The 288358-nt window shown below is 41.1% G+C and overlaps 2 protein-coding genes across 4 annotated transcripts; both read left to right on the top strand.

The window, feature by feature from the left end:
* The first annotated feature begins 81335 nt into the window (after positions 1-81335).
* EPB41L4B (erythrocyte membrane protein band 4.1 like 4B) lies at positions 81336-250755 on the top strand. Of its 3 annotated transcripts, XM_058042185.1 has the most exons (25): positions 81336-81667; positions 132472-132576; positions 143297-143339; positions 145522-145600; positions 148991-149035; positions 149748-149800; positions 153753-153873; positions 154481-154568; positions 155126-155214; positions 155453-155522; positions 155695-155864; positions 155968-156077; positions 158091-158121; positions 158597-158630; positions 159585-159652; positions 177320-177501; positions 183190-183305; positions 192747-192872; positions 203928-203995; positions 217313-217417; positions 220300-220438; positions 220924-221001; positions 240318-240386; positions 244229-244392; positions 245986-250755. In XM_058042185.1, exons 1-25 carry the CDS (start codon positions 81368-81370, stop codon positions 246053-246055), a joined length of 2523 nt encoding a protein of 840 aa, XP_057898168.1. In that variant the 5' UTR covers positions 81336-81367; the 3' UTR covers positions 246056-250755. The 3 variants fall into 3 exon arrangements, with proteins under 3 accessions (XP_057898168.1, XP_057898177.1, XP_057898185.1); XM_058042194.1 differs by lacking the exon at positions 240318-240386; XM_058042202.1 differs by lacking the exons at positions 177320-177501; positions 183190-183305; positions 192747-192872; ... (5 more) ...; positions 244229-244392; positions 245986-250755 and adding an exon at positions 162637-164075.
* A 21659-nt stretch (positions 250756-272414) lies between these two features.
* Positions 272415-280715, top strand: FRRS1L (ferric chelate reductase 1 like). The gene is made up of 5 exons (XM_058021212.1): positions 272415-272625; positions 274345-274429; positions 274890-275028; positions 278376-278622; positions 279035-280715. Exons 1-5 carry the CDS (start codon positions 272415-272417, stop codon positions 279205-279207), a joined length of 855 nt encoding a protein of 284 aa, XP_057877195.1. The 3' UTR covers positions 279208-280715.
* Positions 280716-288358: the final 7643 nt, after the last annotated feature.

The raw sequence follows: 288358 nt of genomic DNA, 5'->3' as shown, positions 1-288358 counted from the left end.
ATTTGCTCTTGGAGGCAGAGGCACCAAATCAGAAGGGATTTAGGAGGACTCCATCTTCCAGGACTCAGGGGGATTCTGCATATGTTGCACATAATAAACCCAAATTCAGCACTTTGTAATTGTTGTTTTGTGTTGTTTTCTGGCTTCACCCTGCATTGACTGAGACACAGCTATCTTTGCAAATGGCACTTTGGGTTCTGTGCCAGGAAGCAGTAATGGTAATGACAGGTCTCACTGCAAAGGCACAGTAAGGTTAATAAAAACGCAGATGATGGGTTCCTAAACTCTTTTTAAGCTGAATTGTGTGTATGAAGCCACTGAGTGGCTGTTTTGCATTATGGCTGTTAATGACAATGACGGTCAGCAAGGGAGAATTAGCTGATATTCTCCATAGAGAGAGACTACTGTGTTAGAGCCATGCAATACAATGCCCTTCCTCTTTCCAGCTACCACTTTGTAAAGCTGGATTTCAGCTGTTGTTCAACACTAAGTAAAACCAATGGCAGTGTGTATTGGGTGTAGATGGCAAGGTGTTAGCAGCTCAATAGACCTATTAGCTGATGGAAACCTTCTTGGAAACACAGTAAGAAGCAGTCAGTGACTGCCCTGTGCCAAACATAGCCACGTCTGCATTGAGCCCACACACAGCTGAGCCCATCAGCTGGTGATGGGCACACCAGGGACAGCTCAAACTCATTGCATTGCTTGGGGCGGGGTGATGAGGTATGAAGGAGTGAAGCTGACCCTAGGAAAAAAACAGGATGTGGCTAGGGAGAAAGGCTTGTTTTCTTTTTTTTTTTTTCCTTTGTTTCTCACTACCCAAATCTATTTTAATTGGCAATAAATTAGCTTTATTATCCCCAGATTTCTTTGCCTGAGATGGCAGCTGGCAAGCAATCTCCTTGTCTTTACCTCAGCCTCCCAGCATTTTCATAATTTTTTTCCCCTGACCCTGTTGAGAAGGAGGAATGAGAGAGTGCCTGGCTGGATGCCTGGCTGCTGGCCAAGGTTAATGTAAATGAATATCCAAGTGGTTTATTTACTGGGTCCCTTCTCATTCCAGTCTTACACCTGACACTGTTTGCCTTCCTAGCCCATACTTCATGTTCTACTCTTGTCTCACTGCCAGCTTTTCAGCACTGCTGCCTCTGAGCTAGGAGGAATCTGATTTCCCAGAACTGCATGGGGGGGTGGAATAATCTGGTGTGCCTGTGGCAAGGGTGGGATTTAGGAAGGATCTGCCGAAAGCTGACACATGAAACATAATGGGGTGGAGAGAAAATTATACAGTATCCACATCAGCTAGGGGAGATGCTTTCTATGTGTCTGGCACAAAGTGCTTAGGTCAGGTTATCAGGTGGCTTCAGTTCCACAGCCCTGTTTGCTTGGGAGCATAGCTGATGTACAGTCAAGTCTTATTGTGACAGTGCCATATCTTGTGTGTAAATATTTACTATAGGAGGGAAGACTATATGTGTTTAAAAAATGCATGGAAAGGAGAATAATTTTGACACACCTGCTTATCTGCTTAGTATTGCCATCAAATATAATTTGTATCACCAAAAATTATTTTTAGAAATCATACAGAACACATTACTTTCATACAGACTTACCCAGTTTTTATGTTTGATATTCCTGGCTACATTTATTCCACTGATGCCACATCACAATGCATTTACATACGGCACACCAATTCTTTTTTTTCCCTGAAAGGTCTCCATTATTAGCAATAGCTTCCTGTAAGGCATCATGTTTCTGTGTGCTAGTTCTTTGAGTGCCTTTGCCCATACAGTATTTATCAAGACAGCAAATCAAGGTGTACTCTGGGATAATTATATTAAGTAAATGGCAGACCCATTTCCCTGGGAGGACCTTTTTGGAAAGAGTTCATTGCTGGAAATTTAGAAAAAGGTTTTAATGTATAAGCTGCTAGCTGCTTTGCATCTCCTCCCATTTAGTTACTTTGACATACATCCTAGAATTCCTGCTGCAGAGAAAAGTGAGAACCAGATTCTATTTCCAGGTAATACATTGTGAAAGTTTGTAGTTGTGTAAGATAGTCACTCTTTGAGTGCTAATATCTTGCCAGGATCAGCTCCTGACCATCAGCATTTAAGTATGGTGTCTTTTTAAGAAGGCTTACCTCAGAAATAAATGACTGCATAGGGTAAATCTATGACACAATAAGGGCAATATTAGGATGTATTCATCCAGGAATTGAAGAGGAATAGGGCAAAGCTTGGGTAAATATTTACCCCAGGAAATGATTACTTTTATTATTAGTGGGAGAGGTTAGAGAAGGGTTATCATATTGAGTTTCTATCTACTAAATCCAAAAATGGGTGAGGCACATCTATTAGTATGTGGGCACCAAGGTATTTTCTTCCCTTCCCTTGCATCCTAGCATAGATGTTGTGTGATTATAAGTCAGTGACATACAAATTACAAAGCTGACCAGATGGTTAGACTAGGCAGGTAACTAAGTGATTGAGCCATGTTCAGTGTTGTATCCTGCCAAATTCACTTGATAGGTGCTATAAAAATACCCTCTCTTACAAATAATCTGGCATTGTGAAGTGTTTCTGCCTCTGACTGAGTTGTGCAGGTTTACTTCTCTGCCTACATCTGAGTGAATGGTGTTTTAACCACCACAGATTCTTTCCTACTCTTTTTGGTATTACTCTGTTTAACATAAGGTCTCCCTGTCCATGGCTAAGGGTTTCTGCTATGGAGCTGGAGTTTAGAGAAGTGTAGCATAAGTTATGTGCTGCTTTTTGTACAGGTGATTTTCACAGACAGGTGAATGCCTCTTTGTTACACATGCTGTCTTTCCTCCTACTGTCTACTGCAAATGCAAGCATGTGGATCACTAAAATTGAAACCTCCAGTAGAGTAATATGAGGAAAAAAAGAAGAGGGTTGGATAAAAACATAAATTACAGTAAACTTATTGGAGTGACCCAAAGCCTTGATCATACTGATGGGCCAAAGTCACTTCTCTGGGTAATTCCTATACTATACCATGTAAGTGTGAATTTTGCCCATTGCATGAAATTGGATATATTTGGCAAATTACCTGTATTCTTTTCTTTGAAAAATGGTTCATTATGAATAATCATGCCATCATAATTCCTTGTTATTTTTATTTTAACAATGATTATTTGGAATGTTTACTTGGGACATTTTTATTTACTGACTTTGAGAAATACCTAGCAAACCAAGAACTATCAGCAGTGCTCTGTCATCTTTCCTCATAGCTTAAAGATGAGCTGAAAAGCATTCTGAGGCTCCTACAGGCATTGAAGTTCTGTGTCAGGATGATAATTTGTGGCAGAAGAGTTTCTTGTATGTCAGATCTATTCACAAGTGGAAAACCCAAATTCATTTTCAAGTAAAATGCCTAAACAATCAAGCTTAGCATAAGGCATCTCCCCACAGTGGAATGCCAGGCACCACTTTCAGAGCTGCTGAGGAATCTGGCTGATTCCCACAGCTTCTCACAATACAGGGAGGCTGAGACTTAAAATATTCATCCAGATGGCACCTATGTGTGAGCTGAGCCACTTTGCCCAGCTGGACGTGCCTCCCAGCCCTGGAACAAACAGATGCAAAACTTATTTATTCAGTAGAGTTTAACTGTGAACCTGAGCCCTGTGTCTCTTCTCAAAGTAGCCCATGTTGTTCAGGATTTTCTCACAATTTCACTTTTTCTACTGGTAAATAAAGAAAAACATGAAAGCCTAAAAGTTGCCCAACTCTCCATATATCTTTGTCACCTTCTAATAATGTGGAAAACCTCAAAATCATAAGCCGCTTAACGTAATGACAATTTTAAATAAACAGCCATCATTGTTACTCACTAAAAGTAATTTACGTCTCAAGAAATAAAAAGTAAACTTTCACTTAATGGAAAAGTTTTTTCAAATTAAGCGCTTCACATCATTCCAGGAATCCAAGATCCATTTTCTTTTCCTCATTCAAGGTCTAATCAACACTTGCAGAGACAGCGTTGCATTATTTGTGTTTGTGTAAATGTGAGTGCATATTCCTTGGCTAATCGGCTGGAAGGTTTTATATTGTATTTAAATTTGCTATTAGTGACTATAATGAAGTTAGCAAGGCAAAGAACTTTAAACTTTCCCAAAGTATATAAGGAGAGGGCTTGATTTCCTTTGAAGAGTGAGACCTGCGTTGCAACTTGTGGAAACACCAGGATTCAGGATAAAAGGACAGCACGGAAGGGTTTATTTCTAACATTTGTCTTTCTCAAACTGGAAGATACCCCTAATTTAATTTTGAACTTCCTGAAATGAGTGTCTAGTCTAACCAAATTCTCTCTCCTACGGTTGGTGATAGTTTCAGTTATCAATTCTTCCTTCTGGTCTCAAGCATCTGACAGTGCCTGTCATTGTGGAGCCAAGATAGGATATATGGACTATAGGGATCAGGGCAAGTAACTCAGGGTTAGCTGCTGATATTTCAAACATCTGTAAGTCCAAGTGGGAAGCAAACATACTTTGGGTAACACAGAAAGCATTGCCTGCTTCTTATGTTGGAAGTAAGTTCTGGAAAGAAGGAAACAAATAACAGAATACAGTGCAGACTACAAGGCTTGGCCCCATTCTCCACACAGATCCTGCATCATTTCAGACATTACAAACTACCTGGTCCTCAGCTGTTTCCCCAGATGTGTGGGGTCTCCTGTGAGGTTTGAGTCACGTCCTGCTAGTACTGACAGACAGATAGTCCCATTTCTATCCAAGATGCTCTGTACCATCCAAAAAGGTAATAGGAGCCCATATTTAAGCAATTGAAATGCCTCTGCTGTATATTCTGTCAGCAAACTGCTCCTTTTCCAATAGCTGCAGTTCTGGGAGTCTGCAGTGTAGAATAGGAGGAGATACACCAACTGTGTTAGAAACACAGACCCAGATGAGGCTTACAAATGACAGGCCATGGAGTATTTTGAAAGCTTCTATTATTCCAGCTCTTCAGGGAAGATGCAAACCTTTTCTTTTTTTTTAAACACAGGGAGCTTCTCTTTAGTTTTTGTGTCAACAGGAGATTTCTCCACAATAGTAATTGAAATCCCAGATATAGCTGCACTTTGTATTCATGTTTAGTAAGGAATTTAGGCTGTGAACTGGAACTCTATTTAACAGTGTCTGTTTATCAGCCAGAAAAAGCCATTTGCAGCAGGATGCTAAAATTGTGATCCAGTGAAGAAAAAATACAGGAAACCACACACCTCCACCACCCTTCATAACATCCTGTCTTTCTTGATCAGTGATAGTCAATCCCCAGATATTCTGAGACCTGCAAAAGCATAAAAGAAGCAACAAGTAGTATCATTCTTTGAAGAAATTGAAAAGAGTCTCTGTTTTCCTCTCTCAAATGCAAGAAAAAGAAGTGGTGGTATCTTTTCCCAGGTTACACCTTTTGTAGCTTGTCTCTTCTGATTAGAAACTTGCTCAGATTATTTTATAGGCAAGCTGTGCCTGAATGGCAGACCTCAGGGGGTCATGATCAGCAAAGCAGAATCCAGCTGGAGGTGTGTAGTCAGTGGTGTTTTCCAGGGATCAATACTGGCTCCAGTCTTATCCAAGTGGTTTATCAATGACCTGGACAAAGGGATAGGATGTACCCTGAGCATGTTTGCTGATGGTAGAAAACTGGGGGGAATGGCAGCTACCCATGAAGCCTGAGCTGCCATTCAGGACCTTGGGAGGCTGGAAAATTGGGTGAAGAGAAACCCGATGAGGTTCAGCAAGGGTCCTGCATCTGGGGAGGAAAACCCCAAGTCCCAGCAGAGTCTGGGCTGTGACCCACTGGAGAGCAGCTCTGCAGAGAAGGACCTGTCAGCCTTGCTGGATGGCAAGCTGGCCATGAGCCAGCAGAGCCCTTGTGGCCAGGAGGGCCAGGGGGACCCTGGGGTGCTTTGGGAAGAGTGTGGCCAGCAGGTCAAGGGAGGTGATCCTGTCCCTCTGTTGGCTCCAGTGAGGCACATCTGGAATGCTGTGTCCAGCTCTGGGCTCCTCAGCACAAGTCAAGGAGGTAATGGAGAGGGTCCAGCAGAGGCCACAAAGATGATTTGGGGTCTGGAGCATCTCTCTCATGAGGAGAGACTGGGGATGTTAGTCTGAACAACAGAAGACTAAGAGGAGATCTCATTAATACATATAAATATCTCAAAGGTGGATGTCAAGAGGATGGTACCAGACATTTTTGGTGGTGTCCAGTGACAGGACGAGGAGCAATGGCCATAAACTAAAACACAACCTCAACATAAGGAAAAACTGCTTTATGTTGAGGGTGGCAGAGCACTGGAACAGGCTGCCCAGGGAGATCATACAGTCTCCCTCTTTGAAGACATTCAAAAATGAGATGGACACATTCCTGTGTAACCTGCTCTAGGTGACCCTGCCTTAGCAGGGGGGGTTGGACTGGATGGTCTCCAGAGGTCACTTCAAACCCCACCAATTCTCTGATACTGTGGTTTCAAAAAAGAAGAGAAGCTCACATTAAGTGACATGGGGAATTGAGAGAAGGCTAAAAATAAAAGAATTATGAGACAGGTAAAATTGGAGAAAGAAGTGGCTCTGGAAGTTAATACCTGAAGCTTATATATACTTTGGTTGTACCAGTACACAGACACACAGGTTCTGGATATGATGAGATGAGATGTCAGCATCAGAAGCAAACAGAAAACTTCAGAAGCTTGCTAGCAAAACCACAGGCATTATTAAAAAAAGAAAACAAAACCAGACCTGCTATTTATAACCTTTATCAAAAAGTGCAAGGCCACACAGGCTTGTCTTATAAAGATTGCTCTAAAATTAAAAAAGTTTCTGAAATAAGAAAGGCATACTAGGTGTCATCTACTGGTCCATTGTCTGTGCCAGTAAAAACCACATGGTTTTTTCTTATCCATCAGCTTTGCAAAGGCTGCTTCTCCAGGGTCTCCATCTGCCTTCTTCCTGCATGTCGTTCATGACCAACAGCAATGGAATCATGGAGATGACACTGCAGAGGTATCTGTGGCCTCCTGGTCACTCACAGTACTCACATGCCAATGGGTGTCGCGGCTGCCTGTGAGGAGCACGCTGCAGTTCTCCTGCCCGCAGCTGAGGCGTCCTGCAGGGCTAAGCAGCGAGTTGCTGCAGTTCCTCACACCAGTCACTTAGGAGCACAAGCACACATGAACACAAAGACGTGCTAAATCTGTTGGGTTGCAGTTGATTCCAGTGTGCATTGGCTGGATGCTTTCAGCACAGGAAGGAAGACGAATTTTGCATTTCTAAAAGGAGTGAACCAAACCACAAATCCACTCGACCCACAGGTATGAAGGATTTGGGGTCTAGACACAGATTAGTGCTTAACAACTTGCCAATTTCTAACCACTCTCCAATATCTTCTCACTGTTTTTTTTTCCTTTTGTTTTCATTCACCATGTGTCAAAGCACTGAAGCAGCTTGTTGCTCTGCTACGATTGCCAGCTGCTCAAGAATATATGGCACAAAAGCAGTTTTGGTGCTTGGATAGGAAAATATTGTTGGCTGTATTGGATACCAGCAGATGGCAATTTCCCTCTTTCTGTCATCACATAACACATTTTCAGTGAGTTGTTTCAGCCAAAAAATGAAAACCAGTCATGTGCTTTAGGTAACTTGAGTTTGTTTTGAGTAAACTTGACTTTCTTTTCCTGTTCTCCTTAGCCATCCTTACATCATTTCAGTTCCTAAGGAACTGGACATGGCTTCAGCCCCCACTAAGCACAGGTTATCTGGGGACAAAAATGACAGCCACCTGGCAAGACCATGGTCACGTGTCAGTTCCCTGCGAATTTGCACTGTGCTTTTCTCTGTGCTTGTTTCCATTTCCCTTTCAGTTTGGTGAAAAAACCCTCCTTGCATTATTTATTCCTTCAGTGAGGCGCATTGTCTGCATGTCCTGTGCTGAGTCAGAAAATAGCACTCTATAAGGTGACTGTACACGGCAGGCAGTGCTACAGGGCCGTGGTGCTTGCCAAGAAGGGAGTTACAGTGGTAGAAGGAGAGGGGCTGTCATCCCCCCCGTGCACATAACAAAACCTTTTGTTGCATGACCAGTTTTATTCCCAGGAAACTGTGTGTCTGGCACACAAAGCAGATAGTACCTAGTTTATGGGCAAACATAAATTTTTGTTGTTCTTTTATTGTTTAATGGGTGATTTACCAAGTGCTGTACATGAAATGAATTATTCTTTGCTTTGTGGGCCTTTATGTGGCACTTCACAAACACTTTATTTGCCATGCTTCTTCAGTCAGAGGGGGACCATCATGATGGATGCACTTTGGCAGAAGTGACTCCACAGTCTGTGGCCATCAAAAAAGAGCTTGGCTTGTCTTCTTCAGCAGAGGTAGGGAGAGAAACCAGCCCTTGAAGACTTCATTCAGGCCTTGAGATGGGCTGGGACAGAGGGGACCATTCTCCCTGCTTCATGGCTTGCTTTGCAGGTTTCCCACAAACTGGTTTTTATCACAGATTAAAAGTTGTATTTTAAAAGCAGCACAAGTCCCCAGACTGGTCCATCCTGGAGCAGAGTTCTTTGAAAAATACAAGATGTGATAGAGACAAATCAGTAATCTGGTACATAGAAGTGAGGTAGGGAAGTGGAATACTTTTAAATTTCCTTGGTGATTTCAGTGTTTGCACAGATAAGCTTTGGCATTTCACTTGGAAAGATTTTTTTTTTTTAATTTAATGTGCAGATTAGTTCTATCCTTTTATTTATTACCTAATTCTAGGAGGTCTATTATATGATGTCTTAGATTTTCAAAATATGAATGGGAAAATGCGAGGCTGTTCCTCTTCCTCCTCCCCACTGCTGAGGGATAAAACAAGGTCCTACTCACATACATGACTCATTCAAATCCATGTGCCACAGCACTGGGCCTTAAACACAGTGCCTTTGGTCTAAGTCACTGAAGCCAAGGAAATGCCTCTCTGGGAAGGTGTAGGGCCATTGCAGCTTTTCGAGTGGGTCATCTTGCACTAGGTGAGCAATAGGGTAGGACACCCAGCAGTGAGGCAGCAGCACAGCAGCACCTGATTCCCAGCTGGGTACCTGTGAAACTTGCTGCACAGGGCCTGCCCGTGCTGGTCACTGATGTGAGTGAAATCCTACAGACTAGGAGCTATGAGGTCTGAGGAGTGGCCCCACTGATAAGTCACTCAAAAATGTCATTACACGTTATTTTCCCTCATTTCCTTCATTCAAGTAATTTTCTCTTCTCTCTCATTTAATGTTGACTGGAATAAAGAAAATCATTCTGTAAACATTTTGTCATGTCAGACTTCAGCTTTTGCCCTAAATTTTAGTTCTAGTTATTTATTTTTTTTTTTTTTTGCATGATTGGTATGATTTGAAACCAGTATTTTCTTTCTGTAGAACTGATTTTTTTTTCCTTCGAAAAAAGTTTTATCATTTTTCTTCTCTCTTATCCCTCTCTAGGCACAGCTCTTTTCCAGTCACCCTGACAACGGCAAGGCTAAATACTGAGTATCAAAAGGCAGCCTTTTTCATATGGCACTGTGAAAAGTCCTCTCATGTAGCCAGAATGATTACTGTCAGGCTGATTATTGCCTGATGACCATATTGTTCTGTGTCTGGAAAAAAAGAAATACAAGTGCTCTTCTATGGGCTTTCCCCTTTATGACTCCACTCAGGACACAGCTGTCATTGATGATGTTGTGTTACCACTGAAGGGATCTGACTTGTCAAGATTTATACTTTGAAATTATTTTTCTGAGGTTTTAGCTAGATTAATATTTCTTCACTTTCTGGCATGTGGTCCTTAATTATCCTTTTGTTTCCCTTTTTCCATATGCTATGGACACATGTGGCAACTTAAGGCAAGAAAACTTTTGTTGACAATCCATGCTGTATTTCCCATAAGTAATAAATGTCAGTCCAGACCTAGAGGAACTGAACCCATCTGTTTGATGTTTGAGCAGGTCATTTTTTAAATCTATGACAGAACATCCACCCAAACATGAGTAAAATAGAAATTAGGCAGTTGGGTTTCTATAAATAAAGCCATCTAGAGTAATGGTAAATATTCAATATCACTATATTGCTATTTTATGTCTGTATATGCTTAAAATAATAAGGCTCTCAAAACTCTAAACATTATACAACACCAGCAACACACACAGGATTTCAGGAAGTTTTCTTGCTGCATGTGACAAGTAACATGAGAAAAAGAGAGAAAAAACCTCCTATTTAATTTCATTTATTTCTTTAAGTCAGTCACTTATGTGCCAAAAAATAGATGCTATCAATGTATAGGAATGCAGCCAAACATGCATTTAATTGCCAAAGAAGACAAGGTTGCCTGTTTCTAGGGGAACATTATAAATGTTTGCATGAGATAAAATAATGGGTTTTGAACATCTGTTTTGCATTATAAGTATATGTGTGCAAACACACACCCTCCTCTATTGCTTTTCACAGCCTTTCTAAAAGGCATCTGAGTATTCACCAGTATAATAAGGGGGTTTCTAGTGATAGGCCACTTCTTTAGTAAAATAGGCCACTTCTTTAGAAAACTTAGTCCCACTGCATTTCCAGAGATTTGGGTGTGCATCCCCCAGGTCTCTGAAACATCATCCTGAATCTCCTGGGTGGCAGAGGTTTCAGCCCGTGAGCCATTTACGGTGGTGGGCACAATGTGGGTGGAGGTGCTCCCTGCCATGCCAGACAGCACAGCACAGAGGTTTCACAGGACCCCACACCCTGGGCCAGTCCCTAGACAAAGAATGACACCTTCTTGCCCCCCATGGCACACCCAAATCTGAGACCCTGTGCTGTCACCAGGACACCGTGTGACACAGGGTGGCAATTAAGAGCAAGCAGGCCCTGTGAAGCTGTGGACCATCATCTCCTGGAGCCCCCTGAGGGCCTGGCCACCTCTCCACTGCAGCAGCACTCTGTATTCAGGGCCACAGCTTGGTAATGATGGCTGTGTGGGGAGGGACAGACGTCTCCCCTGGTCCCTCTGTGACTAACCCCAGGCGGCTGACGCAGGTTTGGCAATCGAGGAGCGGCGGCTGAGTCACCGTGATGCCGGCAGCACCGGGGGAAACATGTCAGGGACAACTCAGGGTGATGGATTTCGGCCCCAGCAGCTTCCCCCTGTGCCTCTGACAGTAAACCTCAGCAGCACGTCCCAGCCTGCCAGAGTGGTTTTATTACTGGTACTTATATTTTTAGAGTTTGTTCCATGACAAAGCACCAAGGTCTAACCCCCACAAACAATGCATGATTAATATCCCAGGCAGGGCAGGCTGCTGCAAAATTACTACATTTTCAGTTTGAAGATCCCACTTTAGTGAGTGAAGTGTCTGCCACTGAGATCCTTGGTACTCCCATCTGGACTGAGGCAGGATAACAGAATCACAGAATATTTATTCTGAGTTGGAAGAGAACCACAAGGATCATCAAATCCAGTTTTGGAGTGAATGGCCCATATGGGGATCAAACCTACAACACCAGCATCATCATGCTCTAACCAACTGAGCTAAGCAATAAACTCCTGAGAGAGAAAATAAAAGTTGAGGAACTTTGATAAGAATTAATCAACTAAACAGAAAAACAACCAGAAAAGAGGTTTTTATGATGTAACACACTTGCATGCCATCTTTTTCCACTATTCTCTCAGGGTCCTGGTGGAACTGCTGATACAGCTGCACACAAAATTAAGCAAGACCAGAGTTTTGTACATATCCTAGAACAGAGGTCTGATCAAGCATTGAGTTTCTTTTTTTATTTAAAACACAACCTATTTCTTTAGCTCTCCCCTCGGTATTTCAGTCTCTTCAACAAAACAGATAGCTGTTGTTTTGTTTGTAAAGCCCAGGCAGTTTCCTCTGTGTTTCTTGCTAAATTTGGCAGGAGTGCATGTGGAACAGCACGACCTTAGTACAGGCCTTTCCTCCTGTGTTAGGGCAGGGGGTTATGTGGGTTTCCCTGGGGCTATGCAACACAAATGTCTTATAGGGGACCAATACAGACTTTTCTATATCATTATAATATAAACATATTATGATGATTTTGCAGCTGAGCATAAGAACAAGAAGTGTGTCTTCTCAAGGACCTAGATCTCTTCATGTTCCCTCAAAAAACTTAAGCTGAAACTTCACCTGGGAAAATGAGATTGAAGGTGAACTGAGTAAGATGACTTTCTGATTCCACAAAGAAAATCTTACATGTATTATGCATTCCCCAAGCAGCAAATGTGAAGCTTTGACAGTTTTCTGTTATAATTTTAGTTCCGTTCTTCTGCTTTATCTTATAATGGTGAGCCTATCTTCATTTGTTTATTCAAATAATCACTGAAACATGTATCGAGCAAAAAATAAATGTCTGTATTCACATTCTGTTGTAGCAATTCTCTTTTTTTCTCTGTGAAAACTGTAAACAAAAGCTGACACAGCATTAATAAGCAACTGTCAGTGTAATTAATATGAAGAAGAGACACGTTTCCCAAAGGAATGCCTAATCCTTTTCATTTCTATTTATCACAGCAGCTTACTAGTAAACAAATCTGTGCTTATTTTACTTCATGTAACCTATTCACTCTTATTTCCAAAACAGGGCTCACTCCAGCAAACTCTTGCTACCACAGCTACCAGGCTACCTATACTTATGGCAAGAGCTGTGTCCTCTTCTTGTTTGCTTCTGCAGGGGGGAGTTAATCTGGGCGAGCACAAAGGAGCAAAGCCTCTGTCTCTTACATGAATGAAAGAATAAACATTTGTTTAATGTGGCAGATTGCTTAAAGGAATGAGAATAACATGAAGATGCTTTATGATATCATTAGTAATGGCTTATAAGTTTGAAACACAGGGCTGTCTAACCACAGCATTCAATGTGGTTATACCTGGATGTTGCTGTCCTGGTGTAGGCCATGGATTTTTGTGCAGTAAATAACAACTGTGCTGTTGGGAAAGGGTTTTTTTGCAACCTGAGGAGTTTCATGCTGTTGGAAGAATTCTGGAGTCAGTAACAGATGTCAGTCAAACCCAGCTTTTGCCCCAGTAGAGATAAGGAAGCTTAAGCAGCAAGGCTGGGAGGAGCCCTTCAGGCACCCATGGGTGCAAGGGTGGGTAATCAGTACTCATGTGATTTGATACTCAGCTGCAGCCTCTGCTAGCAACCTCTGAATCAGATGTGCCTGCCATTTGCCTCAATTCAAGGGGCTAAGGATGAGAAAATTTAATGGAAAATGAAGGGTGCTTATCTGGTCATGGAATAATGGTGTTACTTATAAACACTGAAGCAGACACAGAAAGTTTAACAGCAATATGTTATAGAAAAATTTAAATGCAGACTGCTTAGACAGCTGTTTTTTTAATATATAAAATTCATTTTTATCAAATAAATTGATCTGTCTCCCAGTTATTCTAGATATATTCAAAATGCAATTGTAAATATATTAGATTGAGATAGTGTCTGGTATTTCCAAAAAGCAGTGCAGGGCACGGAGCCAGTGAATTACAGGGTTTTTATGAGGATGCAGTGCCTGTAACTAATGGATGGTCAAAGCTTTTTGAAGTGCTGTTCTACCCAGAGGAGAATCACTCTCAGCCTGACTGGGGAGGCAACAGTTTCATCTCAAGTAATTTCATACCACAATCATCCTGGTTATCAGCTTAAGCAGGTGATGGTCTTCATTCAGGCCTTTCATTTTGATTCTGCAATGTTGACATTACTGATGTTAAAATTATACACTTTAATTAGTAGTGCTCCATTATGTCCCATTCCAAAAGCCTGAAAGCAACAGTGACGTAATGGCTACTCACAGACTTGATTCTGCATCTGCTAAAACCCTCAGGAATCACTAAGAGCCCTGGCAGCACTGGGAGTAGACAGAGGAAACCAGTGCCTGTGGCATCATGAGCAAGCACTGAGTATCTTCACATGGCTGCCCACTGCAACCCAACTCACCCCATGGCCATCAGTCTACCAGCAAAACAGTCACAAGCTGGAATGCTACAAAAAGAGCTTTTGTTAGGTGACTAACCTTTTATCTTACCAACATAACACACACTGTCCATATTTATTTCTAATACTTACTCTATCCACTGCCCCAAACATGATTCATTAAGGTTAAGGATTCTTCTCTCTTCATGCATCAGTCATTCTAAGCTGCATTAGTTCAACTCCAGTGTATTTAAGGACTTATCATTAATTTAATACAGCTTGTACTGAGATTTGTAAATGTAAAGTACTATCTAAAGACTAACCATTAATAATTGTCAGATCCTTCTTAAAATTATACAAGTATATCCATATTTTGCCCCATCTGCCATCCTTGCTGGGAATACAATTTCTCCATTGGATTTTATCCGTAGAGAGATGGATGTGGGTCCTCTAGAGCAATTTGTTTCAGACACCTGTGTTCAGTTCAAGCTCTGTGTTGCACCATGTAGTTCCCTTCTCTGCCTGATGCCCCCCTTTCCGTGTGCATGCTCATCAATAGTGTGCATCATCTCAGGAGTTAAGGTTTTGTCCTCAGCTTCCTGGAAACACAAAGTACCCTTTATCAGGGGCTCAGTGTTTTCTGTGCTGTAATTGTGGCTTCAGATGTGATTTTGCCACATCTTGCAGGGCAAAATCACATCTGAAGGGACAGTGTGGGGCAATTCTTCTGCTTCCTCTGCAGTCCATTTGCAAATATTCAGTCAGCCCAACTATCACATCTTGCTTGGACTGGATTTTGCATACACTTGCCTGCTAGTGATAAAGAGCAAAGATAATTGTGCAACAGAGAACTCCCTCAGGGAAAAAGTAGTGGTGGAGAGGAGCCCAAACCAAAAGCTTATTTTCCACATAATTTCCATACTTCAGCCACAAGGTCTGGTATTGAGGATTTACTGAGATGAGGCACACACACCTTTGGCTTTAATGATATTTGTGGAGGAGAAATACACCATATTCCAAAGCCTTTATGAATTCTATGGAGCTCTTTTTTCAGGCAATATTACTGCAAGGTTGAAGAAGCCAGTGTTGGGCGAGTCAGAGCTGGAGAAATTCACGCATGACTTTGACAGAAGGTAAAAATTCTTGTTAAAAAATGCAACACTTAGAAAAAATTCAGGTCTTCAAGAAGAATTGTTCATCCAGGGAACACTTAAACTTGCTGTGGGCTGGCAGGACTTGCCCCATTTCCACTCCTTTTCCTGCTCAGATTTTCCACTGGAGCAGGTAACACTTCCAGCACTTACTCCAGGGAAGACACTTCCACATACAAGGCCTTAGTGGGAGATAAGTTTGCAATGTGCTAACCAGAACTAAAAACCTGGGGGGAAAAGATGTTTCCATGTTTGGTTTTCTGTTCCAAATCTTATTCCATTACATGTTGATGATTTGTTCTGAGAGTTGATGACCAGATAAGAGTGGTAAAGTTTCCTTCTCGCTTGAGGAGAGTTTGGTGGAACTTTGTTTGCTCAGTATCAAAATCTCTCAAGTATGAGACTGCTGATCTCTGTCAGCCAGTAAAGGCTGACCCAAATTGTGTCTACCAATGTGCAGTAGAACGGTAAACACCATCTCATCATCAAGTAGTATTGAAATAAACCCCCCATGCTGGATATCAGATAAAAATGTAATGAGTGATAAATTGATTCCATTTACAGGATAAAACCAGTTTGATCATAGGATTATTAAATATTAAACTGTGGTATTTCCACTCTTGCATATTGTAGTGATATGTGCCTGTTTCTATCAGGAATAGGCAGATTCACTTCTTAAGTAGGAAAAAATCTCCTTCTTCTGCTGTATATGGCATAAAGCATAAAATATATTTGCTTCTGTTTCCTGCACTGCTAGAACCTGAACAAGAATTTTTGATTTGTTGTTCAATTCAAGAATAAGTATCTTTTCTGTTTATAGACATCCTACTCTTTACTTAATTCAATAAAAGCCATAGACTTCAAAATTTAAGCATTCTGTGACTGTTAAAAAGAAGGTAAATAGTCATTTTGAGTAACTCATTTCAAATCCAATCTTAATGAGCCAAATACTGTTAGCAGACCTTATACTGATTTTTGGTTATTTGAATTTTGTTCTCACACTGCTGAAAGAATTCTCACTCTGCTGAAATAGTACATATACTCGGTAGAACAAATAAACTTTTAATGAAATCTAAAGCCTCCATAGATCATGTGAAGCAATATTCAAGCACATTTAGCTTTATATTGCCACAGCTAAAACTTATACCTGAATAGGAACAGGTGATGAGACAACAGAGAAATACAATTGCTGCCACTGAGAAAGTGTTTAAGCTACAAATACTCTACGTGAGATATTTTTGACAGATAGGAAAAATGAAATGTGGATCTACCATCAGGAAAGATAAAATATACAGTAAACAATATTTTGAGAATACTGAAATGTAATGAGCAAGTTTTAATGTGGTCTATTTGCACATTTTTCATCTTCTTTTTTATTTAATTTATTTTATTAAAGACTTGGTTATGACTTAGCTTCCAGGCTATTCTTCTTCAAAACCCAGACAAACCACTTCACAGTATTTTATAATAAATATGTCTGGGAAAAGTCTTCTGTGAACAAGTCAGTTTAAAAATATTCTTCTGCATGTATATTTGTTTTATTTATATTTGCGTATATATTTTGTGGTTGTTACTCATCACTTCTCAAAGCCCTGAGGAATTCATTAACCCTTTTTTAGCTAGTATTTTTTATCTTTCAGCGGTTCGTTTCTTTGTGACATAGGTACATGTGTTTGTGGGAGCATGCACAGGATAAATTCTATGCACCAAAATACTTTAAAAAGAGAAAAAGAAAAGTTAATCAATCCAAATGTTCAACAGAAATGAAAAATTAATCCCACTCTTCCTGGAAATGAACAAGGAAAACTAAATAAATTTGCATGTAGAGATATGTTTTCTCTCCTTTTTCACTTTAACACCACCACTTTATAACACTTTTTCCTTCAGACCTATCTACAGAAATCTTTTTCAAGTCTCATTATTTGCTTTTTACTTGGTGAATCCCATTTAATCTTCATCTGATCTCCATGCTCTACCCCACTCTTGTATTGGTTCAGGCCATCAGTCCTCATCTCCTGTCTACATCCTATTGCTCCTGTTCAACAGTAAATACCTCTCTCACATCTGTCACTGTTTCTGTTCTCAGATTTTATCCCTCCAGATTATTTCTCATTATATCTTTCCTGCTTGTCAAAACATTACCCAGCAGCTCCTGAAGATCCTGCCCATCTGTTTCAGCTTCTCCTTCCGCCTCTGTGACCAGGCAGCCCCGCAGCTGCTGTGCCTTGACTTCTTCTGCAAGTCTATCACTTGTCCCATCTTAACCTAAATCACAAATTTCTTCCACCAGGATTGTCCAGGATGCATGGAGAGCTTGGAGCTTGCCTGGAGCAGACATGTGGGACATAATGGAAACAAAGATTTTACAATTGGTCTTGTGGAACAGCCTTTGTAACAGGAAATGAGGCAGAATTTGTATATTTATAAATTGATTTTTATAAATATTTTACCATAAAGTTTTGATTTACAGCATTTTCTTGCTGCTTGGAATAACACCACACAACTGTCCACACAACTGTATGCGTGTTCACTGGTTAAAATAGTGGATGTTTTTGAAGGGATTTGAAATGCAGGTTGAGCACATAGGTATGTACACACAATATGTTAATGTGCTTAGGTTAATCCCGATTTATTATCTTAAAAAAGAATTCAGTGGTTTAGATATAAGTTTTTATTATTCATTCACTGGCCCTTTTATTTATTCATGTAGTTTTACTCTAAGCCCTTAAGCTATCATAGATATTTTATATGACAGTACTTAATTGTGTTCATCCACCAGAAATGCTGATTGAAAATTAAAATGTTCCTGCTCATTTCTTTCTGGGGATGTGCACATCGAAGATTCATTTTTATTACGTACATGTAAGAAACAGGACTTGTTAAGATGGTGAAATCCTTAAATTGATAGTTTCATAACTAGAAAGTCTACCTGAAGCAGTTAGTTTGGGCTTTAATGGGTGTTCCACTTTAGCCATGATCAGCTCACTACAGTCCTAGTACTTGAGCTTTATCTTCATTATTGGTTTAATGAACTGAAAAAAGAGAGGACCAAGCTGAGAGCATGAACATTCCATGAAAGTGAGCTGAAACTCATTATAAGTAAGGTAAATTCATTAAGCAGGGGGTAAACTGCCTTTCACGGCACATAAGGTCCATTCCTGCATTTTCCTGGGAAAGGAAGAATGGAGGAGAAATGAGGGATCCCACAACATGGCTCATTGGAAGAGTAGATGAGGGGTGTTTCCAATTCAGCGCATCTCACTGCCACATGCTGGTGCCTCTGGAGTGAACTGAACAGATGGCCAGGCTGTCCTTGGTCCTCTTTCTCCTGTCCTCAGGGCTGGCCTCAAGGAGTGCTGGGAGCAATCTCTTTCTTATTGCCTATCCCCGGCCCCTCCTCTCTGGAGAGGTGATGTTTACACTCCCTTTCCTTGCAGAAGTGGGCCCAGGGGGTTGAGGGGCAGAGCCAGTGCTGAAGCCCCTCGAGAAGAAAAGTCCTTTCAGAGTGTGTGTCCTACTCTTGCCCTGGGCCACCTGACAGCAAGCACTTCCCCACTGCTGCCATCCTCCCTGAGGTAAAGAAGGGAAAAATTAGACTGGGCCTAAGGTCCATAGACCTCCCTGTTTTTTCCTGGCTGAGGGAAATCTCATCCCATTTTCAGTCTCCAAGAGAAAACGATTCATCCACTTTTCTTTCTCTGCCAAAGCTCAAGAGAATGAGCTATGACTGGGATGGAAGACTAGAGAGATGCTGCCTATAAGACAAGTATATCAGAGAAATGTTATCTATATTCACAACTTATGGAATATCTGGGATCCTCCTGAGCACCTGCATGAGACATGTCCACTTTGGGCTTTAACCCACCCTGTTCCTCATAGTCTTATCAGGTTGTGTTGAGGGAAAGAAGATAAGTATTTGCTATAGTTACTCATTTAACATGCCTTTGATCTTGAAAGACAACAGCAGATTTTTGCTTTTGAGTGAGGCCTCTTCTAGTTGGGAAATGAATGTTGGGTATCTTCAGCTGCTAACAAATTCATTTCTGCCTGAAATAAAAATGAAAAGGAGGTAATGGCCAGTTTTTCTGGGCAGGTGCCAGTCTAAAGGCCAGTGAAACCCTTACCATGGAGATAAATTTGCTCCCAGACATCCAAGTATTCTAGTTTTTGAATACCTCACATCCTGTGACTCACTAATGTACTGTCTTCTTGTGCCAAATATTGGTAGAGAAATAGAAGGAATCGTGGGGTTTTTTTGGATTTCTTTAGCCCAGTTGCATGATATTAATTGTTATGTTCTTACTTAAGAGATTTTTCAGAAGAAATACACTCCTTGTGCTTGAGATTAGGTTAATATGTATGAAATCTCTATTTTTGCTGCAATATGTTCTCATGCTGGCCACAAGCAAAGAAAATTAGGAAGAGGAAATCCCCCTTTAACTTATAGGATTAAAATAGAGAGCAATGTGGAAAACTGAATACGTGTCCAGATTTTATGGTTTGCCGTCAGCTCCATCACTGGGACTAGCAGACCTGCACCACATAGAAGCCAAGGCAGGTGAAATATCCCAAGTACAAGATGGAAGTGGGTTTGGTGGCTTTGTTTGGAATTGCACCGAACTACACAGAGTGAGCATGACACCTATTTGCAAATGTTAAATGGTTAAGTTAACATTTAAGTGATTCAATGTATCACTCTTCTCTCTAAACATGTGCATCACAGCTGTGAAAAAGTGATGTTAGTCGTAAGTTCAAGACTAGTGCCCAACATTCCCCTACTGGCAAGTCTTTAATTACATTAGCATTCACATTTGCTTGCTCCCCTGTTCCCAAAATGAAGATTAGTTTTCATCATGTCAAAGTTCTGAATGTCACAGGATTTCTGTAGTCATCATTCACAAGATGTGCCAGGAAGTAATAGTGAAAGCAATTCCAGCTGTTGGTTTGGAAGTCTGGTGGCTGATGAGAACTAATTACACAATCATTTGAGAAGAAATATGTAGTGCTAACCCACTTCTTGATACGTATAACTTTGTTAATTCTTTGCTTAAATTTTGAAGTAGCAATGTGATTTCTACAAGCTGTAATGCATGCTTTGTTCCTAGTTAGTGTCTGCAGGCAGTAGAATTGTTGGGGACATAGTTGTAGGTAGAAAAGGTAAGTTGCTATAAATTGAAAAAATAATTGAAAGCTCTGAGTTATGAGTAAGAATTGGGCTCTGTGCTATAATTTGGATGGAGGGGCATTCATGATTTATGTTAGCAATAAAGAAAAGAACTTATAATAATGTAGCTGCTTTATTAATGTAATTATTAATTTATTCTTTATTATGCATGTGAAGAGAGACGAATTATCTCATAAACATCTTTTCCTAAAGACTGTGCACTAAATGAATGGTAAAAAAGGCTATGGTTGCAGAAGCAGGTAGGAATAGGAAAAATGTTGTGCAGAGCAAGATAATGAATGCCTTGGATTGAGAACCAGCATCAGAGATTCTGCATTGCTGTTATGGCTTTCTACCTTTTTATTCAATGGCAATTGCTTTCCTGTTTCTCCTTGTTTCTGGTAGAAAATGTATTACAGCAAAGCTTAGCAAGCTCCTAAATCTGAAGTGACAGCAGAAGGGCAGGACAGGTAACAGAAAGCTTAACAACTTCTAAAACAGCTCCACATGTTGATGCACAAAGAGCATCTGAGATACTCATTTCAGACTTCTCCCCTGGTGAAATCCTTCTGGAATATGGGTAAATGCTTTTTTTTTTGTTTGTTTGTTTTTGGTTTTGTTTTTGTTTTTGTTTTGGGGGGTTGTTTGTTGGTTTTGTTGTTGTGGTGGTGGTTGTTGTTGTTGTTGTTGTTGAAGAAATGTCTAATGCTGTTGTGGTGTCTTAAATACCCAATTTTTCCATGGTGAGAGGGCTAAATAGGCCATGTTCTGCTAAGGTTTGGATGTGCTTTCAGTTGTTCCAAAGCAAGTCTTAGGCAGATAAGGGGTGTTCCTGCAGTTGTATGAAAGCTCAGGTAGCCCAGGCAGCCTTCACCCCACTGAACTACTCCGTCCCACGAAACTCCTCTGCACTGGCATTTGTCCTGAGCTGACAGAAAGGCAGTTCAGCTACTAAATTACCTTGCCCAGATGTGCTCCAGATGAAGACAAAGGTGCTGCAGGCTGTTCAGACAACAAAATGAAGTCAGAAAGCAGCACACTGAGGAATTGGAAAGACATGGCTCTGGCCTGAGATTGTGCAGTAGAAGGGCAGAAATTGAATGTGCTTGTGGATCAGCACTTGGGAAGGAGATGGTTTAATTTCCTTCCAATACAATAATTTAACATCACATTTCCTAAGTGTAGCTGGAACTTTACCTATTGTTCCTTCCCACACTGAAAATTTCAAGGCAAAACCACAACAATATGGCTGATTTTGGGACATCAATCTTAACCAACTCCCATTTATTGAAAGTTGAAATCATTGCTAATGTGCTGCTGTTGCACTTTTGCTACTCTGCCATAACAACTTCTGCCTTTGCAGCAGACTCCCTCTAGACAATGCAGCAGTGCTCACTGCAGAAAGGAGATTTCTGCTACTCCTGCAGTGCATCACCTACTTTGTGCTGTTAGCAGTTTGAAAGCTTTCAGTATGAATCTTCTCTGTGTATTTGACCAGACAGCAGGGGCTGTCCTTTCAGCAGGCAGCCTGGCGGCCTGGCTATTGCTCTGCACCAAGCAAGCCCCAGTCCGAAAGAGTCCCTCCCTCTCCTCATGTTTTCCTGCCCTTTTACTTGCATTACTACAAGTCAGGCATAGGGACTTGAAGCCAAAGTCAGAAGAGTGAATAGGACATCAATTTCAGCATCAATGCTGTCCTAGGTCAGATTGAACTGACATAGAAATGGGACTCTCCAGAGCTATGCAAGGTTATTCCCAGACACTTAGCAGAAGTGGTCCATTGAAGTCTGGCCTTTTTTTCCAGGGGAGGTCACATCCTAACTGCATGAAATTCAGTTTTTAACTTTCCATTAGTGGTAACAAGCTGGTTTATGACTGATTCACCAACTGTCTCTCATCAAGTATGTTCTGCTCATGCCTAACAAAGTACCCAGTATTTGACTGCCCCCACAGCCCTGCAGTCCCTGTTACTCTCAGGTGCTGCTGAGCAGGTTGACATGAGTAGAGCTCACCCCAGCCCCACATGAAATTCAACAATTCCTGTGCTCAGAGGGATTGTTAGGCCTGCCCTGGCCAGAGCTGGCCATCAAAGGCCACTGCTGGACACTGCTGGCCACTGGAAGCAATCTCAGCTGCTGGCTGAGGATCACTTTGTGCCTTCATAGGGCAAATATTTATTTTAAGCACATGGACCGAACAGAGAGTGAGACGATACAAGAGACATCAGAAAATCATACATTTGTTAATCAATTAAGGAGTAATTGATTACTTACAAGAAGAGCAATCAAGCCATTTTAGGAGCATTTTGTTTTCAAATTGCTTGTATCTGGCAATCAAAGGGAATAATGGATCCGTGCCGAGGCATGACCGACAGACTGACTTGCATTACAACTTGCTGGAATAACATAAATGTTCGATCTAAGCTTTACCTATGTGAAAACTGTAAAATAGGTGCTGACTTTGTGGAATCAGTGGCAAGGACTACATACTGGTTGGGCACAACCTCCCTGTACCTCAGGAGATGTACTGAGCCTGAAACTGAAAAGGGTACCATTTTCCCTCATGAAAAGGCAACAGCATACTTGATGGATCTGTCCAGGTTCTCTTACAGTTTCTCAGAAATGCACTTATCTCATCCCTGGAGAGTGTTTTACGGAAATATATTTACTTAAAATGTATGCAAGGGATTTCCAAAAAGCAGGTAAATTATGAAATGCTCAGTAACACAAACTGGGAGAGGTGGTTGCAGTATGTTTTTGTATATTTTCTAAGACATTTGGGATTCAAATACATAACTGGTGAGGTCTGCAGAGGTATCACAGTGAGCTGAAACCTGCAAAAATAAATTACAAGCCATTTAGATATTTCAGAAAACCTTCCTAAATGCATAATCATTTTCTTTAGGAACCCAGAGCTTCCAGAAATCATGCTCACTTATCCTATCTGCAAATGCCTATACAATGCAGGACACAGCTCCAAGGGAAAGGAATTTACTGTAAACCAAGTCCTTCTCATAACTGATTTGGATGAGCAGAGTGAGATTTAGAATTTGAACTGCTGGTAAATAATTGAGCTCCAGACTTCAGGATAATGAAATGTTTTTGAAATCATCCAGTCCATCCCTGTTTACAAGAACACTTTTAAAAATTATTCTTATATTTTAAAAAAATTATCACTACATTTTTTCCTTTGCAAAAGGATCAATATTATTATAATTGCATTAATGAGACCTTGATGGTGAATACAAGTACAAAGCCACTTAAAGTGATTTTTGCTCCATTGATTGTGTTGGTTTGTTAAACTCTTTACTGGTTTGCAATATTTTGGCTTCATTTCTCTCTCTTCAGTTACTGTGGCATCAAAAGGTTCCCCTCCCCTACCATTACATCATTAGCATTCTCCTAAAAGCTCCAATGTACAATCTCTACCCCAAAATTAATGTCTAGTGACAGATAATAGCAAAGAGTAGTTAGCTAGCAATCCTTTTAAATATGGCTTGGAACACTGACTGCTGAGCCAAGCCATGTGGCCTGAAGCTATAGAGGTACAAATCTCTTTGCCTCTAACAGCTGGTGAGCACTGAGCAAGACAACTACTGAAAGGATCTTCTGAAAGATTTGTTCCTTGTTATGCTGTGAAGCTGTCAGAAAGGTCTGCAGAATCATAGAATGGTTTGGGTTGGAAGGACCTCAAAGAGGTTCTGGTTCCAGTCCTCTGCCATGAACAGGGATGGCACCCGCTGGAGCAGGGCCCAAAGCCCCATTCCACCTGGCCTTGAACGCTGCCAGGAATGGGACCTCCACAACTTCTCTGGGCAGCCTGTTCCAGTGTCACCAGTGTCAAAGGCTTTGCACAATTCCAAGTACATGTCATCTGGTCTAGTAGCTTAACTAATTGTAACAGGGAATAAAATCCTGGATTTCTCCTGATTTTGGTCTCTGGTGATGATCCAGGATGGCTCTGAAGTTGAAGGTGGCACTGGGCTGGCTCTCTGAGTTAGTGTCAGACCCAGCAGGATCCTGCCTGGTGATGCAGAGAGTATCAGAACTGATGAGTAAATTCAGTGAGGCCCTTTCTGCTCAGCCACCAGCCAAAGCCAAAAATCTCAGCAGAGGCAGATGGTATTGCCTGAGTTATAGGGACAGCTTTAGATAATGTGCCTCTAACACCAGGACTCCACTGCTCCCAGTCTAAATTACAAATTGGCCTAAGCACAGCAGAAACTGAGAAAAAACAGGGTATAAGACACTTCTACATTGCATGTTCACCCTAACTGCAGGGGAGACAAGTGTATAGGCCTTTCTTGCTTGTCCAACTTTTAATTTATCATTTGTCATCAAATGCTCCTCCTACCAGTCAGGTCCTCACTCTGCAGGCCTAAAATAATTCTACAAAGAATTATTTTAGCCTTGTCTGACAGTAAACATAAGGATGAGATGTTTTTGGTGCTGCAGGGATGCCTCAGACTAACTTGTTTGTATTTACTTGTTTGAAGAAAAGAGGGACTCCATCTTAGCTGACAAGTTGGCCGTTTCCAAAAGCAGGACAGAAATTTTGGAAACTTTCTCTAAAAATTTCCATCATGTTAGTGCTTGTAGCCTAGCTTAGTCCTTTTCACAGTCTGTGAGGGGCATTTTAATGCCTAACCTGCACAGGACTAGAGAAAAACCACATTTGATAGGATGCTGACGTGGAGAACCACACCACCTGGATGGGACATACTAGATATGGTGTCACTTAAGGCTTTCCTCTAGAAGGTGACTTTGTGTTTTCAGCATGACTTCACTTCTTGGCCAAATCTCCAGTTTTGCTTTGCTCTTTGATTAATGTTAAGCCATAATGACTGGTGTCTGGCTTTTTCCTCTTACTACCTTGCTTTTGCTGACTAAATGTCCAGAAGAAAAGTTGTCTTCTTACTTCACCTTACTGCATTATACTTAGCCAGCTGTCCTGGTTTCAGCTGGAGTCAATTTTCTTCCTAGCAGCTGGTACAGAGCTGTGTTTTGGGTTTAGCAGGAGAATAAGCTGGTAGCACACTGATGATTTGGTTGTTCCTTAGCAGTGCTTACCCCAAGTCAAGGACTTTCAGCATTCCATGGTCTGCCAGTGAGGAGGTGCTGGGAGGTAGCACAGCTGGGACAGCTGACCCAAATTTCCAAAGGGATATTCCACAGCACAGAATGTCATGCCCAGTATATAAACTGGGGGGGGTTCCTGGGAGGGGCTGATCACTGCTCAGAACAGGGTCTGGCATCAGTCAGCACGTGGTGAGCAGCTGTATCATGCATCAGTTGTGTTTCTTTGGTTTTATTGCTCTCTCTTTTTGTTACTGCTGTTTTCATTACATGATGATGAGGATGATTTTTTTTTTTCATTTATTAAACTGGGTTCTTAACTCACAGGTTTTATCCTTTTTATGTCAAATTCTCTTCCCCATCCTACCTGGGGAAGGATGGGGATGGGGAATGAGATAACAGCTCCCTAGTTCTTAGTTGTCAGCTGGAGCTGAACTATTTAAAGTCTGAAATCAGCTCAATACCTTTCCTAGAAGCCACAGGAGTGCCACTCAAGGGGGAACTGGTGGGCAAATGTCTACTGGTAGTCCATTCAAAAGTGTTGTAGACAGAGCATCTCACAGTGAGATAGATGCCTTTGCAGTCTTTGTGCAATATGGGTAAGTTACTCCTCTGCCTGCCTAGGTAATGACAGCTTCTAAGTAGAGAGGCAGACCTCTCAAGGGAGGCAGAAGTTTGTTTCTCTTATTTTAGTACAAATTTCCAATGTAAGTATGTTTTGTTCAGCATAAAGTTTAACTTTAAGAAAAGAGTTTGACACATCTTCACATCATCAAGACTATGTCTGAATTTCTTGGTGCTGAGGGCTTCATGGCACTGAAGAGTATTATCTGATTGCTGAAGATAAAAACCTGATGAAAAAGGCAGCCTGTACTGTAGGAAGGACAAGGAAATGGAGAGTAAGATTTGGAAAGTTACACAGTGAGGGACTTTAATTCAAAAATCTCGGCTGACCTCATAGAGCTACACCATACCACACTGCTTAAAAATAGTCTGCACAAAACAGAGGAGAAAATTTAATGAAAAATCCATTGTCAGTAAAGGGTTACCCTTAAAACTGCATTTTAAACATGATTTCTGAGATAATTGCAAAACTAAAAGTGTCTATTTTTAATATAATTCCTCCTACCAAAGAAATCCCTAAAGAATGGGAAGTTGTATGTGTTTATAGGCAAAATTGGTGCTTATTGCAGTTATGCTACATGCAAAAACTGCTACATAAAGCTTGTTCAAGTCTCACAAATTGATAGCTATTTGCAAAGCAGTGGCCTCTGAAGGTCTCCAAAGTGACACACAGCATTGTACCAGAATTACCAAAGTGTCCTCAAATTTCTTGGTATAAGAGAGAGGAAAATATCAAATTATTCTCTACTATGTCTGACTGATATCAGACAATAGTACGTGATTTTTATTATGAAGTGTTGATTGTGAGCCAATCAAGCTGTATTATGCTGTACTGGGCACTGGCATGGATAAGAAAGGGCAGAAAAGATTCAGGATAAAGGAATGCAAACAGACATGCAAAAGCAAAAGGGAAAGAGCAGTGGGGCACAGAGAAACAAAGCATGTACAGCAGCAATATCTAGGAATGAATCTGGTGGTCTTACAGAGTTTTTAAGAAAACATCTTGCCACCTGTGTGGCCTGAGTCAGTGCTTGTCTCTGGGTCACACTGAAAGCTGTAGGGTTAAAAATCAGTCACTAGATGCTTCTGTTCTTTCCATTAAAATGTAACTTTGTCAATTAAAAAAATAAGTAAATGGGATTTTCCTGGGCACCTGCTGTTTTCATGGCCAGTGGCATCCTGGCCTGTATCAGAAGTAGCATGGCCAGCAGGACCAGGGAAGTGTTTCTTCCCCTGTACTCAGCACTCAAACCCTGTGTTCCATTTTGGGCCCTTCCCAACAGGAAAGACACTGAGGTGCTGGGGCATGTCCAGGGAAAGGCAAGAAAGGTGGTGAAGGATCTGGAGCACAAGTCTGATGAGGGGTGGCTGAGGGAGCTGGGGTTGTTCAGCCTGGAGAAGAAGAAGTTCAGTTCCTCTATAAAAGCTCACTCCTCTATAACTATCTAAAAAAGGGTTGTGGCCAGCTCAGGGGGAAGTCTCTTCTCCCGTATCTCAAGTGACAGGATGAGAGGAATTGGCCTCAAGTTGTGGCAGAGGAGGTTTAGATTAAATATAGGGGAAAATTCTTCACAGAAAGGTTTGTCAAGCACTGGCATGAGATGCCCAAGGAAGAGGTTGAGTCACCATCCCTGGAGGTGTTTAAAAAGCATGTAGATGGGGCACCAAGGAACATGGAATAGTGACATGGACTTGGCAGAACTGGGTTAAGGCTTAGACTTGATGACCTTAGAGATCTCTTCCAAACTCAACAATTCTATTATTCCACCACACCAGGACTCAGGATGTTGGAGAGGAATTTAAGGTGGAATGGTGCCCAGACACCTCCCAGGAGCTACTGCATGCCAGCTAAGACAGCAGAACAGCGAGCACCTCTGCTCCTCATCCACAGCAGTTGGTTGCTAAAAATACATGAACAAGTTGAAATCAGCAGTGGTTTGGGATTTTGAACTGCTGGAGCTCTGGAAAAGTGGCACTGCCTCTGTCATTGGCACAGTAATGTCTAGTGGAGGTACCAGCACAAATACAATACAGCATTAAATCACAATGACCAGAAGGCAGAACCTTAATTCTCATGTGTACAACACGGGCACTGGCCTGAGACCCACAGAATCTTTAGGAGTGACCAAGTTGGGGGTCAGTGTATGAGAAAAACATCCCAAGGCATTGCAATTAGGTGGGAAACCAAACCCCCCAGGGCAGGAATACAGGGACACCCACATACACTCTCCTTGCATGCTATGAGGATGTGCTGGCCTTGCTGGTGAGTTCTGGACAGCAAGCCCATGCCCAGGGAAAGCAAGCAGATATGGCACAGGTTATCTGGCTGAGTGGCAAGCGCTGTGCTGCTCCTGAAAGTGCCCTGCAGTCCTCCAGCAACTTATGTTCATTTTATTCATTTATTCTGGATTATGCTATTAAAGCAGCGCTGCTGCCTGTAAGCAGCTGTGCATTACCATGCAGATAACCTCTGACTGAAGCTGGCATAGCAACGGAGCAGTTGGCAGAATACTGCTACAGCTGCACCACACTGGGGAGGCAGAAGAAAGGGAACTGTGCTGAAGTCTTGGTTTCTTCCCCATTAGGTCCTCCAGGCAGTCACAGCAAATCTGGCTGTGCTACTTGCCCTAGATTTCTCCAAAACCACAAGCTGATTTTAAAGCCAGCGTTTGGGAAACAACTTGTGGTCATGTGAGATTGAAAGAAGCAGTAGTTTGTGCATTCATGAATACCTGCAGCAGAAGAAATGGTGTGTGCATGCTCTGAGCTGACGGTTTCTTTTTCTTACAGTAACACATATTAATAATTCCCTGCTTGGGAAAACAAAGGAGCAAACTCACCCAAATGGCAGAGAATGGCAGTTTTATAAGAATAGTGTCTTCATAGATGGCCCTTGAACAACCCCTGGAGATATGCCTGAGAGAGGGAGCTCTTGCAGTATCTGAGGATAGGAGGGAAAACCTCACAAACCATGCACTGCATCCCCTTAATCTTGATGAGCAAAGTCTCATGGGGCATCAGACCCTTATACCAGTGGGGTGGTCACAAATATTGTCAGTGTGAGGCTGCTTACACATGGAGCTGCTCTATCTCTTTGTTAGAAGCACTGAAATACTGCTTCTGCATTCAGCTTCAAAGGGAGATTAGCAATGTGATATGTATTGTAGCAAGGTGCTTTAGCACAAACTCCTCCTTTCTGTATTCTGAAGAGAACAGCTGAGTGGAGTTAGTTCATGGCACATTTTTCTGAGCTAAGGATTACCTTCAGCTTTGTAACTTTGACATTGAGTCCTTCTCTTGTGTGACACAGCAACAAACAGCCAAGTGCTCTCTATGCATGAAGAAGGTAGGACCATGTTCCTTCCAGCTACAAGCCCAAATGATTTTCATTTAATGATTCTAGGTAGACCTTAAACAAGGACAATTTTAGAGGTAAAAATCAGCATACAATTGCTATTATGGAGACAGGCAAATCTCTAGCTGAATTCTTTTCACCTCCACAGAACATATACATTTCTTGCAGCATGATACTTGCATTAGGGAAGAGGATGGAGGGCAGCTCAGCTTAACCAGGCTGTCTTTGCCCTGGAAGCAACAGAATGGTGGTAGTTCATCTCCAGCTGCTGTAGTGGAAACAAAGAGTCCTTTCATGACCTGCAGAGCTTTGCACATATATCTTCTACATATGCCTGACTCTCCTTTAGAGTCAGGTTTCTTTATATTGCTGCAAATTGCTTGCAGAGAACTTAAATTTCACTTTTAAGGTAGTACTGAGCTGCCAGAGAGGCCCCAGAGATTGTTAGCAACAGGATCAAAAGCTAAACGTGACCTTTGCAGCACCTAATTTATGAGAACCTCTGCCTCTGAGGAGACACTTGCATGCCTATTTTCCTACCCTGTTGAGTTACCACACTAGTTAGCAGCCTGACTGGGAGCTGCAAGTCACCTGCAATCAGCCAAATTTGCATCCTGCTGCAGCAGTGGAGTCGGGCGATGCCTTAGGCACTTATCAAGGGCTACAGGGCAGAAGCTCCATCTGCCATCTAGAACATTATCATGGGGGAAGATGGCACCTTATATCCATGGCTTGCAAAAAATCCCAGAGCAGAGTAGGAGTTTCTCAATGGCAGGGATTTGTTTCCTTTGGTACATTTGTTTATTTTTGTAGCTTCTGCATTAAATCCAGCGGCAGTCTTGATAGTCCTCGTGAATCAAAGGCTCAAATCTCAGCTGAATGCCCTATTGACACTGCAGGCATTTGCATCCTCTCTGTTCTGATTCAACTCTTTTCCAGCAAGGTAGCACAGTTTCCACAGGGAGATGCAGCCTGCTGATTTCTTGTTGTAAACTGAATCCCCGAGAGCAGTTGTCCCACTGCTAAGAAAACACTGCACTTTGGAAGGGTCTAGGGACATGGAAACTGAGAGTCTAACAGCTGCCATCACTGTTCCAAATTTCAGCAGCTAGATTTTGTTCTGTGCCCTGTCCTATCAGTCTAGCAGGTTCAGACAATGATTACTGCAGGCAGCTCACCCCTTTCCATGGACAGAAGCATCCTCATCTCCTGAATTGTATTAAATTTTAGCAGAAACACAGTTCATGATCACTTAGCCCAGCTGGGAGAGGAGCACCTTATGGCATGGGATGATGCCCAATGCATGTGCAGGTTTTCAGTCAGACACAGTGGACCTAAGACCTTCAAGTCAGTGAGTCAAACTGTGAGAGTCATCCTTTTGGCTGTTGCTGGAATTTTGCTGAAGCCTAACTCCATTTCCATTTGTTGGATAAACTGCAAACCCAGTTCCATTGAATGAACTGCAAACCCAGTCCCTGTTCCATTTTGGATAAGCAGGTATCAAAGCACTGTCTTGGAAGAAGTTGGAATTTTATGTGAAATGTCTTCACAAAATACGAGTGAGTGGCAAACGGCACGCCTATGTACCAAAGCAGTGGAAGTGCCCTGTAGGCATAGCTTAAAAAGAGCTGCACCACCCCCTCCTCCTCAGTAATTGCTGAATGCACATCATCAGGTATTCTTCATTTTCTGTTGCAAGATTTCCCTGGTTTAATTTTCTCTTTGCTGTTGAAACCTATTAAAGGAAAATGATGGAGCAAGCAACTAGAACTTATAGGTGTAATGTTCAGTTGTTTCCATAATCACGAGAAAATAAAGTCCAATGGATCATGTAGTAGAAAAATGAAGGAAATCTGAGCACCATTTCAAGCAGTGTTTACTTAATGAATATAAGACAGTGTTGATAACAATATTTCTTGTCGGTGGTACTTTATCATGTGATGAGGACTGCATTATGCAGCTCTAATTCTGGTTTGTGTTTTTTAATATACTTTTAATGAAGAAAAGTAGATCTCACAGCTCTTAATGAGTGCACTTCTCACTCGTAGGTAGAAGGAAGGGGAAGGAAATAGCTTTGGGAAAAAGAAAAAAAGAAACATATTCTATCAGAATAGGAAGACAATAAGGGGATCTTTGATGGAATGGTACATTTGGACCTTCCATGTCCTTTTCCACCAGCCACACAGATCTCTGTGTAACCAACACAGTTTCCCAAGAAAACTGCTTCCAGTCTTGAAATCTAATTTCAAATACTTATTAGTGAGAACACATTCAGGGGCTGTTGCTTTTCAAAAGGCACTCTTACAGATATTTTCACAACTATATCATCTTTTGGTAATATTCCTGCAGACCTAGGGCTCTCATGTGAATGCAGATGCCCAAGGACATTTACATGCATAAGGTACGCGTGTAAGGATAAGCTTCTAATTTATGCCTTTGGGCTGATATAAGTGAGGAACTGAAGCAAAAATCTGTGCTTGAATTTCTTAATAAGGTTCAGAGGGATTTTAGTTATAAATGGTATTGTGAATGCAAAACAGAAAAACCAAAAGTTGTTCTTCTTGAGTAGCTTCTTTGTCATTGGTATGAACTTTACCACAGGGGGTAGATACGCAGAAGTGGAAAATTCATAGTCCATTGCCCTCCCTGCTGGAACTATTGTTTTTCATTATATAAAAAACTGAAATGAACTGTTGGAAGATTGGGTGAGTAGAGAAGGATATCTTTTTCTTTTAATGTAATCCTTTTTCCTTTAGTTCCTGTTACATGTCAGAACTATGTAGGTTAAAATCCTTTCTGAATCTCTTCCCAGAAACATCAATGAGAATTTGCTTTTAAGTGCCTTGGCCACCCCAGCTGTGGAATAAAGCAGAAGTTTGCTGCAATTCATATGCTCTAGCATCTTATGCTAATTAATCCCAACCCCAAACAAAGCTGAGGGTAGAGAGAGGGGGAGAAGCAATGAGATAATAAAACTAATTCTTATGCAATTAGGAAAGAAAATTCCTCAGTGGTTAGGAGGGTGAACATACTGCTCATTTTTATCTCCTCTGTATGCCCCTTTTTTGCTTCTCTATTTTATCTGTCTTCTCATTTCTTGCAGTGATTCTGGATAGAGGAACAAAGCACAAGGCAAACCCTATGCTCCTGTAGGAATATTTCATTATGCCATAGTATGGGATGACACATGCCTATCTCAGCCAGGAAACTCCTAGCCAGAAAGTTGTTTTAATACAACAAATGTGTGAATGATCAAACCCAACCATATCTGTGAGTCTTCCTTGGAAAGGAAAAATGAAATGCCTTTATTTACTGTTTTTTCACTTTTACAGACCCAAGTGACTCTGAAGGTGAAATCACAAAACCTCATACTGGAGTAGACAGCACAAACCTAGGAGATCAAATTAATGTTCCCATACCTCAGGGAGACTCCTCAACACCCTGTCTTCATGGTAATCCCATCCTGATCGCCTTCCTTCCTCCACCCTTTATGTAGGGATTTAGGGTGTTTAGGTAGATTATGAACACACAGGCAATAAAATATAACTGTAAAAGCTTTCTACACTGAGATTGTTACAGTTCTTTCTTATTGCAAACCTATCCAGAGCACCATATCTGCAGCCTTGTGTAATGTATCTCACCTGGTTAAAAACGTGATGGCACCCTCTGTGAATGAAGGCCACTTGTCTTAAGGATGGAGAAAACCTGGATACCAGAATTTTAAATAAATTGGAGCAGAAATGTGCAACAATTTGAATTCTGAGTACTTCCTTTTGAACCAGACAATCCAAGAGAGAAATCCAGTCAGGCTTTCTTGACACTGTGCAGCCAGGATACACTCTGACTGCAAAGCCCCTGCCCCAAAAACCCCAATGCAGACCCAGTGTCCTCATCCTGTGGGAGTGGGGCATGGAGCGTGGGGTCCCAACCACACCTCTGGCACTGCAGCTCAGCACTGAAACACCAGTTGGAGCAGGTCTCTCCTGCAGAGCTCTGTTCAGTCCTGATGTGCCACCCCCATCACATGGATGGAAACAAGCACTAATGCTGAATTGAGGAAGCAAGCGGACAGAAGAGATTTTTGTTGTGGAATTTTTGGGAACACAAATGTTTCTCCTATCTTGCAAGTGACAGACAAGACATTTTCAAATATAATGGACTTCAAATGTCAGGTGTCATCAAGGGTGAGACTGTGAATGCAAATGAACTGTTTTGATAAATGCAATCTAAATACCAAAACCAAATTACAGCTTCCATGCCATGCCAGTTCTCCTGTGTGAGGTGAAAGCAGCACAAAGTCCTGGGATGTGAGCATTTTCTCACTGAGGAGGATGTGCATTTTCTCACTGCACTTGGGGCACAGGCACCACTTGAGACCTGAGGGGGCAAAGGGGTGATAAAAGTGCAGGGCAGTTGAACTGGAAGCAAACAAAATATAAGCAACTTCCTGATGTTTTCTGCTTCTGTCTTCCATCTGAAGGACAGACAGGTGGTCCAAAATCCTACAAGAGGAGGTCTGCTACGGGAGCAAGCTATTTGGTCCTTCACATCCCATCTATTCCCTGGTACCTTCCTTTTTCTTTTGGGCATCACTGAATTACTCAAGTACTGATCTGGAAACCTGCCTTCTAGCAATTTGAAATTACTAAGAGTTTATTTTACTTTAGAAAGATAATCTTTCATGAGAGCTGAGATGAAGATTTTTAAATTACTCAACCACTCTATGCAAATAATAACTAATTTTTGCAATGCCCCGGTGAGGTAGGTAATTATGTATTATCCCTTCTGACAGGCAGAGACATTAAGTTTGAATTGGCCCTAAACCAGAGGAGATTTTTGAACTCAGTTTTCCTAGGCTGAGGTGAAATTTTGAAAAAAGCTTTAGTTTGATCTGATGCAAGTTTTCATTTTCCATTTTTGTGTCATCAAGAAACCAGGCTTGGAAGAATATCCCTTGGCTGAGTTGCCAGAATATGTTCATAAATGATTCACTTGAACCTTTTGCAGTCAAAAATGACACTGAGAGTACCATGGAAATAAATTTTTGAGGGTAGATGAGTCACCTGGGTTTCATTGCAAGTAATGACAAAAGCTGATTCTGTTACTCACATGAGTTTTATCTTCATTGCCTAAAATGCTTTTGCTGTATAGTGATCTGGCTGGATTGCTCCACCTACCCTTCCAGTTTAGGGTCTTGTCATAGATGAGGGAGTGTGGTTTGGTTGTGCTAAAACTGTGTAAACCTGAAGTGAACAGCATCCATGTTAGGTGTAGGCCCTCAGTAGTCCAAAATTGGCTTGTGGTCTGAAACAGGTTTTGTATCTCTTCCAGAATCTGCCACCTACAACAGCTCAATTATCTTAGGAATGACTCACTGAGTTCTTGTGGCAGTGAGCTCCTGTCCTAATTAAGGGAACAACCACCTGAGCTCTTGCCTTGCACAGCTTTCCTGTTCCCCTTTTATCTTCTCTCATGACCTACCTTGCTGTGACCCGTCCCCAGCTCTTTGTGCCCATGCTTGCCTTCCCCAGTCATCACATTTACATGCTCAGCATCACTCTGAACCATTTCTGCATGCTTTTAGGTGATCAGAATGGTTCACAGAGCCCCAGGGGCAGCAACATGGGGGTTACAGGGCAGCAGCAGCAGCACTATGAAAAAAGCACAGTTTCCTCTCCATGATGACAACTTGCTCAGCTGCTGATCTTTAGGTCACAGGTGGGCTCTGACAGGACATGCCAGACTGTGCTTGCTGGTGAAGGCCATCAGCCATGCTATTTGATGTCTGAGTACCCTGGGATAGCCACAGTGCTCATCCCTGAGCACATCCTACTCTGGCATTCAATTACCACTGCCACTATCCTCTTTCGCTTCAAAACAAAGCCATGAGGAAATATAGACATTTCTGTAACTTGTGCAGCACAGCACAATATCTGGGTCCTGTAAAATACCCCTAAGCCCTCTCCTCACAACAACTCCAGTCTTGTTGGAGTCTCAAATATTTCTGAAAAAACTAGTTATGTTTTTTGATGGAAATTACAGTTTTTACATGATGCACAGACTGACAGCAAATCTTTGCCTCACTCTGTAATAGATCTATCTATCCTGATTTTTTAGAGAAGAATATGAGGCACAGCAGGATGAAGTTATTTGATGAAAATCACTCAAGTCTGCTATGATAAATGAGAACTGTAACAAGAACTGTGATATCCTGTTTTCTGATATGCTGTTCATTAAGTCACTCAGTAGTCATGCTATAGTTCTGTTTACTTAGTTTAAATACAATGTTTAGAAATCAAAAACTAACTTCTCTATCTATGCATGTACAAGTAGGCATGACATGTATCTCCTTAGACTTTAGTTCCGTGCTAATACATGCAGAAAATTTTCACCACCTGCTATCTGGGAAGACATGGACTGTGATTTTTGCTACAATACAAAGTAGGATTTATGTTCACAGACAGTGTACAGTTAGACATGCTTTAGCATCTTTTATCCTAGATCTCTAAAATGGAGGATAGAGACTTCCACTCCAGCACAGCAAGGTTTTTTCTCCTATTGTAAAAATGCAAACACAAACACAGATTCAGATGACAGTTTTATAAAGCAGATCTAAGCCATTTCTTTTTTGTTGTTTTCATTCCTGTTGTCAAAATGGGATCCAGGATCTGTCTGTGATGCAACTACCATCAAGTCGATGCAGTTAAATATTAATTTTCAAATTTAACAGATCACGTGTGTCATTATAATAATTCAGGGCTTTAGAATCATATTGAAGAAAGGATCTTGAGAGAGGCACAACCCAGGACAACAGAACTAATTTATCTGGTTTTGCTGCAACCACCTCAACACAAAGGCTGATTTAATAAACACTCATTGCTCTTGCTGGCTGGATTCAGTGTTCACCACAGGTGCTATTTAGCTCTGAAATGCATGATGACTACAATCAGGCTCAGGGAGAGGCACATTTTTCAATAATAGATCGGTGTCTGGACATGTCAGCAGCTCGTGCCATACCTAAGTCTGGTAATGCTAAAACTGAAAACAAAGGTCCAGTTCATAAGTTCAGAGGGCTTAGCTAAGACAAGCAGGAGCACATCAACCAAATGCATCACTGCCACGTTAGACAAGGGATCATTAACTCCTGGAAGGTGTTTTTTCCCAGTGCTGCAGGTTCTTTCCATTAACGTGTTTACTCATTTTGTTTCCAAATGCATTCCCACACATGTCCTGCCAACACCTGGGCATCCCTGTGGCTGTGCACTTTCTACAAGAGCTCTCTCTGGACATATGTCCCAGGGCCACATGTGATACTGGGAGCATCAGGCATGGGAAGGGATTACAGAGCCCTGATTGTTATTGTCAGCAGCTTTCATCCTGGCCAGATGATAAATGGAAAGCAGTACACAAAATTGCTGCGAGTAATGAGGAGCAGCAAAAAGTGAGATAACTGAAGGTTTATGGAAGAGACAGAAATCCCATTTCAAGCACATGTATAAAAGATAGTTACACTATTTAGGTTTGATAGCTTGTACAGGGGTACATCAGCAGAACGTGGTATTCTTGTGGCTTTAGGCATTTACACAGATCTAACTTGGCTGGGGGCAAAAAACTGTTTGTTTTTTGTTTAAAAAACTGGGAGTCTGAAATTTCCATTCTGAACAGAGTGTGAAAAAAACCACCTTACTTAGGAAAGAGAACATAGAAGAGAGCCCAAACAATAACATGGAAATTAATTTGTAGACAGAAATTGGCTGCATGTGGTGGTCACAGGAGTAAGTCTGCCTGCCTTGATCATGATTCAAGCAGCTTTTTGGACAAACAGATTTATGAAGAAATAGCTTTACCTCTCAAATCAAACTACCATGTTTCATATATTTAGCCAAATAATTACCACCCTAAAAGGAGAGGTAAGAATTTCAGTTTGGGCCTCATGCATCTCAGGAGAATGCTTTAATCATTAAGTACTAGTTGGTTTAAATCTCAGTCACTTTCACCTCCTAGAATCAATCCTGGGCTTAGTAAGCCTTCTGGATCAATAAACCAAGTTAATTGAACCTTTTCATGGAAAAGTTCTGTTTCACCTTACCAACATTTTCTCTTATGAAAGACAAAATAGCTCCATATCAGTATAACTTCATATATCGTGCATGAAAATGCCATCTATTTTAGCAGCCTATTTTAGTAGAGATATTTGGGTAGACCACAGTATTTTTTTTCCAATTGCTTTTTCTGATTTTGCATAGATGCTATACACAAGGGGTGGCTGAGGAATTCTTTTTGCTATATTCCTCCTCTAGAGAGATTTGTTTTTTCTAACTCTGAGCTCTTTCTGAATTCAGATGAGCATCAAAGCCTAGAAAAGACTGAAATTTTGTCCCTACAAGAGAAAGATCATCTACTAAAAAAACCCAGCCTGAAATATCAGAACATCTCTCAAAATAACTATAGAGTGTCCTGATGAGCACACCTGACTTAGCATGGGATTGGAAAATGACAAGCAGGAACAGACAGTGTCATCACTTTGTCATAAGTGACCCTACTGAATTATGAGTTCTGTTTTAGAGTGGTTTTACCACATAAACCAAACACCACACTGGATGCTTTGTAGCACACAAACCAAAGTGAGACCAACATAAATGCGATGCTGGTCTTGAGGTGGCATTCATCAAAAATATGTAGGATGCCCAAAAAGATCACTTCCACATACCACCACAAATACAAAGTTTTCCCTTCTATTTATGTTTTTAATTGTGGTGCCCAGAAGGCAGCTCCATGATCTAAAAGAAGAGACTTGGGTATAATGGGCATAACAGCTGGTGGGTGCTGTTTATAAGAAACATGAGAAAGAAGAGAGGAAAGAACCTTTTGAGCAGTTGAAGTGCCAGTAGCCCTGGAAGAATAGCAAAAGTAATAAAGAATTGCAGAAATACAGAGATGTAGGCTTTGGAGTAAGCTCTAAAATCCTCTTTGTCTAAAGCAGATAAAGTGCTTGAAGACAGTATTTCACAATATCTTTGCAGCTCTTGGTCTCAGATCTCAGGACCAGAAGGAAGGCATTAATTCACATATGAAATGGATGCAGCTGAAGGGAATGTAGTAAATAAGGAACAGGCACTCAGCCATGTGGAGGGACTGCTGGTCAGGCACCAAAATAAATTAAAATAGACTGTTCACCACCTATGCAAGAATAGAAGTTAGGATTACTTCTTGCATAGAAGTCAAGGTTCAGATATTTCAACTCTTCAGCTGTGGCAAATTATGAAGAATTAGAATCTGCTTGCAGAAAAAATATTAACAATTACCAACTGTGTCAAAGCTTTCTCTCTTCCCTACTCTTTCCAGAATTGCTCTTAATTAGACTACATTTCAAATGTGGTTACTATTTAATAAGAATCTTCAAAAGAAAACAGAGCTAAATTGACAAAGATTGTTAAAAACCACCTAATTTCTTTGGGTTTAATCCTTTGTGCCAAATAAACTGATGTTTTCCAAATTCCATAACTTATTTTAGAAAAGTTAATTGTCAGAGAATGAGTAACTGCAGACAAACAAGAAGACGAAGTTTGGTACAAAAGCACCCATGCCCAGTCAAGCTTTCAATCTCAGCCCCTCATACAGGGTACATTAGTACAGGAAAATCAGCAAATCCTATGGTAGCCAGAATCTATTACAGAGCTGTATTTATCACATGTCCCTTTATGCACACCTTTCCAATAATGCAAGTGCAGAGCTGCCTTCTAACCTTGAATTTGCTGGTCTACATTTCTATGGAAATAATGATATTTACAGTGTTCTTGCTGCCCATATAAGAATTACTTAAATTTCTTCAAGCCTGTGAGGATTGGAGCTTTACTGATTAAAGTTCACAGAACAGTGAAGAGAAGCCATTTCCCCTGGAGACACTCTGATCAAAGGAGGCCTATGAGATTTAATGCTGAGGGTCACAGAAGAGGGACAGTTCCTGTCACAGGAATACACCTTAAGGCAAGTGGATTTAGAAAAATCAGAAGGAGACAAGAAGGGGAAAAAGGCAAGGTACATGACAGGAGTTCATTTCAAGTGCCAACGTAAGAAGTGGCAGGGAAGAGCAGGACATCCATGAGAAGTCAGGAAAGCCCAGACAAACATAGCGAACTGGCAAGGCAGAGAAGAAGACAAGCACAGAAAGTTAATTGGATCCTCTGAAGTTTTATTGAATGTTAGACAGAGAAAGGGAAACTAGTTTGTTGGCTTAAAATTACCTACAAAGTGAAATGGAAAAATCAGTGATAAGAAGGGAAAAAAATCCTTGATGCAGCTCAAATATCTGAGGGATAAAGAAGGGAAGCCAGTAGAAAAATCTGCAGGTTCCAAAAATGCATGTTCACCCATGTTTCTTTGGGTTTATGTCTGTTTGGGTTTTTTTCTTCTTTCTAAAATATCTAAATGGGGAGGGCTGTTGCTACTTCACAGTTCAATGTTTCTAGACTCCACCTGGCTTGGCCAAAGGTGCCCGGATTCTCCAGATTCCTGACACTGCTAAGAGCCCCATTAGTGGCATCACATGGGAAGTTGATGTTTGCATCCTTGCTATCAAAACCTTGTCTCATAAACCCACCAGTGACTTGCATGGCTACTGCGCACCAGTGCAGCTGATGCAGCACTTCCAGAAAACCAGAACTGGAGCCCAGCAAGAAGCAGCTCCACAGCACATGTGCTGTATTAGTAGTCAAGCTGGGAAATGGGATTACTTTGATCACAAGTAAAGCAGAAGAAAAGGAAGAAGCAGGTATTGCCTCATCTGTATTTGCAGCGCTCCAATATTACCGCTTATATAATAATTGGGGTAAAACCCAAAAGCATCACAGAGTGCATGTGTTTCACTTTCTGCCCCAAGTGGTGGGGCACAGTAATTAGGATTCTTTGAGGAACACAAGATTTTAAATTGTTAACTTGGCTTGCAGGGGCAGGCAGTTGAGTGTAAGAGAAGCTATGATGGCATAATACAGGGAGGGAGGAATAGACATTAGTCATAAAGGAAGACAAATTATGTCTGTAAACTTGATGTTTTTCTTTGATTTCTTACATATATATATATGTATACACAGATACATAAGCAACCTCTGAAATGCTTAGTTATAATTCAACAATTTATAAGAAAGTTTCTTCTGTGGTACTTTGCATGTTTTATTCCCAAGACAAGAGAAAAGAGGTGGAAACAAAACTGTTCTCAATACAAATCTGATCAGCCCCTTCAGTTTCTTTGTTATGATAATTGGTAATTACAGGGAGAAAAAAAAAATTCTTCATTTAACATGAAGATTGCTTCAAATGCCTTCCCTACACATGATCTATCACAGCCCACCTATGGATGACATCTGTACTGAAGGTTAGACCAGGTGACATGAACTCTCTCTGAGCAGCTGCCAGCCGCTGCTCCTGCTCCCCCATTCCCCAGCACCTAGGGAAGCAACTAGGGCAGTACCAAGATCTGGATATTTGAAATGGGTTTTCAAATTTCCATCCACCAGGCTAAACAGGGAGTAGTGTTTGAGATACTATTCCCTGTTTAGCCTCGTGGATGGAAATTTACGTGGTGCCAGTGAAGCCATCAGGAACGCTTTGGGCCAAAATCAGAAGCTTAAAGAGGATTAACCCCATCGTGAGAAGAGCCACTGCCTAGTCATCCTCTGATTGGGCCAGGCAGATCCTTGCTCCCTGAGGATGACTGTGACTGCAGGCATCTGGGGCTGGGTCACTGCTCTCCTACCCTCATGAACTGAACCTTTCCAGCAAAAGCCTACCCAGCTTTGTGCCCATCTGCTGCACTACACCGGGATGCACCCTGAGTGATGACAGCTGAGTCTGTCCTTCCAAGTCAGCTTCTGTTCTTGTCACAGAATCACAGAATAGTCTGAGTTGGAAGGTACCCAGAAGGATCTCCGATTCCGACGCTTAAGTGAATGGCCAGTAGAGGGATCAAACCCACAATCCCGGTGTTATTAGCACCCCTAAAAGGCACTCAGTTTTCAAGGACCAGTTTTTGACTAGCATTAGGTTATGGCACCCACACCAACCACCAAATTCAGACTTGGATTTCATAACCAGTTTCTGTTTACATCCTGGCTTGAACCTTGGTCTGGGTTATGAGGTTCACTCTGGTCTGCCTGCCACAGGTCCTGACACTTCCCCAGCCTGGAGGTGAGTTTTTCCAGCAGTATGTGGCAGATAAGCTTTGCTCCCAGCAATGTGGGGGAACTGCTCTGACGGGTCCCCAGAGGCTCTGGTGGCAGTGGGGAGGGAGATTGGAAATGGCAAAGCTCTGACTAAGGACAGTTAGACCCATTTCCCCAGTTTGATTATCCAGTTGCCTTCCTGACTGTCGCAGACATCTTTCATGAAAAATCCTTTCCTTAGGATTTTTCCTCCTGAGAAGTCGAGAGGCCTCAGGAACAAAATGCAAACATTGATTATCTGCTGCTGTGGAATACAATGGGTGGATCTGTGACTGGCCCTTAGATCTTAGATGTTTGTAATTGGTAGCCGATCACAGCCCAGCTGGCTCGGACAGAGAGTCCGAGACAGCTGCCTTTGTTATGATTCTTTCCTTTATATTCTTACCTTAGCTAGCCTTCTGATGAAAACTTTTCTCTATTCTTTTAGTATAGTTTTAATGTAATATATATCATAAAATAATAAATCAAGCCTTCTGAAACATGGAGTCAGATCTCCATCTCTTCCCTCACCCAAAAACCCCTGTGAACACCGTCACACCTGACCATGTTCCCTTGCTCACACACAGCACATGTGCAGGTCTGCACACACACACAAGAGCAGCCTTTCAGAGTTCAATGTTCTGTTATGCCACAGCTTGCATTTATTACCTTTTTTTTTTTTTTCCTGGAGCCAACATGTGACATCTCTGATGGGAAGATTAGATTTGGATAAATTAGATGCAGTATCAGGCAATTTTCAGAGTGGAACTAAACATTTTTAACTGGTCCTGGAAAAGGAGAAAATATTCATATTGCAGAAAAGTATTTGCTAACACTGCTGAAAGGGATTGCAGTTTGATTCAAGGGTAGCCTTGTTTCTTTGTTTGCTTCTGAATGCTTTTGGGAGCTTGCTTTCTAATCTTGACTAGATACATGTGCTTATGTATGCCCATTTTTTACTGCTGTCCTCTTGTGGGTTTTTCTGAAGTATTATAAAAAAAAAAGGGAAACAGAAAAACCCATTGATGTGAAAGAAATTTCCAGCTGAATCTAGGTGCTTGACAGTGTGTACAGGTGTGCTAAAGTAAATACACAGCCTCCAGAAAATGTAAAACAGGCATTCATGCACAGTCTATGGTACTCTGCAAACAAATCTGCCAACAGGTAATGAGTGAAAAATGTTGGTAACTACTGAACTTCAAACAAATATATTCCACTATTATCCAGGAAAAGTGTGAACTCAAATGTAGTCACAGATTGTACAATAAAATTTTATGGAACATTGTCTTTATGCATAACACCTTTAAATGTAAAGGCAGAAGGAAATGACTGTGTGAATTCAGGAAAAAAATACCTAGCAATCATGCCACACCAACGGGAGACTCCATTGTTTGGAACAAAGCAAAATCAGCTTCAAACCTTGTTTCCATTAAGAAGCTGAGCAGTATTGTATATAGATAATGTGAGAAAAGCTGACAAAATCTGTTGTTGTCTGGGCTTTCTGGCTCGCAGCAAGCACTTCTTTGTCATTTATTGGTAATTTCTCAGTGTAATGGAGTTAAACTGGAATCACATTGGTATTATCACTAACGATTTTCAATCTGGTTTGCTTTATGAGACTTTTAGACAGTTGTTTCAGTGTTCCTGTTACTTCTTTCCTATACTGTGAAGCCAGTTACAGGATTGCCCTCTCTCACTATAGATTTTTTATATGCCATGCTTGTGTAACATGTTTCAGCAGAGTGAAGTAATGACTTGTCGTAAAGGAACTCATATAGGAACTTCTTCAAATGTGCACTGCCCCTGAAAATATACCTTCTACATTAACAGCAATGTTTATCCCACAGAACCACAGCAGTTTTAAGCTCTGAGTCACACATTCCCTAATTTTTTAGCTTTTGGCCATTTGAGCCCCTGGTCAGAGAAACCACCACCTGTAAACCTGAGAGTTGGCTCCCTTGGCACTGAAGTGCCAAGGTTTTTGCTGGAGCCAAGGCATCCACTGTGGATGGGGAGCTCCCATGAACGACATCAGTATTTTCCACAGAAATAAACTTTAGCTCTTTCAGCAGCAGTTAGGAAACCAGGAGGGGTGTGCAAGTGAGCCCCAACCAGGAGCTTTCCTTGGGAACCTGGTTTCCATGTCTGTGCCTCCTTCTTCTGTCCAGGGCTGTACCTGATACCCTGCCATTCCTGTATTTTTTAGAAATACCAAGAGGTGCAGAGGTGCAGAGGGGCTGGGCAGGCACCCTCTGCCTGTGCCAATCAGCTCACAGGAATGCTGGCAGCAGCTCTGGGGTGTGTGGAATGCAATGGGTGCCCTCGTGCTTCTCTGCAAGAATTTCTCTGCTGGCCTTACAGCAGCCCCATTTCTGTGCCTTTGCTCCCTAGATTTGATCCGATCCCTGTGAGCCGTGGCTGTGTTATCTGTGCAAAGGGTCGTGATGTTTTTAAGGTATAAACAAATGTCATGCATTAAATCATTACTTTTATAGACTCATTTAGTGCGAAATCACATTCACACTTCATTTACCAGATCCCAAAGCTCCAGAGAAATCAGGATCATTTGTTCCTAACCAGGCGGATCTAGCTGAGAACGGCAGTGGAGGAACAGCTGTGAGGAGTTATCCAGGTGTATCCTAAAGCCAGTTTACAGGTCAATAAATACAGGTATGTTCATTACAGCTGTATCCAGAGGCTGCACAGAGATGAGCTCATGATTGCAGACCATAAAGCTTTCTAATGTTATTCAAGAAGGATAACGCTGGAATCGATGCTTCAGCCTGCCGTGAAGATGTGGTGTAATGAACGAGAGAAGAAAGCCACAGCCTTTGCCCAGAGACAACTCACACTTTCTAAGTGGCCTCTGAACAAGTGAAGTAAACCAGCTCATGCCAATGAGAGCAGAGTTAATACACACAACAATATTCATTTAGCTCGGGAGACCAGAACTGGAGGTGAACAAAGCAACAGCAGAGTTTACTGGGAACCTGAATGTCTTTTATAAAGACAATCCTGCCATTTTATACACGGGGAAAAATCCTTCTAAACTGGAACCAGGATATAAGAAAATTCCAAATTTGCATTACCCAGAATTTCTGGAAGATGTTGACTTGATACTTAATAATTTTCTCACGAGTCAATGTGAGCAATTTATTTCAACATGATAAAGACCTTTCTCTTTCTTTACATTTATGGTTAGTTTCACTTACAGCTACGCCATATGAAATGTAATTTAAATTCCCATAAATCATTCAGTGAGAATCTCTTCTGCCTCGACACTGTGACTTGTTGCAAACAGTGTCTACTTGAGAAATCATCACATTCCCAAAAGCTGTATAGCAAGAGTTACACTTGGGGCTTTCTGTGTAGTTTACAGTCAGGAAGGAATCTTGCACTTTTTAGATTGCAGTTTGGAGGGTCAGATTATTTCTCTGTTGGAGCACACCTTGGGAGAGATAGGAAAGAATTATTGGAATACCTGCTCTCCTCTTCATTTTCATCAGCATTAATTTGCAGCTTCCTTGGTCCCTCTTGCTTCCAAATTTCCTCTTTAATGAGCATGGGGAGAGCTGGTTTATTATGAAATACCAGTAAGGTACTGGTAAGTATATAAATATGGATAGGTTTAAGCAAGACAGCAAGGAAAGCTCAAGTTCTACTCCCACTCTTCCCGTACCTTAAAATCATAAGAAATTTGACAGCACTGCCACTGGAACTAAAAAGTAACTTTGTTTCTGTGAGATGAAGGAGGCCAGACTGTACATAGGGCTGGCATATCCCAGTACATAAAAATGGCCAAAAAGACCAAGAAAATCATTCCTGACACAGAGCTTACAAAATTTGGGTCTCTGCTGGGAGAGCAGCACTAGTGAGGTGCATCAGAGAACACCTCAGCGAATGTGTTTTCTATGCCAAATTCACTGTATTTCCCATTCAATAGATTTAAAGTGTCTCACAACTGCATTAAAATAATACTGCATTAAAAAAATATATTTTATTTTTATTTTTTTATACAAATAGATACAGTTATATTTTTATGTCTGTGTTTATAGAAACTAAATTTGGACTTTTGACAATAATTCATTCCATTTTTTGCCTTTCATCCCTTTAATTTTAGATGCATGTATCTGTTGGGATTTCTCCGAGTTTACCTTGAGTTAGCTGCCTAACATGGGGCTGGGATGCTGTTTGAGATGCGCTGTGCTCTCCCACCTGGCCTCCAGTGGCTGGCCCAGGGACCTGCCAGAGCTGTGCAAACTCCTCTGCAACCTGAGGGTGCCCAAAATGGCACTGCACACCTAAAGAGCTGTTTGCTCAAAGTTTGCAACCCTTTCACTGAGGGAAATAAAGGAGCGAGAGAAGTCTGAGATGCTGACATGGAAATTCATGTTTCTAACTGCTGCTGCCTACATTGCTGCTCTTGCAGCCTGGCAGCTTCTTTTTAAGAGCTGCTGCAGGATGGATTTGCTCTTTCCCTCTGATTACACTGCTGCTGGAGCTGCCTGGCAGGAGCTGCAGCCCTTCTGTTTCCTGACTGAGCGTGTTTGTGTGGGGTTGGATTAAGTGAAGCTCCCTGTGGGAATGGCTTCTGTGTGTTCTTGGTTCCTTTCCCAGCCTGGTTTCTCTCCATGCTGCCGACACTGAGATCCAGGTGCTGAGGGGTGAGATTACATGCAGGGCATCCCTGCAATCTATTCAGAGCAGGATTTAGGATGTTTAATGGGGGCAAAGAGGCTTGTCTCTCCAGCTCACCAGCTGCAGTGTTGCCTGGGCAGGAAATGTTGTTCTGGTTGCCCAGAGCCCATCACTCAGGATGACTCCCCAGTCCTAACCCATCTCCAATATCTTGCTTTTTTCACTTGTCTCCCTCCCCATTTGCTGCTCAGGATGAAGCTGCATTTTGTTCACTTGATTTGAGAAAGCCAAATGCATTGGAAGCATTTGTGTGCCAGAACAACATGGCCCTTTCTGTTTACTTACATGAGGCAATCAGCACTGGCTCAGGTAGAAAGGGCCTCCCAAACATTTTGGGGACAGAAGTGGAGGTGTATGAACCACAGGACTTGTCAAGCTGGTTATAACCTCTGCTCCCGCTTCTGCCATTTCCTGCATTCAGTGATGTGGCATCCCAGTGATGCTGGTGCACCTTTCCAAACAGGAAAATGCATCTTTTCTCCTCAGAAGGGGATTATTTTGTGCCCTGAAACATGAAACCTTAATTCCTCCTACAACTACATTTCATTTCTGTGAACAGTTGAGCCTTCTTGATATTTTTTGAACCTGGAAAAAAAGGACAATTATTAGAAGTAAAATATGTTATTAAATGAGAGCTGACATGTGTCAGGCTTATTGATGGGAACTTGCATAAAATGTGATATTACTTCATTCCTACCTTAATTGAAGATATTTTCAGCCTAAGTGATGTGTAACTGCTCGGTGATTTAGCTCTGTTTTATGAATAATTATATTACATGTATTCTCTCTGGGTATTTCCATTGATACATAGGAGAAGTATCTCTCAGAATAGCCTCTAAAGGGGTCAGGCAGATCTCACTTCATTGAATCCCTTTGAAAATAGCACATTTTGCCTTCTTAACAGTTAAATTAATAAACACAATGAGAAACCTTTCAAATGAGAGGAATATTCCCTCTGCTTATGATCTAATTCCCTGGACACCCACTTACTAAAGATTTGACAGGAGTAACATGAAGCTACAGTATTCACTATGTGGTTCATTTTTTATCAAACAAGACAGAAAGAATGAAGCCTTGTCTGTGTTTGAAAGCTGTATCATGTTTCTGCCATTTCTTTAGGCATTCTTACAGAAACCTTTCAGTTCTCCCTTTCTCATCTTCTGCAGGCTATTGTATTAGCAACATCTTTTCAGTGATTAACAAAATAATGGTGATTGTTGCATGAAGCATAGGAAGAGTCTCATTCTTACCTGTGTACTCATGAAACAACCAATTTCAAACTGTGATGAAAACAGAAATAATTATAAACACTTCAGAAAATAAAGAAATCTTCAAGAGTAATATTTAATATTAAACACCACACAGAAAATTTCCCAGGCAACAGGCCAAGCTGAGATTAACTGGATTTTTTTAAGAGTTGTTTGTAATGTAAATTTAAAACCAAATAGTAAAAAAAAACTTTGACAAACCTTTACATCATCACCATAATCTGCACCTAGACCCAATGAAATAATAGACAGTAAAGCTCTCAGCATCCAAGCCAGGAGTATGCAAATGCCATATTCTGCAGCTCACTGATAGCAGCTGGTGAGCTGAATCTAACTGCACCACTTCAAAGCTTTCCTAGGAAATAATTGAACACTTAATGATTTTAAAGTTCCAAGATAAGTCTAATGCCAATTTGTTGTTTAAATTAATTTACCTAGCAAATTATCAATGTGTATGTCTGGAGCAGGCTTACCTCTGTGAGTGTGTTTGCAACTCTGCTACTGTGATGAGCAGAACAAGAAATGCAGTGAGGCATGGATCTTGTCCTAGGACACTGGAGTAAGATGGGTAGGTAGTTGGTTCAGGATGAGATAAAATATCCACCTTTCAGGCCAAGCATTCCTTTGATATCATTTATTTGCTGCCAACTGGGTCTTCTTCCAAGGCAGACTTTGGAGGGCATCTTGCTTCAAAATGCCACAGAAGACTCAGACTTGCCTGTGGCCAAGAAGCAATGGCCTTTGTTTAAGGCATTTCTGTGTGATGTTGGTGTTTCAGTACCAGCTAAGCTGGCTTCTGTCAGCTGGAAGTAGAGAAGAGAGGGACGTCAACCAGCAAAGCCACAACAGGACAGTTACAGGAACTTTCCTCTCTGTCCCATTTCTCAGAGTGCTCAGGGGCACCCTTTGAAATGATGAGGCAGCCCACTTTTAACCCAAAAAGCAGCCTGTTCCACACCACTTCTAATTGAAATGTGGCCTTCATCACCTGCATTACCTGAGGCCAAGGTTGTCATGTTTGTTTCTTCTCCCTTGCCATGTCCCAGGCAACTTCATTTGCATCACCTCTAGGTATCTGCTCTACCTTTGGCATGATTCTCCACCTCTGCTCATCATCTCTTTTGGTCCTAAGACTTGCTGTAACCTTGTCTGCCCTTCTACAGGCCAAGCTGGAAGTATGCTGAAGGGTTACTGCAAAGCTGTTCATAGGGCCAAGGGCAAAATAGAACTTGCCTTGTGGATAAACAGGAATTTTCAGCCCTCAGGTTTCTGAATTAAAATATGTGGCCTCAAAAGGCTGTAAGATAAGTTAGTGAAAAGTGCTCTGTGGAAAAATGTTTAAGAGCCTTACAGCATGAAAAGGGGAAAGAGAAACTCCAACCAGCCTGGTCTTGCAAAGGGTTTAATCCTTCTTTATAAATTAGCCTCTTTGTACCGATGAAACGTGTTTGATCAGATTCCAAATCATGGTAGTGACTTGTGCCAGCTGGGAAGCTGAAGAGTAGAGGAATGTTGGATATTTAAATATTTTACCAGCCCTTCATCCGGGTTAATTTTTTATTAGCAGCAAATATGCCTTTCTGCTGAGGAGTCTACAACTACTGCTCACCATGCTGAGGTATGGGTACTTTTGCTTTGCACAAAGACAGTATGAAAAACAAGAGTTGAGGGAACGATTGGTGCCACTCATTTCTCTTTCCTAAGGGTGCACCCAATGCATCCATACTGATGAGCATTTGCGTTCTCTGTGCCTTATTTGCAAGCCTGAGTCTCAGAGTTCAGCTTTTCCCCACTCACATTGCTCTCTGCAGTACATAGCAGCCACTGTGCAGCTGCATCATCCAAGCCATACCAGATCCCTGGGTCTGGGTGTGATGAGGGTGGCAGCTAGCAGGTCACTAGGACAGAGAGGATTGCAGCACTATCTATAAAATCTGCTTGAACCTAGTTCTGACTAAATGGTTTCCAGTGGGACAGGCCTGCCCATGACCTGTCTGTTCTCACCAGCAAATCTTTCATGGTTGGGGTTATTGGCCTCTCCTTCCTTATTGGCAGTCAGCTGTGGCAAGGACACCACCAGGTCTCTGCCAAGAGCAGCCATGGATATTGTCTTGTAACCAGATCTAGGATCTTGGAAGATGGTCAGCTCAGTGCTCAGAGTGCAACAGCTAGCGCAGGAAGCAGGAGTAGAATCTGTTCTGGCCATGAGCAGCTATGTTCAGTACAGAAATGTCTGTGTAGATAATTATTTTAAAAAACAAAAAACAATACAAGGCAGCTTTCTGAGCAGCTGCCTCTGGAAAGGGTACCAGTGAAGTGGCAGTATAGAGGTGAGCTGGTAGTCTGGGAGCATGGGGAAGCTACAATGATAACTAAAACATCCACATGAAAAACAGATATTTTAAACAGATATATTAGAGTAAATTTTGTGGGAATTCGCCTGATTGTGTAGTACTACAAAGTCCTGAAACTTTATTCTTTATACATATCTAGCTAAAAAATTATACCCAGTCTTACTGGTTGGTCAACTCATAGTGAACTATTTATTCTACCCAAAACACTAAAAATTTTCTCCCAGTATTTTCATTGAATTATTGTGCCAAGGGATACCTGGAATTCATATTAAATTTAGTATTTGTGGAGATGGCTGTAGTGACTAGGACCACCCTGCTTTGTATTCTTCTTCTACTCTTTCATACTATATGTCCTACTAAATTAATTAAAAAATTGGGGAGCCCTCCAGTGGCTAAAATTATAGAGCCTAAATTACCAGTGTATTAAAGAGGTATTCAAACATTTGGTGGTGTCATCCAACTTCACAAAAATCCATATAATTTTAGTATAGAACTTTACAAAGTATTATCTTTCTACTGAAGACACAATTTTTGAAAGGTCAATCCAGTTAATTACCTGTGGAAATACTTGAGGAAAAATTTCTCTAAATATTTTTTTTAGATAATACCCAGAAATGCAACATGTAAAATATCAACTTCAAGCTCTTAGAGTTTTCCTTTTAAAGGTAAACACCAGGAATTTAAGAATGTTCTGCATTTGGTAATACAATTGTTCTCCTGCTCCTCAGACTCTTACTTGGTATTCTGCTTTTCATTTAAAAAAACTCCAAAACAAGCCAACCATCCTCTGTGTGTGTGGGAAATCACGACTCTTGACTCTTTGAAAATCTCTATATTGATTCTTTAAAAGTCTGTATATTGCAGGTTTATCCAGAAAATGTGCCAACATGGTGTTCTGTTAAAAGAAGAGAGAAAAGGTTTGCAGCCCAGCTGAGGTAAACAAAAACTGCTGAGGGACTCTGCTCTGGATCCTCCTTGATCTCACTTCTAAAATGCTCATTGATTTCCATGAGAAGAGATTTGGACTAAAAATCCATGGGGAGATGTTGCAAAGAAAAATACAATTTTTTGTCCTTGAGGCAGTAACTATCTCCTGCTACATGCTGGGATTTCTGTTGGATCATGGAACTAAGCGCAGAGGGAACATAAGTAAGACTCTTGTAAATGAGGAAATCTGGGACAATTTCATATGCCTCTCATTGCAACAAATTGGAAACCCAATGCAAAGCCCATCTAAGTCAATAGCTTTTGGCTTGGGCTCTTGGAGAAGGATAAATGGAATAAACCAAGAAAAATGCTAAATCTCCCTTTGAGCCAGGAGACAATCTTTGCTTGGGAGGTGATTGCTGAACTGCAGGCTGGCTCTGCCATTGAGTGGGGTGGTGACACCCAGCCCAAAGCCTGAGCTCCCAGTCATCCATGGCTTGTTGTCAGCTGCAAGGCAGCCATGAAGCAGAGCCAGTCTGGTCACCAGCCCACAGAGAGACTCCTGCCCTCTAATTAGCTGTGAACTGACGTCACTGACTTGAAAGACCTCCCGGTTTGTTTTTTTTCCCCTTCCTCTCAAATATTGCAACAGGTCTCCATCTCCTTGCACACTGCTCCACAGCTGACAGGCAATAGGCAGTCTGAGACAACATCCCAGAGCCTGCACAGAGGGATGGGTGTCACAGGAGGGCAGTTCCATCACACAGGCTTATCTCAGGCTACAATCACTGACCTTGGCAGTGCTGGGCTGCAGGGAATGACAGCCACTGTGAGAAAGTCGGAGCATCAGCTTCAGCCTGATGGAAACAGCCTGCTTCCCAAGGATGGGGATGGCCAAATCCTGCACTGCACTGTGACCACTGTCCTGGAAGCCTTGGCTGCTGCTGTTGGTGAAGGGCAATACCAAAGCCCCCTCCTGACTGCCACAGCAAAAGTCCAAGAGAAGAAGGTGCAGAGTGCATCTATCATCTGCAGAAGCATAAAAATAGCATGGGGTGCCTACAAAATTGAAAACGGTCTGTGTCAAGAGCTGTCAAAAGCTGTGGTTGCCACAGGGATAATTGGTTTGTGCCAGCTGTAGTTGATGGGTACCAGGCTGATGAAAGGAGACAGGATAATATGCCTTCTGTTGTTTAATTAAGGATTTTCTAAATCTGTATAAACTGAAAGCTCTGGAAGTTGCAAAACACACAAATGCGCCCCAATATTTGTAGCAATGACAGAATGCTGGGGAAACAGGATTCCTCCTAAAAAAAGCATACCCTCAAAAGATGCAATCCCTGTGCAGGAACGATGCTCTTGCCCTGCATTTCCCACCAAACTGCTCCCTTCAGATTAATGCTTCTCAGAATCTTCCCTTATCACAGGGGCTGCAATCTTTACTTAATACCCTGAGGGAGGGACATCTTTGGTTATTTTGCACAGTTCAAGTGATTGAAATACGACAGCAAACCATTAACACGATCCCAAAACTGCTGGCTCCTAGCCCAACATCTTTTCTACAGTCATTTCAAAGAAGGTGATTAATAGCATGTCAGAGTGCTGCTCTGTATACAAAACACTACTTGAAGGACTGTAAATAGATAAAACTGAACAATCAACCACTGTATACTGAAATAAGGCCAGGTACCTGAAGGGTTCTGGGAATCTTAGTTGTGATTTCTACTTTTATTGTTGTTAATGGTAGGTATCAAGAGGAGATGAATAGCTCTCAAATTAAATTTGCAGCTAATCTCATAGTAGGTGGCAAAAACTCTATCATAGAGGCAGCAGCCTTATCTGGAGGATATAGTAATACAATCCAACCTGAACAACACCAGCTAATACACCCAGAAGAAATGAAGAAACACATGTAGCTGTTTGATGGGGCTGGAGGTGCCTATAAAGTAGCAATGCTGGAAAAGTGCAAGGTGAGATGATGTGCAGCAAAGCCATGAAACTGGCTGTAAGCTCCCAGCGTGGCACAGCAATTAGGCTGGGCAGGCTGTGAAAACAAACCTCATTGTTGTGAGTCTGGGCAACATGAAAAGGATGACATTCATTTCACAGGACTGGCGTGCTGGGGGAAAAAAGATTACTGTTGTGCCATCAAGTATTAAACTCGTGAGGAAAAGGCTGGTGGTCTCAGAAGTGTTTATCCCTCAAGCACCTCCCTCTCTGAATTCTCTCCCTGTTCCCTGCTTGGCCAGTTTTGCAGGGATCTGCTCTTGCAATCAACTCCAAACCAGGAAGAGCAGGGGTGGCACAACTGTTCCCTTCTGCCAAAATCACTGCTGGGGGCTTGTGAGTGCCCTGTGGCCCAGCTGTGCTCTGGTTCTCGGCTGCAGAGATGGGGGGCATCTTCAGAAGAGTGACTAGTATTGGATAAAAGAGTGATCTCAGCAACAGAGGTAGTGCTGGCACCCCATAAATGTAGTATTGCTCCACAAAGGGCACATCTGCCCTTATCCCAAAAATAAGAGGATGGGAAAAGATTCAGAGATGGGTTTACCAGGATATTCAGGAGTGTGGAATGACTTTTACACCAGGAGCAGCCACAGACACCAGGACTCTCCAACGCAGGAAAAGGACTGATGTTCTCTAGATCCAACAAGCACCATGGAAGGATGGCTAGGGAGTCACTGTTGGCTGTCCCTCATGAGTTTGATGTTCCACCAGGATGCAGTGACATCAGAGAACGGCTAAGGCAGAACTGGCAAAAGGAAACAGTTCTTCACAGAGACAGGGTAAAATATCCATATTGGACCAAAACCAACTGGGTTAATTCATAAACATCCACTACAGCTTCTAAATACCTGAATAACTCTTCTGGATCAGGAGCTGCAAATTTTCAAAGGCTGGGAGATTATTCTGGCAAAACAGACCTAACCTGCTCTTGCACTCTTGCTTGCATGTCCACTATGCCTGTGGTCAGAGTCTCAATACTGGGTCAAATTGGCAAATAGTCTGACTCAGAATGGCCGCTCTGATGTCTCTGATGATTTGTAATGGCACAGGTTTCCTTGTGTATTTCCTCTTGCCACAGCACAAGAGCTGCACCAGGCCAACCTGATGTTTCACTTCTCTCTGCATTTATTGTGGCAGTGGATATATGATCGAGCTACACATTTTTGTGCCTTCACTAACCATCTCTTTCAGTGGTCACTATCTTCTCCAGGGCAGGACAGGCACTGACAGAGAGAAGTATTTAACTGGGCAACAGGGCTTTTCAAAATCTTCCTGAAAAGTGATTTTTAGGTCTCTACACTGAAGTCACTTTTACCACTTTCAGGTCTGGTTGCTGGTACATTTAGCTGTAGTTCCCACAGTCCCAGACTTCACCAGGGCAAAGCAAGCTACAGCTGGATCAGTCTTCAGGGATCTCTCTGCAACTTCCAGGTGATGAGTTTCTTCAGGTCCTAGATGCTCATCCTTGTCTTAAAGAAATGTGTCTTGCAGCAGCTCATCTTGTAGCAATCCCCAAAACCCCCATCCCCAAAACAAACATGGAGTGTTTGACTGCACACTGCTACCCTGATCAGGGTATCAGGTAGTGACCACTTTTCTCTCCCAGGTCCACTGGGCTTGGATCAACCCCCTGTTACCTTACAGGTGGAATTGGCAGCTCTCCAGAGTATGCACTGCACGTTCAGCTTCTCCATTTCTCCCCTGAAATACAATCTGTCTGCTTCTGAAGATTGTAAAAGTAATCAATAATAGGTTAAATGGCACATTTTCTCCAGGCACTGGGTCTGCTTACATCTAATAAGTACTTATGAACTGAGAAAAGCATCCCAAATTTACAGAAATGCTTTGGTAATCCTGAAGCTATTTTTTTTTTTTTTTTTGCCTGTATGCTCTGTGATACCTTTTATTGTGCTTAGGGAATAAATTTTTACTCACTAACACAGATTTGGATGGGTTTGCTTTTATCACATTTAAAAACAGGAGGCTAGTCTGTCCCTGCCCCCCCACTTCTTACACCACTATTTCTTAATGATGCACTTTTGTCAGTGAAGATGAGTTGGTAAAGACATGAGGATTACATTCAAATTCAGCTGTATTTGTAGTTTAAACATGCGGGAAATGAGATGACGGGAGGAAGAGCTTATGCTAATCCAGACAAATGGAAGAGCTTGTTTTCACATGGTTTATTTGAAGTCACATTAAATTCTGTTTGTAACCAGATGCATCTGCAAAACTGGGGCTGTCAAAATTTATATGCTTACCTGTTGTTATACTACTGCTCTAGGGCTTTTAATGAACTGCCATGAGGATGCTTTAATCATGTGCTGCATATGCAAAGCACAATGTAATTTATTAGACAGCTAATCAACAAAGCCCATCTTCTAATTCATTCAGGTGGGCAAATGAAGGTAGAAAGATAGAAGTGACTAGCTTATGGCCCCACAGAAAACCTGCCCAGAGCTGGGACAACAGTATGGGAATCTGGCTTTACCCTCCCAAGCCCTACCTCCTCCCAGGGCTGTGGTGAGCCTGTGACACCTTGGCGTCCCAAATGAGTGATTATGCAGCACTAGCAGTGTGTCTCCCAGCTCCAAAGGAAAGACTGCTTTACAGAGGAAAACAATGCTTCCTGGGCGGCTAATTAATCACTCCTCTCATCTTTAAAAGGCAGTGTTGGCCCTTCACACCACTGAAAGTCTGCCCATGTGTCCCTTTGGCTTGGCTGTTTCTGGGAGGTGATGCTGGCTCCCTATGCCAACTGCTCCATCAGCCTTAGTCACAGCTCATGCCAGGTGAATGGAATAGGATAGCTGGTCTTGGAGCCATCAGGGAGATGAAAGACACAGAGCCCCTCCACCCTGAGCCAAAGATTTGACTTTTCTAGTGGCGAGGCTGGCCAGAGCAGTGTTTCTGCAAGTGGAATTGACCGGTTTAAGCTAATTTCATCCTTCATGCACAAGGTAGAAGAAAACAGATAGAACAGAGGCACTAGAAGGAGCTACCCTGCCTGGGTTTGGTGGGGTGTCACTCTTTAAAGGGTGAGCTGCTTTCAGTCAGACTCCACAGATGCTGCCCAGATCTACAGAAGGAGGACACATCCTGCCTGTATCAACCTTTTCTCTTGGTCTAATGAGCGTTTCTGTGAAGAATCAGGGGCAGCTCACCAGCTTGCTCATGGGTGGTTTCCACTGCTCCTTTGAAAGCTCCCCTAGCACAAGACACCAAAGTGACACTAGGAATGTGTCCCTCATGCAGCCGTTCAAACTGTGCCTGCCAAGTCCTTTTTGTAAACAGAAAGTGTATCACCCTCTTCACCAACAGGGGTGTAAAATGATTGCTTCCTAAGAAATAGAGACACATTTGGGTTTTTTGGGAACTTTTTATCCACTTTTGTTTCCATTTCTCCCCCTTTCTCCTTTTACTAAAGCAGGCCTGCTGGCCTATATTTGCAATGCTGAAGAAGGTGTTCCAACATTTCCAATGTTCAATATTTTTGTTGAAACAATCTTGAGAAAATAATTTTTAATTAAACACATTTACTATTTCTCATCTCTGTGTGATCTGTCTGATTTCCTAACTCCTCAAAATGACAAAAAACATTTGTCTGTTCATAGATGCTGGCCCAAAGCCCATCACACCCACAGGCTGTAGTTTTATGATATGAAATGTTTGCCTAATTCTATGTACCATGGAATTATAACCTTAGTTTAAGGAAGAAAAAAAAATCTGTTACATAAGCAATCCCACCAGAACATGGAATTAAAGGACAAATTCCAATCTAGGCAACTCAGAGGAGTGGACATGTATTTACTCTCTGAGATTACCTTTTAGCAAGTGCTAAGATACCACAGTGAGAGGTGCTGTTATAAAAAGAAAACAGATTGCTGGAGCTAAAGCTCAGCCTCTCCAGAGAATACCAGAAAATACCTCTGCCTCTGCTTTCTAGCACTTGCTTTTAGCAGGTACCCTGCACAGCAAGGGGGCAAAAAAAAAAAAAACAACACCAAAGCCTCACAGTACCTCATTTTGCAAGATGCAAAATGTTTCAGGTAGATGTTAATTGACCCCAGCTCTTGGTTTCTGTGAAAGCTAAACGTGCTTTGCTATGCCACCAGGCAAGGCAGGAGAAGGAGGAGGATGTGCTCAGTACTTTCATCAAGAAGCTCTACACATGCCAGCTTTCTTCTCCTACGGATGGGATGAGACACAGGCAGTATTTCTTGGTGAGCTGTGCATATTTCTGCAAATCACTTTCATCACGTTGCAGCAATTCCAACAGATAACATGACATTTTTCTCCCCTTTTGCATGACACCTTTCTCCCCTTTCTTTTATAAAGCACTCATTTGTGTCTTGTAGGTTTAGGAATATAATCATCACCCAGTCACATGGCTCAGTACAACATTATGTTTCTTACATCTAATAATGCTCAACCACTTCTTGGTATCGCTGTATCTACTTTGTATTTGCTGATACCACAAACTGCTCACAAACAATAGATGAACTGTTTCTGTTTCCCCCCAAAACTGACACAGCAACTTCATTTTGAATGCATCAGTATTTCCCAAACTTGGATTTTTCAGGGTTGTCACATTCTGCTTCTCAGCATGCCCAGACATGCTCCTGCCTTGATGATGCTGAGCAGCACAAGGGCCGGTCCCTTATCACACATCTCCCTGCCCTGGGGAGTCACAGGCCAGGTGCTCCTCTGCCTGTGCCACCAGCAGAGCCTGATCCAAGGGCACTGTCCAGCTCCAGGAATGTGCCACGAGAGCTGGATGTCTGCAGCTGCTGCTCTCCAGGAAGGCACAGGGCCCTATTTATGTGTTCCCCTTTGCATGGGATAAACAAATGTTCACTGAGGGCGAGAAAGAGCACAAGATGGAATTTGAATCTGTACAGCCAAGGTTATGGGTTGTGAGCTTGCACATGGAGAGGTGGGATCTGAGATGTGCTCAGAAGGGCATGGAGCACAGACCATCCTCTCTCCCCAGGGAAATGCTGAGACCAAAGTGGCCTTGGGCTACCTGTGATCTCTTCCATCTTCCAGCTGGTGCCTAGTAATGCCATGGAAAGATGGACAGCTCCTCCAGGAGAAGCATGAGTGCCCCAAGTTCCATCTCTCCTTGTGTTACAGCCAGCAGAGGTGAGAGACATTGGCCTAAGTTGTCTTGAGCAGGGAGCAGCCTTTTGTCACCTGTATGGTGAGCTGGCCACTGACATATAACACCAAAATACTTCAAAAATACCAAAGGAAGGAAAACACCAGAAATTTTTAAGCATCAGTCTCCAGGTTACAGTTGGGTTTTGGGATGGCAAACTTAAATTCATTTTGCTTGGTTTTTCTTGCTAGACCACGATGCAAAAGGTACAAGGGTTGATCTTTGCTGTTTATAGCTTAGTTTGTTCATTATTATTTCATCTTTCCCTTACGGTACATAGTCTCTATCACACCAATGGTGTCTTTTCTCTCACCTATACTGGGACTAGTAAATACTTTAGTTGAGTGTAGGAAGCAGTTTTGTTATTCCAGGTCATGTTGATTGGGTTAGAGTTTGGCATGAAGACAATCTGTATTAGCAGATACCTTTCAGGTGTAAGCTGAATGCTTTTCTTTACACAAAAACACAACAATTTTTTAAGCATCACTCTCCAGGTGACAGTAAAGACTTGCACATTTTTTAGAGAGAAGTGGCTCCTGGTAGTCTGCCCTGAGATGGACATGCTGAAGGGACAGCCAACCCTCAATGTTTTCTTTGGGCTGCCTCCAAGCTCCTGTGTTGGCTTGCTGACTCCTCTGACACCCTGCAGCTCCAGCACAGGTCACCAAGCCAACCTGGGCACTGCCCTGCCTGGAGCTTGGACCTGTTTAAATGTGCATGAGCACAGCTGCCACTCGGAGAAGATCCTACAGTACAGAGGAGCAGCTGAGCACATAGTGACGAGCCCTGGTCATGGATCCTGAGTCCCTGGGGGTGGCAGCCAACACAGACAGGATGCTGCCTGTCTTTGGCCCACTTGTGCTGCCTGTTTTCCAGCCTGTGGTGAGCACAGCTGTGAGTGGGTGGCCCTGCCAGCAGCACCAGCAAGGCATTACACAGAAAGAGCCCCTGAGCCGTGCAATACTGCTGAAGGAGGAGACATCACTGTCTCAGGACTTTTCGCCTCAGCCAGCCAGCCAGTGGTGGCTGCTTGGCCAGCAAGGAGCCAGGAGGATTCTGCTTTCTGGGAGAAAGGGAAGCCCAAGCATGCAGCCAGCCTGGGGAGAAGAGCTGCCCTTGGCAAAGCTGTGCAGGCTGATGAGAAGCAGATCCAATTTAGCAGGTCTGGTGTCTGCCACCCCTGCAAGATCAGGCACCTGTGCTCTGCCCTATGCAGCAGCTGGCCCGAGGGCTCCTCTCTCTGCTGAGCTGCTGCTGGTGTTCCTCTTTGCTCGTGCATGGCTTCCTTCACAAACCCTACCAACAACATACCCAGCTTATGCAGCAGGTAATAAAAACTAATTCCTGAGGACATGTGAATCAGCTTTTAGAAATGGCAGCAACATCTTTCACTTGTTTCTTTTATATACTTGAGTAGCTGAAACAAATTAGCTATGCTACTGCCTTAAGTCACTGATTAACTTCAAGAGAGTCCATATTTTTGTCATCCGAGGTTTGCAGGCAAAAGTGGTATTGCTAGTTAGATCAAACAGTACAATTTGAAAAGTAGCCAAAGTTTGGGACATATGGTTTCTTTTTTAGGTCTGGAGTGGAAGGAGCAGAACTAATACATTTCTTTGCAATACAAGTGAATCAAAACAGTTTCTTCTCTTGTTTTGACAAAACTTCGTGATTTTCTGCACCTGATTTTCACACCAAATAAATATCAGAAAAAAAAACAACGCACAATGCTTTCAGTTTTCATTAGGAATTGAATAAACAGTCAAAAGAAACATACACAACTGCAAGTCATTTTGCAATGATGATTATATACTTGTAACAAAAAAAGTTAATGTTCTAGACTGGAATCTGTTAATGAAAAAAATCATTGTTCACTCCTTGTTCAAAGAACATGTATTCATAACTATTTAAGGCCTATAGAACTATTAAAATATATTGGACTATTGAAATCAGAAGTTATATGGCAATAAGATCCAAATGACCTTTAAATGGCTCCCTTTTATAAACAAGAGAAAAGCTGTGGCTGTCATAGTGAATTTCCCCCTTTACTAGCTTGATTAACAATAAAAATTGCAAACTCAACTCCTTTGCTCCTTTGCATACTCTTCTTCATTGGCTTTTGCAAGGAGCAAAGCAAAAGTAACCAAGAATACTAACCCTGCATCTTAAAAGTTCAGGAGATGTGTCACCAGGTACTCCAGGTTGAACTGTAAGGGCTGGGAGCAGCTCTGGAAGAGGGATCAGAAATGCAATTGATTCTCACCCACTGCTGTAAATTCATTGTTTCTCTCCTGTCAGTCACTGTCAGAGGTAGTGTAGGAGAATGACTGAGAAGCAGATGGCTCCATCTAATAAATTTTGCAGGCTCATTTTTAAACAAGTGAGGCAGTCAGCACTGACAGTGCTTCACAGAAACCCTTCTGCCTGTCCCAGTGTCAGCAGCAGCACTGAAAATGGGCTGCATGTCCCTGCTGGTTAGTGGGCTGGTCCTGCCAGGCCTGGCAATAGCCTGTTTCTCAGTTCTCTCAGCGGTGGCACCAGTCTCTCTCTCACTAGCAGACGTCTCCTGGGGGTGGGGAGCTGAGTAGAAACCTGCTGGATGGAAAGAAGCAAGAATATATTCTTATGTAAGGAGGATGCTTTTTACAATGATGGTGGTGAAACACTGGAACAGGTTGCCCAGAGAGGTGGTGGACAGCCCATCCCTGGAAACATTTAGGGCCAGGTTGTACCAGGCTCTGAGCAACCTGATTTCAAAGTGTCCTTGCTCATTGAAGGGGTGTTGGACTAGAGGACTTTCAAAAGTCTCTTCCAACCCAAACTATTCTATAATTCTATGATGCTACGATTCTCTGACTCTTTAAAGAATCAGCTTGCACTTTGATGCTCACTGATACAATGGTGTGTAGGACTGTCTTCAGTATGCATAAGCAAGGGGCACTAATTGGTAGATGGTGCTGGTGGTGGTTTTGCTATTCTCAGCGGGACTCTTTTTCACTTCCTCACATCTCCAGCAGCTATTCTCAGCACTAGGTCAGCTTGGTCCGAGCTAAATGCTGAATATGCCTCAAGCAGCTTTTCCAAGCCATGGTGCTTTAGCATGTGTGCACACTTACATATGCATTATCTGTGTAGGCAAGAATATTAGGCAGACCCTTTTTGCAGCTTCTGGCAGCTTTGCAGCCAAGCACCTTTTCTCTGAGCAGAGTGCAGCAAACCAATTCCTGTTGTCAGTAGAATCCAGGGGGGAAAAAAATCGGTCTTCATGGATTCCTGTAAGTGAAATATTTAACATATTCTGAAGCCATAAGTTAGTTTTCTCACATTTCTCCCATTTTGCGAAGAAAGTAGTAGTGCATGCATATTCATGAGTGTATGAAATTGATGGGGAATAATTATGCTATTCCGGGTAGTAGTAAAAATGGTTACATTTTAGTCACTTTTAGCCTGAGAACCTCTGTGGAAATAGTTGCTCAAATAAAATCTATTTAGAAAATAGATTCCTAAAGAATAGAGGATTCCTGAAGTTTCTGTGTATCACAACAATCTCCCCTTTAAGAAGGTCAACAGATAGTTCAATTCAGATTCAATTGTCTATTTAAGTTTTATTTTATATAGAATAAAGCATTTCCTCTCAATATTATACACAGTATGTTTAATTATATAAAACATCTTACATACATATAATAGTGCGTATTTTTCTGACAAAGTTTGCAGTGAAGCAGGTAAATGATTATTACATTTGTTTTGTCTCAGGTCAGAGAGTCCCAAGCAGTTCTGTGTTTTGGGCTACTGCAGATGTGTTGCAGTGCACTTGCCAGAATAACAAGGCAGCTGCCTTGCAGGACTTCACAGTTATTCATGAGGAAAAGGAAACATTTCAAAGAACTACCAACCAAGAAAACAGCCACAGAAAAAAATCACTTCAAGATTTCTTCTTCAGTTCACATTGCAATTATACGAGAATTTTGATTGATATTTAGGCAATAGCTTCCTGACTAAATCTAAAATTTTCTTGGTTTGGTCTCTGTGTGTATTCTTGTATAAAGGCAAACCATTTGGCTGAACATTCTTAAAAAGCTATTTTTGGTATGTATAGCTAACCACAACTCGCAAATCTTACATACAAAAATGCACCTCAGCATTTCAAGCATCATTTGAATACCATCAAACAAATTACTGCTTCCAGGTTGCAGAATGCTCCCATGCACTGCTAAAGGCTTTAAACAGAGAAATTTTGCTGTGAAAAACATGGCTATTGGACACCTGATCAAAATGATCTCTGCTCCAAGACAGAAAGTCCAATTCACTGGCAGACAAAGCAATACTCTTAATACAAATTTGGCATCTCTCATTTGCTTAGAGAAGCCCAGGCTGGAGCCAGATATAATGGCTATAGACATAATTAATGCAAATTATGCACTGCTGTCAGGAGACAGACTTTCTAGACCATGTGTTCATTGTTGACCTCTGCTTCTTCATGCTGCACCTATTGGGGGTAATATTGAGTATTTATTAAAAATCTTAATAGATATTCAATATCACTGTCATTTGCTGCTTAGTTTTCCTGTTAAAGATCAAAGGCAGATGATACCTGTCACCTTCAAATAGAGATGAAATAGATGGCAATTTTGGGACATGGAAAGGGAAAGGGAAGAGAGAGAAATCACCCGTCTCAGACTTCATTTTTTGGAACCTATTATAGTGGACCAGGCACTATTACAGTGTCACAGAGGTTGCTTTGTGACAGATACCTCTACTGATAACTGACTCCCCATGCACTTTTTCCACAGTGAGGAAGAGAATGTATAACTTCAATGACCAAAAGTGCCTAATACGTCCTACATGCCCCAGAACTCTGGAGTTACAGGTATAAGCAAGTTTTTACATAAGTCTTCTTTCCTAACTAAAAAAAATTCACCACATATAGGAAAATAATGTATAATCAAAATAACAATTTTAATAAAATACCAGTGGGATTAAAACCACTCTGTGTTCTCCTATAACGTGTAAAAAAAGCCTCAGTTTTTGTGGAGAGACAATTAAGATAAGTCACAGTATAATCTACTTTCTTTCAATATACATCTTATGGACTAAGAGTTCACTTCATTACTGGCTATAGAACAAACCTCTGGGAACTGAAACATTTCTAGCCTTACCCCAAGCAGAAGGTACAGGAGTTTTCCTGTTTCTTTTGCACATTTTTCCTACAGCAGTATTTGGTCTGTGAAAATAGGGCAGGGCATGGAAGCAGGCAGGTGGCCTTCTTCCAGATTCAAGAAATTGTGTCTTTTCTTGTGATTTCAGCACATGCAGAATATTCAGTTATGCTCACAAAAATGCAGGTACTCAGCCTTGGCTCCAGTAAAAATATGCTTCGAGGTCCTGATTCAATTTATGGATGTGGGCAATTTTATCCTTGCAGGTGATTCTATTGAAATAAGGGAAAGCTCTCTGCTGAGGCAGTTTCTAGAAGCTGGAGATGTGCTTTTTGGATTTGGGCCCTTGAATATTTTGAAACATGTTGCGATGCACTGCCTTGTGGTGGGTTACACATTACTCTGCATGGACTCCCACTGACTTCAGGGAGTCTGCTCACAGTGCCAGGACCCACTCAGAAGTCAAAATCTGGCCTTAGGCACAGCATTTATTAACCCATCAAAAATTAATTTTGAGCTCTGATTGGGTGCATCTCAGTAAGTGATAGCCATCAGTGTGTTTGGTGTTGCTTTCTAGCTATCCTTGATGCAGGAGAGAGAAAATTCATCTACTCTTCCTCTGAGGCTACATGATTCACCAAGAGCTCTGGCACAGCATTTTTCACAAGTCACTCTGTTTACTGCTCCCACCTCCCAGGGCTGCAGACTTTGGAGTTCCTATCAGTGTGTCACCCTGCCCTTTTACGAGCTTTAGTGAAGTAATTCCTGTGCTCTCAGTTCAGTTTGGGCTCTGGAACGAGACACCAGGGACAGCAGGAGGCGCCTTCTAGCACAAATAAGATCCTCACAGCTAAACTTAGGGGAAACTCCGCAATACTCTATTGATTTTTTTTCTTCTCCGTATTTAATAAAATTTCACTTCAGTCTAGAAGTGTAACAAAATGATAAGATTGCATATCCCATTTACCAGGATGTCATTCCTAAACATCAAAGGCCTGCTTTTAAAAGGACACAGGTTTCCTTGGACCATTTTGTACAAAAAGGGTATGTGCACAAAACCAGGTAAGAATTTCTGTATTGAATTTCAGAGGTATACTAGTGGTTATATGGCTGGTTCACTGCAGAACTTTGAACACTAAGCAATGATGTTGTGTTTACAAATGCAGGAACTTCACCCTACTGAGTTATTTGTCAACTTCTGTCAAAGTTTAGACAGGTATTTTTTACACCAGACAGTTTCACGATGACATCACGTGAGTGTTCAAAACAAGGACAGCAGAAACCAATCAAAATTTCTTGTCACTGAGGGAGGAGAGAAAAGAGAGCATGAGAATAAGACCCTCTTATTGCCTCTTACGCATCTTGGTGAGAGATAAAAGAGTGCAGTCCCATGCCTAAGACTGAGTTATAAATAATTGTCGCTTTGGCCTCGAGTACCACAGACCATATGTCTACACTGCAGCCAGCACAGGTCGCATGAGTACACCTGAGTTGGGCTTGAGCTCTGGCCCAGGCCTGCCTTGGCAGCAGGGACATGAGTGCAAATTCACCTCTCCAGTCAGCCAGCTCCTTTGGCAGCATCACTGTGGCACCTGTGGTCCAAGCAGTGCCCAAGCCAGCTCACGGCTTTGTCTCTCTGACCACCAGCTAGGTGTAGAAACAGTGAAAACAGGGAAAAAAGAGGGGGCAAAGGAACAGTGAAAGTTCCAAAAGTCATTATTCTCCAGAACAATTCAAGACAGCTGCTCTGCATTAACCATTGAGTCACAGTTCAGGAGTATGACTCCTTTTTCTACTCAGGGATCTCAGTCCATCGGTAGGATCAGCCTTCCCTGCTTCATTTCTCCCTTCAGGCATTGGCAGAGCTGCATGCTGCCCTCCTGCTCATGCAGGGCAGATCAGCTGAAACCTGAGAGGGAGAGGAAAGACAGCTACAGCATCAAGGAACTCTCCAGGGAGGGAGGGATAAGCAGAGCAAGGTCCTGGATGACTCACAGTGGGGTTTCAGCGCTCACCAGGAAATGTGGCCACTGATTACTACGCTTTCATTTGCAGTCTGAGGTGTGGGAGGCAAGGCTCTCAATATGCATGAGCAAATGGCACTGTCTGAAGGCTGAACCACTACAGCCCTAGCAGAGTATCCCTCTGTATTTCATTCCATGGGAAGGATCCTTTCATTGACTTCCTGCCAGGAGATACCAGTGGCAGAATATCCTGGCACCACTTTTGGCAAATCCCCTTATGAGTTACATCCAACTCCTCACTCTCTTATCCCTGATCTCTGGGAGACTCCACGCTACATTTCTGTTGGTTGCCAGACCAAGGAGTACTCCACATCCATGGAGTAAGCAGGTCTGTCTGGGAGGTGGCTGCAGTAGCTCCTGCCCACCGAGCAAAGTAAACACGGCACAATATTTCCCAGCAATGCCATACACAGTTACAAGCACGACCAGATAAATGTTAGGCTTACTCCAATACAGGATTATGGTGTGGTTTGTCACAACAAAGCCAAATGAGATCCATGTTACCTCCTCATTTGCATGGCACACACAATTCCTTTGGTGCATGTATAATTTGGTGTATGTATAATTACTGAGAAGTGATTCAGGGAGGTTTAGATCCTGCACTACGCATTTGGCTCCCCCCTTCTCCTAAGTCAGGGAAGTAAATATAGAAATAACTTCACAGGAAAATTTGAGTATTATGTTTCTAAAAAGAATTTCAAGAAAGTAACAGGTGACTAACATTACTGATGTAACAAGAATACATTAGGTGAATTTCAGCAGTAAATCTCAATCATGTTACCTATGCCTTAGGGTATTAAGACTTGAGAGCTTTAGAGACCTCTGATCTGTGTTCCATTACAGGGACATGAAAGCACTGCCTCATAAAAACAAAGGGGGAAAACAAAATAACACTGGAGTTTTTAAAAAGTTGTTGCATTCTGTCACATTAAAAAAAAGAGACATATTCTTATTATATTTCTGACATAATCATGAGCCTTCAGCTTGAGTTCTTGACAGAGTGCTACTGTACTAAAATCCATACTGAAAAGTTTCCACAGTCTCTTTTTCTTAATTTTTTTTTTTTTTTTTTTTTGCAGAGCCTCAAACAAAGAAACAAAATTCTGGAAGTAGTCACAGGTGAAACAACACACTACTTTCTAGGACACCAGTCCAACTGGTTCCAACTGGATATAAGGAAAAAAAAATCCTCAGGAGGGAAATTAGGCGTTAGAGCAGGTTGCCTGGGGTCATTGTGCAATTTCCATCCTTGGAGATGTTCAAGACAGAACTGGATAAAACACTGAGTACCCTGGTCTGATTTCAGAGCTGGCCCTGCTTTGAGCAGGAAGTGGGATAGAGACATCCTGAGGTGCCTTTTGACCCAAATGTTTCATGCTCAGCTGAGTAGCCAGTAATGATTCTGCTTTGTTGTGAACCATTTTTTAACACGTAGAATGGGGGCTTTCCTTTCTTATAAGGAAAAATAAACCCTTCTGAATATTTACATGGAAATGGAAGGTGTAGGAGTGTCAGCTGCACACATCTGAGCCTTCTGGCTATGGTGGTGGCTCAAAAGGTGTGAGACCCAGCTTCACATCTCTGCTGCATGACTCAGAGTAGAAGTTTGCCCCTGCACCACTCCAGATGGGTTGCCAGTGTCACACCTTTTGGATCCGTGTTTGCCTCAGCTTGCTCATGGATGTCTTGGATGTGTTTGTGGTCACCATGAGGCTTTTGGCTCAGCAGGGCAGCACGGTTTGGGGATTAAGTCCTGAGCCCTCTGGAATCCAGCAGCGGTCAAAGGTGGTACAGTGCCTGCTGTGGCTTGGCCCAGCCTCAGACTGCTCTGAGTTGTTTGTGGCCCCTCTTTGTTCACAGAGCAGCGCTCTGAGACTCCACAATAGCCCAAGAAAGGTCATGTTGCTGATTTTCTCCTTCTCCTTAGCACATGCCTGTCACAGCCTAGCTCTGCAAGGTAAGTATGGGATAACAAATGCCAGCACCCAGACCCCAGACCAGTGTCCTTTGTCACCTTATGGACAGTATACAGAGATTGCAAAGGAGCCCTGGGGGAGTGCGGTGTTTTCAGCATCTCTGAGAGCCCATTCAGTGCCCTCGGAGGCTGGCTGTGCTGCACATAGCCAAAAGTTCCCAATGGCTAATCCTGCCCCCAAAATTCTCCTTCTATGCCCTCAAGCACAGCATTTCACCTCTCTGTTGCAATTTCTTCATCTGTAAAATTGGGATAATGACATTTTGCTAACTCACAGGACTGCTGTGAACTTTAATTAAGGTAGGTTTTGTAAAATGCTGTAACGAGGGAAAGCACTAAGAACAAGTAGATTATTTAGTTAAGCTGGCTGGTAATGGTGCTGCCAGCCTTGCCTGAATAACTCAGGATCTGTGTGCACAGAGATTGCTATTCTGTACACCTTTAAAGATAAGCATTGCAGGCCTTGAGTCCTGGGCAGGCAGGATTCGTTTTGGGAGTGCCTCTTCCTAAGAAGAGTGGTGTGCAGGAGTTGTCAGGAGTGACAGAATGGGTCAGGTTGAAGGGACCACAGTGGGTCATCTGGTCCAACCTCCCTGCTCCAGCAGGGTCATCCTAGAGCACATGGCACAGGACTGTTCAGATGTTTTTCCATGTCTTCAGTGAGAGAGACTCCACAGCCTCTCTGGAGAATCTGTTCCAGTGCTTGGTCACACACACACAAAGAGGTTCCTCATGTTCAAGTGGAACTTCCTCTGTTCCAGTTTCTGCCTGTTACCTCTGCTCAGCACCATTGAGAAGAGCCTGGATCCATCCCCATTACACCCCTCCTTCAGATAATCAGAGACATTGATGACATCCCCTCTTACATTCACTTCCCACCTTCTTTTTCTTTATTTTGTAGACAGCAAACAATTTTGATTTACCAAGATCCACCCTAAAATGGAGTACAAATCCAGGATAGTTGTGATACCAAGGACTGAATGCACAAAATCCTCTTTCTGTGTATAGGAAAGCCACAGGTAAATACAGATTAAAGGTAGGAAACCAAAGAATTTCTGTATTGCAGTGGCAGGCATTATAAGGTGACAGCATTGCATCCAAATGCCTTTTCCTTAGCGTGTGAACAGCAGTTTTGTGATGGAGTTGCTCTGTTTTGCTGCCACCACGCAGGCACAGACCCTCCTCTGCCATGATCTATAACTTGCATAAGGTGGCTGAAGCAGAGTTTCTTGCAGGGAAGCAAGTGGTGTGTTCACAGTGTGCTGCAGGGGCATAGAAGGGATCACCCTGCCTGATGTATCCAACTCTTCAAATCCACTCAGACTTCATGTCACTATTTTCTCTACACTGGACAGCTGGACAGCAAGGCTTTGGGCATGTGGCAGCACTCAGCAGAGGGGTGACAATCACATGCACACACCGTGTCTCACAGGTTGTGTCCACCTGGATGCTCTCTTTCATTTTGCACCTTACAGCAGCAGCAGGTGAAGACCATCATCCCCACACCTTCCTTCCAGTTCCTTTGCTACTTCCTGGGCCAGGAGAGAATCAACTGCTCTGAGCTACACTGAGAAATTGAGCTAGTGAATGGTGAAAGGCACACCAAGACAGGTACCCAAGCTGTGCCTCAGAGAGCAGGAGTCAGGCAGTCAAAGGGACAGTGAGGGGACATTGTGGGGATCCTCTCTGTGGAGATCTTTCACTGTCCTTCTTCTACACCTGTAAGAAGGTCTAGAAGAAGGACAGTGAAAGATCCCCAGGCTGTCACCACAGCCTTGCCCAAGGAACAAGGCCCTGCTCTGCTCCCTCCCTGCTCACATGCTGCCTGGTTGCATCCCTTGCATGAGAAAAGACCAGTCCCTCCAGTCAATTCATCTGGAGCAGTGAGGTTTGGGACTCCATATTCTCTGAGGAAGATTTAATCTGTCTGGCTCTTAATACCACCCTGTTGCTCTTTGATCAAAGATTATTTAAGCTATTATTGAAATATTGTGCTCAGACTTCTATTATGGCTGGTATTCACAGAAACAATGCTCCTCACTAGCTGAGCAAATACTGTCGAGCTGTTTGTTTTAGACAGAATTCCACATATTCACTTTATGTTACTTTCACACTGCTGGTCACGAACAATGACACTTGTCTGGGGCTACAAATAATTACTGGGAATCATATTTCAGTGACATTTCCAGCAAGCTTCTACAGTGAAAATTCATTTGCAGCACGTCTAGTTCCTACACATTTCTTTAAGTATCAGACACCTGATAGGCTTTGGGGTTTTGAATTCTGACGAGTGCCAGACTTCCTCACTGTGTTTCCATTCTTTACATTTTAACCATGTTTGCAAAATGTCAAACATCTAAATCAGTTTGTTTTCTGTCAGGTATGGAAGATTATTGTCTGTAATGATCAGCTGCCACTAACCTGGCTGAATCCAGGCTGTTTGTTTGCTAGTTCTACTATGGACATCTTCACTTCCAGGTATTCTCAAGCTTGAGCATTAGCACAGCATCTTTTTTACTGCAAGATTGTTTAGAGTAGCAAATACAGAGTCAGAGCAATGGCCACAGCCCAAGACTAAATGTTTGATTTTGCTGCTCAGTTTAGATACCTGAAATGGCATATATGGATATGTATTTTCAAAGCTGAGTTATTCAGTCCAACCTGAAAAATCAAGCTACTGATGGGAGGTATAGATCAGGCTTATGAAATTAGTAGATGCTCTTGACAACCTGGAACTCTGCCAAAAAAAAAAGTTCCTGACAAGGCTTTTTGTTGTTGTTTCAATTTGGTTTATTTGTTCATTGTTTTTTTTTTTTTTTCAAGTGCTCCTGAGAAACACAGAACCATCATAGAATCATAGGATGGTTTGGGTTGGAAGGGAATTTAAAGATCATCTAGATCAATCCCCCTGTCACAGCAGGGACACCTTCCACTACAACAGATGGTGGCTCAAAGCTTCATCCAATCTGGCCTTGAACACTCTCAGAGATGGGACACTCTGCTCCCCTTTTTTGTTTGTTTGTTTTTAATAAAGATTTCATAAAGTTGTTTCCAAGCTATATTTTGGAACAATTAGTGCACTTCAACTGCTGCCCCACTTAACAGAGAGAATTTGCATTGCTGAGATTCATCATGCATTTGAAAACTGTTGTATGGCAAGTCTAATAATCCAAATTATTGTTTGCTAATCCAATTAGGCATTTTAATTAAACTGTGCAAAGTTCAGTGCTGCTGTGAGGTTTTATATCTGCCTCTTGGTTCATTTTATTTTATAATTTTTAGGTGTTATCAGATGACAGAGCTCCAACTCAGAAAAACAAAGGTGAGGTGTCTGAATATTGGCATACTGAGTGGGTAGCTCTCAAACACTCCCGTCACTCTTTCCTGAATAGTCAAGTCAGATAGAATTGCAGATCTTATCATTAGCAAAGGCATCCAGTCCATTTCTCTGCCACTGGCTCACTCCTGGCTGTGTATTTACTTCTGTTTCCTTGTGACCATCACTCTGACTTCAAATCTGCTCAGAATACTCTTATGGGATCTGGGCCCAAACTGATGTAAAAGATTTGTTACATAAACTGGCAAAGCCCAGAAATAGACTGAGGGAGTGCACATGAACTCTGATAATTCCACCTAAAAAAGGCAAACTGAAGCACACCTAAGCTGGAGTTGCTTTTTACTTGACAAAAGAGCCCTACTGTTTAAGTACACCCTTCACTCCACAACATGTCTTGTTACATCTGTTCTCATTCTTCTGGAACAGCAGGAAGAGGAGAATGAGAACTCCTCTATGGCCAGATATGGGAACCCTTTCCCCTCCTATGAGAAAGAGTGACACACACAATACTCTTTTCTTCCCAAGCAAAACTGGGGGGAGGCAGAAAACCAACCTTCCCAAGGGGAGAGGTCTGATGAGCTGTCACATCCCACTGTGCTGCTCTCAGGTCAGCACGAGCTTTGAGCTGGCAACCAACTCTGCTCCGAGACTGCAATCTTTCCTTTCCCCTGTGCACGAACAGTGCTGATTCTGAGCCACCAGAAAGGGACTGACCATCCTCTTAGGCAAGCAATACGACCATGACTGCTCCTCCTCTGCTTGTGGATGGGATATCAGATCTTGCCTCCACTGGGTGGACAGAAACAAAAGCAATAAAACTCACTGCAGGCACAGGAGTAGGACAGGCACTCATCTTTCCTGACACTTTTCAGAAGAAAGACTAGCAGAGCTTTAACTCTGCTCCATGCTTCTACAACAACACCAGCTGGACAAGAAAAAGAATAGAAAAGCAGCCCTATATTTTTAAAATTTTATTATACGGAGCTTTACTCTTTTCTTTGCCGAGTTTGTTGTCAGAATAGCTTATTTTATTTTTAAAAACTTTACACAATAATTCTTTTTTTTGAGGTTTTTCATTTTGAATGATGCCATACCTACAAAAGTCTCCCCCGAATCTGTTTCAGGAAGACTAGAAAGGGCAGTTTTCCTGCTGTGATGTGGGATGTTAGACAACCCTGCAGCCTGATGGGGGAAGAGCCAGGTTCCATGCAGGCAATGGGCTTCTCACCAGTTGCTGATTGAGATTTATAAAATTATACACTAGCCAATAGCAGAGATCTGTAATTGTGCTATGACTGCCAAAGGAGGCAGCAGGAAGATTCCAGCCAGCAGGCCACCACTCTTGTTAGCATGATCATTAGCTCAGTCCTGCATCAGCATTTAGGATGCTTCACCTGGGACTGGACTTCAAGGCCACCCACTGCCACCAGCATAGCCGTCTGTCAGGATGTATTCCTGCTGTGGAAAGCTTGGTGTTGGTGTAGCAGACACAGGTTGCAGTGTCTGCTCAGTCAGTGGCTTCACCCAGTACTAAAGGCTACTTAAGATCTGGCATGTGGCTATCTCCCTGCTGATCCTTTTTCCCTGCCTCCAGCAGAAGCAGCCAGGGAGCTCTTCTCACCCTTTCTGAGGCATCCTCTGTATCTCAGAACTGGAGGCACTGCCCCTACACAGCTCCCAGTTGGCTGGGCAGAACTCCAGTTTGGGATTCAGTTTGGGATTGCAGCCAGGCTTATCTTATCTGCAGAGGTTTTTGCCTGAAACCAGGCCTGAAGGGTTTTCAGTCCTCACAAGTGAGAGGGATTTTTTTGTCTGACTTTTACCAGAGGAGGCTATACCTCTCTGGGTTTCATTCTTTTTATGTAAACAACTCTCTAGTCCATGTAGATGTGCCTCCAGGCAGGTATAGATACATTTTAGGAACTGAATAAATACCTCAGCTACACATTTGATGTGGGCAAGCAGGGAGTTATTTCACCATGCAGGAAACACAGGTAGATAAGAGCTAACTTCCCAGAGATACACTTCTGTTCTATCTTACACATGGCAGTTCTTTTCTGGGCTATCTGAAGTCTCAAAAATAATTTCTTTCTATCCAATGCACTTTAAAGATTCATAGTTTTCACTCTTACAAAAAACCAAAATTTTCATTATTGAGTCAGAGAAAGAATAAAATGCACGCTTAGTTTCTGAGTTTGGAGGAAGGGTGATAAGCCTGACAGTCAGAGAGAGCAATGGCGACACCAGGCACCAGGCTTGGCTGGGTACAGCTCCATTTCTTCTGCTGCTCTTGGAAAATGAAACGGGATTACCTTTCTCCCCATGCCTAAGTGGGTGTTTCACAGAAACTGTCTGACTGACTGAGGGGGCTAGCCACATTCACCCAAAACACAATTTTCTGAGAAGCTGGTCTTTGAAAGAACATGTGCCTCAACAAGTAAACACTTTCTACATCCTTTTTTTTTCTTTTTTTTTTTTTTTTTAACCTGAGAGTCCTTCCCCCACAGTGAAAGAACCCTTGGTAAACTCCAGCTTGGGAGCCCAGACACTCCTAATATTAGCTTGCGCCACTATGCAAATGCAGCCCTGGTGTTCCCACAGTCTGGGAGGGACCCAATCGCAGCTCCCACAGCATCCAACAGCTGCCCACAGCCTGGGCTCTGCCACCACTGAAGACTGCAGCATTTGTCTGCACTTCAGTTCTGACTTGGCTTTTCCCCACTCTTGTCACTGGGTGTACTTGTTGCAGCTCTGTGCTGGGGAGTCTCCCTCTGCTCTAGTTTTCAAATGCAATAAAACATTAATTGCTGAGAATACACAACTTCAGCTGCTAACACTTAAGAAAGATGGTGAAAGCAAGATTTCAATCATAATGCTTTATCTCAATGCCTACATGTAAACCTAATCCAGGAACTTTCTGTTTACCTTTTCTGTATAACTGTATAAACCTGCTCAGCAATTTCAAAAGACATTGAAAAACCACAAAACCCTGTTTTTTTTAATGTTTAAATTTAATCTTGCAGCAAACCTGAGAAAACATTAGACCTCATGACAAAAAGTAAGCAGTCCATTTCTCCACACTCAAGACCTATTCCAGTAGTGCACTGAAACTCCTTTTCGCTCAGGTCAAACAAACTATATGGACTCAATTTCTCCACTAAATAGGATCCTAGTCTGGAGACAATGGAACTCTAATGTTACAGGGATCCAGGCTGATAGCTGTGTTTGGCTCAGTGGTTCTGGGATAAGTTTTGGGCCCTGGCTGAGATGGTAACATGTTGGTATGCCCCTGTGGAGAACCAGGTCCAGAAGAGCTGAAATCTCTTTTCTTCCCACCACTCTTCAAAAGGCCCCCTCACCTCCCTGCAGCACAGGATGGGAGCAGTCAGTACCCCTCACCCTACCACTGATGCTCTTGCATCATGCAAGGCAACCTCAATGAACAAATGTTTACAGCCCAGTCTATTCTCCCATTTAATTTTGCTCATCTATGATGGTGAGAATACTTAAATATCCAAACAGAGAATACTTATGGTTGCCTGCCTGTTAGCACAATTTTTTTACGCCCGCCTCTAAAACTGTAAACATGGGAATGAAACATCTGTTGTGCTTTCAGCAGGAAAAGAGATTACAGTGAGGTACAACTACCAACATTCTTTATTTCTGGCTCAGATTTTTTTTTAATTGCTAAGAGTTTTAACACAATGATCTTATACACAATAAAGAACTTACATTTAAATAGGCTTGCAATTATTTTCACTGAATCTTAATAATTTGAATGACACATGCCTTACTCTTTCATGAGCTGCCAGGGAAAAAAAATCCCATCCAGCCCAGCAAAATTCTCTCTGCATGGCTTCACACCAGTGAACAGGAAAGGAACACTCCACAAATCTCCAGTTTTCACCTAAAGCTGCCCAGTGGCTTTCAGGTCTGCAAATGGTCCTATTGTCAGGGTGTAAGAGAGATATTTTCTCCACTGCAAATTTAGAAGAGTTCATAAATTCAAACTTGTAAAGGAGTCAGGACCATGCCATTGCTTTTGAAAGCAATACATCCAGTCAACTGAGTTCATGTGTGGCTGAAGGCACACCAAGTATTTTGGAGAAAATAACTGTGGATATTGTTGTTCACATAAAAATGATGCTATGTAAATTTATTTGTTCATTTCAGGCAGAACTGTCTGTATCAGGTTTGTTTTTTTTTAGAATGACTTGATTTTTAGACAGATTTCTTCACTGTAACTGGGACTACACTTAAGGGAAATGGAACTAAACAAAGAAATAATTGGTTCCAGCTCTTCAGCAATGTGTTGTAATATCGCTAAAGTTATCAAACTTTCTTATTAAAATATAAAAACATTTCTTTATAATTAAGTCATAGGATGCATAAAAGGAAATTTATTATATTAATAATTTACATATTTTTAAACTTCTCTGGCTCAAGATGTGGTAGCCAGCACTTTGCTGAGTGTTATTATGCAGCCCTGCCTTCTGAGCAGAAGCAGCCCTTCATAGAGGAAACATATATTTCTGTATCACTGACTTCAGAAAGATGAGAAAAATAAATTTATTTCTCTGCATGCTTGGGATTCACTGTGTTTGCTCCTGATAAATTCGAAGGATACAAATTTTGTCCCAGTGATATAAGGAGGATCTTTCTGATCTTTCCACATACTTCAGCCAGTCTACATGACTTTACTTTTGTTTTTGGGAAAGGGCTTCTGAAAACCTGCCAGAAGTTTTTCCCAGTGATTCCAACTGGCAAATGCCATAGGCATGGGAATATCTCAAGACAAAGCTGATATGAACCCCCTTTTCTACCCTTTGGCAGCATCACAACCCTTTCTGTGGTCTAAGTGTCTCTCCACCTTACACTGCCATCCTCTGACAGAGGATCCAGAGAGACTGAAAATACTGTTAAATAAAAACCCATTTATGTGACAAGAGAAGGAAAACAGACTCAGAAGAACATTACAGTGTTCTGATGCCATCACTGCAAGATAGCACAGGACAGTGTGTGCACAGCACAGTGTCTGGCAATAAAAAGAGGAAAATGCTGGGCAAGAAGGAGCCTCTGTTGACAGCACAGGTACATTACTAATATTTGATGGAGGAAGGGAAGGAGAGGAGAAGGATTTGGAATAGGTTTCCTTCGGTTGGTGCTGCACTTCTTATGAAACAACAACCCCACAAACTCAGTAGGAAAGTAGGATGTCAGGAACTTCAATGATCAAGTAGATGTTAAGTCACAAAATCTCTCAAAGATTTTCCCCTCCAGGTCACTTATTATGAAGAGATATTGCTTTCCAATCCTATAATAGATTTTGCTTTTATTACTGGGATAAATTTGCATTTGTGTCTGACAATCTATCTAGGAAGCTAAAGTCCATATACACACAAGAGAGTTCATTAGGAAGTAGATGGTGCTGTTTCATTCTATACTCAGATTATCAGTCAGATAAAGATAATATTTTAATGAACATTTATTTTACATCCTAAAATGAGCTGTTTGCTGTTTAGGAAATGCAGTTTCTAAAAAACAAGAGTTACAGAACATTTCTACTGTATGAAACCACTTCATAGTATGTCAACAACATAGTATGTCCTGCTGCCTGGGGAGGTGGTGGAGTCACCATCCCTGGATGTGTTTAAAAGAAGACTGGATGTGGCACTCAGTGCCATGGTTTAGTTGAGGTGTTGGGGAATGGGTTGGACTTGATGGTCTTGAAGGTCTCTTCTAACCTTGTGATTCTGTGATTCTGTAACAAATTGGGTCCACATCCCTCAGGTTTCAGCAGAACCTGTGATGGATAATGTAAGATTAGAAATACAAATTGATTTAAAAAAAATAATAATTTTTATTTAAACTATTGGCACGGATGGTTCAGTCTTTCAGTTTGGATTTTTCTTTCCTGTTTCCTTGTTACTGGTAGGCACAGGACAAATAAACTGACTCAGCGGCCTCAGTGATACTCTCAAACAGTTCAACAGGTGAAGAGCTGAAGTCTCCAAATGAGGAGGGGATCTCCTTTCTGCCACCAGCATAACATCCAGACAGTGGAGTACTCAAAGTATCTGACTTATGCATCTTTTAATTAACCAAATCTGATGTGATGCTTGCTCATTATAACCTTCACCTTTGCTTTATTGTTCAGTCAATTTTTAATACGCCTTGAAAGTTTCCAGCAGTTCTCATAAAGAGTTTGTTGCCCATCAGACCTATACAAGGTATCATTCAGCATTGCAGTGTCAGTCAAAAGTAATTTTGTGGCAAATTTTAGAGTTTATTAATTCATGCGCAGCACAAGAAGCCATGGATATCTATTTTCAGTGGAGATAGCATTAAAAAGATGCATAATTACGGTTAGAAAATATTCCTAGAAAACTTTACTCTTTTAGCATGTGATGATTGCTTATAGGTAACATTCTGAGCAGTCTTCTAGGCTCACCAAAGATTAACATCAAAACAGTTCACCAGTGGAAAGATGCCTCAATTTTTTCAGCTGAGCACCTGTTATCTTTGCAATTTAATAAAGCATTGAAAACTTTTTTCATTAATGCTTTAAACCTAATCATAAGTTTGAATATAGATAATCAATATTATTTCTATGCATTGAAGTCAGTACAAAACTGATAAAATTCTTACTAAAGGAAAGAACATATGATTAAGTCATATTGAACCTGCTTATTAGATGGAAGGGAGGCATCGTAAAGTGTTCACTCCTCAAGAAATATTTCCTTTCTCCAGATTTTCTAATGGAAAGTTTTTTGTTCTTTCGTGTTTATGAAAAAACCGTTCTGGATATACAAAAACAGCTCTTTGAGTAGACACATTTATTCTTCAGTGAGCTACTGTTTTATTTATTCTGTCAAAAAAAAAAAAAGGATTTTTTTTCTGTATATATGGATTAACATGAACAGCAATAGCTGCCATAATTCATGTCCACAGAAACATTGATATTCCAAATGGAGAAGTATTAATTTTTTTTTTCTTAATGGAGGACTTTTGAAACACTTGGAGTAGAACATGATAAAGGAAAGTCCTGACTAGCTATGACCATGTGATACCTTTTGCAAGAATTCATCCACCAGCTCCAGCACCAGGGCCCTGTGACTGGGGTAACTTTCTGCCTATTCAAAGGCATATTTCCATTACAATTGTGGGAGAGAGATTCTTAGTATTTTTCTGGGCTGTTAAACAGCTGCTGCATTTCAGTGCTGGTAAAACAGTTCTACATATAATTTTCCTTTTTTGAAATGAAAGTGTTTTGGGATCTCTCTAGATGAAAGATAGACTAGAAATGCAAATTATCCTTAGCCACATAACGCAGAATTACCTTTGTATTTTATTCTAAATCTGTGTCTGGATATATAAAAATCCTGAAAACCAGTGACATTAGGCCTGCTCATATAACTGACATGCTTTTGGGGAAAATAAACAGATAGAACTGCCAGCTGCTGCATGAATGTTGTAATGGAATGAGTGCTAATGCTGAAAAGAATCTCCTTTAATAAAATTTTTAATAAAAAATTTAATTTGATTTATGTGTTTAGAGAAACAGCCCCAGAAAATTAATATCCAAAAGCTTGAGTGAATTTATGTCATAACTTCTCAAGTTTCTTTTTCCCCCTGGTTTTATTAACATAGACATTTGGGTTTGCACCAATACTTGCTCTTTGAATCTGTATATGTAAGTTTGCTCCAAGTAATGACTGTAACAAAACATACCCTGGCAGAACCTTGCAAAATATAAGCCTGTTTAAGTTATTCAGTAAAGATAACATTTCTCCAAAAATGCAGAAAAAGAAACTCTAGCTGCATGTAAATTAAATTTAGAACACTCCTTTGCATGGAGTGAAAGTCTGGCAGGCCAGGAAAAATCCACAAACGTGATTGCAGTGACAGAAAGTAAAACAAGACAGAGGTCTCTGATGTCCAGGCAGCACATGCATGCCCTGTGCAGCAGAAGTCTCTTCACAGAACTGTCAGTGGCTTTGCTCCCCCATCCCCATGACATGGTTGCCTCCATTTCCAAGCTCTCCAAAAGCTTCCAGACAAGATTTGAACAAAACCAAAACACTGAGTGAAAGAGCAAGAACAAAGTCAAAGTTTATTGTAGTTATTATTGTACCTATCAAACTTTTATGTAGTTATTTAGCTACAAGAAGCAACAGGGGTTAGAGATTGCTCATCTTGCTGCTGCTACACCAATGTCAGGAAGGATTTTGGTAAATGCTCTCCCATTTACACACTGCTCAGCACCATGGCAAAGCCAAGGGTAAGACTGGTAACTTGCAGGGATTGCTACCAGAACTTCAACATGGGTTAGGAAAAATGGTTTGCCTAGGTCACCACCTTTCCTGTGGCAGTAATCAAATCATGGCTTCCAGAGGAAACTGGAGTACTCTGCAGGAGGTTAATGTTGCAGTGGAAGGCTATTTTGATAAAGATTTAAGGGAAATGCCCTTAACTACAGTACAGATGAGGACCATGGCAGTTTCAGCTTGTGTCTCTCATTGGAAAGCAAGCAAGCTGCAGGCACTCTGAGGAGGGACTGCAGGACAGGTGCCAGCAAACCAAACCCCTTCAGGACCTCTCCATCTGAAAATGGAGAGAGGACATAGATGGGTGAAACATTTATGTAGAAATCTGAATATAAATGCTAGTTTAAATACTTCTCAAGGCATCCTCAGTACCACTGTTGCTCAAGGTTTTTGTTTCACAGCTAAAGATAGCTCTGCTGGTAACATGAGACAAAATAACGGTGGAATTGTTTTACTCCAAGAGAGGCTGGGTACCAAGGAACCAGCTTTATTTCCTCCCACCACCAGCTTCTTCTAAAAGATGCTTTACTGCGAGCATTACCTTGTATTTCTTAAGAGGAGCCTTAATGGGACCTCAGCATCCCTCTGGCAGTTCTGTAAATGCAGGACTGCCTCTGGGGTATGGCCACTGGCCTGTATCAGGTGTGCTGCTAATGTAAGTCAAGCAAGCCTACATTTCTGCATTTTAAAATATCAGACTCCTGTTTCCATGACAGAACTTGAAAGAGACAAAGGGCTGAAGTCTCACAGCTTCAGAGTAAAACAGATTTTTAGCATGGCAAAAGATTTGCTCAGTTTTCTGCCAGTCCAGTCCCAAGTGATGCAAGACCTCTCTTCCACCCCACTCTCCTTTGCACAGAATTGCTGTAGCTCCCTCAAGAGACAGGACTATTTCTGCTGAATTTCCAACTCTTAAGATAATTTGTGCTGCTTGTGGTATGCAAACGACTGGGACATCTTCACAGTGTTCAAAGCAGTGAAAGAACCCCAAGGTATGCTGCACCATTCAGGATCTGAAAGAAAATTGAAATTCTGCTCCCAATTCAAGGAAAAAAATGAAGAAAAAAGCCATAATCTGTATTAAGCGTCTGCTTTTGATTGTGAGCAGTAGCGGGCAGAGATCAGCACCTTTCCACTCTGTTTCTATAAAAGCTTTTATGCAGCCATAAAGTGCAGAAGGGCTGCAGGTAGATCTCTGCCAAAGATCATGCAGTTTGGTGACGGTCTTGGCTGATGAGACACTTCAAGACCTGATCCAGGGCATTGAAGGAACATGGAAAAGGATGCAGAAGCAGCAGGCAGTTACCTAATACTATCAAGTCTCAATACAAAAATGACAAGCTGAGACATTTTGGCAGGCTTTCTGAATACCTAATAGGACAATGCTTGTGTAAACGGGCCTGGAAGTGAGGTGCAGGGAAATAAATTCACAGCAGAAAAAAATCCCCCAAACCCACACTTTAGAAGCAGCAAATTATTTCAGTTCAAAACTCGTCAGATTACATTTGACCATAGGGTAACAGAATTAGCCTCACTGATTGTTTCTGCAAGACACGATTCACGTCCAGTAGCAATTCAGCAAAAATGCTCCCACCCAAGCCAGAATACATAAGTACTTAACTTTTTGAGCGACCGTGAGAGTATTCGTACCTATGGATTTGCTATGACAGATAAACAAACCCGTAGCCCTTAGGGAAGCGAAAGGGAGTAAAACCCCGGGACAGTCGGGAGGGTCTGGTTTTTCCACGGGGCCAAGTTCTCACAGCGGTTTCCTTAAACCACCAGCCCGCGCTGATGGCAAAGGCAAACGCGGGGGCATTCCCACGCACCGGGCAGACGTGTCTGCGCACGGGGGATGTAGGCGGCGGCGGGAGAGGCGGTGCGATGCCCTCCTCCTCTTCCCCCAGGTGGGATCCGCCGCTTCGGCCACCTCCAACACAGGCGAGATCCGTCCTTCTGCCTGCGCCCAGTTCTCCATCCCCCCTCCTTGCCTTTTTTTATTTCCAAGTAACTTCCCCCGTCCCCTCTCCCGCCGGTCCGAAGGGGCGGAAGCGGCAGACGGGCGCGGGAGGGACGCGGGGCGGGGGCAGCGCGCAGAGCGCGGCGCGCAGCAGGGGCAGCCCGGCCGGCAAGCGAAGGGAAGGGAAGGAGGCTCCGCGCCCCCGCCGCTGCTCTCCGCTCCTTGGGGGCCCGGGGGCGGAGGCGAGGGGCCGCCGTCGCGCAGACACCGCCCCAGCGCCCGCGGAGCCGGGGCTGCTTCTGGAGGGAGGAGAGGAGCGGAGCAGCGCGGCTCGGCTCTGCTCTTGCCCAGCCGGGCTGCGGGCGCTCGCCCCGGCCTCCCCCGCAGGTGCCGCCTCAGCAGCTCCCCCTGCCCGCCGCACGGCCCGGTGCGCGGCGGCGGGAGGGGCCGCGTCCCGCCCCGCCCCGCCGTGCCGCTGCCGGGCGGCGCTGCAGAGGGCGGAGCGGGCGGCGCGGCCGGCGCCCGGCGCGGGCTGGCTCCCGGCGGGCGGCGCTGCTGCGTTGCTCTGGGAGGCGCCGCGGGGCCGGGCGCGGAGCTGCGGGCTCGGGGGTGTGAGCGGCCGGGCAGGGCGCCCCCAGGATGCTGCGGTTCCTGCGCAGGACCTTTGGCCGGCGGTCGATGCAGCGCTACGGGCGCGGAGCCGGGCGCGGAGCCGGGCGAGGTGGGCTCGGCGGCGAGGGGGACGAGCGGGACGGGGGGCTGCGAGGAGCGGCCGCCGCCGCCGTCGGCTCGGGAGCCTTCCCCTCCTCGCCGCTCCCCGGAGGGGTCGTGCACGGCGCCGGAGCGCCCGTCCACATCCCGGCGGCCGGCGACAGCAAGCTGGTGCTGCAGTGCCGCGTCCTTCTCCTGGACGGGACCGAAGTCAACGTGGAGCTGCCGGTGAGTAGTGCGCGCTTCCCTCCGCCGCCTGCAAAACGGCGCCTGCAGCTACCCTCTCCCCTCCTCCGCATCGTCCCCCCCTCCACGGCGACGGGCACCTGCGAGTGCCCCCCCCCGGCCGCACAACAGGCGCCGTTCTCCGGGAAAGCCTCGCTAGTTTCGCCCTTCCCTCCGCGGGCGCCCTCGCCGCCGTCTCCGCCTGCATGCACCTGCTGCCAGGTGCGCGCCGCGCCTCCCCGCCATGACCGCCGCCCGCCCCCGTCCTGCCGGCGGGAGCCGTCTGCGCCCTTCTCGCCTCTCCCCGGAGCCAGCGGGGCGGTGGGCAGCCGCTCTCCTCCTCCCCTGCGCAGCCCAAAGCAGCCCCTTGCAGCGCTGCCTCCCTCCCTCCCGCGGTGCGGGCGCTACCTGTGCCTTTCCCCGGCTGGGGCGGGGAGCTGCCCGCCGAGCCCGCCCGACGGCACCGCCGGCTCGGGGGGCATCCCGGTGTGCCGGCCGGGGGAGAGCGGAGCCTCTGCGGGGCGGCGCTGCCTTTGCCTGGGGCTCGCAGCACCTGTGGCGCCGCGGGGACAGCGAGGCGCGGCCGCAGGGGGGTCTCCGGGGGTCGCCGCCTCCTTCTTCTCCTTAGTTCTTGTTTCCCACCGTCCGCGCTGCCGGGGCCGGCGGAAGGGCCCTCCGGGATGCCCGAGGCGCTCTGCCCGTCTCCCCCCATGGTGCGGGGCCGGGGTCAGGGCGAGCCCGGGCGGCTCCGGCGGTGCACCCCGAGCCGGTGCGGGGCCGGGGCCGGCGCTGAACTTTTTCCCCTCCCGCCACTGTGCCGGAGGAGTGAGGAATGAGGAAGGGACGGGGCTGGCCTGAGGGGCTGTGCGTGTGTTGTTTGTGCCTGCTCGCTGAGGTCGGGCCGTGTTTGTCGGTGTTTCGGCATCCCCAAAGCCCGTTGTGTGTCCTTTTATCGCTCTTAAACGCAGCTGCACGGTGTGAATCGGTCATTTGCAGTTTTGGTGTTTTCATTCCTCACAGCTGCTAAGTACTCACCACACATCCTTTTTTTTGTTGACTTTTCCCTTCCTTTTGAAACCCAAGTTTCCCATGAAATAGTATGGAAGTTTACTGTGTTTGAAAAGCATTTAATCTTCTTTCCATTTCAACCTAAATAGTCAGCAGCCATTAAGCTTGGTCTCCAGAAACAGGTGGGAGAACTTAGTAATAGTGAGTGTAACAGCTTGAGAAATTGTGCACTGCTTTAATCTCCAGCAATATAAAAGAGAGCGTTTTTTTCAGAGTACCTTTAGACTCTTGTTAGGTGCCTTTCATATTAGCTGTCATCTGTATATATTGGCATCATTTCACTAAAACATGGAATTTGGCAACCCTATTGTTTCTGCTTGAAAGAAACAGAAGAGATTGAGTTAGACTCCTACAAGTGAAGTATGTGAACGGAGCCACCTAGAGATACTTGCTGCAGCATTATCAGGCCTCCCTTGCCTACAGACTACAGAATTGCACATTTCTAGATATTTGAAATGCTAATGTATTTCCTTTCCTCACATCTCCTTCTCAACTTGCTGCACTCCTCCTAGCATCTCAGCACAAATCTTTTATAATGTAGAGTTGATGATTGTTATCAGTGTGCTAAGCGTTTACTTATAGAGGTCTGTGTCAATAAGCTCGGTAAATATTTTGTTTAAGGTCATACTCTGATTGTCAAAGGTCAGATTTTGCTGTAGAGTCCGTTTAAGAGGGTCTGAGGGTTTGCAGGATCAGAAAGTGAGGTAATGATGCTCATAGTCCTTGAGTGCTGAAAACACATGGACATATCTGCTTGGCCCAGTAAAGAAACTGTGAAGCATACTTGCTTGAATGGACCTCCAAATGAAGTTTAGACTTGCCATTGCTCTCAGAATGTGAGCTGCACATGTGGTGGTTGTAGCTCAGCTGTCCAAAGAGAGAGTAAGAAGTTGTTTTGGTTTTTTTTCACCCAAATTGCTAGAGTGATGGAGGACTTTGGAGCATGTAAAAGCTGTCAGTGTTTTGAGGATTAAAAACTGTTCTGTTGAATTACATATCTGTTCCTCATGTTTTTTTTCCTTTCTTTAACAGAAAGTGACACCTACACTGAGAGTTAGAAAAACTGAAAGAGGCATTGCAGTGTTTATAAAAGTTGATCAGTAAAGTTTCTCTGAGCTTTGTAGGTTTACATTTCATGGGAATAGGGCGTGAAACAGAGTGTGCTTTAATACTCACAAGCGGAGGGATGGGATGGTGGAGCTGAATGAATTGAGTAACATCCCTTAAAAAAAGTGTATGGTGCTTTCTTTCATTTTAGCTCAAATTTTATCAAAAGGAGGGAGTGTGGGCTTCATCACCAATGAGCAGCTTACTCATGGAGTCAAGTACAGAGATGATTGCAGAGGATTTCACTGTGCTGCTGATGGTGTTTGCAAGCACTTAATTTCAGGAGATACTGGCGTCTATAAAATGTGCTCTTTGTGCTGACACTGCTCCCCTCTTGCCTTTCTAGTTGAAAAAGGAACTTGTTGATATTAGAACACAATACTCTTGCAACCACAACTTTTTAGGCTATCTCAAAGACTTTGTTTAGAAGTAATTGAAAGGTTTATTGGATTTCAAAGACTATGGGGTTTATTTGCTTGTGTGGAGGAATGACAGAAACTATATGACTGGAGGAAAATTAGCTATATACACAGAAAAAAGGTTCTGAATTCTTTTCCTATTAGTTATTGTTTCATTTTTTTATATATTCCAATAAAACCGAAACCCTGAAACTTTTGTCCAAGTTAAATGCAACATATTCTGCCACAGTGTTTTCTTATAGGTGGGGGCTGTTGGAAAATAAATCCTGCATCAGTAGATCGATAACTATCTCTGTGCTTAATGTTATAATTTGTGTGATAGTGTCTGTATCAGAAAGTACACGTCTTGTAAGCTCTTGTTAGTTTATGGTGGCAACAGAAGCAGAGATCTATCCTGATCTCCAAGTTCTTCCTTAGCTCGTTCTTCTCTAGGCTGTATGGCAGTAGTGAACTAGAGTCACCTTCCTTCTTTATTGGTGCTTCCACACCCTCTTTCTCCTGGAGCATTTGCACTTTATTCTTTTTACTGCATGTGCTCTGCCCTTGGACTACCCCATCTGCTAGCCTGCCCTTCTCTGTGCTGTGTACTCTCTCATTTGTAGGTGTTCTCTGGCTTTCACAAACTTGTTTCGTACCCAGCTGCCCCCACGCAAATGTCAACATGAGATTATTCTGAGCACTGCAGATACCCCTGGATAATGCTTTCTATACTCAGCTTCTTGCATGAAATTTCAAGGATTGCTTGATGATGCTGGCTTTTTTCTTCACTCTTAAGGCAAGAATCATGTGCTTTAAAAGTATTCTTTCTAAACAGAATAATGCACTGGATGGCTTTAGAAAGCCACGAGCCCCTCGGGGCCCTGTGTTGAATGTGAGATGCTGTTAAGGTTGGTGCTGTTACACAGGAGTGAGTGGCAGTCGCCCGGTTCTGTTGCTGTGGGGTGATTTCCCATGGGAAGGGGAACATAAATGGTGTCATTACTTCTTCTTGACCTGACACCACGTGTCTGCACATCTGAAATCCAGTGATGGGAACTGATGCAAGGAGAAAAACTCTTCCATTAGAAATCATCCCTCCTCCCTCACACATAGCTGTCTGTGTATTTCTTTTTACCATTGGGAACCTGCTCAGTATCTTTTATGTTCCACTCTCACTTACACTGGAGGCTAGTAGCTGGTCAGAGTTTGCAGCTTGGTTGTAGGTAGATGGAAGGCTGCTTGCTCACTGTTGCCAAACAATCCTGCCTCTGTTTTTCTGAAGGACTCGTGACTTTAATGAGAGAAGAACTGGTTGTAGGTGATGCTGTGTTCTTACAGAAAGAATGCAAGGGGAGAGCATTGACATTTAGGCAGCAGTGATGGTGCCTGCTAGTTAATACATAGATAGCTTTCAGATAAAGCCAAAAAGCCAAATTTTTCTTAACTCTAAAGCATGATTGCTGACATTTCTAAGAACTGAGCCTTTGATTTTTAATTAGGTGCATCTTATGAAAGCTTAAAGGGCAGATATGAAAGATGGCTATTCAGTGTGACTGTCAAGAGCAGCAGGAATTAATGTTGCTTAATGCTGTTGAAAACAGTATTTTCTGATAAATTGTGGGAGGGCGGGAGGAGAATGTGTAGAGTGTTCTTGGCTTTCTGTAGTCTTAAGTGGGATAAAAGAAGAAGCAAATGGTAAGCTTCCTCCACTATGAAAATCCTCATCCTGCAAAGCAGATCTGAGATACCTTACATTTTCTGTGATGTGAATCCACAGCAGTCAACATGTTGTCTGTTATAAATACTTCTTTCTAAAAATCTTCTTGCTCTGATAAATTCCTCTGCTGCTGTGAAGGCTGTTACAAAGACTTGTGTGATGTATTAGAAAGTATGTAATGTTTAAGGATTAAATTAATCAACAACTCAAATATAACTCTTCAGATCTGTGAATTATTTTCAGATGAATGGCTTTTCTATTATTTTTTTGCCATCCTTTTGGTGTATCTGTTTTAATAATTGTTTTGGCTGCTATGGAAACACTTCAGGATAGGAATAGTAAATGTTCTTCAGTACTGTTTTCTAATCTCTGATCTGCTATGTGTCATATTCTTTTCCTATTGGGGTAACATGAACATAGCAAAAATTGCTGTCTGGCCTCCATGCTTCTATCAAATGTAAATGTTAAAGTAACTCTAGAGCAGTCATCTCAGTTTTATTGATTAGTGTATTTGACTTGATAAAGTTATAAATATCAGGAGAGAAGTGCAACTCATTTTTTCTTTCTTTCATATCTTATATGACTTCCAAGTAATGTTTCATGAATGTTATCTCTAAAGACATGCTCTAATATGCATGTAGATACTTGGATTCAGGTCCTGCTCTGGAGTTTCCTAACTAAGCAGTTGCACTCGCATACACCCCCCTTTGACAGATATATTACATCACATGGGTAATGGGATTTTTTAATAAATTCTTTAAAGCTTTTATCACTTATAAAATTGGTAATATGCCTTCTTTATGCAGAAGTTACCTTTCAACAATATAAAATTAGGCTGGAAAATGTTAAAAGCATATTTGCAACACTGGAAAGGGAAAGGCCTCTCATTTTCATGAGTTCCTATGAGCACCAGCACCAGTAATTTCCTTCATAAACTGATCAGGCTCTGTTGTAGAAGAGGTTGGATATTTTTGCTTCTTCAGTTCGTGTTGAAATGCCTTTTGAGTACGTTACAGCTCTGATTAAGCAGCTGTATCTGAAACTCAATGTGTTGTCTGCTGGTAATAACCTTTAATTATGTTATCCCTGTTCCATATGCCTTGATGCATTGCTGCAGTGTGTACTGGAGGTGTGTGAAAGGCATTCACAGTACAATCACATACAGAATCAGGAACATGCACAGCCCCAGAGAGAGAAAAATGAGATGGGGTGTGCAAACATGACTGCAGCCATGCTTCAGAAATGCATGAGATTAGGCTCTTGAGAGAGAAGAGGGAATTTTTGGCCCTTGATGTGCTTGCCAAACATCCCCAATAAATCTACAGCAGATAAAAGAAGCATAGTAGGAAAGGGAGTACATTGTAGAATAAGGAGACAAAAAGCAGCGTTTTGTTTTGGCATATGTAAGAGAGATTCTGCTTGTGAGTTCCATTAGTTATTAATGAAAACCAATACAATTTTTCAGTGTAATACAGATAGACAGGATGACAGGAGTGCTGCTGCAAAGAGTTGACAACCAGGGAGGGGGAGAAAGCCAGTGATGAGAGCAGTGTAATGCAAAAGCAAGAGCACCTGGTTCTAATTCTCTGATGGAGAGCTTGTGTGTTTGGGGAGAGGACAGGGTTGTTGTATGCATTTGTTCAGAGGCCTTTTAGCAGTGGACTAGCAGACTAAGCTATGCTTAGGAGAGTAACCATGTGAAAAGTCAGTGTGACTCTCATTTATTAGCCCAAAAATGCATTTCATAGCAGATGTTTGCCCTGGGCTTACCTGTCTGATAGCAAGCCTTGGAGAAACTTTGAAGACTACCAGGGGTTTGAAGGGAGAGGGTCTATAAGAAAGAAATTTACAGAACAGTTCGACAGTACAGAAACTTTTTTGTCAATGTATGTCTAATATGTTTTGGGGCTTTGTTCTGGTGGTTCTGTTCTAGCCTATAGTGCTAGGTGGGAAGCCTGTAGCTTTGGGCTCTTAGTCCTGAAGAGGAAAAAGAACATCTGGGCATGTAAAAAGTTCCTATGAGGTAAGAAATAGGAACAAAGAGACTTTGGAAGCGCAGTACATGCTTAAGAGCAAGCAGAGGACGAGTTTTGTTTGGATTGCAGAAGATGGTATAGGAAGAAGAAAGCTGAAGAGACTGTATGAATAACATTATAACTATATATAAAGTATGGGATTTGTTGTTCATCTGTTTCTTTTCTGAAACTGAAAGGGGACAGCTTCTCTGCTCCTGCTTCTCTGCATATGCTTTGTCTTCATGTACTTCCTTGTGCTCCTGTTTGCACTGCCTCTGTAAATAAACTGCCTCTTTTTTATGTAACTTTCTCTGAGAGGCCTTGTTTAGCATCTTGCCTTCTTCAAGACTAGGCCCATTTTGCAATTCAGGTCATCTGTTGTTAAATTCCCAACCATTTCAACTCTCCATTTTCTTTTGCAATCTTCTCCTTCAGCATTTATCTATACTTTTTCTGTGTGGATATCATCTGTATTACCAGCATGATACCTAATGAATTTTCTTCTTACAAGAGCAGATATATTTTAGTTTCATGGATCTTCCTTTACTTGACTCTGTTTTCCCAGTCTGCAAAAGTAGTTTTATTTTCCTCCCAGGAGCAGCTAGCTACACAAGCTGTGAGGGATCTCTTCCGGAAGGCATTCTTTGAAAGAGCATTAGAGGTCTGCTTCCTTCTGCTTTGGGGCTTGAACATAATTCTCTGTCCTATTCCCTCTTACTAGTTTAGAAAATTTCCGTGTTTTCCTGCAGTTGTCAGGAATTTGAAGGGCTCCTCAGTCCTGTTCCTTCCCCAGGAGAGTTCAATTTCCCTGCTGTGGCCCTGGGTCTGTGGCTGGCTCTGCAGCTCATTCAGGCAGCTTGACTGAGCCCTCTGTGCCCCCCCTGCCAGGGCACCAGTGGTGCAGGGCGAGGGCAGCTTGCTGGGGACATCTGTACAGCTGACATTAGGGAAACACTGGTAGCTACTGCTGAAGTCATTAATTCAAAGGTTAAACCTCCATACTTTAAAAATGTATGGTTTCACGTGGGACGGCAAGAACGGACCTGAAAAGTCAAATGATGTGGACAGGAGGTGGAGAGAAGGAGGGAGAACATACACATCGTTGAGTTTTTAGGCTCTTTACAAAGTAAATAGAAGGATAAGGACAAGTACAAATAGTTTCCTTTTTTGCTAGAAGGATGAACTCAACAGCTGCTAGCAGTGTGTACAGTGTTTCTGGGTTAGTATTTTAAATACTTGAGAAACAGGGGGCTTTTAGTACTTGTGTTCCAATGTAGACTATGGTAAATGTTCTTTTATTCTTTTATTTTTTCTGCATTAGAAATAAAAGGGTTGGAGGGTAATGAAGTGTTTAGAGTGACCATCTGCTCTTCATTTGACTTACTATTTCCATTTATTTCTATGCATCAATTTAATGTGTCCTGGACCATTAGCTATATTGTGATGAGATTATTTTGAAATATTTGTTGAAGTTACAGACTCAGACTCCTGCTATGAAGCATGAAAAATATTAAGAGTTAATTTATGTTGGCTGTTTGGTTTTGATCTGTACAGATTCAAATTGTTTCCCTTCCTTGTTGTTATGGAACCACAGATAGTTTATCCAAACAAATACCAAATGTTGTCTTTTTGTTTTCTCTTCCTTTTTTTTCCTTTAAACACATTGAATTTATTCTGTATTTCATTATCTTAATATGTGTGGTACAGTTTGAAAATCCTAATAGAAGAGTCAGTTTCATGTTTGTGAAATATTACAAATAACTCTACACAAATACATGGAGAATGTTGGTGCTTTCTTTTGAAGAACTTCACTTTATATATGAACGTAGCAGTATCAAATATACAGCTAGAAAAGCAGTGTTACCATTTGTGGATTGTGACCTGTAATTTAATTATTCTAGACTGTAACATTATTTTGAAGGATAACTTATTTGAGGATTAATTCTTTTGTGACTGTTTGAAAATAATGCTTTCCTCAGTAGTTCTTCGTAGTACTAGTAATTGATTGTATGTATTATTTTCATTTGTATGTTATGTATATATCGAAAATAAATGAAGAGGATTGAGAGGATTTTTGTAATTTAGCAGTCTTGACTGGGAAAACACCTGTTTGTTTTTCTGTTCTCAACTGACACTAAACAAGGATACTGTTTCCCATTTTTAAGTTTAAAGTTTCCTATTGTGTGCTTTTCACTATGTGAGATCTTGTAGGTTATATATTGGATGATGAACAATTTTAGTTGCCTTTGTGAAGCTTTAAGATTATCCCATGTTCTGAACAAATTCTCACTTTGATTTTGATAAATAATATCAGCAGGCTAACTGCATCACATCTCTTTTGATGGTATGAGGTCCAAACATTACCTGCTTTAACTGTGCAAGTGAGTATTTTGGGTTTTCTGAGAAAATAAGCAGTCCTATGAAATTTTTTTCCTTCTTCTCCCTTGTTTCCATCCAGAATTGATCAAGGCTGCTTTCTGTCATTTAAACAAATCTCTTTCATACCTTGTTAGTGGTTCCTGGATCTATGAAAATGGTATGATTTTAAATTAAGTGCTTACATTTGTGTAAAAAGACCAAACTCAAGAACTTCCATTCTCGTAAGCAGGTCTGAACGCACCAGTGTTCAGTGCAATCATTGTGTTGCAATAAAGATCACTATTCAGTAGAGATGCTGATCCTCAGTGTGGAGGTTTTATATTCAAGCTACTTACTGAGTAGAAATTCTTCCTGAATAATGAACCTTCCATGAGTGCTGTGCTTTGAGAGATGATGAATGATGAGTCTGTTATCTCTTTGAATTAAGCAAATAAGTGAAGAGTGGTGGTATTCTTCAAAGTAGGTCGTATTGCTAGGAAGGGCAGCACCCTGCAAGTGTAAAGTCCAGCCAGCAGTATCCACTTTTCTCTCCTTTTTTGGGCTTTGGATGTCTGTGGAAATTGCTGTGAATTCAGACATCTTGCTGTAGCTCTGGGGAGGGACGAGCTGGTTTAATAGTGTAACAACATAACTTTGTTGTGCAAAAGACCTAATTCCTTTTCCTCCCTCTTCCTGCTGTTTCATGTTACTGGGTTTGATTTAGTTTCTCTCCCTGCTGTTCAGCAGCGAGGAGAGGGTGGCAGGAAATGTTCTGCTCTGTGGCTGGCATCCCCTTTCCCTGAGGAGGAGCATTTCCAGCCCTGCTCTCGCTGTCTGGACTCAGCCCAGGGGTCTCATCTGCCCAGGGCGTGCTGTGAGCGGGGCTGGGAGCGCCCAGCTGCAGGGTGGGTGGCTCCGTGTGCCCAGCATCTCCCTGGCACTGCTCATTCTGCCTGCAGCTCTCAGCAGCACATTGGAGTTTTGTTCTTCCAGTTAATCAGATGTTCGTTTTGATGGGTTTTCTTTTTAATGGGGGAGCTTGCTTACTAAGACAGTAGAGACCCCTGGTTCCTTTTACAGAGGCCAGTGAAGCCATTAAATGTTGACTGTAGCACTTTTCCCTTTCTCCTCTAAGCTGATTGCTTAAGCTGTTATCAGCCTGTGCGTGTGCTCTGTTGCCTTCATTTCCTTCTTCTCACACAATGATATTTCACATTTGGATTTTCTCTGTTCAATGAACTGTTTCAAAACTTATAAAATCAAACCCCCTGGTTTTAGGTGTGAAAATGGGTGAGCCTTTGGGGCACCAAAACTCAAACTGTTGCAAACAGCAGGCACTTGGAGAGGAATTTTTCTTTTTATTAGAGGGGTTCAGTTCGTGAAGGGCATATAATATATTTTGGGAGGTCAGTCTATGAATAAATAATCTCAACAACAAATATTTTATACCGTATTCTTAAAGTTATAATGGTAAAGAAGATGAGGTTATTTGTTGGTTTTTGCCCTCAGTGCAATACAACAGTTATTTACCCACTGCCTTCATGTTTTCCCTTGAATTCCCTGAGCCATCCCCTCTTTTGTTGGCATTACTTATAATTGTGGGGGTTTTTCCCTGTTTAGCATGTTGATACATTATATGCATTAAAATTTATCCTACAGTAAAACTTTTCTGATGTGTCATTTCTGGCTTTAGAAAATAAAGATGTTTACTTTAAAGATGGAAAAATGAGGAAGGAGTTGGCACATTTGTCTGCATATTAGCAAAAAAATAGGCCTAAGTTGATGACTGCATTTCTCAGAAGGGAGTGGGAATAGAAAAATTCAGTGCTGTGAAACAAAAACAAGTGGGTTTTGTTTGCTGCTATTGAAATTTGCCAGCAGATATTCTCATTTTACAGTTCATGTGCTTGGATTTTGATGTATTTTCACATTAAACACCCAGTGTATTTTGATCTGTGATTTGATCATAAAACATGTTTTGTAAAAAAAAAAAAGTTCATCTGTTTCAGCAAACGTTTTGCTTTAACAACATTGTTATGGTCAGAAAAATGGACCATATTTAATACATGTTATTGTATTAGCTACTGATAGAATGGTTTCTTCTTGAAGAATCTCATCTCATTTCGAGATAGCAAAACAAATCATCTGACAGCATTTCCAGTATGATCAGAATCTTGAAAAATTGTCAGACAAAGCAGAAAGATATGTTCTTCCATAAACAGAAAATACTGTTCATCCAAATTCCGTTTCAGAAAGCAGATTTTTCCCTGTATAAGCAGCCAGTTTCTCAGCATTTGTGTAATGCCAGGAGGGGAGAACTTTCCCAGCTGTTTCAGTAAGCTGCATGCTGGAAGCTTTCTAGGAAGAGAAAATAGTGTGAAGAACCTCTGTGTGACACCTTTGTGTGAGCTTGCTGTGACTTTCGGGAGATGCTGGGAGTGGGAAAGCTGCAGTGCAAGTGCTGGCTTGAAGGATAGCCCTCAAAATGAACCTTGTTTCTTTTGCACTCTGTAAGGCTCCTTACTGCTTACTGAAATCAAAAGTTACTTCTGAATTTAGGGCAGATAGAGCTTTTACATAATGCCAAAATCTTCAGTAAGGTGTTTGGAAAAGTTGTTTCTTGCAAGCTACGGGGCAAACAACTGGTTAGGTTGCGAGAGAGATAGGGGAACATCTAAAGAATATGAATTTCTCTTTAATGCATATGCACTAGCCTCATTAACAAGATAAGACTGTCAAGACTGGGGCAGCATTAAATGACTTGTGGGAGCCAGCAAATACAGATCCCATGAAAAGCCTCAGGCCTGAGGAGCTCTCCCTACAGACAACAGCTCTCTGAGCAGCACTGCCTGCATTCCTTGCACAAGTTTTGGATTAGACTCCGAAATCCTGTATATGGGAAGGAAGCTTTTCCCCGAGTTTTCCTTTTATGTCTTAGAGAACTACATTTATTTTTTGTACTGGTTTCTTAAATGGTGCAGTGGTCTGTCTGCATTGCAGAGCTGATCCAGGTGAGGTGGAGGATGAAGTTCTTTTCTTTCTGTTGTCTTGTGCATTATGTGAAAGTGCTCACTGGAAACAGCAGATATTTGACTGACCCTGTGTGATCCAACTCCAGTTTGTGGTGCTGAAAAAGTGTCTCTGAAAGCAAAACATGAATTCAGTGTGGTTCTGGAGGGACAAAATGTGACCACTTTCTCTGCTTCTGAGACTGTTGTCTGCTTTGCTTGGAAAATATCTTCTGTGAAATGCCAAACTTGGGTAATCTCTGCCTCTGCACAGATGGTGGTGGAAGCTCCCTGAGAGGCAGACGAGGGCGTGGGAGGCTGAGTGTAGGGCTGATGTTTTAGGAGATTCAGGGATGACCTTACTGCTCACAGCTGCCTGAAAGGAGGGTGGGGACAGGTGGGGGTCACTCTCTTCTTCCAGGTAACAAGACACGGGACAAGAGGAAATGGCCCCAAGTTGTGCCAGGAGATGTTTAGGTTTGATGTTAGGGAAAATTTCTTCGCTGACAGGGTTGTCAAGCATTGTAATGGGCTGCCTGGGGAAGTGGTGGAATCACCACCCAGGAAGTGTTCAAGAATGTGTAGATGTGATGCTTAGATATGTGATTTAGTGGTGGACCTGGCAGTGTTAGGTTAGTGCTTGGACTTGATCTCGGAGGTCTTTTCCAACCTTAGTGACTCTGTGGCTCTGCAATGAAAATACATGCTTTGGAGTATACTTCTCTTTCTGTCCTGCACATGGACATAACCCACAGTACTGATAAACTTGGGGTGGTTTTACTGCTAAAGGTGGGTTATAAATGGAGAAATGGCACCACAGACAAGCCTGCAGCTTTGGTTTCAGATCTAAATGAATTTATGGTGTTCCTTAACGTGCCTTTGGTATCTCTAAAGCCTATGTGAGGCTGCTGGTTCCTGGTGGCAGTAAGAAATGGGATTTATGTTTGAGGTAGCTAGGATTATGATGCACGTTTTCCTTTTGTGCTGGAATAGGGAGGGAGACAGTGTTTTCAAGTCTTGACTAAATGAATACAAACTTACACATACTAACAGAACTTCTTGTTTTTACAAGTAATCATTTTTCAAAGAGAGTTATTAGAATGAAATATATGCAGAAAGTCTCTGATTACTTTTACCTGCTTTTATTTCCACCCTACTCACCCCAAAAAAACCTGTCTACTTCACCACTACTTCCGACCAAGCTACTGCATTTGCTAAGAAAATTTACCTTGCATTAATGGTTACCAGATATTCCAGCTATCCTGGTTCCCATTTTTTCCTCCTTTTAACATCTTTTGTTGAGGCTGTTAGGATGATGTTAAATTGAAGTCAACTGACTATTCGCCTAAACATATTTTCTTCTATCACTCTTTATATTTGAGAGAGTCATAAATAAATAGGTTTGTAAATAAATAGGATCTAAACTGTAGGTTCGTTGCAGGTCAGAAAGGGTTATTGTGAACCCTTAATCTGTTCCTCTTCCCTGATCAGTCTCTAGAACTTCTTCCAAGAATGTGTTTTAAGGCTGTCACTTTTTTACCATGGATGCTTTCCTTGGATCTCATTATTTTATCTGTCTTCAAGAATCTTTAATGAGAAGCAGTTACTTATTCATGTTGCATTTGGACTTATCAGTACAATAATTGGTCTTTTATGGTATCTAATATTTTTATGGTCCCTGTTATCCCCTGTCTTGGTACTTGAGCTGGCAGGCAACAAAAAGTCATGGAACTATGGGGAAAAAATATTCTCCACATGCAGGTATCTGAAATTCATACACATGCTACCTCTCAGTCTTGTCTATGTAAAAGTAGATAAAAACGAAATATATTTACAGATGCGTTTCAGGCTTTTCAGAAATATTGTTTATAGCTTTTTTCTGACTTTGTCACTATTGTGCAGACGTTTGAGCTGAGCACAGCAATGTTGTGTTATAATGGTTTGCTGAATGTTAAATGAAATGGCATTGCTTCTTGCCTAATGTTCCCTTTTTTGTTTTCTTGGCTGTAAGGTTGCACTGAGAGATCACAGTGCATTGTTTTTCTGTTGTCATACCAGGGTTCTTGCAGTGCTGCTGAAAGTCAGGGCACTGTCTTTGACCTGGTGAGTGTGAGTGAAACTCACGTTCCTCTCTGTGTGACTTGTGCTTTCACTGAATTCAGCTGCAGTGTGTTCATGCAGTTCTGCATCCCCAGGATTTGCAAATCAGTATGTACAACCAAAAAGACCCATCATCTCCTGCTACTGTGCCAGTTTTGTTCAGCAGGAGTAATTTTATTGGTTTCCTCCCAGGGAAAACTGGTGACTGTGAGCAGAACACTTTGGGGTTGCACTGACAGTGCTTCTTGCTGGCTGCTTTCCTCCTTTCCCTTCGTGATTAATTTTTTTTAAAAATCTGCCTCTTGTGAACTACACACATCTATTTTAGGAATGCTTCTGCTTGCTTCTGTCAGACTCATCAGCTGTGTTTTGAGAGTATGGGTGTTTTGTGGTCAGTTTAATTTGAAACAGTTCTTGGCTTGTCATCCCATCATGGTGCTGTAGACAGACACAAACACCTGCCTTTCCAGCTGTTTGTGGGGCTGTGCTGGAAGCCAGGTCAGGGATCAGACCCAGGGATGTTTCATTGTGGGGGAAAAAAAGACACATTTGCAGCATTGAATGTCGGAAATTTGTTAAAAGTATGGCATGAGTGAAAGTCCAAGCAGTAGCCAGAGGGCACAGAAGCTCTTTAAAGTGAAAGTTCTGCAACAGCCTGTGTTGTTGAGTTGGGCTGTGAGGCTCCGAGTAATCACTTTAGGAACGGATTGGTTCATGTGCTTGGTGCTCTCATAGCTTGGTCATGTGAGTGCTTCTGGTCTGTCCCACCAAAGTACGACAGGTTAGTGTGAAGTGGAGAAGAAATAGGTGCTTGGTTGCTGCAGTCATGTTGTTCAGTGACAGAAATTGTGGCTAATAGCTTGAGCTAGATCTGCAAGAACTCATCTGGTCCGAAGTCAGAGATCTTCATCTAAGTCAAGAAATTCATCTAAGGTTTATTATTGCTGTAGTCAAATAACAGTGTAGTTTTATGGGGGAAGAACTTAGAGTTGTTTTATGAGACAATTTGCTTGAGATCATGATGAGTTGTATAATTTATGCTGCTGTTATCTAATCGATTGCTGACTGGACCCAGCTGTCTCTAGTTTTTATTTTCAGAATCTAGAATTAACTCTCAGCTAGAGCTGATAAGAACAACAAAGCTGATACTGAATTTAGAAAGATATTAGGAATTTTAGAGGAAGTCACCTTTTGTCTAGGCTTCAGCAGTGGAGTTTCAAATGGAAGCAGGACTGAAAAGGTGATCTTAGGGTCATTACCTGATCTGGATATCCTGTGATGGAGTGCATCCCTTATCCCTTTAAGGCTGGCTGCAGGTGAGGCAGAAGGAAGCTATGTTCAGAAAAAATGACTGCTGCATTGAGCAGGGCCTGGATTCCTAATCTATTAAGGATCCATAAAAGTAAAGTGGTCTGAGTTTAATTGTATATCTCTATTTGTATATATTCCAGAAATGGGTCTTGCTACTACAAATTCAGTAATTCTTGATTGTGAATAAATGTCAATTAAATTTTATCTTTCCATTTCTAATACCTCATTTATTTTTAATTTAGTCTCTATGAAAGTAGAAAGTAGACTGTGGATGAATTTGACTTCATGTTACATTTTCCAAATTAACCTTTTAAGGTTTACTATTAAATTACTGCATTTATGGAAGGAAGCGTTGTTTAAGAGAATGATCTAAATCAATGCTTTTTAAGAAGCAGGTGGAAGATTATTTGTCTTGAAAGAACAAATGGATAGCTCTGAATCATGCTGAAAGTGTTCCAGTGGAAAATATGCTTCTACTTCCAAGCACACAAGTTACATTAGAACGACAGGTTTCTACTAGAATGACAACTATTTTAAACATTTGAATAAAGATACTTTCTTTTTTTTAAGGGGGAAAACCGCAGGAAAAAAAAAAGTTTTGAGTTTTGCTTCAGGATTTTCTTTCTTATGACTAAGTAGTTGTGTTCTTTTGATGGCTTGTGGCATAAATCCTGTTTTCAAAATGCTAAAGAAAACAGAGTTCCCAGGCCATCTGGTGCTTCTTTGTGTACATGCATGCCTGCATCCATTTACAGTCAGGGCTGTTGTGCTGCAGCTTCAGGGTGAGGGAGATCAACTTAGATCTGGGAAACTTAAAGGTTGCTGTGGTTGATGCCAACCAGAGGTGGGAAGTGTTGGTTTTAGTGTTCATGGGTGAAGGTTTCCAATTTAATATCCGATTTTTAAAAATTATTAGGCATTTGCTGCTCCTCTTGTGATACTCCCAAAGCATCTTTGGAGGTGTTATACTGTCTGGGTGGTGAGGTGACAATGTTATCCCCATCTGGACAGGAGACTTGAGGCTCTGATAAACTGAGCAGAACAGATTACCGGAGGCTGCCTAAGACGCTGCTGCCTTCAGCTGTCTCGCTCTGTGCCTGAACTGGCAGAAGGGTCTGCTGCATGAGCAGCTGTGAGTTCAAACCATGGGAGACACTGAGATAAAGGTGTGTGTGTGGTGGTGTGCAGGGAATGGTGATCTCTAGCAGAGTCATGGGTATATGTGGGTTTGGTAGAGTACCAGTGAATTCTACACCTTCGGTAAGGTTGCCCTGTCAGGCTTCTTGGTGTGGTTCTGCACTGCTCTTTCTGCACCCACAGTATTCCTCTGTGCAGGTTTGTGTCTGGAAAGCCCCTGCACACTATTGCCATTGTATTTTGGGAGTAAATGACTGAGTCCTGTACTGGCCAAAGGAGGATCTGAAACTCTGCTGGAGGGAAAAATTAGATTGTTAAAGTGTGGATACTTAGGACATATTCTGTAGATGAAAAGCCCCTTGACTATGTGAGAGTGAGGAAACAAGTTCAGCTGTGGTGCCTCTTTATCTGGACTTTGTTCTAGAAGCAGAATTTCACCTTACACAAATACTGGGGGCTGACTAAAGGTATTGCAGTGTTACAGTACAAAGTTCTTTTTGCTCTGACATTTTTTATTGAATTGTGGTGACTGTCTTGTGATAACCTTGTAGGGTAGAGGATATGAGCTTTACTTGTGGAATACCCAGTCAGCCTAAAGAAAAAGCACCTCTTTTGCATGAAACTGGCATGTAGAATTTGGTTAAGAACAGTGATAAAGCATAGACAAAGCTGATAATTTGCTGAAATACAAATCTGTCTGTGCTGCAGCTACTCTAGACAGATTACAGGTATTATTATTTGTTAGTGACTTGTTACACACTTAAAATCACAGAAAAACAGATATTTGTCATTAACTTTTCAAATTCCTGGATAAAATTTGTTTTGAAGTTCCCCCGGCCCAAGTACTTTGGATTAACAGGGGGGAAGATGGAGGTTGGGGAAGCAGTTTCAAATATTATTAAATTAAGACCTCTGATTTCTTTGAGACTTTTGTTAAACATGTCTGAGAGGGAGAGAGAACCAATTTGCCTGTTAAAAATGAATCAGAATAGAACTTGAGACTTTGAACATGTTGCCTGTTAGACTTTTTTCTTTTCTGATATGAATTTATGACTTGTCTAAACACACAAATTACTAGTTCACTGTTAGTGTAAAACAAACCAAAACCAGCTAAGTTTAAATATGATACTCTTATGTTGTGCGTCATCTGAAATGTTCTAATACATTTTCTTTACAATTTTGCCAGTCACAGTGAAATGTGAGTGCTTGTAAATTGGCAGACTTATGTTAAATTGTTTTCACTCTTAAGTGCTAGATTCGTGGTTTTCTTAGTGAAGTCTCTAGTGTTTTTTTGTTTTTTTTTTTTTCACACATGTTCCTGATCAGTGCTTAAAAGATGTGGATGTTCTACTCTTTTGATATGTCAATATCTAAGAATCTGCCAGGTAATGATTGCAGCTTTATCCAAACTTCATGCTGGTGATACCAAGGGCATCTATTTTACCACAATAATCCTTTCCCATCTGATTCAACTGCCTTGGCCAATGTATCAGAAATCATACCTGAATGTGGCTGGTGCTGCAGCTGAACTTTTGTGTTACTATGCTTTGAATGGGAACAACCCGTCTGTCCCAATGATTGTCCTTTTCAGGCTGTTTCTGTGCACTTGCTGTCATTCTCTGAATCTGAAATACTCTGTTCTGGTGTGCCACGCTCAAAGCATATTGTTCTCCAGCCTGGTAGCCAGCATGTGCACTTGCATAAGTGCTGTGGGTCCTGAGTTAGTCTTGAATTATCTTCTCACATCTGCAGGAGCCTGCTCTTTTCTCTTGATGTTTTGTCTTGAACTTCATCTTTTGTTAGAAATGTTTCAAGGCTAGAACTTGGTTGTTGTGACATAAGGTGTGGTTTTGGTACTTGATGAGAATGTGTTGAGGTCTTTAGTGTGTGTGTCTTAACTTTATCCAGATTTTGAGGAATCTGTCTCCTTCAAAAAGTAAACCAGTGGTAGGAATCTCATTTCTTAGGATGACCTGGTGGCTATCATTTGGAAAATGTCTCATAAGAATAAGGCAGGAGAGTGATGCTCCCAACCTCAAAGAATAAGGCAGGAGAGTGATGCTCCCAGCCTCAGACTGCTAATGTCATTTTGGACAATAAGCAAAGTAAGACTACTGTATTTGTTTTGATTAGGTGAGGAGTAATGTTGTAAACTGGCTTTTATGGAGGCCTTGCAAAAGAAGTATTCCTTAGACAGTCAAGTAATAGAGACCTTTATGATGCTCTGGAGTTTGGTGCTTCAGTGGACAGAATTTCTTTAACCTGTGGGAAAACATTTGACAAGTTTTTCTGCTTAGACCTTGTAGTGAATAAGACCATGTCTTGTAGCTCAATAAAAAATAACAGTCAAAAAATGGGTTAAACTGGTTTTTATAAACTTAGTGATATTTGGGTTTAGTTAAATGGAATGTTAAGCATTAACACATGAAAAGATTATTGGCAAAATACTGAAGTTAGAAACTCAAGAGCTTATAGCAATCCATTCAAAGTGCATTTTTCTAAACAATTATGAACTCTTATATTTTTGTGTTAAAGGAGAAATTGCATTAACTATTGCAAGCCTATGTAATTTATCATAATTTGTTCATGACAGGAAGAAAGAATGTAACAAACCGTGCAACTCAGCATAATCATTCTTTTTGACATGCCGAATTTGCATGCTAGCATAACAGTTTTGACAAAAATAACATGTCTTCAGTTTGCTGCACATTTTTAAGGAAAAAAAAATCAACCTGAGATCATCAAGTATGAGGTTTTCCCCACATTTAATAAATTGATAGTGTTTGCTAACTTGCATAGACATAGGGGCAAATATGAGATGAGTTGAGAAAGGGCTGAGTTTTTTAAATGCATGAACACTTGGTATATTTGAATAAAATCTGCTGCATTCCTCAGTGATCTTGTGCACATAGAATGCAGTAACTTTGGGGTTTTGCTGTAATAATGCTAAAGTGCACCTGGTTGTTGAAGAAAACTTCATTATGTATGCTTTGTGACTCTAATGATCTTTGTTTTGAGTAACTGTGACTCATCTGGGGATGGGCTGTGGTGACAAACCAAACTCATGACACTTAACAATTTTTGGGTTTTGCTTCCTGAACCTGTTGTGCTCTTCACATTAATTTTTGATGATTGTTGCCTGACTTCCCATCTTAATTGTATGTTGGTTCATTCTGCACTTGCTTTGGGCGAAGGAAACTCAAAGTACAGCTCTGGGACCCAAAGATCTAGTGAGTGATAAAAACTTATAAATCAGTAGATAAATTTAACTGGCAACAGTACTTGGCACGTTGTAAAAGCAAACCTGAACGTGGGAAGGTAAATATAAAGTTTATCAAGAAAATAAAAAAAATGCCTGTTGCCTTTGTTCTTCCAGCATTGAGGATATACTTATTTAGTTTGAGAAGTGGAGGAATAGAGAAAAGGTTTGTGGATAAAGTCAGACTTGCATTCCTGAAGAAAATGATTCTTTGACAGAATAGGGGAAAATTTGTCTGTTGTCATTGGGATGACCATCTTCTATGTTTTAGTAGTACTCAAATGATTTCTAGTTATTACAGAGTTTCTGTTGTAGAGAGCCAAAGCACCTTTTCTTTGTATAAATTAGGTTGAACTAGGTCAGGCTTGCATTTTCCAGTGTTGCATTTTTTTTCCTCAAAATTTTTATGCTGACATAGTTTTTCAAATCAGGGTTACCATAAGGTTTCTGGAAATTAATGAGACTAAAGCCTCTGCTGTGGAAGGTGTGGTGAAGGGTGAGAACCTTGTGTTAATGTGAAAGGTCACGTGAATAAAAGAGCAGCAGAACTGAGAGGAAGGGCAAAGGCAGTGAGAGAATGTGACTTTGTTGCTGGCTGCATCATGTGCACACCTTGGGCTGCTGCAGATCACAAGCTCTCTTTGTTGATAGTCATCACCTCCACATGTCTGCCAGTGTCACAGAAGGGAGAAGGACTCTTGCTTCCTGACTAAACACACAATGTGCATGCACTTTGCTAATAACAAATGTAGGCTCATCTATAACATACTCTAAATCTAATTCTTCTTGCGTCCTCCCTCCTGCACTCAATGTTATTTATAGTAATAAATGTTTTACGAGCCCTTTGTGCAATTTCAAGGTCTAGCAAAAATAAAATACAGATTATGATGTTATTTTGTTGAGAAACTGAGATGACTGTGCCATCTTTCTTCTGAAATTAAGAAATCTGGCAGCCTGAAATGAGCAAGAAGTATTCAGTAGGGTGCAATTTCTGAAAAAGATCATTACTTTAAAAATACAGTTCTCCTAGAGTAATATGGAAAAGTAGAGGAGCTTATCCAGCAAACACCAATCACTAAATGCTGTTATTTATGTTGTCCATTTAGCACGAGTGCCAATTTTCAGATAAAGGAAGTTGAAGGGAACAGATTCAGGTCAACAGAGTTGCTATTATTCCTGATGTTTAAGGGATTATGTTCTTTAGTTCATGTTATTAGAAGCTTTTTGCCAGAAAAATGCATGAAAGATGAAATGAATCAACAGTATGAACTCTATTCAGTAGCTAAAACATCCTCGGCCACAATATTTATGTATTAAAGTTGAATACTTGTCTACTTTGCACAGGTCTTCCAAAATAATTAACATGTATATATTGCTACACGATAATTTAAACAACAGTAATTTAAAAGGCTTCATTAAACCTAAAAAATGCCAGGCTTGAGGAAGCCATGTGTATATGTGGTTGCTGGAGCGATTTGTCATTTGAATTGAGAATGAAGCCCCTATTGAAAGCAAATGAACTAGGAAAGAACTGATCCAGCTGTATTGTAAATGAGCCTTAGAAATGAGTATAAGGCCAGTGTTCATTCATACTGAGAAATGTAAGGCTGAGACACTGGAAGGATGCTTAACTGTTGCAGGATGAATTTATTTTCCCTATGGGTGTGATGGAAGGGGATGGGAGGCAGGGGTGGGGGGGAGAAAAACACTGAAGGAGAAGTTGTAGTGTGTCCCCTTAATTAAGGGCTCTAAGCAAGCTGATATGGTGACATACTATCAGTCTTGGTACTAAATGCCAACTTAGTACTTATTTAAATAGGAGCTTGTGCTGAAAGTATGCCACTGCTCATGTTAGTGAATTGTAGTAATTTGTTAATGGGTGTTTTTACCTGCATGGATCCATTTTTTTGTGATGTACACTTCAGGCATACTGAGATTGTATTCGTTTTGTCAGTAGCATCACATATGTAGCCTATATATCCTTGAATTTCCCTCCTTGAAGCTGTGTTGCAGGTCCTGTTTCATTCTAGATCTTTGTCCCAAAGAGCCATTTGATGCCACAACACTGTATCGAAACTCAGGAAGGCACAGCTGCAGGTTTTTGGAAAAAACCAGAGTAAGATGAGCATTTCTCAGTTCATTGTAGTGCCAACAAGCTGGGACCTGCTTATTCCAGTGCTCCACCCTTGTCTGGAGACAAGTAGGCAGTGCAAACAGGGATATCTGAATAGGCCTTTCACCTGCCCAGAACAAACACTGAACTGGTAGACACTCTGGGCAGATGATATGTAGCCAGCTATAATGAATTCATCTTTCACAGTTCAGATTTGGTTTAGATCTGTTTTTCTGTATGGAAAATACCATGCTTTGAAGCAGGTGTCAAGCTTCAGACTGCCTTTTTTTTCCTCTGTATTCTCTATGTTTGCTTCTTTCTAAATATGCTTTGCAGGGTGGGGATTTGAGAAAGGAGAGGGTCAGTGCAAATCTAGCAGTCAACAGCATTTAGATACCCCTCAGATTTGCTGTCTTCCATTTAAGAAACTTTTTTTTTTTAAGAAAATTGGGCTGGTCCATCATGAACCAGAAACCTTTTGCAAGACTGCATTATTGATAAAAGTAGGTGGCTTTCACCTGAGCTCATCTCTTACATTTCATTATTTAAAAAATTCTAGTGGTGTGTTTTATGTTAGCCCTAGTTTCTGTGTCTTAAGCACTTTTGCCTTTCAGTGTTACAGCCTGTATCATAAGCCCTTTTTGAGCTCTGCTAATGTACTGTCCTCAGATGCTGATTCTTTAAGCTTACCCATGGGAACAATTCAGTCTCAATACCTAGGTCAGCCCAGGTCTGTTTTAGTTGACTTGAACTAAGGTGCTGCTGTGGTCCTCCTACCTCCTTTTCCTACTCCAGTTGCTTAGCATGTTGTGTTTTTTCAGTTAAATCAGAATATTGGTTCTGCTCACTTTCCCAAAAGTCACTTTTACACCTGGAAGACCTCTTTAGGTCCATTAGTTTTGCTGGTGGGGAAAAAATGAGGACTTTGTTTGCCCAAGGAGACTTCTAGCTAACAGAGATGCTCTTTTCCACTTCAAAAAGAAGTCCTGGCAGCTTCTGTCTGTGTGAGAAAGTGTATGTGTATTGGATCTCTGTAGGGCTGCTGCTTCATCCTGGGTGTTCCTTTCCCAGAAATAGTTCAGCAGGAGCCCAGGTCTTTTGTTCTTATTTAGGTGGCTAAAGGTAGCTAAGACTCAGATTCTTATCTTGCAGACTTTGAGGGATTTAGTATTTCGTTGCCACAAGTGGGATGAGAGCCAGCAGAATGTGAGGGAATGAGGGAGCAGATCTTACACAACCTGTGGTTGTTTGGACTCCCTGCAAGTCTTACTTGACTTGCATTCCTCCTCAGCCCCCATCCTTGATGGTGAGATGAGACTTTAGCCAGGAAAGTGGGACAGCAGAGCCTCAGCTGGCTTTCTATAGAAACTGCTCACCTCTGGGGTTATTGGGAAGTTCTGGGCTCTGTGCTCTGCACAGGTGAGCAGTCTCCCTGCACTGTGCCAGCTGGATACACTCTGAAAAGTGAGATGCTTGTCTGGGAGATCTGGAATCCACAGGGATATGTTTTCTTTATAGAGACCCAGTTACTGAATCACAGAACTATTTAGGTTTGAAAAGAGCTTTAAAGAGAAGTAATGCTGGAGAGCTTTTACCTTTGTGCAAACTGGGACTATATTCTGGCCTTCCCAAGAGCAAGAGAGGGCAGAGCAGGAGCTCAGAACAGAGGAATATTTCTGGGCAGTAAAATAAAAATGAGGGTTTCATTCCCTTCTCTCCTGCCTGCCTTCTGATAAACATAGAAATTGCAGCTAAATTTCACAATTCTAACCTCTGGTGTATGCCTTTTCTTGTTGTATTGTAATGTACTATTGTATGATAATTAGCCATCCAAAGATAACAGAAGCACATAATGATGTTTATGCTAATTCTCCTGTAGACTTTATTTTCTGGGTAATTTTATAGTTACAGTACCTGTATAACATGCCATGAATACTATCTCCTAGGAAGAGGAGAAAATCAGCAGCACAGTCCACACAAATTGATATGTGGATTGCAGATGTCTTTACAACCCTGCCTGGTCATCACAAAAGACCTTTGGCAAGAACTTCTATAATTTGCCCAGTTACGATGCTTGCCTGTGATAGTGAGATAGGGTTTCAGAGCCTGCATGTGCACTTGAGGGAAGATTTTGCTGTTTTTCAAGCTTAGGCACAGATTTCTAGTGGTGTTCTACTTCTGTTGTACTCTGACAAAGCTCCTGTATGTTTGCTGTACGCTTGTAGTGTGATCTTCTTAAAGGAGCTGATAGTACAAACACTTCTGTGCCTTTTTAATCTCTTGCCATATAAAGAAAATTTTGCTGAAAGCATCCAAAAATGTTTTTTTGTTTCCTTTTGTGAGTGCATGCCTCAGTCTTGTTGTGTATTACAGATACGTATGTCTTGTTGTTCAGTTGCTGAATGAAAAGGTTGAAGAATTAACATTGCCTTGGAGAGATAATCAGTTTTCTTGGAATAGCTGCTTAAATAAATGAGAGATTGTGCCTTACTCCTTCTTCCCCTCAAAAAAAGGCTGAATTAACAGATGTTTTCAAAGCAGCCTTTAGGTATTCTGAATCTTAATTTAAACATGAATGAGGCTGGAATGTTGTTTGTTCTTGTGTATGCGTGTGCAATTTGTAAAAGACATTTATGCTACAGCTTTTACTAGTGACATCTATTTTGATTGCTCTCTTTTTCTAGTATAAAATGACATACATGCCAAGAGGGATTGCTTATTGTTTTTACATAACTTCAAAGAAAACTCAAATTTTATTAATTTCTTCTTGTACTTCTCCTCCAAGATGTTAAGGAGTTACACCCTTAGGATAAAGGACCTTTAATCCTATTCCACATAAACCTTTACATGTCAGTTGATTTTCTGAATATAGTAAATATTTTCCTGAAAGCTGATAACATTTAAAAAAATAAAACAAAACCCAGGTTCTTTTGGTTGGTTTTTTTTTTTTTGTTTTCTTTTCTTTGTTTGTTTTTTTGCTTTCATATTTGGCGAAGGATTAATGAGACAATTAGAGCTGTAGGAACAATGACATTAAATATGTTTTTCCCAAAAACAGTGAAGGCATGGAACGCTTTTCTGCCAGTAAAGATATGAAAGTCTCAGATAGCAGAGAATTTTGTAGTTTCAGTAGAAGCATTTTGAGTATGTAGAAACCAGCCTAATTGCTTGCAATAAAGCAGCAGTGCTTCAGGTGAAAGCCGAACCTGCGTTCCTGGATTATCTGATGTGTATTATCAACAAGTGTTCCTCATATGTTGGAGGAAATATGAACTCAGTGCTATTAAATAGCCTGCAATAAAGCAAGCTTCTACCAGTCATAGCTTGCTTGTTGCAAAGTGGAATACAGAGGAGAAACTTACGCAGAAAGAATCATTACAAACCATCTCTCCATCTGAGTTTTGGGTGTTGAAACAGCTGACTGGTAACAGAGTTTGCTTTTGTGCTTGGAAGCAGACAGAAATGCACAATGACCCCAAGTAAAGAACACTCTTATTAACAATATTATTTGGAACAAATTCAGTTTTTTATAAACTATGTTTCCAATGAAATTACCTGGACTTTGTGCAGGCTTAATTTAAAGCAGTATTATCCTCTGTGCATTGTCTACGTATTAAACTTCACAGACAGCTGTTTAATAAATTGCAAAAACAAGAGACTGGAGCAATAACAAAATCTAGGGAAGTCTGCCTCCCAGCACTGAGTTATTTCTGTTGGTTACTGCCTTGATTGTTGTTGTCTTATTTTTTAATTTATTTGTTCTTTATTTGAACCTGAAGTATAGCTGAGGGTTATGTGCCTTGTAGGGTGGTGCTGTGTGCCTGAATTTCACTTCATTTTAGTTGGGTGCACACTCCTTTGGGCTGCTTTGTAAATACAAACCTCTGTGTCTGTGTGTTTATTTCTTAATCTTGATGGCATTTGTTTTGTTCCGTTTGATCCTGGCATGCATATATATTAGCCCCTGGTAGAGATGAGTCACATCTGAGACATGGTACATGTGCAGTGCTGTTTATCAAGCAGTAATTTCAGACTTGATTTAAATATATTTCGTTTAGCTGGAAGGTGTGTGCGCCTTGAAGAACAGGCTTGACAAGATCTTGAAGTGTAAGTGGTAGCAAGGCAAATGTGATCTGTAAGGAGTTTATAGCTCTGAATAGTTGCCGAAGTGTTGCAGGGAACAGAAGAAAGATTTGGTAGAAGATGGAAAAATGTGGAAAAATAGAGGGAAGAGAGAGAGGATAAAATAAGACAGTTGGGAAACAGGTTGCTTGAAAGGAAGGGTATAAAGTCTTACTTTTCCTGTCCCTTAGCTAAGGCAAGTAGCAAGTGCTGCACCAATGGAGGAGCAAACCCAGGCATCGGCAGATGCTGGGTTGGAGGAAAGCTGCTGGAAAGCTGCTGGAAAGCTGCTGGAAAGCAGCTGTGCACAAAAAGGCCCGGGGGTCCTCGTGGACGGCAAATGGAGCCTGAGCCAGCAGCGTGCCCTTGGCACAAAGGAGGCAAGTGGCACTAGATGGAGTGTCAGCAGCAGGCCGAGGGTGCTGATCCTCCCCTGCTGCTCTGCCCTGGGGATGCCACACCTGGAATGCTGGGCCTCTGAGCTCCCCGGTACGAGAGAGACACAGAGATAACAGAGAGAGCTGAATGAAGGGCTGCTGAAGTGATCAAGTGGCTGGAGTATTTCATAGGAGAAAAGGCTGAGAGAGCTGGGACTGTTTAGCCTGTACAAGAGAAGCCTCGTGGGCTGGGCGGGGACACACGGATGGCACACGCAACTTGTGTTTAAATACCTGGAAGTGGGTGCAGAGATGGAGACAGGCTCTCTTCAGTGGCAGGACCAGATGTAATGGGTGCAAACTGAAACACAGGAGGCTCAATCTGAACATCAGGAAACGTTTTCTTACATATTGTACATATTTTACATAAGAATGACCCAGCATTGGAATAGGTTGTTCAGAAAGGTCATAGAGTGTCTATCCATGTACAGAGAAGCAGTTTGGACACAGTCCAGGACAGTGTTCTATAGTTGGCCCTGTTTGAGCAGGATAGCTGGACTAGACCTTCAGAGGTAAATTCCAACCTCAACCATGCTGATTTCCATTTCTAACATAGGCAGTTGTTAAATTAAAGAACAGATTTACTCTGAAGATATCATGGACCTGGTACTCCAAAGTCACTATAGCACAGAAATGCAAGTGACACTGTTCATTTGCCCAGGATACTGGGGCAGCATCAAGTCTCTTTGGAGTATTTGTCAGTCTAGTTGTTGCAAATTGTCCAAGGCAAGAGATCCCACACCATCCTTGAGCATCTTGCTCCTTTGTTTTACTGTTCTATTAGAACTTTTCCTAGTCTAAATAAGCTCAGCTGCAAGTTCAAACTTTCCTTTTCCATACAGAACATCACTGATTGCTGTCCTCTTCATAAAGCACTTAGTTGTATTGAAGGAGTGAACATGGAAACTCTTCTGACTGGGCTGTGTTCTTAGATGGTAGCATTTTTGAGACAAGCATCCAAGCAGTCTTGTTTTGTTTTCTTCTGTATGAGCCACATTTGCTGCAACTATTGTCCTTGCAGTTCTCTCTAGGGTGCTTTCTCTTTTTCTGTCAGGAGTTGTAAACACGGTGCTCCAAACTGAGTATGGGATTCCAGTTGTGATTTGTTATTAGCACCAAGGAACTGTAATTGCTTTCCAGAGACTTCACTGAAAACCCTCCTAGGAGGATAACACTCTGCTGGAAATCGAACCTGCTTCTTTGGGCAGCAGTCTAGTATTGACTACAAGGAATTTTTATTCCATTGTGAGCACCCCATTCTCTCTGCTCTACTGCTTTCTTGATTTTATCTTCTTTGTATGGTATCTTACGTCTAATGGATTTTTTTTTTTAATGTTGAAACCTCTTTTGATTGATGCTTTCTTTACTAGTGCTGCTTTGATTTTCTGGGTTTAATCTTTAAAAAAGAAATCTTAGTACAGAATTGTTTGTTTTGGACACTTTCACCTAAGTTATTTGACCTGTGTCTTGATAACATCTATAAATTTTAAAAGCCAATGTTTGTCATTCAAGCCAACAGTTAAAACTGTTGGAAAGAATAACATCCAGGAAATAACCTAAAATGTCTATCTCCTGCTTATGAGCTTAGGTTATTTAGCTGCTGTCTTGAGAGTACAGTTGATCAAGGATATGAGTCCCCAAATAATTGTACTTTAGATTACATTTCTCTAACTTGTTTAGGAGGGTATTTAGAAAAATTTATGTTTAGAGAACACATTAAAATAGGCTGATAGTTCACCTGGAGTTTTCCTTTCCATCTTTGGGTTAATTGCTCTGCTGGAATAGAATGGGGAAGGTTTGCCATTACATAACATATGTCTCAATCCTCTTCTCAAACACATCTTCTGTACTTTGACTCTTAAGTGGGAGACCTGGATCCCTGTGGAAACCTTGAAAGTAATATGTCCTGTGAAAATACTTGAAATGCCCTTGTCCAAGGGAAAAGGAAAAACCAACAAAAGTAGTGCAACATCTCATATGAACTTCTCCTGTGAAGAGAAGCCAAGTATTTTACATTGGAACCCGAAATACTGAGAATTTACAACAACAGTTTGTTCTAACTGTAGAAAAAGAGCAGTCCTCTCATATTCTGATAGAGGCCACAAGCTGGAGAAAGCACAAGAGTATTTGGCTTTTTATTTAAGTACTAGGATTGAAGAAATAGTATATAAATAGGGTCCTAGCTCGTAAAAGCATTTGACTTCATACTATTTGCTATGCCATTTTCTACAGAAATCAACCACCCTCTAAGGTATACTGAGGGAAAATACATAAATTTTAAAAATATTTCTCCGGGACCTTTGTTCTCAGTGAATGTGGTAGCTGAATTGTGTGTCCGAGGGATTTTTTTCTTTGTTTTTTTTTAAATGTGAATTTTCTTGCTAGTAATTAGTAGAGATAGAATCCAATACTGTGGAAGAGCTTACTTAAACTGCTTTCTTGGAGTGGACTGCTTTGTATTTTGGGAGTTTTTCCCTTTATACTTATCTCACTGAGGCACCACTGTGTTGTTATGAGGATTTATTTTGGATATTGCTCTTTTCCACTTCAGTGGTAACTTTTCTCATATAATGATTGGTTATGAAAGCAGCTTTGCTTTTATGGTATTATATGTTGACAAAAGAAAATAAATAGATGACTTTTCCATTTTAAAAGTAGAAGTTTTGGGGGAAAAAAAGGCACATGGCATGAGCAGTGCAAAGCTTCTTTCTGACTGCAGCCTGCTTGACAGTGGGGCTGTGCAGGTTCAGGGTCCCAGACCAATCTGCACCTCTGTGAGGAGAAATCTAGCTGATATTTTTGAGGCTTGTGTTGCTGGGGTGTAGTTATACCTGTATATACCTCATGTAGATCCCTCAATTTGTAAGAGAGCAGAAAGATTCCTACTTTGGCCCCCTCAGGACAGAAGTGTAGACACAGTAAAACAGATGCCTCATGGTGTGTCTGCAAATCGAGATACCTTGTGAGTTGTTCATTGTTACTTTGAAATCAGTTATTCCAGCCTTCTGCAGAAAAGGCAGTTTCTTCTTTCCACCAGAAAATGCCATCTACCACAGAGATCTGTGAGCATTGTTCTGTTGACTGACGGTCAGTGCAGTATTTTTATCAGCCTTTCTGCTCTTGTCAGAAAGGATCAGGAACTGAAAAAGTGCTCCCCCCTCTCCTAAGCGTGGAGAGATACTGTGGTCTGTGTTCTCCTCTGTATTTTGTTGCAACATGGTGACTGTTGCTTCTGTACTTTTCAATACAGAAGTACTTTTAAAATATTGGAGCTACCTTCAGATGCCTTCTTCTGTCTGTGACTATAGGTATTAATTCTGATTTTTTCACATAAAAATCCTGAAGTATCTTAATGTTGATAGGTGTTTTCCTTCCTTCTTTGAACTCAGTTTCTTTTCTTTGGTGTCATGTTACATTTGGAGGCCATAATGAATTGTCATAAGATGATACTTTGTAAGTGACTTTAAAAGCCTGAAGTTATAAAACCATTTGAGATTCTCCAGTGGAAGAAAAAATGATGTGGTATATAAAGACAAAAAGTTGCTGTCCAAAGCTTGTGTCTTCATAGGAACTTGAACAGAAAAATGCTTAGGACTAGAGGATATTCTTGTTGTTAGAGACCTTTCTAGATGCTTTTAGTTGGTAGTCGTGGGTTGTTTCAAGCTCGTACTCAAAGCAGAGTCAAAACTTAATTTAGACTTTTTATTTGAATTCAGACTGAGGATATCATCTCACCTTTAAACCAGTAATGAACATGCTACAACTTCTCTGGGCAACCCTAAAGTAAAAGAAGTTTTTAGGACATCCAATTGAAACCTTTTCTGTGTCTATTTGCGTCTTGTTTTCTTACCATGCATCTCAGTGGAGACCCTGGCTCTGGCAGTTGCTTCTGCTTAGCTCTCAGATAGCTCTTCTTTTTTCCAAACCTTCCTTCCCCTGGGCCAAGCAATCCCAGACCCTTCAGCCATTCTTCATGGGGAAGGTGCTGCCCTTTGCAGAACCCCCTCCAGTTATCAATGGCTCTGCTGTAACTTCTGCTGCCTTCTCCCAGATGTGGTCTAAGAAGCAGTGAGTAAAGAGTGAGTTCACTCAGTCTGCTTGTAGAGCTCCTGTTGCTACAGTCCAGTGTGTTTGTTGCCTTCCTTGTTGCCTGGGCATGCTCCTGGTTTGCCTGAGTGTCAGGTCCTTTCCAGCTGAGCCGATCCCAGCTAATCAGACCCCAGCCTGTACCACTGCAGGGGATTATTAGTCTGTCCCAGGTGCAGAACTTTGCCCATGTTTGAATTTCATGGGAAATGTTCCTGTTGGACGATTCTGTTAGCCTGTCTGAGTTACTTTGAGGGGCTACCCTGCACTTCAGTGTGACTGGACCCCTCAGCTCACTGTGTGCCAACATCTCAGTGAGGATGCATTCTGGTTGAGGAGCTCTACTTGTAGCTGCCCTTTAGGTACAGGATGGACTGATAACTTCTGCCTTTCGAACCAAATCATCCAGCCAGTGTTTCATCCACCTAGAGTCTAGATGTGTTAACTATCAATACACTGACCTGGATTCAAGGGTGCTGTCAGATACGATGTTGAAAGTTGTTTAGTCAAAGTGAGCAACTTTGATTGCTCCCTTCTCCTTCACAGATTTAGTCACTTCATCACAGTGGTCAGTTGTGTTGATCAAGCAGATTTATCCTTGGTAAATACACGCTGCTGTTTTTCTCCATCATCTGCTTTGTGTGCCATATAATATTGTGGTTAATGCTTTCTGAAAACAGCTAGAGGTCTCCTGCCCATTGTCATCACAGAGGCTTTCAGCCATCCAGACATCTGCTAAGAAGGCCTAAACTTTGGGCAGATGATGTTGGAGGTTCATAGAGGTTGTAGCTGATTAATTCCTAGCAGATGGGGCTAATGCTCTGTTTGCCCTATTATACAGCAAAGATTAAAGAGTCTGGTGGATCTTGAGTGATCATGAGATGACTGAGTTCAGGATTTGGAGAAAGCTGGAAAGCTGAGCAGTAAAATTAGGCCTGTGGACTAGACTCAGACTTGCTTATCTGAGAATTTGTTAAATTGGAATTTCTGGGAAGGTGTTTGATAAAGGACTTAGAAAAGGAAATTTGAAAATCTGACCTGTTGGACAGCTCAAGAAAACACCATCTCATTTTCCAGGTATGTCAGGACTTTGAACTGAAAAGCCCACTTGACTGAACAAGAGACTTCTTTATGAACAAAACCAAAATCTTTATGAAAAAGAACATATAAGAAGTGGAAACATGGACTAGCGATAAGAGGATGAAAAATGAAAGGCCAAAGCCCAGCAGAGGGCTAATGAAGATTAACTGGAAGGATTTCTACATAATTACTAGTAGATAAGGGAAAAATTGTAGGAAAAGGCTAATCATATGTTCATCTGCAAAAAAACTGCAGCAAAACTCTGAAAGCAATAGGCTATTCAGCCTTATTTCCATCCCTGGAAGGATCATGGCTGGTTTCCACATCGGTTAAGTTTGTAAATGCCTGGTCAAGAATTTATGACTTAATAGTGTGCATTTAACAAGAGTGTGCTTACTCAATCTCGTTGCCTTCTGTGGCAAAATGGCTCTGTGTATGAATGACAGAAGTGTCACCTTCTGAGGTTACTAAGGGTTTGAATAGTGCCACCAACTGCATTCACATTTAGAGGTCTAAGGAAGTATGGGATGGATGAACAAGCTGCCTAATGGGTTGAAAATCAGCTGGACTATTATCAATAGCTCAGCATCCAGCTGGCAGCTGACAGAGTGCAGTATGCCAGGGGTTGGTCCTGGGGTCCATATTTTTCAATATGTAGTGATTTGGATGATGACATATATTTGCAAATTACACTAAATTAGTGGGAGTGGCTGACTTGACATATGGCAAAACATAAATCCAGAGGGATCCTGAGAGACTTAAGGCTTGGGCCATCAAAAGCTTCATGAAGTAGAACATGAAGTGCAAAGTGGTGCACCTGATGCTTAGCCATGAATCAGTGCAGCTGGGAACTGATGGGCTAAGTGGCTGCTCTGCTCAAAAGAACCTGGGATTATGGTTGAAAGCAAGTTAAATATTAACCAGTAGTGTGCCATCATTGTCAATAAATCTGGTGCTGTGCTACATTAGGAGTACAGCCAGCAGATTATGGGAAATTATTGTTGCTCAGTCCTTGGCACTGAGGATACTCTGCTAAGAACGTTCCTTTTGGGCTGACTGGAAAAGTAAATGTCAGGAAACTGCAGATGTTTCGGTGGATGGTTCCCAGGGTGGTCTGCATGACCTTCAAGGGGGTGCTGAGGGGAGTGAGCCTTGTCTGGTGTAGAGTAAGCTAATAACACTCTGCAACTATTTGAAGGGCAGTTACAAACATGATGGAGCCAAGCCTGTGTTAGTAGTGATGGATGATGTAACAAGACCAAAGACCTGTTTTCAGCTTGAGAGGTTTACAGTGAACATTATGAAAACTTACTCCACTGGGAAGGTAGTATAGCACCGGCGCAGGTTATCCAGATTAGCCATGAGATCTCTCCCGGTAAAAGTTTTCAGGAGCTGGATGGATGGATATCCATCCATCTATCCTTATTGTGTTTAAATATACAAGGCAAAGGATATGTTGAAGCCTCCTGCCCTTTGATAGTTTTACATTATCTCATTTTGTTTTTCTTCTATTTTTCTTCGGGATGTGTACAAATAGATGTGAAGTCTCTCTGAATTCAGTGGAGATGCTTTAACATGCCCAAGCAGCAAAGTTTTGCAGTTAATGAACGTACCTCCAGTGTATAGGGAGAGAGATGGGAAAAGAAAGAACCACAGTTGTCCCTTTAAACAATGTTCAGCATTAGCAGCAGTAGTCTCTTGGGCTTTGTCCTAGGAAAATATGGTAATATTTCAGACTTCAAGATCATAGTCTGGCTTTTCTCCCTATTGAGGGAGTGGAAGTCTAGGCAGAGTTCTACTAAGCAAGTTTTGTTGGTTTTTGTTTTTATCTTTGCCATAATGATGAGATATTCTCTCCTAGTAATGAAATTCTAATAGAGCTTTTGGGGAACGCTTAGTATACTTGTAGGCTTTGCTACTTCCAATCAGCTTCTTGCCTGAAATGGGGCTGAGAAAGTGGGATCTTAAGTGTTCCTGGGTATCTTCACATGTGCACCCATGCACACGTTTGACTGCTTTGGGGAGCTGGGATTTTCTCGGAAGCAGTTTGCTCTTGAGCTCCTTGTGCTTCACTAAATCAACATCTCTTCCACAAGGGCTCTCTCTGTCACTGATGGATGGCAATTCAAGTTCAGCATAGCGGGAAGCAAAAAACTGGAAAGCACTAGAGAGCTTGAGAATTCTTAGATATGTTTAGCAATTCCTGTCTGTGGCTTCAAGAGTGAGCAAAGACTAGGTGTATTCACACCAAAAGGCTGAGTTTGCTCTGTGAGACTAAACATTGACTTGCTGCAGCAACACAGTCTAAGTCTGTGCTTAATATGTTTAATGTGAAATAATCCTCCATTCTCATTAGGACAGCACTGATTATCCCCCTACCTTCATCATAGTTGCTGCTTAATTGTTACCTTTCAGAAGTAGGATGCCATACCTCTACACTTGATACGTGATACTGTTGTCTGGAACTGGCAGTAATTTTATAAGAATATTTAAGTCTAGCTCTTCTGTAGTGGCCAGATGTGGTGAACTAGAAGCATAAGATCTGACTGAGTTGCTCACGGGTTTGTGTTTGAAAGCTGTAGCATGGAAGTGGGCTGTGTGAGAGCTGTGCTTCCTTTCTCCTGATTTGAGGCAGTGGCACTTTGGAGTTTGTTGCACAATTTCTGGAGCTGTTTGTGTGGACAGTGTGTTGCTTGGGCAATCCTAGGCTGTTGATGCAGAGCCTTCTGCCAACTAATTGCCCAACTCTTTTCCCTCCTGTACCTTGATTCTTGCATTGCAGTCAGTTCTCCAGTACAATATTTACACATACAATAATTTTGTTGGTTTTGGATAAATTGTTTGTAAATATCTTTTGTGCTTAAGTTTTCTAATGCCATCCACTTCCCCCTGTGGGCCCTCCAGTTTCAATATTTACATTTGTTTCTGTGATTGAAGAAGTTCTTAAGTAGCTTGAAATTAAAATAGCTGTGTTGGGCAAAAAGTAAACAGAATGTCTCCTTACAAGTCTTGTAGCTGTGTAAGTCCTAAAGGTGAGCATCTAGATCTTGTAAATGGTGCCCAGCCAGGCATAATTAAGGCAGGGTTGTGCTGGGCATTGCAGGATCACGCAGCAAGAGAATTTTATGACCTTAAACTGGTCTTGTAAGGCTTAGTATGTGTACCATCTAGAAGAGAAAGGTGTTTGTTGTGGTAATAATGCTGATAATCTCGATGGGTTCCAGGTTAGTAGATGAATACCAGCTGGTCTCCTGTCTTTTTCCACATTGTCTCTTCTAGAGGTTGAAATTTTCAATTGTATCTCATACATTTCAAAATTTACATTTGCTTCCATGACTCTTGTTACCTTTTTTTTTAATTTTATTGCTGTCTTCTCTTGACTCTTCCATGCTACACATAGTTGCAGCCTTCACTTTTTTAGTCCCAAGTCTTTCTCCTCTGCTCCACTACAATGACTTTCATCCTTTGGTTTCTGCATCAGTTGCATACAAGATATTAGATGTGCACTCCTTATAACAGATGTAATATATTTACTCCTGGTATTGCTTGCTTTCTCTGTCAGCTAGCTGATCTGCTTACCATGTTCAATACAGAAAAAAACCCCACATCTTTTGTATTAATATTGTGATATTACATGAAGAAAATATTACTTGACTCCACCAACCCCTGCCCTGTCTGAAAACATCAAAATAATATTTCATCTGTTTATAGAGATGCTGCAAAAAGAATACAGGATCAATAGCTGGGCTGCTATGAAGTACAAAAATACAGATGCCATCTAAAGCTGTTGAGAAAAATTAAGATGTGATTTTAGTGCATGATAAAAGTATGGTATGTGATGTCTGTTCCATTATGTAGTGTTACCTGTGCACCAGCTTGTTCTGACATGTAAATAAGGCAGTTCTGGTTTCCTTGTGAAGCTTTATAAATAGTGCAGCATACCTGCTGATATCTTCTAAAGGGAGAAAGATGTTTGCAATTTTTATGAATCCTAAGGATGATGCAAATAATATGAGTGAAAAACACTGCTATGTACATATTGCATTGACTTCTTATTCATCTTGATGGGATATGTTCAGAACTACTTGTAGTTGTTTGGGGTTTTTTTAATTCGAGAAATGTCTTTGGTTTGCCTTTTAAGTCCTTTTTAGTCTTTGCTGAATCAGTCTAACTCTGCAGTCGAAAATATGTGTTTAATCTAGTTTTTAGTATTAAGATGTAACTCCAGAGGAAACTTAGCCATAGTAGTTCTAGCAGAGTTGTTCTTCTGTGGTTACGTTGCAGACTTCCTATTCTGAAATGAGTGCTGAGTTTACTGAAGTGCAGAAGTTACTCCAGAACAAATTGCTTATGGCACAACCTCTTCATGAGGGAAGTGGAGTTTCAAGTTACCTTACTGACCAGGAAAGCATCTGCCTATATCCAGATGGTAAACAAGCTGTACCGTATTCCTTCAAGACCCTGGGGTCTTGAAGACTACTGGTGACTCTGTGGAAGATGATGTTTTAAGCATTTCTTGTGTTGGTTATAAGCAAATTGGTTAGACCTGTATTTTTCTGAAAATTGTTGTTTGATCTTGTGTCCTGGGAACCAGATGTATTGTGCCAATGGATTTTCTTTAATGCTTGTTTTGAGTAGTTAGACTTCCATTTTTCATGCAATTACACTTAACTAAGTGGGTGCTTCAGAGGCGAATAACAAAGACAATTGTTTGAGTTTGATGTCTGCCCTTACCCTTGTGCTTCAAACAAATCTTACAATTTAATACTCACCCTACATCATGGTTTATCCTGAAAATTCAAAGCAACCAGCATATTTAACAGTGATGAAATCTAGAAGACAACTGGAACATGACTTGAGAAAATGCTTTGCTTCTAAATGTTGCATGTAAACAAAATGGCATTAATTCAGTACGAGTTACACACAATGTCAGAAAAGGCTTGTTACCAACAAACTGTCAATCTTATGTCTCTTCATTTGCAGGAAGCTTAAATTGGGGAGGGGGGAAGTGGGAACATTTATGACTCACATGGATTGGGAGATAATAAATCTAAACCTATGTTTACATTTAAAATAACATAAGGCTTTAAAAATGTTTCAAGATGTTAAATATTTGTCATATTGTAGTTTGTAAATTTTGTGTCTTCATGATTCACTGGGGAAAATGAATTCACTGGGAGTGAGAGAGTAGCTCAGGCTAAAGAAGGACGGTTTCCAACACATGAGATTTCACAGCCCCTGGATGTTGTGAAAATGAAGCTGGAAAGCGTTTGGTGTTGCTTGCAGGCAGGTGTGCCCTCCCCACCGACTCCCTGTGGCCCATGGAGTCTTGGCACTTCCCTTTGTGTGGAATGTCTGAGCAGGAAGGAGAGAGTGCTCTCACTTCAAAATAAGCTGTATTTTGTTGATCGATTGTGTTTGTATCAGTAAATATATTCCATTTGTTAAAAGGTTGACTTCTAATTTAACGCCCAGAGTTATTGAATAACAAGTGTGGAATCATTTCCTCCTCTGAAAGTTGGGAGAGGGGAGGGAAGATGAGAGAGACAAACAAAGAGACAAACAAAGGAGACAGCCTAGTTCTCAGAGACTGAAAGAGTTGTTATGCCTTGTTGAGGATGTGAGTTCAGTGATATTGTCAGTAGAGAGAGTATTGCCTTTCAGTAACGATGAGTATGGCAGATCTAAGATAACCTTGCCTTGAGCTAGTACAGCAAGGCTCTCTACCCTCCCCCTGGAGCCCTGACTATTTTGAATTTCCTACTGATGGCCCAGTAGTCTGTATGTGGTGGATGAGAAGCATGCATACCAAGGTAAAGACAGTGGAGTCTGCAAAAGGGCATAAACATATGTATGTTTGCATACGTGTGTGGATTTGTATGGCAGGGTTTGGTAGCAGGGAGGCTGCAGGGATGGTTTCTGTGAGAAGATTCAGAAGCTGGCCTCATGTCAGATGGAGCCAGTTCCAGCAAGTTTCAAGATGGAGCTGCCATGGCTAAATCTGCATCCATCAGCAATGTTGGAGCACCTCTGTGATAACATATTTAGGGGGAAAAAAGCCCTGCACAGCAGCTGTGAGAGGAGCAAGAAAACTGTGAAAGAAAAAGCCTGCAGACACCAAGGTCACTGGATGAGGAGTGACAGTGATGAGTTGCTTCAGGCACTGGAGCACAAATTCCCTGCAGCCTGTGGTAAAGAGCAGGTTGAGGAAGGCCCATTTCCCTCTTGCAGCCCATGGAGGCCCACAGGGGAGCAGAGATCCACCCTCAGCCCATGGATGTCCCAAAGCAGGAGCAGCTGGATGTCCAAAGGAGACTGTGCCCCTATGGAGAGAGGAGCCCATGCTGGAGCAGGCTGGGGGACACGCTGGAGCAGTCTGTTCCTGAAAGACTCTGCTCCGTGGAATGATCCCATGCTGGAGCCAGTCCTGAAGAGCTGTAGACTATGAGAAGATTGCACTCTGGAGAAGTCAGTGGAGTGTGTCCCATGAGGTTGGATCCTCTCCTGGTCAGTGAAGGAGTCTATCCCGTGGGGTTGGATCCTCTCCTGAAGGACTGTATCCCATGGGGTTGGATCGTATCCTGAAACAGGGAAGGAAGGAGCAATGGAAGAGGAGGAAGCAGCAGTGAAGAGACTCTACCCATTTTCCCCAGACCCACTCAGTGAGGGAGGAGGTAGAAGAGAGTCTGGCATGAAGTCGAGCCTGGGAAGAGAGTGGAGGGGAAAGTTTGTTTAGTTCTGATTTTATGTCTCACCATCCTGCTGTTATTAATTAGCAATAAGATATGTTAATCTCCTTCAAGTTGAATTTGTTTTGCCCATCACAGTAGTGATCTTTCTGTACTTCTGTCAACCTGGTAGGATATATGACCCAGCCTTGTAACACTGTTGTAGCTCTTCCCTGATCTCTGGCTTGGCAGTGTTCCTGGCTACTGCCTTCACACAGGTCACCTGAACACCCCAGCTTGGTGTCCTCTGAAAACTGATGTGCCCCATCTCTTCCTTCCTATGGTAGATGCAGGTGTTGAACAGGATGCAGGTTCCAGGATGGATGCCTGAGGGAATTCCCATTAGAGCATGTCTCCAGGTAGTGTTCAAATCACTACCCACTTCCCTTTGAGAGCAGTGATGTAGACATCAATGATCAACCTATCTAGACTGTAGTGCCCCGGTGTGGACGTGGGGATGTTGTGGGAGACCATGCTGAAAACCAACAACAATCGAGATAAACAACTTTTGTTGGTCTCTCATCTAAGATGATGAAAAGGCGTAATTGAAATCTTCAGTGTGTGTGATGTGTGAGTGAGCATTCAGCTTATCACTCTCTTAATCTAAACTGTTTGTTTTCCTCCAGCATATGGTATTTTCAATACAGGGAGATGAAAGACTAGTCTCTCTTAGTCTACAGTCTCTCTGGCTGTATCAACAGTCATATGCGCTTTGTTGCTCAGCCTGAATAAACTTCACGACATGCTGTCTCTTTCAGAGTCAGCGCAGCTGAACAAGTGAGTTGACACTTGTTCTTCCTGCATCAGCAGTGTGGTGTTGTATTTGGTTGCAATTGTAGGCTCTGCTGGTTACATATATATAACTTTGAAGTCATCTGAGTTGCTGGTGTCATCTAAAAGCTGTCAGGCAGTGAAGTTGTCCCTACAGCCAGAGTTTGGCTTGCAGAACTTTGCTCCAACAGAAGAACTTGAGTTTGTCCAAGTCTGTAAGTCTGGTAATGAGAAACATTGTTCATATTAATAATGTCTCCAGGACAGCGATGGATTCCCCAACACTGGACACTTTTAAGATTGACCTGGACAGGGTACTGGGCCATCTTGGCTACAATGTGCTTTTGCTAAGGAAGGTTGGACCAGATGACCCTTGAGGTCCCTTCCAACCTGGTATGCCATGATTCTGTGATTAGTGGTAGAAAACAGAATTAGGGCAGCAAAATATGATCCTCCAGTGACTTTTTGACTTTTTAGACCATCAGAATGTTTGGTATTAATGCTGATGGTTTAAGTTCTGTTGGATATTTAATTGAAGTATTGCAAGTTTGTGGGAGTTCTCTGCTCTTGTGTTCACTTTCGTTGTGAAATAAAATTCTTCTGAGACAAAGGGACTGCTACCAATTTTGTTGGCTTTATAAATGAAAGGTTTTGTTACTGTCTGCAAAGAACTGGTGGTACAGTCTTTGCTGGAGCCATCAAAGAGTGGCTTCATTTTTAAGTAGTTCATTATCCCTTCAACTAAACGTATTGTGTGAAGTGTCTATGTGTTGCAGTGATTTTTGGATATGGACTTTGATGTATTCAAACTATAAGGCCTTGGTGACATTTTTTTCCCTGAAATAAAAAAATTAAGAATTTTCACTTGAAAATTAAGTTGTTATTTTGAAGAACTGAGGTGGTAGTAGTTCAGCCATTTGTGACTGGCCAATTTGGAGTGTCAGGTCTGATCTATCTTGAGAGTCAGACTCTAAGAGAAAAAAATTTGCAAAAGTTGTCAAGCGGAGCAAAACTTGTGTTGAGGTAAAATGCCCAGGTGAAAAGAATCAGCCACAAGGAATGCCCCATTAGCCTGTCACAGTGCACTGGGAGTGTCACCAGTTTAATGAGTTCTGCTGAATTTCTGGCAGACACTATGGCAATAGCAAAGTTACCCTATGTTTTTCTGGTGGTCTGAATTAAACATGCAAGCTCTTATTGAGATGTTGTTAATACATATGTATAATAAGCCAGCTGATACTATATTTTTTTACTCCTTTATGCTGCTTGGGTTTAATTTCCATGAGAGTTTTTTGATTCTGTTTTATTTCGCCTTGCTGTGCGAGTGTCCAGAATTCATTTCATGGCATGGAGCAGGCAGGGTAGCTGACCCTGAAAGCAAAGGACAAAACTCAAAGCTTCATGCAAACCACTAAGAGCTGCAGCCTGTTCCAGATGGATTTTCAAATCAAACCATATGTGGAGCAGCATTCTGGGTATTGCAGGTCTGTCTATACTCTCTGGAATGTATGTACATGGACCTTTGATCATGTGTTCTCATCTGTATTTTTGCCTTAAAATTTCTGAAGTCTGTCTTTTAAACTACATCCAGAGGAGATGCTGGCACACAACACTCCCTCCAAGTAGGCAGCAAAAAATGCAGGATGCAGGGAACCTGACAGGAAAGAAGCCAGACACTTGTGCAGATCAGCGGTTCTTCTTTTCTCACTTCTTCAAAAGCATCACTTTTCCAGATTCTGATGAATACTGTGCTTTTCTGCATACTGACTCTGGGCTCAGAGGTTCTGTTTATAATGAGAGCTTTTATCTTCTCAGCCTCTTACCTAACTCGATTGGATGATCTCTTGGTTGGCATGAAATATCAACAGATCATTTTTGGCTTAAACCCAGTGTTCCTGCACCTCATATTGGCACTCAGAACTTCTCAGTTTATTCAGTAAAAACCCCCAGACATGAGTCCTTGCTCATTTTTTAGAATGAGGATAAACAGAACATTGTGCTGCCATGCCTATTTCAGTACAGTGAGGTGTTCACTTGTCCTTCAAATCTGAATATTTGCAAGAGAGCAAGAAGTTAAATACTGTAGTATGATGAGAATTTATCTTGTCATGTAATTCCTTGGCAGAAGTGAGAAGATTAGAGTGCTGAAGTTTTTTATAATAAACCTTGCTCTGCCACTGGTTTTAACTGAGCAGGAGCATGGTCTGAGAGAGGTGTTTTCTATTAACTTGAACTGCTGTTTATTCTTTTTTATAGTGGTTCTAATGAAGTTCTTTGAATAAGAACCACATGGCTTTTCATCTTGTATATTGTCTTTCTTGAAAGTAAATGTAATTTGTAGTGATTGTCTTTAATTGCATATACTTGTCTAATTATGCTTGTGTTTAAAAATAATTGTCTTCTTGGCTGTCCACTAAATGAAATACTTTTACTGGCAAACTTCCCTGGTCTTTCTCTGTTTTTAAATCTGCTGATTATAAACCTGCAGTTTAAGAGAGTTTACTGATTTTTCTGAATCTCTGGATTTTTGGGTCTCTTCAGAGAGAAGCAAATAATTGGGGTTGATTCTTTGGAGAAGACTATGACTTAGTGTATGGAAGAACAAAGAGTGAAGAGTACTGAAGTCAGTTGGCTGTCTGAATAAACAACTTCAAAAGCAGTTTCTCTTCATTTTTAAATCCATAGAGTTTCTGAGGAAAAGACCACATTAGAGCTTTGTCCTCAAGTTCCAAACTCCCTTTTTGGTCACTGGTTCTCTTTCACATCTTTGAGCTTCTTTTACTGGCTGTAACTGTCAGGGTGATTAATAATAAATATGATTTATATGGAAGGTTTAGCACATTATAGGGTAATTAATATAGGTAATTAATTCTAATGTTAGCATGCATGTGGAATTAATTTTGTGCTATGAAAAGTGCCACAAATAGTAGATGTTATTTAAGTTTTAAAAAAGACATAGAAATAATGCTCATGTAATTCATACTCAATTAACAGTGTGCAAGTTTATGCTGGAGGAGAGGAGTGGTTTTAAGGAACTTTTTGTTTTATCCAGACGTAAAAGTAAATTCATGCAGCGTGCATGATGTGATAGTACTAAAGGAATCTGCACCTTTTTGCTTTTACAGGTCAGCACTTGGTGGTGAGGATTCTGTTCTATGCACCCAGAAGTGGCAATCTTTAAGGCATTATGTAAGATACCAGTTCTTTGAGCAGCTGGCCTAGGTTTTGCCTTCCAGCCTCAGCACAGCTTTGTGGCCTCCTCCTTGCCTGGATACCCGTGTCAGGAAGGAACTTTTGGCTACCAGGCCCACACCAGGCTCTGCTGTGTGGTTGGTTGTGTGGGGAGGGGGCTTGAAAGCACTGCTAGCTTGAATTAGGAGTGATGTTTAACTGATGTAACTCCCCCCTGTAGCCAGTTCTTTACAAGGCATTGAGCTGCCCTGAAAAACCTCTTGGGTGGGGGTCAGGAACAGAACCTGTGACTTGTGTGCCTGGGAGAGTGGGAGCCCTGCAGCCTTAATTTATGTCAAGTACAGCTACTTGTGTTGCTTGTGTGTCTGACTGGTCATTACTGCTGGTCTGAGCTACATTCATGCTGAAGCCAGGTTGCCAGTAGAGCCTTTTAAGTAAAATGCTTTATTGTAGACAGTCATAAATGTGTCCTATTTAAAAACAAGTTAAAAAAATTGGAAATAGTTGAGTCAGACACCCATACATGTGAATTGTGTATGAAGGATATGTCTATATGGAAAATTTTGTTTGTACAGTTGCATCTGTTTAAAACTATTTCTACTCCTGGAGAATTCAGGTGCAGGTGTATAAGCAAGCAAAGATGTCATTTGAAACTTTGCTGCTGCATTAGCATAAGAAACTGCAGAGTCTTTGCTAAACTCTCTCGGGATCTCCTGATAGCACTTGCCTATTTCTCCTTGTTCTTTTTAATGTCATCTTATGCCAATGTTCCATGTTATTTCTCAGATACAGTTTAAATTCATGACCTAGAATTTTCTCCATCTCTCCAGAAAAATGGCACCTCTATCCCACTGTGATTTGTGCAGGAGGGCAATGGGCAAGGGCAGCCTAAAGCATAACATTGAGTTGTGTTTGATGGTATCACCTCAAAGAGGTGGCTCCCACTTCAATGCCCATAGCTTAGCTTTATCAAATAAAACCTCTTCCTCTGGGAATGCAGAACTGTAAATTTGATTTTGAGTGAAATCATGTAGGTTAAGGAGTCTCAGCATAAGTTTTTGTTCTCTTTATCCTAGCTACTTCGTGTTTCCACCACTTTGTTTGAGGGGCATGTAATATTTCAAGTGGGTCAGGAGGGGGAGCTGGCATTCTAGGGGTGAAAAAGAATCTTCTTTGCTTACAAGTAACCCCTTTTTTTTTTAATTGTGATGGGGTAACCTCTCTGTTCCTGAAATAACAGTAGTCCAGACTGACTTCCAGAACATAAAGTTGCAAGTAAGGATTTTTTTTTTTACTGCTTTGTTCTGTGGCTGATGGTTGCTTTTATCTGTTGCCTGAGGATCCCATTTAGAAGTGCTGACAGTGCTTTTCTCTTGGGAAGAGGTCTGTGTTGCCAGTAGTATATGCAGGTGATAGGGACAATGAGCAGAACCTCACCCTCCTCTGAGTCTAATAAAATAAAAATGTCACTGCTGGTAATAATGTTGACAGTAGTAATTGCATGTATAGGGCACCTACCATGGCTGTACCTGCCTGCCCTTCATGTGACTTTTGGAGAGATTAAAGGCTTTGCAAAGGCAGCTGCCCTTTAGATGAGTGATGGAAATGTGAAATTGCCCTGCATAAGGGTTTCCCCACTGCAGTGGGTTAGCCTTAGCCATCAGCCAGGCTCCTCCCCAGCCCCTCATCATGCAGGATGGGGGTAGGAAATATGGAGAGAGAATGGGAATTAAAAGACTCGTGGGTCAAGATAAAGCTGACTCTTTCCCTAACTCAAATCCACTCCTTCACTCCTGACTTCTGTACCCCCCACCACCAGTGGTCAGTGGGTCTGCTGTGGAGATGACTGAAACCAGCTGTGTCCAACCTGGGACAGCCCCATCTTCTCTGCAAAAAACTAAGCAAGTGGTAAAATTATCCCTTCCAGATAATGTAGGTCTTGAGACATAGTAGTTTCTTGCTCCTTTTTTCTGCAGCAAAACAAGCTTTGAGCCTCTGGATATGCTACTATAATCAGTTTTGAACAGCTGTACTGTAAAATTCAGCTAGTGAAAGTGCCTATTTCAAAAACTGTGCAAAACCAGCTTTCAGGAAAAGTTGGCATTGTTCAGATCACTTTATGAGTTTGGTTCACTTGTCCAGTGGAGGAAGAGACAGAATGTGTTTGAGAGGTGGGGAAGGAAGTGACTGGAAGCAGGGATGTGTGAAGTGGCAAAGGAAACCCTATACTCTCCCTTCAAATCTCACCTGACTTTCCTGGATCTGCTTTATGTTTGTGTTCCTGTATGTAGGAATCTCTCCAGTAAGCGATTCCTGGCATGGCTTTGGACTCTTTGGAGATTGTTTGCATCTGAGGTAATTCCCTCTCTGCTCTCTTGTCTGTGTATTCTCTGTAATGCTGTGCTGCCAATTCAGTCTTTGATTCATCCTAATGAGTTTGTACTTTATGAATAATGAAAAATCTTCTCTTTCCTCCTGTTGCAAAGCTTGAAAATAGCATATTATCCTTCCCCACCCTTAGTTCTTAGTAGTTTCAGTTTCTTGGTTTTGTTTGCTTTCTTTATTTGTTTTTATTGTTACTTTTTTGTTCTTGGACCATTTTAAAATTTTTTTTTTAATTGACGAGTGACTACCTTTATATAACAGGAAGAAAGTATAAGCCAGTGCAAGAAACTTTTCCAGTGTCACACTAGCATGGTAAACATACTGCGATCTGACTAGAAGCCCAGTGCCATTTGGGTTTATGTAGAGACTTGGTACATATAAAATACAGTGATCTATTTATTTGTCCTTGTTCAGGCTTCTCCTCCAGTGAGTGCTGATTCTTCTTGTCAGTAGCTGGTGGAGAGATAAAAGTCTGGCTGCTGTTAGGAAATGCTGCTGTATTATAGTGGGATTTACTATACCCACTGTTAGGGGACTTTTTCTTAATGACCGTCTGCAAATTCTCATTGGCATCTTGGTTTTAGAAACCCGGCTGCCTTGCGCTGTTGGCCAATCTCCCCACAGAGAGAACATTCTGAAGTGGTTGTGTGCTTATCTGAGGTTCTCTCCATCCCCTTGATGGGATGTGACTTGTGACAGTCCTAGCTTTTCAGACTTTTATCGTAGGCTTTGAGGGTAATTTGAAGGAAGCAGCTTGATTTGTTGGTTTGGTTTATTATTTCTGGGAATTTGGGGTTCTTTTTGCTTTGGTGTTTTCTCATTTTACAAGGGGTTCTTTAACTTTGCCTCTAAGCTGCTTATGCTCAGGAAATAGCAATATTTTAGTTTGGGGCCTTGACAGAAATGACTGGGAGGAAAATGTTTGTTCTTTCAAGGTTATAATAAGTAGATACCATTAAAGGGATGTTTTTGTCTGCTGATGAAGGGCTGAGGGCTTGGTGGTGTGTGTATGCATTTGGCATTTTTTGCTGGTTTGAGGTTTTATGCAGGGGGGAAGTTAAGGGGATTTTGACTCTTGTTTTCAGCTAATTTCTCAAAAGAACTAAAATGAATTTTGTTCTCCTTCAGATAAAAGTTCACATGCGTCATCACTTGCATTTTCTTCTGGGCACGTTCAGCAGAGCTGCTTGTTTCTGTGGTCTGTACTACATTTAAACATCATTTGCATGCAGTAGCAGGCTCTGAAGCAGTACTGGTGCTATTGCCATGACAGGGTGAGAGGCTTAATGGTTATTTGAACAGAGTCACATTTTCAAGTGAGCTTGTAGCCAGAACTGAAAATTTAAGTCAATGGTTGGCTGGTAAGAAAATAACCTGACATCTTCATTGCAGCTTGAGCAAGCTAGCCAGCCTCATGGAAGTATGATGTGCTAGTAAATAACTTTCTTTTCTTCAGTTAGCCCTGATTTTATGAACATAAAGTAGTTTTTGCATGATTTCAAGCACAAAAAAAGGAACTCTTTCCCCACTTTTCTGAGTGTGCTCATTAGGCCACCAGAGGAGGATGGGACAGGCACCCAGGTCACGGCTGGTTTGCAGTGTGACCTCTATGGATGGCAGCTTGCACACTGGAATTTGAACACAAGTGGCTGACTGACAGTACTGCCTGCAGCAGCAGTGCTGGGATGGGTAATGTGGTTTTCAGTGCAGCTTTTGCAAGCCCAGCCATGGCCTCCAACGTGTACCTGGCTGAAGCTGTTGGATACCCTGGATTTATAAGAATGTAGAACAGTTGCATTTTTGTGCTTAAAATTATGTAACTACTGCTGGCTTTCAGTACAGCTGATTGTGTTTGAAGCAACTGAGGGCTTGACTGAGCAGAAGAAAGCAAGTTAAAGGACAGATGATAACTGAGCACCAGGAGTCAAGGCTAATTAGGAGCACAGATGGCTTTTATGCATGTTTAGCCTGTCTGAGACACTTGGAGACAGCACTGCCAGTGACTGCTAAAAGGCAGAGCAAATTCTCACTGCTAAGCATTATGGCCAACAGCTCAAGCCTTGAGTTTGAAAATGAGCTTTAGGTTTGAAAATTGAGTTAATAACAGTTCAGGTTAACACTAACAGGTGTGAGAGGGCAGAGCAGAACATATTGAGCTGCTGTTGTTGTCAGGAGGTGTTAAGGACGGGAAATGCTGGTGCCATCAGAGCAGCCTGTGGAGGTGAGACTGGCTTGCTACAAAGGTGCCTTTTAGAATTTACTAGAAACTCAGACCTGGAGTGACCGACCATCAGACCATAGCAGCCCACTCTGAAAAAATATTTAACATATTGCAGAATACATAATCTTGTGCTTTCTTTCAAAAAAGAAACTAAGCCTGCCCTACCTACCCATTGCTGTTCCTACTCACTATTCAGTTTGAGATGCATTGGCTTTGGTTGGAAAGCTAATTGGCTTTGACTTTTCTCTTGGTGATAGCTTATTTTCCTTAATTTTGGTTGTCATTTTGTCTGCTGGCAGACTATTTCATGTACCTCCTGGCCTATTTGACAGGTTGTTTTCCCAAGCAGTCCTTCAACTGTTTCTGAAATCTGTTAATAGTTTGTTTGTAGCCCTGTAGTCTGAGCTCTCTAATATGACTCAAGAATTTCAGCCTCTCCACTTGGGTTCAAGTAACTGCACTTGGGTTTGGGGAAAGTGTGGGCAGAATCTCTTTAGCTCTGCTAGTATGTGCTCTGAGAGTGATCAATGGCATCCTTGCACTGTATCTGCTTTAAAATGGGAATTTTTTCTGGCATGTACGTCCACTTTCCATGCCCTTTGGCAAAAACCTTTCAAAGAGCTCTGGAATAGCTAAGATCAACACTAATCAGCTTGTTTAGACAGGGCCAGGTGGTGTAAAATGTCCCTGGCTGATCAATGTTCTCTTTCCTTTATGTCTACCAGAATCACATTAAAATCTCTTGCCTATTTCCATGTCAAGTCTGGAAGAGTTTCTCATTGGAGAAGTTAGTCTTTGTTTTGTCATGTTTTAGCTGACCAGAATTTTCATAGATTCCCTGAGACTGGGATCTCTCTGGCAGCAGAAGATGTAGCCTACTTGTGGGCCATGCAGCTGTCACTGTTGTTGTGCAAGGTGCTTTGTACCCATCCCAATTGGAGTCTTTGTAGGATGTGCAGTGAGTCCTCATTTAACATAAGAATTCTCTGTGAATGTGATTCATGATCCAAAGGAAGGTGATAGAGGGGTTTATTTGAGAATGGCTTCAATGAAACAGTGGACAAAACTCTCATAACTTAGGTGGAACAGGGGTGGATGACATGAGAAACTCCTTTTTTTCCTTTCTCTCAGTAATTGCTCATTATCAGGGAGGCTCCCAGTCTGCAAGTGTAATTGAGTCTTTGTGTTTCATCAAGTGCCTGCCTCATGCTAATTCAGTTATGCCTTAGGTTGCAGCTGTAGTTTTGTTTGTAAGCTGAGCATTTCATGCCCACCCTCCCTGTGAGGTTTTGTGGTGCTCACACAAGTTCTCCTGAGTTCCAAGGAACACTCCACCAGAAACTGGCAGTGCTTTAATTGATGTTTCAAAACAAAACAAAAAAAAAAAAAAACCCAAACAAAAACTCCCAAACCAAAAAGAAAACCCTACCAAAACAGAAAGCAAAGACAAAAAACCCAACAAAACCAAAACCCCAACAGAAACAAACAAAAACACCCAAGTCAACACAAGGCTTTGCAACTTTTCTTGCATCACTGTTCCCAATTTTAGTAACTTCATACCAACAAAATAGCAACCCTATATAGTAGTATATGCATACTGTTTGTTGCCATGTACTTCATTTTGTGAGATAAAAGTTATGCAGGCCATTTACATCTGATATTTCTGAGCCATCTGTCTAGCAAGGTATGACTGCAAAATATTTTTAGTTTATGGTTGGGGGTTTTTAGCTGTATCTTCAGAAAATAAGCACAAGTCAAAGGTCTGTAAAGATAGTATGATTTATTAAATTCCAGATGGTTAGATCTACTGTGAAAATTTTACTGTACAAAAGCATTATCTTGTCTTTATGTGGTACCCAATTTTGAAAAGGGAAACATGTATTTTAGCTACTGTTTTGTCTAGAAGAGGGGAGAAGAAAAAGATGATGAAAATCAAAATTTTTTGCTTTTGAGACCATGCATATGTAATGCCTGAGGAAAAAGCCTTCCATTTTGATTATTCCACCCATTTCATTCCGTGCACATTCATTTATCAGTCCACAATATGACCTGCAGGATTGTCAGTCAGTGATGAGGCAGAATAAAGAACAGGTAATCCTTTCCTGTTAGTAGAGGAAAGGAGTCAGTCGCTTTTATCTCCCTCTGTAGTCCAACATCTCAAAGGAAGTTTTGGGTCAGCAATTTGCTGGCTGCAGCAGCTTTATCATTTAAGGGGCACAAGTTGCTGGGAAGGCTCATTTAGTGACAAGTTAAATGTTACAATCTCCTGTAAGCTGTGTATGTAATACTGCATTTTATGGTCTAGCTACATGCAGAGCTATTCTGCATGTAACACATGTTAAACATTAACTACTGCTTGGGTACAGAAGGTGGAGTGTGCTCTCTCTGGTTTCTATTGGGTGTGTTGCAGTGGAAGATAAACATGTACTCGTAGTTAATGCCATAAAGCAAGCAACCATGAGCAGAGTAGGGCATCAAGTGCATTTTTCCTACTTTTGAATTTTTCATGTTCTGCTGTTTCTCTTTATTGCTTTTGAGGGCTTTCTCCTCCCTCACTTAAGCAAGGTCTGTTTAAATTTTGTTGAGCTTTGGTTTGGCTTCTTTTAACAAGTGCTGATTTTACTCCATATGAGAAAATATGGTCTGGATACTTTTTGTTCAGTTTATAACAATTACAGTAGCAATGTACTGTTTTAAGAGGCCATTGTAGTCTCAGCTGCCTTTAATAGACTGTTGAACTTTGGTTACTGATGTCTATTATCTGCCCCTTTCCCCCCTCAAAATAATGAAACAGTATCTTACAATGACAGTTTAATGTTGGTGTTAAGCTTTTATGGAGCTTTAATTCTGCTCTTGAAATTTGATACGATTCAATTTCTGTGCTTCTGTTTTGTTAGTTAAAAAACCCTAAAAAGTACAACTTAAATAAAATTTGCTTCCTGTATCTGAGCTTGCTTCACTTTCTTGGCAAAACAGAGGTGTAAGTTGTGATCTTGCCTGTTGCTGAAGAAAACTGATTTTAGACAGCCTAGAACCCTGAACAGGAGTTCTACATGTTATGATTGATGGTGCCTTTGTGCAGAAGACCAAACTAAAGGAACTGAATGCTTAACTGTGAATTTTGCTACATTTTGGGTAAAGTGGAAATGCCTAATATGTTAGTTTTAAAAAATGAAAAAAAAATCCTTAAAGTTGTAAGAGGGACAGCAGTCACAAAAGTGGATCCTGGTCAGTACTTCCTTGTATAAAGCACAGCTGTAGCTTCAGTCTCTTACTCAGATTTATGATCATCTCATGTATTTTTGGCCAAGGGGTGATTTTGCTCAAGAATTTGAAAACTTTCTTCGCCAAGTAACTCAACAAGATTTGCATGAAGAATTGGTTATTGCCTTTTTCTTCAGCCCACCTGTAATGTTCAAGCTTTTCTAGTGTTGAAGACTGAGAATGTAAATTCTTGCCTTAACCTCAAAACAAGTACCCAGGCCAATGCAGCCTACCTTTAAGATCTGCTAAGTTTTCTACCCTTACCTCTAGGCCATAGTTGGGGTTTTAGTTGTTAACTTTTATTTCCATTCTTGCCTGTTTCAGATGGCATGCCAAGTAAGTTTACAGCTTTTTTGGCCTTTGTTTCTTCATTTAAAGGCTGCAAATATTATGGCAGTTGGCAACATAAATGAAATATTATCAAATCCTATAAATTTTCTTCACAGTGCTCTTTGAGTGTTCAGGCTGTCCAGAATTTATTTTGCAGCTTCAGTGGTGATGTGGCTCTGCATGGCTGCAGTTGCTGTTGATAGCCAGCAGATTTCAGGCAGTGTATGTTAATCAAGCTTTTCCTGGAGAATCTGACTTCCTGGGGTACAAAATGATGGCTCTGTGACTTAGGACACTTGTAGGGCATAACCCTTCCCTTTCTCTTGTACATTTTTAATTATGATGAACTTTGAAAGCTTGCTTTGAGAGCAAAATCTGATGCTGTTGGAATAATTGCAGACAAGAATGGCATGTCACTCTCTCTTTCCCTAGGAAAATAAAAAGAAATGTCAATGCAATTTTTCAGAATAAATAGAATTGCTCTTTTGATATTATTTTCCTTTGTGTATCTCTTCTCACATGTTTGAGCTTGAAAAGAAGCACACCCAAACAAACCCACACTGGCCAATTTTTAAAAAAGCATTTTTTTTTCTGTTACAGAAAAATGCAAAGGGACAGGAGTTGTTTGACCAGATTGTGTATCATTTGGACCTTGTAGAAACGGATTACTTTGGCCTGCAATTCATGGATGCTTCCCAAATTACAGTGAGTATAACTTAAGTTGATTTTTATGTTTTGTGCCTGTTACTTTATTGCTGGTGCAGTTCCATGGAGAGATGTCAGCACTGGGGGCTGAAATAAGTGATGCCATGTTTGGTTCTTGCGCATAAAGCCACATCCTCTGAATGAGTCCTGAGTCATCTTATGTGACACGTGTGTAACTTGATTGCACACAAGTTAAAACAACAATGAATTTTGGTAAAGAAAAATGTACTTTATGGTTACTAGACTCATGGTATTCAAATTGTTTTGCAAGCAAGGATTTCTTATAAATTTTCTCTGTTGTTCTGTGCACACATTGTATTGCTTTGAGGGTTTAGGTTCATTTGCAAGAGCAAAACATTTTAGCTAAAAGTTCTTCTCCTCTTCCTTATATAAGGACTTCCAGTATCTGCAGGTGAAAGAAATAAATCAAAAAAAAAGTATTTACAGATATGAGTAGATATATTAATAGGATAGGGTTAAAAGACTACAGCATTGTGATTACACTGTATTGATATATATTTAATCTTTTCCTTTGTCTGCTCACTCTGTGTGAGCAAGACGTTTTACAAAAACTTGCACTGTGGATAGAAAATATGCATATTTGGGAAATGAATGTTTCTTTTAGTGCTCTCTGGTCAGTTCATAAATATTTTTTCCATGAAGCAGCAGCAGATGTTTTCTCTGGGATAATAAAATAATGGGAAAATGTGGCTGCAATATTGACATCCTGGGAAGTGTAGGTTCTAAGTTTATCATCCCAGAATTCTCAGCTTTATTCTCTAACGAGCTTGGTCAAAGGATGGATCAGGGTTCAAGCAGCTGCATTATCATCTGTGTTTCACCAGTCACTGTGAACAACAAACAGGAAACCTATCCAGGTACTGTACTAATGACTTGATACTGGAAGAAGAGAATCTGTGGGTTTGGGGAGAAGCAGTATTAATCTATTTAAACTTTATCCTGATGTCTAAATTAATTTAGGTTAATATCACTGAAAACTGATGTTTTGAATGAAGTATATTCATAATGGTTTTGGGATTTTTAGTTGATTATGTGTGTGTGCTTCTGATAAAATTTCTAAATACATAAATTGTGCAATACTTTTATGATGAATATGATTATAAGGACACAACTAATAGAGCAGAGTCTGCTTATAATGGGAAAAACATATTATACTGTCACTGATTGTCAAATCATCCAACTGGGAATTTGATAGCTAGGAATAGTTACTGAGCAAGGAGCTCCATGTTTTGTAAGAGGGGAAGCAGAAAGGAAGAGTGAAATATCCTTTCTCAGCAAGAATGAGGGCAGATCAGCCAAAAGCTGGGCTGAGGAAGCTGGGAAGACTCATTTTTTTGTATGTTTGCAAAACTGAAGGGCTCTTTTGACTGGTAAGAAAGATGCAGTAGCTATGTCTTCTGTATGTAGCTCTCTCACTGGTGTTGAGGGCACAGTGTGGCTATCTATACATGCAAGTGTTTCAGCTTTGTTTGTTTGATATTTCTTTGTTCTTTTAAGGAGGGAAGTACATGATGCACCTACAGCTGCAAAAGGGATGAGGGCTGTGAACAGCTGCTGGGGGGGTCTGAAAAAAGCCAACTCTGGTTGCAGGGCTTTGGTGGTAGGGTTGTGATATCCTGAATTAAGAGGAGTGTTGAGGGCAAAGTTTTTTACCTTCCCTGAAATGCAAGGCCAAAAGCTCTTACTTGGCTCTTGTGTTTTTTGGTCTGGCTCAAGCTGGGCAGAGAGTAGAGCTTAGAGAACTTCAAGGCACAAGCTTTTATCTTGCCCAGCACCCTGTGCCAAAAGGTTCCATGCTTTAAGAGCCTTCTTTCATCTGCTATGAACCTGTGACCTGAACTTTTTGTTTGCACAGCAATTAATGCCTAGCCTCCATGGGCTTCTGCTTAGTGCCAGCCCAGACACACAATGCCAAGTGGGGGACTGGGAGATTAAAATTGTGTAAACCCCTTTGAGGCTCTAAGCCTTTGTCTTTAGTGTGTATTGTTAAGGACTAAACATCTTTAAGCCACTATTACAAGTAAGAGAACACAAAATAGTCTTTGAATAGTGGAGATTGCTTCTGTGTGCTCCAAGGCCAGCAGCTTCTGAGTGCCCTGTTTCCTTCAGTCCTGTAACTTTGCCAGAGACTTGGGACAAGCAGTGTTGATAGCTGTGATTTAGAAAACAAAATCATGATTAGAGTTTATCTGCTTTGAGAGAGAAAAAGCTTTAATTGTTTGAACAGCTTATTTTTAATACAAACTCCCAGCATAAAGCTGTAAAAAGCAAGATGTCAGCAGTAATGCAGAAAATACTGTAATGCCTATTCAGTGAGCTCTGCATTAGCTTGTATCTTGTGCTCTTTGAAGATATCCATCAGAAGGATGCAGAAGGATAGAAGGATGTAGATAATCATCTAATAGTTTATTCTAAAACAAATTTTAGTGCACTGTTGTATTTTGAGTTACTTGCTGTTAACTCTGGAAGTAAAAATACTCTAATACAAGAAAACAATTTCTTATTCTAGCTGTTACAGAACTTCAACAGAGATGTAGTGCTTGGGGTGACTGAAGGGTGTCACTGATGTAGGAGGTCTCTGCTGTGGTTTAGAGGAAATGTAAAGCTTATTGGGTTTTCAGTTACTTTTACTACAGCCTGTGTTTTCTAGCAAAGCAGAAGGCCTTGAAAACTTTGGCTGAGGTTAGAAATAGCAATAGTAAAATCTTGGGAGACCATACTATGGAAGTTCAGTTGCCACGAGGAAGTATTTCACCGATCTTTGCAGGAACTGGTTGCATGCAACGTTTTCAATGGTTGCTATGGGTTTTGACTGTTGGTTGCTGATGTTTATTCATTTTCAATCCAGGAATGTCCTTCCTTTCTCTTATTCTAAATCATCTTAATAAAAGAAAAAAAGGCTTTCTGTGGTTAACAGCTCTTTGTGAACTCTATATTTTATAGGGTCTCTCAAGATTTAGATATCCTCATTTCTACAGTTGCATTCTTTGTTCCAATTTTCTGTCCTTTGATGCCAAAACATGGATGCTCTCCCAGCCCCTCCTGTGTTTTTTATTGAGAATTTATAACTGAAGGATTGCTCATGTTTATTAGCTTGGAATTTGCTTGTTTCCATCATAAATTTTGTTTCTGTTCACAAGAACAATTGCAGGGTAATTGAAAGGGAAGGATTTTTAAGATAAGTCTTTGAAATCTCTATTTTTTTTAGTTTGTGCAGATGAGCTGCTGTCATCACTGGGAATGGATGGAAGCAAAAGAATTAAATTGCCCTTTTTCTCACACGTGTCTCTTTCAGTGATCCTCTAAGTCATTTAAGTCCTTTATGTCTGATCTCTAATGTCACAAAGACCCCTTAGATTAAAGAAGATCTGTATGGAGCAGCCTTTCCCAGCTGTGCCCTGCAGCCAATTGAACCCTTCGGAGGATGTGTGATTGCAGCAGTGTATCTGGCACGTTGGGAAGCACTGGATTTACACTGTGTGTACAGCAAGACTGATGTGTGAGGACACCCTGTGCCTCCTGCAGGTGCTGCCCATGGCTATGGAGGGGACCAGGATTCCCTGGGAAGATGAGTACCAGGACTAAGCTGCAGTGAGTTGTCCTGGTAAACCATGTTTGCATCTGAACTTCTCAGTATTGACCAGTTTCTAAATTGGGTTCTGATGCAAGAGGTGAGAAGACAATGGAAGGAGAACATGGAGAAGGTCATGTAGAAGTGAAATAGGCTTGCCTGAAAGCAATTGCTCCAAGTAAAGAAAAACAAGAGGGGAAAAAAATTGCCCAAAACTGTGTTGCCCAGAGTGGCCCTGACCAGCAGCAGTGTGTCAGGATGCACTGATTCTGACACTGAGATCCTCACCTCTATGAAAGGCTGCCTTCTGGCCAGGTTTTTCTGACAGAGTCAGGACCATGTATGACTCACAACAAAGGATTTCAACAGTGCTGGGGGACAGGAAGGAGGCAAGCTGGACAACAAATAATGTCAGTACCTTTGCTTCCTCCACACATCAAGAGCTAGATTCCTGGATGTTTCAGCAGGTATTGGGTCAGGGACTTGCGGGGCCTTGGTTCATTATCACTGCCTCTGCTGTATCTATCTGAATTTTCTTTTAAGGGCTCATTGATCGGGTTTTTCAGCTGCTGCTTTTGATATTACTGTTATGACTTCTTAAGATGTGAGGGATGGGGAAAAATGAGCAGTTCAAACCAGTCAATTAGCCTCATAGTGTGATATCTGGGAGTCTTTTTCCTTTTGTACTTCTTAATACTTAAATGAGTGTTCGTGAAGCAGAAGAAAATGGGGACAAGCCTTTTTTTCAATATACTGGATGTGGAAAAGAAGGGAGATTAGTAAAAATTTTGATAATGCTAAGTATTTCTTTTTCTGCTACTGTTAGAAACATGCTATTTTCCCCATGAATAAGCTGTGACATGCCTCTGTGACTCAGTTTCCCTCCCTCAAGCTCTCTTGTTTCCTCTGGATGATGAGCACTTTGGGACTGTGGCGATTGCAGGACGTGTGTCTGTGGATTGTAGCCAAGAGCAAACAATACCAGTCACAGATGGAGGGTCCCAAAAGCTGTAGAACATCCTGAAGCACTTAATGCTTCAGTTTCTAATCATGGCAGTGATAGGAATGCCAGTTCAGTCAGTGGACACAGGCAGTGTGGCTGACTCCACAGCGATGCAGAACACCTGATGAATGTGGAACACTTCCCATCTGTTGCTGTCCAAGTCTGTATTGTGGTTTGTGAACACTTGGTGAAAGACTGCAAAACACTAACACATTCCAGTCTCTAGTCTTCCAGTAGCACCTGCTGTTTTGGGAGGACGTTTTTCTGACACAGACTTGAGAAGCAGGCGTACGGGGCAGGTGGTTGTTGTGCTGTCTGTCAGTGATGCTTCTGCACCTCTCTCCAGAGTGTAAAGAATTCTCTCTGGGACAGCAAACAGTCTATGTTGTCTTTCTTTTGTCTTTGTGTGTGGTTGGAGCATAAGCTGAAGTGATTTCTCAGTTTTCTTCCACTGATATAGTCAGGTTTGTTGCCTCCTTGTTCAAATCCCTTCAGTTTATTTTTGAATGGTTGGACATAGGCATCAAAATTAAAAGTAAATTGCTACAATTGATCTGGAATGGTATCAGCTTTCATTGTCTCTAAAGTAAATCTAATGAGAAACATACTAGACCAGGAAAGTTTTTTATATAATGTTTCTATAATTCTGTGATTTACTTCTGTCAAGTTTGCAAAGCAAAATATTATTTGGTTATCACATGGATATGAATTAGGATAGGCTAATGGTCTTGAAGGACATCTCTCTATTATTCTTGGTTAGTTTATCTGGTCTGCAGTTAAACCACACCATTTATCAGGATGCTTCTGAGATGGCTCTGTGCTGACTCAGACTGGGACAGGCCAGGCTTCCATGAATGCCACTCAATATGTGGAGCTCTCAGGGCTGGTAAAGATCCATTAAGACCTACCAGTGCCCTCATGGCTCTGGAATTAGCGTCTGTGGCCTTGACCTTCCCAAGATCACAATCTGGAGCTTTATCACAGCTCCATCTGCCCTCCTGCTGCTGGACAGCTTTGCTTGCACCTTACATTGCCGGCTCTGTCCCACTGTGTGTGACTTGTGGAAGGCAATGCCCTTCTTCACAGGGCAAGAGAGAGCTTGGCATGGGAGCTGCACAATGGTGTCAGCTGAAGGGGGCTGCTGGAGGGCAGCTGGCCTGCCTTGTTCAGGCCAGGGACAGCTTAGAAAACTGACAAAACTTTCCCCCTGGATCAGGTTGGTCCTCCAGCGGTGTTGATGTGGTTCTGTACCACTGTGCCAGGGCCCTGCTCAACAAGATGCTGACAGCAGTGTTCAAAGGGGGTCTAAATCAAAACTGGCCAGCTGGGACTAAAACCCCTCTAAGATCCTGCCACTATTTTGTGAAAAGCTGGTCTCATCTGAGCCCAAATGCAAATTTTTCACCTCTTTAATCCCAGCTTGTCTTTGTAATGTGAATGCTATTTGAGTAGAAGTGCATTCCCTTTTTTCTTCTTTTCTTTCAAGTTGGGTAGGTGAGATTGTAGAGCAGCCTCCTGAAAAAATGCCTGCAGGTCTTGTTTGTTGAAAGGGGTGTCTCTATCCAAGGTTCTCATAGCAGCTTCAGTTGTACCTGGTTTTTTGGGGCTTTGTTCAGTGAGGTTGGACACCCTCAAGGATGGTGATGGCTCCACAGTCCCTCTGGGCACCTGTGCGTTGTCTGAACAGCCTCATGGTGACAGTCTTCCTGTCTAATTGGGATTTCTCCTGAGTCTGGTGCCACTCATCCTTCTGCCATGGAATACCTCTCAGAGGTGTCAATCACCTTCTCTACAGCCTTTCAGTGGGCAGCTGAAGTCACCAGTGAGGTGAGCCTTCCTTTTTGAGAGGAGCATAACTTTGTAGGAGGGATTAGAGGAACATGAGAACAATACCTCATTGTTTTACGTTGTGAACTCCTGGGAGATTATCCTGTTCCTAAGTGTATGTTTGTGTACTCCCTGAGTTTCTACATAATCCCAGTTCTCATTTGGTATTCTGTTACTATAATAATAATAATGTTGAAAGGTGACCTGCAGAAGAAAAGAGGGCTTTTGCTCCTGTGCTCTCTTTTCAATCTAAAAATGTAGAGAAATCCCCAAACTGTGGTTTGGTGGGTAGAATTTTTATTGGCTTGATTTTTTGGTGTTTCCTTCCTCCATGTGATACATACATTTTTCACTTCTCTGCTTTAGGTGGTGTGAGTAATGGCAGGCAGCTTGGTAGGATTCAGGTGCCTAGGAAACCAGAAAGCAAGAAGACAGCTGAAGGGATAATTGACTTTTGGTTTTAAAGATGCCAGCTTTTGTTTAGCATACTCTCTTTTCTGAACTTGATCACTGAGCATGATTCTCCCTCTTTTACCTCCAGGCATGACTTGAGAAAGCTTTCAACCAATATTTTTCAGTAAAAATGGGCTTCCTCTTACTGATAGTTAAATATATAAATAAGCATAAGGGAGAACAGTCTATTCAAGATGTTCTTTGTGCACTTTAAACTAGCAAAGAAAGCCAGTCAAAAAGGGTCAAATGCAGTTTTTTTTTCCTTTTCAGCTCACCTTTGAGGGCTGTATAAATCAAGACAAGGAATTTTCATTCTTTTAGGAAGCAAGTAGAGAGGTGGTGGAATTTACAAGCTCAGGTGTGGGATTGTGTCAGGCTGTGGAAATCCTCCTTTCAATCTTCATTTGGCACTCATGTGGTCTTCATAAGCTGACTGCTTTAGCAGCTGTAGTATATCTGCAAATATATACTTCCCATGCTGTATATCTATTTTGAGAAAGTACTGGCTACTACCATTAGGAAATGCTGAGCTACTTATTTTTTCCTCTTCACTTCAATTAAGCAAGTGATCAAAAGAGGAGACCATGCTGAGATAAATACATGCTTCCAGTATTTTAAGAAATTCTATTTTTTTAAATGGTGCTTCTTTCATGTGGAATTTATTGGTATTTGTTTTCAATACATGAATCCCAGTCAATGGCCACTGTGTTATGTCAGTTAATACCATAAGAAACATTATTCATTTGATAGAGCAAAGAAATTTTGCTGAGATTAAAGAGGAATAAATGGGAGTTAATCTAGCATTTGACCTTCCAGTTTACCTGACAAAATTAAGGGAGGGACCACAGTGTTCTCTGCAGCTGATGATGCGAAGTGGAGAGGGAGGCACTGGGCTCTCCTCCCTGGTATCCCTGGAAAGGATGCATGGGAATGGTTCAAAGCTGAAACATGGGAGGTTCAGACTGGACATTGGGAAGCATTTCTTTACCAAGAGGGTTATCAAACATTGGAACAGATTTCCTAGAGAGGTAATTGATGTCCCAAGCCTGTCAGTCTTAAGAGATGTTGGACGATGCCCTTAACCTGAAGTGGTCAGGCAGTGGGGACTAGGTGGTCATTGTAGGTCCCTTCCAGCTGAACTGCTTTGTTCTGTGCTAGCATAATCATAGAATTCTGGTTACCTGCAGTTTGATCAGGTTTGGGTTTTTCTTCCCTTACTATGGGCAAATTAGCTTAGATACTGTCTTCCTATCATAACACAGTCCTAAAGCAAATAATCCCTTCCCTCCTCCTTGTTCTGCACTGATATTTCCAAATCCAAACAGGATAAAGGGATTATGGTGGGTTATGGTTGGAATGAGTCTGGTCAGTCCTGGTCCTACACTGTGAGGTCCATAGTTAGGTTTCTTTGGTGAGTCCAGATCCTGAAATTATGTATGGTCATTTAGCCAGAGCACAAGAGAGGCAGAGATATAGTCTTGTATCTCTGTGCTGAGAGAAGAGCAAGGCTCCTCTGGTTTTATTCAGCTTCCTAGTGAGACTTCAGAATTCATTGCTTTCACTTCCCTCTAATTGAGTCAGCAAGCAGTATGTAGCCAAGCCCAAACCTATTTTAGGCTTTAGCTAGAATGCTTTGATTTTTTTTTTCCAGCTCAGAGGGACATTTGGAAGGCTGGTGTGGTACACAGTGTGAAGAAGCCCTCTGACATTATCTGAGGCAAAGAAGTGTTAAAATTCAGCCTGATTTTCACAGAAATTGCAGAAAATATCTGACTGTGAAATTGGAGTTGGTTCATAAATCTGCATGAAAACTTCCAGGCCTTGGAGCTCTGGGCCAATAATGCTGTCAGCCCGTGCCCTACCTCCATCTTTGTGTTTATGATCCGTGTGCTGGCACATCACACACTTGATGTGCAGTGCAGGATGGGGCTGAAACAGCAGCTCACTGTTGCTGCTGAAGAGAGGTGACTTTAATGCTTGCTGTGCTTTATCTCCTGGAGCCGCCTGCCTGTGGCTGCTTAGGTGCAGAGAGTGATGATAGCTCCTGTCTAAGCTGTGGTCTCACTTAATGGTCTGCACAAGCAGTTCCTGCAGTCTTGTTAGGTGTTTTTTTAGCCATTACTTAAAGTATTTGCACTTGCAAATAATCAGTTTGAAACTTACTCTTATTTGAGCTTTAATGTACCTTAAAGACCACATGCCAAGAAAAGCGACTATCAGCTGTTTTTTACTGGGAATTATTATAGTTCAGGTTGTGCAGTGCTAGTTCCAGAACATGGTGCTAACAGGAGTTTTTAGCATGTATTATAGATGTTTTTCTACATGAAAAACTTTTCTTTTAATGCATTAATTATATTTGTCTTTGAGGGACTTTTCTTTAGCCAAAATAAATATTAGATAGAAAGACATTTTCACAGCTAGGTGTTTGAAGAATAAAAAATTTATCTGCCCTGGAGCTATGAAAGTAACAGACTTATATAATTTCAGTTAAAAAAAGGCAAAGTTTCAATGCTGATATTTCTTTTCTTATCAAAAATTTGAGATTTCACACAGCTGTAATTTTTCATAAGAGAGCAAAATAGAGACAAAGTAAATTCCTTGTAGTGCTAAGGATTGTATTTATATGAGCTGCTGTAATGTTTTATTTCCATTCTGGTAGAGATTTCTACCAGATTAGGGATTATAAGAATTGATTTCTTGGCAGCCTCATCTTAAGGGAGTCTTGCAAGTCTCCTGCAAATAAAATCACCTTCAGAATCGTTGCTCTATTTCTCTTTCTCCTTCTTGTGAAATTTATTTACCTTAAGGGTAGTAAGCTGTCAGACTTTTGATCTGTATACATCTATACCTGTGATAAATTTTTGCCTTGGTTTAGAGCATAGTTAGTAAATAAATACCAGTATTACTAGACAACAAATAATTTTGTTCATTTTTTTCAGCCAAAGTAGCATGGTGATGATGTAACAAGTAGTCATTTGAGAGATTATCCTTTTTCTGAAAACATTTATTCTTTAATAGCAAAAAAGGAAGAGGGTTTTTTCCAAAGATTTTGTTTCATAGTACCTAGTTCATAATTTTAAAATATATTTAAAGATAGAAAACCACTTATTTCAAAGAAATCCAGAACTCTCTTACCACTTTGTATGACAGAAGCATTTACATGGAGTTGCTTCAAACAAGATTGAAGCTTTCTGTAGGACATTGAGCAGAGACTGTCAAAGATTTAAGCTAAATTTATACCAGATTGTGTTTATTGCTGCCTTTCTGTAGATGCAACTTATACTGACAAGAGAGTGCATACACTTTGCTGGGAATCAGATGTTTTTGTCATCATTGTTGCACTATTCCAGATCTTCTGCCTTATTTTAAAAGGAAAGGGTGAGATGGTGAGCTATACATCAGTGTTTGCTCTTAATGGGGTTAAGTCTCCATCCTTACCTTGAAAAAAACTTGGCTGTGGAGCAGTGGAAGGCAGGATAGTACAGGCTCAGGAGGGCCTTTCTCAAACAGAGCTTTAAAGGAGGCTGAAACTCAGGGTTTTGGGGCAAAAGGGTGCCTTCCTTACACACCACTGCTTTGTGGCCTTGCATTTTGAAGTTTCTACTCTGGAAGAGTGGCTTCCTTGGCCACTGATGAATTTAAAAATCAAGCTTTCCCATGTGGAAGAAGGGTAGTTACTAAACATGCCAATAAACACTTTCACCAATATGAGAAGTTTAGAAAAGAAATATGGCACTATTTCCTTATAAGAGATTTTTATCTGTTAAATTTTATTGTAATCAGTTTATGGAGTCAACAAAATCTTGAAATGGAACTGCTTCTAAGTGTGGATTTTCTTTTTTTAGCACTGGTTGGACCATTCAAAATTCATTAAGAAGCAAATAAAAAGTAAGTACTGTGTCTCTGCCTGTTTATTTTGTTATTTCCTAAAGAATTTGAATTTAGTGTATTAGAACATGATAGAGAATGTTTAAATATGGCCTCTAATGGAATAAATATTCCTTAGAAAAGAGTTTTAATTTAAGGGGTAATTGGCTGACCATGTCTAAAGGCAAGAGCACTTATTAAGCAGCAGCCAGGCCTTCAGAAGCCCTTGTTAAACCTGTGCTGTTTGTCTAAGGCAGAGTAGGTTGCCAGGTAATTTCAGTCTGATCTGTGAAATTGGGTTGCCTGGACACAGATCGCCGTTCCTGTCACTGCTTCTGATCCACAACAGATATCCTGCAATTTCTTTCAGAGAGTGAATGGAAAATACTTCATTGTTTAATGATTAATTTTTAAACCTTTTTTCCAGATTATTATTTTAAGAGTTTAACTAGCAGAAATACCTGCTGTTTTGTCAAATATAGTTCTGAAATAGCTGCTGTTTCATCAAAGGCAGTTTTGGATGGAGGGGTTGGTGGACTGTATTTTCTGTGAAAATTGTCTGAGGCAGGGAAGTAGTTCCTGGATTTTTGATAATCTGGTTGCAGGCTTGGGTACAGTACAGCATTGGCATTAACATGTTTTGTTAGAATGCTGCAGTTGGCAACAGTCATGTGCCATGAAGACATGGCTTCTGTGAGATTAAAATGTGTTTTTCAAGAAAATTGTTGACTGCCTTGGAGGACCTTGCAGAGATAGATCTTGATTGCTTCAGTGGTGTTTTGCCTTTTTTTTTTTTTATGAGTACCCAAGTATCCAGATGATTTTTGTAAACAGTGGAGTTCTTCAGAGGCCTTTAGGATAGTTTGCTGTCACCCCATGGTGTGTGGGTGTCAGCCTGCTAGAATCCATGGTGAAGATAGCTGCTGTGGGTAAGGTTTTTGCTGTTTGGTTTTCTCTCCCCTTTTCATCACATAACTGCTTTACCTTAGGTGACTAGCTGGTTTGCAGCTGCACTTTCTCTAATAGCCTTGTCCTGGAAAATCAGTGATACTGTAGGACCTTCAGCCAATTTAGTTGCATTTTTTTGTCTGTTTTTAATGTGTGAAGAGCCTATTTTAAAAAGAATTCAGCAAATCGTGGCTCTGAGGAATGCTGAAGAGGGAAGCAATTTGTTGGGTTGTTGTAAAGGTCTGTCTCACAACAGGTTACTTTCCTTTACCTTGAATTCAGCAGATGCTTTGTGAAGAGTTCCTCTTTCATGATGGATGTTGCTCACTGCTGTCTTTTCCAAGTCATTTTCTCACCTTTGCAGACCTCACCAGTGGTGCTGAGCTGTGAGCTCCGGGTGCTATAACCTGACTTACAGGAGCTGTGAGGGAGACAGAATCAAAGCTCTAATTAGCTGCATATAACTTAGTGGAAGGATCATTAATAGGCACGTGTTTGCTTGTTGATGTGGTGTTATAGAAGATCTTAGAAAAGTGAGGAAAAATAATTTGTCCATCAATTAATACATCAGCAGGCAGCTGGCTGGAAGATGAGGGTTAGGCAGATAAGGATGCAATGGTCACAGTTTCATGGTAGCTGGATAACTTCCTGTTATCTGTGTTACGTGGGAAGTTCGATGTAGCATTCACCTTCTGACTTCAGGTAACACAATTCTTGCAACCCCATGGAATTTTTGAGCTTCCTGTATTCATGGGTGCCAGAGTCTTCTCCAGAACTTTTCAGTCTGTTTATCTTACCTTTTCAAATTAATGTGTTTCAGTTGAAAGCTGATCTGTTGGGTAGGGGTTTTTTTGGAGTAGTGTTTGTGCCTGGTAAGAAGGAGCATCACCCTCTCCTTCCCTCTTCCTTCCATTTCCCCCTGGGCCCAGCAACAGGGTGTGTACCTGGAAAACTGTCATTCACAGCATGCTATGAGGCACCCCTCTTTGGATGAAAATGGGTTTGCCAAATGGACTATTGGCTTGATAAATTTCAATTAATGAGTATCAAAAAGTATGGTAATCATCTATATTTTTTGTTTATTGCATGCATTTTTGAATTTAAAAAATCATTAAATATTTTCTTTGACGAATCTGAAACATGTAATTAATTTTGGGTCTCTTGGGTTGTGGGGTGCTGTGGCAGCTGTTCTGCCTTAGCAGGACTACAGTGAGTGTAAATCTTTTTTCCCCATTTCAAATCTCTGCATGTGCAGTTGGACCTCCGTACACGCTGCATTTTCGCATTAAGTACTACTCGTCAGAGCCCAACAACCTTCACGAGGAGTTCACAAGGTAGGAACTGCGCGTGGCTGACGGGGATTTGAGACATCTCAAGCACGTGGGGGTACTGCAAGCAGGTGATTAGAGCTTTCTTATTAAGGGTGCTCATTTTGTCTGCCTTCTTAGGTGTTTTCCTACTGTCAGAGTAACATCATGTTTTTTATTTGCTGCCAGAAAGCATCCATGGGGCTTTCCAAGCGTGTTGGTGTGTAGGAGATGCTGTGTTCTGGTGCTTTGAAGTTGGCAAAGAAGGGCAGAGTTGGGTGGGGAAAGCTGCAGCTGGGAGACACCTGCTCTTGATATCTGCCATCCTCTGAGAGGGGTTTCCATTATGTCCTGCTAAATGCCAGTGCCCTGCTTTGTTCCTGCTGCCCTCAGACTTGGGGGTGATTTAATAATGGTACCGGGGTAGAGGATTTTGGGAATAGCCACCTTGAGCTCTGAGTTAACAGTGAATTGAATCCCTTCTGCTTCCCCGTAGTTCTCTGTGAAGCAAAAGCCTGCATTGTATAAAGTCACCCTACAAATATCTGGAAGTCTCTTGTTTCAATCTGCTGGGCTCTTTCTGTGGACCTGTGCCTTGGTGGATCCATAGCACCTTGGTTCAGAGTGTATTCTGAGAGCTGGGAAAGCAGCAGCTGGGGTTTACTTATCTTTTGTATCTGCTTACTTTGTGTCTTCTCTGTATAGTATTCATCTATCTTAATGTTACTTTATCTTTTCTTTTGTTCTGCCTCTCACCGTAGGGCACTTTCTGTGTCTTCTAATTTGCTTGGCAATAATCAGTGTACTCCTAATCAGCCTGAGGTGTTTAAGGATGGTTGATTGTTGTAGTTCATGTGCATGTGATGTTTACACTAAACTTGTGCCTGCAGGCAGATGATTACTGTCTCCCTGCTGTCTGCTGTGCCCACCATGCGTTTTTTTCACTGCCTGAGACAAGATTAAAGGGCTAATTGTCATCACCTCATGACAGAGACACAGGGTCTTCAATATCTGTTATCAATTTAGCCCAGCAGTGATAATTCAATAAAAGGGCATATTCCTATAGAATGTATCATTAATTTATGGAAATCCCTGCCACTTATGTAGCTAAGTATAAGATCTTGAGAGAATCCAAAAATCTGGATGATTTATGGACATCTCTAATGAGAAAATGCAGTTAAATTAGTAGGAATAATATGTGTTTTCTGGAAATTGATGTAAGTCTTCATACATCAGGGTGCATGTCTGACAAGTATTACATTTTCCCTGTGGTCAAATTATGGCATTACTGTCTACCACAAGATTTCTTTCTTATGTGCTCTGAAGCATATGATCCTAGTCACTGTGAGATTGGGTTTCTGAGCTATGTGATCATTGCTGTGATCAAGTAAGACATTTTGTCTGAAAGTATTAACCTCTGATGCCTTGTGATCTAATTATTGCTGAAAGGTGACATTTCAGAAGACTATTTTAATTACAAAAACACTTTAGTCAGCTAAATATTCAGTGTTGTGAACAATTTCTTTTAATTATAAGCTTGGCAGAAGACCACTGTGAAACTGTGTAAGAAAAATTGTGGCGCCTTTTTTTTTCCTTCTTTTTTTTTTTTTTTTTCATTTTTGGTTGGGGAAAGTAATTTGAATTTAAGAAATCTACAGTTCCTAAATTTTTAATTCTTCTAATTTATGGAGGGTTTTTTTAAGAGTCTTTGTGCTAGTTGGATCATATTTTCCATGTAGCATGTTGAGTGAAAAGTGAAGATTAATAATTGTACACTCAAAATCATTCCAAGTAGAAGAAAAATCATCCTTAACAGTAACTGTGAATTTTCCAGGCAGGAGGTGTTCATAATTCCTTCTGGAGATCTGCTTTGTAGTAGACTTCCATTTATAGTGAAGCTAAAAACATCATATTCTCATAATTAACACATTATTGGGAAGCATTAAAACCCTCTACCTGCTCTGGTTTTGTGTTTAAAAAGACAGTTGAAACACAGTGCATTTTGGAAGACATCTTCTGTCACTTATGTGTGACCTGATTAGTTAGTTTAGTTAGAAGAACAACAGAGGAACATGTCTCTACTTGATGTTGTGGAGAATTTTCTAAGGTATCTTGTTGATTTGGAGTAGCAACGATTGAGCTGCCAGTGTTTGCCAGCCTGTGCACAGTAAAGGAAGAAGGGTAAGCCATACCCATCAGAATGGAGCTGCAGCACTGCACAAGCCCCCTGAAACTGATAGGTGCACTGCCTAGAGTCTTCTTGCAAGTTTAGAAGAGTTCATGGGATTGTGAATGATCTGGGCTACCAATAAGAACAGGATGTATACTTGTCTACCCTTAATCTACGCATGCAAATACCCAGATTTGATTGGCAGTCAGGTATTAGCCAAGTATGTGAATCAGGGATGTACCAAAGAGCTAACATGGATAAATCTGATTCTGCTCTAGTGTTATCATGAGAAATTTTAATCTTCCTTTTCATTTCTGTTTCCCTGTGTGATTCCAACTGTTTGTCCTTCACCACATTCGCTCCATGTTCTCTGTGATGAAAAAGCCCCACTTTGTCTTTCTAGCATCCTTTGCAAAGACAGGAGAGGTCTGTGTTTGCATTCACTGGGCTCTCAGGAGTGCCTCATGCTTTCTTCTCTTGAGTCACTCACCTTTGCAAGCCTCACCCCACAGTGTCCAGAGCAGTGCCGAGCCTGCCTCTGCCTTCCTGCCCTCTACACACCCCTTGCACGACCCAGGGCACTTGTGCATGCCTCAGAGCCCACTCTCAGTGGTGTCAATGAAGCATGCCTACAACTGAAGGTTAGCAAAGAACAGCTTAAAATACTACAACAGTGTGAAGGCTGTAAATTCCTACTTGGCGTACTAAATAAATGTGTGAGCTCTATGGAATTCTTTTATTCAGAACTCTGCTATTTTTAAGTGACATTTTGGTATGAAACTTTCCTTTTGCCCAATTTGGACTTTTTCCCTGTTCTGTATTTATGTGTGAGAAGGCAGCCCTGAAGCCTTCATGCCTTTATCTGTGTTTTGTTTCTAGATACTGTAGTTCAATTCCTGCCTGAATTAGGTGAGACCCAAGTTTAGGAGAACACTGCAGTGTAAGTAACATTTAGGTTGCTGTGGTGTATGCTCAGATAGAGCACATCCTTAACAGCAAGGCTTTGGACAATGTCCCAGCCACAACCAGTGGACAAAAAATGATCTTCTCTTTAAATTTAGTGGAAGCTGTGGGAGCTTTGAAGCTTGTAGGGTGTATCTGTGTGATCCCAATGGCCCTTTTTTTGTAAAGAGCAAGTTATTAAAGTTGCTGTTACTACCCAATGAATTGGGATATTCTTCCAGCCAGTGGAACTAGAAGGATGCCACTATAATTACTTTTGACTTTCTGAATTTTTTATTTGTCAGGTACCTGTTTGTATTACAGCTCCGGCAAGACATTCTTTCAGGGAAGTAAGTACCTTTTTACCCTTGTAGCTGTAATTTAAGGAATTTATAATAGTTAATCTCCTGGTGCATTTTGTTTTTCTTTAGAATACAGACATATAGAACATTGCATGTCTCCTGACTATATTACTGACAACCAGAATGGGTAAAGATTTTGATGGATTGATGAGGTGATGGAAATGTTTAAAGAGAGTGAAAACTGTCCTGGGTTGTATGACCTGAAAATGTAACATGGGCTTGCCACATTTTTTCAGTATGGTGGGTGAAAGAGAGGATGAGAAAATTGCAGTGCAACACTTTTTGTTCAGGTCAACTCTGAAAAAATACTTTGTGTTTTTATAGTCTTAGCCTGACCAATATTCATTCACACATGCACTAGTTTATTTTTTTATTACAGAAATGAAAAACCTTAAACCCATATATTTGAAAATACTGTGTTATAGTAAAAATGGTTTCCTAGTTGATTTAGTGTTTTCTCTGTTGGTTCAATCTTGTTTTATGGTGAAGTGTATCATATTTAATGCTAATCAGAATATACCAACTTAGGAAATAATGATACACAAGTAACAATTAATTGTAGATGTTTCATAGCATGAGTAGTTTGTGGAAATTAATGTTTCCAGTTTTTCCATCAGGCTTCTTTTTAGCTTTATTGCAAGAGGATTTCACTGACAAGAGATGTGATTTTTATAGTTTTGTGTTTTGTTTTGTTTTTAAGACTGAAATGCCCATATGAAACTGCTGTTGAACTAGCAGCTCTGTGTCTTCAAGGTATGCAATCTTTTGAAAGTGGTTTGTCCTAAATTATTAAAAAACTCACCTGCTGGTTTCTTTTCCTTTGGTACTAATGCATTCTTACTGATCATATATAAATGCCATTCTTTTACCCAAGGAGGAGAATTTTAGGGAGATCACTTTCTTGACTTGCCTCCGTTCATAACTTCTGAGCCGCATTAGCCAATATCAGCACACCTGCTATGAGGAGGGAGTCTCTAAAGCATGGCTGGACAAAAGTTTCATGGAAGACCAGGGCTGGTCAGGGAAGAAGGAGCCAAAATAGCTCCCTGCTGAGGGAGAAGCTGTGGTGCATGCACAAGTGTTACCACTTGAGGCTGAAGAGCCAGCTGGCCCTTCACACGGTTTGTGGGAGGTGGGTGCCTGTGAATTTGGGCTTCCTGCTGCCTGAACTGTGCCTGGGAGGGGAAGCCTCCACAGTGGGTGACTCAGGAGATGGTTCCAGGGCAGGAGGGAGGGAGTGGCAGGTACTGGAGAGGAGAGAATTAACATGGGGGGACGGTAAAGAACTAAGATCACTTCTTAGTGGCAGGAGCAAGGATTTCACTGTGTAAAAGAAGTTCCGGTACACTGGGTTTCATTACGTTATTGTAGGACAGTGTGGTTTTTTGTTGCTGCAAGCATGTTAATACAAATATCTGTTCCATTTCAAGCAATTTGTCTTGCAGATGGGGAGGAAATTTTTGTAATGAAGCTCAAAGCAAGTTTATAATTTTCTAAAAGAAAATGCAGCGAGCGTGACCATTCTAAGCAAATCAGCAGCAACATTCATTGAAATGAAAAATTCTCTTCCTCTTTCACTGGTGGTTGGGCCATGACACACAGAGAGCTTGGGCAGAGTTGCTTAGTTTACAGCAGTGGAAGTAACTCAGTGATTCTAGATGGACTTGACAGGCAAAACTGGGAATTCAAACAGCAACAGGTGTAAATCTGAAGACAGTGGATTGTTTTACTGCAGCAGTTGGCACAACTATGATTGTCAGGTGTGCAGAGAGCTGCTGCAGGCAGACTCCTTTTGTCTTTTTGAGGTGAAGGAAATATGGAGCCCAAATTTGATTTGTTGCTTATGTTTCCACAGATAAAAACTCCAGTAGCCTCACATCTGGTCCAAGCAAAGAGGACCAAGCAAACAATAATAGGTTAATGCCTCAACATTTTGGGTAGCTGCTGACACCTGTGATTATTGTGTAAATGCAATACAATTGCTGTCCATCATGTTTATGATTTGTCCAGCTATCTACCAAAACTAATACCCTTGCTGTCTGTGGGAACATTGTTTTATGCTTTTTTGCTGTCTTTTTTTATTTTCAGTTTCAGTTTTCCACTATTTTGACATCATTGCAATAAGCTTGTCCAAAATTATTTCATTATTGCAACTCATTCTTTCTCTTTGCTGACATACATAATAATAAGCATTTTTGGTGTCAAGTTTGCTACATTTTATTGACATTGGAAACATAATTAAGCAGAAAAGTATAAAGAAATTTTGATTATTCCCTCCTCAGTAGGTTACATTTTCTTTGTAAAATGCAGTCTTGCTCCTTAGTGTGCTTTTCCTAAGAGTGAGAAAAAGCTATGAATTGCTATTTAGGCATTGGTAGTCTGAGCCCTCTGAAAGAAAAGTCTTTTTACAGATAAAGCTTTAAGTTTCATACATGTCTCATTTTATCAAGGACGTTTTCTGTTAAAGTAATTCTTGATTTGTTGCCAGTCCCATGAAGGAAGTTCTGTAGCAAGGAACACTGGTTTGTAGTATGGGGTAACATATGAAGCAGATAGGTAATATTATGCTTCATTTAGGGTTTATCTGTGGAAATGTCGTCAAACTTGAGTTCTCACTGTTACAGTTAGTTTTTAACTGCATCATTAGTGTTGTATGGTCTTAGTGCTTAACCAGATATACTTTTGAAGCTGCTAATTATATTGGAAAAGAAAACATTTTCTCACATCTCCAATTTTCAGTTCTAATCATAAGATATTTTCATGGAATACTGCAAAATTTGTTTCCCTCAGTATAAAAGAATCAGCTATATATTTTTAAAAAAATATATTTTTTGGCATTTTCAAAAACTTTCTAGGAAACATTCTTTTGAAAATGTTCCCCAGGTTATTTTTTGAAGAACACAGATAATGTATATGCATTACATATGTATACATATGTATATGTGTTATGCAACACCTGCCCCACCTTCCACTCCCTCCCCCCTCCCAAAAAAGGGCCAAGAAGGGGCATGCCAAAGCATGTCATGAAGACAAAAATGAAGAGATGGGTCTTCTGCTTTGCCCTTGCATCTCAAAATATGAGTGCTGCTGAGCCTGTGTGTCTTCTGTCCTACAAGCTCACGATTCTTCTTATCCCTACACATCCTCCTTACAGCACAGGCAGCCTTTGTTCCCCACTTTCTCTCTCTCAGTATAGAAATCTCCCATGTTTTTCCTAGATGGTTGGCAACAAATCAAACTTCAGACCCATACCTTTGTCTCTCCCCTTTAATTCCTCCTTGCTAATGTGTTTGCTGTGGCTCCCTCTAGTATCCTGGAGAGACTGGACTGCCAGTAATTCTTAATATGTGTTAAATAGGCTTCTAGCTTTGATGAAACAGCCAGGGAGCTGAGATATCTGTATGTCCTTTTCTTTAACAGAGATAAGAATACTGTAACTCACTATGGAAGATTACTGTTGAGAGAAAAAAAAAAGTGTGTGAGACAGTAATTAAAAATGAAGATCAAGGAATTCAGTGTCTTTAATATCCTCAGGACTGCTAAATGTTTCAGCAAAGCTCAAGTTCTCAAAATCACCTAGTAGGTGTTATCAGCCAACAGATTGGATTTTGAATGTAACTTCCTATCTACTGATGGATCCTGTTAAGTATTTTTGAAGTCTGGCTGTGACAGAAATTTTTGCAGCTGTTAAGTGTAAAAGCGCCCTGAAGGAATAAAACTGTTTTCTTCGAGGGATTTAGTTTCCCTCTATGCTTCTTCAATTTTATTTTTATTTTGGCAGTAGTAGTAGGAGTAGTAAACAGTTAAGAAATGCTGACTGACAAAGGGCTGGTTGGCAATCACATCATGTGTCAGGTGACAAATGCTATTGCTGAAGAGTTTATTTTCCACTGGTGCTTGCCACACAGTCCTGAGGCAGCAACACTGAGCCTGAGTACAACTGAGAGGCTCCAGGAGCAAAGCTGTCACAGACACAAGGCAGTTACGGGTGTCAGTCACTGAAATGCTCAGCACTTGCATCTCCTGCTGAGCTCAGTGGAGTGGGAAAGTATTCTGCTCCTAGAAAACACCAGAGCCTAAGCATAGAAGTAAAAAGTGACACCCTAATTATGTCAATTTTTCAGCATTTTTTTCCTTAAAATTATTAATCTGAATATTACACCACCACTGTGATTTAAAAATCCACACAGCTTTATCACTGGTTTAATGAGACTAGGTATTCTCTTCATGTTTTGACATGAATAGAAACATAACTCCTGAATTTGTCCTAAACCGGGACAAATAACAAAGCATGTGATAGAATGGGAAGTGTTAGGGAGTGAACAGTATGCAATGAGAGGAAGTTTCAAAGTCACCTCTTCTAAAACAGAAGATGCATTGATGATTGTTTTTAATAGAAACTTTATTTCCTGTAAGTGCATTAAAAATCCAGAGGAGCAGCTTTATTTGAGCTGGTTCAGTCATAACATTCCTGAATGTCAGAATTCTGTACCACAGAATCCTGCAAATGCATTTATCTGACTTCTGCTGTGAAATCTGATTTGAATTTACTGGGGCCAGGAGTAGGGGGATGGGGTGTTAAAGCATTCTGCAACATGCATAGGAACTTGCAAACTATCCTTGTCTTTGTAGGGACAATGGAATTAAATATTTCTGGTCATCTCAAGATCTTTATATTTTTAATTTCTCAATTGATTGATTTCAGCTGAGTTGGGAGAGTGTGAGCACCCTGAGCACACACCAGAGCTCGTGTCTGAATTCAGGTTTGCACCAAACCAGACTGAAGCAATGGAATTTGACATTTTTCAGAAATGGAAAGAGTGCAGGTAGAGTACCTGTGTGGGAGTGGGGTCTCTAGCAACAGATTTTCTTCTCTTCCAAAGTCAAATCCTTTCAACAGGCATGAAGTGGGGTTTATTTTTGTCAGTGGAGAAGTATTGTAAAAAGTCTTTGAGCCCTCTCCTTCCCTAGAAATGCCAGGCAGTAATTTAGGGAAGGTTGGTGGGGTGAGTTTTAATTTTTTAATGGTTTTTCTTTTAGAGTATTCTGTAATAATTTAAGGAGCCTTGTCTTCTTCCTGTTTATGTTGGAAATAAATCTCTTTCTCTTTCTCCCTTTCTTTCATTCAAACATAAATTTTATGTTTGGATGTTAGGAAACTCATTTTCCTGTCTTTTGTTAATAAATATGGTACATTTTAGTGATGCTTTGTTACCTGAACTTTCATCCTTATTGGCAATTTTAGACCTTCTTGCATTTTCGGTCCTCTGTTTTATTTTCATTTGCAGGGAAGAGGGTAAAAACATAAGATTGAAATACCATTTAGTATCCTTAAGACTGAGGACACAAAGAAAAGGGTTAGGGGGATGAATCTGAAAGCATTTGAAGTGGATAATTTTTTTTTACCATGAAGTATGAATTTTATGTTCATAGGGGAAAGAGCCCGGCGCAGGCTGAGTTGTGCTACTTGAACAAAGCTAAATGGCTAGAAATGTATGGTGTAGATATGCATGTAGTTAAGGTAAGATCTATGTGATGTTCTATTTTATCAGTGTGATGTCCCTGCCCTGGTGTGGGCCAGTCCCTGAGGAGCATCCGTGTTGTGGTCTGGGCTGTCCCATGGGCCATGGTCCCTCCCAAATCATTCCCACCTCCCAAGGGTGCTTCTCTGGGCTCCCACAGCATCCCTTTCCTATGCCCCTTTCCCACAGCATCCCTTTCCTGTGTCCCTCAGTTTGTTCCTGTTGTGTCTCCTTCCCCTGGCAGGAACTTGAACAGGTGAGGTGAGGTGTGGGCTGCCCTGGATGCAGTGTTGGTGTGGGTCCATCTCCATGCATCTGAGAGCCTCTCTGAGCAGCACATGGCCTCCTCCCACAAAGGGCACCCTGCAGCCTCCCCATTGCCAAAATATGCCACTTTGTACCCGATGCAGCTGCATATTCTTCTGCTCTGTAATGTTAAAAAAATATGGCAACTTTATTGTTTAGTTTAAGACCTATGGATTTTGCAATACTACTGTATTAAAAAAATGTACACTGCTCATGGCAGATTAATTATTTATTCTGTACTTGCTTGCAGGGAAGAGATGGTTGTGAATATGCTCTTGGACTGACACCAACAGGCATATTGATCTTTGAAGGAGCCAACAAAATAGGCTTATTCTTTTGGTAATCTGCTTTTGTGTTATATTCCTTTTTGTTAAAATGCTGAAATCTTTCTCCTTTGCATAATGGGATCTTGACTGTATTTCGTAATTTATAATTGAATCTACAAAGTTTAAAATCTGAAGGTTAAATCTCAAAGTGGATTGGCCTGGTTAGATGTACCACTCTCAAATGTGAAAGTTGTAGAAATAAAATTATTTAATATTATTTTAATTCTGTTCTTTTTGATTCTTGTGTTTAGGCCTAAAATCACAAAAATGGACTTTAAAAAGAGCAAACTAACGCTTGTGGTTGTAGAAGACGATGAACAGGTAACTTCTTTCCCTTACTTGAGCCTGATCCAACAAAGTGTAGTGTGTGCTCAGGCTGGTAAGAACACAAGGGAGGCTGAGCACACTGTTGGCCCAGGCTGTGTTTCTCCTACCAAGGACAATAACTAATATCATGCATGCCAACTTGCAAAGCTTTTGTTTCTGCATTTAGGGCAGAGAGCAAGAGCACACATTTGTTTTCCGGTTAGACAGTGCCAAAACGTGCAAACATTTGTGGAAGTGTGCGGTGGAGCACCACGCTTTCTTCAGATTGCGAGCCCCAGCAAATAGTAAATCTAGTAGATCCGACTTCATAAGGCTGGGATCACGCTTCAGATTCAGGTACTTAGTGAAGTAACAGCAATGTATTTATCCTTGTACAAAGGAGCAGGTACAGCTTCCAGCAGAAGGCAGCAGTTTACTTTGTTTGTTTCTGTGTTTTAAGTGGGAGGACAGAATATCAAGCGACACACGGGACGAGGTTACGCAGAACTAGCACATTTGAAAGAAGGCCCAGCAAGAGATACCCCTCTCGAAGACATTCCACTTATAAGGGTAAGTGTTTCTAGACATCTGTGCACTGAGCTGGAAATGCAGGTGTCCCATTAAATTCTAAAAATGCCACATTACAATCGTGACGTCTGTACAGAGTATGTCAGATCACCTAAAAAATCAGAACGTGCATGGAGTTTTTTTTTTGCCACAGTTTGTTGTTTCCCTCTTCTGTTTTTGATCTCAAACTACAATTAATTCTTCCACCCCCATCTATGGAGGTGGTACCTACAGTTTCTTTTGTTACTCTATTGAGGAGGAAAGAAAAGTTGCAGAAAACCCACTAAGGCAAAGCATGTAATGTTTTTTTGAAGAATTGCTTGTCTCATGTGGGGTGGAGCAGTGTCCAAAAACCTCACTGACTTGCTTACCTAGCCAGACAATTTTAGGGTTATTGGACTCCTTATGCAGTTGTGGCTTTTCTGACTGTAATGACATGTTATTCACCTGTCCAGACTCTGACCTTAACTAGCTTGCCCTGGGAACTGAGATGTGCTGAATTTAAATGGAATGACAGAGAATTAATTTCTCTTGTGGTTTTGTAATCTGTCCTTAAAAACTTCAGCTTTTTGTTCCATGTAGAAAAAGCTTGAGCTTTTTGTTCCTCCTAGGAAGGAGCACTGCAGGATAACTCTCCAAATTCTATATTACTTGAGCCTGCAGGTATAGTTGCTGTATGGAGCAAGGCTGTACAGAGTAGGGTGAGATGACATTCCCCTAGAATGTCTTTGCACTCATTTGCATTTGCAGAATATAAACCACAGTTCCATGAGCAGCCCTTGTGGTATTATGGGGACATTTTTGTCTCACTTACAGTGGGGGGAGAAAGGGTGACAAGCATGCATGCTTTCTAGAGGCTGTAACTCTTTCCCCTGCTTCCTGCCTTAGTACATGGAAGGAGTTTAACTGAAATGCAAATTTAATAAATCTGTGAGATGCTGTTATGTGAGACATGAGAGTCAACTATATAGTGTAGGATATTTTTTAAGTGGAAGAATGAATTCTTTAATTCTTGCCATAACAGGATCTGACAGACGTGCAGGTTTTGCCTTGAGTCTCAGTGCTTCTGTACTTATGTCTGTGAGAGAGAGGCAGAAGAGAGAAAGTGTGGCTTATGCTTAGTTATGTTCTCTGTCCATTGCAGCCAGTCAGAACTTCTTTCACACCCAAGTGATTGTCTTCTAGAGAGCTCAACAGCATGTTTGTTTGGTTAATGCAAAAACTCTCTGTAGGTTGTTGTCTTTTCATGCATCTTTTGGCCATTAAGCCCTGTACCTAGATGCAGCCCACAAGGGTTGGATTCTCTTCTAGCTCTGTCACTTTTGAGACTTCTGCAGTGTGTCATTAACTTCCTGCATTCAGCAGTCAGTTGGATCTTCACTTTCTCTCTGAGAAGTTCTTCAGTTCTCTTGAAACACACACAGTCATGGAAAAGAAATGATATCCCCCAGTTACTCAGCTGCCACCTTCACCATTCTTTCCAGCCTGTCCAAAGCAGAGGCCATGACCTTGTTCCTCAAGATTACTCAGTGCCTCCCAGGATTCCCAACTGATGGGCTATTTTGGCTACCATTATTCCCTGCAGTAAGACACAGGCCATTGCCAGCTTGGTGAATACTCTGGTTTCTGTAAGATAGTGAAAAATTCTGCAAGGAGTAGTTTCTGATTTCCAGTGGACTTGATGGTATTGGCATCATACTACAGTAAGATGAGGAAAAAAGTGTTGTGGTTGTGCAGAACGTACTCTGCCAAAAATCCTGTTGTGGCATTTGGGAAGAATATGCTTGTCTGCTGTCATCTCTAAAGGGCTTTCACTCTGGCAGGACCAGAGGGAGATTTGTGTCTCCTCATACTTCATGATGTTGCACAGGATTACTAGAAAGCACAGGGCTGCACTTGAAATTCAGACACTTCTGTGCAAATATGTCTGTGTAAGGATTCACTTTAGCCAACAAGAACTGCAAAATAGCCGATATTTCACTTGTCTTAAGATTTTTGTGTTTGTTTCTTTTTAAGCAAACAATCCTGTGAAAGCAGCACAACTGTGGTAAGTGACTGCCCAACTTTTTTCTACCTCTCAGTTGCTGTTTTCAGGCTAAAAAGATTCTGAAGACAATATATGCTTTAGGATTTGTAGAAACAGATTCTCTGGTGTGGGATGAATTGCTTTGGCATGTCTCATTATGCATCACCAGATTCTTCTTAGAGTCTGTCTGCTTCCATTGTTCAATCTATTTCTTTTATTATTTTTTTATATGAAATCAGACCAAAGTAAAACATACTTCCTTTTTGCTCTTATGCTGTGTTATCAAGCGTAATTTGTTCATGTTTTTTAAATCTAAAGCAAAGAAACAAATTATACACCGCTCTTTCACATCTTAACTGCTATGGTGTATATCTTGAATAAAATTATGATGTCCTTAAGAATATGAATTTTGCTTCTCTGTGGTACTTCCCTGAACTAAAAAACATTGTGATGTAGATGTATTGATTACATAAAAGCAAACTTTTTTCTTTCATAGTGCTAAAAATACTCCGGAACTCCATAACTACCAGGTAAGAGCATACCAGTTACAGAGGAAAATGTGGTCTATTCCATATTTTATGGTAAATATTTTTGCTCTTTATAGTTTGTACAGCTGTTTTGCTCCCCTTTCCCTACTCTGGAGTGAGATTTTATGATGTGTCAGAAATAAACAGCACCATATTAGGGTTAAGGAGTTTTCTCTTTTTTCCCGTGTTCTTGGATGCTCTGCAAGCTGAGTACACTCCATTTGCCATCTTCTTTCCCTTCCTTTTCTTTCTGTGCAAGTTAAAGCCTTTGGGACTGTGAATGTGATGGGCCCCAGGAGACTGCTCTGTGAGCAAGCTTTTGTCTAGAGCAGCCTCTCACAGCAGCTGATCGTGACAATTTCCAAGTTGCAATTACCTCCCTCATCACAACACTTACAGAGTTCCCTGCTGGTCAAACCCTTGTTGGGGTTTTTTTAATACACTCCAGGGAAAACATTACCTGATTTTCATCTGTGCTGCTGACAGTCAGTAGGTACTGAGAAAAAGCAAGCTTCCAAACTCTGCATGTGCATGAGAACTTAGTCTTAACACTTTTTATTGAAACCAGTGATTTTGTTTTACTGTTTCTCTTCAAGATCTTGTGGATATAAGAAGGAAGTCCTGTCACCAAAGACAGGAGACGTCCTGAAGCCTGCTGTTAAAACCTTTCTTATTCTCCACCTTTGATCAAAGTTGACATTTTTTGATGTGCTTTCTATGAGAAGCACTGGATGTGCCAGGTTGTCTGTCAAACAGGAGAACAATTTTCTTTGCATTGTCCCATGAGTGTGTCTTAATGAGCAAGCTCAGCACCAAGAGGCTTCACTATGTGCTCAGTGACATGGGAGAAGGTCAGAAGCATTAGAGTTTCTAGGGTTCACCAGGAAAATAAAAGTGAAAACTTAATAGGGAGCTTTAATATGCTTTCATTAACCATTTCAATGTTTCCATTTGCAGCCCCAGTATCATCCTAATATACATCCTGCTCAGCCACACTGGCATCCACACACCCCTGTGAATGTAAGGTAAGCAATCTTCCCTTTGTGGATAAAAGATGATTAGTTCTTTCTTTGTGTTACTTGATATGAAGCTTTGGTGGCCCTGTTGGGCAGTTCTCTGCACATGAAAAGCAAACAAAAGTTAGAAGTATGAGATATAGACAGTATTAAATAACTTCTAAGTTTTGCTTTGGAATATGAATCTTTTTCTCTAGTTGATTTCTAATTCAAAAATCAAAATAGAATGTTAGTGATCTCCTGTAGGGAGTCTGTTGGATAGGGAGCTGCTGTGTAGCTTAATTGCGAATCAATCAGTATTTGTTTGTATTTAATTTCCTAAGACAGACGAGAAACTCATTTTACTGTAAAGTTAAGCTATTAATAATTATATTCTTGCAGTGGAGCACTGTTTTCATCTTTTGCAGAAATGTATATGAAAAAATGACAAGTACATGGAGCAATTTATCAAGAACATTAGAGATAATGAGTGAAATTATAGCACTGAGTTTTTGAGAACCATTTCACAAAAACATTCCTGCATGTGCTGTTGTGCTATCTTCTTGCATACTTCTTTCTTTGTAGCTAGTGATGAGAGACATTGAGGGAAAAGAAATTTTGGAAGAAATTCAGTCCAATTAAAACTCACTTGGTGGAATGCACGGTGAAGGCGTGCACCTGCTGGTGGATATGTATCTATACGTGTACGCATTATAAAAGCCAGCCACTTCTTTATCCTAATAAAAAGTAACCTTTTTTAGATGACTCAGGTTTTTAGACAAATAATTACTGTCTTCAGTGAAAAATACCAATACCCTAATTTTTGTTTCTCCTTATCTAACATTTATATTCTTACATCACAATAGGTAGACTTTGGTTTTAGTGTGGGCAGGCTCTGGGGATGAGGCCAAGTTTAAAATGGATGAAAAGACAATTTGGTGTGAGTTTGAGTCTGAGAATGCAGGAAAAGGGCAAGTACATGATTAGAAATAATAGGCAGAGAAGCAGACAGGCATTGTCATCTCAAAATTTCTAGTGCATAGCAGTGAAGAAGATACTAAATTTGTGTTAGAAACAGGAGACTTGAAATTGTGTAATGAACTTTGCCTGTATTTCAGGCTCAGGAGTCTTCCTGGTTTTAGGGTTTCTTTATCCAGTTTATTATGAGCTCTTTAAAATGTACAATTTCACATTATGAAAGAGTGGCTGCCAAGAGAGCCTAATGATTTTATAAATCATTTGAGGTTTTGCTGAAATTTTTCTAAAGGTTTCATCACTTACGATACCAGTCCGTGACATTTTAAAGCCAAATAGTTCACCCTGGAGCAGAATGATATTGAAATAAGCACAATAATGTATTGTAGTGTGTGTAGACAACCTCCCCCTTCAGCCCCTCCACTGCCTGGGCAAAGACTAAGGTCAGTGAAATATGAACAATGGCTTTTTTATTGCAAGGCTTGTAAAGCTAAAAAAAACAACCCATACTTAAAAGCTCAGTCATAGAAGCTTGGTAGAAAAGGTGCTCAGAATTTTGGTCCCATTCAGGTAGAAGCATTTAAATGTGTGATTAAAGTGGAAGTTTCAAGTTATTCTAACTTGGAGTCAAAGTGAAATAATTGGATAATTAAAATCTTGGACAGCTTGATTTGAAAAAGCTTATTCCATTTGAATGCAAACTTGAGATCACAACCAGAGATGCATAAAATTCCTTCTGCTGTGCATGAAGGTCTGGAATAGGCATGGGCTGAAATGAAATGACTTGTGTAATACATATTATATATGGAGCTTTTGTTGAATAACTTGTGAAATAGTATGTGGAATTGTGTCTCAGTTTTCTTAGTAAATTTCTTTCACTGAAATTGTTTGCAGATTCTTTCAGTGAAATTGTTTGCAGTTAGCTTAATATTTAACCTTCTGGAAAAAAAATCCAACGAACAGCTGTCATATATAACTTTAGAATATATCTAAAAAAACAAAAGGTAAAATCTAAACCTTGCCTGTGTTTCTGCTACTATAAAAAAAACTTACCAGAATCATAGAATGTCTTGGGTTGGAAGAGACCTTAAAGATCATCTGATTCCAACCCCTGCCATGGCCAGGGACACCTTCCACTAGACCAGGTGGCCCAAAGCCCCATCCAACCTGGCTTTGAACACTTCCAGGAATGGAGCATCCACAGCTTCTCTGTGCAACCTGTTTCAGTGCCTCACCACCCTCACAGAAAAGAATTTCTTCCGTATATATAATAATTGCAGCTTCAATTTGGTAATAAGGTAATGTTAAATGTTGTGGTTTCCTACATAGTGTTCAAAATCGTTGTTTTATTTATTCCCCACTCCGCTGCAATGATTTAGGGGACACTGTAGGAATGGCTGAAGTTAGTTTCTAAGCAGCAATAAGTAATGAACAACTAAGGAAGACGATATTTTCCTTGTAGTACTTTTGCAAGTCTCAGAGAATTACCTGTACTAACTGTAGACTGGGGGTGTTCTTAAGAAAATGCAACTCTGTAAATTACAGGCTGCTTTAGTGTTAATTAACTGCACCAGTGCCAAAGGAATGGCAGCACCTACAGAGCTATTTTCATTCATAATAGGATTGCCTTTCTTAACCCTTTGCACTTTAAGGATGTACTGTCATGAGCTCAGTGTTTTGCATGATATGTTTTATTTTACTTGTTCGTTGTACAAATTTAGTTTTCCTGTAGCCTCCTCCCCTCCCCCACCCCCCTTTTGGAATTCCTGAGCATTGATGCACTGTGCTTGTCTGTAACATTGCAAACAGAGAGGGTTTTTAATGATTGAGCTCTGGTTGAAAGCCTTTTGAAATCAGCTACAAGATTCCCAGTTGCTTCAGCAGCTTCAGCATCAGACCTATGGGTCTGTCCCCATTTCCTTGCCATGCTGTAGCTCCGTGTGCATGCCTAGCACTTGCAGGATGAGCTCATGTTTCTGTGTAGCACTCCTAAGTTGACTTCCATTCCTCACTAACCAATAACTGTGCAAATGGTACAGGCCACCCTATCATGATGACAGGCCCTATTGGAAACCCCCCACAAGTGGAGAGGACAGCAATTTACGGTATATCCAGGAACAGAACCAGAAGAATTTAGGAGGAGTCCAAAGCATGGTGTACCAAGATAAACTCATGACGACTCTCTGAAAAAGAGCCATCTTCATTTCACCTGCCACCTTAGACATCATTGCATTCCATGGTCCTTGTCTGTCTGCAGTATGTTCAAAGTGTATTGTGCATAAAGTGTGTGTCTTTGTATGTACATCCATCCTTGTTTAGTGTTTGTGGACATTCTTGGGAAAAGTGTTTTCCATATCTTTGTAAAAAAAAAAAATCTTGAAAAACCTCTTTTGAATTCTGGTAAGAATTTTCAGTGCCCTGAAACCAGAAATATTTCTGGGGGTTTTCATTCTACCCTAGTTTCAAATCTGTGATCCTCTGCCTGGCGTTGAAGATCAGACATTTGTGCCTTAGTTATTTTTATTACTTTGTGTCTTTTGAGTCAAATTAATAGATTGAGAACATTGTTTTTTAGTGGCATGCAGATAGGAGATTGGAGGAAGGAAATAATTCATTCTGGCAATCAAATTGGCTTGTGGGCCACTAACAAAGGGAGCCTACTGAGGCAGTCATAGGTTTGGATGTTATTTGTTTCTAGTTTTTGTGTTCTGCAGAAGAAAATAGAGGTGCTTACCTAACTTTGAAAACAAATATAGGGAAAGAACACTGTAATAAATTTCACAGAGTATGTAGGTTTTTTTGGTTTTTGTTTTTTTTTTTTTTTTTACTTCTTGTATTGATAGCATTCCCCAAAACCATACCTGCTGCTATAAAGGCAAGAATGTTAAAAATGAGTCCTTGCTAAAAGGGTGCTGCTGTCATCTTATATTTAATGTGATTATGGAAGTGAACTTTTAATTACATGAAACTACCTGCTGATAACTTTTCTCTGAATGGGCTCAAAAACACAACATATAATCAGTACATTAAAAAATGAGGACATTCCAGTGGAATAGCTCTATTTTTTTAAAGTTAGACATTTGTGAAGTTGAATGTATATTTTGCAGACCTAGGACTTTGAATTGGACTGGCTGGTATTTTGATCACTTGCAGACTTTTGTTATCTTTAAACCAAAAATCACAGTGCCATCTTCACTCATGCATTTGTTTTAGTTAGGCCTTACATCTGTGGTCTCTCTAAAGTTGTTGGAATGAATGAATCTTCATTTGGGATGTTTTCAAAATGAAGTAGTTTTTAACTTGATTTTGATAAATGCACATTTATAAATGGCTATAGCAAATTTTTTCAGAGGAAATTTGATAGTTTATAACTTTTTGTGAAATACATTTGTTTACAAATGCTATCTTTTATTATTTGTTTTGATCTTTCCTGTATGTGCTAAGTACAAATAAAAAAAATGTCAATCTTGTTGTTCTGCTTATGATGCATTATTTATTTTTGAAAGATTTTGGGGGAGGGTGGGTAGATATGCTTGTACCTGATTTCCCCTGTAGTTACTAATGCTGTGGTGGATCAATGTTTCCAGTACAATCTGTAGAGAGAGCAAGACAATAAAGCAATTGTGCACTGAGATGTGAAAATGCCAGAGTAAGCCTAAGGTGTGTAATCACAGAGGCTGACTTTGGTTTCCCCAGACTAGTCTTCCTCTAGTTCCGCAGCATTTTATTTAAGAAAGGAAGAAAGAGAAACTTTGTTGGAGCCACTGGAACAAAAGTGTAGTTTAGCTGCTGCTCTGAAAGCAGTCTGGAGGAGGGTTTTTTGAATATTCACATTAAAGTGTGAGGCAATGGTGCTTTATTCTTTACACACCTACATTCATAATACAGTGTCATTCTTGTCATATAACCTTGTCAGCTTCCATGTGCTCTGTTGCCAGTGTTCCACCTCATCCTGTGTTGCTGTGTGTGGTTTGGTTTGTTGCTGAAGGTGCACTGAGCGAGGGATCCATTCCCAGACAGACTGCAAGGAAAGACAGCTCAAGGCCCAGCTGGTCCTGTAAGTGTTAAAAAGCCTCAGGCACATTGGGAAGAACAACCTGAGGGCCCTGTGTGCTCTGCAGTTTGTGTGTGTCGCCTCGAGGGAAGCACTTGTCATTCTGCTCCTCTGGAGAAGGAGCCCACACACTCTGCACTCCCTTTTCCTTTGTTCATCCCTCACCCTCCCTGCTGCCTGCAGAAACCTGAGCCAGCCAAGTCCTGGAGCCGTCAGCTAGGTAAGAAGAGATCAGTGTGTCTGTCCTTCCTTCTTCTAGCCATAGTTGGCTTCCTGTAGCAAATGGGCTAGGATGCAGTTGGGAAGAGGGAGCGTTTCTGCCTGATTCCTCTCTGAGCCCAGTACTGCTCTCACCTGTGCAGCTTACAGCACCCAAACAAAGGTAGATATGGGTGGTATCTGTCTGAACAGGGTAGTAGAAAAGAGTTGCTTTAAATATTAAAAAGCACATTGGTGGTTTTTTCCTAAAATTAGCACAGTTGTAACTCACAGCAGTTTGTTTTTAACAAATCATAGAGGTCTTGTGATGCGAAGATTACAATTTTTTGTTTGAAGCAACACAAAATACTGCAGCTGAAACCAGATTACATGTAGAGAGGGGAGAGAGAAGAAAAGTTTGGAAAATGTTTGGTTAAGTCTGTTTTTAATAGCAGCAGCAATTTTTATTTAAATTATTGGGAAAGTTCTGTCCGAAAAAATCAATATTACATCTTAATTTTGTGCTGCTTCAGGAATCCTCTGGTAGTTTATAGGCACAAACTCAATATAGGACCTTGATGGCCTGGTATGTGAGTGTTTATACACTGAATGACTGAATTACTTTACCTAGGAGTTGCTCATGAGGAAATGCTGCACAGTTTTTACCAAAAAGCATGTTACACAGTCGTTCTAAGTCAACACATTTTAAATGTTATACATGGGAAAGTTTGTTTGTTTGTTTGTTTGTTTGTTTTTTAAAGCCTTGAAGATTGCTAAAAGGAGGTAGCACCTTCTTAATCCAAATGAAACGTGTTCTCAGGGGTACCCATTGAATTGCATGTGCAAACTTTCTCCACCCTGTTCTGAAGTGTGTTTGTTGTCTGAAACCTTTTTATGAATCCAGCATGCACTTAGAAACTTCTGTAATTTGATTACAGGTCATAAACACTATCCTTGGATCAACTGGGGGCGGGGGGATGGAGGGGAAGTCCGAGTATAGCAATAGGTCTTGCAGAAATTGCACTGATCTGAAGTCCAACATGGAATTGCTTCTTCCGTGTGCTGGAGAATTAATTGATACAACCTGGCTGAGGGTATCTTTTGATCATCTCTCTGCACACCTTCCTCCTGTGCTTAATAAAGCTGGAAAGCAGATCTTCCCTGCCAGGGCTCAGGCCTGGCTCTACACTCAGTGTATTTGGATTTGCAGAGGGATTGGCTTTGTAATAACCACAATCCCATGTCCTCCCCCCCAGGAACTGCTGGGGGAATTGAAAAGCTGATGACTCTGTGACACCACATCTGTAACACAAGCTGAAATATATCGCTTTTCAGCCCCAGCCAGGCCCTGGCATGCAAACTAATGACTAATATTGAATACTGAAATATGATACCTGAAATAGAATACTGAAACTGTTGTCACTTTGAATATATTGTTTTAGTGTGGGCTTTTTCATCAAACTTTCATTTTCAGCTATTTTTCTCTAGTTGATGTGAGTCACAGGCAAAGTGAACAAAGGGATCAGGTTTTGTAATGCATTTCTAAAGCTGGCAGTCAGGGGTTTGCATACATAAAAGCAAGAATTAAGTCCTTCTGGACCATGTTATCATTGAACCCATGGGCAAACTGACCAAGAGGAGGATTGTTTTCTCACATTGTGGATGGCAACAAGGCATATATTATGGCTTGGTGATGTAAAATGTGATTTTCTCTTCCTCTGAATGAACACTGCAGAAGATGTCTTTTCAGCTTGCAAAAGAAAGAGTGGCAGAGCTTGCAAGTAATTTTGAAAATGGAACTTTAGGTGCAGGCAAGGAATGAGCTGGGAAACATCAAAGGCAGCAGGGGAAAAATGAAACCGAGTATATCACCTGCTTCTCAGGCATCAGAGTTGGTGAGATGGGGCTCTCTCAGAGAGAGGAGACAGTTCAGAGCTGGAATCATCTCTTTTGAGAGGAGAAATATTTTCAGTTTGTGTATCAAGCAGGCAGGCTTCTACCTGTTTCAAAGGAGAGAAGTTTTGATGGACATCATCTAACCTGACACTCCAGTTCTCTGGAAAGAATGTTGGCAATGAGAGGTTTTCCTATTACTCTGCAACAGAGAACCAAGGAAAACAGACTTGTAGGGCAAATGCTGTCATTGCAGCATTGCTAATGGTAGCTAAAGAGACTGCTGGTGCCAGAGCTGCTATAGACAGCATTAATGGACATAAATTAGGAAATGTAATTTTTTTAATTGACCTCGGAGTCTGTCTGTTGTGGTTTGAAAGGGCACTGATCCACCAGGACCCTGGCTTCTTTCCTTAAGACCGAAGTTTCATGTGAAACTTGAGAACCAGCTTGAACTAACAATATGCACCCTAACCAAACTTTTGCTACATTGTGAAGATGGAGATTTTGAACTGTCAGAATAAATATTTTTTTTCCTATGTTACAGCCAAACTGCACATGCTTAGAAAATCACAATGCTCTTATGCTGCTCCCAAATTTTAGTGTCAAAGAGCTTGCAGAAAAATCAGTCCTCCTTCCCAGCAGGCACGTAGAAGGATGCAGCTTTTGGAAGAAAACAGTCCTAGTCAAATCAGATCAGAAAAAACATGTAGAGAGGTGGGCCACACTTTTCTGTCTACCTCCTGCAGTACATGGTAAAGCAGTGTGTGGTGATCATGAAGGTGTTGTTTGGCTTTCCTTGCTTTCTACCTACTCTTATACCTTGAAGGGACTGGACAAAGAGTTTCCCTTTCTCAGTGCTGTTGCTCTTGTTGCCACTGCATCACCAAAAGAAACCACAACAAACAAGAAACCTCAAAAAAACCCCAACAGATAATTCAGTTGGCGTTCTTCCATTGGTATGAATCATTTCCAGTTATAAAGCTACAGAGTAAATGCTGTTCTCAAGCACTTACTAATGACTGCTTCATGACTGTGCTTTAAAGCAAAACAACTTACTTTCACAAAGCTGATTTCACAAGTGTAATCTGAATTTAATTGTGAAGTTCCCGTGTCAGGCCTCCCTGTGTGCTGTCCCCTGCAGATATGAGTAGCTTGCTATGGAAGGTACAAGCATGTCTGTAACAACTTGCATATTGCTTTTAATTTATGCATGTAATATACTTTCAGTTTTGAACAGGAAGAAGAGATTTTTAAAAAACCAAAAACCTTTCTTTTCCATCTAGCTTTTCTAAAGATGATTTTTTTCCCCTTTCAGTTAGAATCTTGGCAGACTTGACACACAGATTGGTGGAGAGAAGTAGTTCCACAGCCTGACCCAATGTTACTTCTTTGTTTTGTGTTATTTTGTATAGCAGCTTTCTAATGGCTGTGGGATATTTCTTTGGGTTTGGTGGCACCTTATCTTCTATGATCTGTTGCCTGTATCTGTTCAGAAGCAATCTAGTTTGTCACTAGCAGAAGAAGCATTTATGATGACTGCCTTAATCATCACGCCCTCTCAGAACTGAGGAATCTGCCAATTTAAAATTAAGATAAATGTTCAGCTGTGGCTATGGGAACCAGTGGAAGTGCCCCTAGGGTTCTGTTTTCAAATTGCCACCACAATTATATTTTCACCGTGAACATACTATCTTTGTAGTGTGCTTGATTTTTTTTTCCATTTTCATCTTTCTCCTCCTCTTCCCTTTCCTCTTCATTTTCCTTTCATAGCAGTAGTAGTATGACCTTTATCTTTAAAACTATCAAACAGCAAAATCTGCATCGCACAGATGATGTTTTGGATTACACAAGAACAGGTGTTTCATACAAGAACAGTTTGGAAAACCTCTAGTTGGTGGCTTACCAATGTCTTATGCTGATGGATTTTAAAAAACACTATTTCTTTTTTTTAACTGAGGCAATGAAAAACCTCTTCTACTTTCTGAGTCACAACAAAAATGAAAGAATTAGCCACACCTAATTAGAAGTAGGAAGTACTGATCTAATGCAATTAAACTCCAGATAAGAAGCTAATTATTTGTAAGTTACTTTTTTCTCCCTAAACCCATAACACTCTGTGTTCGAGTTCTAATGACAGTAGCTTACCTGCCATTACCAATTTCTGCAATTTTGTCTTCCTTAGAGAAGTAGAAATACAAATCATTAGTGAATCTCCAGTGCTCTGTAAATTGTGTAATTGCACAGTAATGGACTAAGTACCTAAACAGATGTCAGAGTGGCTGTTTCCTTTCATCTCTAGGGACCAAGGCCCTGAATATTAAGGCCTGGCTGGCAAGCAGCAGAACCAGCATCAGGTGCCTGCGAGCCGAGTCTTTCTCATCAGTAAGAATATAGGAGTCAAACAGGAAGGAAGAGCTCAGGAAAAAATGGGTCAGGAAAACAAAAAGCTCAAGTAGAGGGTTTAGGAGAAGCAGAGTTTTACAGTGTTATGTGCAAAAGAAAGGAACTAGAAAATGAAAAGGAATGGATTCTGCTAGAAACTCTGAGAATGGTGAAGAGGAATGAAAGCAGCAAGGGAGCTTTGTGATTTCAGCATCTCTGTCTTCAGTACCTGGGGCTTTCTAAATCAGTAGTAAGGCTGATTTGAAGCAAACTTCAAGGAACTTGAATGTAAAATTGGATGCCACTTCTGTATCAAAATTTCGAGCCCAGGAGGCCTTTGTTTGTTATGACTCATTTTCAGTTTCAATGGTTACATTTAATGTTTGTGTCTCATTCTCTGTTTCTGATTTAAAAAAAAAAACAACTGTGAAAATGGCTTTAAAGGTAAAACGAACAGTTTCCTGCTGTAAGTTGGATGAGTTGCCCAAGTATTGAAGTGAGAACCTGCCCAGAGATAGGGCAGAGGTTGCAAGTATGTAATTAAGAGAGGTCTTGCTGTGCTGAGTGATTGATTTTGTACTACTTTTACCTGTTAATACTGTGTTTGTGTTTTAAAAAGGGCAAAAATCTGTAACCTAAAAAGAAGTCATTTGTGTAGCAATGGAGTCGGTTGTGCTCACGCTGGACTTTAAAGTTACGGCAAATTACTGAAAATTCACAAGACAACATATTTTTTGTAAAGCATTAGCACAGTTCATAATCAGAATCATTTAGAAGCATGCAAATTAAACAGTTTGGTTAATTTCTTTTAAAACAAGTTTTTTTTCTCCAGCTTAGTAAGGATGGAGACAGAAAGGAGATTTTGTAAGATGGGAGCATATTGTTAAGGGAAGATAAATCCAGTGGATTGGCTTCAAGGCTAAAGGGATTACACCTTTGTAATCTGCCAGATGCAAGGCTGCTGTAGTTCCTGGCTTCACAGCCCAGGATGACATGCTGAGCATTCCTTCCAGAGATGTAAATGCTCACTGAGAACCCACTCAGCCAGCCTTGCCGAGGAGGAGAGGGGCAGTACCTTGAGCAGCATCTGCATACACCAACAGCAGCTCCCAAATGTGGGGCAGCACGGAGAGCTCCATCCTCAGTGCAAACAGAAAATAGGACTGCAGTTGAGAAGATGCCCTGGACTGTGTTTGACCAGCCAAGCTGACTAACCAGCAGATTGCTTACATGGGGCTGGTTATTTTTCTCCTATGCATCCTGAATGAAATTCATCCTGCACGTGAATTCACCTCTTTCCTTTCTCTTGTCTCCTTGCAGGTACCCCTGCTTTTTACTTGCAATGCTTCTGGTTTTGCTAAGTCCATACTCAAATGTCCCAAGGCTTCCACGATAGTTTGGATCTTACACAGAGTTACTGACAGAGTTTCTTGGCCAGTGCTGGCCTTGCATGGCTCTTCTCACCCAAGAGACCCTGATACTTCAGAGGTCTGTGATGTTTGGCCACTGCTCATAGGTACCTGTGAATTTCAGCAATCCTTCTGGGCATGCTCTGTAGCATTTTTTAGCTGCTTCTGCCTAAATCTTAATGTCCAGCAACTTCTGTTGCATCCTGTGATTTCTCGTGTTCCCCTCTCCTAGCTAAGCCTCAGGCCTGTGCCTGCTTCTCTCAGTGCCCTTTGGCAGCAGTGTGCTACTGAGCACAGTGGAGATGAGACAGGGATGTGCTTAGCTCACAGGACCTGAGTTATTTAATGAGTTAAGTGGTGGGAAAAGCTGCACCATGGCTGGCAATCTGAGATCAGCTGCAGGCTGCCTCAGAGGCCACAGCTCTTTGCCTGGCTTTACTCCTGTTTTAACCTGAGCTGGCTTGCTTGGATTAGCCACCCCAAGTTGTATTATTTCCTAAGGACAAGGAAATTTGCCTTTGCCTCTGTCTGAAAGGGGAAGGCAGCAGACTTGAGGGAGGATCTTGTTGGTCTTAGAAAATTTTATGTCTGCATTTCAGAGTTTTCTCATCTACAAGGACATCTGGGACAATGAATTTTTTTTTGACAGGTGATTAAATATCATTAGCTATTGTTAGTGTTAATTAAAAGCCTTTGTAAATGAAGAAAAGCACGCTTAGTTCCCCAGTGGGCATATTTTGCATGACAGTTTTGCAAGACTGTATTTTTTTAATGATCTTTATGCAGATAAGGTGAAATCTATGAGGACAATGTCTTTATTGAGTCAAGATTTGTTCCTTGGTATTTTGTTAGAACATGCTGTAGGCTTTATTCTGGTGAAGAATTCCAGATTAGTCTTGCTTCAAAACTTAGTTCAGCATCTTGTGTCCTACAGCAGGCTTCTGTCACCATTTATTAATATATTTTTTCCCTATTATAATTTTCTCTTTAATTTCAAGGTTTTCTGGGAGCAGGCTGCTGGCTGCCTGCTCTGCTTTCTGAGGTATCCCTAGGATTGGATGAGGACTGTGGATCATCCCTGGCAGCAGGGAAAGAAATCTGCAACACAATTTTCCATGCCTTCCCTCAAGGAAGCAAATGGGCCAGCTGTGATGTTCTGGTGTCAGAGGAGAGCAAGGAAGTGTAACCACAATGTTAGCTTTAGTTACACTTCACACAGCTCAGGAAGCCAATTCTAGCCAGCAAAGAGATCTTGGTTACATGGTGCAGGAAGAAAAAACAACATAGGTTTGGTTTTAGTGATCCCAGTTTTCCTTTACTTAGGAATAGTCATTGCATTTATATGTCCCAGTCCTTGGCTGCAAAATGAAAGTTCACCCTCTCTCCTGTTATTGCAGTCGTCCTGCTGTGGTCTGTGTTCCTTTCTCATGTAATCCTGGGTCAAGTCTTTTGCTTCAGTACAATATCCCTGGCTATTAAGTGATATCCACACGCCTTCTTCCTATCCCCTCATTTCCTCTTCTTTCCTCTCCACAGGGACATTTTCAGAGAATGCAAAATTCCTTCTCTCTCTGTGCCACTTGCCATGCTTCAGCAAAACAAGTGGTATGTGAGACTCTAAGCGTGATTAAAGGAAGTTTAGCTAAAAGTTCAGTGTAGTTTATTTGGTTGGGAGTTTTTAACTGCTTTTGAAGCATGGGCAGGCAATTAACCCAGAGTCTACCCTCCATCTTCCCAGTAAAGGGAGATACTAAACCCAAAAATTAATGTTTGGCTTCGCATAGCTGTTAAGTTTCCTCTCCCTGGCTGCACACTGAAATTTCACACGCAGTGGCTGCTTTCATTACATACACATTAATACACATATATGTTAACAGGCACTGCAACACTTCCCCTGGCTGCCATTTGGGAGCACATCTAAAGCCCATTTTGATGTTGGAGAAGGCATTGTAATGACACGGCAATGGGTGATACATCTCCCAGCACATTCAGTACAATGCCAGCAGTGTGAATTTTTGCTGCCAAAACCCGTGCAAATCACCACCAGGCTTGCTCCGAGCTACAGATGGGGGAGGACTGAGAGCAGTTCTGAAGATGTTTGTGGAAAGTTTGAGAATTTTTAAATACTGGAAAATAGCAGTGGTTTGGTGCAGGAGGAATGTTCATAGCAAATAGAGGTGGGTGTGGTAATTGTTGAAGGTTATTTATCACAACCAGACCTGGAAGCCTGGGATCTTCTTAAACCACTGTTCAGCTGTGGTAGGAAAGGTCTAAACTCTTAGAGTCATCCACAAGGCATGATAGTTTGAGCCTGCTTTCTGCTCTTGCCCCTCCAGCCTACCCATGGAGAGGAGAGAAGAAAGCCCCACCATTGCTCTCCAAGTGTAACTTCAGACAGGTGGAAGAGGCTAAAGGAGGAGTGGGGAAAGAGGGGCAGGGTGCAGGAATAAGCTTGCTCTGGGACACAGGTGCAAGGTGTTTCTGCAGAGCTACACCAGGAGACTGAGGCTGGTAGCTGGGAGGATGGCATGGAAAGGCAATCACGTTTTTTAAAAAAACCCTTGTCACTCATGGGTTACACTAAAATGGGAGTCCTTGTGTACCGGGCCTGTCATGGATGAGAGAAAAATCCTGATCAGGTACTGATCTTAGCACATCAGAAGGATTAGGGCACAGCTCAGGAGGAATGTTTTTGCTGTTGGGTAAGAGTAATTCGTCACAGCTGAGGTTGTGGGGCTGGAAACCTGGCCAGTTTTGGAAAGGACCTGATATTCTTGAACATCATATGTTAGACATGAGTCAACAATCCCAGACTATATTAAAAAAATGTCATGTTCCATTGTGTAAACAAGAGTAGATCCTGTAGGACATGGGAAGCAACCCTTCCTCTTTGAAACATGTTTGCAAGGCCTCAGGTGGAATGGGGTGTCCAGTTTTTAGCACCACATGTTGGAAGCAGAGCAGGGGGCAGCTGGGTGGACAGGGGATGGCAAGATGTCTCAGAGCTGCATATAATGTGCAACCTGTGAGGGGCAACTGAGGAATTCAGAGCTCTACAGATCCAGAGGGGAGGTGTAAAGGGCCATTTTCAAAAACACAGGCTTCTGTGGCAAGAAATAACTTCTTACTGTGTCTGTGATGGATGGGAGATAAAATAGTGGCTTAAATTGCAGTAAAAGAGAATAAACAAAGAAATAAGTGTAGACATGTTGAGACACTGAAATTGATTGCACAGGAGGGTCATGGAGTCTCTGCTAGTGAGAGTGTTGGAGGTTCAGTTCAGGTAACACAGGCCCACATACTTTGGTTTTGAAGGCCTTCAAAAAGTTTTCTGTTCCTTATTTTCCTATGTCCTCTTAACACTGTTGTGTGTGTGGATTCCGTACTAGAGATATAGTTTGGTAAAGAGTAGGTGACTGCAGCACATGAAATCTAAGAATGTCAACTGCAAACAGCTTTTTGGGTAAAGTGTCAGGAGGGTAAAACTGAGACAGAGGACTAGTAATGTAAATGAAAACTGTAAAATAGGAAAGGAAGTTAGTAGATATGTGTTATTTGCCTTGTTCCTTGATGTGCTGCCTTTTTGGTCAGAAGGAAGTAATTAATGTGAATTTGAGGCTAAAGGCAGCACTAACCTTCTTGTGAACACTGAGTGGCATTTTTGAAGGTTCAGCCTGCAGAAACTGAATCCTCAGCAGTGCTTTTTCCTGACTGAGGGACAAAGAAGAAAGAAATGTTTGCTTCCTTTGCACACTTGCCTGTAGGGCTCTGCCTCATTTTTCTTGAAGGACAGGAGCTGTCTGTATAGGAAACAGCTGGAACTTGTTGAGAAAGCCACACAAGTAAATCACAGCAGAGAAAAGGAAATCTGCAGGACAGCTGAATGACGTTTAAAAAGTAAACCAAAGGTGTGACATTGACATACTAGGATGGCCAGAATGCAGGTGCAAAAGAAAGGATGAAAACTACTACCTGTCCACATAATGCACATAATCTGAGAGCATTAGTTAATGTCTGGGGAACAAGTACAAATTCCTGGAGGTCAGGAGTATGAACACTTCAGCATATGGTTAAAAAGTTGGTTCACTGAAAGTAGTGATTTATTTACATCAATAGACTGGGAAGGATACATGAGCATGTTTTCTATTCAGGTAAGCCAGATAGAAGCAACCAATAGAAGGCAAAGTTAGCAACAAAAGGATGCATTGAGTGGAAAAGTGTCAAGTCTCTATCTTTAGGCAGTGGAAGAACAGAAAAGTGAAACACCTGATATGAGATAATAATGATGTCACCTTGTAGAAACTGCACTAAGATACCTAATATCCCCCTAAAATATGTATGAGAGAGCACATAGAAAAGGGATTTGGACTACTTATGATATTTTTGTTTGGGTACTGTCAGATTTTCTAGTTGGCAGGCTCTGGGGCTGCTGCAAGGCCTGTTGTTTCTGATTGTTCAGTAACTCCTTGGCAGTGAGGGTATCTGTGCCAATGCCCAGCCTCATATGCATTGGACATGCAAGAGTTGGCTGACTCTGAGATAAGCTTGCCTTGCCATCTGTCAGTTGCTGCCAGCCCTGGAAGAGTGCAGGTGACCACACGCTTTTACATGGCTGGCAGTTTGAACGGGGGATTTCACATTGGAGAGCACTGCCTGGGTAGTGACACCCTGTCTGCAGCTTCGTGACCTGCTGTTCTCAAGGATTTCAGAGCACAGCTGAACATCAGCTTTGCTGGGCTAGCTCTTTACTTCTTTGATGTAATGCTCTCCCTGCATTTTACATTTTGCATGTTACTCTCCTCTCTGGACAGTCAAGAAATACATCTAGAGGATTTGGTGCACATTTGCCCTCGTGCCAGAGGTCAATTCAGTTGGCTCATTCAGTGTTCAGCTTCTTCTCATTTCAGCATGGAAGACACCTTGAGACCATAGCAGTATGAGGACTCAGTGTAAGGATTTGGTGTGAATTATTTTGAAAAGACCAATTGAAAATCTGCTAAACCAACCTGCCAGTGGGTGAAATGAAAATCCCTACGTGTAGGACTTTGTGTCCTGAAAAAAATTAATCAGATGGAAAAAAAAAAAAAAAGATGTGCTGAGGATCCATCCCTAAACTCATTTCCCAGTAGAGTTTTAACCATGTGAACAAAACCACCTATCTTCTCAGTCAAAAAATGTCATGCCAATCCAAGGCCCTTGAAGGGAAAGTGCAGGAGAGCTGCTACAATTAGTGTGCAATCTCATTAGCCTGTGCCATTTTCCCCCTGTAGGCACTTGCTTGATGTGATTATAGCAGTAAAAATATAGTGCAGTTTGAAAAGACAGACCAGTCCTGCATTATTTGAGCTCACAAAAGCTATTCCCTGTGTATCAGACACCTATATCTATTGTTTCCGTAAGGCAAAAAAGCCATCAGAAGTGCCTTTATTGGCAGTGGTTGCTTCATGCTGGGAACCTGCCAAGATTAATATACACAACATTCCCCTCCCTGCCTCCTGCTTTCAAAAAGTAACCAGCATAAAAGTATTATTCAATTAGTACCCAGTCAGAAACCTCATATTGTCTGAAGTTGTTACTAAGAAGACAGTGCTTATTAATGATGTACCAAACTGCGTGTTTCAGTAGAACTTTGGAAATGATACAGATGTGTTTATTTACCAGATGACTGGTTAATTTTGCTTTGAATCACTGAGTAATCTGCAGAAAACATATGTAGCAACTATCTTAGGTATAATTTATTCATTGTTCCTTTAATTATTCGGTTTGCCTTCATTTCATGTTGTCAGGTTTTTTGGCTGCTGTTATTAATAAAAGCAAACTGAAAACCCATGCAGCTGAAGATATAATTTCTTTAGCATATTTCAAATAGGCAGGGGATTCATCTTTTGTTGAAATGGATTGATTTACTGCAACTACTGTCTAATGCACTACTATAGAATAAGTTAAAACCTTATAAAATTTTTAAGCACTCTTCTGAGGAAAGCACATTCAAATCGTTTGCAATGTCTGTGTAGAATTATCTCAATCTTTTTTCGTTGCTGGAATGGAGAGAAAATATCACTTCTAGAAATTCATTGTAATTTCAAACAATAAACTGAAACAGTATCAGTTAAAGCTAATGAAGAAAAGCAGCACTGTAATTTTTCACCTTTCAGTTAGAGACGATGACTTAAAATGTCAATGTGTCCCCGTTTGCCAGCTATTGCAGATTGATGATAGTTAATCTCCTGACTAAACACATGAAAACCCCCCACCAAGACCCAAACTAGTTATACCAGCACCAGTACAATTCCTTTTTGACCAAGTGCTATTTTTTATGTTGTTATCTGTAAAATGTTTTATTTCCCAAATTTTTCCCTAAGTCAGAATTTTTTTATAGCTATATTGCATCAAAAATGTAGAGACCTGAACATTCTCAGAAATGTAGTCTTACTCTGAGACTGTTCCTTGGTCTGCTCTTTGGACAATTTCACTTTAAAAGAGTTGTTGTTTTCTGCTTGATGATTTTCCTTTCCCAGGAAAGATTCTAGCAGAGATTACATACTGTGTAAAATCAAAAATAGTTCTGATCTTAAAGTCATACAAACAAGCAGAGGCATCCTTTTTTCTCATCACGTCAATCTTGTGGAGATAGAAAACTGTAAAGATTTGGGATAAAAAAACATATTTTATTTACAAAAATGCTGAGCAATTTTTCCCAAGAAAGTTTTCACTCTGTCTCTCCAAAAGTACAATTGGTGCTACTGTTTACTGCTCTAATTTGAAACTGGATTTATTTTGTAGCTATCCGTTGAACAACAGTGATCTGCATCCGTTCAGCATTGAGGAGAATGGTGGGACTCCATACACCACAAAAATGGCTGCAAGGCACCACCACCACCATCGGCATCACCACCACCACGCCAATTACGGTGCCCTTACTCCTGAAACCAAGGACATTGTTTCTGCAGTTCCAAATCCAACCAGTAAGTCCACTGCAGTGATTGTTATTTCAGTGACTGTGCTGCTTTCAGGTCTGTCTCAGGCAAGGAGGCAAAGGAAAGGAAAACAGTGTGCATTTCAGTTTTGCTCCTTGAAGAATGTGCTTCCTGTTATTATTTGCTAGCTTTGTAGCATATACAAATGAGACAAGATTTGCAATTTCCTTGGTTTGCTGCAGGGTTGTGGAATTTGGTGTTAGGTGGGTGTTCCATAGCTGAACAAATACCCCATTAGTCACAGATACTGCCTCTCTAACCACTTTTTGGCACAGGCTCCTTTTTCATTGTTACTATTTCTTTGTATAGTTTCACAAACCTACCCTCATCTGCCATTGTCTTTTGCTGATCTGTCCAGCTGGCCCTCAGCCCTCATTGTTTGGATCTTGTTTTCATGTCTGGGCACAGGCAGCAGAAATTTTGGAGCCCTGGACATACAGCATCTTGCTCTTAGTTTGGGTATTTGGAATAATCGCAAGCTTTAGCAACCAAGACTGGAATATTCTTGCTTCCTTAGTGGAGAAATTTTTGGCTTGTAGAAAGCAACAAGGAGAGAAGCCTATTCACTCCTGATGCAGTCTGGGGGAGTTTGGGTGGAAGTCTCTGCTGCTGAGTGTGTACAGGCACTTTTAAGCGTACAGAGCTTGGCCAAATATTTTACACAGGAACTGGAAGAGAAACATCCCTGTCATTGAGCATTGCTTTCCAGATTTACAATCTCTGCACTCTGCACTGTGTCAGATGCTGAAGCTGTGTAAGAATGTCAGATGATGGGCAAAACAAAATATGATCTATTATATTCCTTGTCTCTAGGAAATTATGAGTTCTTTCCTTGCCCAGTTTTGGCTTTCATAACTGTAAATGACCCTGAGATAGCTATCCATTGTGGAATCGTTCACCCTGGTCAGTTAATCTGATAACTTTCAAAATCCTGAAACCAGGTTCTTGGACTGTACTCGGTGACCCTGACCGTAAGCGGTCCTACCTCAGCAGTATCGCATAGGCATCTATCTGGACAGGCACTTTAACCAGACTTTGTTTGGAAGATCAGAAACATTTTCTTTCCCCAAGAGAGTGCGATAGTTTTGAGGTATTTGCATCTCGGCCCTGCTGTGCAGCCACCGGCACCCCTCAGGAGGGGAATGCGGGCTGTGCCGGTGTGGGGCAGCCTCGGCCCTGTGCGGGCTGTGCCGGTGTGGGGCAGCCCCGGCCCTGTGCGGGCTGTGCCGGTGTGGGGCAGCCCCGGCCCTGTGCGGGCTGTGCCGGTGTGGGGCAGCCCCCGGCCCTGTGCGGGTTGTGCCGGCCCTGTGCGGGCTGTGCCGGTGCGGGGCAGCTCCGGCCCTGTGCGGGCTGTGCCGGTGTGGGGCAGCCCCGGCCCTGTGCGGGCTGTGCCGGTGTGGGGCTGCCCCGGCCCTGCCCGGGCTGTGCCGGCCCTGTGCGGGCTGTGCCAGTGTGGGGCAGCCCCGGCCCTGTGCGGGCTGTGCCGGTGCGGGGCAGCCCTCGGCCCTGTGCGGGCTGTGCCGGCCCTGTGCGGGCTGTGCCGGAGTGGGGCTGCCCCGGCCCTGCCCGGGCTGGGCCTCGGCCCGGCGCTCCCGGGGCCGCCCCGCACGCCGGGCTGGGCGCTGGGGGGATGCTGGCACGGCTGTGCTGGAAAACCTCTCCCGGCTATCAGCCTGGCACCGTGGGAGGCGGTGACCTTTCTGGGGGGTGTGCCAGCCCATATTTTCCTTTCCCAAATTAGAGCTGAAGCATGCCAGGAAATTCATTGAGAGCCAGCTATGCTGCTGCTGTTGAGCGTCCCGAGCCAGAAGGCACTGCCGGCCCTGCTTTCCCCGGCCCCCTCCTCGGGGCTCCCATCCAGCCCCCAGCTCCGTGTCAGGGTCCCCTCCCGGTGCCCCACTTCAGTCCCCACAGTGCTGCTGGTCTCCAGCTCCCCACTGCCCTGCCGTGGGCCCACCCTGTGGGACAGGAGGTAATTAAAGAAACAGCAAAAACCACTTGGCACAGGGTGTTTATTCCAGCACTCTGTCTCCTCTCAGGTCACACAGCTCTCCTGCTTCTCCTTATTGCAGAAACAACCTTAGGAAAAGCCTAGAAGAGCACAAGGGCAAACATCAGGAGCAGTTCTCTTTGTGCTCAGTGAGATGAAACTGGGGCCTGGGAGGCTCCATGTCCTTCCCCAGACATGGGGAGAGTGAGCCCTCTCCCTCAAACTGGCCCTGGTGGTGGGGAGCAGTGTCCCTGGCCTGCCTGGCAGCTGCCATGCTCTGAAGGGGACTTCAGAAGCCAGGGTGTGTATGGCACCTGTTGCTGGAGACAGATTCACCTTTCTCTTCACTTGGTCTGCTGAAGACCGCTCCACACTATTTGATGCAGAAGAAGAGAATCAGTGCTGGTTCTTGCTTAATGCCAGTAGCACCAAATGCCAATTCCCAGTTTCTCTAAGGGAGTGGAAAGGGATGGGACACCTCCAGGGGGAGGCTGTGGTGCAGCTGTGCTGACTGCTCCCAGCTGAGCTGTTCAGGCAGCTGTGCATGCCATGTGCTGGGTGCCTTAATACTGCTGTGCTGCCCCACTGCAACCCATTGCTGATCCTCTGTGGCACCTGTGCATTTCGCTGGAGGTGCAAAGCTGATTTCCCTTGAGAAGCCAGTCCATGGTTATATCTGGCATGTTCATGCTGTGAGAGCAGTGGCAGTCTGGGTAGGAGCACTTCCCTTAAAACAGAATCCGACTTACTCATTTGCTGCTTGGGGTGATGGGTTTAAGTGCCTTTTCAAGGTTGGTGCTCCAGGGACTAGGGTTGGTTTGTTTTTAATGGTTTCATTAAAATGCTGCTCAGGCTATTTCAGCTGAGAAAACTCTTGTAGAGAGCCTGTGGGAAAGGTTCACAGTGCATGTACTGAAATGGTTAGGAGCATGCTGGCCATTGGCTGTTTATGCAGGACATGGCACAGTGTGTGGGCCAAGAAAAAATCAGGCAGAGAGGAAACATATCAGCAGTCTGCCTCAGGAACGTGAGGACATGGGGGACTGATGTCTGGCTCCAGGCTGTGTGGAAAGGCCAGTGCTGGGAAAGTGTTTCTAGGAAGTAAGTGGTCACTAAAATGGGGATGCTCTCAGGAAAGAGGGTGCTTGTGACCAAAATATCTTAAGTGGAAATGCCTGAAGAGCAAAAAGATCTCATGGGCTAAATATGCTGTCCTAGCAGAAACTTCCCCCTAAGGCTGACAGAGGTGACACCAGCACTTAACCTGCCTTGTGCTTTTCCATGGGACCACAGGTGTTTTGTGACTTGTTCCAGTTGCTATGGACTGGACTCATCACTGAGCTCTGAGATGGTTTTGGATTCATCTGAAGTGGAACATGGAGTGACCCACTGATATGTACCCAGCATCAGGCTGAGAGGGAGAAAGCATATGCCTTTCTTCCACTTACATCTATTCTGAGAAATTCCAAAAGTCCAGTGCAATTAGTGGGACATAGGCAGGAGGGAGGGAAACAACAATGTGCCCAGCCAGGGTTCCTTTAAATGCTACTGCATGTTTCCCAGCAAACACACAGCACAGGACTTTGTCACAGAAACAAACAGAAAACAAACCCGGGCCAGATCTGCCTGATTTTTCACATTCCAAGTAATTTGTCTGCTTCAATTACTGGAGGAAGTGAAATCCAGTGAAACAAATCTGACGTGTGTGTTTATGAAGGCAGCTCAGCAGAAGATGTTGTTTTCCTGCATTCAGCCTGATCCTTGTACTCGCAATGCTACACCTCACCTCAAAGCTAACATCACATCTTGTGGTGCAGCACATCTTCCCCCAGCGTATCCCAGAACCCCAGCAACAGCAGAACTCTATGCAACAGCAGTCAGCCTCACAGGGAAGAGAGGGTGAGCTGCTTGCTGAGCCTAATTGGCATGGTAAGGTTGTGCATGGATTTCCAGGTGCACATGAGCAGACTCGCCGGCAGCAGCTGGGGCTATCACTGGGAGCAGATGCCAACACGTATGCAGTGCAGCTCACAGAATTTTTATGACAGAAAATGAGGAATGGGAAGAGGGGACCCAGGTTGCCTCTTGAACTCTGGGCTGAGCTTGCAGGTTATCACTTCAAAAAAAGACATCCTTCACTCCTGAGCAGCTCGCTACAAAAGACCTTGCATAACCCTGAGCAGAGAATGGTCTAACACAGACTGAGTTTCAAGCTGAAAACAGCACTTTGAAAAACCACAGTGCTGCCAGATCCTTCCTTGGAATGAAAGCCTGGGTTTGCCAAGACTTAATGCTGACTCAAGAAATTCATGCCTTTTGTAGGAATTAATTTTTTGCCTTTTCTTTTGTTTGTTTTTGAGGTTGGGTTAAAAAGCTAAACTGGCCTGCTTGCCTTGCAGAGCTCTCCTTTTAAACAATCAAAAAAAAAAAAAACCACCCAGCTTAAAAATCAGTTTAAAATCATAGCAAACTTGAATAATTTAAATAAGGCACTTCCTCCCCTTTATTTTCTTTCTTAGGAGGAAATTAGAATGATTTTGTTTCTTAAAAAAAACTGCCCATCATCATGTCTGATTTTATGGCTGTGTTAATTTATTCCCAGTTTCACTGTCTCATATGCACAGAAGCAGCTGTGATGTGAGAAATGCTGAACTCTGGCAACACTAACTTGTGATGAAAGACCACCAAGAGGAGGTCAATGATGATATTGTAACCCTTTCTAGGACATTATTACCTCAGGGTCTGATAATGTTTCGCTAACACCAAAAAAACAGCTTTTCACTTATATCCCTCTAAGCTGGTTTTTGCAATTTGTATCTAGTCAGCAAAGCCCTTAATGTATATTTAAACAGCTGTAGAATTAGATCTCGAGTGAGTAATATTTAATATTCTTAGGACAGCTTAAGAACCTGATCCAAACCAAACTGCAGTCAGTGCAAGGTTTTTATTGATTTCAGTAGGCTTTGAATCAGACTCTACAGAACTGGATTGTTCCCAACTGTTATTATCTAGAATCCATGGCAAGAAGAAATATGGGAGGACACAGAAATTCGCTAAATCATCACATTATGAAGGTTTTTTTTCTCAGAGTACTTGCAAATATATATATATATATGCCACAGCATCCCCAAGATGATGACAGAGACCTTTTAGGGCGGTCTGAAAAAGTATTTTTTCCTTGTCTTTCTGTGTCAGTGGCTTGCTCAAAATCTCTGTTGACAAAGCACAGCAAATTCCTGACAACAGTCTTAAAGAGGCTGGCATATAAATAAAGATGTCTGAGAGAAGCCAAAAGCTATACTCTGATCTCTTTACACATCACATGTTTTGAGAGTGGCACCTTGGCTGCATAAATAATCCCTCTGGTGTCAACTAAGTTTTAGAATATAGAGGGGGTAGAGGCGGCGGGGAGGTAAGGAGAGAAATATCTAGCCCAAAGCTGGCAAAAGCTCTGCTGAAATGAAAGGATGGGTGAGAAGGAGGAGGGGGAGGAATTGTTTGCTAAATAGAAGAAGGAAAAATGACCCAACAGGCATAATTATGAAACATTTTAGAGGGTCTTACAGAGAAGATGCTTTGCCAACCGCCGTCTCTTCAAATGCAGTTGAGTGTCTTGCTCTGAAGTTCTTGTGTAGCCTCCCTTCAGACTGTCTCTTTATCTTTCTTTCTTTTGGACATCCTTTTAGAACTGAGCTCAGGACTTCCCCTTCTTTATGATGAAACTTCTCATCTGAAGAAAATAGAAACGGAGAGTGTGAAGGTAGTTGGACCATGGCCAGCCCTGCACGTCAGCATGAACAAGGTATAGCATATACATATATTCTTTTACATATACATGCCAGAGCACCTTTGTCACTTCATATTCAAAAGCTGCTGCTTTTTCACCTCCAATTCAAATCAACATGCATCTTCAACTGGCTTGCTTTTTAATCACCTCTCACCATCTTCTTATGGGACTGGGATTTGATTTTTAGATTTAGCATTTCAATCAGCTTTGCCTTTTAAAATTTCAGAAGCTGCTGCAACAATGTTATGCTATAGTTTTAGTTTAGTTGTGAAGAGTTAGTCATCTAGGCAGCCCAGAGCTGTAAAAAAATAACAACACTTTAAGTGATAAAAAAAATCTTGTTTTTCTACATGAGGAGTCCGTGTTATGCCATAAACTCCCCCTGGCATCTGATGTTAGTGGGTGTTTTATGAGACAGTTTTTGCAGGGGTGGCCAAACAGCCATGTCCTGCTGTTTCTGCCAGAGATCAGCAAGTCAGTGGCTCCTCATATCCATGTGAGGATAAATCCACTGTGCCTGAACTGGGATCCCTTGATCTGAATCTGGACCAGGATCTCTGGTTTGCAACCACGCAGGTCCTGAGCTGGACCCTGTGAAGTCAATGAGAGAATTGCCACTGTCTTCAAAAGAGGTGGGTCCTGGCCCCCAGTGACTCTGTACAGACCTTTTAAAAGAAAAGTGGTGTTTTGAGAGTTTTTTTGTCAGCTTGAGGAAGAACTCAACTAAATTATTTTAACTTGGTTTTGCAAACAGCCTTTTGTTATTGATATTGCTTCCAAAAGTGTTAGGGAAATTAAAATCCAAGGAAACATGACCAAGTGTACCAAAAATATAAGCACAAAGGGACTGTACATCTATATAGCAGAATCTTTCTTTTCTCTGGATGAGAGATTCCAGGAGATGGAAGTCAAGGCTAAAAATCAGTGAGCCAGGTGTTTCTAATGAGACAATTAAAAACTGGAATTTTTTTTCAACATTACAGTTAATTGAATTTATTCTTTAATGGACGGGATTTACTATCGTTAAGACTTCCTTGAACCATGTTCAGTGTTTGTCATGGGATTGTGGTGTAGTTCAGCTATGGACTGCAGTCCTTATGCCTTATTAATGTAGTCATGAGGTAATTACCTGTGTCATGATTTTTGGAGATCTCTCAATGAACAGAGGAAAGTGGAATATTTTAGACTTTCTCCCAAATCTATTTGGTTTTCACCTGTAAGGGGTTCTAATTTTATCTGGCTCAAGTGGGAATTAAAAAGATAAGTCATAAAGTCAACAAACTGGGATGAAATGGGAAAGTAGTCACCTTTCATTCCTATGTGCATTTCTCAAGTTCATCTTCTAGAAATATTCTCAACTGGTAATAAGTGCAGCTTTTTATAGGCAAAGCTTGTTAGGCACTGACATAGTTTGCAAAAGGAAAATTCTCCATCACAGACTCATCCAATGAATACCCAGGAGCTGTGAGAGGACGGACTTGTGTAGTTCAGATGTGACTACTGATGCTCCATCTGAATCCCAGCAGAGAACATTCACTCGGATGTAATGTCCAAAACATGCTTTAAAGGACTGTCCTACACTACTGAGCTCACTGAGAGCTGAGTTTGTCATATTTAAAGGGCCAAAGTGAGAGGACTCCCTCCACATTGACCACAGTGCACAATTGGACAAACCAATCTGACCTGTGCTGCGCAAAAGGTTCAAAGATGTGATCTTAATGGTACCCCTGTGATCCTGTGATTTCAAAATGAGTAGATTCATGTTCTGTTTTCCTAAACTGAAAGCTTAAAACACTTTGGTCCTGTATCCCACCATACTGTGAAAGTAATCCAAATATTGTACCTGCAGCTTCTGCCTGATCTCTGATCCTCTTGCTCATTCATATTCACTGCAAGTCTGTGGAGGGAGGACTCAGCTCTTTTATAATTAAAGGTTTTCTTTGGCTTGTCCTCACAGCTCTAGAATCTTGTCCACAGTCAGATGGATTATTTATTTAAGGACTAATTAGCAGAACCCAGTATCATAACAAGTCAGAGCTTCACAATAAATGCAGCTGCACACTAAATGCAGCCTGTGTCTGCTGTGATGAGTCTGCCATCAGTCAAAGTTTAGCTGATGAAAAAGTCTTATAATGAGCACCAAGAGCTGCTAAATGCTTCTGTTTCTGGCAGAAACTCAGCAAAAGGCAAGACTAGAGACATAGGCTGTCTAATGAAAACCTTCCCCTGGCAGTCATAGAGGGTTTGGGTTTAAGAACTGGGCAGCATTCCCATGAACAGCAGCTACCATGTGAATGCAAAAGAGGCCAGCCCTTCAAAATTTATTAAAATTACTGGTTTTAGCAATCTGAAAATTGTACATACTCTTGAAACTGGCCCAGAGTCACCACTGGAAAGCATTTCAGTGATCCAGCCCTACATTACGAGCTATGGGGTGTGACCAACAAATCATTCTGAAGTTCTTTTGGCCTTTCGTTTGTGGTTTCTTCAAGCACCATTGTCTGACCTAGATTCTGGTGAAATGTGTATACAGAGCTCACAAAGCTAGAACAAACAAACCACAGGTCTCTGAGCTCTGAGCAGAGCCTGGAATTGCCTCATCAAATGATTTCTCCAGTGAAAGAGAGAGACATGCTGCAAATATTGGGCTGAAATGCCATAGAGCACTGCCCAGCAGAAAGGCAACAAGGCAGGTTAGACCAGGTTGAACAACTCCAAAATGCGACAAGAATTTTTAACTGAGAGTGAGGCCTTCAAAGTTCCTTTGGTTATGGTAGTTAGCTAGCTACTCAGTCCAGCAGCAAACAGGTTTTTATGAGTGTTCAATGTGTCTAGTTTCTGGCAAAAAAATGAAGTTTTAACTCCTCTCCTGCACCACTCCATTGATTTCTGGTCTACTAAGTGCTTTTATGGCCTACTCTTGCATCCTCCAAAATATTATGCTTAAATAAAACCACTGAAGCTTTTACAAAGCTGTTTCATTTACTCTATTTCTGATTTAAAAAAAAAAGGTATGATTCCCACAACTGTTGTGGAGTCCCAGTTTTCACTCCCTCCCTTCTTGTTGCTAATTGTTATTTTTTTCAAGCAAAGTGCTTTCAGGCTGGAATTTGTCAGGCTTAATAATCGACCCATAGGAGAATTAGCAAGAAATTGGGTAAATTAGATTCTGCAGTTAATTAATTTGATTGTCTGCTACAACAAACTTTGTCTCATGGGAATGATGAATGGATGTGTCCAAACTCTTTTCCAGAGCTGTTTGGTATGGTGTGCGTGTCTGTCCACCTTCTGAATGATGAAAGTCTGATTCAACTTGTGTTCCAATGCCCTTTGGTGCTAGCAGACTCCTTTATCTCCAAGACAGACAATCTCAAGTGTTGTAGCTGTGGATGTATTTCTGATTTTCTTCTTGGAAGCCTTTCATTAGAAAAATATATTCTCCCATCCCCTGTTGCTTTGTGTGTGTGTGTGTGTGTGTGTGTTTATGATGTGAAGCCAAGAATGTATTGTTAGCATTTCTGAAATCTCGGGAGTCTAGTAATTATTAGCTCAGCTGTAATTATGGCATAAAAATTAGGAATAATAATACATTTCAAATTGTTTCTACCTCTTTTCCTGGTGTCAGGCTCACCCTTTCACTTCACCTATGGGTCCTAAGGTTGGTGATTTCATTTTGATGGGGTCAGAGGGGGAATTATGATGGTCATAGAATCATGGAAACATTTAGGTTGCAAAAGACCTTTCAGACCATTGTGTCCATCTGTTAAGCCAGCAATGCCAAGTCCAACACTAAACCATGTCCTTCAGTGCCACATCTACATGTCTTTTAAATACCTCATGGGATGGTGACTCAAACACTTCCCTGGGCAGCCTGTTCCAATGTTCTATCCAGGCATGTTCATGTTTTCTTGTTTCTCCTCAATACAATAGGAGTCTATATAATAAAAGTCTACAATATACTTTGGGTCCTTTTGTATGTTTTCATATAAGCTTTTTCATTTTGCTCTTTCTTCAATGGTCTACATCTTTGCATTACACCTGAATTTACTGTACATGGTGGCTTTTACATATATATGCTATATATTATGTCTTCACTCTCTTTATTACCCCTAAACCCAATTTTGTCCAGGTTCAGGTCTGCACTTTAACTGGCCATTGGTGAGTTCTTTACAGTCTTGGGTCCCCAGTGCCAGACTGTGCACTTTGCCCTACCACTCCATATCAGCACTCTTCTAGACCATGTCCTGTGTCTTCCCTTCTCAAAGCCCCTGTTTTCATATCAGCCCTACATTGTTTTAAACTACATGATTGTGTTAGAGTCCTAAATACCTTATTCTACAAAGGACACTGGTGTTTTTTATATAAAATTATTGTTGCTACAGCTAAACTTAGTAGAACAAAGCTGCAGGCAGATTGAGAAAGGTTCAGAGAGAGCTAGCCAGATGAGCCTTAACATCTTTGCAAACTCTGCTCAGAACTTATGGCCTTTTGCTAGCAGGGCAAAAGTATCTTATAGGACTGCCCTGTTGCACAGATTGTCTGCTTCCAAATGACACCACCTGCAAAAATCTGTGGAACTACCTGCTTCCTGCATAACAACAATGTCCAAAGCCACTGAGGTTTCAGAAATCATTTTTAGTTTAAGAAAACTCACCAAATGAAACCCACCTTTGTGATGTACCTGAGACTCTTCTGTGTGGTGCACACATCAGAGGGTATATCCAGGAAAAAAGGCTGCCATGGTCCTCTGAGACTGTCATGCTGCTAGCAGTGACAGAAGTAGGATTTATTAACATTGAGCAATAGCATTTTATAAAATAAATTTTATACCAAGAATTAAAGAAGTTTACCCCAAGGATATAAGCATAACAAGACTTATTGGGAGTTATATTTTTCATTAGACCAAGTAGTAGCTAACCTCAGGAAAATATTCTGTGTCTGACAGTGTAATGATTGGTTTGTTTATTTGTTTTTTCAATTGTACTTTTTTTTCTAATGAAGAACATGCAGTTTCTGCTTGTAAACTTTACCTCAAATAAGAGTAACACATAATTGTACAGGTCTTATCATTGTGGTATCTGTTCATAATTGGTGTTAGCTGTCACATGGTTAAAAGCAATAAATTTTCTTGTGAAAAAGGGGCAAAAGAGTCTGTAGATTTCCATGCACATTTGCAGATGTAGTTGAGTCCCAGGAAATCTCAGTTAGCTAATGTGATTTCGGAACCTATATATTTGTGTTGTCTTTGTTAAAATTTTACCTCCCACTAGTAGTGATGACTAGTGACAAAAATAGACCTGCATTCCTAAAGAAAATATTCATTCCATTCTTCAGTTATCTCCAGTTAAATACATGTTTTAAACATGTTGTTTGTCTAAGAAGAGGCTATCAATAAATTCACAGAGGCACAAGATCATGAATCTTGCCTTTGGTACAAAGTTTGATGCAGAACAAAGCATGAACCTTTTAAAGCAGAGCTTGGAAATGTTATCTACAGGAGTGGTATCGCTATGTTTCTTGTAGCTATTTTTATATTCTGTATGTGTACTTAATATTCACTTAGCTTTGCAAACCAAAGCGAGTGTCATCATTATCTGACACTCTACAAATCTGCCTTCAGTTCTAGTATCAGCAAATGTAATTGAATTCAAAGTAAATGTTTGGGAGGAGAAAAAGCAAATGAAAGACTTCAGTTACAAAAAGAAAAAAATGCCTCTAATTTTATATGTGTATATATCTGAGCTTGTTTGACTTTTTCCATTTAAATGCAATTTTCCAGTGTTCTATTTCCATGGAAAAATAAAATTCTGCATTGGTGGTGAAAAAAATGTAAACACATTGCTGTTATTGAGATCAGCAGAATTGGACATGGAAAACTGGAGATTTATCAGGAATCCTAATGGGTTTTTTCTTAATTTCTAAACCTTTTATGATGAGTTTAAGTTGCAATTCTAAGCAAGAATATTCTCTCTTTCAAATGCCAGTTTGACTCTAGGACTTTCACTTGAAAGGGGCATCTAAGATTCTTTTGAATTGTGTAATAAAAAATTATAAAATAAGAAGTTTCATTAACATCCTACCATGCTTAGCATTGTAATAATTTCCAAATACAATACTCTGAGTGTATAAATTAAAACAAAATGTTAATAACTGCCAGCCTGGCTCAATAGATGAATAGCTGCTCTCTTTTTGCTGCGAGCAGTGAGGATTCTGGAAATATAAAATTTATTTATTATACAGCAAAATAAAGTAGAATACAGCTTTCATCCTTGTAGCAATACTCTGTGGAGATTCCTAATGCAGACAGGTTTTAGATCTTTGATTTTCTTACAAACTAGTGAAATGAATCACAGAAGATTCTGCAGGCACTTTTGTAGCCGTGAAATATTTTTTTTTATATTCTTGATGACAGTTATACTTTAGGAATTAAACAGGGAGATGAAGGAGCTTGTATGTAAAGATTAGTGGCATTAGGGAAAAATAGGAGCTTATATAGATGCTTAGAAGAGCTAATAGTCTGCAATAAGGAGATGCTGCTTTGTTCTGTGATTAAAGTTTACTTTTCATCTGGATCCTCAGCGCCGCTGACTCTGTGTGTAACAGTCTCAGCTAATCAGCTGTGGGAGAGCAGAATTCAGCAATGATTCAGGATGTGCTTTTCTGTGGCAGAAAAGACGGCCACTGCCAAGGCAGGCAGGCAAAGAAGCCTTTGACATGTGTTCAGAAGCTGAAGAAGGCCTGGGCCAGGCCAAGTATTGCCGTGCCCCGTGTGTGGTTTGTGTGCAGTTGACATTTCCACTGGGGCAGGGGGACACGGTGGCCTTTGGCTGCTGGCTCAGCGGCTGCTGAGCAGGATGAGGCCGAGCAGCAATTGCAGCGGTGTCTGCTCTTCATGTCTGACCAGTTGCCAAAGGTGCTGCTGCTCCTGATGCAGTGCAAGCAAAGCAAGTTTTGCTTGCCTGAAGGTGAAACCCTTAAAGTGTCACCCAAACAAGGACTAAAGCAGAACTGAATATCCAGCGCTGGCTTCTGAGAAGTGTGCACCTTCTAGCAGCAGCTTTCTCTTTCAGCCAGGTCAGCCACCCTCAGTATTTGGACCTCTCAAGAATCTCAATGTGGGACTTGCACATCAGATCTCACACTGGGGATCTCCGTTAAATGGAGTCATCTGCACAATACTGAATACAGCAGGAGATTTAGATCTTTTGAGGATTCCCAGCTATAGGGCAGCCCTGGGAGTTTTTATCTTCCTCTTGGTCAATGTGGGAAAATTGGGCAGTGGAAGAAGAACAATAGAACTGAAAAACATCTATATCCACCTGAATAACCCACCAGAGGGATGGGACTTGGGAACATTTCTTGTTATGAAACAAGCTTGTCTCCTGAACAAGCCTCAATTGCCTTGGCACAGCAAGTAAAATACCATTGTCTATTATTGCTTGACTGAAATGTTATTTAATTAATTAGTATACAGTGTTCAAAGGTGAGATTTTGCATGGCCTTTAGAAATGCCACTGTTTAATGTGTTGTTTTTTCAGCTGTTAGAAATCAATACACATGAGCGTTGGCAGTGATAACAGCCTTTTTGAAATGGGTTCACTTTGTCTACCAAGAATATCAGTGAAGTAAAAGCTGTGCTTTCTTTACAAATAATTTTGTCCTTTTGATTATCTCCCCTTCTCATCTTCACAAGTATCCTAGAAAATACATCTATGGCAATCAAATATTTCATGTTTGGGTTTAGTGCATTGGTTTTATTCCATATGCTTGCTGAACTACTATTTTAATCAAGACTGAATAGATGACTGCAGTTCCATAAGTTGCTCCAGCTAGACACTGTCACTTTTCATTTTATGTATTTTCTTTTTCCCTTAGGAGGAGACTGAGGAGAATGGGAAGTCCAAATATATCTTCCTCTAAAAAAAGTAAATGTAGCTTGACAAATAAACATGTAAGAATTATTAGAAATTTGGCAGAGAAAAAAAAATCTCATGACGAGCAGTCCTTTACCAGACAGCTATTCAAAATCATACCTGGCAGCTATGGAATTTTGGATGCAGAAGGCTGCTAGACCAACTTTGCTTACACATATATATCTTGCAGTCTCAACAGAGCCTGCTAAGGTCTGGCTCTTTCCCTCCCCAGTGTTTGCTGAACAGTTTCCTCAGGCAACACAATTGCTTTTGTGACTTGCTCCACTTGCAGAAAGTGTTCCCCAAATCTTTATATTCCCATTTGTCTGTGCTTGCTCGAGGAAAGAGTCTGTAAGGTTGTAGTTACCATCAGCCAGTGGCATGCCAAGGGGGAGGATAGAAGGAAGGATAAAGGAGACAGATTTTGAAGTTAAAGGGCTAATCACATGGTAATTTCACTAGCAAAAAAAATGATTGGTTCTGTCTTGAAATACTTGGCAGAGGTGAACCTTGAGGATCACTGGACCTGGTGTACTGATTCATTATACCTGTTGTGGCTGAAATCTGAATGACAGCATTATATATCTGCTCTGTCTGGGTGTATACAACCACTCACCCTTCTCAGCCAGGAGAGCAGAAAATGAATGCACAGTCTGGGCTGTTACTCATCTCTAATTCAGATGTCACTTCCAGGGAGAATAGGAAAGTTTGCAATGGCTGTTATGCCATAGCCCAATTATTCTCTAAAAATATGTGCCATATTGCAGTTGCATTGTTTAAGAGTTCTTGTTTACAATCCTGGTCTCACCATACTCTCTTTGTTGATACATTATTCTTACATTGTCTTTTTGTTTTCCTTTTCTGCATGAGAAGTTTATTAATGTGGCATTTCTGCTGGACATAGTTGTGTTCAAGGCACAGAACCTTGAGGTCATGTTTGACCAGGGCACTACACTAGCTACCCTGAGGCCAAAATTTCTGATTCGGATCACTGCGGAGGTAAAGGATTGATATCAGGTGGAAACAGCATGAGCAATCTTTAAAGTTCCTTGGTTTTCCTTTTCCTTCTGATGAAGGAGATTTTGCTTGGCTTGCAATTAAGTGGAGATTCCTTCACATTTCTCTGGTTAAACTTGCAAAGCTTTGCATTTTAAGGGTGGTGTAAAAAGCCAGTGTTCATTATAATTGTGCTGTTTTCTCTTCTGCCTTCTGTGGGATATTTTGAGACAATGTTTTGTTTCCTTGGTCTGATCACAGGTTTGCACAACCACTCCAGGGCCTGGCTGGGCTTTTTTAGTGTATCTTCATTCCACATCATTTTTTTGCTTCTATTACTCAGGCTTCCCTGGGGCTATTCTTGTCTTGAACATAGTATCAAGTCATTAAATATTTTGAAATCTTCTAAGATATATCTTTCAGAGTATGAATATGGAAGTTTTAGCCAATATTGCTGAATCAAGTTATTACAAGTAAAAATTTAATCTTTGATAATTTTATGAACTTATCTTTCTAATGTACGTCACTGCTTTTTTAATAAATTCAGGTTGAAGACAAGAAGGTATCAGAAAAACCTCTTCATGCGCCTGTGTCACCTTCATCTGTACCTGACCATTTGAAGTGCAACATCCTCAAAGCTCAAGTGGAAGCTGCTTTTAGAGTAGGTGCCCAGGTAATCTGAGTTTAATACTCTGTTTTTTTAGTTGTTGCATAGCTTTCACCAGTTCTCCAAAATCCCATCATTCCTCCTGAGGAAGCATGTAATTTTTAGTCAAGTATGCACATTGACATAGCGTTCTCCAGCTGCTCTGCAGTTTCTTCAGGTAACTCAAAATGATTGATATGGTGGAAGTAGGAAATTTATCCTAACTGACATGATTAATACAGCCAGGAGAGGCTGAGAAAATAGGAAAGATGGCCTCAGGAAATCTCTGTTTTGTCACTCTAGCTTTTAGTTACTTTATAGCTTAGAAAGAGTAACCTCTGGAGTTTGCTGAGGCTACCCACTACTCATGGAAACTGGGTTTAAGATTGTTCTAATGATAATATCTATATATCCAAATTCAAGCCTTATTTCAGGGGATGATCTTTAGATACCTGAGTGTGAAATATTAGCTAGTCTTTTGCTTTCCTACTTGTTTGTGTGCTTTTAACTAAATTTTAAGCTTCTATTTTCACTGCTTGGTTAATGTTTACATTAGATTCATCCTCTTTCAAAAATACTCTTTTAATAATGCCATACCACTGAAAACTGATGCTAAATAGCATGACTGTAAAAAGTTATTTTCCCAGTCAGAGGCTGAAACCTAAAATGTGGGATTCTTCTTAATTGAAATTTGTGGACAAAAAAATAATGTCATCAGTGCCAAAAAATAAAACCAAATACAAAGTTTTAGGAAGGAAAAAAGAGGTAAAAGATTTTTATAATGTTATCCCAAGTTCCTGTGGTATACTTGAGCACACTATTCTCTTTGAATACAAATTATGTTGGTATTTCCATTGCTTTGTTTCTTTTCACAATAATGTACCAGGTCAACTTGCCCTGCAAAGGACTTGGTTAACAATCAGCTTTGTGTATTTGTTGTTCCCGGCAGATCTTTCACTTGAGAGCTGTATTACATCTGGTCTAGATAGATTTAAGTAAGCATCAAAATTTTATTATTCTCACTGCCTTAGATTTCAATAGCAGAAAGCATAAATTTGGCAGCATAAAAGGAGGAAGGAGTTGTTTGGGTGATTCTTTTGTCTTTTCATTTTTGCTTAAAGCAGTTCTCTCACCTCTCTGAACTCTGTGTTTTATCAACTATGTTTTATGCAGCATATTTCTGCCCTTGGGTTTACCTTCTGTTTTTCCTGTGTGTTTTTTCTACAGGATGTCATGGTATACTTCTCATATTTGTGTTTCCTCCTGAAAATGCTTAATGGTCATGTTTGACTGGCTAGTTAAAGGCTGAAAGCAGTGTGTGCTGCTGCATTCAGAATACATTATTAGGGCAAGATAGGAAATGTGCTTAACGTATGCATCTCTCAATTGACCTGCTCTGCCTTAATTTTTCAGTCTGAGGCTTTCCAAGAGAAAGCATCCTGGGTTGCTTTTTCTGCCATAACCATATTCTTTAGCTGTTGTTGTGTTGTAAATAATTTTCACAGCAAATTGAGCATTCCTCTTTTCCTTCTTGTCTGTGTTGTTTTTCACAAGGCTTTAAAAATCAAATTGGATTAAGTAGATATCTGTGGACTTGGCCTTAATGAAAAAAATCTTATTTCAGGGGAAGGAAGGTAAAGAAGACTGTTGCAGCATAGCAAATATTGTGGGAAAATAATGGCATAAGGTTCAGTTTGAAATCCCTGAAAATTTCACTGCTAACAAAGTGTGGCTTAAGATTTATAGCCAGTAAAATAGGAAGTCATCTTAATCTTAGAAATCCTCATTCAACTGCCTGCTTAGCCACAAAATTGCCTGTGTAACTAGAGATGAGCTCTTTTGCATTTGAGCTCCCTTCCTGTCAATTATAAAATATCTGATACATTGCAAAATAAGCAGGCAGAGCCCAGGCAGTGATCAGCTGTTACAGTAAGAAGCTGTGGCTACACAAGCACTGAGAAGGGTAGGAAAAATGGTCATGGTGAAGGTGCCAGTGGAAACACAACATTTATCTTCTGGAAGGCGGGAGAAGGGAAGGCTGCTACAGGAGGACCCGACAAACACCTTTATGGTATTAGATACCATAAATCCACCCAGTTGTCTTCTCTACCTGCCCCCTGCCCTCCAGACAATTAGCTGAATACCAGTAGCTGAGCCATTTCCCAGTGGCAGTTCAGTCATCTTCTGGGAAAAGTGAGCTGGGGTGGAATTACAGTGCTGAGAGACACAGCATCCTTTTGAGGGAGCAGATAAGGAATAATTTTCTTCATGGAAGACAACTACTTTACTCCATATATTCCCCCAGGGCTGTGATCCTGCCCCTCTTTGACCCCATGTGACATATATTGCTGCTCAGTATATCTGGAGGACTAATGATGTTATCCTCTGCCCAATTCTATCTTTTGATGCCAGTTCCATATTATATCCCTGAGAAGTCTTGCCTTCTGGCCTTATTCTTAACACTCCAATTTCTCATCTCTTCTTTTTTGTACTGTCATATTTCAATTTACTAGGCAGCCAGAGCAAGAGGTATACCTAGGATCTGTAAGGCACAGCCTATATTCCTTGAGTTGTAAAGCAAGGCAGTCTTACTTTTCCTCATGTAGATCACAGTTAATCCCATATTTCATGATGGCACAAAAAAATAGAAAAAAAGGGGGAAAAAAGGAGAATTTACTCCTCTAGTTTGTAAAAGGAAGAAAGAAACACTCTGTCTTATACACTTCGGTGTTTGAAAGGAAATGTTCTAAGGTCCCCAAAAAATCTATGGTCTAACTCATTCTTTTTGAAACTTCATGGGGCATCTTCATTATATGGTTAGGTTTAAAAGCATGAGAAAAATATTGGTGCACTGTAGGATCACATCCAAAATTAACAAACTGTCGCTTGAAGTATTTGTAACAGCTCTCCCTGCAAGCAGTAGGAATATTTTCAATACCATATGCTACTAACATCAGGATGTGACAAGTTTATGAAAGCACCTCCTGCATGTAGTAGAAGAAGAAGCTGTTCCTTGTTAATTCAGAGAATTGAGTAAATGTTTGCAAATGGAAAATATAAGTTGGGACAGAAATTTTTTGTAGTTTACTTTTTTTTAAGGCAGCTAGGCACCAACACAAGACAGAGCCTTAGAAATTCCAGTGCTTATGATTTAAAAAATGAAACCAGGGGAAATGTTGCTAGACATTGGAAAATATATCCTGGAATATGATCTCCGTGCTTTTTCATTTCAGAATTGTGCCAAAGAGCTTATCACATTCCTAGGGGACAATACATCTCCCCCAGTTATAGCCCTGAGTTAGAGACAGAAAATTTGTAATGTTATGGTGCTGATCACTTAGCCCTGCTTGTAGTTTAGATTTATAGAGCAGCAGAAAACTAACATGAGTGATGATTGGTTTTTTTAATGTGGTGAAGATGGGAATATTTATGTGCCACTCATCTAAATGTAGAACCAAACTGCAGTGTGCACAGGGATGCTGGAAGCTGGATCTAGGAGCTCACTGCCATGGACATCACAGATGAGAAACGTGAGGAACCCCCATGCAGCTGTGGGAACCTGTGGCTTGCACAGGGCATGCCATACTTACCTGTAGGGCGAGAGCAAATGAGTAATGTTTCACAACACACCTCTCAAACTGTGCCACAGGGATCTGCCACCTTTTAGCTGACAGACTACATGTCACAGTTCCCACATAATTAAGCTCCAGGGGAGCCCTAAACACTGTGAAGCAACTGACATGTCTTTTTTTTTTTTTTTTTTTTTTTTGCATATATTCCAGGCTCTTCATTTGAGAGGTACTCTTATAAAGCTGCAGTAAGGAGCTGTCAGAATACAAAAGACCAGCTCTCCCTAGCATTTAAAACCCCTTTGCAGCTTGCATGAGTCAGTGCTGAAATGCTGTGATTGAGCAGACATAACTTGTTGGTATCAAACAAAGAGTCCCTTTTGCCAAAAAGTTCATGGCCCAAGTGATGAAGGAAAGATACTTGAAGGTTTCAGTTGCTATTTTTATCCATTTTGGCTTTGGACAAACCCTAATTATCCTTAAAATTAAGCACTGGGTCCTGAGCAAATGTACAGCTATCTCAGCAGGGCTTTTTATTTTGGCAGGCAGTGTTCAAGCAGTTTGTCATCCACAAGTGGTGTCTGTATTCTGCACCTGTTATCCAGGCTTTCCTAAATCCTTGGGTTGATGTGTGTCCGGCAGGTTAGCACAGGGAAGGATCCCTTTTCTCACAGATTTCTACTGCAGCTGATTTTTGCATCACTCACATCTTCCTCTTGTCTGCAGACATAGGAAGGCCAAGCTCATTCTGCAAGTACATTTTTGCAGTGCAGTTTATAGAAGACAAATAGAGGTGACATTACTACTGAGCTACATTATGGGTTGTTTGCTGAGAAAAAAAAAAGTGGTGAGAAAAGGTGGTTTGGAGCTTCAGGGTCCTTACAAAAGAGCATACAAAATCCCATTTATTTCTCCCTTTTCAACCCCAATGGAAACTCTTGGCCGGGAGAGGTATCTTCAATCAGCCAGGTTTGGGTTCTCAAGCCATTGATTCCCCTGCCTTGGTTCTCAGTAAACAAAGAGACATTTAGGCTGAACAAAGGGACGTTCAGTCCTCTAACTCCTTTCACACTCTAACTCTCTTGACAAGCCTATACACATGCAAATTTTTAGACCAGGTCGATAGCCATCTGTCTCTTTTTTCTCTCTTTCCTAGAAACAAGGCCGAATATCATGTAGTTTTGCCTTAAGTTCTGCAAATATGTGAGTAAGTGCATGTAGTCTGTGCTGTTTAGAGATGTCTTGAGGAAAGGACAGGTCTGTGATACAGAAAATACCTCAGGCCATGCAGGATACTGGTGTCATCCTGTGCTCTCTACATAGATGCAAGCCATGGCTGCAATGTAAATGAGTCTGGCATCTATGCATTATTTATGGTAGAAAAGGTGCAGAAGTGAGGTGATCCACAGTACCAGTCTCTCATGGATACATTTTTGACAATTCTTTGTCTCTTTTAGTGTTCTGCCTCCTTTAAGGAAAGAGCCAAATGTAAGAACTTGTCATCTTCAAAGTCCAGATGCTTTTGCCATATATTTCTGGAAAAAAGTCCCCATCTTTATGCAAGCTGGGTCTTTGGAGCTTTATTCACTTAAGGAGATCTGGATTCAAATCCTAATCAGGTCATGAATGAAAATAGAGTAGGTGAGGGGAAGGCACTTGAGGATTTATAATCATATGTGATCTTTCTTATTATAGGACTTAAACAAATCCTTCTGGATACCCAGAGGAATTCTCAGCTTTCACTAGATGTTGACTTAAGTACCCTGAAAGGATCAGCTTTTCCAACATTTCAGGCTCCTTCCATCATGAATTAGTTGCTGTTTGCTTCCCTCTCCTCCTTTCCTCCCTCTCTCCCTCCGTCCTTATTCACAGCACTGAGCTACTGCACAATTTGACAGTCTTTGCACAGAGATCAGAACTGAAATTATGTGAGCATAACAGGTCACAGCTGAGGTGTTCAGGCTGTGGGGGAAGCTTCCACAGCTCCTTATGTACACTGTGCCTTCCTTGCTAAAGCTGTTGCTGTTAGTCACCCACTTGGATGAGCAATAACCTCACTGTCAAGTTTCAGGCTAGGTAAAAAGAAGCAACTGCTCTGGGACTCTCAGCTGGAACAGCAGCAAGTGCAACATAGCATCAGTTATAATTGTTCATAACAATGGAATTTAAAAATGGCTCAGCTTCAAATTCTCTGTGTTCAGTTGCTATGTCGAAACAGGTTTGCTCAACTTAAAAAGTGAAGCTACAGGAATTTCATGGTTCCACAGGTATAAAAAGACAAGATTTTGATTGTGTGTGATGAATATATGGTACATGGCAGCTCATTAGAAGAGTGTCAATAATGATACTTCAAAATCAGGGAAGGAACTGAGGAAATTATGTGGGAGCCTTGCTGGAGATGCAGAAGGGGAGTGAAGATTTATATAAACAGAATATGGGAATTGATGAGATCTTCAGTTTATTCCCTGGGATAGTGGAGGCAAATGTGGCAGTGGTGTCACAAGACTCCCAGAGCTGTGGATATGTCAGCTCTGTCTCCTCTCTGAGACTCTGCCAGGACATGATGAGACAAGTACTGTTAATTGCCTTGATGTGTAAGAGCCTCACCATAGCCCATAGTGCCAGGCCTTGTTCAGGGGGGAAAAAACCAGAGTAGTCTGTTCCCAAGAGACATAAACATCATGCTTTTCTGCCTGAGAAGTTACATTTGACATATTAAATCACCAAGGTAGGTTTACCTTGGCAGAACATTCTTCCTGATGACATGTTCCTTAGCCTGTATTATCTAATGAGATCAGCCAACATTTGGCATGGCTGACAAAAGATTATATTGTTGATAAAGAGCTGAAAAATCAAATATGATTCAGGCCTCCTTACCATCATTACAGATTCAGAAAGAGCCAAGATAGAGAAGTACTTCCAGGCCCACGGTGGTGAGAGTCATTTCTTCCTTGCCTTTGAAGATCTCCAAACATGTGAAAGCTGTGTTGCTCTCCCTTCCTTTCTGCAACTGAGAACTTTATGAAATTGCTAAAAAAGGGCCATCATATGTTTCCTATGAGCCTTCTAGACCCTTGTCTTTCTCAGATGAGAACCTGGCACTCCCCCTGGGCTGCAGTGATCTGATTCTGCATGCAGTTTTTTTGCTTATCCAGGGTGCTCCCATTTTGGATCAGTAGAGGTGAGAGCCACAGCAGTTCCCCTTGTGTAGGAGGAGAGACACAATGGCACTAGCTCCCCATGGTGCTTGCTTGAGGCATGAAGAACACAGACTGCCTTGTACAGTGCCCCACTGGCAAAAATCACAGAAGCTGCACCCAAAGTTCTGTCTTTACTGTATTTTCCCTCTTGGTACATGCTTGGTGCAACCAATTCCCATTTTAAGGTTCTGTCTTCCATTACCCTGGGGCTAACTCTTTCTTCAGAAGAAAATTGAAGGAGTTGCTGTTCACTAGGCAAATCCAGCCACCAGGGCTTATGAATTCATGCATGAGATTACTCTCATGGGCCAGAAAGTGTTCCCACCTATTCTAGAAAGCTCAGCAGAGTCTGGTGTAGCATCCCTGGAGCATCCACCCCCTCTCTAAGGCTCCAAAGGGCCTGGCTGCCAAGGCAGCAGCAGGGATTAGCACTGCTCAGGAGCTGACTGAAAAGCAGTCTGAGAACTCACAGCTGCCCATAGGTAGATGGCTCAGAGAGCTGTGGACAAAATTTAGGTACTTTTCTCCTCTTTTCATCCTATGGTGAAATTATTTCTTAGCAATCATCTGTGAAGAGAGCCTGTTCAATGGCATTGCTGCCCAGTCATGTTTCTTGTCCCTTCATATATAAAGCAATGCTCAAAATGATAAAGTACTTCTTTGTTTCTAATATCATCCAGAAAGTTAATGGCATATGAAAACAGAAAGTTAATGATTTTTTTTTTCCTCTGGGCCTGATGCAGATAAAAAAACCCAGAATGGCATTGTGTGGATGGATTATATGGATAAACTTTTAATTTGATTTACAGTCTGGTAGCCAGAAAAGTGGCTTGTTTCTCTTTGGGTAATTATTAAATTAATATGCTTCTGTATAAACTGGGCTTCCAGGTCTGCTATGCCCTGAAATCTCTCCCTCAGAGTAGCAGCCTCTGTGGGAGGGGAGAATCTGCCTTAGTTAAGACCTAAGCAGCTTCATGCTTTGCTTCTGCCTCTGTCTTTCTTACATAGCTCAGTGCTGGGCTTTCAGTGGATGAGAACCTCTGCCCAGCCCTGTGTGTGTGTGTACATTCCCTACCAGGCACCTCCTGCCACCCTTGGCTAAACCCCCTTTCTCCATTGCTGGAAGGCATCCTGCAATGGAAACCCAAATCCTGGCCCCAGCAGGTGCACTTGTTTTCAAATAAGGCAAACCATCTGGGAATTACAGTGCCAGGGCTGTCTACAAGCACAACCCTTGTTCTGCAGTCATGTCTTTTCAGTAAGGCTGAGGAAGTCCTTCTGTGATTAGTGAATGTGATTTGCAGTGTTAAGAAGAAAAATAAAAGCTGGAGGCTGCCAGGTGATGACTTACTGACCTCATTTTGTACAAACACCCCAAAAGCCAACAAGCCCTCAACTGAAGCAGGGGTGGTACACTTTCTGACAGCTGCAGCCCTTTGCAGAAGGGTTTGCAAGTATAACATTTTCCTGTGTCTGTTCATCCACAGCTAGAAAGGCATAAGGTGAGAAGAATGAGCCCATCCTTCTTAATCTGTACCTGCCAATGCACACCCATGGCACCTTGAGGGCAGGCCTTATCACCTGGGGCTGCTCAGGCCCCCCCATTTCTTTGCATGCTCCCTCTCTCCTTACAATTTAGAGTGGGATTACTTGCTTACTGGTCTGCAGTGCTTACTTGTGGGTTCAGGAGTATTTTCTGATCTCTAAAACCTGAGTAGTAATGGAGAAAAATTAATACCAAGAGAAATTCCTCATTGATGGAGCATGCTGGTCATGCTGCTTAGGAATATACGACTTCTTGAGATGCAGGCTTAGCCTTCCAATGGAGAGAAGACAAAAGAGAGAAATAATGTAGCCAGAGAGCTGAGAAGCCACCAAGGCTCTAACACAGTGAAGCCCTCTCAGCTGGCTAATGAGATCCATGGCTTATTACATTTAAGGAGGTGGAATTTTAATAATTTCATTGCTAGTCACAACCCCTGCATTGCGTTCTTGATCTCTGTAATCTCTTTTCCATTGTTGTGTTCAAGTGCATCTTAAAATGCAGATCAATTACTTTGGTGAAAATTGGAATGGACTAAAATTTGTAGTTTTAAAAAGTAACCAATTTGACACATAATAAGCAGCTAGCTTGACAGGCTTAACAATAAAATGTTGCTAAGACATCAGTGGGGAAGAAGAGACCTTGTATTAGGTTTCTGACAGCTGGATTCACATTTACAGATTTCAGAAACCAAACAACTTTATAAAAAGCATTATAATGTCTGCAGAACAAAGAAATATTGCTTCCACTGCTCATCTATGCCAACAAAGAATGATTTTCAATGCTTTCTCCCAAGTCCTTAAAAACTTTTTTCTTTCCTTTCAAGAAATCAAAAGAGTTTGAATAAAAATTATGCAAGACAGAGCTACTAGAAGACTAGTAAAAATGTTTTCTAAAGCTGAGCTGAATTGCTTAAAGCTACAAATTTATTAAAATTGTAAAATTGCACTCTTGATCCCCAAATGGTTTATGAGGTGACATTAATTCACTGAAAACCTTGGCAGCAAAACACTTGGTGGCTGAGTTATAATCATGGTGGTGTAGTGATAATGTCTCACATTTATCTGATTCCTTAATTTCTGGAGTGTTTGTGCAGGACTGAGAAAACCTCTGCCTGAGGGAGATTAAACCCAAATATGTAAGGGCACTACATTGGAGTGGAGCTTCTCCAGTAGCTGCTGCTGATCCTGTTCTCCTCCAAGTAACCTAGCTGAAAACCAACTTCCTCTGTGAACTAGCCCCCTGGGAGAGGGATAAAGTTGCTGATGAGGGTTAGAAGGTCCCCTCTCTGCAGATGGGGGCTTTGGTATCAACATACAAGATTCAACAATTCTAGTAGGAAGGGATGAACTTCCTACTGAAGGACTTGTCTCAAAATGCCCTCTAACCCATCACTTCAGGTGCTTGCCTGGGCTGGAGAAGACCCAGAACAGAGTTCACTTTCTGTCAGGTTTCCAGTGGTTCCAGTTTAATTGCCCATACAGTTAATTTTGTGTACACAATTAAGCTGGAGCAGTCCCTTTGCAGCATGGCTGATGATCTGGTAAATAACGATCTGGGAAGTGGCAATGAGGGTTCTGTTCTCTCTAGCACAAGGGGAAAACAAACCCAACACTTGGGTGATTTCCCCAAGCATTGAGTATCCCTACTGATATTTTTAATTTAGTTCATCGCTAAGGTATAGAAGAAACTCAGATTTGATTTTGTTTTCTTTTCTTATGAGTACCCACAAATGAAATATTTCAATTTTTATTGAATGGAAGGTCTTATGTAACATTACAATATTTTTATGTGTCTGTAAAATCCTTTGATTTGGATATGATGGATTTGAAGAAATCTGTTTCATCCCATTTTAAGAGGATTAGACTGACACATTTAATTTAATTTGATCTGGACCTAAGGCCTCAAATTACTGTGGTTCAGATACTGAGCACTGAAAAACCACTCTGCTGTGGGACTATTTCAGTCCCCCTCTGTTCACATAGAGGGTTGCAAATGTCACAGTCTGAGAAGTCCCTGACTGATGGGGAGGAGTATTTGGAAATACTCTTGTCTCTGTAGTGAGTATTTTCTGTAGTGAGGGGCAGTGTTGTCCTCACACTGGCATTTACACATGGATTGGGAATACCACATCTCAGATGAAGAGTATATCAACACCTGCCCAGATTGAGCATTTCCTAGGTAATAAAGCAATTTCCATGGGAGTTATTTTGCAATACTAGTATTTTCAAATCAACAGAAAAATGGCATATGAGAGACAGGACTCTGTAATTTTGCACAGAGCAGTAGTGAGTGAGATTTTCTGTGAATTGTGCATACAGTGTGAATATATGTAGGGAATCACATTTTTCAGTTAGATTTTCAAAAACTGAATGAAAAGTTGGCATCATTATTTCAGAATAAATATTTTTTCTACTCCAATTGAAAGGACAGCTCAATTACAGTATGTTTGTCTGTGTAGATTTTGTATGATTTCTGCTCAAGTGCTTTCTGGAGGAGCCATAAATGTCAGTGTTCCTTTCTTTCTGCTCCAGCACCAATCTCTCCCTTATACTATCGCCCTGCACATTGTACATTGTTGCTCATCACAGTGAATCTCAGCTGTAGGAGATGAAAACCCAAAAAGATCATGTCTTTTAAATCTGGTCAGAGTAAGCATTTTGAATGCTGCAGTTTTCTGAGCTGCTTACAGGAATAATTTTTTAATAAACTGTTGTATTATCCTAAGTGCATGGATGTTGTACTAAACTTTGGCTCCTTCTTTTAACAGGCTGTGAAAGAAGAGACCTCTTTTGTAAATCCCAGTAAGACCTCCAGTCTGCAGGACCCTAATGTAAGGTCTGTTGCTTCTTGTCTGTAGGGGAAGAAAAAAATTAATATATGATGTAATGAGGCATTTCCCAAACATTATTTCAACTTGTTACAGTTCAATTTGTTCATCTTCAGGTTGCTGTGTAAAGCTCACCATGCAATGACCTAAGAAGAAGGTGGCTGTCAGAACAGTGCTTATTTTGCACATATATATCAGATATAGTTCAAGAATTGATAAAAGCTCAGCTTTAAGGATCAGGCTAAGTGTATCTATTTGAATAAATGACAAAAGCTCTGGGTAAGAAATCAAATCTAGAGACAACCTTATAAAAGCTTATATTAAAAAAGTCAGTTTTCATAACTTTTCTATCAGAAACATGCTAGCTGTCCAAACTGGAATATCCCTGTGTCTAGATTTTCCCAATTTGTGCAAGGTCTTTTCTTCTCAGAAGAAGAGGTATTTGGTATACAGTCCTCAGAAAAATGGCTCATTTGCAGACAGTAGTAACTACTTTTGATTGTACTTTTCTTCTGTTGATAGAGGATAATTGTCTTTCTTTATTGGAGTGGCCATTTTGAAGAGGCATGTTAATTGTAAACATGATTTGAGTGGCACAGTATGCTGTCTTCCAGCAGGTGATTAGAGAGGAGGTTACAGCAGGAGCATTTGGAAATCACCTGCCTCTGTGTGTCTGGTAGTTCCATCACGTTGAACCTCTGCAGTGTTGAAATCTGAGGGGAGAGTTTGAGGGAAAACTGTTGCGGATTTACAGCATGGCTGCTAAATCAGCTAATTACACCAGTGTATCTGGTTTTTATATGTTCATGTACCTGTAATATACATATGTACTGGAGCACTAATCATCTCATTTTATTTTATAGCTTTTGGGTGGTGATTCTTGCAACAGAAAACAGACATTTAATCACCTTATAGAAAAGTCTAGTTGAGGTGCATAATGAATTATATTTGAAAAATTAAGTCATTCTGAACTAAAAAATTGACACTTACAGTTGGGAAAATTTGTCAATGTTTATTTCAAATGTCTATTTTCCCTACAGTGTGATAAATCTGCATAGCCTTCAAAACCACTTCATTCAGAAATTCCTTTCTGACCAGGCTGGGCTAGCAGAGTTGCTGTGTTTGCTTAGTGAAAGCAGCTACCTAGAGAAGAATGGTGGGGATGGTTGGTGGTGCTGAGGCAGGAGGAGACACGAGAGGCGATGCTATTGCCTCCCATGGCAGCACCTGGCTTGCTTGCAGTGAAGCTGTGATTCCCAGTTTCCCAGTCTCTTATCTTGGGATACCCTGCAGAGCTGAAATGTCTCACCTGAGAGGCCATGATTTTCTCATTTGTTTGTCCAGGAGGCTGTAAACTCTGTTTGATATTTAGATTCACCCATTTTTCTTCTGTGCTGTTGCTCTGCTTAGACCTGCACTAAACTTTCTTGAGAAATTATTTTCTTTCTTAAGAAAACTCATCACATACATAACACAGGGACCTATTTCTTTGTTTAATTGAAATGGGTTTCCCATGTTGTCTCTGCCACAGCGCTTTGTTGGTTTGCTGTCACTTCCAGAAGCAGTTCAGGAGGACCTAATTTGTATATCCCTGTGTGACTGGGATTGTGGCTACAGACTTGTTTTCCTTAATCACTTCTGCTGAACTTCTGAATAACATCTGAGAAAAGCCTTTTTACTCCACGTTTTGGAATAGGTTCTCTCTTGCTGCATCCTGTTGAACTGTAAATGAGTGGTGTGCTTTGTAAAGTGCTTTTTAGTAAAGTACTATTCAGCATGAGGTAAGGTTGGTAACCTGGCTGCAAAGCAAATTTCACTGTTTTCTTTCCCACACATCCAAACTTATAAAATTGTAAAAGTCACATTGGAGTTCTTGGTATGCAGCGTTCTGGTGTATACTTGTCCAATATCTATTTTTATCTGTGATATGTCAAGCATCATTTCCTCTACAGTGAGTTGTACCAAATGAAATTGAATTCTTTTTTTTGCTGTGTCCTGAAGGTGCACATATACAAGTAATCAATGCTCAGGGATAGACCAGTTTTAAGGGGTAGACCAATTTTAACAGCCTACATATATATAAATCCAGTGTCTAACCATTTTCTTTCTCTTTCAAGCAGCTTCTCTTTCTGCAGGGCTGTATGCACCTCTGCAGCCAGCCAGCATGTGATCTATTTGCCAATAACATTCTCTATAACCTCTGTCTTGTGGAATTTGATGGACATAAATGAGCCTTTGCTCTGCTAGGAATTGCGTCTGAGTAGAGCCAAGGGTTAGTTCATGCTGGGAGACAAATTGTCTGGGAGCTTTTCTCTTCTCTTTAGCAGAGACAAGCAGAACAACCCTTGGTAAAAAAACCTTCCACATGGAATATATATTTTTTCCCTGCAAGTGCTCATGCAGACATTTCTGTAAACAATGCCTCTGTGAATCTTTGAAGACTCTGCTGAAATATCTTGCTGGTTGAAACTAGTAGCTGTCACAGCTTTTTAGCAATACTCCACTCTTTTCATGTGAGAGGTTTATAGCAAGGACAATGACTTTGTCTATTTTTCACACTGATAACTGTCACAGACATCTTTTATGAAAAATCCTTTCCTTAGGATTTGTCCTCCTGAGAAGCTGAGAGGCCTCAGGAACAAAATGTAAACAACAGTTATCTGCTGCTAGGGAATGCAACAGGTGGATCTGTGATTGGCCCATCTTGGATGTTTCTAATTAATGGCCATCACAGCCCAGCTGTCTGGGACAGAGAGCCAAGCTACAAACCTTTGTTATCATTCTTTGCTATTCTATTCTTAGCTAGTCTTCTGATGAAACCTTTTCATCTATTCTTTTAGTATAGTTTTAATATAATATATATTATAAAATAATAAATCAAGCCTTCTGAAACATGGAGTCAGATCCTCGTCTCTTCCCTCATCCAAGAACCCTTGTGGACACCGTCACAGATAACTGTACAAAACATTACAAAATTCTTTGTTTTTTCCAAACCCAAGACACAGGGAAATTCATTCAGGCCTGCTAGTAAGCAAACATATGCAGTTTTGAGCAGTAACTGAAGCATGAATTGTTCTTATTAATAGGGAACTAGAGGGTGACAGAGGAGGGCAGTAGTGCTTGTTTGATTAAAAAACTGTGCTCTGTTTGCTACCATTTTGTCTGCTTCTCCATTGCCATTCTGAATATTACACTTTTAATGAATTAACTGCTTGGATATGGCCTGTAATCTCCCATAGCAATTATTTTAGCATCTGCCATGACAGACTCAATTTGGCTAACAATTGCTATAGCTCTTTGTAGAATTAGTTCTGGTTCAACTAGTAATTACTCATATGTCTGTGTGGTATAGCCACTTTTCCTGCAAGTCAGTCTCCAGTAATTTTCTTGGGCATGGCCTCAGGATAATGTTGTACTATGCAAAGTTGTCATGTATTAGGCAGTTTATCCACCTGTTTTCTGTGTCTTCTGGCAAACTCCAAACACTTCTTTATGTAAGTAATTTTAAACATGAGGAAGGGGGAATCAAAGCTGAAACTGAAATAACACTAACTTTGCAGCTTTCAGGAGGGAAAGCCTTGTTAAATTTGCTCTGTCATTTGGTGCACAGGCTGGAATTGCAAGGTTGTCTCCTGATCTTGCAGTTAATAAATAACCTGTACACACCAGATTAGGATGCAGGAGGATATGGGATCACAGCAGACTGCAGTCCTGTCTCACTCCCTGCTTCTGGAGAGCAGTCCTGCAGTCCTGCACATTTCTGTAGGTTTTCCTCCTCTGGATAGGATTTTTTTTCCTCCCAGACTGTTTCAAGTGCTGGTTCCAACATTAAATGATGAAAGAGCTGGTGACTCAGTAACTGAATACATGCTGCAGCATTCTAGCTCACATCCTCTTTAATCCTCAATTACACTCTGAATTGGGACATAGTTGTACATTCCCCTTAGTGACTCTACTGCTTTGCAGATAACCTGTAACAGAGCTGCAGATCTGGACAGTGCCGACAGGGACATTGCGTGGTTGCCTCAGCTGGATCCATCTGGGCTGCATGTGACAGAGTTCTCAGCTGAACAAAGTCAAATGAGAGCAGCTAACAGAAGGGGAATTTCTCTAGCCGGTTAAATAGGAGAGCCATGAGTTACCTTGATAGGACACAGGAGTCCTCTGAAGAGTCAAATCTTTCTTTATTACAACTCTGTTGTAACAGATCTGAAAGCACATTTTCTTCAACACCAAAGTAATATGTACTCTATAACTATATACTAGTCACTATGTAGCTGGGCTGTATGCATTTTGGACAAGGCAGAAGGGAACATTGTTTTTTGGAAGAAGAAATACCTGGGGAAAAAAGTGTTATTTATATATTTGATTTCTTTTTTTACTTTTTTGTTTTTCTTGTTTTTCTTTTTTTTTTTCTTTTTATACTGCCTGTGTTGAATCAATAAGAGATACAGTTAGTTTGCAGTTACCACTTCACATGGTGAAGCATGCTTTGTTAAGGCATGTAGTAAAAATGTGTTTGTGTCAACACTGGGTTAGTTTGGAATTTGTTAGGGCAGTCATTTTGTTAGGATTTTTAATAGTGCTTCTTTGGGGATGTAGATCCCAAGTGTACAAGGGAAGAAGTGATCACATCCATCCCTTTCAAGGCGAACAAGAGGAATTCATCATACAATAGAGCTAGAAAAACCTTTCTAACAGATCACTTTCTTCTTTAGTATTGTAAAAGGACCTGTCATGGTAGCAAATGCTCCAGAAGGGATTATGAGGAAGCAGCAGAGGTATTTTCCCATCTGTTAGAGAATTCCTGACACTCAGGTATCTGTCTCTGTGTCCAGATGGAAGTATTGAGGGAGAAGTGTTTTGGGAGAATTTGCTGATTAGATATCTAATTTAATTCATGTTTGAGATTACTGAATGTTCTTATAGTTTTCACAAGGCTCTCATCCCCTGCCTCTATCAGCTAGTCTTTTTGTATTTGGTTCTTTTAGCCTTGAGAGATCAAGGTTCCAGCTGTTTACCAGAAACAATGAAGGAAGTATAGTGAAGGAAATATAGTCAAGGAAGTAAAGTGTTGTGCAAAATAGAAAAATGAAAAATGTAGCAGCAGCTTTCCTATCACCTCTGGTCACACTTTCCTCTTGATCAGGGGCATGTCCCACCTTCTGATTTGGGATGTGGAGGTTTCTGTCCTGCAGTGTATCAAGGGAATGGGAATTGCAAAGTCACCATTTCACTTTTTTATAAACATCTCCTGTTTCTCAAGAAGGGGATGGGTGCTAGAAAGATAAACTCGTGAACTTTCTTTGCAGAAATATATTGCCTAATTGCCAACCTACTTAATTTATTAAATATAAGGAATATATGGCTAAGCACAGATCCCCATGAAAAGAATTTGTTTTCTTAGTCAAATCTTTGCCAGAGAGAAGCACCAGCTGTCCAATTTCCCCAGTGCCTATACATTAATTTCTCCTCAAAACTCTTTGAAGCATGTTTTCTTTCTGGCTATGACCACCTAGATAATGCTATAGTACGGATACCTGAGTGCATGTGCATGTAGGTTCACACATACACATTTGGACTGTATTTAAGATAAAGGTCTGCACTTTTTCCTGTTTTGTTTTCTTCTTCAAACATGTCTGAATGCAAGGCCGGGTATAATTCTGCTGTACTGGCTTAAGGAATTCCAGAGTTAAGAATTACACCAAAATAGTTCAGATGTTAAGAATTGCTACTGCTTAGGACAAAGCAAAATACTGTCTGTCTTTGGGCATGGCCTGTTTGCCAAAGTAAATTTTCATCTTGGGATAAGTCCAACAGTAGAAATGTTGTTAAAAGTGCCTGAAGTTAAACAAGTTGGGTAAGCAACTGAAGTGAAATTTGTAAGACAGGACATTACCTAGCAACTGGATTTGCTGATAATATACAATTTTCTTCATGTTCACATGCTGCTCAGGAAAGCTTAGATATGATATGTTTGGTACATGTAAACACTAATACCTTCTTCATCTCCTACATGTTAATCTTCATTTTGTGAGGGCTCAAGGCAGGACTGTCACCAACTCTAGATCAAGTCAGCCATGGATTTTTCTATCTGAATTTTGAAAACCTCCAAATACAGGATGGAGATTAGACAGCCTCCTACTCAAAATAGTGATCAAAAGTGTAAATATAAGTTCAGTTGTCAGTCAGGAGCCCTCTTTAGCTGAAGCCCTTGAGTTGGCTGGTCAGTTATTACTGTTCTTGTTGCTGTTGCCATTTGCTGTCATGCACCATGTGGTACATTTATGCACTGCAATATTTATTTCCCTTAAAATATGCTTTTGGGTTACTGCCAGCTTTGGCAGGCTTTATATCCCACATGGTTCAGGATTTGTCTGTGGATTTCTTTCTGTTTAGACCAACTGCTGCATCACCCTTTGTTGATCCTTGTTATCCAAATTATCTCATCTTTCATAGGATTGCAAATAGCAATATTCTTCTTATGTGGGAGTAGGTATAAGCACCAGCTGGTGCTTTGTGCATTCATTTATTCTAATTTTCTTTGTAAATCTTCCCATCCAAAACCAAATTACGCCATTACATTGAGGCTAATTACATTAGGAGCTGCTCAACACGTAACGTAAAATTAAATGTTATCTCGTAGAGCTCGATGATGCTGCACACCAGAAAAGAGGGGTGGAAAACATTGAATTATATCAAGTTTTACGGGGTGCAGATGAATCAGGAGAACTAATCTCAGGCACTCTTCTGAATGCCTACTGCAGAGTAAGCTTGGCTCATACAGATTGTCAGAATGTGATCAGCCTGCTGTGCCTTGTGCCTCTGGGGCGCGCTGGGCTTTGAGTCTGGCTGCCTTTCAATGGATGGGAAAATGTCCAACACCTTTTGTGACCAAAGCAATACTTCTAAAATATAACTTCCATGTATCATCAAGGAAGGAGTGTCTCTCAAAGTAATGTCTGCACTCTTGTGCTTTTGCCTCTCCATTCTCACCTGCACAAACTATATGAACATTTAAATTGTCATCTTTTGGTCTCTGAGCTAACATCCTGCTGACATACCTCAGTCTGAACCTGAACCATGTTTTTCAGAGAACCCTGGCTCTCTCCAGGTGTTCTCAAAATATGACTGTATAAGCAAGGTGCAAAGTGTAGTGATCTTTGCCTAATCTGTACACAATTCATTGTGAAACTAGCATCCCAGTATCTGTTTTTATACATAAATTTCCAGTAAATGTCAGGGTAGCTTTTATGTGACCTGATATCTCACCTGTATGTCAGCTTGTTTCCCCAAGTTGAAGACTTCGCTTCCCTAGAAAAGTAGATATATCCAAAAGAACTTTCAGGAAGTTCAGAACTGAAGCTGATCAGGAATTATGTGCTCAGTCTTGCCTGGCATGAACTTCAGTGAATTCAACAGGCTGCTTTTTCTTAAACTCAGAATGAAGTAAACCCTGTGAGGCAGAGTCTGAAATATTACATTTAAATATCTCCTCCTAAATATTTTGTGAAATATTCTAGGTAAACTAAAATAATTATCTCTGTTGGCTTCTTCCTAAGAATTTTGAATTGCTTTTAAAAAGCTCCTTTTGTCATTCAATCTTTACCTTAAAAAAATATAATAAGAATCATTCTCCAGCTGAAAAATTTTAACCAGCATTTCCAAAAATAAAGCGAATATCTGAATACACATCACCCTGGCCTCAGTCCAGTGACAGGTTAATGGATCTACTGCTCTAGCTTTTTGCAACAACCTCACGGAGTAATTTCTGCATCAAAGTCATAACTTCAAGCTGAACTCTTGAATAGCCTTTACATGCCAGTCTGCATTAAAGATTGCAGATAGCACGCCTGGGTATGTTCTTTGACTTCATTCTGAGTCTAAACTCCTCTTTGACCTGCTGCCTGAAGCCAAATGCTGATGAATTGTTTGTAATTGTATTCTTAACCTACAAACTACAGAGGAAGGAGCAGTACTCAGACCTTTCAGATGAGGTTAAGCTAATGAAATACCCCACTTGAGGTGCATTTCTTTGGCTCTGTCCTGTGTCCCCTAAAGTGTGCTCAGGCTCCTTGGAAAGCACAGAATTCATTATGGCTGTCCTGGTTGCTGTGAGCAGGGGTAGGATTTGTACTCAGTTTGACCTTAGATACCAAGTGTTGACCTCTTGCATTACCCAGAGCTGTGAGAGAAGAGCAGCTCCTGTATGATCATTATCTATCTGTTGGACCACAGGGGCACTGTACTTTTGTCTAGACTGCACATAATTTTCATTACAAGGGCAATGGAAGGAACAGACAATTTTTCCTTTACAAGAAGCAGAACTCAATTTGTGAGTAAGAAAAGCACATAAGCTGTAGCAAGGATCTTTTTTATACATCTGCAATCTATAAGGAGGGGGGTATGGGAGGTAAAAAGAAGAAAAAAACTTTATTCAGAAAATTTTATACGGGTAGTAGCTTTAAAATGTCCAAGCAATGTTTTGAAAAGCTAACCTGTCTTCTGAGAAAAGGTACCTTATCAAAGGGAAAAAGAACATATTGTTTCTTAACTTCGGATGACCTTTGGAAAAGAAATGTGTGAAATACTAAGAGCACAGGCTTAGGAAAGATTTGAGTGTTTTTCTGTGTTTGCTTAGCTTGTTAGGCTATGTCTTTGATATACAAGAGAATGCATCTATCAAGTATTTTTCCTTTTCCTTCCTTTCTTTCTTGCTTATCCTTCCCAAGTTTTCACTATCATGTTCCCACTCAAAAGGAATTCTGCAGCCAAAATCAGCTTCTGGTGCTTTTTTTTTTTCCTTTTCCATGAGTCAGCATCTGAAAGCAGGTTAACTTTCATGCAGCTGGCTGTATCCTTGTAATCATGGGGTTTTTATCCTCTATCTCTTGGCATCAGTTTGGGAAGACACAGGGAGAGGTATTGTTCCAGATGAAAAAATAGACACAAAGAGAAAGAGAAGTAAAGAGGATAAAGCTTGTTAAAGAGAAGTGCAGGAAGTGTGTTCCCCCAGTAGACTTTGGTAGTTTTAAAATCCTGAACGATGCAGTTCCTCCAAGGCAAGAGAAGTTAATTAATGCCATCAGTTTATGACGTGGACAATCATTTTATCCCACATAGCCCAATTGCCACGTTTCAAACAAGCATGGAGGTCTGTCCAGAGCCTCCCAAGCAGGGGACAAGGAAGCCATGGCACAAAAATGGGTGGTGCAGGAGCAGTGCAGCCTCAGCCTTGCAATCAGAGCCAAGGTGAGGTGGGACACCCTGAGTCCCTCAGCATGAGCACATGCATTGCGCCCCCAAGGAAGGTTCAAGGTAAACCAGCGTACATCTGTGCTCACTTGAAATGTTCCACAGGGTAATTTTTTTTTGTGAGTAGTTTTGGTTTCAGTCACCTCCTTGGCTGCTAGTCTGAGAACAAAACAGATTCCTTGGGTTTGGGGGAGATCTCTCTCTGGGTCATGTTTGTGTTGCTGTGCAGGCTTGTGGAACAGGCTGAAGCTAGTTCAGGAGAGCGTGCTGGCTGTGACTCAGGAGGGTGCTGGGGCTCTCAGTGCACAGGCAGTTTCTGCTGACCTGCCACTGCATGCTGACATTCGTGGTTGTTATTGTCATTCTCACCAGGAAGCGACAGATTTTTATGTAAGGTGCCAGGTCATTAAGTAACTCTGTCTTGGTTCAGTACCTTCATTTGTATGCAGTAGTGGTTGGGTACTGTTACAGGAAAAAGGTTTATGAATTAATGACATTGAAAAAGAGCCTTCTAAAGGAACTTTAATACACTGTACATTTTATTTTTCATTTTAATTCTGAGTCCCACTGATCCTTTAACACTTTCCTCCTATACTTTTCCTCAAGCTGTATCCTTTGTACAGGACTACTGTGATTTATATAGCTGTGTAATTTGTATAGGACTACAAACTTGAAATGGTGATATCTGCACATAATCACTCTATTTAAATAATTGAAATAATTACAGGGCTTCTCTTCCAAAATCATATCTTTCCACATAAGAATTCTGGCTGTAGAAATCAAAGGATAGTAACAGAAGTTATTCTGCTACTTTTTCTGGAATATCAATGAGACTTTTTAAGAGTTTCTATGATGTTAAAAGCCTGCCATTTTTAAAAGACAGATTGGGCACTGGGTTGATCAAGCTGAGCACTTCCTGCATCTAGTTGCTGTAGAGAGAGTAGCAACAGTTCTGAGCAGATCCAGACTGAGGAAAAGTGTTTGAAGATGGAACAGGAGCTGTCGTGGAATTTTTAGCCTGGTGTGGAAAGAGGTAACCTAGCAAGGTTTTAATGAGGACAAAATTCCAGCTCTGCCATTTGTAGGACTAGTCTAACATTTCATCTTGCGCTAATGGCCTCTTTGGGTAGAGGCATTGCCACAGCTCCTTTTCATTCGGGAGTAACTTCAATTTTCATCCTAGCTAACCTGCAGCTTCTCAAAATATGCAATAAATGGTGCCTGTCTCTTCCCCAGAGGCCTGAGAAACAGCAGGGGAAAGGTACTTGCTACCACCAGCCTCTAACAAAATTTATGGCAAAATTTTATCATAATGGGAAAGAAGATTTTGCTTTTAAAATGGTATTGGTTTTGCAAGATAAGTGAGTAGAATACTTTATTGGTGTAGTACAAAACATAAGTTTATCTGAGCAATTACAATGGCTGAAAAAGGAGTAGGTGTGTCTAATGTTTACTTGACCTTTTTTTTTTCCTACTTGAAAATCTGCAGCAGTCAAAGGAAAATAATACGTTTTTCATCTTTCTATTGGATTAGAGAGTAGGCACTGTTTGTATCTCAAACATTTTATTTACAGTTGAGTGAAATTTTTCATTTTAAACATTTTTTCAGCATTAATTAGACTTAGAATTTAAAAAAATTTCATATGTATAAGTGAGTTTTATAACTTGCTTTGAAATCATTGCAAACTGCTTTAGTTACAAAATTGCACTATATCTTTTCAAACAAAAATTTGATTGTGATAATTGAGATAATTGCTTCAAAAGCCCCACCTCTTCCCTTTTCTTTTCTTAAATTACAAACCACGGTATTCCAAAGGAGATACATAGGCTTTGTAAAATTAAACTTAATAAAAGAGCTGAAATTATCACTTCAAATCTTCCTTTGTGTGAAAGTATATGACTGACTACATCACAGGTTATAATGTTGTCCTGAGAAATTTGAAGCACTCATGAACTGGAAATAGATTTGTAACCAGCTTTCCTATTCTACACTTTGCTGTCTCTTGAACCGCTTCATAGCATTAGTTCATCACTTGCTATCATTTTGAGGAAATGTTATCCAACTCATGTAGTTTACACCACTCTGTTTCCACTCTCATTGAGTTGGTGAAAAGCTTTAAAAATTGTAAGGTATCCTCTTACAAAATTATTGGAAAGTTGTGAGGACCATTCATACAGAGCAAGAATGTCAGCCAATATATTTGAGCTGAAAATAATTACAGTCATTTACACCCCTTCAGAATGTGATTTTCTGTTGTTTAATGTCTCTTAACATATTTATCCTGCTTATGTCAGACTTCAATTGGAAATCACTTTGGGTAACTAGAACAAGTAATTTTTTTTCAGTAGCCAAAAGATACCTTTGTTTCAGGAAAAGAAGAGCTAGTGTTATCTTCCAATCTGAAGTCTGACTTGATAAAAAAAAACTTGGGAGCTTCCATAATGAGGTTGATTCACATATTTTCAGGTCAGATATATTGAATTCAAGACTAAAACAGATGATTTGGGCTTTCCCCCCCACTTTGCTTATCTTTCCCTTATTTGCCAGCCTAATAGCCTAACAAACTCAGCAAAAGGCCTTCAGATCTGGCTGGCTTGTTCTGCATTAATATCATTGAGAAATCTGTGATAAAAATGATTGACACTGAAATTTGAATAGGGGAAAGGAAATATGTCTGATATTGATATCTTACTGCTATCTATACCAACTTCTTGAAATTAATGGGAACAAATAACAGGTAAATAATTGACAAAAGTTGTTTTATGAGAAGGGGAACTAGTAATCAGGTTTATTATGTATTTATGCCCTTTTTACTTTACTATTTTCCACTGTTTCATCTTATGCTCTATGACCTCTCCAAAGACTAAGAAATATTTAGGAAAACTGAATATATAACCTGAAGGCTGTGCCATCTCAGTAGGTTCTGTTGTAGCTCAACATCAGATTCAGAGAGAGAGTTAGCAAAGCTTAAAGCACACAGGGGCATCAGAGGGATCTGCAATAGTGAAAATTAAACAAGCGTGTCTTATTAAGGCTTTAGAAGGCTAATACAATGTAAGTAGACTAGAAAAACGTTTGCCATTTGTGAAATGTACCTCAGTGCATGTGCAGTCCCATCAGCAATCAGTAGGGCTGCTCAAGTTAATAATTTAGAATCTGACTTCAGATTAGATGGCAGAATACCACTTCACAAAATTTTAATCAGGAGTTTCAAATTTTTTTTTAATGTTTGGCATATTTATTATGTTGATAGTACACATATAGTGTATTTAATCATAACCTGTTTCTTCAAGTAAAAGCAGTATTTAAGATGTTTCATGTGTCTTCATGCCCCTAAAGCTCATGGTTGAAATGGTTTCCTCTCAAGATCATGAGGATCTTTTATTTAGTATTTATGATTTTTTTTAATTGAAGCCTGAGTTAATTCTACTGATATATGGTTAAGGAGAAGATTCTTTCATGTGGACCTCCTCCTGCCATGTCTTTCCTTTGTTGAAGCTCTGCAGATGTATTTCACATAATGAGCATCTGAAACACATCTGAGTTTTGCTTTTTTCTAGCAAGCTGGAAAAAAATTGATCATTTTTCTTGGATCATATCCATTAGTTCATTTCCCTTGAGCTGTTCTTTCAACTGTGGAAGGATAATGTTTAATTTCAAATAAAAATTTTATAAACAGAACAGGTTTCACAATTCATAAAATAGTTTTTGTTAAACATATGTTTTGTAAAAATATTTCTGACATGACTGAACTGCTGGTCTGTTATTAAAATGTGATATTTTGGAAACAGTGACATTTCCACATGGTCTTTCACATAGGCTCTGTGTTTGTAACCAGTGGCTGCTTCTATAAATGGTATGCCCAGCACAGGAGGGTGAGTTCACACATCCTTTTCTGTACACACACACACACTGGCCAGTGAACTATAAATGGAACAAAAGGATGAACTCCAATGGGCACTAGCCACTTTGCAAGATAAGTAAGTGTCGATGAGTTAGAACTTTGGTGATATGCCTGAAGTAGTTTAAATAGAGCCTCTATGACATATGTTTTTCTTGCTATTTTTAGAAGCCCAGCTCCAGTGAGACCTGAAACTACACCAACAACTGTCCCTGCAGAAAAGCAGGAGGTTAAAGCTCCCCGTGTGAGGAAGTTAACAAGGCAGTACAGTTTGTGAGTAACATACAGCATTATCTTTTTGGTTTTGCCTACTACAGCTGAAAATGAAGGGGGATGCTAATTATTGCTCTAGCTGTGCCTTCTGAAAGTCATGAGTGCAATTACATGATAATGATCTTATGCCGATACCATTCCTTTCATCACTGAGAATCTTCATGCTTTTAATACAAAATTAATTTGCCTTTCCTCTGCAGTGGCTAACCCTTTGAATTGCAGGCCATCCACCTTTTCCCAAGCTTATGGATTAGGAATTAAAAACCTCTTTACCACATGAAATGTCAAAGACCTGGTGTGAGCTGGAACAAGCTGCTCTGTTGGCTTCATTACAACCCCATTTTCAAAATGAGGAAAACATTCTTTAGTTGTTGGGGCATCAAGCTGTGCTGCGAGCCATTGCCTCTCAGAGAGTGCACCCTCCCTCTCTGTGATTTGTCACATGAAGAAATTGCTGAGCCTGCTACAGCTACAGCCAGCAAAACGAATTCTCTTAGTCCTGGAAAGAGGGATCTGTGCCTAGAGGGCTTTGGCATCCCATTTACACATAATTCATTCCACTTGTAAGTCTCTAGAGATGTGAGGTACTGAGCAGAAGTGAAAGTCAATGTTGATTTGTCCTCCCATGAAAAGACAGACAAGGCCACCAGAAATTAAAGGGAAAAAGGAATAATGTCAGCATAAACTTATAAATACAAGGTTACCAATGCTATTATAAAGGAAAAAAATATGTATGCTTTCTGTGTGGAATGGCAACTGTTAGTCCATCCAGGATTTCAGCATTCTAATGTGAATAAATATATTTCTTGTCTCTTAAAAAGGATTCTAATAAATATCAATATGTTGCGGCTTTTTGTTTCACCGTTAAAAACGTTGTCTTTGTAACAATCTGCATTACCAAAACTGAAAAATTATTTAGGACAAGAAACAGAGGAACTAGTCAAATTGAAGCTAAGAGGAAAATGAGCTATTGGCCAAACTGGTATTTGTCCAAGAGGGCAAGACTGGCATGTGGAAACACACAATCACTTTTTGATTGATGAGGTTTTGATGAATAGTTTTGAACATGTCTTGCTCCCATGTGGATTTTTAGTTGTCCAGGATAAGGTGTGAGGAACAGCAGATGTGCACATCTACCCACAGGGGCCACCTATACTGTGGCCATGTGTAGGGCCAAGGACTCCCTAGTGAAAAATATGGGCCCTCATTTTTTTTTTTTTTTTTTTTTTTTTTTTTTTTTTTTTTTGCTTTTGTAAACTCAAATTCTGCTCAATTTAAATTATCTTGTATCTGGAATGCAAACATGGGAAATGTGAAGAAACAGCGAAGGATTATTGTGAAAGTAATAACAGTAAAGGCCATTTCTCAGTCTTGCAGCTAGTGTGCTCATGGCTAGATGGCTGATAAATCAACCCTAACTCTTATTTTTCCACTTCCTTGTATACACCAGAGGAACTTGACTCAGAAAGAATGGGGAGGGTGCCAGTGAATTCCTGCTGAGAGTGGAGACCAAGGACTGGGAAAATGTCATCTACATGTTTCTGAAAGAGAGATTAACTAGGTCAACAGCTCAGCTCTGGGCTTGTTACATTAATAAAATGTCTATTCAACAGGTCCAAAATATTTCACAATTTCTTTCCAGCATAAAACCTGTGTACTGTGCCTGCTATGGTGCTGAATTCTATCCCTATCCAGAAGGAATAAAAAATGAAGTTTGAAAAAGATAATATTAATCACCAAAATCTTACATCATAATTAAAAAACAATGCTAGGTAACCCAGCATAAAGTTGCATAACCTGTATGTCACGTAGTTTTGAAGGTTTTTGTGTTGTCCAGGCATGCTGCCTTCAAGTGGCACTAAATCAAGTGTAGTTCTGTTCTGGAAGTATCTGGCAAGGCAGATACATGCAGTCAAGCTGGCATGGCAGCCTTCTGTGCACTGTGAGTACCTAATTGGTAGTTAAAATTAGTGCTGTTTTATGAGCAGAAGTAATTTTTCTCATTATTTTTCACTGTGCATTAAGCTGTCAATCTGTAGTCTTTTCACACATCATTCCCAGTAATAAGGCTTCTGTAGGCCAAATTATGACTCTGTTTACCTCCATCCAAATGCAATTAACAACTGGAAGCATCCTGACTCAGGGCTGACTGATCCCAGTGATCTGCAGTCAATAGGGTTCTGCAAAAGTAAATGAAGGTGTAACATTCTTTACTGGCTTCCATTTAGTAGTAACAGTAGGTGAGATAGAAAGAGTTCAGCTTGATGGCCTAAAGCCCAGGGGAGGCAGGCACCCTCACCTTAAATAAAATGTTTTCTCTATAAATGGAATAAATGGGACAGGAAAAAGATACCCTCACAAGAATGTTTTTAAAGAGACCCTTTTTGGAGTCAATCAAATTCCTTTAAGTACAGTTTGAAAATAGAAGCATAGACTAGCTCCATAATGGGTGTCAAAGCTAGTGTTGTCTGAAGCCAATGAAGCAGTCAGATCCATGGATGGATGTCACCATATCTGTTCTTATCAAGGCTGCCAGCCTCCATGGAAAGGAATAAACATTAAAGTGGAGTAATATCCAGTCCGTTCACTCATGCATATATACATAATCCATAGAAACACTACTTGCACCTAATAACCATAAGATTTCCATTTGCAGATGAGAAGTACCTAACCAATCCATTTTTAAGGGATCTTTAAAGCTTGGAAAAAAAATCTAATTTATTTGAAAAGGTAGCTGCTTTTTAGAGGGAAGAGTAAATGGAGCTTCACTTCAAAGCACCACAGCAGACATAGAGCTTACCAGTGCCTCCTCTGACACAAGTGCAGTCAGAACTCCAGTGGCATTTTTAATGAGAAAATCTGTCTGTTTTTATCAATGGCAGTGATGAAGATGACCTTCCTCCTGCACTGGCAGCAGCAGCAGCAGCATCAACACCTGTGTCTTCAGCCTCTCCCGGGTCGCAGAAAACGTGCACGCCACAAACATCGGAAGGACAAGCACAGGTTTCGCCTGGTGGCAAGGTAACACACAAAGGGATGAGCTCTTGTCACTTGGGAGAGGGTTCAGGAAGGATAGGAGGGAGTTGGGAGTAAAAGATTTTCCCTAGATGGAATAATTCTACATTTAAAAGCAGTAAAAGGTTTTCCCTAGATGGAATAATTCCACATTTAAAAGCAGTTTTTAATGCAGAGTTGTAGTGATATGTTTAACTTGTTGTGTAAGGAAGTATTGAGAGCCTGCTCCAAGACCCAGATAAAATCCATAACAGCTTTTCCTCAGCATTAGTGGGCAGTGGATCAAGATTACTCACACGGATTTTAAAGGTGTGTAATTATGTTTTTTATCTTTCCTGAGTAGCCACACCTGAAAAATGTGGTGTGAAATTTAAAATCCATTTGGCAATCTGTGCTTTAAGGAATTAAAAAACTGAACAAAAATAACAAAAAAACCCCACAGAAATTAAATGGTTCTTTATTCCAATGCTGGGTTTCTTTTTTGCCTTTAGAGTTCCACAGATGCTGGGAGTACATTTGCTTTGGAGCCAGGTGACCTCCTGATGGATTTCACAGAGGCTACACCAATGGTAAATAGTTTTAGTTTGTAACCAGGAAAATGTAGAAGTTTTCAGTCATTTGTCTGCAGCTAAAATGAATGGGATACTATGCAGTGTGTTACAGAGTGCACAGGAATAAAGTAAATTTTCTTGATATTCAGTGATCCTGAGCTTCTGTCAAACTCAGCTCAGAATTTCTGAAAGTCAGTCCACATCAATAAGTGTTATGGCTGATCTTCTGAATGCATTTATTGTTGGATAACTACTTATTTCTCTCTCCTATCTTTACACATTTCTCCACTGGTTTCACAAGCTTCTTTGTCCCTTTAACACAGATTCATAATGTAATCATAACTTTGCTTTTGGGAGTTGTCTGAAAAGTTACTTCTTTTTGCCACAATTTTATTCAGAGCTTACCTAATAGCCAATCCCAAGACATGTACCTGCACTTTCATGTTTCATTAGCAGAGTTCTCTTCCTCACTTTCAACAAAGATGCCTAAAATGTGCTGATTATTAACTTATTTTTTTGGAGCTACATGATTTATATTTTTGCTTAAAAGCCAGTGAGAGATGCTGATCTGAAATTGAAATACCTCTTGACTTCAGTGATCTCAACTCTTTCATCTCAGATTCTCAGCAGATTTATTGCATAATCATATGATCCTTTACTTCCTCCAAGTCATCCTGCATTGCAAAAAATTTTAATGCCAGGTAGCTCCTCTCCTGTCCAAAGGCATTTTTGTTGTCTTCTAGAAACCACAGTTAAAGCATGTAAAAAACATGACAAGGACAGCATTACATTTTGGGCATAAATGTTTTTGTATTGAGGTAATTCCATCCTGGGCATTGCTTTCACTACATGGTTAGGTCCTAGTTTACAGTATTGGAAAGGTGCTGTGGGGTTGTGCCTTTTGCTTCTGAGACAATATTGTAGTTGTCTGTAAATAGCTGCACTTGTGTCCTGTTACCACTGGATGAGAGCTGTGGGGATCCACAAGATGCAGGCAGACTGAAACCGAAACTACCAGAAGGGAGGTTATAGCAAGATTGGTATCAGTCTCTTCCCAAGACAGAAGTGAGAGGAAAAGAAGAAACTGCCTTAAATTGCATATTAGTAACAGTTTGTTCACTGAAAGGTTTATAAAGCATTGGCACAGGCTGCCCAGGGAAGTGGTTGAGTCGACAGCCCTGGAGGTATTTAAAAGACTCGTAGATGTTGCCCTGAGGGACATGGTTTAAGGGGGGGACTTGGCAATGCTGGGTTGTGGTTGGACTTGATGATCTGGAGGGCCTTTTCCAACATAAGCAATTCCATGATTCTATCTAGGTTAGATTGTCCTTTTCTATATTAGTAGCACATTTGTGGCTAAATTGTAATTATCTGTTGGAATTTACAAATAGATTTCTTATTCTAAAAACCTACAATGTCTTACTGTGTAAATCAGAATTTAAGAAATGAGCCATGAAGACTTCAGTAACTGACCTGCTCTAGATAACATAAGTTTGGTTGTTTTGGTGGGTTTTTTTTTCCATTTAACAGAGGTCAGCAATACACATTTTTTCTTTTTCCAGATTACCATACAGGCTTTTTGCCCTAAATATTTAACCAAATTATGCTTTCCCCTTCCCTACCCCACCACCCACTGACATTATTTATCACACTGTATGTTCATGAACTAACCTTCCATTGACTTTCTTGGTTTTAATATTTTGGAGAGCAGGTACTGCCCAGCATCAATCAACCCTTTTTGTTTTGTTTAATATATAAAGGTCAGCTTGTTCTCTACAGAGCAGGTATTGTTTACAGACCTTTCTCTGCAGTTTCACTGACTCCAGGCTGCTCTCAGCTGAGGTTTGAATGAAAAGTTTACTCTTCAGGGAGAGAGGCTCCAAGCAAAGATAAGCTAAGGGCAAATGTGTAGCTTTGAGACAGTCTGATTATTTAATAGTTCTGTTGTGATAGAATGTGCTGTCTGTTATTTGAGAGTCAAGGTAATGTACAGCTTAGCATCCTGTTACTGTCAAGTCTGTGGTCATGTGCTGGTTTTGCATGCTGCGGCCTGGCCCTTGGGAATTTGGTTATTAATTGCACACATTTGTTTCACATTCAGTAACAGGTACAGTATCTGAAGGCGTCATTCATGTTGTCTTATTTGGGGTATTTGTCTGAGGTGATAGAGACAGAAGTTCAGGTTCCTGTGTAGTCAAGGTTTTTCTGCAGAGGGTTATTCCAACAGCTCTGCTGTCTTTGTTGTCTGGGCTAGAAAGACAAAGACACCTAAATTGGTCATCCAAAATTAGGTTTTGTAATTTGTTTTGGTCATGATGTACGCTGCCAAACTTCCCCAGTTCACTGGAAAGCTGTTCATTTGAATCAGCTTTAGATATCCTCCCTTCTTGTCTGTAACATTTTAACATTTTTGGTAGAGAGTGATTAATAGTCACTCTGAGTGAATGAGGTGCATGATCTTTGTTGTTCAGTGTCTAACCACTGATGTTTCCTGATGCCCTTGGGTTTTATTCATGTTTTGCTGCTGTTGCCAGCAAAAAAGTGGAAGATACCATATATAATAGAATATATTCTGCAAATTACATTTAGAAGTGGAGCTCAGAAAAATAAATTAACTTATAAAAATGTAAGGATTACTGAATGGAGTGAATTAATAGAAATCATCAAAGGTGCAATACAGGGATGAGAGCAATCAAATTTGTCTACTCAGTCAGCCTGGAGGAGGCATTGTGATATATACAAGAAGCAGCTGAGCTCTAATGGTCACTTAGTCATCAATACTTAGACTGCCAGTAACAGCAGGGTAATTATGAGGCAGACTGATTTCAGGAAATCATTTTGCAGGAAAAATAATGTACATTTACTAATGCAGATTGCCTAGAGGGAAAGGTATCCTTTTGTGCTCTGCAATCCTAAACCCCTGTGGTTTATGCACACTTCTATTCATTTTTCAATTAGATCCTACAATTAATTGACTACAACATATTATTTGTTGTCCTTAAAACAATTATAGCATGACTCTTCATCTTTTTTTATCCTTCTATTGTGACTTTTAGCACCATGTCCTTTTAGCTTGTATGTGAACAAGATTCAATCCCTCCTGCTTTTGTGTTTTGGAAAAAGCAAATGGATTTAAAAAAATGCAGCATCATATATAAAGAATTATTTTAACACATTAGGAGCATCCTTAATGACATATATTAGAATAAGCTCTGTCAGTGCAGTAGGCTCTTTCTCCTCCTGCACTCCCTCCTTGTGTTCCTAGCTTTTCTGGAACTGGAAATCACTGAGCTTTAAGCTATTCTGTTGTGGCCTATAATTGCTGTGGTTTCTGACATGTGTATGAGTGCAGAGCTTTTCTTGTTTAGTTACAGAAAGCTCAGACTTAAGGCACTGAATGAATGTAACAGCTGCTACACCACACTGACAGTACCTTCTCAACCAAGAGAGAACTCAGTGTGCACAAACTTCGGTTTGACCTAATGGAGTGGGACAAAAGAAATAAGAGTTCTACATACAACATGGTGGTATTCCTAAACTTAGACTAAGGTTTGAAATGCAAGGTGGATGGGCTAGAACTAAGTCATGATCACATCTAAAGAGGCATCAGAGAGCAGTAATTTACAGCTGGCTAGTACTTTCAAATTATAGGTTATCTCATGCTGTATCAAGTGAATAATTTTCTAGAGCTTCACCTGCCATCTATTGGTGGAAAATGGAAAGTAGAAAATTATTTGCCTATTTAAAGCTTGAGATAGAATGTTTAAAAGGTATAAATTACTGGTATGATAGTTTATGCTTTCAGTGAAATACAAGATATTTTTTATTAAGGGTTAGCTGGAAACAAGTATGTCTATTTTAGTGATAGCATTGCTAGGGTATGCAGTCATGCTTGTTCAAAGGGATCTCAGTCTGAAAGTGTATAGAATTTAATGCATTATAATCTACTGTTCTGGAAGTAAAGGGAAGGTAACCAGGTCAAAAGTGAGTCAGCTCAGGGGGAAAATGGGAGAAGTTTTTGTATCTTGATGGAAGTGATAAAAAACATCCCCACAAACTCTCAGTAGATAGTGAGCAAGAGGTAATGAATGGAGAAAAATAAGTAACGAATCTTTCCATTCTACTTCCATTTAATGCTTGTTTTATTAATAAAGAAGATTTAATTTAATTTTTACTTGCTAAATTTTCATGAAAACTTTGCAAGGTTGCAATAAGCCAAATAACAGAGTGGGAAGTGAGTTCAGTAATTCCTGCCTTCATTTTGAAGAACTTTTTACTTTCTGTGCAGACCAGTTTTTCAGTGGAAGACAGGTAACCATATCAAACTCTAATACCTCCATAACCAGTCCTTTTGGCATTGAATTCTAAATGAGATTGAATATAATGTAATTCAAGACTGATATTTGATAAGAACATTAGCATGTATCTACTATCTAACTGACTGAAAGTATAGATCAAGTATCTCTGCATGACCGCAAGATCTTTGAAACAGCTCAGTCAGAGACAAATTTGTAAATGCTTTACTGATGGTGAACCACATACTGAAGAAAAAATAGGACTCTTGAAGACTGGGTGATATATTTCAGAATTGGAACCTTTCTACTTTTACATCTTCATCACAAAAACAACAACAAAAAGTTTCTTAGTATAAGACGAATTGGATGGAATAATTATGCAATGGATTCAAAGGGGAATATTAAAAATGCTATTTCCCAAGCCAGCTTCTTAATTAACAGCTTTTGCACACTCAAATTTACATGCAATGGCCAATTATGAGCAAAAGAATTTGAAAAAAACTCAGATTGTCTGTTAGACATGAAAAGTAAAAGCAGCAAGCAGGATGTCGAATGCACATTTATTCCCAGTTTCAAGTTCATGCCCTTTAACTCCATATTAAACTGAGATAAAGCAAAGAACAGCAATTGCTAAAGCAAACAACATCAATACAAAAAACTTACAGCAACAGACAATAAATCTAGTTCCACGTGAACTCAAGGAATACTCTAAATTTACTCATATTGCAAAGGACCATTCTTTTCTGCTGCAAGAAAAGGGCACCAGCTGGATGAGAGCACATTGCAAAGAGGTTCACTGTAAGGCTCAGTCAAACTGAGCACCACACTGGGGATTTGCAGGAAGTGCTCGGGGCCCATCCAGCATAAGGCTCCTGGGAGCACACAGCTGGAAGCAAGCAGATGCAGGTTACCTGAGCATCATTTAGGTTATATAAGGCATGTCAGTAACTAGGGATGGAACTTAGAATATTTTAGAACAATCATAGTCTTTGGACAACCAGATAAATGGGTGAATACATAAAGAATTATAAATAGGACTTGTGACTAATATGTAGCTCTGCAAAGTACAGGGCTTTATTGGTGGATGCCAGTTTCATAAGCAGTCTGTTGAATTACTAACATGCAAGATAATGGAGTGTCAGGCTCAGAGACAGCCCCTTGAATCTTAGTTTAAAATTCACTAAATTACCTAAAACCCTTTGACTGCTATTTAGAGATTTGCTATTTACAGATTTTCTCCCATTCATCCATTATAGAAATAGTCAGTAAAGAAGCAAGAGAGAATTCTAAAAGATTAACTCTAAGCTTCTAAATTTATTTTTATTTTTCCTCCGTTTTAAGTGATTTAAATTCATTGGCCCAATATATTTTTCCCCATTATCTGTATACTGAGAAGGACAACTTGGTGCACTCTAGATATATGATGGATGATTCAACACTTTTCTATTTCTTCAACTAATTGAAAGTGAATTCTCAAAAAAAAAACAAACCCAAAATCCACAAAGTGAAATCCATTGCTGACTTTACACCTGTGGACCCCATGATAAATAGGGAATGATGTGTATATGAGCAAAAAAAGCTTCCAAAAATAGGGAATAGTGTTAAACAGAAAAAAAGTTGAGGCAGGTATCATAGAATTCAGTTATTTTAAATAATCAATGGTCCACTGGCTAACATATTATAAAACCTGAGGTGAAGGTAACATCAGAACATAGTTTGGATCAAGAGGGCAGAATCTTTTCCCTGGAGAGGTGATAAATTCTGCCACGTACAATTATTTTTTGTTGCCTTTTATGATTTTTCATATGCTGTCCTAACTATTCTCTAGCATTTCTTGCACCTGCTTCATGGTCATAGAAGTTATAAAATGTGCAAATGCCTATCAGTAAATCTGGTTTCTGCCAGATCGTGCAAGCAGAGCTGGTCCTGGAACTTAAGGCTTTGGCTGGACTCTATAGCAGTCCTGGGCAGATGGGATCTCATTTGAGAAGATATTTACACCAGAAGACTGGAGGATCCTGTAGAACCTGTGTGCCTGCAGAGATATAAAATGCTCTGTAGCTAATGACTGTGAGGTTGTTGCACAGTGGTGGGATGTTTGCTGTGCCTGTGGTTCAGTGGCCATTTCCAGATTGGCCTGTGGAGCTGGAGCACTGAGGTTGTGGTGTCACAGCTGCACGTGTAGGTGGGTGCTGGATGTTTTAATCTGCTCCAGCTTCCTTAGTGGGGCTGAACACTAACCCTACAAACAAAATTACTTAGCTTTAGGTCAAATAATCTATGAAACCCTGGGGTTTCACAGATGGCTCTCCTGAGGACTATAGGAGTGATAAAGTACATTTACAGCAGTGTAGTTTCTGGAGTAGTACTCCAAAAGGAAGTACTACTGAAATTATTTTAAAGTTTGACCAGTTTACAGGAGGGGTTATAGGATGTGCTTGACTGCAGTAATGGTGACCTGAGGCCAACTGACAGGCAAGGTCCCAGGGAGTCTGCTCCCTGATGATGGAGAGCATCTGCCAAACACCACAGACCGGGCAGTCCAAGGCTGTCTGTGTGCTTCACTTTTTGTGCAATTAGTGCACTAATCGCTTTTAGTCCAGAGCTTTTCTCAGTACCTCTCAAGTGATATAGATTGCCAACACTTCAGCAGTGTTTAGGAAAGTCAGAAAACTTGAGGGTCATGAACATTACTGAAGCTTAAAAAAAGAAAAAAAAAGAAAAAAAAAAAGAAAAAAAAAGAAACAAAAAAGAAAAAAGAAAAGAAAAATAAGAAGAAAACTACCTGAAATCCTTTTCTCCTACCTCCTCAGAAAAAAATAAAGGATCATTCCATGCCAGTAGCAGCTTTCTCTTTTGCTTGAAATCAACATCAGAGTAAAAGAAAGGAATCAAGTAAATGCAAGCAAACAGATTTTAAACCAGCTGGCATCTACCACCTACAGCAAGCGGAGAAGGCAAATCTTTAGCAAAGCTTTTATAACCCATGAATTGTTGTAAATCAGGTCTGATGTGTTCAATCATACATCTTTTTTATTTAAGATTATTGCTTTACTTTTCAAGCAAATATGTTCCATGTTCTGAGCAGCAGTAAGCAAGTGTAACATCTGCCTAAGAAGAATAAAAGTGAACAATACATAGACAATGCTTTCCAGACACAGAGTATAAATCACCATCTTTTTGTCCTGGCTGAGGCTCCTCTTCCAGTCAACAATAATCAATGTGATACAGGAACGCTCAGCTTCTGTGCAAAGACTGAAACCAGGTATATCTTTTTGCGTTTGCTCTTGATGAGACAAGTACAGTGATGAAGCTATTATGTCACAAAGACTTTTGATAAAGGCATATTGATCACCTTTTTTTGACCTCAGAAGTACATTATTCCTTTTGTCTCAGCAGCTGTGAAGTTCCTAATTTCTCTTCCTCACTGTGATTAGTGACAATTGCATTTAGACTTCAGTGAGTAACTATTGTGTGTTTGTTTTCTTTCCAACCATCTAATGAATTGATATATGTGTAATTCTAATTCACATTTTTCCAGTGTGATAACAAGTGTGATACTAACAGCTTGGCTGTTCAGTGAAATTTCAGTTGAATGTCTCCAGGCTTCAGCAGAAAATAGAAACATCTGCTTTCTGAAGCTTTTTGACTGGCTGAGTGACTCAACTTGTAAAACCAGCAAAAAGATCAAGTAAACTTTCTTTTTATTTGCTACACAATTGAATAATCAGAACTGATAGGATTTTTTTTTTCTTCTTTGAAAAGTAAAATCTGGTTGTCTACATTTTCCTTTCAAAAGCCTGTATTGGAAAATATCCTTAACTGAATGTCAGAGAGTAGTGAGAAGGGTAGATAAAAAGATCAGACCAATTTGAAATTAAATAGTGGTTCATTTTCAAGTGATATTGGGTTATTAATTTCAATGAACTCACGTTTCCAACCAAAATGTCATTTCTGAATTAGGGACTAAAAACTGCACTGACAAAGTGCTGATTGAAGTCTTTTAAAATATATATTTTTAAATATAGAGAAAATTTAATCAGCACCATTTCTTTTGTAATACATTCAGGGCAATACACATTCAATAAATAGGCATTTTCTGATGAGAATTCCTAAGCAGTAGCAGTCCTTTTTGATGAACCACAATTGGTACCTAAGCGACCAGAGATTTTCTCTTCTGGCCTATTCTGCTTTTTGCTGTTATTCACAACAGTGGGTAAATTCTCTACTGAAGCATAATATATATTTAAATTTCTGTAGTCTGTCTACTAGCAAGCAAAACCAAAACAGAAATACAATTATTGACTTATGACTTTATGACTTATGACTATGACTTTATACAAAGCTTAGTACAAATCTTATAACTCAGTGGAATAGCAATAGAAGAATAACCAGTAAGTCAAACTGATAAAATTGAAGTTTTCATAAACCTCAGCACATCTATGGTAATTCCACAGTTCTATGCCTTGTTCCAGACATTGTATGTCATGGAAGAAAATTGTGATTTAATTGTGGGAGAAAGAAAACAGGAGTTTCCTAATTCTAACTTATTAGCTATCATGGTAACTGGATTGCAAACCAATGACCTCAGTAGGTAGGGTTCCCTTCTGTTCATATCCCTTATATGACTTTAAAAAAAAAAAAAAAGCTAAACTGTTTTGAGCTGAGGAAGAAAAATCCTACAGAGTTAGATATTCTCTACAACCATTTTAAGCCTGATTAGTAGAAAGCAGTTCTTGCATACTTCTCAGAATTATTCCTTGGAACTTACCCACAAAACAATCACTATGGAAGAACTATGGATTTATGGTTTGCTTTATGGTATGATATTCTTCTCATTTTCAGTAAACCAAGACCAAATGCTTGTACTTTCTAGGAGATGCAGATGGTGAGGCCAGGAAAGTAAACCTCTATAAAACTCATTTAGCAAGTTAATGTCATTTATTGGTCTTTATCAAAAGGTTGACTAGAATCTTGCAAGTGCTCCAGTGCTGCGGAATGTCATTTGGCCTCTTCTGGCAAAGCACCAGCTATTGCCAGGATGGATTGTGATGAAGGAGCTGGCCCTGCCATCTGGCATACACACCCAGCCATGTGCACAGGCTCTGCTGAGAGCCCTGTTGGCAGTGCAGGAGATGGGAAGTCATGTGCCAAGCACAGTGGGCTTCTGACCACCTGAATTTGTGCACAATTTGGCACTCATTTCATGCTGCAGCCAAGCTGAGCAAACTGTCAAAATTTATAACCATGAAGCTCAAGTGCTCACATACAGATAGAATCCATGTGTTTGCATCAGTGTCTGAGCTGCCCAGACTTCAGACAAAACTTGTTCTCTTCAAAATATCTGTGGTCAGGAGAGCCCATATTTGTGTGTGCCTCTAAAGCAATTTTGGCCTTCTCCTGTCTTGCTGCTACTGGTTTGGAGAAAGGGTTGAAGAAACTGTGCTTTCTCTTTTCTTCCTTACCATGAGCAGGGTGGTGAGGCAGTATGGATAAAGGCTTTTCTGTACATCTGCAGTGTGGCTCAAGTTGGGCACAGTTAGTTCCCAAGCTCATAGAAAGCACAGTCAAAAAGCTCCAGGCATAGGATTGCAAAAGAAACCCCAAAACCAAACCAAAAAACAAAACTCAATAACAAATCAGAATCACACCCTGCTCTTACCCCTCTGCCAAGAATAGAGAGTATCCTGGGTCATAGCCTGCAGCTATCCCAGGGCTCTTGGGAAGAAATTTAAAAGTAAACACGGTAAGCCCCCTCTTCATTTTCAAGTTAAGTTGACTGGACCAGTTTTTGCTCCTCTTGCATTTTAGAAGACTTCAGGGTTTTTCTGAACTGAAAGAGTAAACTGTAATCTTCCCAGGTACCACAACATCAGCAGAGGTTGCCAGACAAAGGTTTTTTCACCTCCTCCATCTCCACATGGTGCTGGGAAGGGGTCTTTGAGGCAGTGGTGTTGGAAACATGCCTCACAGGAAGTGTTCAGCCCCAGTTTGGGGGCTGTGAGCTCCTGTTGGGATGGACGGGAAGTTGGTGACTGGAGACCAGGATCTGCTTGTGACATTTTATTCATAGTGTATTTCTTCTCTTGAAGAGGTGCCACAAGCAGATCTCTGGGGAGAGGACTGACATTGTTTGGCCTCTCTCTCATTTCCATTTTACTTTTCCATGTAAGTTACTTCCTGTAACTTTATAATGCTCTTCAGTTGCTTTCACAGAGATGTCTTTAATAATGGATCCTCTCAAGCCTTAGCTCAATAAAGAAAATATGGGGAAGCAGAGCTCTGCTCAAATGAGAATGGCCTTCTGGCACTGAAACTGCTGTCATTCCTGAGCCAAGCAGAAGAGTTCTATACTTGTGCTCTTGGTCCAAAGGAGATATTTCTTTTGTAATTAAGGATGGGCAAGAGTGAGTTATGTGCTAATAGCCCAAATTGATTTGGATTATCCCTTGGCTGGGACTAATCTCTTTAGCCTGGGACGTATCTGAGTGCAGTGTCTCAGACTGGGAGACTGGCTTTTAGGGTAATATCCCTCAGACACAGAGGCCTCTGATGTGTTTCACCACACTGAATTGGCATAGTGTTACAATGCAGGTGTTTGAATCTGTATATGCCTAATGAGCTCTTGTGTTTGAACACAACTAGATTTTACTTGCAGTCAAGACAGAATCTTTGTGTTTATTTAATGCTTGATGGCTGGCAATATGAATGATTCATAGTCAAAGGAATGAGGTTATGAATAAATAGGTTTTTATTTATAACATTTATCACAAAACATTTACTAGATATGGGATTGAATTTGTTAATGCATGAATTTTAAACTAAGCAACACATTGCTTCTTATAGACTTTCAGCTTCTACTCCAGCTGGAGTTGATAGGATCAAATAGTTTTGTATCCACTACATTTAAAGAAGCAGTGCTCTGCTTCCTTGATGCATGTTGGAAAAGGTGACATATTATGGTGGGAAATTATTATTGTCTTACAGAAGTTTAATTCAGAGTAGATGTTTAGAGTAGCGAGGCAGTTGCAGCACAGCAGAGCAGTCAGCACTCTTATGTGTACTTGAGATCGTAACTTGTGAGAGGTCACCAAAATTTGTAGGCACGTGCACAGATTAAGGCTGGGGTAGTCCCTGGGACTGGTCACATGCTGAAGTTGAAAATACACTCAAGTGTTCTTCTTTATAGATTTATAAATAGTGCACCAGTTTGTAATTTTAACACTTTTTCTGCAGCTCCACTGACTTTAATCTACCTGTGCTATTCTTTTCCTTTAAAATAATGAACTGTATAAACTCCTGGGGATTTTATCAGAGCTCAATAGCCTAGAAAAATAGGACAGAAAATTGGTGCAAAGTATTTCTTACTATCCTGACATTCAAGGAGACTGTGATGGGTTGAGTTTCTAGACACTTAAGGACTTTCAGCCAGCTTTTTCTCTTACACAAGTAGAGATTGATTACACTAGAGAGACAAACTATTTGTTTCTGTAGGACTAAGGTCAAGCAGTACACTGTTTGTGCCAATGTGTCATAACTTTTCAAGACAGGAATGTGATCCTGAGGATTCCAAAAAAGGGCAGGTGTGTTACATGGTTATTAATCAGCCTTTGTGGGAATGTCCCTGAGTTCGAAGTCTCCGTGTTAATAAGTCTTGGTGAACTAACAGATATTGGGTCAGTGTCTATACTTAGAAATAATCAGGTGAGGTAAGGGTGAGTTTTTCCATCTGGTACAAAATACAGTCTGCTTGCTGGCAGTGAAATTGGGAAGTATATGTCTTACCTGGGGCATTCTCAACTGGCAGGAATCACAACACTCATTTCCTCCTCTTAATGTTATCCATCTTTAGTGACTTTCTTCTGTGAAAACAGCCTCCATCTGCCAAGATGCCACTTGATTTTGTTAGCTGTGCACGTGGTGTAGGCACCCACCACTGGATCACCGTTGATTTCATTGGTAAAAGCCAAGGGACAAGAAAGGTAACTTTGCATTAGCTGTTACAGAAATGCAACTAATGCAGCAACTGTTGGAGAGCAATCATATACAGTGGGTACCTACTGCTTTCTGTTTGTTTCATTTCTGTGTTTTAAACAAAGACTAAGCAAATCTTTAGTCTGCATTTTAGCCAACCCCCCAAGACTGTGACATCATTTTGCCTTGCCACGTTTTCCTCAGGGGATGGTGACTGGGCTGACAGCCCATTCTGTGGTTATGTTCTGTTAAGCTTGCTCGCCTTCACAGCACCAGTGAAAGAGTTCTGAAAATCCCAAAGACTGTGAGAGCATGGACACCATCTTGTTTTGTCACATCTGAATTGTTCTTATTCTCTATTCTTTTGAAAATGTCTTCTCAAAAATATTCACAAGGCAAAGTTATGTCTTAAAAAATCCAGGATATGCATTTTCTTCCAATGTGCTGTAGAGATGCTGGACTGATTTAATAACACTATTACCATCATCCCTCATGCTCTCCCAATACCTCTGAAATCCCTTTGCTAGCAACCCATAATTACAGTCCTTAGAGTGAAAATCTAGGGTACTCGATCCCTAAAGGTAGCATAAAAAAGATACTAGCACCAACAAAATTTGTAGGGCTGTCCTTGTAAATTGTTACAGAAGCTTACATGAAGATTCAGGCTTATATCCAGGGCATCTTAACTGCTGTGATTTAGGTAGACCTGCTTGCAAATAGTGTATAGTTTATACTGCAGCCACAAACTATTATGCAAGAAGTATCTGTGAAAGACTAGAACTGCAGCAAATCCAAGCTTTAGCAGAAACAGAACCTCCTACATCTTCTACTCTCATGAACTCCCTTGACATCCGTTTGGGAGACAGAAGTCCCTGGAGCACAGTCAAGGAGCTGCATAGCCCCCTCCTGACAACGCCTCTGTGTTGGGTTGGATTGCACAGTGTCCCTCTAAGAGGGAGGAAAATACCTGATGGAGAGGAAAGTGCAAGCAGCTGGTGAGACATGAAGAAGGTGGTGTATGCTGCCAGGTCATGTTCCAGGACAGGTGGACTCAGCCTGCAGCAAGGGCCAAAGAAGGGCTGGTGTACATCAGTGAGCAAAGGAATGGCAAGCTCACCACTTGAGGGGCCCCAAGAGAACTTGTCTCATCAAAGATACTGTGGGATGAACGTGGAGCTTTCAAAGTGGAGCTTTTTCAGTTCACCAGAAGGAATTGAGCGGTACCTGTGGGAATCAGTACTGCAGTACAGTGGTCCTGTGGAAACTCACACCAAATCAGATGATTCAAATATTTGAATGCCCTTATGTGCTTCTTAGGAATCAAAGAATATTCTTGGAAGTATTTCCTTGATCTCCAGACTCCCCTAGGTTTTTTTTTGAGATGAGTAAGGGAGACCCAAATACCAGATGAAACTATGAGGTAGATTTTCCAGTGTTGTCTCCTCAGAGAGAGTGACAGGGCAGGGAGGTTCTGAACATGTAGCTTCTTCCTTCCTGGATTAGTAGTTTGAGCAGAAACCCATCCTGTTAAGAAACTTCTCATTTTGTCCTCAGGGTGTTTTCAATAGTACATTTCTGCAGAAGTGCCCTCTTTAATGAGTGTGAACAAAATCTGTCTGCTGACAGCAACACCTGGAAATCAATTCAAAAACTAGAAAAAATCCTGCATCCCATGAAAAGAAGGTGGACTGTGATGCAATACATGTGGGATTTGCATCAAATGTGGTTCATCAGGGCATCAAGTTCACACAGCTTTTTCCAAGACTAATTAGTCAATAGTAGTTCTTATTTATGTTTCTGTCCTGTTGCAAGTTTGCTGCACTATTTTGGTCTGATTTTCGCCCTGTGCATCCTGGCAGTGATTATGCCTACCTGTCATGGTGGTTATGTTGCCACACAAGAAGGACATGAACTGGGGTTGACATAATCCAAGTGTTGGATCATTTGAGCCTGAAACCGCTCCCACTCAAAAGAATTTGTTTGTCCCTGTAGATATTGCATGGTAAAAAATTCCAGAAACTCTTTAGGTTTTTACATTTTCTGCCTCAGTATGCATTTCAGCCACTGAAATGGTATTACAGCAGACAAGGAGCTTTACTGAAAAATTGTGGAGCCTGGAATCTTCACACTGGTTTTGGAAACCAGGCCTAATGGTTAACTGGTATTTTTTAAGTCATGTCACATGTCAGGACAGGGAAATGCCATTGCAATATCCTCTAGATATCTCAACTGATATCCCTTTCTAATGTGATGAGTAGAAACAGGTCTCTGTGCTGTATAGATATGGTGGTATTCAACTTACATTGTGTATAAAGCAATGAAATAAAGCAAAACAGAATATTCCTCTGGCTCTATGTGTATCCTGAGGGCCTTATTTATGACACTGCTTCAGGTGTTAGCAGCACTGCCTCTTCTTGCTGTACTGCATGGGAATCCAGTGAAGTGTTTGGCCTGAAGTCTGTCTTCCATCTGGTCAGTGTACAAAGAGACAGTGCAAACCCACTGAGATCACACTTCTTCACCACAATGTTACAAATGCCTCCTGTCAAGGGGCAGGGGATGGCAGTGAAGCAAAGTGTCAACGGCAGAAAATTTTACAGGACCTTTGTGGAAGGATAATTGTGCCAGGCCAGGGATATTCCAAAGGCAAGGGAACACATCCAAATTAAGCTCACTTCTCCCAAAGGTAGCATTTTTTTGCCGAAGCAAGGACATTTGTAATATTCCCTTCTGATAGAAATACCAAAATAGCTGATTTTATATCAATAAACTCAACAAAAGTACTCTTTCTTTATCTCCTTCCACTTCCATTTGTTTGTATGAGAAAGTAAGGTTTTTTTCTCTTAACTCATCTAAAAAGTGTTTCAGGAATGTGCAATTGTTTTTACTGAGATTTGAAATTCCATCCAGAAGAACTCTTTGCACAAATGCAAAGAAAAGGGGAAGATTCTTCCTTTTGGCTTCTTCATTCTCCCTTTCTATATAAATGTCAAGAAAAATCAGTGCATTAATTCTTACTGGCTGTGGCAAAGATTCCTCCAAAATATTGGAGGAATCCACTCCAATGGACAGCAATAATGCAATAAGAATCTTTGAGTACTAGCAGAAAATAAAGAGGAATAAATTTTTGCTTTTTTTCCCATGAAAATTGATGTGACTGTTATATCTGACTGGTGTTTAGATTTCTCACCTTAAAGATTACTCAACCATTGGACGTCTCTTGAGACTATGCCAATCCTTTGTTTTTTTGGGTTATTTTTGAGAGTCAACTGTTCTTTTAAGCTTAGTAAATTCTCAACTTGCCAAGCTAAATATTCCAGACAAGGAGCTACCTGTCCAAAGTAGTTCTGCTATGGTACTGCTCCCTGACCTTTCAAGCAAGGGGCATTTCAGGTTATGAAACAAGCCCTCAGCATGTGAGATGCTGCTGGAATGTCAGCCTTCTTCCCTCCCCTTTCAAGCCATGCCTCTGCCACCTGACAGTTACTCATGGGGCTTGCCTTAAAGGTTGTTTTATGGCTGTGACTTTGGCTGCAAGACTCTTGGCACTCCTGCAGAGAGAGCAAGTGTGCTTGAAATCAGGTTTCGTACTTAAAAGCCTGTCTGTGCTGTTAAGGAGAGCACAGCTCTAACCTCTTGTTGCTCGTGCTATTTCTGTAGCCCCTGTGACACCAGTTAGTCCCTGCTGCTCTCGTGGAAGAGCCTGACTGTACCAGAAAATGCCCGTCTGAGTAGGGTGGATGAGATTGCTGCTCCATCTGCCAGGACAGGAATTGTGCCCAGCTGTAGACTTTAAAGGTGTTACTTGTTTTGTTTCATGCCAAAGCAGACAGCAAACCTCACCCTGGTCTATAGGAACTCCATGCACTGAGAGCTACTGTGTTTCACTTCTCTGAGCAGCTAGAGTTCAGCTCATGAGATCAACCTGTCCATGGAACTGCCCGCTTCCTCTTCCCTCTCCTATTCCTTTCATGTGTGCCTTCTCAGGTAAAGCCTGGAAGCTGCTGAGGGTCTCCAGATGCTGGAGGAACTGCAGCTTTGAAGTAGGTGGTGGAGTTGGCTGTGCCCTTCTTCTGTTCTCAGTTCCCAGGTGGCATCTTTCAACTGATGCTGCCATGACAGGGAGAAGAAAGCACCCTGGAAAAGTTAAGAGTCTGCTTCTTCCATGTGAGTTAGGAGATATTTAAAGGTATGGTATGTCTTCCTCCTAAGACAGGGAGAGAGGCTGTGTGGGGAAGGCATAACATTTAGGTTCTGCTCAGGGAGTTGTTTTGCTTTCTGAGCTATTCTGAGATTTTTGATTTCATGCAATAAACTCAACTCCAGTGCAAGGGTAAGGAAGAGACTCACCCATGATGCTGCTTTCCTTGTGTGGTGGGGTGGGAATCACTGGCTTTTTTTCCCCCTTCCAGCTGCTACTGCTGGCCATGGTGAACATGCAGGACAGTTAGGTCAAAGTAGGCAAAGTGTATTCCTGACTGAAGAGACCTTTCAAATTTCCAAATCAGGTTTCACATAAACCAGGTTTTAAAGTGATGCTTTCCATACTGTTGTCTCCCCATCCTGCATATCCTCTGTCTAAACAATAATCTTGAATATATTTTTTTCTGCTATTGTATGGATTAGGATATTGTACCAACTTCCTACTCAGAAGAGCCAAGCCATTAATAGATAAGAACTTCTTGCCAGTGTTGAAGAGGCAACAACAGTGTTGTCTCTCTGCCTTGCCTATGGAAGCTGGCAGCAATAATTTAATCAAGGCCTGAGCCAAAGCATAAACTCTGTTGTGCCTTTTGAGTAACAGTGGGCTGTTCTCAGAGGCAAAAAAATATGGGGGGAAGAGTAAATAGCAAAGGCTAAGTGGGATGGTTTGTTTGTCACTCTTAAATTGAACACAGCTATGGGGTTTTTTCCCCTCTGTTCCCTAATTTCTCTTTCCACTTTGTTTAAAAGGCCAGAAATTGAGTGGTTTATAATTCAGTGAGCCTTTAATTTCTCAACATTGTCCTATTCTCAAGATTAAAACAGCTCAGCTCCCTGAGAAAGGGACTCACACTGATAACTAAACCAGACTGACCATTTCTTGCCCTGTTTGGATGCATAGGCTGGCCTCACACACATCCACAGATTGCTGGTTTTGCAAGAGGGTATTCTGCATGGCTGTGGGTCACAGCATGTGATCAGGCTGACTCCTGTTATGTGCCTCTGCTCCCAAATCTCAGTGGAGTCCCCAGTATTCTGCATAATTTTTCTTTCCTGTGTTCAGTAACTGCGCTTCATTTCTGTAATGAGACTAACTGGCAAAATTGGAGAGATTTTAGCTGTGGGATATCAAACTCATATGGCACACGAGCAAAGAGCTTCCCAGCCCTGTTTGTCTTTGGCTCAAAGATTTTATTTGTAACTGAGTACACTTGTACTTTGTACTGTAACATCATATTGTAAACTCTTCATAACCTGAGAATGTCAGCCTGGGCTCATGGGTATTTGCTGTCTCTCAAAAGAGTGAGATATGCTACAGCTGTCCAGATTTGGCTCTGGGTATAATGTAAAATTACAAACTTGTGAGGAGCTATTGTGTGAGTCTAATGAGTTAGGTTCAATCAGCAGTACAGCAGACATACATATGCTTTGGGAACAGACATGAATATAGGACTGTAAAAGGACTGTGAAACTTCCTTTAATAAGTTTGCATAGAAAATTGTAATTTGAAATAATTTCTCCTTCGCAGAGTTGTTAGCTCATTTGTGCCTGTGTAATTGATTTACAAACACCTTTACTCTGTTAAAAAGTCATTTACATGCTTGACAGTATCATTGCTATCCATACTCCTCATGTGTAAGAAGCCTGACAATTAATGCTAAGCTTAATTCCACATGTTTGCAGAAGGAAGCCCGCAGATAGCTGTTAATTTCCCTTGGTACCCTTATAAGCCAATATGTTTCTCCTATTTTATTTGCAAAATAAACACTGTACATTTACTTAATTATATTTGATGTCATAATTCCAGGTTTTTCTTTGGCCTGCAGGGGCTCAGAGCCCTCAAGGTAGTTTTCCTCATTATTAGACAACAGTTGTATGGCTGTAGTTAGTAAATTATGATTGAATACATGCATAACAAAGCAATGCACAGCAGTTTCTGTCATAAAGTGAAAAACACACCTTTACAGTGAAAAATGTAATTTTCCAAAGGGAAAGCATGAAGTGCAGTTTAAATTCAAATGTTTATTTGCTATTTTGTCCTCTCTGAATTAATGAATAATAATGTCTGCATTCTAAAAAGGAAAATAATGAGAAACAGCATTCACAATGAAGTGAGACAGATTGTTGCTTTTAATATATTTTTAATTTCAGCTAATGTTTAAAACTATGTTAAGGGCAGAAGTGACTTCCAGCAGAATCTGGTCACACCAGTGACTATATCCTCATGGACCAAGCCCTCTTGGCAGATGGATATGTTGGTCTCTCCCCTCTTTGTTTCCATGCATTTTTCAAAAAACCTCCTAGGGTTATCCTTTATCCACAGCCCTCTAGTCAACACAGAGCATCCTAGCTGCCTGAAACAAACAGCTGTCCCCATGGTTTTTTAATATATGATTTTCTTTTGGGTGATTGTTTGTCTTTGGTAGCAACAGTGTAAGTGAAAATTTGGAAGTCTAAAATATTTAAAGCACAAGTTCTTTACCCAAAGTTCCTGTACAGCAAAATTTGCTCCTGCACTTCATATTGCATATCTTAAAATGTAGTGCTGGCTGAAAGAATCACATAATAATTCTGGTGACAGAATTGGAAGATATATTGTATGCAACCAGCTCTGTATTTGCTCAACATATTTAATTACATGGTAAAATTAATTTTTCAAGTTTTCATATTTATGCTTTGACTATTCATCATCAGGTTTCTGTATGCATTTTTGGAAGGGTCTTTTTTGGGTCTGGTCCAGGCACTGCTGAACTGCTCTGATTTGTTGGATATGTCACTGTAGTTGCAATGCTTTGCTGCTTTTTTTTTCTTTTGCATTTTTATGCTCTGAAAGTAACATCTTTTTCTTTATCTTTTTTAAAGATAAAGACATTCCCTGCTGATACATCTAATCCTTTTTTCGATCCCTTTACAACAGTACCACAGTTTTCTGTAAGTAGAATGTGCAAATAAAAAACTGTGTTTTAACACAATTCCAACTGATTTTTTAAAGTGTCAGAAATCTATGCACTAAGCAGTCCTCAAAAAATTTTAAAAAAAGATAAATTCCAAGTAGAAATTAAGAGTACGAAGCATTTAAATATTCCCATTATAAAAAATGTTGCCTGCATTCAGACATTGCTGCTTAATAGACAGAGGACTAAAAGTTAAAGGTCAAGGTTCACCACCAATGAAGTCAGTCCCAAAATGTTGTACATTTCAGGACTGTAGAGGTGAAGCTCCATGACATCTTTACAGGGAGCTGTAAGGGAATGGGAAGATTTAGTCCTCTGTCCAGCAATTGCATGGCCTCCTGCCTGAAACCACCTGCTGTGCCATCACAAAGAGGGCCCTGATTTTCATTGAATGTACAGCTGAACTTTAAAGAATTATAGTTGGTGTGTGAATGACTACAGTGGTATCCTTGTACAAACTCCCATGTTTACCCAAGAACTTGAATCCAATATTGAACTTCATTCTTATTAAATGTTCACAGAAGACGTGACTTAGGGATTTTGGTGAGGTAAACTACGTACAAACAGAAAACAATTATCTGACAATTTAAAAAGTAAGTACGTTCAAAATCTTGCTTTGGTGGCAGAGGCATTATGTAATAAGTATGACCAAAAAAGCATGAAAAAATAACTACTCTTTAAGAAACACTCTGCTTATAAACACTATGCAAAATTATTTGTAATTTTAAAGTTACATTTGCAAAATGAAGCATTTCGGACTTTGACTTTAAATTTTACTGGTTGCAGCAATCTATATCTGGCATATAATTCAAGATAAGTTACTTCATTCACTGTTGGGTCATGTAAGGTTCTGTCTGTATGTAATGATTTAAAGAAAGGCTTTTCTTTCACAATAAACCTGATCATGGGCTTTTATGTAAATGTGTTTTTTCTCCAAATAGGTACTTTAAAGCCAGAGTTAGTTAGGCTTCCCAAGCAATGTAAGTGCCACAGTTGAGCTCTAATTAAATGCATTTGAAAGTACACAGGAACGTCACATCAATGTTTCATTATGTCAGCAAGTCCAGATGATAAAATTGTGATAAAAGCTAACTCAAAGTTACATTGCTTGTGTCTTTCACAGTACTCCTTTATCTAAGCAAAAATATGTGCCTCCCAAAATAGCTTTCTCACTAATTAGTATTGATTGTCAGATATTATTTTTTTGTCCCTGATGGTTAGGATGAAAGCAAAATTTAGGAGGGCTATATAATGTACATTTTCATAATTGGGGGGGGGGTCAGAACTCTAAAATACAAACAGAAGATATACTGAGATACTTACCCACAGAAATTTCCATATTGCAGAGAATGGCTATTTCATAGCAAATTCAAATGTTGAATTTTTGTTATGTTCTGTCAGGAGAAAAGAAGCAAAGCAAAATTCAAACTAATCTTTCTGAAATCCCATCTTGTCCCCATAGATTCCCATTTTCCTGGGCAGGTGGAGAGAAAAACTGAGACCACAAATATTTAAAACACCATTGCAATAAAAACCAAATTATGTACGATCCATCACGTGACCCTTTACATTCCTTTTAGTGAGTTAAGTACAAATATCTGTGGTGAGCAAGCAGCTACCCATGGGACTGCACAGAGATGGGAAAACAATTAGGAGAGTTAGGTGGCTTTGGTCCTGTGTTTCATAGCCCTCTGTCCCAGCCCAAAGGGAGACGTCTCTCCACTGCAGCATTTCAGACCATCCTGATGCACTGCTGAGGGCATGAAGAGAGCTACACCGCAGGCAGGAGCTCTAAGGGAAGGGTAGCTAGGACTTGCAGGAAGATCTAACTCTGATTGGTCTCCACTCACATGCAGACCCAGATGGTAATGTTTGGTAATTGTTTCATTTTTATATTTTTTTTCCTGCCCTTATTTCCCCTTACCCTCCCCTTTTTTTTTTTTTTTTTCTTTTATTTTTCTCCCCACTTGGAAGAAAACATTGGAATGTCATTGAGCAGGAAAAGGATTATGTATAGTGATGTTTAGAAGGCTTTACCTTTCACGTACAGCTCCAAATTTGGTGGTGTATGTGCAGTTCTGTTGATTTGATCAGATGAAAAATTAGATGACTTGGTTACCTGTAATGTTTAAATATAAGCTTCAACTCAGGAACCCTCTGAATTTCAGAGATTTCCATAGAAAAATGGCAGGTATGATGGCCATAATCTCAGGCACGTGTAAGCCACATAGATTTAAATTAGTGAAATTATATCTGTTTAGACCAGTTAAATATTTGGCTTAAGTATGCAACCAGACATATGTATAAAAAGGTGCTTTGGATATCTACTGTAAAATCATCATCCAGAGCAGACACACTATGGGACTCAAGGCAGCTCTTCAGCAAATGTAGCTTGTCATCACTGTGCTGATTTCAGTGAGGCTGGCAGAAGTTACATCAGCTTCAGAGTGATGTCTTCTTCTCATGCCATAGGGTAGGATCTGGCAGTCCTCGGAGCACAGGGACACCAAATTGCATACCCCTGCAGTTTGTAAGGTTGAGTTTTAAAAGCTGAATTACAGAAAATTTTGAACAGGTCCTATTAGCCATTTTTTACATGTTTAAAGCAACACATGAGAGTTTCTTTAGTTGATTTTTCATTTTTCCATTTTACTAATTTTGTGAAATTAATGGAATTCCTTTTGCTTCAGAGATTATTTTGGATAATTCGAGATGTGTTTAAACATGTTAAAAAGCGGCAATAAGCAAGCAAACCTAACACAGCCAGTCTTTCCTGGGCTCAAATAGTTTTCCCACTATTTGAACTAAGTTTGTGAATCACTTGCAGAGGGTAGCAGAATTTGAGAGATAATTAGACCAAAAAAAGTAAGTTGCTCTTGAAATAGCTGCTTTCTTATGATGGTGACTTTTCCTCCTCCCTGCCTTAGACTCTGAACCAGGTTCAGAGGAAATAGGCACCAAGGAAGAAAGGTAGGCTATAGATACCAGTAGGAGCATGTTTTAATGATCCTGACACACTGACAATTGCAGTTGCTCTGTATTCTTCCCAGGTTAGGGTCATACATGCACCACAGGCACTAGCTGCTCTGGTTTGGCATAAGAAATAGCCCACACCAAAAAACAAGACAGGACTGTTTGATTTTTAGGGATCTTCCCGTTCTGGTTGTAAAAATAGCCCTGTCTTTGCTATAATATTGTTGTGCTGAAATACCTCATCTAAAAGACAGGAGATGGTTGCTTGCTGCTTGTCTTAAATCTGCACTTCCAATATTGTTTTAACATTGCTTTTCATTGGATACTGAAAGAAAAATTCTCTTGAGGCATGTTTCAGTTAGCAAAAGTGGGAAAGAGATGGAAATTTTGAAACCTAATCCTAAAAACCCAGATTCCCAGCTGTTAGCAAAACAAAGAGTAGTTAGAGGACTCACCAGCAAATTGTATAGGATTCCTGAAGGATATTCCAGAAATCTCATGTTGTCAACATTCTGCATAATTTTTAGGGGAAATACAATAGTGATAAGTGTCATTCTCCAAACTGATCATGATTTTATCTGAATGCTGCCAGTCCCATAGGTGTCTCCTGACTCAGTACATGTTGCAATCAAGTTGGTCCCTCAGGCATCAAAAGAGGTGGCTGTGGAGCCTCTGCAGAGGCTGCACTGAGAGGTTATAGCCACAGCCTCCCATTTTTTCTCATTCTTAATTGCTGTTACTGTGTGCTTGGCAATGAATTGGATAGTGAAGGACATCGAGACCAGCAGAAGCTAATCTACAATTTTTCATTCTGTGTGTGTGTATACTTTTTTTTTTTTTTTGTAGGCAGAATTTGCAGACACCAAACTACAATGCTGTGCGGTGCAGTCGTCTCCTAAGATTACGCTGGTGTCTCCATCACCCGTGCTGAGGTCTCTGGCAGAGACCATCCCAACTCCAACAGTGCAGACAGTATATACGTCGCATAAGCCCATTTCGCTGGCAGACAGGTACCGTGCAGTTCTTTCACAGAAATGCTATGATGTTTTCTGCATTGAAGGAATCAGCTTGATTTCCCTTTTTCTGTCATAATTACCACCAAGTGTCATTTTCTCTTATACTGAAAGATTTTTGCTTCACTACTTAAGAATAGGTGGGTTATGCAAAGAAATATCTGTAACTGATACTCATGCTCTGAGATAAAGAAAAGCCTACTTTAATTAACTGCTGCAGCCAGCAGTGTACCATTTCTGTGCCCAATGGCCTGGAGACAAAGGGCTCTGGAGATTTTTCCTCAGGCAAGTCATTTTGTCTGAACCACAAAACTTTTGTTTTAATAACTGTTGTTACAATTTGTTTTTTGAAATTAATGTCCATGAAATGTCCAAACCTGAGTTTGAGAAATGTCTGTTCTTCTAAATAAAAAACAGGCATTGGTTTTCTTTCTTGTTCCTCTCTCTCTTTTTTTTTTTTTCTATTTTAGTAATGTCAAGCTATAGTGGTCTTGTAATTTCTCAGAGAATCAACAAGCTACACCACCTTTTTACAGAAAGACTCTTTTCAGTTTTCTGTTCTGTCATCCTACTGGTTTTGCATGCTGGGTTCTTATTCTATAATTTAATCAAAACTGAACTCAAGCTGATAATTTACTGAATATAAATGTAGCAGTGGATATAGTCACTACTTCTGGAGCACAAATAATTCCAGGCTTATGAAGAAAAAAGTATTTCTTTGACATAATAATGAATGAATCTTTTATGCTTTTGAATTCACAGTTGTTTCCCATTTTTGGTCGTTAATTACTTTTTGCAGCTGGTTAATTGCACCTGCACATTAATTCAACATTGCTTACTCATCTAAAAAATTATCATTCCAGTGAAAAAGTAATTCTGAAGCTGTGGTGCTGAACTCAGCTTCTGTAAGATGTCTCATGCACAAGTAGGTGATTCTACCCCTGCTTGTCCACAAATGGGCTGCAAGATTTCTGCAATGCCGTTTTAATCTCCAAACTATTACAAGTGTGAGATACATAAATTTCAGAACAGCATGGTAAACAGTATCAGAAATTGAGTCACTAAACCAGGACATTCCCAGGGTTACAAATCCTCTGGGCTCTGGGGTGAATTGGTGAGAGCAAGGACCTCAGGCTCTGATTATGGCATCCTGCTATGTGCAGGATTGTGGTAAATTCAGCATAGCTATATATCTATGTATATAGATATCTTCCAATATCAGATCACACCAAGGAGCAGAAGGCTGTCACAGTAGTCTATCATAATGGCATTTGCTGTAGCTGCTCCATTTTTAGAGTCCTTGTCCCGCTTCCTTTGAAATCAGTAGCCTTTAATGAGGGTTAGATAAAATTATAAACTGTTTTGCCATGTGGATCTTTTTATATCCTTCTTCTTGCCTCTGTTTGCTCCTCAGAAATATCAAGCGATACTTGTTTTTGAATCAGCCATCAGTTATCAGCTTTTTCACTGAATTGTGTCTGACCTTTTTTTTCCCCTCCTTTGGTATTTTGAAAATGTTAATTATTTTAAATTGAAATCTGAGACTTATTGTTGTTCCCATAATTGGCTGTTTGTGCATTAATTACACAGTGCTGAGACTCTGAGGCGTGAACTTGAGAGAGAGAAAATGATGAAAAGACTCTTGATGACAGAATTATGAAACTCGCACTTCCGTCAGATGGAGAATGGATTGGGGCCTTTCATGTGCCTTCTGTCTGTTTACATTCCTCTGCTTCTGTGTACTCAACATAATGCATCGGGAAAATGTGTGATATTCCTGGCTCGCCTGGATTCACTGCCGTTGGTTAAAATTACGTCTTGGCTAGACTTTGACTTGAAGGAGTTCCTTTATTCATTTGCTGCTGGGAAATAAACCTTCAATCCTTTCTCTCTCCTGAGATTTTATACTATTAACACAATTAATTTCTGGTTTGGTTTTGGTAAATCTAGGGCAAAGAGGATCAGCAAGGAGCATACTGATTTCTATTGGGAAACACTGTTCTGTACATATGTTAATAAGTGCACAGAAATTAATGTTATGCAGAATATTTTGATAGTAACATAGAAAATATGTCATTTTGTACAACTGAAAATTGCAATGAGCTACTGCTATTTGTTAAGAGAACCATTTTTAAAGCAGAAGAATGATTATTACATCCTAACCCCAGGACTGTTAGTCTCCACAGAATAAACGGCTGTCTTATTAAATTCCTAACCTTAACCTTCCCTCAGAGAAATAAATAGCTGCAACTGGGAGAGACACCTCACCACACAGATACACACACCCAATACTTCCTATAGCTTATCACCTTGACCTAAACCTTCAACAGAGTCTTACCGTATTTCCCTTAATGGATGAAAAAAATCCGTTGTTTAAAGTAATTTGCTACTGACTTTCTAGCTTGATACTGACTTTTTTAAAGCAAGTGAGGAGCTTTACCTTCTCCAGATTGCCTAGGCTTTAAGGCTAGCCCACGCTCAGACATCTTGTGTCCCAGCACTGAAGGTTGCAGAGCCTCAGCGGTGTGGACGTAGCTCACACAAGGAGAATTTTTTCCTTTCTGGGTAAAAAACCACCTTCCTGGTTGACATGAATTGATTGGTCCCCTTCAAGAACAAGAACGATGATCTTTTAAGGCATAGCTGTGCCTGCACCCATATTTTTAATTCTACTAATCAGCAATCCTGTGCAGGGCTATACATCCTGTTCACCTCCAACACCCAAGCAGCCTCTACTTCCAGTGGAGCTATCTCAGGCATGAAGTGGGGTGGGTAGTCCAACATGAGCAGAGCCACAGGGAGGGAATTGATGGGATACAGGTAACGCTACCAACTATCTCCTAAGGAAAAAAAAAGGTCTCAGTTTCCCCTTGTTTAGTAGTGCAGGGTCACCTAGAAAACTAACACTATCTGACTGCCAGCTACAAGGTACACTTTCAACAGGAAAGGTTTTGTGCATTTTGTATGGCTGAAGATGTATATTTTTCTGTTACTCTGTACACTATGTTCTCTTATTTGTATTAAGATAAAATATTGCCCTTCATTTGGCACTGATTACAATGGCTTTATCTCAGCTTAAGCAGTGTGTTTGTGTGGAGGCTGGGAAGTGATTGCTGTGAGACTGGATTTCCTTCAGTTAGCTTCTGCTGTTTTTCTAAAATGAGAGTTCTGGAGAGCTTCGTAAGACTGGATTGCAGTGTGAAGGTATAAAATGACTTGTCTATTTTATATTTGCTGAGACAAAAAAATTAGCTTCCCATTTAAATCCACCAAGCACAACACTTTCTGGTTGCCATAAATTGGGTCAAAATACACAACACAACTGTTAGGTAGAAAATCACATTACAAAATTTAATCAAGTGGCTCAACATGAGCAGTGGGCACAAGGAGCCACAAAAACACACCTGGACTCTAGATTTAAGAGCATTCCAGTGGCTCTTCTGGGTAATCAGATATGACTTGTATGGTGTCCACCTGCTAGCTGTAGTGCCAGGGCACTTCTGTTCCTTTTGTTTTAATGCCCCAGTCCATCAATCCAGGGTTCTTAAAAATTGATTAGGAACATTAAATCCCTGTGAGAAAATTGGAAAGGAGGGGAAAATGCACAGACACAAAAGAATGCAATTTCCTGTTACTCTTTTCTCACCACTTCCCAGAAGGTATTGGTGAGGGAGAAGCAGCAGCACATTTTGCCTGCGTCCAAGAGAGGGTGAGCATTTTGAAGAAAAAATAAAAGAAAATTGTAACTAGAAATGCTGGTTTGGGAGAGAAAAACAAAGTAAGGTTGAGAATGGCACAGTGCTGACTAGATCAATCTGGTTTTCTGTCTGTTAGGTAAGCCTCAGTTGTGTTTGAACTGCAACAGTTTCACAAAGTCATTGTCAAAGAAAACCCAGAAAGAAAACCCCAAACAAACAAACAGAAAAAAATCTGAACATACTGATTGATGCAGTGGACTTTAGGAACCCCACAATATGCCGTCAGGTTTGGGGGCAAAACAGATCCACGTTAGGACTGTCTGGTCACTTAAAGCAAAAGCCTTTAGCAAAACTGAATGCCTGAGTCAGACTAGCCTATAAGATATTCTGGCTCATAAACAGTCTAAAACAGTATTGTTTTTAATGCATCATTTTTGCTCCCATTGTATAAAATTTCTTCAGCTGAAATAATCAGAACCGGAAAAGAAGTAACGTGAACCAAGGTTACTTTACATGGCCAAACCTTTATAGCTGAGGCATGCTCTGGGATAGCTGAAGAAGGGCAGAGATTCCTCCTTCTGTGGTTCCCACCAGGAGAGGAGGGAAAGGCTCATGTGGCTGCTTAGTTTTTGTGGGACATTTTCTACAGAACAACTCCAAGTATGTTGCCTTGTTGTGTTTTAGTGTCTTATCCACTGGCTGCCACTGTTTCCTATTCTGCAGTCTAATGGAGCTTTATTAAAACTGTTTTACTGAAATCAAACTAAACTTTTAACTGTGGAATGTCATCATCTTGTTCTTTCTTACTACGTACCTTCTTCAGCCATGCTTGAGCATCTCAGTTTTCACATCCTCTGAAGAAACACTTCTGCCTCATCTCTGGTTGGGAATTACAGTGTTAGGACACCTGTTACCCAAAACTGCTGTGAACAAGACAACGTCAACATGAACATATTGCAGAGGGGCAGATATTGCAGATTTGCTCCTACAATTTAACTTTACAGGTGTTAAAGGATACTCTGCCTGAAGGTATGTCTATATAATAGTGCAGAAGTATCTGAGCTAGCTTTAAGCTTGCATTTGTAGTTGTGGCAGCATGAAGCCCAGCACAGGCTATCATTATCATGTACATTGACATGTGTAAAGATAACGCATTTGAACAGCAGCCTTCTGAAGCATGGGCTCCAGAACTGGTGACAGAAGAGGGTGGCTGAAAGGATTTTATCTCTTCAGCTCTCCTGGGAAAGGGTTCATCTCACCTAACATTAAAATGCCCAGCTCTCACCTGGTGAGAGATCAAAGGACCTGTCTTCCGGAGGTGCCTCTGATTCAAGCGTCTACCTTAAGTATATATACTGACTAAAGTTAAGTGAGATGAATCCTGCTTTCCCTCCCTCTGGCTAGGTCTACATTGCAAACCCTTGCTGACTCAGCTGCATCATCCAGGGTTCAGCTTCAAGGTATGATTTGGGATCAGCGTAGCTGTGCCAGCAAAAGCCTTGAGCGTTAGGTGTAAATAAACTGCCAGAAATGTCCTTTTGTCAGAACAGAGAGCTGGGATAACAACTTACAGTGACATAAGCGCAGAGGCTTTGCTGTAGTCATGCTCCATCTGGGAGTTGATGAAACCTCCTGCTATAGCCACGCTGGCAAAGCTAACCAGGGGTGGCCCTGGCTTTTCCCAGTGCCCCGAGTGATGCTCCGGCCCCATCAGCAGATCCCAGCTTTTCAGCGCCAAGTCTCTAAGCAGCGGAATGCAATGTTGTCATGTTTGGGTGATTCCAGCAAAATTTATTGGCCATTTAAATAGCTATGCAAGGAGTTAAATATTTTCTCATTTTGCAGTCTCTTATGGAAGCCAACCAATTGTGCTTTGTTTTTTTTTGTGTGGCTCAGCTGTTTCCACTATTTTGTTTTAAAAGGAATAACTGAGTTTTCTTTAGAAATGTTGGTTGAGATTCCGCACCTCTCTCAGATCCCATCATGTGTGCAGACTTTTCATGTTTCATACACCCTGAAAGTGCAAAATTTGAAAATTAACTCCTCCAAAGTTTCAGTTCATGGCTTCACTCTCTTGCAACAGGATGCCTACGCGCCCATTTGAAACAGAGCTATCAATGCAGTGAAACATTTCATTGGAGGCAGCATCATGTTTTGTTTGAACTGTTTACAAATAGCCTTTGCTTTTATTTATTTTTTTTTCTTGGATACAATTCTGGTTCATTTGCTACAAAAAAACCTACTTGTAATTATGCAATGGAATATTTTTTCTTTTTTTTCTTTCCTTTTTTTTCTTTAATGTCCTGATGTTCAAGGAGTTTGCAATAAATATACTGAGACTGATCTGTAATTGCATGTAAGATTAGCCTCACAACTGTGTTTTGTAAAGTTAAGTGCCGTAAAAGAAGCTGTAGATGATGTGGAGAAGGAGGGAAGATAGAGAGTAAGTGGAGGCTTCTTTGGCAGCTGCAGCATGGAGTGGTGAGTAGCAGCTTTAAAGCAAGACTGCTCACACCATTTTGTTTCACCTGAGTAGCAGCGTGTATCATCAGACAGTGTATGATGGCATTTTGTTGAAAACATGCCTAAAGAGAAACTTTTACGGCTCCGCTGTTTACCTGTTCCTGTATTCATGCCTGCAATAAAAGAGATGAAAAATAAATCACAGAGTCTGTAGTCAATTAGTAGTCAAATCAATCATTTAGGAGGCAAGGGGCAACATGCCAATTAAAGGAAACATCTGCTTGCTAGGAAAGTGGATCCACCATCGTATAAAAAATTACAACACAAATTAAAAATGGAGAGATAACTTCTTCATAAAGCCCAGAGGGTTTTCTTCAGCTTAAAGTTGTAGTCTAGTGTTGTGGGTGCCAATCGTCTGTGGGGTCATTAGGCGGAGCACATTTTGCTGAATACCAGAGCCAGAAAACACTGGCAGGATTAAGGTAGACAAACACAAAACTTGGCAGGTTTTTGGGCTTTCATCTAGGGATCAAAAAGCAGCAAAAACTACTACTAGAGTGGAAGGGGTGGGGAGGAATACTCCACACAGAGCTGAGAGACACCAGGTTGTTAAACTTCTCCATAGAGAAAAATTTAAAAACATACCCACCAAAAAAACCCCAAACAAATTAAGCCTGTTTACTTCATTTGTTTTTCAAACACAATTAAAACATTTCACTCAGATTTTTGCCCTTGATTTTGCCTTTCTTTCAATGTCTAAATGGAAAGTTTCTTCAGAATGAAACATTTCCCTTTCCTTCAAAGATCTCTAAATCAGAGATTTAGGGACATTTTGACATTAACTTTCCCAGTGCACTTAGGAAATTATATCCCAGCAATGTTCACCCCATTTTCTGAGGTTGCCAAAACTCTGTATTCAGAAGGAATCTGATCCCAACCCAATTTCTCCATCTGGATCTTCTACTATTTTTATTCTCTGTGCGGAGAAATAAGAGGAGCAACAGCTCAGCGTTCTTCCAACTCCACTCAATTTATACCAAGAAAATTGATTATCCAGACAGCAAACCTAGTTAATTAATTCTCCTTAATAAAGACCTTTGCTAAAGAACAGTGTTCTGAGGTGCAGTGTGATGAGAAGCTGCGCGCTAAAAGGTCGGCAAATACTCTTGTGGAATTTGGCTGCAATGGAGAAGTGTGGGGACTTCAGATGTAAATCCGAACAATCGTTTGGTTCATTATCAGATGACTGATCCATGAGACTGAGTTTGAAGTCACTGAGATTAATTCTATATCTCTGGGGACATGCTTTCTCAAGCAGAAAACAGACTTTGCATACAGGCACTGTTCAGTTGGGGCAGGGGGATAATAAGGCAATGGTTTCAGCCTGGCTGTGGTGCAAATATCCTGTGGCAGCAAGGGGGTGGGAAGGCACCCATCAGGGTGCAGACACAGGCAAGGGGAGGGATCCCCAAGCCTCATGAAGGACAATGGCTGTGCCTTTGCCAAGCACAGTGAAGCCTTTGGGGCTGGTCAGCACTGGGATCCCCATGCCCAAATGCAACTTGACCTAAAAGGGTCAGCCCTGCAGCAAACCCTGAGTCATGTTTGATTCTGACCAGATGTGTGGGAGGATACATCAGGGTATGAGGGAAATAAAAAATCAACTATTGCCTTTTCCCAGCCATCCCAGGACAGGTTCATGGGAGCATCCCAGCTTTTGCTGTCAGATGAGGAGAGCAGGCTTGCCCTTTTTGTAAGAAGCTGGAAATTGGAGCAGTTCAGCTGCGGCATCAGACGAGTTTGACAACCCTGACAAATACAACTCAATCTTATGTGCTGCCAGTAGTGCATACGGCCTCTCCTCACCAGTCTTTAGGGTCAGGAGAAGAGGGGAAAACAACAAGAAACAACAACAAGAACAGCAGCAACCCACACTGTCACCTGCTGGGCAGCCTGATGGCAAAGTACTGCCTGAAACATTATTTGCCTTTTTACTTTATTTTAAAATTACAAATACAAAATTGCCTACTTATATAAGCAACATACAATTGATACTAATTGTGTTATTTTTTTAATGAGTATTTCTACTGTGTGTGTGTGTTTGCTATAGCATGCCAGTGAGTGCTCAGCTGTGTCATCAGAGTGGCATAAAAGCCACATGGGTCTTAATTGTTTCATGCAGTGATTATTTCAGTTCTTCAATCAGGGAGCAAGTTAACCTTCCTGCATTGCTTCCTCTGCCTTTTATTAGCAAACTCTTATGGAAATCCCAGGAAACTGCAGCAAAAATTATTTTCTTAAAAGGTATTTGGTCAGTCAGCTTAGCATCCCAGGGACTTCATGATGTGAGGAACTCAAATATCTTATTTTTTTTTAGTTATTTGCCCTGCTGCTCTTAAAAACAGCAACAAGAAAAAACACTATTTCTCTGCTAATTTTCTCATACCCTGCTCTGGCTGCTGGTCTCCTTTCAGCAATGCCAGGCTCGGCAGGGGCACAAGGTGGTTTGGCATGAGACAACAAAGACTGGGTGAGGCATTTTTGGAGGGAGGAGTACTAATAGCACCTAGCACTTTTGCCCTTCTTGAGGTGCATTTCTTGCTCTGGCTGACTCAACCTCTTCACTCTCCAAGGTGGGATGTGCACTGCCTTGCTGGGAGCTGAGATATTTGCAGCTCCATGGCCCCTCAGCGAGGATTTGGGGCTGTTGAGGCTGAGAACTGAGGTACTTGTGTGTGTAAGAGGCACCTATAGGAGCTGAGGCTCTCGGTTTTGGAGGCTGACTTGTGCCCATGTTGTGAGACCACGAGTAGATGCATGAGGCTCTGGGGAGAAAGGTCAGTGTGAGCTGCCCTTTACCTGAGTGTGCAAAATTAGGGATTTAGTGGTAGAAGCATCCCTGTGAGACTGATTACTCCTCCCTCCTGCAAAGACAATTCAAACTTGTGCCCTCCAAAGCTGACTGAACCCCACAGGACCATCTTTGCTCAAGGAGCAGGCAAGGTTCGCAGCAGAGCTGCAGTGGGTGAGGTGGCAGTGCACGTGCTTGCTCTGGGTGAGAACAGCAGTGTCCTTGTCACAGTGGCTCACAGCTCCCTGTGGCAAGGCCAGGATGACAGCCCCTGGGAAGCACCTCTGCCAAGGCTGCTGGTGTATGAGCACAGAGATGAGAAGTGCTAGAGCTGACTTAGCTCTGCAGCCCAAGAGCATTCCCCCTTTTCCATTTCCAGCTCAACATGCCAAGGCTCAGTGTGGGTTCCTGACAACTTGCCCTGGCTATTGTGAGACACCAGGAACAGAAGACGCCTCCTGAAATGACCTGCCTCACAACCCCTTAGTGCCTTTCTATGCCACCCTACAATCCTTCTCCCTCCTCTGCTTGGCACTCATTCACAGACTGATTCATGGGTGCTTGCTTCCTTTACCCTTGTGAGCACCCCTTCCACACAAGCACCTCTGGCTTTGTTGACTTTCCCTTTGAAAATCTCTTGCCTTTTTGAAGGCCTTTGCCAGCTCTTGCTTTCCCTGACCCTCAGGAGGTGCTCCTCCATACGCACTTTTCTGCCTTTCCTCTGTGTCTCCCTCGTCTCTCACCTCTTCTGCTGCTGTCCTGGGTCCAGTATCTAACTGGCATTAAAGCACAATGGGTTTTCTTGCCAAGCAGGGAACCTCTGTGAGATGATCTCTCATTAGAGACCAGCTAGTGAGAGTCTGCCATCAGCCAGGGCTGCAGGAGCTCCCATCAAGTCCAGTGGATACATTGCTCAGCCTCAGTGACTCTCCTGACTACTCCATAGCACCAGAGAAGGACACAGAGAAATATTAAAGAGAGAATGTTATCATTTGCCTTACCCATTAAGTGAGTGATTTAGCTCTCATATTTTGGATGGTTAATCTCCATTTTATCAGTAAGGATGACAGTGAATGGAGGCACCTCAAAGAAGTGTGACAGAAGTCACCTTCTTTCCCTAGCTCCGTCCCTCTCTTTCTCCTTCCCTCTTTCTCCTTCCTTCCATCCTTCCTTCTCTTTCTCCTTCTCTTCCTTCCACGCTTCCTCCCTTCCTCTCTCCTTTCTTTCTTCTTGCTTCAGACAGGGTATATTTGCAGCCTCTCTGTCCTCACAATAATCCTACGTGGTAGCAATGACCACCCTTTTATCCCTTCCTACCACTGAGGTCTTTGGCTATGCTGCTCCATATTGCTGTGCTAAACTTTGAAGTACTGTAAAGAAATGGGAGATGTGGTAGAAGAGGGAGGGGTCTCCTTTCTTCACCCTCATTCTACCCTTGTGGGATTGCTATCTCCCATTTTTCCCCAGCAAGATGATTTATGTTCCCTCTCTGGAAAAACCAGATTAGTGCAGTGACTTGAATCCCTGCACTGCCAGTCCTGTGGCCCATCCCTGGTGCCTTGAAACATCTTCCCACATGTGAATGGTGCCCAGCACAGCTGTGCTGTGGCCTACCCAGCCCAGCAGACCCAGACTGACCCTGCACTGCACCCACCAGATCCCATCCCAGACTGGCGGGAGCCGAGCAATGAGTTTGGCTGAGCAGAATGTGCCCTGGTGGGTCTCAGCAGCCTGCTCCTAAGCGGGGACACATCTCCTAGCTCTGTGCATTGCCTACAAATTCTATGGCAAAAGGGCCAGGCTCCACTTCCTAGGGACACCCTTCCCCTGAACAAAATCTTTGTGCAGCCCTTGGTGTCTCAGTTGGTGTCCAAGGGCCATCTCTGCCCAAACCGCTGCTCCCACTGTGGTCTCTGCTTGAGCAAAGCTCCTGCAGGAAAGCCTTGCTTGCTTGAAAACCCTTCCAAGAACATCGTAGCCAACCCCCAAGGAGGGGCTTTAGGACATGCAGGACTTGTTCCCTGCAGCTGTGGCTCAGCTCAGGGCAGCTTCCATCTCCCTCAGTGGCCCTGGGGCATCCCTGTTCTGGCACTGCTCTCTCCAGTGGGGACAGCCTGGAACAGCTCCAGGCCTCCTTTGCCACACCTAGTCCTAAAGCCCACTAAATGTTGTTTATGCTCATACCATAACTAAAAGGAAAAAAACCAACCAGATGCTTCAGTAGGTCAAAAGGTGCGAAGAGATAAATGTAATTGCACTAAATGTAATTGCAGTAAATTCAGTATATTGAAAGATGTTACCATTTAATTAAAAGTATATGAATTATGCATGTATCTCTTCCACAGCCTTACTGTGTGGGCTTGAGCAGTAACTGAGTACATTCAGCTCTAGCTGCCACATGAAACCCACGGCTGCTTGATTTCTCCCTCACACACCTAACACTGCCAGCTGAACTCTTGCTAGGAGTAAACAATGATATACATGGGGGTTATTTGGAGTCCTTTACCTTTACCTTTCCTACCCTTGGGCATCTGAGAAGGGACATAAATCTTACTCCATCAGTTTTCCCCTGAGAGAATAGAGACTGCCTTTTGGGAAAATTTTTACAATATCAGGTTTTAAAAGCACATTATTTAGGGATGCAGTAATGGATTGGACTACTCAAGCCATCGGCCTAGGCAGGTAGTAGCATCCTGCAGTCTGGGGGCATAAAATCTGTGTGTGGCTCATGGGCTGGATGAGAACTCCAGCAGCCTGGAAAGAATGGGACAGGAGAACAGGGCTTATTGGGGGTGGTTGAAAAATCACAACACCTGCAGCTGCCCAGAGCATCCCATGGCTGGCACTGCCACCCCCACCCTCAGGTGCTTAATGTCACCATCAGGTGCCTGGTGCTCAGCTTAGCCATGCACCCACCTAGTGCAAGCCATTCCATTAATATGGAAGAGTGACTTTTTATAAATGCTGTGCTGTCTTTCTGGGAACAGAAAATCTTCCCCATCAGGGTAAACTTGCCCTTTGCAGCCCTGCCGAGTCCATCCTGGCAGACTGTGTCCAGGGATGTGCCAACACCCTCCTGCTAAAGGCTTTGATTGTTATCAAAGGAGAAGGAGTGAACTCTCATGAGGGAAAACAGATCCCATTAGTGTTTGTAGAAATTTCAAACTGGCTATTATGAAATTAAAACAGGAAACAAAGTGATTGGAGGAGGAGGAAGACACCTCTCCCTAATCGCTTAATAGAGGCCTATACATCTCCTTGGAGCTTGGAATAAATCACACCTCACTTTAACCAGATGTGCATGTTAATGAAATCTGAATCCAAATTATCATCTCTAGCTAATTTACTGTAGATTTGTTCCTCATTTCCATGCCTTATAGAAATGAGAGCAAAGATTTTGTTGTTGTTGTTGATTTTCATGCTTATACAAGCTCTGCCTTTTTCTTCTAGGGAAATTTTGGCCTTGGCTCAGCAAGACACTCACACATGACCAACTTCAGGGGGAGACTGGTCCCCGTGGCCTCCCTCCAAAATAGCCAGGAAAATTCGAACAGTTGCAGCAGAAGCACTTGCCTGTGCTGTGTGCTGTGCCAAGGCTTTAAACCACAAGATATTCTTACCAGGCACATTTGATAAGCCGGGCTTGGCTGTTTTCCTGCATGCTTTTTGCCTGATGACAAGAGTAATACATAACGAAGGCACGAAGCTGCAGCCTGCTCCGAAAAAGATAGCGGAGTTATTTTCCTCTCTGTGCCTGCCATGTCAGGGTTTGACAAATCCTCAGGGCTGAGCTCTGCCCGTTTGGCTGGCAGTGGCTCAGGGAGTGCACAGAGCCCATGCCCTGTGGCAGGGTGGAACAGGATGTGGGGCAGAAATCCTGGGGAAGAGGTTTGTCAGGCACCATGGGAGCGGACAGCTCAGCTAGAAAACAAAAGGGGTCCAGTGCTGCTGACAGGCCTAGGGATGGAGGGATGGCTGGAGTTAGGTGTCTGCAGGGACCAGGCTTCAGGAGAAGAAAGAGCCAAAAGCAGCTAAAGCCCAAAAGAGATTGTTTTCACTTTGACCTTTTGCTGGGGTGTGTTATGGGGGTGTGTGCCCTGTTCTCTGCACTCTGAAGGCAGACAGAGCTGCAGAAAGGCAGAAAAGGACTGGAAGCTGTGATGGAGCTGCTGTTTTCATTTGGTGGTGTCCCTCTCCTGGTTACATCTGTGTCTCAGGTGCCAGTACCTGTAGGGGGATAGAATATAAGTAAATAAAGGTAGTATAGAAAGTAGTCTTACCCCCTAAAGAGTTGCAGCTGAGTTAATTATTAAAGATTAGGAGCAGGCCTGATTTTAAAATGCCACAGCTGTAGCCAATAAGAAGAGTGGTATAAAAGAGTGGTTTGGTTGGTTGAGGGGAACTGGAGTCAGTTGGCTGCTGTGAGGACAAGGAAGAGTTAGTGCCTAGAGGAGCTGCCTACCAGAAACATGAAGGAGGTACAAAGCTCTTGCAATGTAATGACAATAGAACTCTTGTACTATAATAACAGCAAGTACCAGCCTGGGTCCACTGTGAGTTATGGCTCTTCCAGATTTGAGGCTGCCTGTAGGCTGCATCTGGATCTGGATCCATCTTGAGAAGCTTTTAAGGATAGTTTGGGATCTTTTTTGAGCATTAAATAGATAATCGAGATCAAGGTTGGATCTTCCTTGGGTGAGGAAGAGGAGACATGGAGAGAAGTCTGAGTATGGGATGTATTTCCCAGACTGAATCTGTGGGTTCTTCCCATGCAGACGTGAGCCACGTGAAAATGTATCTGTGGCTCCTGGCCTGTGGAGATTGGGATGATCCAGCTGCTCTCATTCCCTTTTTTTCCTCCTTGGAGCAGGAGCTATAGCACAGCAGCTCTGTCTGCTTTCCAGCAAGGTACCAGTGGGGAATGGTTGAGTGCTGGGTGGTTGAGAGCTGCCTTGAAATGTCTTAAGGAGACTTGAGCCACTAAAATTGAGCATTTATGAGTTGCAATAAGAGTTAAAATTAAACCCTCAGCAGCAGCCAAGCAGAACCCCACAGCAAGGGCAGCCCTTCTGAGTGGGCTTTCCTTTCCTTTGGGCTCTTGGGAGGCAGGAAGGGGGCTCACCACTGGAAACACTCTAAAATAAACACAAACTGTTGGTAGCATGGGTAACTGCATGGGAACCTACTGTCTCTGGGGGCTGAGCTATCTCAGCTGAAATGTTCCAAGGCCATGGAGATTGATGTGAGTCCCTCTGCTGTGGGCACAAGATACATTGAGCTTGTTCAGGGTCTGAGAGGAATAAAGCATTGCTGCCACTCTGAAGAAACCCCACCACTCAAAACTGACAGAGTTCTCACTTCTCCTTAGAAAAAAAGACCAGAGGGCTGGCAAATCTTGAATAATGAGGGAGACTCCACAGCCTTTCTGGACAACCTCTTTCAGTGCATGGTCACCTGCACAGCAAAGAATTTCTTCCTCATGTTTAGAGGGAACTTCCTGTGCATCAGTTTCTGCCCATTGCCTCTTGTCCTATTGCTTTGCACCACCAGGAAGAGCCTGGATCCATCCTCTTGGCACCCTCCCTTTAGATACTCACAGCCATTAATGAGGTTCCCTGTCAGTTGTCTTTTCTCCAGGCTAAACAAGATCCAGAATAGAGTTAGTGAGAAGGCAGGAAGGCCTTGCTATAGCTTGAGTAGTAGCCTTACTCTGTGGAGGCTGAAGTGATGGTGGTGATGGGATTTTTGATGTTAAAATCCATTTTAATTCAAAAGTGGTGTTTGAGAAAATGTGTTTTTTAATGACACCAAGGCCCCTCTGCTTTAGCACTGGTTTATGTGCCAGCCAGGCCATGGGTTAGTGGAGAAAGAATGTTGGCTGATGCTCATTGCTGTAGTGCTACAGCTCATTTCTTACCACCTTCTATTACAAAGAAAAGCAAAAAATAAAAACCTTAATGTGCTTTTTTCAAACTGTCAAAAAACCTCATTCCTCCTGTTTTGTGAAAGCCCGGAAGTATTTATTGCCTCTAAAAAATATACTGAGAGAAAGGGAAGAAATGAGCTGGGGGAATGGCTGTCCCACTGTGATCTGTGACAGTTCCAGGCATCCTGCAGGAAGGTGGAACAAGCTGAGGGCATCCTGCAGTCTGTCCTGGCCAGCAAAGGGAGAAACTGAGGCTGCTGATACACACTGGATGACAACTGCCTGCCTCTGTATGGTTTAACTCGAGCAAGTTCAGGAATATGGGCCATGGGAAGCTCAAAGGCACCAGCACAAGGCTGAAGGACAGAGCTACAGTCCCCAGAAGATGAGCAAGAAGAATTGCTATCTTGGACACCCAGACAGGACAGGTCTTTTCACCAGGCAAGGATTTTTTCATGTTGTCTTTTCAAAGGACTTGAAAAGGACTGTAATAAGATAAAAATGGAACCAGGAAAGATAGGTGGAAGAAAAGAGATTAATTTAGGAGAAATAAGCGGTTTTTTAGGGCATTTAGATGATTCTGAGTACCAGCTGACTGAACCCTAATTATTTAATACAGTTTTTTTTCTCAGCATCGCCTGATAAGGTCATGTGCAGCATTTCATTTGGCAGTGGTAAAAAAGTGTACAGATTCTAACAAGCTCATAGTTTGTTTTGAAAATCAGCACCACAAACAGCTCTCGGTTTCTAGTTCTGTTCCTTTTGAGTCCATTATAACCATGATAAATGGTGCACAGCCATTTGTGTGAACCTTGACAGGGGAGGGGGTGACTCACAGCAATTTTATGCCACAATGCCATACATATCACAGCAACAGAATCAGATGAGTAATCTCAGATCTTGCCTTCAGGCAGCTTACTGGCTTATCTCACAGATCTCACTGCAACGAAATGTCAATGTTTTAATACCTTTGGCATTTCTTTAGGTTCAAGAGACAATAATGAATCTTTCTTGGTTACTTACTAAGAGGAGATTATATCAGCAAAAGCAGTTAATTCTTCTTATCCAAAGAGACAATACTGGAAATAATCTCTCTTTTTTCACGAAATGTAAGAGTAACCAGCGTTAAATAAGAGCCCTTTAATTAACTAAAGTCATGAAACAGCTCTCAAATAGATTTAGTTTCAAGCAGTGACTAAATAGATTTAATGCCTAGGAACCAACCAAGAACCTCAGGTGGATCCTGCCTTTTCTGTTCCTCCAGACATGTACGCCCAAGGAAAGGCTGCCTGGAATGCACAAGGCAGAACATGGCAGCGCCCAGGGCTTGGTGAGCAGGTCTTACCACAGCTGATGCCTGCTGCCATAAGGTGGCACAGCTCTGTTCAGCTTGTGGCCTGCACAGACACCTTCTAGGGAACAGGAACAGATAGAGCCTGGTGGAAATTAGCATATTTCATCAAGATTCTGAAGGGTGAAGGTAGAGGATTGAGCTGCCAAGGAAAGCAAGAGGATGCCTGTGGTTTAGACCTGCTTGGAAAAGCTGATATGAAGTTTCTCTTATAAATAGCTATGGTGATGCTCCTTACTTGTAAAAAGGTAGATGCTGCTCTGAATCCATACAGATCTACAGGACAAAATACACATATCTAATATTTTTAGTGAAGTGTGATCTTGATCTTTGAAGAGGCCTGTCAGGCAGCAACCTCATTTGGTATTTTCTATTCAGCATATGTTCTCTGGCTCAGACAGGGCACTTGCACCAGGGCTGTACAGATGGGTGCTTGCACGGAGATGTCCCACCTTATCAAGCAGATGCTTGGTTATGCAGCTGCTTCAGCATTTTCAATTCAGGTAAGGAGACGCTTGATCACTTTCAACACCATGAGAGGGTAAGATGCACTTTGAAATGGCACTGCTCAAGACTTCAGGAAGAACACTGGCATTTTCAAACTTATTTTCAGGATTTGCTGTCCAACAAAAGGCTTTTTGCAGAAGCTGGCCAGCCAAGTTCCAGGGACAAAACAAGGGATCTCTGTTAGCACACAGCTGAGCAATAAACCAGAGGTAACACTGAGCTGATGTATATGATATGCTGTGATATATGCTCCTTCTGGATCTTTCAGTTCAGTCAGTATCAGTTTGAAATGAAGAAGGATTTGCAGCAAAGGCTTTTCTGAAAATCTGAGGAATGCAAAGCAATAGGAGCATGACAAGCAAAGGACTCTGCAACATCCTTGGGTCTAGTAAGATCAACAGGAGACATCCTCAGAGTCCCCCCAGCTGTACCACTGAACAGCTTCTCAGCTTGTGAGAAATGCTGCTTCACACTGGCACACTCAGTCAGATGGTGATATTTTCCCTGCCCAGGATTAGGTTCTTAGCTAGCTGCCTCAGCACTGCGGGGGAGGCTCAAGGTTTCACGCGTGTCCCATCTGCTGCTCTTCCTCTGTCACCACTCAGGTCTGTGAATCTGCCTGAAAACAAAGTGAACAGCAGCCCTTGTCCTGCTCAGGACTGCCTGTTCCCATTCAGATGCCATGTTTCTGCTGAAGCATCCCTGCTGTGGCTGCTTTGAGAAAATTTCTCTGGTCCTGTTAATTTTTTCTTCTGTTCTTCATCATTGTTAGCTAAATAGTCAACAGCTGTTTTAGAGGGAAGAGGGGATTCCTACAGCAGGCAGGACTTAGAGCTCCTGAATTAGGAAAGGAGAGAGGTGAACTGGTAGCACTCTGTATCTCCTGAAGTGTCATCCTCCCTTTCTGGTACTAACAAGCTTAGCTGAATAAAAGTACATGGTACTATTTTGTCTGCTTTGCCTTCTGCAAGGTAGGTAGGCTTCTTTTAATGTAGTTTACTTCCAAATGCACAAAAAAAAACCACCCCCCCCCAAAAAAAAACAAAAAAGAAAGTGCATTTTCTGCATGAGCTGACATTGTTTTCTACAGCATCTTCTGAGATATCAGGAAATATGTGAGAAGAAAAAATTTCCTTTAAGTTACCTCACTATTGCTTATGGTCAGAAAATTAAACACTTGGGAAGTAAAAATGTAGGCTTTCTACCTTTTTTTGTTAAAATACAAGTGCAACAGTTCACTGTGAGCTAAAATATGAGCATGAATGAATCTTCTCTCAAAGATAATTTTAATTACATTGTGGTTCCCTGCAAGGAAAAAATGTTTTTGCTGTTCTTTTACAGGGGATTCAAATAGAAAAATAAATTACATTTTGTATCACTTTCCCTTTAAGGTGATTGAATAGGGGGATGTTTTTAATTATGACAAAAATCTCCATGTTAATAGTCTTGATTAAAGGGGCTTTTAAATAGCTTATCTGCCTGGCTACATTCCATCCTAAAGCTCTGCTGAGGAAGATGTCTTTCATGTTGAATTTAAATGCTTATTATCCCTTTGAACTCTGCCAGTCCACTCATTTGAAATACTATTCTTCCCTTCCAGCCTGTGGAGTCAGCTCACCAAGAGATCTTGGTAATGTCACTCTCTGGGGAGCTGGGCTGGTTAAGTTGAACCTTGAGGTAGCAGCTGGAGCTGGTATTTCAAAGTTCCCTGTGACCTGCTGCCTCATTTCAGGGCCAGCCCTACAGCAGGGACCTGCAACACCTTTATGGATCCTCCATCACTTGGAAAAATGAAGCCTTGGTCTCACCTGTGAGCCTCCTGTGACAGTAAGCACTGATAGCTAATGACCAGAGGTCTCAGTTAAAGACTACTGTGGTACTTACTGAGCAGAAATCCGTGGGAGGGGAAAGGAAGGCAAGATGGGCAGGTCCCTGAAAAACCACGCTTGGATGTGAACGTGAATAATATCTGGAGAAGAGATTTTTCTATAAAGCCTCCCACTCTTTTTCCCACTGATAACTACTGTAAATGTTGTCTTCACTTTCTGCTTTCTTTTGCCACACGCTGAAAGCAGAGCAGTGTGCAGTGCAGCTGGAGCCAGTGTACATGGCTGCATCCAGAAACTCCTTCCTTTCACTCACCTGCAGCACAGTGCAGGCATCTGACAAGGACAGGTTAGGTGAGCAGCTCCCCTGAAGGATACACAGCTGTACAAATAGGGACTGCAGGTGCTTGCATGAGTTAGGAAAAGCCAGGGAAAAGCAATGCCAGGGAAAGCCATGACTCTGGTCATGGATAAGGAATGATACAGTCCCCTATGAGCAACCACCCCACTACTGCCTGCTCATGGGGGTTGTAGGAACCAATCTGTAAAAAGGGACTGATGTAAGCACATGGGAACCACAGTTCCAGGGCACACAAAGCAAAGTTTGGTCCCCTGCACAGCCCTTGAATGGCCATCCTATTTCTTCCTCATGTAAGTGGAGAAGAGAAAACCCTTCATGAATGAATCAAAATGCTCGTGTTCTTGTTCGTGCAAGCATCAAAGGTTTCCCTGCAGGTTCCTTACACTGGCAGGGCATGCATTTTGCTATTTCTGCTAGCCAAGCACACCTGATGAGCTGGAGCTGGCAGATGTGTGCTGCTGCCTGTCGTGGCTGTGCACACACAGAGGAAGTTTTTCTGTCTGCAAATGTTCAGTGGAAGTGGGTGGATTTCTAGGGGAAGAACAGCCAGGACTGAAGAGGAAAGTTTGGGGTAAAAGAAGGGGCTGAGGGTTTGTATCTGTTCAGGCTCTCTGCCAGCCCCTTCTTGGGTCAGGTACCTGTCAAATTCTGCCAGTATGGGAACAGATAGAAGGAAGACAGCACAAGGAAATGAGACTCCTGATGATAGAGGACAACCACTGAAGAAAAAGGAAAGTGATGTGAGCATCAATTGTTTAAACAAGGACCAAGAAAGAACAAGAAATATTTATTTTTGCAGTTGTGCCTACATGCTTGTTAAGCTAGTGCTTGCTGACACAGCTTGCATTGTCTGTGTGAGCATCTCTCAGTCCCAGGGCCAGCTGCTTTGCTAAACGTTTTACATGCAATACCTGTAATAGCATTCCTGTGTGGAATGGGGCAGAATGACTCTGTGAAAACTACAGTGCTGTGGAAGAACTGGAAGATCTCCATTTTCCCCCCAAAGATGAAATGTTCCCTTATGAGAAATGCAAAATGCTGCTGGGTTTTTTCTTCAATCAGAAAAGTAAAGTAAAATAGTCTTTTCCTCAGCAATTATGACTTTACTTAGTTGTAGTTCTGAAGGTCAAATTTATAAGCACGGGGATGCAACTGGTAGGATGCGTGCAAGTCTTTAAAAGTGAGTGGTTAAGTATGCTTTTGACAGTTGTCCCCAAAGCAGAGCTCAAATAGAAAAGAGGAGATAAAAATAAACATTGCTCAACCCTTTCATTCATTGCAGGCTGTCAAACGGGACAGGTGCTGTGGAAAAACCCATGTGTGGCTGTGTCATTAGAGGTTGAGTCATCCTGCGAGGGCAGGCAGAGGGGTGGAGGGGCTGGGGTGCCTGCAGCAACCTCAACTTAACATGGACTGATCTTCAGAGAGCAACTGGTCAGAAGCAGGGCTTTCTTGTGTTTTGAGAACTTCCTTCAAACTGAGAACCAAAAGTAAAACTTTCCCATGGAGAAACACTAAGCAAAGTATCCAAATTACCTCTTCTGATGCTGTTAAACTCTTTTTGGCACACAAAATATGAATACAATAAGCAATGGTATGATGTCATGAGTACAAAATTGTACTTTTGAACAAAGTTGTAGAAACAAAGAACTCTGATTCCCAAAAAAGATTAGAAAATCAAAGCCTTGTTCTTGACTTTTACATTGGGTAAAAGTATATTAATACTTCACAAAAAATGAGAGTTCTGATGAGTTTGAGGTTTTTTCTTTGTGTTGTTTTAGCAAATGTGAATGTTTCTAAATATACTCCAACTAAATGCTGAGACATTTCATGAGAAGCAGCATGGTTTACCATGGATGGAAAAAGCTGTACTGTTTTGCAGTCCCTAGTGCCACACACCATTAACTCTATCCTTGAGGGATGCCCAGAGCTGGGACTAGAGCAGCATCCAGTCCTGCCTAACAGTTAGCATTTTGCCTGGAGCCTGCACACTGAAATCATCTCACCTCCTCAGCCTATTGCACACTCTATCCACCTGCAATTTCTTCCTTCAGCATGTGGCCAGGGCACAAAAGGCCTGAGGGAGTGGAAAAACCAATTTCTTATGGTCCAAAAGGATGCTCAGAGGGCACATTTAAACTGTCTGTATCACACAGTAAATAATGTTTAACTGCTCTTTCTATGTCTGGGTTCAGGTTTATGCTCATCAGCTCTTACAGAGAAAAATGCTGTTGCCCCAGTGTGGCTCGAGCTTGGTAAAACTGTTGGGTGTCAACTCAGCAACACTGCCTGTGAGGAGTGGCAAGAAAGCCTCTGTTTGGTGCTCTTTTGCTCTTCACTGCTACATTTTTGGGTGGCTGACATATGTGACTATTTCACAATGGCAGGGAGAGGGCTCTGTGTACATGTGGGAGAACCGGCTGCCAGAACAGGGGAGCTTGTGTTTCTCTGCAAGTACCAGATTGATGTCTGGATTTTTTTCCCCGTTTTCTTTTTTTCCAATTGATGAGCAATGTTTTCAGTAAATGCTTGGAGACTGTTTTCCTGTCTCAAATTGGCATAGCAACAGCATCAGAACAAAACTCATAAGCATCAGCTTAATGGCATACTGAAATGGCTTCAGAATTCATAACATGCTCTCATTTTTTTGAAGTGTAAGGGAAGGGGCTACTGCACAGCATGGGCTCTTGGAAACCTTTCCTCCAGGCACATATTGAATGCCAAATGAAGATAAGCCAGTTAAATACTTATTTTTAATTAGTTTTATCCTTGTAAACATCTGTATGTAAACCACTGAATTAACCCTAGGATATATTACATACCTGCACAGTAGAAACAAGAAAATGAGTTTGGTATTCTTTACGGCTTGGGTCACATGAAGATATTAACTAGAAAGTCCCAACCATTTACCAGTGTTCCAATTTTTTCAGTTAATAGAAAAAAGAGGTGTAAGACTGGCTAGAGATCCCCAAATTCACCTCAAATATGATGGTTTTATTCCCACACTAAATGGTATAAGTGTCTCTTAATCTTGTCTTTTGCAAAATGTTTTGCCCTGTTCAATAACGTTGTTTCATCAGCATTCCCGTATTCTAGAATGTCTGAATAAATAAGCCATGCTGAACTCTCAGTTCATTGATTTTGTGAGGAGTAAACCTGACTTTGCTAATTTAAATATTAGTAGCAACTTACATAAATGACAATATTAAAGATGTCCCTCTTTAACAGAGCTTACAAGCAATATCAAAACAATATATCCAGACTCTCCAAGGCTGTTTGTTCTTAAACCACTAGCAGATGTATGGGATCTTTTCTACATCAGAGAAACTTGGTTTTTGTTTAGTTGGTCCCTGCATCCATGGTTCAAAGAGTACTATGCACCTTGTGGATCCTACCAAAGCCTGCAGTGAGGTTTTTGAGGTATAACGCTGCTCCATTAGTGTGGACTTCTTTGGTACCCAAAGCCTTCATTATAACTAATTTTCCCCAGTTTTTATGTGAACAAAAGAACAGATTTTTTTCTTAAAGTCAGTGAAGACGCTTGTGCACCAGACTGACTCCGCCACCTACGGACATGCCTGACAGATAGTGATATGCAAGGAGGGAAGCTTGAGACAAAAGCTGGAATTTGGGCTGGAATTTTCCTTCCACGCTGTGTAACTCACCCTACCGCTCCAGAAACCTTTTCCTTGCTACTGCTTAAGAACGGAGAAGCCTCACTTGCCGTCCCACTAGTTTTCCAGTCATTTGCGTGCGCGCCTTGCCCGCGATGATCAGCAGGGATGATCCCGGCTGCCTCGGGCTCCCCGGGCTGGCTCTAAGGGGCTCCCCGTCAGCGTCCCCCCGGCCCCTGCTGCGGGCAGAGAGGGAAAAGCCCGGTTTCCCGTCTCGCCTCGTTGATGGGGGTGTGTTTTTCGTTTTCCGGGCCCCCGGCGTCCCTCGGTGCCCTGGTGCCGCTCGGCGGCGGGCGGGTGCCACTGCCAGCCCCGGCACGGGCGGCTCCGGGGCGATGCTCCGGCACAGGGACAGGGGCGCCTTCTCTGCCACCGCACCGTCCCCAGCCCAAACCGGCTGAATCCTGCCGACACTCTCCTCTGCCCCCCCCATTTCTTCTCTCTCGTCTGCGCCTCCTTCCCTCTTTCCTCAAAACCACGCCGAAGCTGCGCTTGCGGCTGGAACGCAACGCGTTATGGCATTTGCGGGGGGCGAGAGAGAGAAGGCACCTGTCCTGCAGCACAAGCCCAAAAATCAGGGTAGAGAGAGCTGGGTGTGTTTGGGCAGGGGGCCAGAAGCACCAGAAGCAGCAGCGGGAGACCGGGATGCTCCATCCCTAAGCCAGACTTGGAACATGTTCCCAGAACCTGGGGACTGATCTTCAACCGCACTCCAACGACTCCAAGAGCCAGAGAAAACAGCCCTAATGCCGGAATTTATTCATGTATTCATGGGTTGCTTGAAACAAAGCATACCCTCCAGGAGCCTGTGCCCAGGAGGGGCCAAGACCTATGTCCCTCAGATCCCCTGGCTGAAGATGCGGGGACATATAGAAAGCACCTTCACTGCAGAGCACTGAGCCAAAAGGAGCTCCTCTGCTGCTTTCTCTCACCCACTTACTTATATTCACCTAGAAAATAGGGTATTATTATTATTATTATTATTATTATTATTATTATTATTATTATTATTATTATTATTATTATTATTATTATTATTATTATTATTTTGACTCAGTGATATCTGTATTTGGCCTGGGGAAAGGCTGTTTTAAAAGGTTATTTTCCAACAGTCAAACTTACCGCACTTTTATTTCTAATTCTTCAGATGAAGTCTCAGGAGAGAACAGTTTCTCTTCACCCCCCTCCCCATTTCTGAATTCTTGAATAATTAGAATAAAATGACATTGTCACATGTAGAATTAATTGAATTAATGCTGCCTAAACTCTTTAAAACTTTACTACCCAAATGAACTCTTTGCTAATACAAGCTGGATTTTTCTGCTCTCCAGGCCAACTTTTGCACAGTAAGTACTAATATTTATGCACAGGGAGGCCTCAGTGTAATGTCCTTCATTGCGAGTTCTAATAAAAGGCTGCTCTGTTTTGGCTCCTCATTAGAATAACACTATAAATAACCTCTTTGTAATGAGGACTTGTTAAAAAAAAAGTGAAACATTTTGCTCTAGAGCATCCTGGTGCAGGTTGTGCCACCATCTGGTAGATCTGGTTTTCAGGGTAGATACACCTCCCAGAACTGCATTCCAGCTGGGGTAGCAAAGAGTGCCAGAAGGTTAAAAAATGCAGTATTGGGTGAAAAGTTATAAACTACTTGATGGAAACCAACACACACACATATAAACACCCAAACAAACAAACTAACAAAACTTCAGTTTTAATATACCTTGGAAAGGGTCCATAGTGCTTACTGAAGCAAAATTCATGCTGATTTAGTTCTGGACTTAGTCTTTAGATTGGTGTATGTTATGCTTGTGCAAAAGAGCTTGGAGACATTGTTTTTTCCTACATTAGATTAATTTTACAGAAAGAGTGCTGTTGTGGGCAGTAATGGCACAATCACTCTTGAAGCAAGACCAGATACTTGAAGCAAGACCAGATACATAACTCAGTGACAGCAGAAAATGAAAAATTCACCAGTGCTGAGCAACAGATGATCTACGGATCTAATGCAGTTTTTATTTGGATGATAGCATATTTAGAGTTCATATTTTCTTGCCTTTCTCCAGAAGATCTGAAGCAATACCATGCCTTCAAAAAGCTCACTCATCTCTTTAGTGAGCTGCTTTCAGAAATAGCACACATCTGTTTCCTTTGTAATGCTTTGGTTTTTCTAAGGCAGTCACTTAGTTTTCACTTTTCTCATAGGAAATGTGCTTCGTCTATTGGCATTTGACATATTTCCCATCATCATTCTGTTTTGTATGCTGTGAAAAAGCTCTGCTTGCAAGAAATTCCAACAATTTTTTCTCCCATGTCTTAGTCTGAGTAACTAACACCACAAGCATGCTTCTGTAGAGTCCCAGATGGTTAACTAGAGCACAGGATAAATGACTACTAATGAAAACTTATGATTCAACAATTTCTCAATTTATTGTTGTTTAATAAAGGAGAGCCCAAGATAAATGACTTGTAGAGTAGATATATTCCCCACATTGAACAAGAGTGTTGTAAGAGTTGAGAAAACTGCATATGAATTACAAACTCTGTTTCAGGTTACTACAGATTTACTATAAGAAAACTGCTGTCTCAGCAGTTGTTTTCTCAGTCAGCACTGATGGATACATACTAATTTTTCAGTACATGTTGATTGGATGGAAATGACCAGCAGAACTATGATTTTTTTTCTGAATGTCTTTTATATAAACTGAGACTTATTGAAACTTTAATTTCTAGTCCAAAGGCTCCAAAAAGCATGAGCCTCCAGGGGAAAGATGTACTGTGAATGACAAAAACAGCCAAGAAAGAAGGCACAGTGAGCCTCAAGGATAAGATGGGGATAAGTCTGGTCTCCAGTTCTGGGAAGACACCCACAAGCTGAATGCTAGCACCACAGAATTGCCCGAGCTAGAGCAATTAACCATCCAAAGAATTTGACTGCTAGGTTCCCCTGAGGCAGGAGGCAATGGTGCAAGAAGTGGTGGAAATGTTCACATCTCTAATTCAGCAAAAGCAAGAGGACTTCTGCTGCCAGAGGACTTCCAACCTGTGGTACTCAAATTGCTTGTTTGTGTCTCCTCTGAGAGAGGCATTACAAGCACGTGCAAGCTGAGAAATGTGGCATTCAGAGAGTTCAGGCATTTGAGGGTTAAGGCTGCTCACGCAATTGCAGTTTGGGCTCTTTCTGCTAATGCTTTTTTTTTTGATGACAACATCAATTACTTAATCAGATAAGGATTTTTCCTGCAGTACTGCTGGCAGTGCTGTTAGTTGCAGTGAAGACCTTTTTGTCTGGTGAAAACTGAAGGTATTCATTAGAGCTCCACCTGTCTCAGTGTGATGTGGCTTCCCTGAGCAACCCATTTTTGAGACAGGGATGACCTTCAGACAACCACAAGAGCTTCTACTAAGCAACAAAAAATTCAGGAATATTTTAGTTTTAATTTTTAAGGATTTACTAGGAGGAAAGTCAGTCTCTTAGCCATATCTTCACTTCAGAAAATCAGTGCAGCTCCGCTGTAATCACAGAGAGATATCTCAGCTGCCAGATTTAAAATGATAGGTGTCATGTAGGCACAAACAATACATGACAAATATCCCAAGTGTTTATGATAACTGTGAAGCATTGCCCATATCACAGTGTGCTAAAGCCTGTTCCCAGGGAGGAGAAACCAGCATGCAGCTGACAGCTGCTCCCTTGCTGAGCAAATGCTTCTTCACAGGCACCACAACCCTCGGCTAGCTATTTCAAAAAGGGAGATGGGGGGCCTTCATCAAAGTTAATTATTGCCAGAAAGAAGAAGCTTCAGCCTTACTTTCCTGTTAGCCCGATTCATAAGGGCTTTTCTATTGCCATTTGTTTGCTTGTTTTCCACTAGCCTGCTAAAGATTGCCAAGCTCAGTGGGGCAGGGAGAAGGGACTCAATATTTTGCAGTTGAGCTTGCTGTTGCATTCCTATAGCTTTTTCCATATGCTACTGTGGAACATGTTGAATTTGCATGCAACTGGTATTATTTTTGCAACTTCTTTTCTTCCTCTGTGTGGCTATTCCTCTATTTGCAGTGAGAAATACCATGCTACTCCACCAGACTAAACCACGGAGATGTGGATTAACATCCTCCACTTGACGCAGCTGAACACACTCCAGTGTGACAAGTCACTGCTCAGCCCACAGGAATGAACTTATCCCTAATGCCCAGGTTTTGGGCAGCCTCAGTGCCCCATCAAAAAGTAACTCAGTGCAGTCACTGATACTACAAATAGAAAATATTTAAATGGAGGGTTATTTTAATTTCCAGAATATTACAGACTGCTGTGCGTTCTTCTTTCTCTCTCTCTCTCTCCCCTGATGTTTTCCCAAATTTTATTCCAGAATCTCAGAGGAGGAAGTGTGACCATGCATAATAATACAAAAATAAAATTATAGCTATAACCAAAAGACAGCAATCCAAACCCAAGTAAGGCAAGGGATGAAAGGCCATGGTTCCTCCATCAATTCGTGGATACCTAGTTGCAAGTCCAGCTTCAGATACCAGAGCCCAAGACAATTTTGGGGCAACCTGGGAATTCCTTCAGTCCTGCCAGGTTTGGAATATGTTGGTATTTCTGCAGTTACATTGCATAAAATACTAAGCAAGAACATGCAATCAGATAGCGAACGCTCGCTGCCGTGGGGTTTTACCTGAAAAGAATGTTAAGTCGCGCTGTGTCTCCAGTCCCATCCCAGAAGTCATTAGAAATAATAATCATAATAATAAAATAAATAAATTATATTAAAAAAAAAATGAAAACATCTAAGTTTGCCCGGCAATTACTGAGCAGGATTTATCACATCCTCCTGAAGCACATGCCAAGAGGCTTTAGTGAATCGAGGCCACGGGGGCAGCCAGGGATGGCTGGGTACTGCCCCTCGACGGCTGTGCCCGGCCTGTGCGAGACGTGTCCGCGGCCGGCGGGGTTTCTGCTGGGTGGGGCGCGCCGTGGGATGCGGGAAATCAGTGATCCAGGGAAGGCCACAACCGCGCAACCTGTCAGCGCCGGTCTCTGCGGGAGGGCTCCGTGCTGCCCGGGCTGTGCGTGTGACCGCCCGCGCATCCCGCTCCCGGTGCATCCCGCTCCCGGCGCATCCCTCTCCTGGCGTATCCCGCTCTCAGTGCATCCCTCTCCCGCGCACGGCGCTCCCCCGCTCATCCCCGGCACACGCCGCCCCGACACCTTTTCCCCCCAGCACCCTCCCGGGCCGTCTCTTCGCCCACCGCCGCGGTCCCTCGGTGCCGGGGCTGGATCCGCCCGGCCGCCGCCCCCGCTCCCCCGCGGAGCCGCGCTCGGGCGCCGCCGCCTCCCCGCCCCGCCGCCGCCGCCGCCATGGCGGAGCGGAGCCGCGGCGCTCGGCGGCGGCTGCTGCCGCTGCTGCTGCTGCTCCTGGCCGGCTCCGCCGCCAGCCCGGCGGAGGAGGGCGGCGGGCGGCGAGAGGCGGGCGGCGGGGAGCACGGCGAGGAGGCGGCGCGGCACCACGACTCCTCGTACGGCACCTTCGCCAGCGAGTTCTACGACCTGCGCTACCTCTCCGAGGAGGGTGCGGCGGCGGCCGGGCCGGGCGGCGGGGCCGGGCGGGGCGCGGCGGGCGAGGGGCCCGGGCCGGGAGGGAGCGCCGGGCCGAGCCGGGCCGGGCCGGGGCGGGCGGGAGCGGGCGCGGCGGGCGGGAGGCGGTGGCAGCGCTGTTCAGCACGAAGGCCAGCGCCCGCCGCCATCTTCCGCCGGCCCGGCCGCCTCAGCCGGCGCTGCCGCTCGGGGCCGGGGCCGCAGGGGGGTCCGGTTGCCTGCCCCGCTCTCCGCAGAGCCGCCGCCTCCCTCCGCGGGCATCCCCGGGCACGGCATCCCCGACACGGCATCCCTGGGCTCGGGCGTGCCCCCGGGCGGCAGCTCGGGCCGGGGGCCGTCGCCTCCCCGCAGAGCGGGGCCAGCCGGCGGCCCCTCTCCTTCCCCTCTTGCAAAGCTTTCCGGGCTGGTGGCGTAAAAAGGAGTCCTGGGGTGTGAGGGCTTCGAAAGGACGTGCGATGCCCTAAAGTGTCAAGAAGCAGCGTGGTCGTGCGTTTTTGGTGTGGGGTTTTTTTTTTTAATTTACAAATGGTGGAATGTTAAAACACCGTTTTTGCGGCTAGGCTGCATGGAAAACCATTTGTTCAATGGTTTTGAAAATAAGTAAGGAGTGAGAAAATTGCATGTCCTGTGACCCGTGTTTCAGTAATGCACCGCTACACGCTGCTGCGAAATTCTGCAAACTTATTAATGCAGGGTAATATACCTGCCCTTGATACAGTTAGTGTAACTGTGATTTGCAGCTTACAGCATACTTTCTCCATTACCATTGTCAGAAATCTGGGGAAGTAAATCAGGGCTCCTGAATGCCCTAAGTTGTGTAGGTCAAAATTTGTGTGCTGGTGCTGGAACTAACTGCAGTGTTCATTTCCCACTCAATGAAGCACTTTTCCTATTCAATGAAGTGTTTTCAGAGGACTTTCTAGTTCCACAGCTAGCACTTTGGTTTTTAAATGGATAAGTAAAGGAACATCTTATTAAAATATCTGTGCTTATGCAACAGACACCAGCTCCCACAAGCCAAGGCTGAATAGGTCTGTTAATAAACTTTCTCACTTTTTCTTTGGTACTATAATCCAGCAGAAGGGATCACTTGGAATCATAACTCTCACTGTCTGGCTCTTCTGGCTCTGCCATCACAAGTAATTGAAGGCCATAACTTCAGGCAATTCCCTGCCCTGATACTCTCTTACCTTTTACTGCAATGTGTGTTTTATTTTACTTCATAAAGGAGGATGTATTACAAGGTCTTTTCAGTATCAATTCCTACAGCTCTGCATCTGGTGCCCTGCCTGCATTTATACCTAATGCTGTAATTTATGGCTAAGTTCCCTTATGGATTTCAGTTCCCTTATGGATTTCCTGAGGGAACTATGAGTGCACAAGGAGAGAGTGCACTGCAATAGTCCACGATCCTGTTGCCTTATATTTAACTTTTGCTCTCCAGCATTCTTCTCTCTCCTTGATGAATGTAGGAAACCTTAGAAAAGTTTTGTTTTCAGTTATTTATGTTACTTTGTTACTCGGATCCAGGACCATCTGAGCAGTGGGTTTTGTACATGACAAAGTAGTCACTCATCTGAACAGTTCCGTTATCAGCAAAGTAAATGCTACTGGAAGACCTGCTCTTTAGTATTGTTGATTTTTAGTCCTTGTATTTTATGTATTTTTATAACGGTTTATTCTGATTATACAGGTTACCCTTTCCCTACTGCTCCTCCTGTGGACCCATTCGCAAAAATCAGAGTGGATGACTGTGGAAAAACCAAGGGATGCTTCAGGTCAGTCTGAGATAAGAGTCTAGATACCTTTATGTTTACAGATGCTGACGGATGATATTGGAGACTGGTTGGTGTTTCATAGTAATTTTAATAAATGTTTGTTGTTTAAGACCATAAAGCTATGGTCATATATTATTTGAGGGCATTAGCTTATTTAAGAATACATGTCATAGTTATGGACCTACAGTTCTTTCTTGTATTTTCACGAAGCACTTCAAAAAACAGAGCAAAGAAGGTCAACAGTAATATTTTGTGTTATTGTTTGCTGTACTGTTTGAATACTATACACTAAAAGAGTAATACTCGCAAAAAATTAATGCTACTTTATGTCCAGCAGAATATATGCTTTACTGCCATTATGCCAAAACATATTCTTTTGGGTTTTTTTGCAAAGCCTTAATTAAGTTCCATAGCAGGAAATTTCAAGGAAAAAGTTATGTATATTTCCAATTCCATTTAGGTATGGTAAGCCTGGATGCAATGCAGAGACTTGTGACTACTTTCTAAGTTACCGCAGAATTGGAGCTGATGTTGAATTTGAGTTGAGTGCTGACACAGATGGTTGGGTGGCAGTGGGATTTTCCTCAGACAAGAAAATGGTAAGATATGTACAGCTTTTCATGTTGGCAATAAACACACACTTTCACATGCTGGGATAGAAATGGTTTATGTACATTTATATATTTGATCGGTGAGAAACAGAGCACGTAAGGTAAAACTGGCTCGCTGAAAACAAAGCACCATTCAGTAGCCTCCCTGGGAGCACTGCCTCACAGAAAACTGCTTCATCCTTCCTAATATCTCCTTTCCCTTCTTCTCTGAGAACGGCAACAGTATTTCAGTTCAGCTCTGAATGTTTGAATGTCACTAGCTTTTTGCCTTTTCATTAGAAAAGCCCTCAGGGATAAGCCAATTCACATGGAAATGTCCTGTTGCGCTTTATGCCAGTGTAATTTGGGCAAAATACACATCATAAACTGAACAGCAAATAATTTTATTCTTGAGAAAATCAGCTGACTTTCAGCAATATAAATTTTTATTTCGCTTTTGTTTAACTTGGGAAATTTTTTTGTTTCTTTCATACCTATGTGTTGTTCCGGAGAAGCCATAAATGTGTGAGAAAATGACTCCTGCTAATTTAAACATTTATACTCAAGAAGGCAGTCTTATTAAAATTTCTTCTCTCTCCTCTGGATTGTTATTGGGTTCTGTTTTATGCTCATTCCTGTGTTTACTTTTTAATTTAAAAGCTTCACTTTTCATTGAATTTCAATGAGCAAAACGGAAGCATGTAATGTGTGGACTTTAAAAAATGTGGGCAATAGATGACTTATGCAAAGATGTTTTGTCTGTGATCCTTACTAAAATGTTTAGGATTAAAAAATTGTTTATAATATCGATGTTCATGAACAGAAACTCTCCTGAGTATATAGAACAATACTGGACCTATGTCCTAAATCACAAGTCAAAGAAAGGACTGTTTCTTGTGGTGTTGAAAGTAGCAGTCTTAAAAAATACAGGAACTAGGTGTCCTGGGATAGGACCCACAAAAAATGAATTGGAAGACTTGCACTGACTTAACAGAAGTTTTACGAAGTCCCATCCTCCCAGATTGCACTCTTCAATTCACTCTTGTTTACACCTTTTGGGCCTGAAGCTGCAACAATGTTCTTGGCTGGAAAAGGATTGTTTTGTCTAACTAAGCTGTGAAGAGAATTTGCTAACACTTTATATGAAGTTCAAAGTTATATACTAATGCAGTACAGAATCTGAAAAATATGCAAGCTAAAACTTAAGGCATCATTTGACCCAAAATGGGAAATAGAAAGAAAATGCGAGGACAGGTGCTTAGCAGTCATTACTACATATATTTTAATATGACACTGTAAATAAACACAAGACAATAGAAGGTTTTTGTGTCGTAAAGAACAGTTCATGTCACAAGAAACAGTTTGTGGTTTTGGTGTAAAGAACAGCTTTACAGCCAAATTTTGAGAAGAGTTTAGAAGCTTGTCAATGCTGGTACTCAACAGGGTTTTCAAAGCAGCTCAGCACCTCTAAGTATCTGTCCCCACACTCACAGCTGGTGTTTCCAGTTTGTACCTCTGAAGTACCTGCAGTGGACCCCAGGGTCCCACTGCCCTCCTCTCATCAGCCACTTGGAAAGCAGGCACAGCAAGCAGCAGGTTAAGTCTGAACTTCTGGTAAAAAGAATAAAAGAATTGTAAAGTAAAAGGTTTTGCTTCCAAATTTGCTCTACATATCATATAATGCCCATAAGTCAGCCGGGCTTAACCAGATAGCCTCTCTCTTCCTGTCTCACTCTCCTGCTGACTTCATATTTTTCATAACTTCCAGGATGTTTTGGTATCCTGGGATGCACAGGCTTTGATGATAAAATGGCTCTGGGTCAAAACAGCTTAGCTCTGAGAAATGGGCTGTGCTTTGGAGGCCCTGATCAAAATGGTGTGGCCTGGATAGTTTTAGAAATTAAGGGAAAAAAACCCCTATTTTGTGTCCTCAATAGATTTTTTTAAAGTTCTATGACCTATTTCTTTGTCTCAAGTAACATTATGCTTTTCCACTTTCAGGCTTTTGTGTCTCGGCAGGATTTTGAAATGTCATTCTGTTAACTGAGATTCAAAATGCCTTTTTCTTTCCTTTTTAGTTTTCTTCCTTCAGTGTAAAAACACCTTTATTTTTGCCTCTTTGTGCTTAAGAATGAGGGATTTGTGCTTAGATGTATAAAAGTTAAACTTGGGAAATAAGTTATGGAGAGCAGTGATGGTCTCAAGACAGAGGCTGGAAAGGTCTGCAGCAGCACCAAGGTGCAGAAACTGTTCAAGCATGTGTTTCACCTAGTTGTCCCCTCTTTCCACCCACTTCTTGCACATCTTTTACAAATGCACCATTCAATATTCCCATAGTGCTGAAATACACTTTTCCTCTCTTTTTCCTGTAATAAAGAACTAAGGGATGATCACAGTAGCAAGCATCATGTCTTTCATCCGTATGACAGTATCATAAGGATATGGGAGGAGTAGGGCCTGTGTTTAATACAGCACTGATAGCTGTGGCACTCATCCAGCTTGGATAGTGCTCTGATGGCCCTTGGTGCTAAGGCTTCTATGAGATAGTGCTCCTGAAGTTCCTGCTCATCCCTGTGTTCTACCACTCTGTCAGCCACCTTGAGTAACTACTCCAGCAACTCCTTTAGTATTTCCATGAATTTCCTTTACAAATAAGTGGCTCCTTCTTCCTTCTGTCTCTTGGTTCTTTGGTGGCTGCTTATGCTAAGTGAAGAAGCACATATTGATTGTTTTTTTTTCTTTGTATCCTGTGGTATATTGTATTCTGTTATTACAACATTTCTTATAAGAAATAAGAGTTATGAGAAATGATGTTCCCTAAGTGAACATGAGAAGAGATAAGAAAACACTTACTGTAATCAATGCTATTATTTTCTCATATGAAGTAGGTTTTTTTTTCTTGTCTCACTAAAATATATTGGTTTTCTGTCCATGATTTGATGCAGTGGATTTTGTACACATCAGGGATTCAAGACTGCAACACTTTATGAAGCAGTATGCCAGAACTTCACAAATGACAAAAGAAAACAGCCTTCCACAGATCAATTAATTATGTGATGTCAGAGTGATATCATATTCTACAAATATATGTTAAGTAAAATAACTCTTAGAAAGATCCAAAAGAGAATTCACAGGGAGTAACAGTATGTAGTTATTGCCACCCACTTAACATGCTTTTCAATCTTACTGAAGACACCTGATTAGGGATACAAGTATTTATGTATATATAACTTAGAAAGAAGGAAAGAGCACCCCAGGTCTTGATTAGCTTTGAAAAATTAAAATTATATACATAAATGAGGAAGTGTTTAATGACCCTTTTGTTTTCCATCTTTGAATTTTTTTTAACCTTGTAGGGAGGAGATGATGTCATGGCTTGTGTTCATGATGACAACGGAAGAGTCCGAATACAGCACTTCTACAATGTTGGTCAGTGGGCTAAAGAAATCCAGAGAAATCCTGCTAGGGATGAGGAGGGGGTTTTTGAAAACAACCGTGTAACGTGTCGATTCAAGCGTCCTGTCTACGTTCCCCGAGAAGAAACCATTGTGGATTTGCACTTGAGTTGGTATTACCTGTTTGCTTGGGGCCCAGCAATCCAGGGTAAGTTGATCTCACCAACTTGAAGTGGAGTTGAAGTGCCAAAATTGATAAATGTCTTTCAATTATGTGATTCTTACTAGACACACCCTCTCCCCACCCTTCTATTTTTAAAGAACTAAAATTCTGGCAGCATGAGGCTTAAAAAAGAAAGACAGGACATGTCTTGTTTTCCTGGATATATATCTACTATCCCCACTTCTTAAAGCTGAATTTAGAAGAACTTCATAACTAGAAGTTCTTAATTTGTTTGAAGGATGTTTGTTGTTTACTTGAATTACATTTGTACTCCCTGACAGTGTAATATTGCATGCTTCCATAGGTTTGAAAATTACCTCCCTGCCTGTTTCCTCAGCAGAGTTATAGAAAAAAAATTGCATCTGACGTTATTTCTTTCTGCCCTTACCTGCTAAAGGTTCCATAACCCGTCATGATATCGACTCTCCACCCGTGTCAGAGCGCGTTGTCAGCATTTACAAGTACGAAGATATTTTCATGCCTTCAGCTGCCTATCAGACCTTCTCCTCTCCATTCTGCTTGCTCCTCATTGTTGCACTGACCTTCTATTTATTGATGGGAACCCCATGACCAATGGCAAATAGCAAGAATTTGGCAGTGGAAGTTTCTCAGGATGGACGGCTATATGGATGGACAATGCATTTTTCTTTTGGAATTTATATCACATCACCATCCTCATCTAGCTGCTTTTGAACATAGTTAGCTTCTCAGAAGAGTGAAATAACCATCTCCCTTGAGTGGCAGAGTGGTGACAAATCATTTAAGAAAATCAGTGAACACATAGGAGAATATTTTCAGTGTTGTGATTACTTGCTTAAGAACAATGAGACTTTTGTAAAATCAATGTGTGTATGTGTGTGTTTGTGTGTTTGGGAGGGGTGCTTGTATGTGTGTTCAGGTGAATTTAGTGATGGACATCTTATCAAACAACAAAATTGCCTTCCAAATTGCTACAAAAAAGCAAATTTGGGAAAACACTGCAATGCTGTTTGGTACTTCTAGAGCAGAGAGCACAACTCCAAGTGCAGTTTTCAATCTTAAGACCTAGAAACCAATACAGCAGTATAAAAACTGCACTTCAGTAGTGGATAGTTCTCCCAGTCTATTTTTTCTTTTTTTTTTTAATATTTATCAAAGTGTACTTGCTGTAGTACTTTCCAAAACTAAACTTGCATATTCAAGCATTAGCATGATTTTTTTTTTCAACAGAAATAGGTGATGAATGTCTTTATTGTGTTTCAATAGCCTTTTTGAAAGAAATGTCTACTTCTTTTAAGAGTGAGATACAAAGTAATTTAAACAAGGGGACAGGAGAATACAGCAATATAAATTCTCCATATACTGGAAAACCAGGTGTAAAACATGCAGACTATAAAAGTTCCCAACAAGCCATAGGATGTCGTCCTAATAGATTAAATAATTTTTTCTCTTTTTATGAAAAAAAAAGCAATTTTGCTGACATGTAAATATATTTTAAGTAATTGTGCAGTAGTATGAAGTAATCTCTTTTTCTGTGTTGTATGCCACTAAATCCTGTTCATGTTAAGGGTGACTTAAGGCAGCTGGTGTAATCTTACAAAGAAATATAAATGAGATTACTTGTAAGAAAAGACAGGGATTTATAAGAACAGCAGTATCTTTTGTTCATCAGACCACTGCTAAAATAGAGGTATTGTGGAAAAAGATGAGCTAAAACGGAAATACATTAGCTGTTTTCATCACCAATAAATAGTACAAGAGGAATGCTAAAATTTACAGAGATGAAAAGTGTCAAAATGCATTTATGAGCCACAGACTATAATAAAAACTTGGAGTGAAGAATTTCTGTTCTTTACATAATAGGAAGTGTATGACACGTTTACATATAGCAGTCAAATGTGCTTAGGTAAGGTTACTCATTCACTTTCCAACTTACACTCAAATTCTACTTACGTAGAATTGAAGTCTAACTAGTGCCAAAGTTTTATCTAATGAGATACACTTGAGGACTCTCTAACATAGAATCTGGTCAAGTATATGTAATGCAACTCTTTTCTATTCTCATTGCTGCATGGAGTATAAAATGATTAATTAGCTTGGTTGGGTTTGCATCATTATTCACAGATTGATGTCTGTAGACCTAAGTTTTTTTAGGCTTAAGGTGTATGAATTAGATTGAAGATGAACTTATCTTCATAACAAACACTTTATCCCTATTTCAAAAGATTGATTAATATTTTATATTTTCATTGGTGTGTTTAAGGATTTATTCACTTAAAATTACTGCACTAGAATTCAGAAAAGGGAAGAGAAATTCAGAAGTGAACTTCTAAAGTGCATACGGTAGCTTTATTTAGTATAAATTACTTCTCTCAGGTTGGTTAACTTACTCATCATCTGATCAAGTAGAGACCACCTAATAAGGTCTGCTTTGGTCCACAACAGCTGTGTAATTTAGCCTTAAGATTGGCTGGAGCAGATAAGCAAAAGCCTGGATAATGAGCTTTACATTCAGCAAACAGGTGAAGTGAAGAAATCATTAGGGTAAATTCTTTCTCTCAGGCAGCTGAGATATTGCAGCTCTTTCTCAAAGCCTGAGGGTTGCTTTAGTTTATGGCTTGGTTTTTACTGTTTCAGCTGTTTACTTGATTACCCACTAAAGGGCTAATTTAATGATTTAAAGGTACTGAACTTGGATAGAAACCCAGTTTGGCTTCTCTTTTCTTCTTTAATAGAGCTCTGGATTTAGGATATCCTGTTTGGACCTGAGCACACAGGTATGTTATAGATGACAATATTAATACCAAGGTAAAATTGTGTGACAGCTGTCAATGTTTTCTACACATATGGAGCCAGATGTGGTTAAAGTTCAGGATTTGAAGCAAGAGCAAAGTATTTTACATTATTTTTAATTCCTTTTTCAAATTACTTGTCAGTGTGCTGTGTTTTTGTAATTATACTTTTCTCTTGTTGAAGTACTAGCAGAAATGTGCACTTCTAAAACATCTTTCATCTAAGCTTCACAGTACTTAATTAGCCTAATAAAGTGTTTCTAATCAAAAGGGAGGAAATAAAAGGCCACGGGAAGCAGCAAAACAATTTATTATCTGGCATTTACATGGATGGTTGAGTTTAGCACTGAGTTTATCTAAGAGTTCCTCCTCACAGTGGGAAAATCAGGACTGTGGAATTCAAGTTGCCAAACAATGGAGGTATGAGTATCTAGAAGTTGGTAGTTGGGATAAACATCTGAGGAGAGGAAGGTTATAAGGGAAATGTGGTATGTAAGCTTGTATGATATTTGGTAAGTCTTAACATTTGAGTGGGCATAGTAACTTGTCATGGAGACTATTTTGGTTTTCACATGTTGTCTTCTTGTTTTTCTTTTTAATATTGAAAAGCAGGATTTATCCCTGTTATGCAAAGTTACTATAAAGTAACAGACTTCAAAGTGATTTTTAATTGATTATGGTATTTAACAACGTTTTGTTTTATTATTTTGTCTGATTGACTGGTACTAACACAAACTAGAAGCAAAGGTGTGCTTTGGAAAAGGAGGCAGATATTTCCCACTCCAAATAATTTTTTGTTTCTTTAGTGTGATTACTGCCAAACAACTATTAAAGAACCCATTTCCTAAGTGCTTTAATTTTAAGAATTTCTTGCTGCAGCGTGACTTCATACAGAAGCATTGAGTTTAGAGAGGGCATATTTAGACTATGGTGCTGTCTGGAAATTCAACTGTTGCTACTAATTAGAAAGATTTTTTTTTTTTTTGCATAATCTTTTTTTTTCATTGCTGGTATCAAATAACTGGGTTTTTTTTTAGGTATAGGTGAAATGCTAATTGATTTCCTCCTCAAAAAAAAAAAAGGCACCTAACTGATTTGGTAATGTAATAGGATAATGGATGATGGTGTCTTCTGTTATTGCAAGGGAAGTATTCTGTTTTTGAAAGAGAACATATTGATGAGAAAAGTTTGAACTCCCTCTGTGGCCTTGTCTTGGTGGGTTTTGCACTACTTGGATAGTAAGAAAATAAACACTTGTGGCCTCCCTAATCTGAAGAAACCCCCAGTTTGGGTTAAATGATGTTAAAGCTGTGTTTGGTACTGACTTTCCCAATCTTCCGCGCAGGCATTAGAGAATGACTGGAGTGTGGTGTGCGGCAGCATGGCACCCAGGCAGTGGTCTTGAAGCTCACTTGGAGCACCATATCTTGAAAAAAGAGCCCTGCAGCTGCCTCTATGTACTAAATAGCTAAGAAGTTATTTCTTAGTAACTGCTATAAGTTCAAGGGAAGACAGATGTGTTCTTTTCTTTTTTATTTTTCTTCTTACTTTCTCATCCCTCCAATGCATGAGAGATTTACAAAAAAGAAAATTTTTCCTGTTTTAGAGGGTATGGCCTTTCAAGTCTTTTCTTGGTATGTTGGAAGTTTGCACCCTCCAGTACTCCAGAGGCAGAATTAAAGTTTATAAGCAAATTATGTAACTTTAATAGCATTTAAATGGCATATTGTTACTCCATGGTTTCATTAGTTCAGCACACTGTTGTGTAGCAGGTGTACTTCCCCCCACCCTCTTCTTGTTTTAACATCTCCAAATAATTTCCCCAAAGTAAAGTATTTGGTAATAGGCATAGCAAGAACAAAATATGTATTTCAGAGGATTACATAACGTGTAATACCAGTTATTTTCAGAAGTAGCTATTATGTTAGTGTTTTATACAAAAGATGACTTTGCATAGAGCCTTAGATTTATAACAGAATCAGAAATACTTTTAAATATTACAGTGTTTCAGTGCTTCATGGAGCTGTGGATGTGCGTGGCTTACAAGAATTGATATGATCCTTTTCAACCCCATGTAATGAAACTGGTAAAGCAGTTTGCTTGAATGCTGCACACTGAGGCATTGGTGACTCCAGACAGTTTGGAACAGAACAATGGAGAGACTGGTAGTAAGGACAAATTACAAGGAAGGGAATTGAATGGTTTTGCCATACTTTCTGGTTTTTTATAAATTTATGTGTGGCAGTGCCTGTCTGGCAGTCTTTATCCAAGAATTATTTGATGTAGGGTTAGGAAAGAATAGAGACTGACTTGAAAGAGATTTTGGCTGTCAGACAGGTCCCAGCTGTTTAAGGGCTGATCAGGTAAGACCATGCCATAAGATGTCCTCTGCTGTCAAGCTCCAAGTTAAGAGCTGGAGGCTTGATCTGGCCTTCAGAGGTACAAAAACCCAACAAGACCCCAGAGGCAGCAGCAGCAGGGAGTGAGTACCTGCTCAGTTTGTAGAATGGCCAGTGAGCAGGTACTCCCTGATGGCTGCAGTCGGAGTAACAAAAGATGTGGGCTCTAAATCTTAACAGCTTTGTACATTAGCTCCTCTAATTAAAATTTTATTATTAGTATTTCTGTAGCAGTCTCTTTGGGCAGCTCTCCCTCAACCTGCCCAGGATAGAGAGGGATCTAACAGGAAGATTTTAAAGAAAATGTCAAGTCCTTGTGTACAAAAATTAATAAAAAAAGAAAATAATTTTTAAAGCATATTCCAACTTTTTACTTTTTTTTTTTCTTATCTAGTTATTTATACGCAGTTTGTATGTCCAGGTATCTGATTTTTGCAAACACATAGTAAGACCTAGGTAAGCCTTCCTTTTCTAAACATTTTTTATAAATATGAAGTAATGCCTTCAGTAACTTTTTTTTCTACTTTCACAGTAGGCTTGATAGAGTTATATATGCTTCAGCATGGTTACTTAACTTACCTAATTTGGGCTTAGATAGTGAGGCAAAAGCAGTGCAATTTTGAAATGTCAGAGAGGATGTGTGCAGCTTATGGAGTTGATAGGTGTGAAAATGCAGGCTTAAAAGACATTACTTGCTTTGAAAATCTGTGTTACAACTTGGCAATAGCAATGAATCTGCTGTAAAGAAGGGGACAGATTTTTTTCCCTTGGATTACTGAGTATTTTGATTAGAACTCATAGACTATCTCAGGTTGGCAGGAATCCATATGGATCTTAGAGCCCAACAAACACTGTACTCCTCACAGGACTGCCTAAAACTAACCCATATGACTCAGAGCATCATCCAGATGCTCCCTGAACTTCCCTGTAGAGCCTGTTGCAGTGACTGGGCACCCTCTTAGACAGGAATCTTTTCCTAAGGTCCCCTCTGAACTTCCCCCTGACAGGGTTCCATAGCCATTCACAGCTGTTGCTTTTGCCCTCTTTCTGTGTTTCTTAGCTAAGTAGGAATGTTCTTCCAAACCAGTGTGGGGTTGGAATAAGTGCAGGACTTCACATCCTCTATCTTAGAACAGCTGCTGCTCCACATAGGCTTGATCTGATCTGCAATTAAAGGCTAATTAGGAATGTCCTTACAAGATGAACTTTCATGTGGCATTCTTAAGACATTTTCTGTAAAGGTGTTTTACTCTTCAGAGCATTACAAAATTACCAGTACTTTTCTTAGCTGTTTCTAAATGATTCTTAAATTCATATTTGCATTTTTGAAGAAGTAATTGGATTTTTCAGAAGTGCTGAGCAGCTGCAAATCTGTTATGGCTCCAATGCTTACTCAGGGAAGTGAACATTTTATGGTAACTCGTGATTTAGCTTCATATCTCTCTCCTAGTTTTGACGTCATTCAGTTTAATTTCCTATGGTGGTATTGGTAGAAGACTAAATAAATGAAAAAATCATTAGACTTTGTGCCAAGGAATAAAAGTATTCCTGCTGATTTTTCACAACAGTGATCTGTAAGATTTAGATAATGGAAAATATTCTTTGCGTAATTAATATTTAGGCAGTGTGATTTAGCTGAAGGTATTTGTGTGTGCATGTAAAGTCTGAGAATTATACAAGATTATACAAGATAAGCTAAAAAAAGAGGCTAAATTTTCCTCTGGAGACAAGAGAAAACAAAGAACCTTACGTGTTCCCTGACTCCTAGGTGATTTTGGGGAGACAGAATGATAGAGAAAGATATTATGTGTGTGGTGTTTGTTTGCAGTTCTTATACACACACCTTCTTTCTTCAATACAAAAATTAGCCTCAGACGTATTACAGTGTTATTTTCACTTTTTTTGCATACAACCTGAAACAAGAATAAGTTCAATAAGTCAAAAGAATGTTGTCATATAGAGTATTAGGGTAATAAGAAAGGAAGCACAGATGCCACAGTTAAACCTAGGAGGAAAAAAAATCTTGGTATTTAACTCCAGAATATGGTGTCTGCTTCTGAAATACTTCTCACATAGAAAGCAATGGGTTCTTTTTCAGTTTTTTACCTTTGGTGATATGAAACAAATTATAAATATTGAAATATAAAAAACTACCACAATAGAACTTTTAAAGCTAGAATTATCATCCAAGTCTTGACAAAGAGATTCAAAGATTAAATTTCAGACCTACTAACTCATTAGAAAAATGAAATAGTGGGACCCTGACTTTTGTGTGTGATGTTCCCAGCCTTTATTTAGGCAGATATATTTTATTAGCATGTTGAGTTTTGTTTAGGTTGTAACTGATGCCTGATATATCTTGGTATTTCTGACTTATACATCCTGAAGTCTGGTTTGCTTTAACCTCTTTGCAAATAAGCTGGTTGTCATAACTGTGTTAACTCTTGCCACTTGTTTATTATTACATGAAGTGTAATGGTTGAACCTGAAATGCCATCTCTACCTTTTGAATTTATTCAGTTCTTTGTCAAGACTAATATACAGATAAAACATACAAATAAGAAACTTGTAACTATAGTGTTAAGGGGTGTTCTGCATTCTGTATGCCAGGCTTCATTCTCTATGCCAACACCCAGCAGCCATGTGAAGTCAATGAGCATTTGGTTGGATAGGAGTGCAGAATGGAGGTTTTGACATCCAGAAGAATTTGCCAAACTTCTTTGTGCTCTAGTCTTTTCAGCAAAAATAACACCGAGTGAATAGATAATGAAATCACAGTAACCTATGGGACTACTTTACAATCCGTGCATGCTCTAAAGTATTGCTTTGTAACATCTGTTTTATACTAAATGTTGGTGTTCAAGTGAGCCTTGTTAGCTATTTGACAGTGACAGACAATGATATTTATAAAACTGTTGCAATAAATGCCTTTTTAGTCTAAGAAGATGTGTGTATGGCATTTATAAAGGGGGAAAAAGTCTCCATGAGGTTAAAGAACCCTCTGCGCTGCCTATGTTAATAATTCCTTCCCATGCCATGGTCTTGAATTTGTTAGCCTAATTCCATTTAAGTCAGTGAGACTGGTCATTAGCAAATTAACAGATGTGAGAAGACTGCCTTTTTTTTTTTTCCACTATGTGAATCACAATGAAACTGTAAATGAATGTGATCATTTCTATTTCAACAAAGTATTAACCACATTGTCAATTGCTCTAAGTATGTAGAATTTAGAGGTTCCTGTGCTGACCTCTGTGCTGTGTTTTTGTAACTATTTGATACAAATATGATCAAGTTGCAATATTACAAATTGGATATTCTTTATCTACTGTCATCACTGCCCTGTTCCTTGGCCAGAATGGCTTCTGAAGCAGCCAGAACAGGCTTTTGCAGAAAAGAAGTAAATGAATGTATATTAGGAACTGATAACAAAGAGGAGGAAGTGCCATGATACTTAGCCAGCAAAAGTAGCTGTATTAGTCTCTCAAACAGGGATGCTTCAATTTCTGAGATCGTTAAGGTTTCAGCAGGTATTTCAGCTCCTTACTCCTCCTTACTGTTGGACTGGGAAGAAAAGTTGGCTTCAGAGCAACAAGAAATGTATTGCTGTTACACTGTGTGCTCTGTTTGATGTGTTTGTAGTAGTATTGCAAGCCTGTAGCTGCAGGCTGCAAGAAAGGATGGATCTTGTGTGTGTCAGCTACTTGTGCACTGTCCAAGGCATCATGATCAGTAGAGGCATTACACGTACTAAATCTATTTAAATTATATTCTGTTTGTCTTGCATTATGTGACAGCTGATGGACTGGTGAGGAATTTGTCACAAAACCTGATGGATCCCAAACATTCCTCTGTTACTCAAATCTCTGTATATCCAGCTCATGTTCTGTGCACACCGTTATCATGTGGGATAACCATGAAAGATAGTGCTCTGGATTTTGTCCATCCACAGTCCTACTGCTGCTGTTTTGCATGCTTTTTCCAGTGATTGAACACTTTTGTGTCGGTGCTATTGACCACTCTGCCTTACAACCATGCATTTCGTTCCCCTTGTTAATGGAACAAGATTCAGTCTTCTGTGTGAATCATTCAAGTCACTCTGCTGATAATTTTGTACACTTTAACTGAGATGTTGAACAAAGTTGTTTCTGCAATAAAGTCAGGCTATAATCACTGGGTGCAATCAGACATGGTGTTCCCAAGGATTTGTTTTCATTTTCACCAATATTTTGTAAATGACATTTAATTTGGAGCCTTCTCATCTTAGCAGTTGAGCTGCATAAAATAATAATTTTTTCATTAGCCCAAAATGCAAAGATATATGCAGATGACCTGAAGATGCAAATGTTGTATCTTAAATCATTGACTTTAACTTTCTTTTTTTTCTTTGCTTCTGGTACTAGAAAAACTATAATAGTTTACATTAAGTATTTTTCCTTGATCTGAAGATGGTATTACTTTATCATTAAATTGAGGAGAATTTATGAAGTGAGATTAGCCTCAACTGAATGTTTGCAAATGCTCAGTAACACAGGTTAAAATAAATAGTGTCTC

The sequence above is a fragment of the Melospiza georgiana genome, chromosome 1 (genome assembly GCF_028018845.1).
Source record: "Melospiza georgiana isolate bMelGeo1 chromosome 1, bMelGeo1.pri, whole genome shotgun sequence".
NCBI classification, from domain to species: domain Eukaryota; kingdom Metazoa; phylum Chordata; class Aves; order Passeriformes; family Passerellidae; genus Melospiza; species Melospiza georgiana.
The sequence above is the reverse complement of the archived record's forward strand: the minus strand, read 5'-3'. Positions and strand labels throughout refer to the sequence as shown.

Excerpts from the sequence above, each read along its gene's own strand:
- EPB41L4B (XM_058042185.1), top strand. The coding sequence starts at position 81,368 with ATGCTGCGGTTCCTGCGCAGGACCTTTGGCCGGCGGTCGATGCAGCGC. Across the intron at positions 159,653-177,319 it reads CACACCCCTGTGAATGTAAG|CTATCCGTTGAACAACAGTG; the intron begins GTAAGCAATCTT and ends TTTATTTTGTAG. Across the intron at positions 183,306-192,746 it reads TGCACGTCAGCATGAACAAG|GTTGAAGACAAGAAGGTATC; the intron begins GTATAGCATATA and ends TAATAAATTCAG.
- FRRS1L (XM_058021212.1), top strand. The coding sequence starts at position 272,415 with ATGGCGGAGCGGAGCCGCGGCGCTCGGCGGCGGCTGCTGCCGCTGCTG. Across the intron at positions 272,626-274,344 it reads GCGCTACCTCTCCGAGGAGG|GTTACCCTTTCCCTACTGCT; the intron begins GTGCGGCGGCGG and ends CTGATTATACAG. Across the intron at positions 274,430-274,889 it reads AAAACCAAGGGATGCTTCAG|GTATGGTAAGCCTGGATGCA; the intron begins GTCAGTCTGAGA and ends AATTCCATTTAG.